Below are 288,358 nucleotides of genomic sequence, written 5' to 3' on the forward strand. Positions count from 1 at the left end.
ATCACACCTGGTCAGACTCCATCATTACATAGAGAAGTAGATAGCAAGTCAGTAATATGTTATCCTTTGGAGAATATTTGCAGTTTTAAAGCAGATTTAGGAAGAGGCAGTAGTAAGGACTTTCCTGGTGGTCCAGTGGCTAAGATTCCACGCTCCCAGTGCAGTGGGCTCAGGTTCAATCCCGGGTCAGGGAACTAGATCCAACATGCTGCAACTAAGACCCAGCACAACAAACACATTTTTTAAAAAAGAAAAGAAAGAAAAAGGCAATACTGAAACAAAGGAATAGTCCATTCTCTAGCTTACAGTGTCTCAATCAGTTGTAAGGTAATGTCACTAATAACAGTGAGTCTACTAAAATTTGTGACTGAGCTCCTTCTTGGAAAATTACCTTCCCTAAAACAACATCACAGTCCCTTGAATTCGATATGCATTCTTGAGGAGAAAAAAGAAGATGGCATGGCAAATAGTTCACTAGTAACTGCGTAACTCACAATCCATTTTGAACCAGGCACAATCCAAGTGAATAATTAGGACCTGTGCATTCTTTATAGCTGCAGCATTTAGAAATTATAGCACTTTACTTTCTCCCATCCAATCTTTTTAAGACTTTATCAAAACCTGAGTAGCCAGGAGAGTATATTCCCCATGTGGGAAGAGATACTGTAAAGAAACTACAGGCAGAGGAGGGGGAGCCCCGAGATCCAGAGGAGGCCCTGGCAGCTTGGAAAGCACACTCTGTCTTCATTCAGGAAGCCCCAAAACCCGGCCTCCTCCATGCAGTCTTCCTCTACCAGTGTGAGGGAGCTCTCCTGTCCTACACCAGGGCCAGGTGAACCACCTGTCTTAATCTTCATGGCTGCCATATGAAACGCCATTAGACTGTGTGGCTTACACAACAGGAGTTTATCTCTCACCATCAAAGAGGCTGAGAAGTCCAAGGTCAAGGGGCCGGCAGGTTGGCTTCCTGGGGAGAGCTCACTTCCTGGTTCGAAACCAGCCACCTTCTTGCTAGGTCCTCATATGGTCTTTCCTCAATGTGTGCAAGCTTCTTCTTCATACAGGCCACCAGTCCCCTCATGGGATCTTCCCTGTAGCTCAGATGGTAAAGAATCTACCTGCAATGCAGGAGACCTGGGTTCAATCCCTGGGTCGGGAAGATCCTCTAGAGAAGGAAATGGCAATACCCTCCAGTATTCTTGCCTGGAGAATCCCATGGACAGAGGACCCTGGCAGGCTATAGTTCGTGGGTTCGCCAAGAGTCGGACATGACTGAGCTACTAACACTGCTACTACTAATCCCATCATGAGGGCCCTACCCTCATGATCTAAACTAACCCTAACTATGCCCCAATGCTCTGTCTTCAAATACCATCCCATTGTGGGCTAGGGGCTTCAACATGTGAATTTGAGGGGGATACCATTGAGTGATGAGAATGATCAGTAAAAGAGATTGGTCCTCAGATGACTGATGTAAAAACTGAATCACTGAGGCTTAAAGACTTAAATATAAAACACGACACTATAAAATTTCTAGAAGAGAACATAAGCAAAACATTTTCTGACATAAATTGTGCCGATGTTTTCTTAGGTCAGTCTCCTAAGGCAATAGAAATAAAAATGAAAACAAACAAATGGGACCTAATCAAACTTATAAGCTTTTGCACAGCAAAGAAAACCATAAACAAAACTAAAAGACAGCCTGCAGACTGGGAGAAAATATTTGCAAATGATACAACCAACAAGAGCTTAATTTGCAAAAAATATACGAACAGTTCACACAAATCAATAACAAAAACACAAACAATCCAATTGGAAAATGGGCAGAAGACTTAAATAGACATTTCTCTAAAGATATACAGATGGCTAAGAGGCACACAAAAAGAAACTCAACATTATTATTTATTGGAGAAATGCAAATCCAAACTACAGCGAAATATTGCCTTACACCAATCAGAATGGCCATCATCAAAAAGTCTGCAAACCATAAATGCTGGAGAGGTTATGCAGAAAAGGGAACCCTCTTATGCTGTTGGTGGGAATGTAAATTGGTACAAGCGCTTGGAGAATAGCATGAAGGTTACTTGAGAAACTAAAAACAAAATTACTACTATGATCCAGTAACCCCACCCCTGGGCATGTATCCATGGGAAAACATGGTTTGAAAGGATACATGCACTCCAACGTTCATGGCAACACTGTTTACAACAGCCCAGGCATGGAAGCAACCTAAATGTCCATCTGCAGGTGAACAGATAGAGAAGACATGGTGCATATATACAAACGGAATATTACCCAGCCTTCAAAAAGAATCCAATAATGCTATTTGCTGCAACATGAGTGGACCTGGAGGTTATCAGACTAAGTGATGCAAGTCAGACAGAGAAAGACAAATATCATATGATATTGCTTATATGCAGAATCTAAAAAAAAAGAAACATGAAATTATTTACAAAACAAACAAATTCATTTAGTTAGAGGACAAACTTATGGTTATCATGGGGAAGGGTGAGGGCAAGATAGATTGGGAGTTTGGGACTGAAGCTTACACACTGCTCTATTTTAAATAGATAACCAGCAAGGACCTACTGCATAGCACAGAGAACTCTGCTTAATACTCTGCAATAACCTAAATGGGAAAAGAATTTGAAAGAGAATAGATAACATGTGCTTGTATGACTGAATCCCTTTGCTCTACACCGGAAACTAACACAACATTGTGAATCAGCTATACTCCTGGAGAGAGTATGGAGAAAAAGGAGCCTTCCTACATAGGGAACTATATTCAATATCCTGTGATAAATCATAACAGAAAAGAGTATGAAAAAGAATATATATATACATACATATATATCTCCTCACAGTCCAGAAAGACTAAACAGGTTGCAAATAAAATATACAAAGTATAATATAGTAAGTTCTACAGAGTTGAACCATAACATGTGCATATAACATTTGTACATGCAATAATACAGCAAGAAGAGAGAAAATCATCAGAAATAACACAGTGGTTCACCCACCCACCATTCTTCCCACTAAGCAATGCCCCAGCACCAGCACAAGAGGATAAGGAAAAGCGATCAGACCTTCAGTTTGTTCCATTCTCTCTTGCCTTTCTCGGTGTGATCATCGCCCACCTCACTGACATACATTTCTCACTAAAAACATTTTTCATCATTCAGGTTCCCTAAACTGAAGCCAACTACTTCATCTGGGTCATCAGCCAGAGAGATGGGATCAGTTTCATCACTGGCCAGGTTGAGGCACGTAAGGACTCTGATGTATTTCATGGATGGGTTGACCCAATAATTTAGCACCCAAACCAAGACAGAGGGAAATGAGATGATATTTGTAATTACTCCAGAACTAGAGACATAAACTGGGGCTGTCCTGGGCAAGCCAGGCATATTGCATTTGTATTTTTTGGTGACTTATGGAATTTTTATTTACTTTTTTAACCGAAGTGTTTTAAACAAACATTTTGTTATACAGGTATCAATTACAAGAATGTTTTCCGGTTCTTATTTTAATTTTATTTTTTAATAAAAGTTCACAATTATTCAAAAGAAACAGGAAAAAGTCTCTCTCTCTCCTCAGCCACTCAGTCGCCCCCAGAGACAACCTATGGTATACTTGTTTAACACAAATAATAGCACGGTACTCACATTTTCCTGCACTTACCTTTTCTCTTAACAATATACATCAGACCCATGGCTGATTCATGTCAATGTATGGCAAAATCCACTACAATATTGTAAAGTAATTAGCCTCCAATTAAAATCAATTAATTTTAAAATATATGTACGTCAGAGAGAATTCATGTCAGTATGAATTCCTCCTAAGGAATTCCTCCTAATACACAATGCTTATTATTTCACTGTATGGATGTACATAATTTATTCAGCCAGTCTCCACTGACGAGCATATAGATTGTTTCTCATCTATTGCTGTAATTAATGACCTTGACCATACATCCTTTTGCAAATGAGCCAGTATATCTGCAGGACAAATTCCTGGAAGTGAAACTGCTGAGTCAGAGGGCATATCGGTTAAGATTCTGTTTGGTTGCTCATAACAAAAAAGCCAAAACAACAGTCACTTAAACAAGACAGATATTTATTTCTCCCTTAAATAAAGAGAGTCTGGAGATGGGCCATCCAGGGCTGTCATGGGCTTCTAAGTGTCATAGAGACCAGGATTTCTATCATTTTGCTCTGCCATCTTCCTGCCTAAAGCTTATATGATTGTGGAGGCCTTCTTTAAATGACAGAACACAAAATTGCAAACAGTTGTTTAGAATGAGGGGGGGAATCATAATGCATTGTAGCTTTTTAAAAGCTAAAATAACACAAACATCACTATATCCAGGAAAAATATAATTATTCAACTTCCCAAGATACCTTTGTAAGTTTTTTCCAACTTTTTTGTGCTATACAATCTTTGATCACTTTTCCATAAGATTTTGTAATATCTTATGGAAAATAAATAAAAAGATAACTGAATTTTTCTTTCAGCATGATTCATTAAAATTTTATTTCTATTGCTGATAGTTGATACGCATAAACATATGAGATACACTGTTTGTAGGACTATGAGGGTTTTGCCCTCTAAATGGAATGCTGATAAACTCTATGATTTGTAATGCCCATCAGAAAATATCTGGTATGTTCATAAATGTGTCAGCTCAGTTATTGAGCATGTTCTTGATAGGAGAAAGCCTCCATTTTACTAGGCATCAGTGAGTACCAAATTCTCCACTTACAATTTTATACATCTGGTAAGTGGAAGAAAATTACGCAGGCTAGCTTCTGGCTTTGTACATTTCAGCCTTTTTTTCTCCTCCACCATGGGATGCTTCTGAATTCACATTGTGATGTCACCTCTGGCCCTGCACCTTGGAATCATAAAGCCAGGGAGTTGTCACGGTGAGCAGTAGGGGTCTTCGTGGAAGCCATTCCTACAACAGAACAACCTGCAAATGAACGCAAACTACCAAAGCGGATCTCATTCAACACCAACTAAATGTTTTCCTTGTTGACTCAGTGGTAAAGAATTGCCTACAATGCTATTCAATCCCAAGTTCAGTCTCTGGGTCGGGAAGATCCCCTGGAGAAGGAAATGGCAACCCACTCCAGTCTTCTTCCCTAGGAAATCCCATGGACAGAGGAGCCTGATGAGTGACAGTCTATAGTGTGGCAAAAGACACAAGTTAGTGACTAAACACCCACACAAATGTATCCCCAGTTCAACTTCCTCTTAGCTGGATCCCCAGACTTCCCATGGCCATTCCAACACCATCCAACACAAGGGAAAGTGTGACACACAGAAAGTCAGAGTTGATTTAGACAGCAGTCTCAACTGTTTCCAGTTGAAATAACTGATTTCTGCAAAGACGGTTACAAAAGCACCTTGGAAGATGCCTGTGCAAATGAAGGGCTCTGAGGCTTAAGTTCCATTACCTGCATGGTAAGAGGTCCCTGGCCAATAGGGTTAATCACACACCAGTGATTTGGAAGATGGAAGAGAGGACGAGGTCCTTCTTCCTTTGCCAGTGGCAGTTGCTGGAGGACCAGTTTCAGTGACAGGAATTTTTGTGATGGCCGTTAGGCTCTGTATTCTACGACTTGTCACTGTGTAGACAAGGCTGTGCAGGGAAGCTGTGTGGATCCAGCAGCAGCTTTCTCCAATTTCTTCCTTGCTTGTTTCAATGTAATTTCAATTCTCATTTCAAACATGCAGAAAGGAAAAGAATATAACAAATATCTATGCACCATCCACCCAGTTTTGATCATCATTCTTATTTTGCCTTTTTTTTGGCCTAACTGTGTCATTTGTTAGTAAATTGAAAACATCAGGATACTTTCCCCCCAAATATTTCAACATGTATCTCCAAGGAGCAGGGATAATTCTCCAATTAACAATACCACTATCATATGTAACAAAAATAGCAATAATCCCCTAACATCACCTAAAACTCACTTCATATTCAAATATCTATAATTATCCTAAAAAAATTTTGTACCTGTTTCTTTGAAACCAGGATCTAATAATGTTTCATGCAAAAAAATTGTTTATTATGGCTCTTAAGTTTTATCTTATCTAGGACAATTGTCCCCCATGACATTGACTGTATAAAGAGGTCAGGCCAGCTGTCCTGTAGACTGTCCCAATTCTAAATATGTCTGTTTTCTTATGCTTTCATTTAATTATCCCTAGAATTTCCCATGAAATGAGATGGATCTAAAGGCTTGGGTTTTTTAAAGCCATATTATTGAAGTATAATTTATATACGGTAAGCATCGTATTTTTTAACTTACAGTTTTATGTGTTTTGACAAATGCCAGCAGTAATGTAATCTAAAAGCTTGGTTTGCTTCAGATTTAACACGATTGGTCAAAATAAATGGATGTTTTGAACTCGCTATTGAACTTTATATCACATCTGCAGGCAAATGATATCTAGTTGTCCCACAGTTAATGATACTAATTTTGAACATTGGGTTCCTATAACTTTTTGTACTTCTACGTCCATTAGTAAAAGTTAACGGAAAACTACAATAATACAAGAAGAACCATCAAGAGAGCACATTCTTCAGGAAGGAAGGCTTGGGTCATTCTACCAGAGAGAGAATTCTGAACAGCTAAATGCTGGCTGACAACAAAAGGAAGACGGGACAGATAGCAGAAGAAGGAAGCTGCAATCATCAACAGAGGGCTGGTTGCAAAACATGTAGCAAATATGCATTTATTATTCCTTGCTCTGTGAGGTATTTTCTTCTTCTTTCTTTCCCCTATTATTTTATACAAGGAATGATAGCGGTAGCTAACCTTATAGTCTTTAGAATAGCAAATCTTATCATCTTTAGAATATCCCATTTGATATTCTAAAGACTATAAACAAGATTATTCACTATTCTGGTGACAGGACTGGAAGGGAGCAAAACGTCAGCCAGACAGGGACACGATGACTGATGAGTCTGGGTCTTTCCTCTTGAGGGAGAGTGTGGCTATCTTCTCATTTGCATTATTTTATGTAACTCTGCTTTATTTTAGATGGAAGCATGTTGTCCTTATTAATGCTGTTGGGAATTTAAATATGGACAAAGGGTGTATATGCATGCTGAGAAGCCAGAGAGCTGGACCATATTAGATACTGTCAACTGGGACTCAGCACCTCTTTCTATCCCCAACACCACCACCACCATCCTCTCCCATGGGAAATACGATATAGCTCACAGGGACTAGAAACTCAGGAACTACATTTCCCAGACTTCTTTCCCAACTGGGCTATGAATACAGTTAGTTTTTGCAGTGTGAGGTGCAAAAGATTAAGGAGGGTAGAAGCTATTCACATGAGCTTTGGCCACTGTGAGTTTTTGTAGTAGCCAGTACATCCGTGACTTCAGACTGCAAGGCAGCTTTGACTTTATATTCTCCAAGTGGCAGCAACAGCTTTTCAGACCTCTTGATCACAGCTTTGGGCAATGTGATCAAAAGGAAAAAGGAAAAACGAAAATAGTGGCACAATCCTATAATCCTAACTTTTGCTATTTAAATCCAGTGGTTATTACCATCATCTAAGTCCCTGTTTTAAATCCCTTTCTGCTTGAAATACCTAAGATGGTTTCTGACTTCTGAAACACTCTTCCAGAGTTTGAACCAATTTGCATTCTTATCAGCAAAGTTGAAGAATGTCTGTTTACCCTGGACCCTAAGCAACACAGTGAATTATTAAACTTTTTATTATTATAAGTCTTTGGGCTAATCTGACAGCTCATAAAAAAGGTATCTTAATATAGTTTTAGCTTGCATTTCATTTACTATCAGTGAGGGTGAACATCTTTCCACATGTTTAGAAGTGGTGTGAATCTCTTTCTGTGCATCGTGCACTAGCTTGCTATGTCACCTAGCTGCAACCAGAAGGCTTGGATCCCAGGTGATTTCAGGTCACCAAAGCCAGTGGACAATCTTTGATCATTTTATTTGCATTACAGCAGCATTTAACAAAGATGGCCAGGGCTCTTCTTTGAGATGCTTGTCGTGCTTGACTCCCAGGGCCCACAGTCTCCTAGTTTTCCTTTCGTATGCTCCATCTTATCTCCCCACCTCTATAGCACTGGATCGCCTCAGTCCTTGGGCCACCTCCACCAATGCCTATTCATGTGTGATCTCCCCTAATCTCAGGGCTTTCACTCATTTTTACACTGACGGTCCCAAATTTGTGTCTCCAGCTCCACCCCCTCCCTGATTCAAAATCTCCACCTGGATGTTTAAACATCATCTCAAACTAACCATGTCCAAATCAAACTCAATCCCTTCCTCCCTCAAAAAATAAATAAATAAAATCTCCTGCCATGGTCTTCTCTGTCTCAGTTAATAGCACCACACCTTTGTGCCAGTGTCCCGGGGCCAAAAACCTAGCAATGGTTCTTGACTCCTCTGTCTCAGCACCCCCTCATCTAATCCTTGGCAAACTGTCAGCCCTATTGTATTTGTTGTTGTTATTTTGTTTGCTTTAATTTTTGTTGGAATATAGTTGCTCTACAATGTTGTGTTAGTTTCTGCTACACCGCAACATGAACCAGCTGTATGTATACATATATTCCTCCCTTTTTAGACTTCCTTCCCATTCAGGTCGCCACAGTGCATTCAGTAGAGTTCCCTGTGTCTACAGTATGTTTTCATTAGTTATCTATGCTATACGTAGCATCAGTAGTGTATATGTGTCGATTCCAGTTATCAGCGCTACTTTAAAAATTCATCTAGAACACTATGTCCACAGTCCCTGGCTTATTGGAGTGTCCTCCAAATGACTTCCTTGCTCCCTATCAGCTGCTGGCAGCACGCCTGCCAGAATGATTCCATGAAAACATACCTCATATCAAGTCACTCCAACCAAAACACTCCATTGGATTCCCCTATTACTCTAAGTAACAACCAGCTCCGACAAGAGTCTACAAAGCCCTCTCGACCTGCCCTCTCTGCCAGTCCTTCTCCAGTCTTATGTCTCTACTTCCCTTTCATAAGTCTGCCTCAGCCACACAGGTCTCCTTGTGCTTTTCGTACACCAAGCACACTCCAGCCCTTGGGATTTTGCACTTGCTGGTCCCTCAGCCTGGAGTAATCTCCTAGACAGCCAAGCTGCTGGTCCCGTGTCTTCTTGGTGTTTGAAGGCCATCTCATCAAGGAGGCCTTTCCTACTTAAATAGTAGCTTCTACCCTCTCTCCAGAATTCCCTATCTCCTTTTCAAGCTTTCTTGTCATAGCATGTATCATGATTTGAGATCCTGTTCACCAACACCACCACTAGGATTCCAGGCTCTGTGAGGATAAAGGAGTTGGAGTTATTTTGAAAAAAGTGTGAAAGTGTTAGTCACTCAGTCATGTCTGACTCGTTGTGATGCCACGGACTATAGTCCACCAGGCTCCTCTGTCCATGGAATTCTCCAGGTAAGAGTACTAGAGTGGGTAGCCTTTCTGTTCTCCAGGGGATCTTCCCAACTCGGGGACTGAACCAGGGTCTTCTGCATTGCAGGCAGATTCTTTACCGTCTGAGCCACCAGGGAAGCCCAACTGTTTTATTTATTGCTAAATCCCTAGCACGTAGAACAGTTCTTGGCACATAATAGGCACTAAGTAAATATCTATATGAATAAATGAATGAATGAAGCTAATATAAGACCTATGAGATTTTTGTGCAAACGGGACTGAGAGATATAAATTTGGGGAGCAATGAAAGTGGATGAAGTTACTTAAAGGAGGTAGAGCTATAGATGGGAAACTGGGTCACAAGTCTTGTTAAGAGTTAAGTATCTAATGCACATATATATGGAATCTAGAAAAATGGTCCTGAAAAACCTATCTGCAGGGCAGGAATAGAGATGCAGACACAGAGGAAAGACTTGGGGACACACTGAGGGAAGGAGAGCGTGGGATGGTTGAGCGTGGCTCGGACATATGCACACCACCCTGTGTAAAACAGCCAGTGGGAAGCCGTGCACAGTGCAGGGAGCTCACCTCGGCTCTCCACAGTGGCCTAGGGGGTGGGGAGGGAGACCGGGCAGGGAGGGGTATATGTACACATAGAGCTGGATCACGCTGTTTCACAGCAGAAACTGACACAAGAGTGTAAGGCAATGACCAGTTCAGTTCAGTTCAGTCGCTCAGTCGTGTCCGACTCTGCAACCCCATGGACCGCAGCACACCAGGCCTCCCTGTCCATCACCCACTCCTGGAGTTTACTCAAACTCATGTCCATTGAGCCAGTGATGCCATCCAGCCATCTCATCCTCTGTCGTCCCCTTCTCCTCCTGCCTTCCATCTTTCCCAGCATCAGGGTCTTTTCAAATGAGTCAGTTCTTCACATCACATGGCCAAAGTATTGGAGTTTCAGCTTCAAAATCAGTCCTTTCAATGAATATTCAGGACTGATTTCCTTTAGGATGGACTGTTGGATCTCCTTGCAGTCCAAGGGACTCTCAAGAGTTTTCTCCAACACTAGAGTTCAAAGCATCAATTCTTTGGTGCTCAGCTTTCTTTATAGTCCAAATCTCACATCCATACATGACTTCTGGAAAAAACATAGCTTTGACTAGATGGACTTTTGTTGGCAAAGTAATGTCTCTGCTTTTTAATATGCTGTCTAGGTGGGTCATAACTTTTCTACCAAGGAGCAAGTGCCTTAATTTCATGGCTGCAGTCACCATCTGCAGTGATTTTGAGCCCCACCCCACCCCCCCAAAATAAAGTCTGCCACTGTTTGCACTGTTTCTCCATCTATTTGCCATGAAGTGATAGGACCAGATGCCATGATTTAAGTTTTCTGAATGTTGAACTTTAAGCCAACTTTTTCACTCTCCTGTTTCACTTTCATCAAGGGGCTCTTTAGTTCTTCTTCACTTTCTGCCATAAGGGTGGTGTCATCTGCATATCTGAGGTTATTGATTATAATATAGAGTATAAAGCAATTATACTCTAATTAAAACATACATAATTTTTAAAGCACACATTTAAACAAACAAGAGTTAAGTGTCTAGTTAACTATATTTCAGCTGAAAAGAGTTAAGTGTCTAAATTGGAGGTCAAGAGTTTAGTGAAAACAAGATGAAAATGCTATAGGGCAGGTGAGGGTGTGTCAGGCCCTTTATATGTGTTAATTTACACCAACCCTAAGAGTTCAATGCTATTACCATTCCCAATTTTCAGGTAACTAAAGGAGCACAGAGGGTTTGAGACTTGGCCAGGGCCGTTTGACAATGCTGCAGTGAGAAGCTGGGCTTCAGCCTTCATGTTTTTCCCACTGCACCATGACTACCTTGACAAGGGCTGACGAGGACTGCATCAGGGTTGCGGATGATCCATCTCCAGTCTCCAACTCTGTGCTCACCAAGAAATACAGGAAGAGCACACTTAGAGGAAGGCAAAGTGGTCCGTGAGGGCTGAAACCCATTAGCAGAGAGCGCTCTGGGTAGAGAAAGGGCCAGGAAGCATGGGTTCTTATCCAAACTTTGCCACTAACCCTCAGGAACCATGGCCTTGTTGCTGCCCTCTCTGACCACTCCCTGCCTCATTATGTGAAGAGGAGCCAACTCGTATAATCTCAAAAATCCCTTCCAGTTGGGAAATTTCAGTCTATAAACAAGCAGCAGCTTCTTTAGCAAAGGTGATTACCACATACTGTAGACACACCTTTTTTGTAACACCAGGTAAAACACATTAGGGGAAATCAACAAATATTTGGTGCCTCATAGACAGACTTTAACTTATATGCAGAGTAAAACATGAGATACGCTGGGCTGGATGAAGCACAAGCTGGAATCAAGACTGCCGGGAGAAATATCAATAACCTCAGATATGCAGATGACACCACCCTTATAGCAGAAAGTGAAGAACTAAAGAGCCTCTTGATGAAAGTGAAACAGGAGAGTGAAAAAGTTGGCTTAAAGTTCAACATTCAGAAAACGAAGATCATGGCATCCGGTCCCATCACTTCATGGCAAATAGATGGGGAAACAGTGGAAACAGTGGCAGACTTTATTTTGGGGGGCTCCAAAATCACTGCAGATGGTGACTGCAGCCATGAAATTAAAAGACGCTTGCTTCTTGAAAGAAAAGTTATGACCAATCTAGATAGCATATTCAAAAGCAGAGATATTACTTTGCCAACAAAGGTCTGTCTAGTCAAGGCTATGTTTTTTCCAGAAGTCATGCATGGATGTGAGATTTGGACTATAAAGAAAGCTGAGCACCAAAAAATTGATGCTTTGAACTCTGATGTTAGAGAAGACTCTTGAGAGTCCCTTGGACTGCAAGGAGATCCAACCAGTCCATTCTGAAGGAGATCAGCCCTGGGATTTCTTTGGAGGGAATGATGTTGAAGCTGAAACTCCAATACTTTGGCCACGTGATGTGAAGAACTGACTCATTTGAAAAGACCCTGATGCTGGGAAAGATTGAAATCAGGAGGAGAAGGGGATGACAGATGAGATAGTTGGATGGCATCACCGACTCAAAGGACATGGGTTTGAGTAAACTCCAGGAGTGGGTGATGGACAAGGAGGCCTGGCATGCTGCCATCCATGGGGTTGCAAAGAGTCAGACACAACTGAGTGACTGAACTGAACGAGACAGACTTCTTCTGATGGAATCAAAAGCTCTCGGAAGGTAACTAGGACCTGCAGCTTGGAAAGGGGCATGAAGAAAAGGACTGGACGACTGAAACGCAGTCCCTCTGCACTGGCACTGCACACCTGGAGGCGTGTGTTTACAGAGTTCTTCTTCCTTTCGTTATTATAACGAGGAGCAAAAACAGAAAGTCCACAACATGTCAAGGGAGAGGCTAGGAATAAAACTTAATTCCTGAAAACCTGGACAATAGAAGCCGTGATCCTAAAAAGGAGGTGTTCTTAGGCACCTATATAGATCTATAAGTAACTAGAAGTTTGTGTTGACTTCGCCACACACCTGCCCACTTCCTGTGCTTCTGTGTACTGTCCGTATACACAGTCACATGTGAACATCTAAGGGTGCATGTGTTTCTATATATACCCCAGGAGTGGCCAGATCTATATTTATATATTAGAGCCTGGCTCTTTAAAATGGGGGATAATGATGCTGAAAATTTCCTAAGCTTTCCAAAGACATAAATGACCAAACTGCCTTCTGACTCCTGAATTACATTACCCAGAAAGAACTTAATAACATGTTATTATCGCTTCTCCTCACTGACAGGATTTCAGGGCTGAAAAGACAAACAAGAAGTACGCTCGTAATCACCAGCACATTCACCTCAGCCAAGCCACAGCCGCTGCTAATTCCAGGTAGGTGCTGTGGGGTGGAAGAAAGCCTGGGGCTGATAATGTGACTCGGTGCTCGGTAATTGTCACAGTTCAGCAGGACTGTCGCCATCTGAGAGGGGGCTATGGGGGGAGCTCACGGAACCAACAGAGAACCCCATGGGTGAAGGGCAGAGGAGAGAGGATGCTTCATGGAAACCAAAACAGAATTTCTCAGTTCAGCTGACACCATGGAGGTGAAGTTTCTCGCAAACTATAAAGTGTTCCACAAATGTGATTGTGAATGCGAAGGGCTATCATTAATGGGTCCGCTTTGAGTCATCAAGGCTGCCGTGTACAGTGGTACAAGGCCATGCGTTGCTCCGTTTCCGAGAATGCCGTGTGTCTGCATGAATGGTGTTCCCTGGAGTTGTACACTGTGGCAGCCCTGTTGGTGGAAGTAGGGCCATGGTAGTTGACGAAGAGCAGGATGGGGGGGCTGGGCAAGGCTTGAGCCCCAGTGATGCACAAAGAGGAGCTCAACAATTCAAACAGCAAATTGCCAATGATTGGGGAAATTTGCTCCTGGGTAATTAAAAGCCGATTATAAATAAGATCCTTGAGGGCAGGAGTCATGTCTTATTCACTTAGTATCCTGAGTCTTACAACATGTTTGGTATAAAATAAGTGTTCAGAAAATGTGGGTCGAATATAAGAATGGATGGATAATGAATGAAAGATGGAGACTCATCAGGGTCAGCTCCTGGGGAGAACTGGTGGCAGTGTTTGCGAAAAGCACGCTTAGTTCATCAGATACGCCTGTTCTCTCTGCCCATGGCTCCTCGCCCATGAATCAGGTTATGACAAGCCTTTTGCGAAGTGCCATGGGCATGCCATGAGTTCGGCAAGGGTTTGTTTAGGATTTATGAACTGCCTCACCCGATGCTGAGTGCCGTGGGCCTGTGTAGCAGTGACGACAGTGGAGCCACAGTCCCTGCCATCAGGGATCTTACGACTTAGATGGTTTGGCCAGACGTAAGGCCGTGGAGTAGAGAGATAACGCAATCAGGTGACACGAGCCCAAGGAACAGCAAAGATGGTAAGCATTAGAGAACTTCTGCGAAGAAAGCACAGATTTCTGCTCTATCCCTTGCTCATGAGCAATGTACTTAACCTATTCTGAGCCTCCCTCTTCCGGTTGCATGACTGGGGTAATCAGGCCTGCTATGCCAGGTCCTTAAACAGAAGATTAACACAGATAATGTAAATACTTACAATGCATTGCACAGTGCCTGGCACATGGTAGAAATTTCCAGGATGTTGGTTCTTATATAAGGACTCTCCAGTCACAAGGGACAGGATCCCAGATGATCCCAACTTAAGAAGAAAAGAAGTGTGTGGGGAGATGTTTTGATGTGTTTATTTAACCCCAAGTGCAGCAGTGGGCAGGCTTCAGGCATAGTGGGATCCAGGAGCTCAATCAATGTCACCAGCACTCTCCCTGCATTCCCGTTTCCCATGCAAGCCTTCTCCAGTGCTTTTCTAGGGTAAGAACAGCTGCCAGCAGCTGGAGTCCAGCTTAGCCTCAGAAAGAAGAGCTCTCACCCCAGAAATTAGGAATAGAAAAGTCTCAGGGAACACTCTGACTGGTCCAGCACAGCCCATCCAACCATTGCTCATCCAATGGCTGTAGCCAGAGTAATGAGATGATCTGATTAGGGAGGCCTGAGTTGTGTTCCCACTCCTAAGTTTATGGGGACAGGAGGCGGGGAGGACGTTCAGTTCTATCCAAACCTTGCGGAATGACTTTCTGAGTGGAAAAGTGCTGCCTATTTCTTCTATATACTCAGGAAGAAATAAAAGATACAGCTGCATGTTTCTAGAAAAAAAACATAGGAGAGCTAGTATTTCTTGATGGAAACAAAATAATAGATTTCTACTGGATTAATATGCAAACACCACGTGGAAGAGTGTAAATTCCTTGGTCCCTGGACTCAGAACTGGTACTCACGAGGCTAGGCTTAGGGAGCTGGGACTTTATGACCCTCGGGGAGCAGACACAGTGCTATGGTTACCCTTCCCCAAAAGCAGAAAGCAGGAAAGCCCTCTCGAGTGGGATCAGGAGAGGCTGGGGGAGGTCAAAAGCTGAGCTTTGGTTTGCAGGGAGACAGTGGCATGGAAGGGGGAGGGAGGCAGTTGCTGAGCCCACCTGGCTGACCTCCTGGTCCTCACAGACCCTTCTGCAGGAGCCAGGGACCAGCTCCAGAGTCAGCATGGACTGTGGATGTGAGTAAATATTCTAGACATGCGTGCGCTGAGTGGGGGCCTCCTGGAGCCCTTGGAGCTGCCTGTGGCTAGAGCAGCACAGAGGGTCGGTCCCCCAGCAACGATCGGCAGGAGGGGGCCCAGCCAGGCGGCCCCACAGCCTCTGCCCAGAGCAGTCAGCCGCCCTGAAATGCCGCAAAGCCTCCCTCCCTAATGTTCTGTTCTATTTTCTTGTCTTGAAAAATAAACAAAGCATGAGGAGGGGGGGTTGTTTACTTAACATCCTGAAACCGTGGCCTTGAGTAACCAAGCATTTAATGTCAGAGAGTGGGAGGGAGGGAAGCGGGGAGAAGCGGGAAACAGACAGAAAGAACAAAAGCACCGGCCTAAAATCTGCCATCACGCTCGCCACTGCAAACCATTTATCATGTGCTTGTTTGCCAGGGCCTATTTTTCTAAATTCAATTTAGGACGGGAGTCAGAGCAGGCCCCAGAGTCGGAATGCTCCAGTTCATATCCCAGCCTCCTCTGTAAACGCTGCAGTCGTGACAATGAGAGTAAGGGACGTCAAAGTTGCAGGGAGCACCCGGCGTATGGAGACTATCACCATCATTGACTTCATGGCGCCCTAGGCAGGATCGGCCCTCAGCAAGGCCTCCACCTTCTTTGAGTTTATATCAACTGGAATGTAGAAACACATTTTGGAGTTTCTACTTATCATGATATCCTCCAGGCTGAAAGAGACATCCTGTGAGACTGAATTCTAAGAGGGCCCCCAATATTCCTACCCCTCCAATGCCCACACACCACCCCATACACTGTGTATAATCCCCTCCCTTTAAATGTGGGTGAGACTGATTACAATGAGATGCCACTATGAGGTTTGGTGGCATATTACTTGGAAAAGGTGGAAGGATTTCGCAGCATCCTTGAGTTGGAGGTAACCAAAATGGAGCTTATCCTGGGTGGGCCTGGCTTACTCAGGTGAGCCCTTAAAAGCAGGACTAGGTCCTTCCTGAGGTTAGAGAGACACTCCCTTGCTGGCCCTGAAGAAGTAAAGCCTTCTTGTGAACTGCCTGTGGAGAGGGTCGTCTGTAAGAAGTGAGGGCCTCGATCCTACAAGCACAAACCTCAAGGAACATGGAAGAGAGACTCGAGCCTTAGGAAAGAACACAGCCAGGCTGACTCGGTGTACAGCCTTGATCACAACCTTGCAGAGGACCCAGCTAAGCTGTGGGGCTTCTGACCTACAGAAATGAGAGAAAGCCGTGTGCTGTTGGCAGTGAGTAAGTCTGTGATGTTGTTACACAGCAACAGAAAACAAACATACAGTCTATGTCTGCTTAAAGCCTTGTTGAATTCTGTTTTAAGACTTGGGTGTGCCTGACTGCATGTGAGAGAGAGAGAGAAAGAAAAAGATGGAATGATTCAAAACATGGTCCCATTATTTTTGTGTTATAATTGGCAGTATGGAGTATCATTCAATCTACAAGTATTTACTGAGTATCTACTTACTTATGCAAGGCAATGGACCAAGAACTTAATCAGGATCAGAAACCAAAACAGGAAATTTGTTACTGCTGCTTCCTAAGAGAATTAAAGGGGAAATGCTTCATGTTGAAATGTAAGTCTCCTTAAACCACTCTCATCAGAGCTTATGCTTGACAAGGATGAGTTTCTTTGAGACAGTGAATGAACAATAAAATTAGTAGCAGTAGTAGTAATAATAATGAGCGCTTAGTCGCTCAGTTGTGTCAGACTCTTTGCGACCCCCATGGACTGTAGCCCGCCAGGCTCCTCTGTCCGTGGGGCTTTGCCAGGCAAGAAGAGTGGAGTGTGTTGCCATGCCCTCCTCCAGGGGATCTTCCCAACCCAGGGATCGAACCCAGGTCTCCTACATTGCAGGTGGATTCTTTACCATCTGAGCCACCAGGGAAGCCCAGTAATAATAATAGGTAATGTTATTAAGTGCCTAGTATGCCCCAAGCCACCCCAATATTCTGGCCTGGGAAACCCCATGGACTATCCATGGGGTTGGAAAGAGTCGGACATGGCTGAGTGACTTTCACTTTCACTTTCGCATGATGCCCCAAGCCTCTTCCGTTCCAATCCTCATAACACTAAGAGGTAAGAAGTTGGTATCTTTATTATGTTTGTGTCATAGAGGAATATACAGAGGAATAGAAAGGTAAATCACGGGCCCAAGGACTCGCACAGCTGGTAGAAAACAGTGCCAGAATTAACCCAGCTCTGTCTGGTAAATCCACACAAACAAACTCTTGTTGATCCACTACTATCCTGTGGGATCATCAGTGGTCCTCTTTGCTTCTTACCTCCTTCGCCACCTACCTTCCAAAGGACTCCTCTCCCTTCCGTTTTACTGAGACACTGGTAGACCCTCATGTCTGTCTCCCTAGGTTGCCCCTAGAGACAGTAGAGAACAAGAAGAAAACTTAGTGACCCAATAAACACACCCTCAGCATAGCTGGAAGACAGAAAATGCCTAAACTTCAAAATCACTGAAAGTTGAAAGAAAAAAAAAGAAAACAAAGTTCCCAGTGAGTGATCTTTCATATTCCTGCTTTACCACCACCAGGCTCTGCTGTGAGTTCCGCTGAGCTCAGAAAAGGCTGCAGGCAGAACTTCTCAGGGAGAAAAAGGGCCAAAGGGAGGGAGAGGCATCCTTGGGCAGTGAGGCAGGCCTGCAAGCCAGAAGAGGACTCAGAGATCAGAAGGATCTCCTGACACATTCTTCAGAGGCAGATTAAGACTCTGACTCTTCAGTGATGGGGTTCCCCCAACCCTGTTCGTTCCTGTTCACTTCCCTTTTCCCCACCCCCAGTCAGAAAGCTACCAGGATTCTCTGTTTCCCGCCAGGGAAGATTCGAGGCTGCAAAATGGCAAGGAGACGGGCGTCTTTAGGGGGATTTTGAGTCAAAAAGCCAGCTATTTGGATTTTCCCTTAGGGAATGGAGTAGACCATAGCACAGGATTTGGGAGAAAGCCGTAAGAGAAAGAGGAAAGATTCTCTCCTCCCCCTGCACCCTCCATCACTTCCCCCAATCCAACCCCAACAACAAAAATGTGTTTTCCCTGAGGTGGTGAGAAGGGAGACAGGGGAAACTGATGAGAGCTGAAACCATAATGGGTCCCAGAGAAGGACCCTACATCCTGTTCCTTGCTCCTGATTTAGGCCTCAGGATTCCGGAGGGGATGGGTGGTGGAGATTGGTCAGAGGACACCTGTGAGCATTTTCTAGGTAGAGCTGCCTCTGAACTGGAGGCAAGACCCCAAAAAAGAAGTGGAAAAGAAGCGGTCACATGGTGTCTCTAGTTTTATGGTCTCAGGGCTTCCCTGTCGCCCGGCACAGCGGTCCAGGGATTGCTACATCCAGAAGTCGTGACAAAGTCGCCCTGAGCGGGGTGGAGCAGAGAGGGATGAGGGTCATCATTCTGCCAAACATGGTGTTTGAGGTTCACAAGATAAATGTCTCCAGGAAGGGTAAAGTGAAAGTCGCTCAGTTGTGTCCAGCTCTTTCCAACCCCATGGAATAGTCCATGGACATCTCCAGGCCAGAATACTGGAGTGGGTAGCCATCCCCTTCTCTAGGAGATCTTCCCAACCCAGGGATCAAACCCAGGTCTCCTGCATTGCAGGTGGATTCTTTACCAGCTGAGTCACCAGGGAAGGCCAAAGAAAGGTTAAGCAGTGACTTAAACTGGCTGAGGAGCATCGGTCCAGCCCCTTGGTCCAGCCCAGTGGATGCCTGCATAGCCAGACAGCATCAGGGGGCAAGTAGGCCCCTCTGGATGCTTTGGTGGCCCTGTGGAAACCCTCAGGAAGGAAAGAAATGACTACAATAAAACATTTCCCTCCTGGCTTAATGGGTTCGAGCCTGAAGTGGGGAAATCCAGTGGCCTTCCTGACTGCAGCCTCCTTGTGAGAGACACAGAACCTGGATCTAGAGCACTGTTTGGGGAGCCGAAGTGGAGGGGGGGGGCGGCTGGCAGAGGCTGAGCCAGGAGGAGAAGGGGGTCCCAGGGCTCGGGGATTCTCAGGCTGATGAGACAACATCAGACCTGTTGCAATGCCAACAGACATCACTACAGCTCTTCCTTTCTGAGAAACAGCCAATAGCCAACACCCCTTTCCCCTTTGATTGCCCAGCAGTCAGACTGGGCACTACTGGGAGCTAAGGAGAGGGGGGGAGGACAAGCAGAAACGCAGGGGTGAGCAGAAGGAGATGGACGTGAAGAACTCGGGGAGTGGGGCGCTTTCCATTCACCCTGCTGGTTCCCAGAGGGCCGTCCAACTCAGGTTCCCAAGTGGACCAGGCTGCCCAATTCTGGGGTGAAGCAGGTGTACAGTCACCCTGAGGCCAGGGCACAGCTGGTCCCCAGCGTCCCCTGCAACAGAGCCCCACACAAGTTGCCCCACGTGGGGTACTGATCACATTGTAAGACCATGTGCTTGTTTGCATGCCTGCCTCTCCCACCCCAAGGGATATCTTTCCTTTTCCTCTATCTCTCCTTTTTCTGGAAAATCCAGCTCCTCCAATGTGGACAGGAAGTATTTAGTGAATAAGTCACTTCACAAATGCCTAAACAACGTCTGGGACACATCACCTCTGTTACCACCTCTGAACTCACCTGGTGAGCTATTTAATACGACCACTACCAGGAACAATAAGAACACATGCCCTGCCCCATAAAAAAAAAGAAACCAGCAGAAATGAGCATGTGCTGTGTAAAACAGGGAGCTCAACCCAGGGTTCTGCGACAACCTAGAAGGGTGGAATGGGGTGGGAGATGGGACGGGGGTTCAAAAGGGACGAGCCACGTGTACACCTGTGGCTGATTCGTGTTGATGTGTGGCAGAGACCAACACGATACTGAACAGCAACTGTCCTCCAATAACTGTATTTTGTTCTATACTTCTCGATACTGTACAATTATAATCTTTTATAATATCGAAAAGCACACACACAGCGGCAAAGGAGGAAGCAACCTGGGTGCAATTTGACAGTAACTGTCCTACTCTGGAGACTCCTGACTGCAGTGAGGGGTTTCAGAACTTTGCTTTGGCTTCTCTTTCAAAAATGACAGCACCTGAAAGGAGGGTAATCTGGCGGTCCTAGCAGCTTGCGACCCCAAGTGTGGCCCCTAGACTGGAGGTATCAGCATCTCCAGCGCGGCTCGTTGCAACTGCAGGGTCTCAGGGCCCACCAGACCTGCTGAATCAGAGTCTGCATTTAACCAGAATACAGACTCAAGTTTGAGTAGCAAGGCCTTTCATTACAGAGAGAGACAGAGTTAGGACTGGGGAGACGAGTGAGGTGATACAACTATGATTCAACAGTCAAAAGAAAACCGCAGAGACCGAGAGTACCACGTGTGACATCTGGTGCCAAAACCAGCCTGCCTGATCCCAGAGCGGCCCGAGTGAGATTTTAGCATACAAACATTTAGAAGTGAACTAGAAGGCCAGCGGAACGTACCCACTTGCCACTTTCCCAGCAAAGCCTTAGCCACTACTCAGTGTCCCCATGAGGCTTGTTTTAAGTCCTAACCTCCCTTCTAGACCCCTGCTTCTCAGGAGAAATTGACCATTTCCTACTTTATTCCCAGCACAAAGTAAGCGCTCAATAATTGTGTGCTGAATAATGAAAGTGTTGTGCTAGCAGGCTTGGATCAATTAGTGACTGTAATTGAAGCTGAATGTAATTAATTATATAATTTGAGGCTGCTCAAGTTTAATTCTCCTAAAATTACATCATGGGAATGGGGCATGAGGAAGGGCTATGGATGGAAGGGGAGCAGGTAAGCTTCCACACAGGTACAAGAGGTGCCCATGAACCTGGGTCCCTTATGGAAGATAAAAAGATCCACGTGTCTGCCTAACTAGGACGTTCTGATCCTGAATTCCATCTGAACACAGAGTCCAAAATCAAGGACTTCACACCAGTCCCGGGGCCACGCAGCAGCGGGCACTCCCGGCAGCAGAGTCCACTCAATTTGAGGGCATTAATCCTTGCCTTGAACCATCTCTCCCACTGCATGTTTCCCATTATTCATTTCAAGTGAGGCTCCTCTCAACCATCGTGCTCAGAGGATGCTACAGCTAAAAAGGCTCTTTGGGGGATCTTTAGACCAGTGCTTATTTTAGCCCAGTCAGACCTAACGCACCCTTTCTCACAACAAATATTTTGTAACGCCACTGACCATTCTGAAACAAAATCCGTAGACACGATCACCTATCTATGTAGATATAAAATTAATCTACGTGCGTACTTTTCAAAAGTCTGATTGATGCGGATACACTCAAGGGCAGTCTCTGCATTGCCATCAGTTATGTGCTTTCCCAAAACAGAGATCTCAAGAAAAACAACCATCCCTCAATTCTCATGGTAATGGAATTCCTGGAAAAATCAACAGGGCTTGAAAAGCCTTCCCAGGTGGCTCAGTGGTAAAGAATCCATCTGCAATGCAGGAGGTTCACTCCCTGGGTCAGAAATATCCCCTGGAGAAGGAAACACCAACCCACTCCAGTATTCTTGCCTGGAGAATCCCATGGAGAGAAGAGCCTGGGGGACTACAGTCTACGGGGTCGCAAGAGTCAGACACGATTTAGAGACTAAACTACCACCACCAATACTGTGGAAAAAAAGTGTGTGGGGGGTTGCGTTTATACGTAACACAGTTAGGCTGTAGGTTCGGTTCAGTCTGCATGAATAGCCTGTGGAACACTGGGACACCACTCTGGTCACAGGACAGTTCTTTGGTAGGTAAAGCTGCCCTACCCACAGGGCGACATCTAGCATCCTTGACCCCACCCAATCGGTGCCAGTAGCAATCCCCTTCGGTTCAGTTAAGTCGCTCAGTCGTGTCCCACTCTTTGCAACCCCATGAACCGCAGCATGCCAGGCCTCCCTGTCCATCACCAACTCCTGGAGTTTACTCAAACTCATGTGCATTGAATCAGTGATGCCATCCAACCATCTCATCCTCTGTCGTCCCCTTCTCCTCCCACCTTCAACCTTTCTCAGCATCAGGGTCTTTTCAAATGAGTCAGCTCTTTGCATCAGGTGGCCAAAATATTGGAGTTTCAGCTTCAACATCATTCCTTCCAATGAACACCCAGGACTGATCTCCTTTAGGATGGACTGGTTGGATCTCCTTGCAGTCCAAGGAACTCTCAAGAGTCTTTTCCAACACCACAGTTCAAAAGCATCAATTCTTCTGTGCTCAGCTTTCTTTACAGTCCAACTTTCACATCCATACGTGACTACTGGAAAAGCCATAGCCTTGACTAGACGGACCTTTGTTGGCAAAGTAATGTCTCTGCTGTTTCCTAGTCATTATGATAACCAAAAATATCCCTACACATTTCCAGAAAGTGCCTGGGGATAGTAGCATGTCCCTGGAGAGCCACTCAGTCTCCTTAACTTGCAGGTAAGAAAACAAAGAGTTGGGGAGGAGATTTGCCCTAAGTGACTAGCTGGTCAGCACCCACTGGTCATTCAGTCTCCCAGGGAGCTGGGATCCCTGCTGGCTCCACACTGCATCTTCCAGGCCGAACACTGTGGAAGGAGGTCAGGCTCTTGGCTGGAACACCTTTGGTTCCCATGCACAGATTTAGGATCTCTCCCCACACCCGATGGGAGATCAAAGTCCCTACAAAAGAAAACAGCCATTCAGTGTCGAATAAAATCCTCCAAGCTAGGGAATGACATATAAACTCCTTGAAATTAATCTGCCCAAATGAGCCTAAGATGTCTCCTCCCCACCCCCAGAAAGCTAGGACCATCCTGTCATTCTGAAGTTAACCTGATGGTCCTCCTGTTTTCATTTATGCAGCTCTGAAACTATGCCAGGGAAAGAAAGGATCCTACTTCTAGGCCCAAAATAGCAACTGGGCATTACATACCAATGCTGCCCAGTCAGGAGCCATTGATGGTGTGCTCTGTTAAGAAAGATTCTGGAGCCATATCCCAGTTCAACTTGAAAGGATACAAGGGTCCATTTGCGGAGTTTGCATTGGCTGTGGTAGGGTCCAGGTGTTTCTTATATCTGTCTTAGAACCCTAGACAAACCCAATCTATTTCTTAGGTCAAAAGCTCATTGGTTTTGCCAGCGACAGTCTAGTTCATACCACTGGTTTCTCTGTCTCAAATCTGAGGCAAATGTCTTCTTCCTGATGGTTGACACAGCTTGATTGTGAGATAAATGGCTTTGCCACAAGTGGTAGTGTTAGACTCGCATCTCAGAACCTCACTCCTTCCCTCAGGACCTGTGAGCTGAGCATGCTCTATGTCCTAGCCATTGACAATAGGGAGATGTAGCCAACCTGCCACACTGCATATAAGAATCATCCTTGGACTTCCCTGGTGGCTCAGTGGTAAAGAATCCACCTGCCAATGTGGGAGACAAGGTTCGATCCCTGGTCTGGGAAGATCCCACGTGCTCTGGAGCAACTAAGCCCGTGGGCCACAACTGTTGAGCCTGTGCTTTAGAGCCCAGGAATCACGGCAACTGAGCCCACGTGCCACAATTACTGAAGCCTGCGAGGCCAAGAGCCCGAGCTCCACAATAAGAGAAGCCGCTGCAATAAGAAGCCTGTGCACCACAACTAGAGGAAAGCCCGCGCAGCAACAGAGACTCAGCACAGCCAATGAACAAATAAATAAAATTATTTTTTAAAAAAGAATCATCCTTTTCCAAAGTCTCTAATTCATAAAACAGTATATACCACACAAAACTCAACATTAATATTCAACACTTCCCTCTGAGATTTATGGACCCTTATTGGGCTTCCCTAGGAGCTCAGTTGGCAAAGAATCCGCCTGCAATACAGGAGACCCCGGTTCAATTCCTGGGTCAGGAAGATCCGCTGGAGAAGGGATAGGCTACCCACTCCAGTATTCTTAGGCTTACCTGGTGGCTCAGCTGGTAAAGAATCTGCCTGCAATGCGGGAGACCTGGGTTCAATCCCTGTGTTGGGAAGATCCCCTGGAGAAGGGAAAGGCTACCCACTCCAGTACTCTGGGCTGGAGAATTCGCAAAGAGTTCGGACACGACTGAGCAACTTTCACTTTCACTTTAGCTATGAGATCAAGGTAACACAGTGCATAGCGATTGATTGTAATTAATGTCTTGAATATTTTGTTTTGCTAGGACAGCTATATTTGAAGGAAAATGTCTTTAGGGAAAAAATGGCTAAATATTGGTTATTTTTAAAGTTAATGAAAGTAGGTATTCTAGGAAAAGATATCTTTAGGAATATAAGACAATTATTCAAAACTGCCTGTTAAAAAAATACTCATGAGAAATAGAAAATTAAGTCAAATACCTGTGCATGAATTGTTTTTTTTAATATTTAAAGTGAGGAGGGAAAAGGCAATCAGTAATAGGAAGGTTAAGTGGATCTGAAAACATTCAAGAATACTTAATTTGAGGTAAACTTGTCTTTGGGAGAACTGATGTTTGGGCAAACAGGATTTTGGTCATGTGACTGTAGGCCAGTTGGTTTTAGGTATATTGAACAGTAGCCAGTTTAGTGGGACACGAAGGGAGGAAAGGAGGCTAATGAGGAGATAAGACCTGAACCAGGATGCTGGTGGTAGCAAGTGAGAGAAGAGTTGGTGGGTAAAAGACAGACAAGAAGGTATAGTTTATAGGGCATTTCTAAGAAGGTCAAGAGCGTGACTTCAAAGACTGACTCCTGGCTTTCGGACCTGGGTGACTGCCAGCGGCACTATTCACTAAGACAGTGGGTGCAGACCCTTCGGTAAACACGAAATCTGGGGACATACTGGCCCCAAAGAGAAATGCAGAGACGGTCTCATCAAATTTTGCTTCCAGGTGGAGCCGCCAACTGGCATCACGGGTCCCCAAGAATTGTTGAAATCTTCTCTCCTCCCAGACCACAGACTTTGGCTCACCACTGCTCCCACCAGCAGGTGCATCCTCCTTAAACAAAGTTAGGTGCTCTAGCAAAAGACACGCTACTTCCTTAAAGGCAGGTAGCATGTCTGATTCGTTTTCTCTCTCCACTCCCCTCCCCAATAAAAGGGTGTCGAAGGAATGCATGTGACATACATGAATTGAGGCATGAGTAAGCGGCCACGTGGTGACCAGTGAAAGGCCAACCGTGGCCTCCACTGTCCTGATGTCAAAGAGCCTGCAAGGGACAAAGAAGCGCTCCTTGCCCTCCAAGGACTGCACAGGGCAGGTGGACAGTAGAACGCGGATGGCGGGAGCAGCATCACGAGAACTGGGAGGAGAAGGCAGCTCAACTAGGGCAGCCGTCTCAGGAAGCTCCCTGCAGAAGGCAGGACTGGAGAGATGTCACGAAGATAGAAAGCAGAGGACTTTGCTTTGAATATAAGGAAGAGCTGAGAGAGGCAGAGAACACCCAGAGCAAGACCATAGAGATGGGGTGAACTTGATTATTCTATAAAATGTCAAGCTCAGCCTGTTTAGGAATCTCACCACCTAGACAGGCAGAGAGAGATGACAACCCTCACGTGATTTCTCACCTCACTCAACCAGGCTGTGATACAGGAATAGCAGAAGAGAGAAAGGCAGAAAAACCTCTACACACACAGTCCCAGTTCCCAGATGTGTCCCTGGTTAGACACGGGCTCTGTGAACTGGCCAGCTCAGCTCTCAGGCCAACAGGGAACACCTCCACGAGACTGTCCTTATCTTAAATGCTCCCAGGATGTCTCTTTCAAGCTAATACTGTGATTAAAGAGAGAGCTCCTGCCAGCTCTCTGAGGGGGTAACCTGTGTGGGCAGCAACTAGCAGAATCGATAAGAGAAATTAAGCCTATTTCAGCCAAATAGCCAGTTTCTAAATACCCTATGGATCATCAGAAAATAGCCATGACAATTACAGAAAGTGTACCCAGCCAGCCAGAATGGCATGGCCTTTGTGTTGGTTTTGACCAGAAAATGACATATAAAGCAACCAATCAGAAGCCCTTACTCTCATTCTCTCAACAACAGCAGGAATAAGAAGACCTTACTGTAGTTTACCTGTTTTCTCTTACTCAGCCCTCTGGAGAGTGTCCAGTCTATAATCATCTCTTTATTTTCTATCCCTATAGATATCTCTATTGTTCTCCTCCAGACCTCCTCTGGGCTCTCTACACCTTCCAATCATGGGTCCAGGGCCCTTAAAGATAATAGCTGCAATGAGGGCGCTTTTGGCTACTCAGTTTCAAGATACTCAACTTCAAGTAACATCCAAAACAGGGAGAGGCAGATGTATTGTCTCATGTCATGAAAAACCAAGGGTGGATCTGGTCTGTAGGAATGGCGAGATCCAGGAGTTCAAAAGTGAAAGTCACTCAGTCGTGTCTGAGTCCTTGTGACCCCATGGACAGTCCATGGAATTCTCCAGGCCAGAATACTGGAGTATGTAGCCTTTCTCTTCTCCAGGGGATCTTCCCAACCCCAGGGATTGAACCCAGGTCTGTGACATTGCAGGCAGATCCTTTACCAGCTGAGCCACCAGAGAAGCCCAAGAATACTGGAGTGGGTAGCCTATTCCTTCTCCAGTGGTTTTCTTTCTGACCCAGGAATCAAACTGGGGTCTCCTGCATTGCAGGCAGATTCTTTACCAACTGAGCTATCAGGGAAGCTATCGGTTCAAAAGAGAGACACACAAGATAGTCACTGGAGCTTAGCAACCTGTAGAGAGATAGTCACACTTCATAGTATTAGCTGAAAGTCACAGGAATGCTCTTGGAGTAATGAACCCAAACTAATGTCTGTGGCCAGAGAGATGGCCATCTGTCTACCCCCAAGGCTAATGGGAGATTCTAGATTGCATGCTGGCAGAAATCGGTGTCACTGCAGGAGAAGGGAGTTCTGCTAAAGCTGCAAGGGATGCTGGATAAACTGTTCACTTACACCCTGTGTTATTTGTTAGTTTCTTAGTGTTGCTTTTTCCTGTCACTTTCACTGGCACTCTCTATTCACATCCATCACAGCCCTCCGAGAAGGGTAACCTGTGGACAACCACCCCATTTCACAGCAGAGGAAGCAGAGGCTCAGAGACCAAAGCAACCTGCCCAGTGATAACAGAATTAGGATGATGGGCCTGACCTCCAGCTGCCTGGCTCAGTGGAGGCAACACTTGCCCCTGTCCAGAGAATATGGTCCAGGACAAAGGTGGAAAGAGATCAGATCCTACTCTGGACACATCGTGCCATCTGATTATTATGAACATAAACTGTTATAAGTCAGAATTCTCTTATAACAAACTCATTCTAACATCCAGATTGTTTATGGTTTCTTTCCTAAATTCCCTGGTAGTCTTATCACTCTTACCTGAACACCTGGGGCTGAGGGAAGGGGAGAGAAGACGTGAAAAAGGCAGAACTTCCTCTATGTTCCTACTTGTCTGTCTGAGTGCTTAGTTGCTAAGTTGTATCGTAGTCTTTGCAACTCCGTGGACTGAAGCCCACCAGGCTCCTCTGTCCATGGGATTCTCTGGGCAAGAATACTGGAGTGAGTTGCCATGCCTTCCTCCAGGGGACCTTCCCAACCCAGGGATTGAACCCACGTTTCCTGTATGGGCATGCAGATTCTTTACCACTGAGCGACCTGGGAAGCCCATATTTCTACTTACTACAGGGCAAAATTGAACTCCATCAATGTCAATTGCCCTTAGAGGGATTTCCCTAGAAGGGGGTTCATCCCAGCACCCAGAGTTGCCTAAGAGGCCTGCTGCGACAACTCACTGGCTGAGTGAGCTCTGGGCCATACAGGCCACCCTCTACAGAGAAATGACTCCTCCTGGGGTGCCACTGCCCAGCTGCACCCGTTGGAGGAAGCACAGAAGCCCACCGATGCAGAACCTCACCAGCTCCAGACTGAGGAGGCTGCAGGAAGGCAGGATAGGTCCAACCTCTAGCAGGCCTGATGGATGCAGCCACTTCAGCAGAGGAAAATGGAAAGGCAGGAGCTGAGAATCCAGGCTCTGGCTACAGATTACCTCATCTCAAAGCCTGGTTATGTCAGTCACTGCTTGTGTGCCTCCAGCAAGCAACCTAAACCTTCTGGGCCTCAGTTTACTTACCTGTATAAAGGGGATAAGAATGGCCCCTAGCCTTCATAAGATTGCCATGTGCCTGAACGGGGCACTGCCAAGCATCCTGCAGAGCAGACTACATGCCCAAGTAAAACATCATGTTCTGCTTACCACCTCAAGATCACCAAATGGCTGCTAAAGTTCCAGACAGCAAAACCACACACCACTCTCCCCTGCTGGAATGAAAAGAAAGGGGCAATACTAACAAACTATACCCTTATCAATATCTAAAGAAAAAAACTTGCCAAAATCCCTCCAAAAGATTCCTCTTCACTGGCCATGTCATGTGCTGCAGAAGCTGGGAAACCAAGACCTCACTTTTTCAGCCTCTCAAGTAGAGGGCAAGGTTGAGAAAAGGGGTAGAGAACAGGGTCTGCCATTGGGGCTGATCATAAAAACAAATGACATTTACTGAGCACATAATATAGTTTCTCTTCCCTAAGCACTTGTGCCAGTACACTGAATATATCACCTAACTTCATCCTCTCAATGACCCCTAGGAGGTATGTATTATTATCCCCACTACTCAAATCTAGGAACTGAAGCCCGGAAGAGTTGTGTTACTTGTCCAAGATCCCACAGAACAGAATCTGAACTCAGGCCAGCTGCAGAGTCCAGGCTCTTGAGCTGGAGGGCATAACCTCTGTGACGGCAGCAGCCACTGTCAACTGATGTTTGTAGATACTCTGATGTGAATACACTTATATTTGGCATGAAAGGGAGCAAGCACCCAGGGACCAGGGCAGAAGACCCACCACCTACACACAGACCTGGAAACCCTGAGAGGGCAGGGCATAGCCAGAGCCCCTGAGGCAATCCATCAGCCCGGAAGGACTTCATGTCCCACCCAGTGTCACCTTGGAGGGAGGCAAGCCACGCTGCTGGCGCACCATTGTCCAGCCTTCCCTGTCTGTTATTACTCACCTAGAGAAGGTCACCATCGCTTCCATCATGCATGGCTCAGGCAGTCAGTTGTGGACTCGACACAGTCGGCCACTACCCTAGGAGAGACTCTGTCTTCCCCAAGGGGCACTAGGGGGTGGCTGCCAGGCCAGGCTGATGCGGAGGACACCACTCAGTGGTGACTGACTGGAGGGCTTCTTGCCAACCTACCACAGTGACTTCCATTTCTAGAGCTGCAAATGCACTTGGGAACACGATCACTAGCGCCAGGCCTGTCTTTTCCAGGGAGGGGCTTGGTGTTCATGTCACTACGTCCATTTGTCACTACGTTGTGTGTCTGCTTACAGAGTTACCATGTGGTAAACATTCAAAGTATCCAGCCATGTCTCTTACCTTGTGTTGGTATATCTGCATATTTGTTGGGGGGGGGGTTCCTGGGAGCCTTTTAATCTGAAAACAGTCAGGACTGGCCCCCTTAATCTTAAAGAGGCTCTGGCTAATACCCACCTGTGGAGACATTTATAAGTTGCAATACTTTTCTTTCTCCAAAAGACACCTGGAAGGTACAGCCGAATGCAGGCTCCCTACCCTGGCCGCAGAGGTTTAAAGAACAAAATCAGCACATCTGCCCTGGTGATGTGATGTTTTCCAGATGTGGCATGATGAGGGAGCGCTCCTTCTTTGTGATTTTCTTCCTCAAACCCATAACCCCATTCTCATCACAAGAAAACGTCCAGCTAAACTTGAGAGATGATCTACAAGTCAGAAAGAAAAACACCAACACAGTATATTAACTCATATATATGGAATTTAGAAAGATGGTAACGATGACCCTATATGTGAGATAGCAAAAGAGACACATATATAAAGAACAGACTTTTGGACTCTGCAGGAGAAGGCAAGGGTGGGATGATTTGAGAGAATAGCATTGAAACATGCATATTCAGTTCAGTTCAGTTCAGTCGCTCAGTCGTGTCCGACTCTGCGACCCCATGAATCGCAGCACGCCAGGCCACCCCGTCCATCACCAACTCCAGGAGTTCACTCAGACTCACGTCCATCAAGTCCGTGATGCCATCCAGCCATCTCATCCTCTGTCATCCCCTCTTCCTCCTGCCCCCAATCCCTCTCAGCTTCAGAGTCCCTTCCAATGAGTCAACTCTTCACATGAGGTGGCCAAAGTACTGGAGTTTCAACTTTAGCATCATTCCTTCCAAAGAACACCCAGGACTGATCTCCTTCAGAATGGACTGGTTGGATCTTCTTGCAGTCCAAGGGACTCTCAAGAGTCTTCTCCAGCACCACAGTTCAAAAGCATCAATTCTTCAGTGCTCAGCTTCCTTCACAGTCCAACTCTCACATCTGTACATGACTACTGGAAAAACCATAGCCTTGACTAGACGAACTTTTGTTGGCAAAGTAATGTCTCTGCTTTTCAATATGCTATCTAGGTTGGTCATAACTTTTCTTCCAAGGAGTAAGCGTCTTTTAATTTCATGGCTGCAGTCACCATCTGCAGTGATTTTGGAGCCCAAAAAAATAAAGTCTGCCACTGTTTCCACTGTTTCCCCATCTATTTCCCATGAAATGATGGGGCCAGATGCCATGATCTCAATTTTCTGAATGTTGAGCTTTAAGCCAACTTTTTCACTCTCCTCTTTCACTTTCATCTAGAGGCTTTTTAGTTCCTCTTCACTTTCTGCCATAAGGGTGCTGTCATCTGCATATCTGAGGTTATTGATATTTCTCCTGGCAATCTTGATTCCAGCTTGTGCTTCTTCCAGCCAAGCGTTTCTCATGATGTACTCTGCATATAAGTTAAATAAGCAGGGTGACAATATACAGCCTTGACGTATTCCTTTTCCTATTTGGAACCAGTCTGTTGTTCCATGTCCAGTTCTAACTGTTGCTTCCTGACCTGCATATAGGTTTCTCAAGAGGCAGGTCAGATGGTCTGGTGTTCCCATCTCTTTCAGAATTTTCCATAGTTTATTGTGAAGCACACAGTCAAAGGCTTTGGCATCATCAATAAAGCAGAAATAGATGTTTTTCTGGAACTCTCTTGCTTTTTCCATGATCCAGTGGATGTTGGCTAATTTGATCTCTGGTTCCTCTGCCTTTTCTAAAACCAGCTTGAACATCAGGAAGTTCATGGTTCACATATTACTGAAACCTGGCTTGGAGAATTTTGAGCATGACTTTACTAGCATGTGAGATGAGTGCAATTGTGTGGTAGTTTGAGCATTCTTTGGCATTGCGTTTCTTTGGGATTGGAATGAAAACTGACCTTTTCCAGTCCTGTGGCCACTGCTGAGTTTTCCAAATTTGCTGGCATATTGAGTGCAGCACTTTCACAGCATCATCTTTCAGGATTTGAAACAGCTCAACTGGAATTCCATCACCTCCACAAGCTTTGTTCATAGTGATGCTTTCTAAGGCCCACTTGACTTCACATTCCAGGATGTCTGGCTCTAGGTGAGTGATCATACCATTGTGATTATGTCGGTCATAAAGATCTTCTTTGTACAGTTCTTCTGTGTATTCTTGCCGCCTCCTAATATCTTCAGCGAGATCAGAATAGTTCAATTGATGGTATTGTACTAAAGTTAATGCGGAGTGCTAATAAAGGTACTGTGGTTATGTAAGGTATTAACATTAGCAAGAGCTAGGTGAAGGCTACATGGAGGACCTTCTGGGTACTATCTTTACAGCTCTACTGTAAACCTAAAATTATTTCAAAATAAAAAGGCTTTTAGAGAACTGGTTCAAATGCCTGACCCTCATTCGAAACCATTTAATCAGGGTCTTGGGCATTCAGCGCTCTCCCCATGATCCGGATGTGCAGGTTGAGGTAGAACCACAGACCAGAGACTTCAGCCGTGAGCGTGTGCGTCAGAACTCCCTGGAGGGTTTAGCAGAACAGACCGCTGGGTCCCGTCCCAGAGTCTCTGCTTTGGCGCATCTAGAGCGGGGTCTGAGATTTGCCTGTCTAAACGGCTCCCTAGTTACACTGATGCTGCCGGTCCTAGGACCACACCTTCAGAACCACTGATCAGAACCTGGCGGCTCAAAGCGTGGTCCTCAGATGCACAGCATCAGCACCGCCTGGGAGCTGGTTAGAAATGCAGAATCTCAGGCCCCACGCAGACCCACAGGAGCAGAATCTGTGTTTCAACATGAGCCCAGGTTATTTATTTAAACAGAGAAGTTCAAAAAGCACTGCGCAGGGAGAAGGGAAGTGGGAGCTGAAATATTGGGGATCACGGGGTTATTGGTACCCATCACCTCACCACTTCACCAGCGTGGCCTTCCCTTTATACGTGGGAATGAGAAAAATCAGGAAGAAACATTGGAGGCTCTTTGCTAAAGAGTCAATTAAGCCAAAAGCATAACTGGGTAGAAAAGAGTGTTTTCTGTCCCCAGCAGGGCTGGCCAGGGGCACGGTGACCTGGCCGAGAGGGGAGCTGGCTGAGGCCACCCTCAGAGAAGTCAAGTAAACCGGGCCGGAAGGCCCTGGCTGCAGAACAGACATCACAGCCCAAGGGTTAATATTTCCTCTGCTGAGAGCTGACCTCGCCCTCCCTTTGGAAAAGCAGAGAGCAGCTTTGTAATAGGCTCCACCTCACAGGAAGGAAGGAGTCAGGCAGGGAGGAAAGGAGGTGACTGCAGAGCCTTTCTGAACAAATGAGGTTTTATAAAAGTTTGTAGACTTAAGGCTTAGGAGGGGCTTCCCTGGTGGCTCAGATGTAAACAACCTGCCTGCGATGCAGGAGACCTGGGTTGGATCCCTGGATTGGGAAAATCCCCTGGAAAAGGGAATGGCAACCCACTCCAGTATTCCTGGCTGGAGAATCCCATGAACACAGAGGCCTGGTGGACTACAGTCCATGGAGTTGAAAAGAGTCAGACATGCCTAAGTGATGAACATTTTCACCTCCAAGGCTTAGGAGATGGGGCCTCCCCAGTCCCCCTTGGCCAGTTGCAAACCACAGTGGCACCAGATCGCTTGGCATTCAAGGTCTCTCATTAAATATAGCCCCTGCCTTCCACCCCTGCCCAATCCAGCCTGACAAACCAGCAGGCCAGGCTGCCAGGAACTCTCTGCGACTTTCCTCACCCTGTCTATTCAGATCTCAGCAGATGCCAGTTCCTGACTCAGACCTGAGCTCTGCCAGGCCACATCCTAAGATCACTGAAGCCCCAAGTGTCCCTGGGCAAAGCCCCATCCCCTCCTCACCTCTGCTTACATGGAGTGTGTTAGTGACTCAGTCGTGTCTGACTCTTTGCGACCCCATGGACTGTAGCCCGCCAGGCACCTCTGCCCATGGGATTCCCCAGGCAAGAATACTGGAGTGGGTTGCCATTCCCATCTCCAGGGGATCTTCCCAACCCAGGGATAGAACCTAGGTCTCCTGCACTGCAGGCGGATTCTTTACCAGCTGAGACACCAGGGAAGCCAGCTAGGATAAAACAAAAGGGTTCAATACTAAAGTAACTGAATGCTAAAATGTTAGAAATCATACAGATGATAGCCCACTGTCACAAACCTCTAGTGGGGAGATGGAGGTAATATTGCCAGCTAAGTGACTGAAGCAGTTTGTGCTTTTTCTTAAGTCTTTATCTGTCCTCTGGCGTTTAAGAGGTGGATCTTCATGACTGTCTCGATTTATTACGGTCTGCTTACACGGAGGGTAGTCCCAAACCTCCCAAGCGCTGTCCCTGAGGATCTGTGTCTCCTGAAGCCACCTTCATTTTCTGAGATGTCACTAGAAGTCAGCATTCTCACAGACTTATGGCTGTGGGGGGGGGGGGGCGGTGGTCTCTAAGCCAATTATCCTGAGAGTGACCATCCCTGGTCCCGGGAGTGGGCTCAGAACACTGCAGAAATTAACCTGACAATCAAACAAGGCAGCCTTCCCAGGGGAAGGAGAGCGGCATGTGAGACTTTTTTATAAATACACAGGTTTCAACATCCCTGAAAATAGCGAAGTAACCTCAGAGTCTAACTTTCGCATGCTTATTGAGCACCTACTGCAAATAGAGATATTACTTTGCCAACAAAGGTCCGTCTAGTCAAATCTGTGGTTTTTCCAGTAGTTATGTATGGATGTGAGAGCTGGACTATAAAGAAAGCTGAGCGCCGAAGAACTGATGCTTTTTAACTGTGGTGTTGGAGAAGACTCTTGAGAGTCTCTTGGACTGCAAGGAGATCCAACCAGTCCATCCTAAAGGAAATCAGTCCTGAATATTCATTGGAGGGATTGATGCTGAAGCTGAAACTCCAATACTTTGGCCACCTGATGTGAAGAACTGACTCACTAGAAAAGACCCTGATGCTGGGAAAGATTGAAGGCAGGAGGAGAAGGGGACAGCAGAGGAGGAGATGGTTGGATGGTATCACTGACTCGATGGACATGAGTTTGAGTAAGCTCTGGGAGCTGGTGATGGACAGAGAGGCCTGGCGTGCTGCAGTCCATGGGGTCACAAAGAGTCGGACACGACTGAACAACTGAACTGAACTACAAACCAGGACATCTGCACTTCCTATGAGCTGGGCAGATATTTGAGAGGCCAAATGGGCACTGAGTTGGAATTCTCCTCATGGGGACGAGAAGAGGGGAGGGGAACTATAGCCACGTTGCCCAAATCAGAGAAGCCAACACCTATATAGGACTAGGATCCAAGGGTTAAAAGAAAAAGCACCCTTCAGAGTAAGCTGGTGCTGACTTCCTGACACATCACCACTGCTGGGGGAAGAAACTCACAGGATTTTACTCGAAGCGCCAAAACCCAATCAACGTATGCCAAGTTCCGTAGGACAGAGAAGGGAGCGGGGCAGGGATCTGGCATAAGAGCTCACACGGGTGCTCTCTGAACTGCAGAACAGAGATGATGGGAGCTCCTAGAGCTCTCCTTCCAGACACGGCTCCACCTGGAGGAGAAGAAGGTACAGGCCAGCCGTCAGCTGATAAAGATGCACCTCAGGCCAAGTACACAGGACGAGATGACACCAGAGGTCTACTTACGTGATGAAGAACCTGTCTGGTCTTTGTCCCTTGGCTGCTCCTGGAAGATGACCTCTCAATCCCTGGACCTCCTTTCTTTCTTCATTTGGCTGCACTGGGTCTTAGTTGCAACATGTGGGCCTTCAGTTGTGGAACTAGTTCCCTGACCAGGAAACGAACCCAGGCCCCTGGGAGCCGGGAATCTTAGCCACTGGACCACCAGAGAAGTCCCAATCCTTGGACTTTCTTAGTGATGGGGGATGGGGGTGTGGAGGGAAGAGGGTCTGGAGATTTTATTCAATCACCTAGTTAATGATTCAATCAATTGTGCTAATACAATGAAACCCTGATAAAAACTGTGGACACTGAAGCTCAGTGATGCGTCTCTGTGCCTAGAGAGTCCTTCCATGGCAAGAACACAGAAGCTCCGCACACAGGACCCCCTAGACCTCACCCTGAGTGTCTCTTCATTTGCCTGGTCTCAAGTGAAGTGCCTTCCTGAGCTCTGTGAGTCATTCTAGCAAATTATCAAATCTGGGGGGTAGGGGGTGGTGGGAACCCCCAAATTTGTAGTCAGTTGGTCCAAAGTACACATGGTCTGGGGAGCCCAAGCCTGCAGCAAGTACCTGAAGTGAGGGCAGGCTCACGGGAAAACTGCATCCTTAAGGGAAGAGAGGCTGCACTCTCTCCGGGTTGTCCACATCAGAATTGCACTGCAGCATCACAGGGGTGCAGGACGACCCTGTCTTAGGCCTGAGGAACATGTAGGACTCAGTCTGAATTTTCCAGGGCTTTTGGTCTCTTTTACCCAATCACACCCCCAAATCCATAGAAAATCCAACTTCCTCTGAAGTCAGTGTTAGAGTCACGATTCAGGCGCATATGACAGCCCAAAGAGTAGGTGTAAGTCACACGGCCAGCACTGTGGAATAAACAGCAAAGCAGGGACCCTCATTCAGCAACTGTGCAACTTCAAGCAAATGACTAAATCTCTCTGAGCCTGGAGAGTTCCCATCTCCGTGAGATGAGGCTAATGACCCTTTGCCCTCATAGAACTGATGAGACAAATGAATGACGCAACTTATTTACCAAGAGCCCAGCATATTCTCTCACACGTGGAAGGCACTCACACATCAAGCCCTCTGTTTTCAAACTGCCCTGTACCCCAAACTGTCTCGGCCTCTCTGCTCTCTCTGGATAACTGTTCTGGCAACATGCTGATGTTTTAGATCCCAAGGCAGCAGGAAGCCAACCATTAAACCAAAAGTGAAAAGCAAGTAACCATTACCTTGAACAAAAAGGACATTTATATTTACTTCAGTGGCTATAAAAGACACCATAAAATATAATATGCAGCATGCATCCTCATGATTCATAGCAGATCTTGCAAATTATTCTCTCAGGTCCCTGGGTGCATCCAACTGGTCACTAAGAACAATTAATTCAAAGGGATGGCGAACCATCTCTGGTCAGTGAAAACTCTGCTTGTTGTATTATGAATAAAGAGAACAGAAAATGAGATTCAAATTTAGGATTTTTTTTTCCTACCCTCATGAATGAGGTGAAGTAAGATCAGAGAGATTCAGACACAATTACCGTGAGCCTGGGTGCTCAGTGAGAGCTGGGACCTGCAGCATCTGGGGTCACAGGGATCTGGAGACTACAGACACAGGAGTTAGAGCAGGCGTTTGCAGGTATCCCCAAAACTGGAAGGGATGATCGGGGCAGCGGGGGGAAGGGGGCAGGCTGGCAGCACGGAACAAGGTAGAAGCAGCATCTAGCAGGTAACCAGCAGGTTTCAGAGCAGAAGCCCAGCCACATGACTGAGGTTTAGACAACAGTCTCAGGAATGAGGGTATCAAATGATGAATCTGAGGGCTAAGCCAGGAGCCAATCAACAGAACAAGGGAGGTGCCAGGTCACAGGGAATGAGGGGAGAACCCAGGGGAAGCAAGGTCAGAGGCTTCTGCTGAGCCTCTGAGTTCTTGGCCTTCAGCTTCCTAACAGCGGCAACCAAGATCTGTCTTAGAAAGGAAGAGAAACATACAAGAATCAGAAAGCAGACGTACAGTGGAAGGCTGGAAGGATTTCAGGGACAAGAAGTCAAGCAGATCACAATGGCAGGTGGCATCCGCGGCCACTCCTATCTCGTGGCCTGAGTAGACTCATTCCCAACCTGGAATAAATGGCCTGCTGACCACACTCTTGCCCTGAAGCCCCGAAGTGGTTTTTATTGAATCACAGTACATAAAGTCACCAAAAGGGCTCACCACAACAGCTGTGAACTCACAGCTGCAACAGAACCTGGCTTGGGGGCCAAGCCACCCCAGGAAGGTTGGCACCTCCGGGGAGGGATGGCGCAAAGAAAGAAAACTCTTCTCCAGCAGTTCAGGAACCACGCCCCTCTGCAGCAAAACCAAACGTCTGGCGAGTTAAATGTGCCCTCGGTGGGCTCCGTAGTCCATCTTGACCACAAGAAAGGTGAACAGAAGCAGGTGGGGCAGGTATCCAACCCAAAGGCAAAGACGGGGAGCGGGAAAGCAGACCGCGAGCCTTCCCTGGGAACGGCCGGAAACCTTCCCAGGATGCGGCCTGGGGCCCCGAGACGCGGGCTTCACTGGAGAGGACTTCCAGAGGCGGAGCATGACAGTGCCATAGACAGGGATCGTGGGGCTCCACGGGGCAGAAACGGGGCAAGCGGGTGGAGACACGACGGAAGAGTGAGGGGTGAAGAGACCCCTTGGCCGCGGCAGGGGCCACCGCTGGGCAGCGGGCACCGCGTCCACTCAGTGGGAAGCAGGCAGCAGCCAGCAGAGCAGAGCCCGGAGCCAGCCGGTGAGCCTCAGCCCCTTCATGTGCAGAACGAGCTCATGAAGGTTGATCTTCCATAAGCTGAAGGACTCCCTGAGAGAGATCCGGGCCCTTCTGAAGAGTGAACGGGTCTTCTGCTTCTTGTGCCTGCAGGAGGGGCGCGAAGAGAGAGAAGAGATGCAGCATTGAGATGCGCGGCATCACTTAGAAAAACGGAAGGTGGTGGCTCTGCCGACTCACCACTCCGCCTCCCCCAGGACACACGGCTCCAGGTCACGTGATCAGACCACTGCCCAGTCCGGGACCAGAGGATCTCAGCTAGTCTACAGGCGTTTTCCAGGCAAGTGGGGTAAGTAAAAGCAGGTGTTGCACACCTCATCAAAGGCCTGGAGGACCCATTGGGTATCACGTTCCACAGTTTCTCTTTTTCCAAAAGTAGAGTTAACATTCATCAAGTCAGAATCCCCCAATCTCAAATGAAAGAGCTCTCCCAAACTTTCTGAGGCTAAGAATCACCAGGAAACCTAGTCAAGGTGGTCCTGGGAGGCTGAGGCCATGACGGATTCCACCCAGCTCGAGGCCTTCTGCACCAACAAAAGGACATGATGGAAACTGGTGTTTATGAGGATCACCTATTCAAGACTTTCATTTGCTTTTTTTTTAGCCATACCACACAGCTTGCAGGACCTTAGTTCCCCAACCAGGGACTGAATCTAGGCCCCAGCAGTGAAAACACCGAGTCCTAACCACTGAGTCACCAGAGAACTCCCAAGACTTCGTTTCCAGAACCTCAGAGGAAGAATGAATCGTGTTCAGCCCTTCCCTAGGCAGTGTATTTTGCTGTAACTCAGTATTTGATAGCGGGTGCATGATGCATGGGTCAACACTGCCGTCACCCGTTTACCAGGGTGACCCACTCGCAGCCTAGGATGGATGGATGGCTTGGAGCTGACCAGTCCAGGCCTCCCCTCTTGGGTGAGCACACTCAGCCAGAGTATGGGCCTTCCCATGCATGTGCTACCATCCAGTAGAAGAGCCTGGGATCCTCATTCCTCTACTACCGCCTCCCTGGGGAAGCACCCTTCCTTCCTCATCAACACCTCCCAGATGCTGAGGCATCTGCAAAGACCTGAGATCCCGAGAGAGCCAGCTAGTGACACATTTCCTGAGTCACAGCCACACTCGCAGGGAAAAGAACACTGGCCTCGCTGCCTGGCAGGTGCTGGGGACAAGGTCCCAGGACCAGGCACGGATGAGATATGAGCCAGGGCATCCTGATCCCAAGTCTGGGGACTCTCGGGTGGGACTGAGACTATCAGAAAATGCTGCAGACTTTACTGAGCGTAAGGGTCACAAGGAAAGGTTGCCCAGGAAGGTGAGTTCCCAGAACCCACAGTTTTAACCAGCAGAGGTGGCTCTCTTGGACCACCTTAAACATAACCCCAAGGTGTCAGCCAGTTCCCTGGAGCTGGTTTCTGCCCCTAACTTCCTGCAGGGAGAGCCGGAGACTGGGGAGCTCAGGCCAGGCCCTGGGGGCTGGGGGAGAAAGCGGGGGCGTGCCGACCCCTGGGGTGGATCAGGGAGCTGGGGTCGGGTGGCAGGGGAAGGCCGGAGCCCACACTCACGCGGCCAGTGCTTTGATACAGCATCGCGACATGTTGAGGAAAGAGCTGGCGCTGGCGCGGGTGCCCAGGGCGGCCTCGATGCCCCGCAGCAGGTCGTTGGTCTTGAAGATGAGCAGCAGCTGGCGCGGCACGCGGTTGAGGAGCTGGCTGATCTGGGGGAGGTAGTTGGCCGCGTGGTTGCGGATCTCTGAGTCCTGAACAGAAAGAGGCGGCCTGAGTGGGGCGGGGGGCCTGGGGCGGCAGCAGGCGTCCGGGCTGCCAGCGATCGGAAAGGGCAGTGGGGAGGCTCCGGGAGGGAGGGTCTAACACAGTGGCCTCAGCAGCGCTAGGAACCTTCCCGGGTGAGAAGCTCAGCCCAAGCGGTGTTGTAGCCAGACGAACCTGGACAGGACGTCTTCCCCAACTTTCAGCCCAGCACTGGACACAGCCCCGGAGCCCGTCAATGAGGGGAGGAGGGGGAAACAGGCTTCATTTCTACTGCCTCTGCCGTCCTGGCTCCTTGCAGCCGAGGTCACCAATACCCATCCCCCAAGCCCCCAGGCCAGTACCGACGGGGCAGGGAGTCTACCTCCCCACCAACCATCTCATGGGTCCTGCCTCTCAGCCCAGGGGTCCACCTTTGTGTTATTCTCCAAGGCTCTGCGCTGGCCACCAATTTTCAGGCCAGGTCGGGAAGGACTCTTGCAAGCTGGTACTGGCTGAGTCACCAGTACTGGCTGAGGCCCCTGTTGCTCCAGCCAAACCCAGGCTGGTGCAGTCGAGACCTCTGAGCTCCTGACCCCAAACCCAAATCCAAAGTCCTGCCCCACACTCTGCCTGACCCTGAGCCCTGCCAGACCTGTTCGCACAGCCACAGCCCATTACTGTCCTCCAGGCTGGAGCTAGCATCAGCCCGCCCACGCCCAAGGTCCTCAGGACCTCGGAGGAGGATTCAGGGATAGCCCTTGCCCCATCCTGGTGGGTAATTTTCTGGGCCGGTTTCCCAGCCTTCCCCGTCCCTGAGCTCACGTGGTTCTGGGCAGATAACTGCCTCCAGCCAGAGTCCTGAGTATAGAGCGAGGCTCTGATCCCGTCTCAGTCTCCAGGGAAGCAATGATGGCGATGGTGATGACAAGAATCCACGTGTACTGAGCATCACTAAGGAACCCGCGCACTCTGACATGCTTGCATGCATTAACTCATCTCATCCTCACAACAACCCTATTAGGCGAGCGTATATCCCCATTTGAGGGGAGGAAACTGAGGCATTGAGAAGTAAAATAACCTCCCCAAGGTCCACAGCTAGTGAGACAGGAGTCAAACCCTGGTCATTCAGCTCCCAAGCCTGCACCCTCACCAGCAGGCTACACTGCCTGTCATCTCACAGAGTGCTGTGCGGCCCAGGGTCCTCCCCTAAAACCTGGGCATGCTGTGCCTGCCTCCCAGCAGAACCTCGAGGGTCCCCAGAGGCAAGGTGTTGGGGGGCATACGGGGCTGGGAGAAGTCACACCAGGGCCCAGAGGTGCTGCCCAGCACTTCGCCCTGAAGCTGCCCTCTGCAGTAGGAGCAGGACTCTAGGCCCTTTCAGGCACACAGGTGCACCGCCGACAATTGCCTCACTGTGAAACCTGAAATGTCCCCCAGGCAGGAGCTATCAGACTAGAACATCTCAACATGAAGCCAGACGCCAAGAGCTTGTCTGCCTCCCCACCTCCCGCCCCCGGCTGCTTGCAGGGGCTAAGGCCAGATCAAGGCCCCACTCACCACAGAGGCCCCTCTAAGCAAGGTGGGACTGGCCTGGCCACAGCCCCTCTGGACCCAAAAGGAAGCCCCTGAGTCCACCCAGGCAACCCTAAGGGGCTACTTCTCAGAGCAGCACAGTCTTCAAGCTTGGCCCCTGCTGGATGCCTACCTGATTGCAAAGATAAAACTCTAACTTAGTTAATATCAACAGGTATCATTCACCAAGCACCTACTGAGTGCCATGCAATCTTTTCCATCTCTGTGTTTTTAATCCCATCTATAGGCTGTGTGCACACTAAGTTGCTTCAGTCATGTCCATTTCTGTGAGAATCCATGAACTGTAGCTCTCCAGGCTCCTCTGTCCACGGGATTTTCCAGATAAGAATACTGGAGTGGGTTGCCATTTCCTACTCAAGGGGATATTCCCAACCCAGGGACCGAATCTGGGTCTCCTGCGTCTCCTGCATTGCAGGCAGGTTCTTTATGGCTGAGCCATCGGGGAATCCCGTAAGACCTGGCACAGCCAAAAGAAAAGAAATAAAAGGCAAACAAACAAAATGCATCTTGGCTCCATCCACTTCTCTCCACCTCCACTGCTGTTAGCAGTCTCAGCCCCAAGGTCTTTCCACCTGCCTCAGCCCCACGGCTCATCTTGCCCCACTCCAGAGAGACTTAACAGAGGGAGTCTGAGCATATCTTTCTCCTGCTTACAAGCTGTCAAAGGCTTTGCTTTGTCCTGAGAAAGAATCTGAACTGCTCCTTGCGTGATGTTCTCCGAGTCCAGCCGCCATATGCATCTCAGCCCAGCATGCCCCTCACTGACTCGAGACTCCCCAGCCTGCCCCCTTAGGCCTCCCTTTACCTGGCTGCTTTCTCCAAGTCCCTCCTCTGGCTGACGCCTTTCTTTCTTTTATCCATCTGGCTGCACCAGGTCTCAGTGGCCGCACATGGGCTCTTGGTTTCAGTATGGGGGATCTCGTTCCTTGACCAGGGATGGAACCTGGGCCCCCTGCATTGGGAGTGTGGAATCTTAACCACTGGACCACCAAGGCAGTCCCTGGTGCCCTTCTCATCCTTCAGGCCTCAGCTTATATGTCGACTCCCCAGCGATGTCTCTATAGCGGCCCCCCACCCCACATCACCGCCGCCCTGCTGGTCTCTCCCTGGCACCTCTAATCTGCAATCACTCCATCTACCTGTTTGTTCACTTGTTTACCATCTGTCTCCCTCTGTCACAGTGACAACTATATGGAAGGCCTGCCTGTTCATCACTGGGGTCCACAGGCACTCAGTCCAGCTTCCAGCAACAAAAAAAACTTTTGTTCCATGAACAAATTTCAGAGACTATGAGGAGGCCCTCTGCATGGGTTATCAAGCAGAATCATCCCCTCTGTGCAGCAAAGGAGGGAGAGGGTTTCTCTTCTTCTGAGACGATGCGCTGAAAGCTTCGTGAGCCTGGGGCAACCGGTGGTCATCTTTGCCACCAAGTTTGCTGGGAAATGATGGCAACTTAGTGGAAAGCGGAGCCAAGAGACAGCAAGACGTGGCCTGCTGGGGGACGTCGTTCGAGACTCTGGACCCAGCCATTGCTAAACCCCCCACCCCAAGGCAGCTCATGGGGGAGGACTCTGAGGCTCAGAGAGGTGATGAGAACCCTCCAAGGGCAGGCCACCAGGAGAAGCAGGGGCCGGAATCAGAGCCCAGGGCCCTCCACCGCACAAGCAGAATCCAGTCCCTTATGGCAAGCGTGAGCCCCTCCCCACATGGACACGAGCCAAGTCTGCACAGGCCTGCCAACTGACAGCCTAGGAAGACGGGAGGCGATTCCACGAGGAACTGAGACACCTGGGCGGGAGCTCACCCAGAGCGAGGAAGAGTGAGCCCCACGTCCGGCCCTGCTGTGGGGCAGAGATGAGGACACATACAGAGAAGGGCGCTGCTAGGGTGGGCCTCGCCCTGGCCCCGGGGACTCTGGAGCCCCAGGGACTCTCGTCTAGAGCCTGTTCCACCACAAACTCCATAGGATAATGGCACAGAAGCAAGCCTTTGAGCATGGCATGAGGAACTGAAGCCCCCTCCCCACAGGGTGCCCTAGATGAACCCCACAATGGGAGACAGTGCCCAGCAGGAGACAGCGGGCAGTGCCAGACTCACTTAAGAGTCAGGTCTCTGGGGGATGCCCAGAAGTCCTGCGGAGGAATGTGGCGGAAGGCTGAAGTCTTGAGAGGGCAGGTCGGAGTGAATGTCACGGGGCCCGGACTATACAGTCAACATGACCTACTTAATCCTCCAGGTTGACAAGGCCGGAAGGGGGACAAAGAGGCACGCTGCTCCTTGTCCCCTGCTCCCCGCAGAGACACTATTTCTCCCACCCCCCGCTCCTCAGGGAGGACCTCTCTAATTCTACCCAACTCCAGCCCAACAGCCCACCAGAGTGCTCTCAGACCCTGGGTTGGCACGGCTCCACCCTCGGCCCTGCCCCGTTGCCTCCTTGGGGACAGGGCAGGACCAGGACCGGGGGGCACCCACCTCTGTGGCGGTGACGGGAGTCTGGCCGATGCCCCTGTTGACCGCGTCCCAGGACCGGGCCGTCAGCATGCAGGCGAACAGGGGGTAGAGGTCGCCGGCTCCCAGGCGCTGGCCGTACTTCCTCACGCCCTGCATGTCGGTCCAGATCAGTGCCTGCCAGAGGCGGCAGTAGTCCAGGCGGAACTCTTCGGTGAGCGCCTAGAGCGGGGGCAGTGTGGCAGGTCGGGGGCCTCCTCCCCTACCATGAAAGACCTCATCCCCGCCTGGTGTGACCGCCGTGAGCAGGGGCAGGGGAGACCGTGACACCTGCCCAACGTCCGTTCCGCCCCCCATAGTCAGCCATCCTTGGAGATCCAAGCACAAAGCTACTATTGGGTCAGCCTTGGTCCTGGAGAGTGTTAGAGGCTACCACCGGCCCACCAAAATCTACACTCCCCTCTTCTTCCCACGTACAGGCTACCACCAGGCCTTCCTCCTTTTTAGATGTAGCCCTCTGCCTGAGCGCTGACTGATGGGATGTGTCAGAAGCTCGACCTTCCAGACCTGGTCCGTGGAAATGTTCCCAGGCATGTTCCTCTGAGCCCTCACCCTGCTCCTGGGGGCTGGTGGGCGAGACCCTCAAAGAGAAGCTGGGAGGTGCAGCCTCGGTCAGCTCCTGCCTGCGGGCTCCTCCATGCACCGCGGACTGGTGTACGAGCAGGCCACGAGACGTCTGTTGTGTCTGGGCCACCACTTATTTAGGGGCTGTGTCCGCCTAAAACTAACATGCCCAGCATCACTGAGCCTTTCAAAGGAATCCCAGGTTTGGGGATGTGCGTGCGATCAGAGCTCTGAACGGAAGAGCAGGAGACCAGCAGGGAAACCTCGCCAGGAACATTGGCTTCATGGAGTCAAACCGGGACCTGGGATGGCCAGGGAACTTCTCAACTTCCCGGCAGCAACACACGGCTCACTGGCACCAGCTCTCTGTCCCCAGTTCCAGAGGATGGAGTCAGGGTCATCCAACCCCTGTGAGTTTCCCACCCCTCCATGCTTCCCCACTAAACATGACCTTCTCACTGGAGCTGAGTGACCCTGCCCCCTGCCCCATCTAAGCTCATCTGAGAGCAGCTCACCTCCCAGGGTCTGGCTGGATGGCCTGGGTTTCCCTGGGGAAAAGGGATTTTCTTTTTTTTTTTGGCAGTTGACAAAGTCGATTCACACATCCAGGTACTATCTCATCAACCCCTCAAAGCTGCCTCTAAACAAGGTATTATCATTCTCACTCTCTTGTTGGTGTTCAATCCCTCAGTCGTTTCTGACTGTGACCCCATGGACTGCAGCACACCAGGCTTCCCTGTCCATCACCATCTCCCGGAATTTGCTCAAACTCATGTCCATTGAGTCAGCGATGCCATCCAATCATCTCATCCTCTATCACCCCCTTCTCCAAAGGAAGCTGGGGCTCGGAGAGCTTGGAGAACTCACGTGAGCGTGACTTGCACAAAACGATGGCCCTAGGGGTTGGGGGCAGCACCCTCTCCAGCTACCTTGCCATCTGATCCCATTTCTGTGGTGGACAGGGGAGTTCAGAGAGCTCTGAACCAGGCAGGAGCAGAGCCTGGGGCTGGCTGGTGGGGAAAGGGTCCTCCTACCTGGTACAGCCCATGGTCCAACAGGACAATCTCCACTTTTCCCGTATCTGGCCGCTTCCGCACCAGCACGTTGCCTGGGTGGGGGTCACAGTGCACGAAGCCGTTGACAAAGATCATCTCGCTGTACAGCCTGCCCAGGTGGCGCGAGATCTGAAAGAGAAGGGAGCCGGGTAGGAGCTGCACCGCGTTCCCACCTGCCTCAGAGACTTCTACGCTGGCTGCTCAGGCTGGCCACCTTCAAGAGGAAGGCCTGAGCGATCATGGTGGAAGTGATGGCTTGAGACCCTGTAGTCCTTGAGTTGACGTGAGAAGCTGATCGCTAATCCAGCTTTTCCTAACTTTAGCTCCACGTTCGATTCAGCTGGAACTCATCCAGGCATCTGTAGTTTTCTAAGCATCCAAGGTGATTTTAATGGATGACAAGACAGGAGAACGGCTGCTTCTAGGTTTCCTAAAGGCTGTAACACCCACCTCTCCACACTTCCCCGTTTTTTTGTGTGTTTTTTTCCTTCTCTCTTATCAGTCCCTCTTCACTTTTCCCCCCCCCAAAGCTGAATGTGGGTTGGAAAGCTGGGTTGAGGGTAGGGATCATTCTCTCTGCCCCTCCTCCAAGGCCGGGGCTGCTGAGCACCAGGGACAGGTGGCCCCAGCATCTCCAGGTCAGCACCAGGGGCACCTGGAGTCACATGCCCGCCTCCCCTCTCCCTTCAGGCCCCTTTCCCTACTCCCCTCCCCACCAGAGCCCAATGCTAATCTGATTTATGATGTCTGCACAGAAGAAATGACACTGGAGAGGCCATTTAAATCATCCTGTCACTGCCGCTCTCCCTGCCCAGGCAGTCTCCTTATCTCTATTCCCTTTTTATTAAAGCTAAAAGCCTTTTTCCAGCTAGGGAACAGCTGCTGAAGAGAGGCAGACCCGGCCCCACAGATGGTCTGTTGATGGGTTTCCAGGGGACAAAGGGATGCTCGTCCCAGGAAGCTGGTGTCCCGAGGGCACATGCTGCCCTCAGTATCCCTCAGCCTCACCTGGACCCCACGGGCACTAACAATTATATCGCAGCCAGAGGGGAGGAAAGGCCCCCAGGGTACGGAACACAGGACTAGGGTCTTAAGATAAAGACTCAAGTCCTTTCCTTGGCCTGCATGTGTGTGTTCAGTTGTTTAGTTGTGTCCGACTCTTTGCAACCCCTGGACTGTTTAGCCTGTCAGGCGCCTCTGTTCATGGGACTTCCTGGCAAGGATACTGGAGTGGGTTGCCATTTCCTCCTCCAGGGGATCTTCCCAACCCAGCGATCGAACCCGCACCTCCTGCGTTCTCTGCATTGGTTCCTTGGCCTACGAAGTCTGCTTTGGCCAGGCCCAGCCTCCCTCCCTGGTCTCAATCTTGTACCACTGACATTCCAGCCATAATTGATCTCTTTCTCTTCTCGGATAATCCCTGTGCCTTCCTACCTCTGGTCCATTTGCACATGATGCTTGTTCCAGGAGCATCATTCCATTTCCCCTTCACCTGGCGCACTCCTCTCTTCCTTCCCATCCCAGCTGAGCATCATTTCCCTGGGGACGCCTTCCCTGACCTCCTAGATTAAACGAGGTTCTCCTGCCATACACTCATAGGATGCTGCAAACTGTTTCTTTTCCTTTTTTTTTAACAGTGCTGCTTTTTGTTTTAAGTTTTATTTATTCATTTTTGACGGGGCTGGGTCTTCGTTGCTGTGTGGGGTTTTCTCTAGTTGCAGCAAGCAAGGGCTCCTCTCTAGCGTAGCTCTCACCTGTGGTGTGCAGGCCTCTCATTGTCCTGGGCTCTCTTTCTCGGAGGCACAGACTCTAGGGCACGCAGGCTTCAGCACTTGGGGCACAGGGGCTCAGCAGTTACGGCTCCTGGGCTCTAGAGCACATGCTCAATGGTTGTGGTGCATGGGCTTAGCTGCTCTGGAGCATGCGGGATCTTCCTGGACCAGAGATCAAACCTGTGTCTCCTGCACTGGCAGGCAGGTTCCTTACCAGGAAGCCACGAGGGAAGGCCTGTAGTTTTTCTTTTTTTTTTAATCACTAGCACACTCTTTGTGTTCTTATTTGATTAACAACCATCTAGCCCACTGTTGTAAGCCCCTATGATGACTGGAATTGATTATTTCGTTACATAGTTTCATTGAGGTCTAAGTTCCATATCATAGACTGGCTCTGTTATCCATCCCCTTGCCTGTAAACAGGCCAAACATGTGAATACAGGACTCTGCCTTCAACATGAGTGAGACTCTGGTCTCTCCACGTTTTTCTGAGATGCCACAGTTCTCACCTCTGATGCTTATCCTAACCCCATTAGTCTCCTTTGAATCCCAATCCATGATAATTGGCCTCAAATTCAATCATCAGGAATAATCCTACTTTAGAAACCATAGTTGTCATCCTTATTAAAGGGCCCTAAAACTAAGCACAACTGTTATCTCCATTTCGCAGATTAGGAACTGAGATTCATCAAAGGTTTAATTTACCCAGAGCTACCTGGCTGGAAAGAAGCAAAGGCAGGATTCAAACCAGGTGAGACCTAGGCTTCTAGGAACCGATATTCTATACCAGCTCACAAGGACATCTGCCCTTCTCAATTGAACTTCGTGACCTTAAACAAGTTAGTCAAACTGTCAGCTTCAGTAACATGGAAATAATAATAGTGCCTCTCTCACAGATGACAGTCGGGTAAACGACAGCATCGTGGTGCTTGGAACCCAGTGTGACGCCTGCTAGTGCCCCTGATTCCTCATAATACTCCCGGAGGGGCCAAAGACTAGGTTTCAATGTACCTGTTTGTTTTTTAAGAAGTTAGTTTATTCACTCATTTATCTCTGGCTGCATCAGTTCTGAGCTGTGGCATGCAGGTTCCAGGGCGTGTGGGCTCAGTAGCTGTGGTGTGTGGACTCAGTTGCTCTGCAGCACACGGAATCTCAGTTCCCCGACCAGGGACTGCACCTGAGCTCCCTGCGTTGGAGAGCAGAATCTCAATCAATCACCAGGGAAGTCCCTACTTGCACCTTTTAAAGGAATGATGGAACGAGGGTTAAAGAGGCTCCGACTGTGCCACCAGGGCCCTGCTACCACGCTCTCCGGCTCCTGTCATTTCTCCTGGGGGGAAAGGAACCCAGTACTCGGTGTCTGCTGGCATCAGGAACAGCCTTTGCCCCATGTCAAGTCTCAGACTCCGGCTGAGATAGGGAGTGTTTCCTGGGAGAGGGAGCCTAGCCAGAGCAGGTCTCTGGATGAGCCAGCAGGTCTCTACCTCGGCACCCCCGAGAACCCCTTGTAGGGAGGCTCTTGGGAGCTCTATGGAGCCGAGCCCTGAAGGGCCATATCTGCCAAACCAATTGCATTTATTAAGTCATAATTCATTTTTATTTGTCAAGGACGCATATGAGGTCCAATCAGGGCTCCTGATCAGCCCAAGATAAGCAGGGCAGCCAGATGGAGATGACGGAATTTCAGCCCAAAGCAGAGAAATGACATTTCATTTAGTCTGAGCCGACCTGTCATGGGGAGATGTATGATCTCCTCGAAGCTTTCTGAAATATTGCTGATTGCTGTGGGCCCCCTATTATGACATTGAGAGGTGGCCCCGAGGGGTTTGGGGACTCAGGCTGGGGGAGCCTTGGCCCGTGAGAACTGAGCTGCTACTACAGGAGGAGGAGGAGCAAGAGGCTCCCGACCGCGGCTCAAATGCAAAGCATTAGTTGCTCAGTCGTGTCCGACTCTTTGCGATCCCGTGGACCGGAGCCCACCAGGCTCCTCTGCCCATAGGATGCTCCAGGCAAGAATTCTGGAGTGGGTTGCCATGCCCTCCTCCAGGGGATCTTCCTGACCCAGGAACTGAACTGGAGTCTCCTGCACTGCAGGCAGATTCTTTACCAGCTGAGTCACCAGGGAAGCCCTCCCCATCCAGCTGCCCCTACCTCATATCTTTCCTCTTGGGGGCTGTTTCTGATGTTCATTTTAACCAGATATCACCCAGACAGACAGATGGGGAAGGCAGAGACAGGAGTGGGTTCCAGCCTGTGCCACTGGCTTCACCCTGGGGCTATCCTAGCACTGCCACTGCGGGCACAAGCAACCTGGGGGACAAGTCACCTCCCTTCTCAGTCTGGGTCTAAGTTCCCTTAGCTGTTAAGTGGGACTAGCCCCATCTATTCTGTTTCCTCACAGAGCAACCTTGAGATTCAAGGTCAAAATGTGACTGCATAAAAGTGAAAGCACTTTACACGGTACACTATATGACACAAATATGCTTGCTTTCTATAATGAAGCGTCTTATCATTTTAAACTTGGGGGAAATATACCCATTATCACCATCAAAGAGTAATTTTCAAAAAGTTAAAAACTTAACTCTGGTACAAATATAGACTGAACATGTGTCAGAGGTTGTGAAACTCATCAATACAGGAGCCTGCAAGCAGGTGGAGGTGGTTCAAATTGAGAATTTTCAGGGACTGGGACTTTATGGGCATTTAAACAGGAATAAGAGGCTAAGATTCCAGGATTAGATACAAAACTGGTTATTGGCTGACCGGGTAATAAGGAAATCATAACCTTTGGGTTATCTTTTCCAGTGGGGAGAAGTTATTGGCATCTCTACTGGATAAGATCTACAGGTTGACATATGACTTCAGCCTAAGCCCTTAATTTTCAATAGCAGAGTCAAACAAAAGTACATTCCCTTAGATACTAAAAAATCCTCAGGTAGGCTGCTTAAACAAATGCCCAAGGATGACTTTGAAAGGACAAACTGCACACTCCCATCTCTAAATTTTGGGTAGCTTTTCCTTTTTCTGGCCACACTATGCAGCATGTGGGATCTTAGTTCCCTAGCCAGGGACTGAACCCAGGCCTCCCACACTGGGAGCAGAGAGTCTTAACCACTGTACCACCAGGGAAGTACCTCAGTCATCCTTCTTACCCGTCAGAGTCGCAGGGAACTGTGAACTGCCGAGAGAAGGCAGCCAGTCCCCTCCCTCCTACTCACAGAAGCACCAGGAGTCGGAGAGGAAGCCTAAGGCCATTCCTGGGCACAAAACCCTCTCTCCACCCCTTCCATATACTCAGCCCCATCTCCTCCTCAAGAGCAAACAATTCTAAATAAGGCTGCGGGGAGCATGGGCGAGCAGCTGTCCTTTTCATGCGGGTTTCATTTCCTTAGGACATATACCCAGGAGTGAAACTGCTGGACTATATGGTAGATCTATTTTCAGTGTTTCAAGGAACCTCCATACGGTTTTCCATAGCAGATGCACCAACACATCTCACCAACAGTGCACGAGGGTGCCCTTTTCTCCACCTCCTCACCAACGCCGTTATCTCTTGTCCTCTTGATGACAGCCATTCCAGCAAGTGTGAGAGGATCCCTCACTGTGTGGTTTTTATTTGTATTTCCCTGACAGCTAGTGGTGGTGAACACCTTCCCGTGTGCCCCTTGGCCATCTGTACATCTCCTTGGGAGAAATGTCAGCTCTCTGAGGCTGCCCCTTACCCTGTTAAGGGCAGTTATCTGTGTAGAGACCAGATAACTGGTTTCCCAGTGGTAACAGCTGACACTCTGTGCAACCCACCATTTCAGGCAAGTTATCTGGACTCACAGCCACTTCTGCAGGAGCCAGGTGAGGGGAGCGAAATACAAAAAGAGGAGGCAGCTTGGTCACCTGGCCAGCAGTTAGTGAAACCAGGGTCCCATCCAGGCGGCCTGGCTACAGGGAACACAGTTTCAATCACAAACCCCTTCTGCCTCTCCACTCATGGGAAAGCTCCTTACTGGAGGCAGAAACTGCGCCAGAAATCCTCTGTAGGTCCCCACAGCAACCAAGAAAGCATTCCATTTGGAGAAAAGAGTCACAGTGGGAAATCCAAGGCTGTTTGTCTAACCAAAAATACGCTATTAACTAAAGCCATAGTACAGCTCCTTTTAGGGGAAAAAAAAAAAATCAGTGACAAGTTTTTAAAGATTCCATGTAAAAAGAACGTGCCACTCACATAAGTGATTTCAGTAATCACATAACCCCTTTATGTTTCTAACAGTAGGGAGGGGAAAAAAACCAGAAATCTATTTTTTAAAAAAAGTCTGAATAAAGAATTAAATTAGTAAATAATATCTAAATCAGAGTTTTTTTTTTAATTTTTCTCTAAACTTGAGTTGGCTGAAAGTACTTTAATTACTCTATAATTGCATGGATTAATTTATTCCAACCCCCCAAGGGAAAGTCTATGTTCTTGGGGGTGTCATGGAAGCAAGGCCAAGATCTCTGAAAAGAAACAGGAGGTCGGTGTTGCAGGATATTAATAATCACACAAGTAGCCCAGTATTAAGTATAAGAAGGTTAGTAATTCAAGCTGTCTTTGCCCTTCCCCTGGTGGCCACCCAGGCTTCTAGAGGCAGAACCACAGCCTCCAGGGTCAGATAACTGCCCCGAGCATTCCCCCCCACCCCCCGACCCAGCCCGCCTCAATCCCACCCCTGGGATACATAAGCCTCAGTTCCTCACTGCTTCCCATTCACAGAGCGGTCCATCTCGGGCCAGCAAACACCGCGATGAAATCCTTGAGGGTGAAGACAGTGGGAACTTCTTCAGCCACACGCGCCTGGGAGATGTAGTGAGGAAGAAAGAGGAGCTGGGTTCACTGACAGGAACCTGGGGGAGTTTCTCTCATCTCGGAGCCTCCAGGAGCTCAGTGAGAGCTTCTCTAGACTCGGCTTGAACTGGGACAGTGCTTGAGAACCAGGGCGTGGAGTATCCACAGGCCAATACGGGCTCCTGGCTAGTGAGACTCACTCACAGGGTCACGGCTACCAGCGGGGTAGGGAATGGATCCAGGGGCCACAGCTCCAGGAAGACACAGATATAAACCTCTGACATCCCCGCATGGGCAGCAATTCACTCCGAAGAAATACGTGTCCACATCCATCCATCCTACCGAGGTCAGTATAAAAAAATGAGCAAAGAGTTTTTCCTTAAATTTCCCCCTTCTTTTGGCAAATATTATATTGTCAGAGTTCCAACAAAACAGGCTGCACTGAGCATGGACTGTGGGCCCTGCTCCACCTGCTTCACATTTCAATCATCAAACAATCCAACACTTGTTTTTTTTGGTTGTACCACAGGGCATATGGGATCTTAGTTCCCTGACCAGGGATCAAACCTGTGCCCCCTACATGGAAGCATGGAGTGTTAACCACTGGAAGCATGAGTCTTAACCACTGGACCAGAAAAGTCCCTGATACTCTCTTGCATCCACTTCACAGCAGGCATCTGAGGCTTCCCAAGGGTGATGTGCACCCCCAAGGCGACAGAGTTCTTAAGCAGCAGAGCCAGCGCGAGAATCCAGGAAGGCCAACTCCGATGCTGTCCCCACTCATGACACCCCTGCTGTTGGGGAAATGAGTCTCCAGGAGCCCACTTGTGCACCTAGACCCCTCCAACATCCCCGAGCTTCTAACGACCTGGTGTGAGAGGTCACAGAGAGTGGGTGATGGGAGGAGATGTTTTCACTCCCGTGATTTCAGTTATTCTTGTTTAGCCGCTCAGTCATGTCTGACTCTTCTGCGACCCCAAGGACTGTAGCCCATCAGGCTCCTCTGTCCATGGTATTTCCTAGGCACGAATACTGGAGTGGGTTGCCATTTCCTTCTCCAGGGGGTCTTCCTGACCCAGGGATGAAACGCACGTCTCCTAAACTGGCAGATGGATTCTTTACCACGAGCCACCAGGGAAACCCAGTGATTTCAGTAACCAGAGTCTTTGTGCCTTTCCAGTTTCTCCTCCCTGGTCTTCTGAGTGCCTTCCACCACAGAGTCAGAGAGGCCCCCAAATGGGAAATGACACTGAGCACTAAGGCAGAGTCCTGAAAAGCGCGAGCTGGGATCGGGTGACAAGAGGAAACCCCGGGCAGTATGGCTTTTAGAAACAGAATGTTCAACCAGTAACCACTGTTCAACCAATGGTCAAACCAATGTTCAGCCACCACTCCCGAGTCTGTTCAACCACTGTTCAAACCAATGTTCAACCACCACCCCCAAGTCTGCACACTCATGGACAGCAGAGGTAGGTGGACAGAAGAGAAGTAAGAAGATTCTCAAAGATTCTATGGAGGAAGATGTGCCGCTGTGACTATTAATGTCATGAATTATAAATGACTTTATATATATATATATACACATATGTGTACATATGTATACACATATGTGCATATATGTATATATACACATACATACATACAGAACCTCACAGCCTGCAAGGCCTGCACAACCACCCCATGAAGGAAGTACTGTTATCACTACAATTATATAGAGGAGAAACCCAGGGGCACCTGGCCAATAAATGGCAGAGCCATGCACACCCCCAGGGGGCCCGACTTTGAACCCTCTGCCCCGCCCGCCACACGCCCAGCCTCAGTGACACCTGGCCAGCCCACTTCTCCCACACTCTGTCCACAGCTCTCCTATGGCACTGACATGCCAGGCCTGCACACAGTAGGTACTCAAGAAACATCTGCTGGAAAACACATTTGAGATCTCTTCACTGCTTCTCCAGTGAGATGGGATGGAAAGACTACCAGAAAGAAGGAACATGGCAAGGGCAGTTGGAAACACATGCAGATGGAACCCAGGCCCTGAGTGCCCTTCCTCACCAGCCCAGCTAAAACAACTTGAAAGAAGACAAAAAACACTGAGAGACCCCACACACACACACTCCAGTAGAGAGTAGAAGGGCCAACAATGGCAGGCAAAGCGATTAGCAAGGCTATGTTTGCAGGGGGGAGCGGACAGCCACTGAGAAACGGCTCAGCAGGCGACAGTGGGGAGCTTGATGACAGGTGTCTCAGACCAGAGAGGCCAGCCCAGCAGGGCCCTGGCACCTCTGAGACATAGGCTGGGGGTGCAAAGTAAGAGCTAAACCTCCAGATCCCCTCCCGATCCCGATGGAAGACAAGATTTGCTCTCTGAAGTGGTAAAAAGACAGACTTTGCCACACACACCACAGACCAGAGGGCCACCCTGAGGACAGAGGACCCGGCCCAACTCCACATAATGACCACTGCGGAGCACCTGGCCCTCTTTCCCCAGCAGGCTCCTGGGCCTCTGGAGTGGACAGGCTGGTGTCTCTTGCAAACCCCTCATCTCTGCATCCAGCTCATCCTTACCAGACTGTGTAAGTCGGCCACCAGGCCTCCAGTCCCCGTCTCACCCAACCCCAGCTCCTGACTTTGTCACCTTTCTCTCGGCTAATTTCACACAAATTCAATAGGGCCTCGGCCCAGGTAGGGTCTTAAACACACACTCACTGAAATCCAATTAACCTTCGATAAAGGTCTCGCAATCAATAGTCATCCTGTGGCTTGAGGAGGCTGCATCCAGCCCGGGCAAGCGCGCTCCTACACGACCTTTATTCTTAATGAAATCAATGACAGTCACTGTCACCAGCTCTTAAAGTGACTGGCAAATATGATTACTGGGTCAGGCCCTCAGTAATATGTCGCTTCTGGGCTCAGAGCAGAGACGAACGAGGGCCCCTGCAGGCTGCGAGCACCGCAGGCCCCATGCTGGGCAGAGAGCACACCTAGGCAGGGCAGCCACATGTCTGGACGCTCAAAACAGCGGAGGTGATGGCTGAGGGCCCACCTGGGGCAGCCAGGGGCCCCCTGGCCCTGTGGCAGGTGGCTCCTGAAATCCAGTGAGTGTCTGAACCACCTGGAGAGTTTGTTAAAATGCTGATTCTCACAAGCCCTCCCACCCCAGATTCTGATAAGTCGGTTTGGGATGGGGCCCAGGAAACTGCATTCAGGTCTTATCTCCTGGCAAGCCGAGAGTGGCTCTTCTGTAAAGTATCCGAGCAGAACAGACCCTTAAGAGTCCAGCTAACCCAACACCTCCAGTAAGCGTACTGAGGCCCAGAGAAGGAAGCAATTTGTCCAAGGTCACACACCGGGCCACCGGCAGAGATGGAGCCTGAACCCAGGTCTCTGGCCTGCTAACATGGTGTTTTCTTAGCTGAGTCTATCAGGAACTGGCCACTTAGACTGGTCTTCAGGTCCTCACATACGAGGCCCAATTGGGCTGGGGTGCTGCAGGGTGAGGAGGCCCTCTTCAAGTGGAGTGGGGAGGACTAACAAGTGCTGGAGGGGTATGCAGCCCTGCCCACCTCCCCTCAAGAGCAATTCCCTCCAGAGCCACTTCCTGCTGAGCCAACAGCTTGTAGCAGCCAGGATGCTACTAACTACCCTTCCCCCAGGATTGTGGCAAGATCTGCCTCTGGTCACTCCCCACTGTGCCCTGCACCTCCCTCCCCAAGCGACACTCAGCCAGGCAGTCCTCAGCAGGGACAGTCACACCAGGGACAGGCCCACTCTGGCCCATAGTCCTAGGGAGGCTTCAGAACCTCAGAAGTTTGTTAGAAAGTTCCAGTCACATGGAGTCTTTCATGCTACTCACAAATACACACACACGTACACACACAAATACACATATACACCCCACTAGTCTTCCATGAGGCCTGTTGCTTTGACGTTGGTTGGGAATTAGGAAATTAACCTAATAATAGGTTAATTTCTGCACAGCAAGGCCTGTTCCTCGTCCTCTCCTAGTATCACCGATGGTCAGCAGAACACATGGCCCACCACCCACGGCCCAGTCTAAGGTTCCTGTGCAAGCATTGAATGACAGCATCTCAGAACACTACCAAAGAGCCTCCCAGGTCACGTAAATCCCAGAAGCCAGGGGCAGGGGCTTAAGGGGAGAAGGAATTAAGACAGTATGGTATTATCAGAGAGACAGACCTACAGACCAACGGAAGAGAACAGAGCCTTCAGAAAAGACCCGCAGCAGCTTGATGACAAAAATGCCAGGTCTAAACTACTATGCAGTATGGTGCCATTAACACACAGTTCAGGGAGGGAGAAGGTGCTCCCTGGTGACAGAAGTCAGAACAGTGGTGGCTCTGGGGGAGTAAGAAGGGTGTGGCCTCTGAGGGGGCATGAGGGGCCTGCCAGGGGGCTAGAAACGGCTTGTGTCTTTGCCCAGCTGGTGAGTACATGGGATGTCCATATGACAACACACGAGATGTTCCACGAAGATCTGAGACCTCATGTAAGTTACTTCCTTCCCCGAGTCTCTTGATTCTTCATCCCTAGAATGGAGACAAGACCTCCCTCCTCCTAAGACTGTGACACAGAATGAGCATGACACCCAGAGTCAGGCAGTGGGTAAACATCAATGGTCAAAGGAGGTAACAGACAGAAAGGGCAAGCCCCAGGGATGATGATAATAATGAAAACAGCAACAACCATCAACTAGCTACCAATTCGGAGCTTTACCCACGCACTAGGAAGGTGAACCTAGTCCTCTAGAAAATGGAACAACACTTCTATGAACTTGACGTGAGCTAGAGAGAGGAGGGCTGCATTTCGATGGTGCCCTGGGAGCTGGCAAAGGTTCCGTCAGTATTCCAATTCCTTCTTCGAGGAGTTACTGGCGTGGCTATCAGCCTGCTAGACTCAGGTTCCCCTGCAGCCCCGGGCAGAGATGCCTGGGAGGGGGATGGAGAAGGTGGAGGAGAAAGGACTCGGAACTCATGCCGACCTGGCTTCCGCTCCTGACTGTCCCTGCTAGCTCTGTGATGCTGGGCAACCTGTTTAACCTCTCTGAGCTTCAGCTTCTCATCTAGAAATGGGATTAATGAGATATCCTTGGCAGGGCATCTGTAAGGAGTAGATTATATGTTGTCACATGTTTGGTTCATAGTAGCTGCTAATAAAAAGCAGAGACATTACTTTGTCAACAAAGGTCCATCTAGTCAAGGTTATGGTTTTCCCAGTAGTCATGTATGGATGTGAGAGTTAGACTATAAAGAAAGCTGAGTGCTGAAGAATTGATGCTTTTGAACTCTGGTGCTGGAAAAGACTCTTGAGAGTCCCTTGGACTGCAACGAGATCCAACCAGTCCATCCTAAAGGAGATCAGTCCTGGGTATTCATTGGAAGGACTGATGTTTAAGCTGAAACTCCAATACTTTAGCCACCTGATGTGAAGAGCTGACTCATTTGAAAAGACCCTGTTGCTGGGATTGAGGGAAGGAGGAGAAGGGGACTGCAGAGGATGAGATGGTTGGATGGGATCACTGACTCAATGGACATGAGTTTGGGTAAACTCTGGGAGTTGGTGATGGACAGGCCTGGCGTGCTACAGTCCATGGGGTTGCAAAGAGTCTGACACGACTGAGCGACTGAACTGAACTGAGCTGCTAATAATTATTGCTATTGTTTTCCCCAGACCACTCTGATATCAGCCTGCTGGACTTTGCACGTTCACAGAAAATAAAAACCAACACTCTACTCCAGCCCTGCCTCATAGAGGTCAACCCAGGGCATAAGGCTGGCTTAATTTGTCTGCTAATTCATAGGATGTCCACCAGTCTGCTCTGCACAGAACGCCAGCCTTATCTGCAAAGCTGATTCAAGAGGGTTGGAAGCCAGCTGTCGAGCCCAGGCCCCCAGAGGACATCACCCAGCCCCAGCTCCCACCAGCCACCTTCAGCCTTCTCCCAGGTAGCCTCACTCAGCCAGGAGCAAGCAATTACATCAGAGCACATCTCTGTGTGGACTTTGAAAATCAAAGCCACCTCTGATTAAACACCATCACAGCTCTGGGCTCACTGGACCCCAAGAGATGAATGGATTCAGGGGTGCGGCTGACACGAGAAGCCCACTGCTGCTGGCAGGAAGTGAATTCCAGTAACCTGAAGCCCTTGGGGTCTGCCCTACTCAGCAGGCATAGAGACCCTGCTCCCCCTTAAGACTGTTCAGGATAAGTAAGAGGTGACCTCCCCTCCCCTCCCCCCTGGCTCCAAAGACTCTGTACTCAAGGGTCCTGGTGGACAAAGGACAAACAACCCCTGGCTAGAGGCAGGGATGTACCCGCATCCCAACCAACGGCGCGAGAGAAAGGCAAGCAGGTCTCACTGCACCCTCCTCTGCAGGGAGTGCTGCCCAGACACCTCCCAGCCAACGGTGAGGGCAGCAGGGGTCAGAAGCCCCGAGCTGTGCTCCTGCCGAGTGACCCCAGGAGAGCCCTTTGTGTCTCTGGGCTTCCGCCTATCTCTAAAGCAGAGGTCTGAACTGGAACGGGACTGTTCTCCAGGAAAGCCCAACAGGCAACTCTCGATGGCCAAGCTGCCTCCGGGTGAGGCAGGGCAGAGAGTAGGGAGGCCCCTCCAGCCTCCTCACCAGCCCAAGAGGCCCCCCGAAGCGTTCCGGGAGCCCTGTTTCCCAAGTCGGGGGCCAAGGCCAGCTGTGGCTCACCTTTCCCAGCCATGCTTTTGGCAGCCTCTCCTTTTATGAACTTCCCTGGTGGCTCAGAGGGTAAAGCATCTGCCTGCAATGCTTGAGACCTGGGTTTGATCCCTGGGTCAGGAAGATCCCCTGGAGAAGGAAATGGCAACCCACTCCAGAATTCCTGCCTGGAGAATCCCATGGACAGAGGAGCCTGGTGGGCTACAGTCCAAGGGATTGCAAAGAGTCAGACACAACTGAGCGGTTTTACTTTCACTTTTTATGAACCAAGAGGAGTCCTGGAGTCAGAGAGACGTGGGTTTCAATCCTACCTCTACGAGCTGTGTGACCTCAGGCAACGCACCCTCCTTCTCTGAATCTCTGATGCCTCATCTGCAAGACAGAGGCATGCAGGCCTCCCTTCTGAGATGTTTATGGAGGAAAGGGCCTGGCACAGGGTGTTAGGCATTCAGCAAACAGGAACAGTAAGAGGAGATACCGGATAAGGGAGAAAAGGACAAGCCCAAAGAGTGAGGACAATAATCTCGCTACCATGCTGGAGTGCTCAGCACACACCAGTGTGCTCACACACAGTGAGTGCTCACACACACACTGTTCTAAGCGCAGTGGTGCACAAACCTGTGGTCATCACGACCGTCTCACAAACGGAGCTCTCATCGTCCCTACTGATGGAGGCCACACCGGCACCGAGGCCTGGGCGCCCAAGCTGCACACTCTCCGGCCACGTCCCCTGGCTCTCCTGCGGAGCCAAGGAGTGGCTTCGTCCTGGGCCGTCCCCCTACAGGGACCCTAGGCTCATCTTTGCGTGTTGCCCTGGAGAAAGTAGGGAAGAGTGTTCACTTCCACTAGCTCTGGTTGTCCCTTGCGTTCCTTCCCCTCACCAGCCACGTGGGGCATGTCACTGCACCCCTCACCTTTCAGGGACTCCCCAGGACCTTGGGGTCATGGCTGAGGTCTGCACCATCTGCCTGCAGCCCTGCAGAACCTCGCCACTCCTCTCCCCTTCCTTGCAATACCCCTCTGCTCCCACAACTCTGCCACCCCGAGATGTGCGTGCATGCGCACACACACACACATGCACACACACGCACACGTCTGGCAAATCCCCACTCAGACGGCTGGAGAAGCCGACCTGGGACAGAGGTGAGCACTTTTTCCGTGTGGCTCCCTGGGAATGGGCTCACACCCCCTCGCTGCCTGAAGGATGGTGCTAAGTTGTATGACCAACTCCAATGCTGAGTTGGGAACTCCTTAACAAAAGGAACTGTGTCTGGTTCCCCTCTGAACCCACACCCTTCGCATAGAGTAGGGGCTAAACAATGATGAACTCTGGCGAAAAGGTACCCCCCTTGGTACCCCCTGGCGACCAAGAAGAAGGAAATGGGGTTCAGGCCCCCTGGCCCACCAGCCAGCACTCCCTGAAGGCCGGGGGGTGGCAGGTGGGAGACAGAAGCCCCTCTGTGTTCAGCTCTAGGCTACTCGCTGGCTCTGGCTGTGTCCTTTCTGCCTGATACCTGGAGACCCAGGAAGGGCAGGGAGAGGCAGGAGGTGTGTCCAGGCCTCGCAGGACGGGAGATTAAGTCCTGAGGGTCTGCACCACTGTTCTTGGGTTTCTGCAAGCTGTGGGGCTCAGACGACACAAGACAGATGGTGATAATCCCCTATTTGGGCAGGGCCTGCGGGAGGGGCCCAGCGCGTGCCCGCACCCCACTGCCCGCTGCCAAGCCCAGCTCAGGAGATGGGCGGAGGGCTGCCCTAGAGCACCTGGAAGACTGCTTCATGCTCCAGAGACTTCATAACTCTTCAGAAAAGACAGGCCCCGACCTCCCGTGGACACACCTGCCCTTGCCGGGCAGCCCCCACCTGCAGCAGAGCGCGCTCGACTCACCTCGTTGACGTCAATCTTGTTCCGCTCCATGTAGTTTCTGTCGTTGACCTGCCCGCCGTCCACAAACTCCATCAGAAGCACCCGCCTGGTGGACAGCTCCCAGTAGATGCGGGGGACCTGGAGTGGGAAAGGGCAGGTCAGGAGGGGCTGGGAGGCTGGGGGCTCTGGGCAAGGGCTACAGATAGGCACGTGCACCAGACATCAGCTCACACGCCTTCCAGGAACAGGAGGGAAGGCCCAGAGGGACCCCAGCAGAGACAGGCAGGGAAGGCAGGAGGCAGGCCGAGAAAGAAGGGCAGGCTGCTCCAGGGACCCTCCTGCTTGGGGACCGGAGAATAAGTCCCCCACCTTGCTCAGCACCTTCCAGACACAAGAAGAGCACACAGTAAAAGTGGGGCTTAAAAAAAAATACATGGAACCTCTCAGATCTGAGCCACAGTTGGGGTTAAAAGCTGTTTCTCTCTCGCAGGCTTATTTCAGGCTCCTCATGTGAAAATCAACACTCTGCCTCAGTTTCAACACCTGTACAATGAGTGTAATTATTATATATGTGAATGAATAAATTTTAACCGGGTGATAAATTTTTCAGTTAGGAAGTCCTGAGTTTTCTCATGACCATTCCCTGCAAGCCTTCTGTGGCAGACAGTGTGCTGAAGCCTAACCCAACACCTATTCCCAATCCTCCTCTTCCCCAGGAAAAACGAAATACTTTCCCTGCCTGCCCTGCAGTAGTTATGGCCATGTGACACAGTTCTGGCTTGTGAGTCACAAGTGGAGGTCTGCTAGAGGATGTGGGAAGGCTTTTACTTTCTTAATAAAAAGGGATGTTTATAAATATTGCAACTCTTCTTACCCTTCTCTTCCTACCTTGAGAGTGAAGTGATATCTGGAGCTGCAGCAGCTGTTTTATAACCATGAGGAAAATTCTAAGAAAATCACAGAGATGCCAGTTCTGACACTGTCAGACCACTGAGACAATATCAACAGGCAAGTCTTCCTGTTATGTGAGGAAAATACATTCTTTTTGTTTAAGACACTCTAGATGGAGCTGTCAGTTATGTACAAACAAATGCACTCCTAACTGATATACTCTCTAATCCCTTCTGATTCTAAGGACACCCAATAATCAAAAAGATACTAGATTTCCCTAGAAGCAGCCAAGACATTGGGCTACACCAAGGACTGCCAAGTTGCCATGTGAGTGAATGACACCTATGAGTCCCACCAACGTCAGGAGGGAGGAAGGACCAGGCTTTCAGCACACCACAATTCCCCAACAACTTAATGGGCTTATTCCAGTTACAAATAAAGAAGCAAGGGCAGCTAATTCAAGGGCTTAAGGGGAATAAGGTCTTCCCTCATCCCAGCTCTCAAAGTTCACATAGCAGTAAGACAGCAGGCTTGAGCCAAGAAACTTTTTATTCCCTGCTCTACTAACAACTGCTGTGTTTGAATCTAGCCACTTAAATCCTCCATGCCTCCGTTTTTCTCATTAAAAAGGAGACTGTAGGAGTTCCCTGGTGGTCCAGTGTTTAAAAGTCTGGGCTCCCAATGCGGGAGGCACAGGTTTGATCCTTGGCCAGGGCACTGAGATTCTGCATGCCCCGGGCATGGCCAAAATAAATTAAAAAAAAAAAAAGAAAAAGGAAGGAGACTCTTCCTGCTCCATCTCAATAAGGAGTTCTGGGGACAGAGGGGGCCATACATACCGGAGAACCCTCTGGAACAAAGGTTCCTACTGAAACCAAGCCATCATTTTGTTTTCTCCTTTCCTGCAGTTTTTGCCATTTAAAAATGGAGAAATCTGGGACCCTATGTCACTGCGGACTTAAAATTCAGTCTCGCTTGGCATTTTTTTAAAAGTCTCTTTAAAAATACGAGTGCAAGTATGCTGCTGCTGTTTGAAAGAAAGTGAAAGCAGCTCAGTCGTGTCCAATTCTTTGCAATCCCATGGACTGTAGGCTGCTAGGCTCCTCTGTCTATGGAATTCTCCAGGCAAGAATACTGGAGTGGATAGCCATTCCCTTCTCCAAGGGATCTTCCCGATCCAGGGATCAAACCCAGGTCTCCCACCCTGCGGGTGGATTCTTTACCAGCTGAGCCACCAGGGAAGATGCTGTTTGAGGCTTCCAAGTAAAAGGGACATACTTGGGGGTTAAGTCTTTCCCCTGGTATGCCTAGGGCCGAAGCTTGACAGCGGGTGCCTGGGGCTCTAGAGACTCGCTGTCAGACACCCCTCTGTGCCTGCCTGGAGCAACGTGGAAAACAGCCACGCAAGAGCCAGAGGTGCAAAGAGGAAACCCCAAGGCTGGAGACTGCCTGGGCTTGCTGGCCAGAGTTCTGAGTGTGCTGGGACCCCAACCCCTACCTTTCCCCCAGGTCTCCCTCCAAACGCAACCAACCCAGCCTCACAACAGAATGTGCGTCTGTGGAGGCACTGCTTAGCTCTGAAACAGCAGAGACAGCACCCAGCCCCCCACCAGATAAAAAACCAAGGCAGAGGGGTTTGTCGTGGGGGTTTGTCATTACAGCCCCTCGATGGATGTAACACAGAAATGACTGCAAAATGCAGAAGTGCTTCCTGCTCATTTAGGAGACACTTGGCCTGACGGGATACAAGATCAAGCGACTTGCCCCTAAATCAGCACGTGAGCAGGAGGCTTAAGGGGCACCAGGTGAAATTCACTTCACCCTAACACTCATGTTTCACCACCATTCCTTTCTCAGCTTTTTCCATCAAATAAGGGAAAATGAAGGAGAAAAATTTTGAAAGAGGCAATAAGAACCACCCTGTCCCCTGCCCAAACAAAAATCAAGGGAGGCTCACGATCAAGGTGCCTGCTGACCCCAGAAGCAGGGTCACGCCCAGCCCTCAGGACCTCCAGGTCTGGGGGTCTACCTCCTCACGGCAGGAGGGCCCACTCCTGTAGGCCCTGTCTGCCCCCCATACCAGAGCCAATCCTGACCCCAAGAAGGAGAACAGAGAGTAGGGAAAGTTCCAGCCCAAGACCTTGACCTCAGCCTCATTAACAGGCCCTGACCTGTGCTTCCTCTTTGTTCCGGTGCCTGGCAAGCACACCTAGGAAGCAAGTCCTGGCATGTCCGGGCCAGCACCCATCATCTGGGGCCACGGAGCTCCCCGAACCTGAGGCCAGTGGAGCAGGGCCCAGGCCTGCAGTCAGATGGCCAGGCTGGAGCCCCAGCTCTGCCTCTGCCAAGCTGTGTGACTTGGGTAAGTTGCATAATCTCTCTGAGCACCGGTCCCCTTGCCTGTAAAAGGCTGACGACAATTACAATGAAAGCAACATTCCCTGCTTCCTACAGGCATGGATGAGGTCCTGGTGCTCAACACAGCATATGACAGCCACAGAGAATTTCACAGGTGGTTCTGATACAGAACCAGGGCTGAGAGTTGATGCTACAGACAGTTCAGCATAACTCATATTGTTGAGACTGTTTTGTGAAAGTCGAGTTCAACTCTTCGCAACCCCCATGGACTATATAGTCCATGGAATTCTCCAGGCCAGAATACTAGAGTGGGTAGCCTTTCCCTTATCCAGGGGAATCTTCCCAACCCAGGGATCGAACCCAGGTCTCCCGCCTTGCCAGTGGATTCTTTACCAGCTGAGCCACAAACTCAGATCTGCCCATCAATTATTCCAGAGGGACCAGAGCACAGCAGTTTAACAGGCGAGCTTGGGGCCAGGCTACCTCTGCCCCTTCCCAGGAAGCTGTGTGACTTTGGACGAGTGGCTTCATCTCTCCGGGCCTCCTCTTCCCCACAGCTGACATGGAGTTAATAATGGCATTTCCCTTGCGGGGCTGTGTACGTATTAGGGAGGAAATATACAGGGACTTCCCTGGTAGTCCAGTGCTTACGGTGCCACACTTCCAATGCAGGCCTCAGGGGTTCAATCCCTGGTTGGGGAGCTAGGATCCCACATGCTGCATCCCATGGCCGAAAAAGAGGGAACCAATGAGTAAACAGACATAAAGCACTTTAAAAAATGTCTAACACAGCCTAGGCATGTAAAAAAAAAATTAACTGATACAGTACTAATAATTAGACATCAGTTCCTCTTAATCGTTGAGATCCTTAGAAAGTTATTTCACCAGAAGCATGCTCATCCCAGCAGGGTTTGCCCCCAGTTTCAAGAGAGTCCCAGGCCCCTTGAGCACTCAGTTGCTCATCGGTGTTCAACTCTTTGCAACCCCATGCCCTTGGCAATACCCACCAGGCTCTTCTGTCCATGGCATTTCCCAGGCAAGAATACTGGAGTGGACTGCCATCTCCTCCTCCAGGAGATCTTCCTGACCCAGCACTAGAGAACCCTAGAGGGGCCCCTGCTCCAGAGACAACCCCCCACCAAGCCCCTCCTCCACGTATACAGACTCGCTCCCACCCCTTGCAGTCCCAAACCCTGTGGTTTTAAGGCGTCTGCCTCTATCTTGGCCCAGCTGTCCACAAGGTCAGTCGCAGACCTCACTGGCTGTCCTGTAGCCTCCCCACACGCTCTGATGCCAGATCCACAAACGCCCTGGTCTTGACCGTTCGGCCTGGCTGCCCTCTCACCTTGGCCCGGTCTCCCTGACGTGCATTTGCATTCGGTGCTCGTCTGAGGTGTGGCGATTTATAGCACAGGGCTGAGGTTATTAAACCCACTGGAAGAGGCCGCACACACCGAGAGGTAAACTCTGCCCTGAGGCTTAATTACGCACAGATGTTGTGATGGGGTGCCAGTGTGCAAAAGCAATCTATCTCCTGTTTGAAGAGCTGAACTGGGTGCACGGCGCAAAATTCGCTTCCCACTTGTTATGTGTTTAGGCAAAATTAATTACTCGGGAGCCTTAATTCTAACATTCTCTTAGGAATGGGGTGCAGGCTTGAGAAGCAGCAGGTCAAATCGTTACATTAATTATTCACCCATTTGGCAACCTCGTTTCAAAAATTTGTGTTATTATTATTATTACATGTCTTGGTCTGACAGATGCTAGTTGGCCCCTGCCAGGGGACAATTTTGCTGTTTCCAAGGGAACAGTGGAGGAGATGGTTCTGTTTGTCTGGCTCACAGTACTGGCGCCGAGGACAACCCCTGCTGGGTAAGAGGCAACAGAATGTCCTTAGATGAGCACCAGAGTTGAAGTCAGAAAATGCTGTTTGTACCCCAGCTCTTCTCTAAGACTGCCACCTGTAAAATGGGATGATGGTTTTTGGAAGGATCTCGTGTTCCTGTGTCTGCCTAGTATTCAGAGCCACAGAAGAAACATTCAGTAACTTCTGCCTATCCCCTTGCACAATCAACACTTCTTGGAAGCCCCCACTGAGCTCCTTATCTGGGCAGAATTAGATACTTCCTCTCGGGCATCCACAGAAACAGAGATCAGTCTCTGCCATAGTGCTCACAATCTGAACTACACAACCCACTGTGTGTGTGTCCCCCACCAAATGGGAAGTCTTCTCAGGCAGGAGCCAACCATCTCTGGCTTAATCTACATACCCCCAGATCCTAGCACAACCACAGGCTCAGGAAGTGCTTGATAAATGTGGAATAATGGAATGAAACAAAAGGAATAGGTAAGCGGAAGAGTCATTTAGACCCGACAATACAACGCTTATCAGTTAATATTATCACTTGTGTGAGAAAGCCAAGTTTTCATTGAATTGGTGGTTTGAACCTCAAGGCGGGGCAATGTTACCAGATCATCTGGATTTGTACACACAAGAAGGTCTGCACACACACTGGCATTTCCCTTGTAGGGCTGTGTGAGGACCAGCCAGTCAAGCAGGCTGGGATAGTCTTGCCAGACCCAACTCACTTAAAGAGCTGAACTCTGCCAGTGGCTACACCATCCACCAAATCAGTGTCTCAAGACGCCACACCGATCACCAGAGTTGTGGGTCTTCATCCCATGGACCAAGATTTAGGATTCTCAGGCAGCTAGACACACCCTCCCCGCCTCTGTTCATCAAACTGGAGAGCCTAAGTACAAACCACTGCTTCCGGCTTCTCAGGATGTCTTCACAAGCCATGTGGACACTTCAGTCCCAAGCAAGAGACCTTCCAGCCCACATGCTGAGACACCCTGCCCAGGAAGAGCCCCACTTGACTGTCTGCTCCGGAACTAGGACCTGGAGCCCTGCGCCCCATCTTCCCACAATCTCCAGGCCTCTCCAGCGGAAAAGCAGAGAATGGATCTCTTCTAAGAGTTGAAAGCCAAGCTCTCCACATAGATACCAGAGGCGCCTGACCCCTGCATTGCTGTGACGAAAGGGGTACCCCTGGTAAATGGGTCCAAGCCCAGCCACAAAATGTGTTGGAAGAGCAAGTGCCATAGGCTTGCATCTATCTCGTTCCAACCTCCATGGGCCCCGTGGGGAACATCAGGACAGTCCTCTAAGAACAGCTCCAAGGCCAACTCCTCAGCAGAGCCTTCCCTGCCCTGCTCCCCCGGAAGCCCCTTCTTCTGAATCCTTAGAGCAGGATCTCTCACTGAGCTGGGACTATGTGTCATTGGATGTTGTCTCCCACGGTAAGTGTCACCTGTCACGTCACCAGTTCCCGTAAAGACTTGAAAACACGAATCTGTTCCAATGTAATAGATACGTGAGGGAACAATTTGATCACAACACAGATTTCACATTTGTTGATGGTGCAACACCATCCATGAGAAATACTCGGAAGTGCAGAAAACTTGTATCTGGCTGATCCAAACAGGAACACTTGAAGCAGGCACAGCTCGAACATCGCCATGTGTGTGATGGGTCACAGCCCCCCACAACTTCTGCTCAATTTCAGATGACCCCCGCTACCACCTCTTCACAGTAACTCCCAAGCAGCAAATCTTCTGATGCCCATTTCCTCAAGCCCGTGTCCAGTAAAGTGCCGTGTGTGCTGTGGTCTTCTATATTTCTTAGCCATTTAACGTGTGCCAAAGTACGCTAGCACTTCATTAGGTTCCCATCTGCTTTTATTTTCTGGATCACTGGTGACATTTTTGAGTGTTGTAAGCCTAACCCCCTTTTTGCCCATAAACCCTGTGGTTTCTGCTGTGCCATTCTGCAAACAGTGGAGATTTATAGGACACATGTTACAGACCTGTGTATTCAGTGAGCTGATGTAATAAAGTTTTAGCAAATACGTCGGAGCATAGTAACGTTAGCTATCATCGCCATCGCCATCACTATCAGCGTCATCAACCCATGATTCATGGAGGCTGAGACCGTGGCTTACAGGCCCTCAGGAGGGCTCAGGGTCTTGCAATTGTAGACCATTCCGTAGACATCAGTTTGCTTGACAGGACAACAGTCCCCTTTGGTAATTTGTAACTTAGCCTTCTTGAACATGCATCACCAGGGACAAATCAGTCATCCTCAGAGAGAAGACCCAAGAAGGAGACACCCCCTGTGGGTCCTGCAACAGGAGAGGCTCAGGGCTGGGACTGGTCCTCCCCTGTACTCTTCTGCCCAATCACCAGGCCCCCAAGGCCCTGCCTTCTTACCTTTAAGAAGTCAAAGTACTTCAGCATTTGGGCCACTTTCTCAGCGTTCCTTCCCTCATTGAGGAAATCCAACTCCAAAGGCAGGTTCTTCTTGGCTTCATCCACCAACCACATGAACTCGAACTCTGGAAACAGCTGCTTCACAGCCAGGACAAGCACCTGAAACCCACAAGCACCCCATCAGCCAGCCCATGACGCCCACCAAGGGCGGTCTAGTCCCTGTCCTTCTGCCTGGTCTGGGCATTGACAAGTCCCCAGGCCTCCCCTGGAATAAGGATGGCCCCCCCTGGGGCCCATCTCTGTAATCCAAATCCTAGATCATAAAAGCCCAACAACCGTCAGCAGAAACCGCTTCCATCCTTTGCTGGGTGTTCCCCACTTGCCCAGCACTGGGTAAGTGCTATTACTTACCTTATTCCTCCATTTAGTCTTCACAACAACTCTGGGAGGTATACACTCTTATTAGCCCCATATTACAGATGAAAAAAGTTGAGGCTCTCAGAGGTTATATGATTTTTCCTAAATGTGCCCAGCAAGGAAGCCCAGAGCCAGAATTCCCCCTGGGTCTACTCAGCCCCAAACCCTTCCTCTTAAGCACATCACTGAACACACTGAACATCACATCTTAAGCCTTTGCTGCTCCTAGATCTGTGCTGCGTGGTCCTGTCGATAAAGGGCCATGGGAGGGGGCCGCGGCTGTAACTGCATTCTGTCTGTTTCTTCGGCTGAGTGGTTGGCACCTGAGCATTTATAACATCTTTTATGCTTTTTGTACATCTAAAATATTTCATGATAAAAAAATTATATCGGAATACGAAACCAAGGGTGGACATGACAAGAGGAGTAAGAGATAAGGGATTTGTCCACTGGGATGAAAAGCTTGGATTTCTAGCGATCTGGGCCCACTGTGGATTCTTGAGTCAGGATGTGATGGAAGAGGGAGCTTTAGAAGACTTATCTGGTATTTCAGTTGTCAGTTTAATGATGTGAAGGAAACATGACTGGCACAGAACCAGAGCCCAGAGGTATCTGCAGGGCACGGCACAGCCCCTCTGTGGGCACGCACTCAGTTCTGAGGCTACCCCACCACCGGAGCTCTGGATCTGAGATAGTCTCACAAGTGCACAAACAATGGCTCTGTAGTGAGAAAGCAAGGGTAATGCTGGGGCCATGGGAGATGTTCCAGCATCGGGGTGGGGCAGAAGGCAACTTTCCTGCTCTCCTATAAACCCTCCTGTTGGTATCCAAAGTCGGGCCTGGGGAGAACCACTGACAGTCTCTCATCTGTGATTCTTGGTATAGATTACAGTCCAAGTCCTCTGAGAATCCATCTCTGGCCCTGGTCAGAGCAGAAGGACAAGGAGCAAGAACTCAAGAACCATGGGCCTATCGGTACCAAGAGACCTTCCTCCACTGCTAAGGAAACGTAATGCTTATGTAGCCCCCCAAATTCATATGTCAGGCCCTAACCTCAGGGAGACGGTGTTCGGAGGTGCGGTCTTTGGAGAGTAATTGGGCCTAGAAGAGACCATGAAGGTGAGGTCCCCATGACAGGTTAGTATCCTTATAAGAAGAGAGAGACCAAAGCTCCCCACTTTCCTGCCAGGTAAGGTCACAGAGAGCAGGCAGCCATCTGTCTACAGCCAGGAAGAGACTCTCCCTGGGAAGAGAATCAACCAGCACCTCGAGCCTGGACTTCCAGCCTCCAGAACTGGGAGAAATAAGTGTCTGTGGCTTAAGTCTCCCAGTTGATGGTATTTTGTTGCAGCAGCTGAAGCTGACCAAAACACCACCCACTCCACCCAGAAGGCCTTGCTGGGTCCCAGTCACAAGCCTTCTCTCCTGCTTTTGTTTGCCCTAGTCTCTGATATGATTCCAACACTGTATTAGGCACAGACAGCGCAGCGAAATAAATCCAGAGCAGGGCCATTAACTACAAGGCATTTACAGCTTTGTTTTTAAATCCTATGTCCGAGGCAATGTAACAGACGCCATTCTAAAAGAATCATCACACAGGGTTATTATACTCAATTTCTCTCAAACCCTCTTTAATTACATTTGGCTGCAGTCTAATTTCTTTTAAGGCTTGTCTAGTCTTTCATGGGCCAGACCTGTGACCTCATGATAATCGATTTCGTTTACGTTTTGTTCCTGTTGGTGTCACATCAAACGAGAAGGGAGAGGTGGCAACAGCAAGGGCCTGCCTGTGTCAGATCTGGGCACCACATCTCGTCGCCGTGCCCTCAGATGGCCCTTGGCTGCCACCCGAGGGGAAGCAGAGCTGGTGCACAGGAAACAGAAGCACCCGCCCGGCCCAGGACGAGGGCACAGCTGTCATCTGAGGCACCTGAATTCCAGCCTCTAGGCTCCAAGTCTCAGGCAAGAAGCCTCTTGTGTGCTGTGCATGCTGCATGCTAAGTCGCTCCAGTCGTGTCCGACTCCTTGCAACCCCAGGGACTGTAGCCCACCAGGCTCCTCTGTCTGTGGGATTCTCCAGGCAAGAACACTGGAGTAGGTTGCCATGGCCTCCTCCAGGGGATCCCCCACCCAGGGACTGACCCCGCATTTCTTATGTCTCCTGCACGGGCAGGCGGGTTCTTCACCACCAGCACCACCTGGGAAGCCCTTATGTGTTTTACTCCAGCATAGGTTCCAGACCTTCTCACCCAGGAGGGACGAGGAAGGAGGCACAGTGAGTCTCACTCATCTTTTTCAGCCAAAATGTATTTACTGACTGACTAAGGTCCATCTAGTCAATGCTATGGTTTTTCCAGTGGTCATGTATGGATGTGAGAGTTGGACTGTGAAGAAGGCTGAGCGCTGAAGAATTGATGCCTTTGAACTGTGGTGTTGGAGAAGACTCTTGAGAGTCCCTTGGACTGCAAGGAGATCCAACCAGTCCATTCTAAAGGAGATCAGCCCTGGGATTTCTTTGGAAGGAATGATGCTAAAGCTGAAACTCCAGTACTTTGGCCACCTCATGCAAAGAGTTGACTCATTGGAAAAGACTCTGATGCTGGGAGGGATTGGGGGCAGGAGGAGAAGGGGATGACCGAGGATGAGATGGCTGGATGGCATCACTGACTCGATGGATGTGAGTCTGAGTGAACTCCAGGAGTTGGTGATGGACAGGGAGGCCTGGCATGCTGCGATTCATGGAGTCGCAAAGAGTCAGACTCGACTGAGCGACTGAACTGAACTGAATGACCCTGGACCAGCCGCAGGTACACACAGAGACCCACATGTAGCCAAGTGGGTTCTATATCAGGCGATGAGGCTCCTGTGGCCACACACTTACCTTCCCATTGTTGACTGTCTGGTCACTATCATTTGTGAAATTTAAAATTATCATTAATATCCAAACAGCCCTGAAAGGCACCTTAAAGATTTTTCTGTTACCAATCAATTATGTAATTAGTCCTTACTAATACTATTGGTTATTATTAATACTTTATATCATTAATCATAAAAGCAGTCAAAGATTTTATTGGTTGATATTAATTCCTAATAAGTTAGTAAACTAATTCATAACCCTGTGACTTTGCAGGACTCATAAAACTGGTTTCCAAACCATTCTGTGGTGGTTGGCAAGTCACTCCCTTGGTTACTTTAAAATGAGAGGGTCTGTCTGGATGGAAGTTAGTAGTTCGTAGTTTTAGAGGACGTCATCCCCTTTATAGGAAGTCACCAATTTGAAAATGTGATGCCAGCAATGAAGCCCAGAAAACATACATACTCCCATAATTTTGTACATAATTTGGGGGTTTATCACCCCATGAACTTCAAATGGAGGGTTGAGGTCAGGTTAAGGGCATCCGGTCCAAAAAAAAAAAAAGAGAGTCATCTGATCCAAATCTAAAACAGTTTGGGCTGCTGCCACTTTGGACTTTTCTGAGTTGGGAAAAGAAAACGAAATTCCATTTCACCCTCTGTTTTAATTCAGTTCCCTTCTGAAGAGCCTGCCCCCAGTAGATTCTTTTAAGTTTTTCTTTCTTGACAACAGATGCAATCAACTAAAATAAAACAGGTGTTGTTATCAATTTGACTTTTTGATTTTTCTCCCAAATTCATCTTCTCCATAAAATTCTTCCAACTGCCAGTGTTTTCACCAGTGCCTAGCACGTATTCAACACTCAGCAGATGTTTACTGAATATTCATGTGAATGAATGAGTGAATAAATGAACATTCCAAAAGGTCTGCCTTCTCCCCAGAAATAGTTATATGCTCACATGTGCATTACACAGATGGATTACATCTGTATGCCTTGGAGATTTGGGTGGAAGAAGGGATTACCTCTGAATGTGGGGGAACCACAGTTTTGAAATGCCTGAGAATATTCTACTAGACTTGAAGCTTTGTTAATTAATCAAGGTATATTCAACAATTAATAGTTCCTTCAAGGGAGAATAATGAAGTTATTTTCCTATAGGACTGTTGGCTCCCAGGAAGAAAACTAAATTATGGACCACACAGAAACATAATGGAAAAATTGAGTCACATAAAAGTTTGGAAATTAGTGACTGCTATATATGATGGCAAAAAAAATGGGAATTATCATTATTCAGACACAAGCACCACACTATGAGGCACTTGATATACATGCTCTCATTTCTTCCTCTTCTTGCCCATTTCACAGAGAAGGAAATTGGATCCAAGAGGTTAAAGCATTTCTCAAGGTCACATAGCTTGCCATTTCAAATGCAGGACTCGGACCCACTTTTTCTTTCTTCCTTTCACTTCTTTCTTTACGCAGTCCTGTCTCAGGCAACACAGTAGAGGACAATACAATAGAGAGCCTGAGATAAAGCATAAAAGCTTTGTAAACTGTAAAATGCAGCTGAAATTCGAGTTACTGCTATCACCTTATTATGTATCATAAAAGAAATAATGGTCCACGGGAAAACAGGACACTAAATAGAACGCCTGCATGGATCCGAGCTGGTAAAAATGGATGTTCGACAAGGATCGAAAATCAATTCAGAGTGATGTAAATAGCTTACCGTTCATGGGGTTTATCTTTGTTCAGATAAATTATTAAAGTGCATACTGTTTAGAAAACAGAATTACAGGGTGAAGAGAAGTTTCCAAGGGATGATCTACATCTCTGGGGCTTTCAAAAATGTATTTAAAAAAAATAAAATCAGCTGTTGGATTCTGTGCCAACACAAACATTACCTAGCCACCCACTGTTCAATCAACACACTCAGAAAAGAAACAAGATGACAGACAGCATGCACGGAAAATGTTGTTCAAAAAAAATCAAAAACATAACTGTCACAGGTCTTTATTTTTAGAGACCCTGGGTGTGAGCCAGAGGCCATCCAATGGGGGATGGGATTCTGGTGCTCAGATCTGAGCACCCCGCCCTAATGTTGCAGACCTTGGGGACAGGTGATACACGAAGGACCTGGTCAGAAGTTAGATTCTTTAGGATACAGCACGGGGCGTTCATTACCAAGTTCAGAAGCTTGAGAGGTAACACGGTGTAATACAGGGTAGTGCTCTTGAAACCTGGGAATGATGGTCTTAACACTGCCTCACAGGTCAACTGAGTCCTGCCCTGGTCTTAGACAGGAGAGTGGCAGTGATTCCCAGCCTGCTAAGTAAGCTCCCTGCTCTCGTGGGCAGGCAAGGACTGCTGCAAAGCCAGCCCGCCAGCAGACAGATAGACTCTGCCTTGTCAGTTCACCCCTTGCTGCTGAATCATTGTTCCAATCTCTGGGCCCAATTAGTCTGGCTCCGGACAGCCACTCAAATCAATAAGAGTCACTGGCTGTGCATCGAGAAGTAGAGTTGCCCCAACTATTAAAGGGACAATATCAGGTGATGATGACAAAGCTGAAAACACCCTTGGCTGTGCCTTTCTCTTTTGTGCAAAGTCACCGACACCATCAGGTTCATCACCATTTACTGAGAGTCGGTCTCTGAATCTCTGGCACCAGTCAGCAGCTCTCCCCAGGACTGTCTCCTTCCCCAGGAGAAGGCCCAGGTTCACAGAAGACACAAAACGCCAGGGTGGCACATGCTCCTGGGTGCCAACCCACTTCCTGGCCAAAAGAACCTCTATTTTGTGCATGTTTCATGACCTTCAAGGAAGGCAGACCTTAGCCTGAGAAGGTGAATCACAATCGGTCTGAGGCAGTCAAAGTGGTCCCAAGCCTCTTGCCAAGACTGCTTCTGGCCAATGAGTACTGAAAGAAATTCTACTGAACGGCTATTCTTTAATATGAAGAAGGACATTGGTAATCCCAGGAACCCTGCAGCTGTTTGAGGGCCACGAGGAGCACTACCTTAGAAGGACAAGCCAGGAAGCTGAGCTGGCAGAGTGGGAGACACAAAGAACTGAGGTCCTGAAAAGCCACAGCGAAGTGCTGGATTAGTCAACCTGAAACAGCTGGCCCCACTTGTAGATGTCTTGAAATGTGAGATAATATAGGTTACTATTATTTATACCACTGTCAGTTGGATTTCTTGATACACACAGCTAAAAGCATCCTAACTGATATAGCTAGCAGTCCCCACCTCCTTATTCTCAAAAGTTTCACTCTTGTAAACCTCTATCCTTACAGCAGATATGTGTTTGGATTTACAAGCCCACTTCGTAAACTGCAAATATCCAGAAGTTAAGCCTATGAGCCACTCTCCCCTTAGTATGAACTCTAAAGACAAGGCCGGGACCAAACACAGGGCTGAAGAGGAGATGGAGACAATAGTGGGCAGTGGGAGAGAAGTCCGAGGGCACACAACACCTGGAATTAGCAAGAAAAGAAGCACCAGAAAGCTCTGCAGAAAAGCGGCTTTGTCTCCCCTCTATCTTCACGTTTCCGGCAGGTATGACAGTCCTAATGCCTCTCAGAAATCATTCTCTCCCACCAAATACACCCAAAAAAATATCACCCCTAAAATCAAGGCACCATGTAGGTCTGGGCTTAATTTAGGTCTGAAAAAAAAAAAGTCATGCTCATTTCACATATAAAACAAAATGAGCTTTCCAGTTGGTGCTTCTTGGTTGTAAACCAGAGAAGGGTAACCAAGTTAAGACTTTTCCACCAGAGGCCAAGCATGGTGAGAAGGCAGTACCACTCTGTGCTGCTGCTGCTGGCGGTCCACAGAAGACCTCAGGCCTCGTTTCCAGCTTCTCTTCTGCAGGGGGTGAGTGCAGGTCTCTGGTCCGCCTTGAGATCCCAGCCCCAGCCACTGCAAGGGAGCCGTACTCTGTATTCAGCACATGGCCACACAGCTGGTGATTTCAAGAAAAGCATCTGATGCTTATCTCAGGGAGGAAGATGCCAAATCTTCACCACTGCTATTGTTGCGGTTGACCTTACAGCCACCGTTACTTTGGGAGGGGCGAGGCTCTGGGCAGAGGAGAGATGTGAGCTGTCCTCCCAGCCCCTGTGGGCCCTGTGGGTACCACCAGGCAGAGACAGGTTCCAGCCCAACTCAGGTGTAGCCACAGGGTCCCAGGAACACCCAGGGACCCTCCGAGACTGGCAGTGTATTTCCATCTGTGGCTGCTCCATACCACGGACTGATGCTTCAGAAACCCAGGTTTCCAGGTGGATGCCCAGTGCCACTCAGCAGCCTCGCTCCTGGGTCCCGGTCAGCTCCCTTCTCCAGCACACCCGGCAGGATTCCAAACCTTCATCCCCCTCAAGCCTCCATGCCACCTCCTACCCCCTCCTTCTCAGCAGATGGTCTTACCTCCCACTTCAGAGGAAAAAATAGACACTATCAGCCTGGTACAACTCGGCTGCCCACTGTCCCTGCCTTCCCCCACTGCCCCACTCACTCATCTGGACCCAGCCTCAAGAACAAAGCTCTAGCCCCAGAACAGAGGCTGCCAAAGCCTCACGCTTCTGCCTGTGTCCTTGGGGCCCAGTCCCTCCAGGCGTCTCCCGCACCAGCTCTATGAGTTACTGCTCTCCCCTGAATCTCTAAGCCCCCAACTCCGCTGCCCCTTCCCCATCAGCGACAGCCTCTGCAAGACCCCCACCTAATCCTGTGCTTAGATCTAACCACTACCCTCACTGTCCCCCACCATCCAAGGCCAAACATGGAAAGGGTAGTCTCCATTAACCGTCTCCACTCCCTGAGTCCTCAATTCTCTTTCACTCCCACTCACCCCATCGTCCCTGTTCTTCCCAAAAAACTCTAAGTCACCAAATCCAACATACTCTTTTCAGAGTTTTACTAATTTACATTCCACTTGGCAATATCAATTAATTCTGATAGACTCTATTTTCCAAAATGACTGCAACAGTGTCTCCCACTCTAGTGCTCTTCTGGAACCATGCCATTCCCCCATCAAGAAGAGGAGTCTATTTCACTGCCCCTTAAGCCTAGGGTCAATCTAGTCAAGGCTATGGTTTTTCCAGTGGTCATGTATGGATGTGAGAGTTGGACTGTGAAGAAAGCTGAGTGCCGAAGAATTGATGCTTCTGAACTGTGATGTTGGAGAAAACTCTTGAGAGTCCCTTGGACTGCAAGGAGATCCAACCAGTCCATCCTAAAGGAGATCAGTCCTGGGTGTTCCTTGGAAGGACTGATGTTAAAGCTGAAACTCCAATACTTTGGCCACCTGAGTATGAGTCTCCCATGAGTCTCCTTGCTGATAAATCCAGAAACCTGTATTCCCAGCCTGCATTATAGACGGGCTTTCCAGGTGGCTCAGTGCTAAAGAATTAGTCTGCCAAGCAGGAGATGGCAGGCTTGGGAAGACTCTTGGGAAGAACTTCCTGGGTTGGGAAGATCCCCTAGAGAAGGAAATGGCAACCCGCTCCAGGACTCTTGCCTGGGAAATCCCACAGACAGAGGAGCCTTTTGGGCTATATACTCCATGGGGTCGCAAACAGTCCGACACAACTTTAATGACTAAACAAGAGAGACCCGGACAGCAATCTTATAGTACATGGTTGCTCCACCACCCACTGCGTTTGTTCTGACATCCATGCCACCTCCTTACCTCATAAGAAAGTACATTCCCCAGGCTCCCTTGCCAACCAGCTTCCAGCTAGGTTTGGTGGCATACAGGGGGACAGGAGGAGGTGAAACACCCCCCACCTCAAACAGCATCTGTGGCTCCAGCACCACGTGACGGGCCCGATGGCTATGACCCACTCCCCTCCGGTGGCCCCAGCACCTGGGATCCAGGGAGCCACCTCTTCTTGTCCCTCCGCTTCCTGCCTTGGGTGACCATCTCATCATCCCATTTGGCTTCTCAACGATTCCATCCTTGGTGAACCGCACGTTCTGTTCTAAACTCCCTCTGACGTGCCTAGAGCAAGTTATTTTTCCCCAGCTGAACTCAGACTGATACACGTGGTTAACGGCCCCCAAGTTTAATCACGGAAGCCAGAAACATACGATTTGTTTCCATTCTCATCCATACCGATATCTTCCCTCAATCCACGTGAACCAAGCTGGCCACAAAGTCCTGATGCTCCCACCCCGTGAATCCACGCCTCTCCTCCGCCCCCATGGCGCTGCTTTGGTTCACACCACTGCTCTCTCAGAGCGGTGCAGCAGCCCCTCAGTTAGTCTCCCTGGCTGCAGTCTTCCTGCCTCCCCAAACATCCTCCAGACTGTTAACACACTTTTATTTCTAAGGCATGTCTGATCACGATGTTTCCCTGATTTAAATTCTTAAATGGTTCCCCACTGACTGCAGGAGAAAATCAGATCTGCTCGGTTCCCCAGTAAATGCGTACTTACTATGTGCTCCACCCTGTACTTGAGCCTGGAATCCAAGGACCTCTGTGTTCCATCCTGCCTACCTTCCCAGCCTCGCCGGCACCCACGCCCAGCTCGAACTATCTGAACCAGCTAACACTCTCCACGTGCACCCTGCTCCCCTAAGACTCGAGACCTTCGGATGGGTCACCCTTCCGCTGTCCAGCGGTCTCGTGGGCGCCTCGGTGAAGCCCCTCTGACGCCCCCATCAGTCCAGGCTCCACGGCACCTTGCCAACACCCCTCAGATGGGGCTCACAGTCGAGGACTGTTTGTGTTCAGGCCTCCACTAAACGGGGGGGCGGGCTCTCCGAGGATGAAGAGGCAGGTCACTCACTCGTGTGTCCTATGCACCTGTCAGGTTTAGTCAAAGAGAGCTGAAAGAATGAACTAAGTGTCCAAAGTGAGGACAGGGAACCAAGGAAAGGGAAAGGAAGGAGGGGAACATGCTGGCAGGGTTAGCAGGCTGCGGGCCTCCCCGGGGCTGCTGGCTATGGCCCAAGCCTTGGCCACTCACCCTGTCCCCTTGCTCGAGGCAGGGAGCTAGAAAAGCCCAGAAGCACAAGACCCACTAGAGCTGTCTCAGGGCCACTTTAGGGCACGCGCATTCACTCACGCAGAACAAATACCAGAGAAGCAAACGAGCTCTCTGCATAAACATTTCTATGTGATCTCCGTGTCATGTTCAAACTCCTTGGCTGACCACATGCTCCCGTTCGTTATAATAGACCAGATTAGGATGTAGCTTTTTCTACCCCCAAGGAAATTACTTATTTGGGTCACCTCGTTTCTACAACATTTCTGCCCACTACCAGGTCTCCTTGGCCCCAGCAGTTGCCCACATGTTCTGAGACCATCCACAGACGATTCCCAGGAAAGAATCCAAACAACTCCCAGGAACGAATCAAAAATCGGCCAATCCAGCCTTGGGTCCCCGCAGTGTTGCCATGACACCTTTGTGATCTCAAGCTCTCCTCTCTCGCTCTGTGATTCAGAGGCCCACACTCCGCCCCACAGGCCTTCTGCCAGTTTCACTGGGACTGCCCAGATCCCAGGGAAACACTGAATGAGGATGAAGGGAGGGGAGGAGGAAGGCTCTCACCTCCATCAGAAGAACGTCCTTCGAGCTCTGAGCCTGCACCTTCGGGTGCTGGACCTTCACGGCCACCGTCCGCCCATCACGCAGCACGGCCTTGTGGACCTGGGCCAGGGAGGCCGCTCCCAGAGGGGTGTCGTCAAAGCTCAGGAACAGATCATGAATCTGTCAAGAGAGGAGAAGAGAGGACAGGGCAGTTACCAGCACTCAACTCACTTAGAGGGGCGGAAGGAGGATGGGCCAGGGCCTCCGCCGGCGGTGGCGAATGCCTCCATGACAGACTTCTCCTCTCTCAGCTGCTTTGCCTGGGTCCTTTGCAGCCATGGAAATTCACACACACCTGTTCTCACTCAGGAAGTGAGACAGAAAACACATGTGGAGGACGTGACTCACCTGTGCTTGGAAACCCAGCTCATCTCTACTTAAAGCCAAAAAAGGGCCATCTAGAATGTCCAAGATTATGCATCATCCATCCATTTAATCACCTACCATTGGACCTCCAGGGGCTTCCCTGGTGGCTCAAACGGTAAAGAATCTGCCTGCAAGGCAGGAGACCCAGGTTCGATCCCTGGGTCAGGAAGATCCCCTGGAGAAGGGAATGGCCACCCATCCCAGGATTCTTGCCTGGACAATCCCATGGACAGAGGAGCCTGGTGGACTATCGTCCACGGGGCTGCAAAGAGTCGGACACGACTGAACAATGAACACTTGCACCATGTGTGCCTCCAAGGCTGTCACATATGGACACACTCAAAAGTCAACAGAACCTGGGCCCAGGGCAGCTCAAGACAGGGCATCAGATGGAAGATGCCTCAACCCCGCCAACTTGGAAAGCTCAAGGACATGTGGGCTGCAGGCTCCAAAACCAGCAATGACCGATTGTTGCTGCCTGAGCCTCGATGCAGGTCCCAGAGTTCACTCCTGACCCGGCCCCCTGGCAGAGTTCCCAGGCTGCAGACCAGAGTCGGGCTTTTGGTATTCACGGGTGACGCCATGCCAGGCATCCTGGGCAATCCCCACCCTCTGTGCCTCACTTGCTCTACAAATCAGACCGTATACCCTGTGCTCTTTAATCTCCTCTTCCCTTCTCCTGGACTTACCTGGTGGCTCAGATGGTAAAGCGTCTGCCTATAATGTGGGAGACCCGGGTTCAATCCCTAGGTCAGGAAGATCCCCTGGAGAAGGAAATGGCAACCCAGTCCAATGTTCTTGCCTGGAAAATCCCATGAATGGAGGAGCCTGGTAGGCTTACAGTTCATGGGGTTGCAAAGAGTCGGACAGGACTAAGCAACTTCACTTTCCCTTCTTCCTTCCCCCTGCTTCCCTCTTAGAAATGCCATCCCAGTTCTCCTGAAGCAGAAGGTCTTTCTGACTTGAGTGGTTATCAGCTAAACAGTCTAGAGAGGAATACTCTCCCAGATGGGAAGGAGGGCCCCAAAAGCTTCTTGCAGAATTTCCCCAGGGCAGAGATCTTCGTCCCCTCCATTTCTTGAGCCCCCTGGATAGCCTCACAATTCTGGAAAAGCCAGACATTCACACGCACACATACACACACTCCTGTATGCACATCTCACACGCCTTCCCTCCTCCTCACGCCAGGCTCTCGTGCCGAGGTCGATGCAGCCCCCGGCCCCCACTGCCTCGCTTTGCCCTCCTTTTGCAGTGGCCTCTCCATGCTGCCCCCCAGCCCCTCGCCTCTCCTTGGACTTCGGAGGTTCATAGGACCCACAGCCTCCCCCACCCTATCCCTCTGTTTGCTAGGCCACACCATCACTCCACTAATCTCCTCTCATAAATCACTCCCTCCAGTCCTGTCATCATTTTTGTAGCTTTCCCTGACTCCATGCCATTTGTCAATATCCTGCGGGGGCCAAAGGTCCAGGCAAACGCGGGAGGGGGCTCCCCTTTTCTGTCACGGGCAATGCGTCCAGACTGGCTTCCCGTCCCCCGCCTTCCTCACTTTGTACCTCTCCTTAGCGCCCCCTTCCCCAACCACGCAACCTTTTCCCCTCCCTTGTGAGTTCTGGGCTCCCTGAGGGCCAGCTCCTCCCCACATCGTCACCCTGAATCACCCGGGGTCTCTCCACACAAGAACCCATTATCCTGGGCCTGGGCGTAGACTAAGAACGACGGGACCACCCGCCCTCCATACCACATTAGAGCACCAGCTCCAAATTTTCTTTTCTGTTTTGTTCACTGCTGACTTCCTTGCACTTAGAACAGGACTGTAAACAAATATTTGTTGAAGGATCGAATCCACTATTCTATTGGAGAGGGGTTGAATCAACTCTTTCCTCTTTTTGAAATGGCCGGACCACCCCACTCCCACAGCCCTCCTACTCCAAAGGCCTCACACGTGTAAAAGCACGTGTCGGGAGTAGGATTTACCTGGGGGCACCCCACCTGTTACTCCAGGGTGGGTGTGAGCCCCTGGCCTGCTGTCAGAACCCTGGGGACCACGGGCCATCCTGATTAGATCAGAGGTGGACACATGACCCAACTGGCCCAATCAGACTCAACTGTTCTGTTTGACCGGTAGAAGAGCTTTTCTTTCTTGCTGTTCAACCCAAAGCTGAAAACTGAACTTGAAGTCTGGAGCTACCAGGGGTCACACAGTAGAAACAAAGAGGAGAGCCAAGCCTGGAAAGAGTGAGTCCCGGTCACACTGGTCCTAGCCACGCCTCAGTGCCCACCCCATAATATCTTTTTTTTTCTTTTGCTGAAGGCCGTGTGAGTTGTCTTCTGTCACACACAACTGAAGGGGCTCTGACTGACGTAGTGTGCACTCAGGCCCCAGCTGGAATAGATGAAAGAAACCTGGGCATAGTGCCCAGTGCCCCCCAAGAGGCTCTGTGCATGTGAGCTCCATCCCCTCCCCACCCTCTTGCTGGGACTGAGATCCAGAAACAGAGGGTGGGATTTCAGCAACGCTCCCGTCCGTTACATAACGGCAACCACACCACTTCCTAGGATGCCCTCTGGTAATTCCTGAAGGGAGCACCAAGGAGAAGGCTTTACTGGGAAAAAAAAAAAAGCTATGAACTCAGACCCTCACCTCTGGCAGCTAGACTGGGCCAATCTCCCCACCACAAAGAGGTCTTAGGGGTCATCCGAGCCTACTCCCACCCCAAGCCTCTGCCTGGCTCCCTAGGAACATTTTGCTCTTGCTCTGAGAAGGACAACCAGTCTTCGAATCCGTGTCATTGCAGGGACATTGCAGAGTCACTGCAACCGAAGGCTGACATGGCATCCCTAGGGCTGTGTGTCCACAAGAGCCGCCAGGAGCGGGGAGGGGGCAGAGGGAGGGGGAACCGGCCAGGGCAAGCAGAGCCCAGCCTCCGGCTAAGAGGAAGGCTGATCTCCCATAGCCCCTGGAAATGGGGAGAGGGCCTTCTACAGTCCCCTGCTCCCGCCAGGGGCTGGAATGGGGGGTGATCCCAGGACCACCTAAGCCCAGGTGCCAATTCGGCACCCTGAACAAGGCTGAGCTGTGAGGACTTGCTCAAATCCCCCACTTGACCAGTGGAAGCAAACAGAGGCGAGGGAAGTAAGGGTGCACCAGTCACGGGGCACAGGGAACCTGCTGGACAGATAGCCCATCCCACCCACCACCTCCCGAAGCCCCTGGGGCCACCCTTCCCCTCTATCAGTAATCACACACCCACACCCCACTGTGGTTAAACACACACACACACACATTAACTGATTGCTAGTGAATGTTCCTAGCTGGCTTATAAAAAAAGGTAATTAAAGATTGGTGCTACAGCCTGTAATTAAATATGAATAAAGTATCTCTAAATGGAACCTTGATTCAAAGTGTTCGCTGAAAGTACTTTATGCTGATAGAGAATAAGGAAAAACAGACCCTGTCCTGAAAGCAGAATTATACCCCCCATGCAGCTGAAACAAACGCCACCCCCCTCCAATCAGGCCTCATCCCCCCAAGCCCTTTCAGCAGAAAACCATTAGCAGAAACAAACTGCAGCATTTGCAGCAATTAGATTCAAGCAGGGCCCTCAGCTGCCTCCAGTCACTCGCAGGAACCTGTCTCCCTTTCTAAGGCTTCCTTTCCCCTGTGCTCTCATTTCTTCCCCTCTGGGTCTGGCGGCAAAATCAATTAAGTAAAACAACTACATTTTAAAATGACTAGTTATGTGCTTTTCAATTACTGTCGGCCCATGATTCAAATGTATCGATGTCCCTGTCTGGAAAAGGAAAAATAATCAGAGAGAAAGTTGCTCTAGCTTTGTATGATGTGTGTGCGCGTGTGTGTGTGTGTGTGTGTGTGTGTGTGTGTGCATGCATGCGTGCGTGCGTGGGTGTGTGCGTGTGTGTGTGTGTGTTGGGGAGTTTATGGACATCAGAAAGGCCAGAAAAAACATGTTACCCCTAGGGGGTTAGCTGACCAGAGGCTCAGGTTAAGACTTTGTAACACGAATATATGAGACGCTGCTGCTGCTGCTGCTGCTAAGTCGCTTCAGTCGTGTCCGACCCTGTGTGACCCCATAGACAGCAGCCCACCAGGCTCCCCCATCCCTGGGGTTTTCCAGGCAAGAACACTGGAGTGGGTTGCCATTTCCTTCTCCAATGCATGAAAGTGAAAAGTGAAAGTGAAGTCGCTCAGTCGTGTCCAACTCTTAGTGACCCCGTGGACTGCAGCCTACTGGTAAGCTGGCTCCTCTGTCCATGGGATTTTCCAGGCAAGAGTACTGGAGTGGGGTGCTATAGCCTTCTCTGACATGAAATGATGGATGTTAACTAAATTTATTGCTGTAATCATTTCACAATATATGTAAGTCAAACCATCACGCTGTACACCTTAAACTATACAGTAAGGAGTATCAGTTACATCTCAATAAAACTGGAAGGAAAAATATGTCAACTGGCTTCAGCTGAGGTCCAGGAATCGAGAGACCACATGCATGATACCCCAGTCCAGGGCAGAGTGACTCCCAAGAACATCAGCCAGGAGGAGTCCCACGAAGCCAGGTTACTGGGCAATGTTTCCAAAATGCCACACTGAGGAGCCAAGTGCTGGCCAGGTCCTCATTCAGCCCAAAATAAGGAGGCAGGAAGTCAGGATCTTTGGAGAAGCCTCAATAATGATCCCTGGGGAGAGTTCCACTTGGGTCTCTCCGCCAGCCCCACCAGAGCCTACAGCCAGGCAGTCTCGTGAGGACTGGAGCATCAGTCACAGGGTGGGGAATGTCCCAGATTTTCCAGGATGGTCCAATAGAAAATATCCTCTCCTGTTGCCCCCACACTCATTCACCTCAGACCTCTTCTGGATTCAGAAACGACATCCCCATATGATAAAGCTAACAAATCGAACAGACCCTGAACGGGCCAGCTCTAGAAAGAAGCAAATCCAGGCCTTGATGCCGGGGCCAGGCAGTTCCCAGTGAGGAGCCAGGACGACTGCCCGGGGCACCTGAGCGGGTTACCATGGCATCAGCAGCAAACGACATCTGGCTCTCGCGGTCTTGAGATGGCCCACCCCACACCTGGCTGGGTGCCAGCAGCCTTTGGCTGCTGCCTGATGGGGAGGACAAGTCCCCGTGCTAATGAAGTGGCAGGAATGAACGGTACCCACCCCAGCCTGAGGCAGACAGCAGAGCTCTAGCCAGCTAGACTCTGCAAAACACTGTCCAAGCCTGCCTTGGATAGGAAATCCATTCTCCCCTCTGGGCAGCATTCCCCAGGAGCCTGCCCCCAGAATCCCTACATCTCAGAGTTGCCCCATCAACTGCTGTCCCAGTTGCTGCAATTCCTGCCCCTTGAGTAGGGGCTGGACTTAATGATCATCACTCCTAACAAAGAGCACATAGAGGACACTGTCCAATTTCCAACTGTCACCGTGACATCCTCCTTGCTTTCTCTTTTGGAACACTTGCCTGGGGGAAAGCAAGCTGCATGTCACGAGGTCCCTCAAGCAATCTGTGGAGAGGCCCAAGTGGTAAGGAACCGAGGCCTCCTGCTGACCATGGGCCATCGTGAAGGCAGCTCCTCCCTCCCCACTCAGGCCTTCCAATGCCTGCACCCCAGCTGACATCCTGACTAGAACCTCATGAAGAGCCGAAGCCATCCAGTGAGTCACCCCCAAGTTCCTGACCCACAGAGACCTTAAAACATCAGATGCCTGTTGTTTTAAGGCACTAAGTTTAGGGGTGATTTGTTATGCAGCAGTAGCTGATTAATGGACCCCGAGCACACCCTGCCAGATATCACTAATCAATCACAGCTTCACTCCTGCTGGGCCCAGATGATGCCTCAAAATCTCTCAACCCTGAGCTCCAGGCAGCCACTACCAACTGACCAGAGTTAGCATATGAGATGAAACCAATCTGCCATTCCTTAGCCTAAGACAGAGGGTGAGGCAGTTGGATGGCACCATTGACTCAATGCACACAAGGTGGAGGAAACTCTGGGAGATGGTGGGGAGGACAAGGAAGCCTGGCGAGCTGCAGTCCATGGGGTCGCAAAGAGCTGGACGCGACGGAGCAACTGAACAACAAGCCTAAGCCATTCAGTCAACAAATAGACACATGACAGAAACCCTGGTAGGAACATGGACCAACGAAACAGGCAGTCCCGAGCCATGAGGGGACCTTGGTCCAACAGAATATCCTACTGGAAGGAGGCGACAGCCTCTGAAAAACACACCTGCATTCCAGCAGGACCTGCTGGAGAGGGTGCCCCCTTCCCACTGTGCTTCACCCAACCCCAAAGGGACCTTCCTGCAAGGTAAGCAGAGGGGACCTCCAACACCACCATACAGACCCTGGGGGGCCAGGGGAGAGGACAGATCTGCCCACTCAACAGCTGCCCTGCCTCAAGGTGGGGGCACCCCCATCTGCAGCTGCCCACTCAGAACAATGTATTATAACAAAAATCACGTCAACAATAACAGCTCAAGGACACCTAGATCCTTTCATGGAAGTTGTGTTCTCTCTGGGGTTCTAAAAGATCAAAGCGTCGGTTCTGCAGAGCTGTTACTTACTGCTACTGCCAAGCTGGGCCAACAGCAGAACTTGAGGCCCTTCTCAACAAGGGTCACCCCCAGAAATAACAAAACATCATTCCTGTCAAAATTCTTGCAAGGAGGCTGGCACAACACTCAACTCTTACCAATTTGCTGAAGAGCCTCCAGGTACAGGGTAATCATCTATCGGGCTCTGCCAAGGGCATCACAGGTCAGACTAAGCTTCTTTTCTCCTGCAGGATGGTGATAAGTAGCTGACCGAAAGAGAAGCAAGAAGCCAGGGGCAGCCACACCCTAGGAGAGCCGTGGTGTGTTCCCTAGGAATGCCCACCTGCTGGCCAGGACAGTCAGATCCAAGAGGCAGCAAGGCATAGCGATTCCAATACAAGCTCAGGGTCAAACTGCCCCGACTCAAATTCTGGCTCCAAGGTGCATCAGCTTGGGCAGTGATATAACCCCTCGGTGCCTCAGCTTTCTCATCTGTAAAATGGGAATTTTGGTACCTACCTCATAGTATTGTATGAAACATCATACATAAAGAGTCTAGGATAGAGCCAAAGAAGACCCCCCAATAATGGTAGCAAGAATAGTGGGTACCCCATCTGAAGTCTCCATGAAGAGCACACGGTCTAATGAAAAGGGCATTGGAACAAGGAGGCTGTCAGGTCAGCTCTATGAGCGAGTGAAAGCCACCATCCTCTTTCACCTGAAGACTCCTAACTGGTCTGCCCATTTGTGTTCCTTTCTCTGCCAAGCCCTCTTCCACATACAGCTCAGGTGAGTTTTTCTAAACATAAGCTCAAAAAAATAATAATAATAATAATAAAAATAAACATAAGCTGATCATGTCACGTCTCCCTGCTTCTACCACATCACCAGCTTCCCAGGGTCAAGATCCTTAGCACGACCCACAGGCGCTGACCTTGCCTACCTCTCCTGCCCCTTCTCCTTCTGGCCCCCTCCAGCTCTCTCTGCCCTGAACAGAAGGCCTCTTCTGATGACCAGTGCACTCTCTCCCTGCCCACTGCAGGGCCTTTGCGCGTGCCATCCTCTCTGCCTAGAAGGAATGAATAGGAATTCCTCCTCGAGGGAATTCCTACTCATCCTTCAAATCACAGCTCAACAGTCACCTCTGCAGGGAAGCCGCCTCGTGTACAATCTCAGAGCTCACTGCCCTCCTCAACAGCCATCACACAGTTGCCCTTTGCCTCAGTTTATGTTTGCTGAGTCTCCCTATTCCCGTCCAGATGACAGACTTCTGCTCCTGCTCAGCATTGCCGTCAAGGCACCTGGTACATAGCTGGCGACTGAATGGAGGTGAGGTTTTAACGTCCCTATTCTCTTCCTGGCAAGGGGTCTCCGGGCCTTCTAGCTGATCCGGGGCAGCTAAAGTCGCTACAGTTCCCTCAAGGTGGCTGGGCACCTTGAGCGCTGCGGGTGGAGGGACTCTATGGAAATGTTGTGATAATAATGATTAATAAAAAACAGATAAACACCCAGTGTGACTGGCCAGCCCCGGGAAGCCATCCATTAGATCTGTCTTTCATTAGCGGTTGGGGGGAGGGTGCAGTCCAATCAGATCTCCTCAGTTTAAGCAAACCTTCTGTAAATTGTAGGCTGCAGGCGCTGACATTTGATAAATTATTCTTCATAATCCGCCGTGGGCTGTCATAAATCTAATCTTTCAACGTTCCTCATCTTAATAACTTGTCCAGCCGCACAGGGTGACAGGTCTATGTCTCTGCCTGTGATAGAGATCTCTGGGGTGTCAAGACCAGAGATCCCAAGCAGTGCACTGTGAAGTTGAGGACCACCCCCCTCCCACAGCCAGGGCAGGTATCCCCTAGATGATCAGAGCGCAGAGATGATGAGTTGTCTGTGGAGATGAGAAGTGTCTGGGTGGGGGTGGGGAGTGGAGGTGGGGGGTTTAGGGCTGTGCCAAGTGTTCACATCCCATCACAGCACCCAGACACAGGAGGTGCCAGGAACTTAGACCCAAGATCCGGACAGGCTGAGCTCTACACCCTCCGCTGCAAGCCTGCCCATGTGAGGACTCACCACGTCTTCCTCGAACTCAAGCTTGGCCAGAATAAGGGATGTCACAATATCTTTGCTCCATGGGGGCTGAATGTTTAACCATGGGAAATTCCTAGTCTTTGCTGCTCTTCTGTAATTCCCTACCCTCTCTTGAGGTTAGGTAGAGGAGATATCATCGCCCCCATTGCACACAGGAGAACGCAGCCCCTAAAGGTCACTCATTTGTTCATCCAACAAATGCTCACCGAATGACTGCCATGTGCAGGGCCCCTGGACTCGTCACTGGGGACCCGATGGGGAGAGTGAGTCCTAACTGAGAATGGCCACCACCCCCTGGAGTCACTACTGGAACGTCAGGTCCAGTAGGGAGACAGGAATTAATTACGAAATCACAAAGAAATAGGAGCCTGTGCTCAGAGCGTTAAACCTGGGCAGGGAGAACTTCTTGGAGGAGGTGACAAAGAGCTGAGCTCTAAAGGATGAGGAGCCAGTTAATCAGCTGAAAAAAGGAAGCAGGAGCCTTCTAGGCAGAGGGGCAGCCTGTGTGAACCATGAATAAGGGGAGTACGTCATGGCAATAGGAGACAGCCAGAGACAGGAGGATCTGCAGCCCCCAACCAGACTTGGGGAAACCACACACAGTCCTGGCTGAGCCCAGCTACTGGAGCAGGGGTTAAGAACACCAGCCACTGCCTGCTATTGTAGCCCACAAGCAAAGAATACTCTTTCACATTTCAAGTATTATTCAAAAGAATAATACTTCATGACACGTGCAAGTTACATGAAACTCAATTTCCACACCCATGAATAAAGTTTTATTGGGACCCAGCATGCCCATTCATTCCTTACTGTCTACGACCACTGTCATCCTGCAACAGAAGAGTTCAGTCAGTGCCACAGAGAGTATGTGACCTGAAAAACCTAAGCTGTTTACCATCTGGCCCTGTGGTAGGCAGAAAAATGTCCCCCTCTAAAGACGGACGACTCACCAATGCAACGTTCATGATCGTGGGCAAACTTCTGAAGACGGACAGGGAGGGACAGGAAGGCCTGGCATGCTGCAGTTCATGGGGTCGCAAGGAGTCACATACGACTGGATGAGTGAACAACAAAGATGCCCACGTCTCAGTCTCCAAAGATGTGATGAAAGATCACAAGAAACTGTGGGAAATTCTGAGAGAGATGGGAACACCAGACCACCTGACCTGCCTCTTGAGAAACCTCTATGCAGGTCAGGAAGCAACAGTTAGAAATGGACATGGAACAACAGACTGGTTCCAAATAGGAAAAGGAGTACGTCAAGGCTGTGTATTGTCACCCTGCTTATTTCACTTCTATGCAGAGTACATCATGAGAAATGCTGGACTGGAAGAAACACAAGCTGGAATCAAGATTGCCGGGAGAAATATCAATAACCTCAGATATGCAGATGACACCACCCTTATGGCAGAAAGTGAAGACGAGCTAAAAAGCCTCTTGATGAAAGTGAAAGAGGAGAGCGAAAAAGTTGGCTTAAAGCTCAACATTCAGAAAACGAAGATCATGGCATCCGGTCCCATCACTTCATGGGAAATAGATGGGGAAACAGTGGAAACAGTGTCAGACTTTATTTTTTCGGGCTCCAAAATCACTGCAGATGGTGATTGCAGCCATGAAATTAAAAGACACTTACTCCTTGCAAGAAAAGTTATGAGCAACCTAGATAGTATATTCAAAAGCAGAGACATTACTTTGCCGACTAAGGTCCATCTAGTCAAGGCTATGGTTTTTCCTGTGGTCATGTATGGATGTGAGAGTTGGACTGTGAAGAAGGCTAAGCGCCGAAGAATTGATGCATTTGAACTGTGGTGTTGGAGAAGACTCTTGAGAGTCCCTTGGACTGCAAGGAGATCCAACCAGTCCATTCTGAAGGACATCAACCCTGGGATTTCTTTGGAAGGAATGATGCTAAAGCTGAAACTCCAGTACTTTGGCCACCTCATGCAAAGAGTTGACTCATTGGAAAAGACTCTGATGCTGGGAGGGATTGGGGGCAGGAGAAGGGGACGACCGAGGATGAGATGGCTAGATGGCATCAAGGACTCGATGGACATGAGTCTGAGTGAACTCCGGGAGATGGTGATGGACAGGGAGGCCTGGCGTCCTGCGACTCATGGGGTCGCAAAGAGTCAGACACGACTGAGTGACTGAACTGAACTAAACTGAACTGAGATGGGAGAGTGTCCTGAATTCCCATGTGGAACCAGTGCAATGGATATTAGGGTACTTATGTTGATAAAAAGGAAGCAGAAGGGTCACTATTACAGCTAAGATGTGAAAAGGAATGAGGTGAAAGGATGACAGAAAGTGAAATTTAGAGACGCTTCACTGCTGGCTTTGAAGATGAAGGAAGGGGCCACAAGCCAAGGAATGTTCAGTTCAGTTCAGTCACTCAGTCATGTCCAACTCTTTGCGACCCCGTGAACTGCAGCACGCCAGGCCTCCCTGTCCATCACCAACTCCTGGAGTCCATCCAAACCCATGTCCATCGAGTCAGTGATGCCATCCAACCATCTCATCCTCTGTTGTCCTCTTCTCCTCTTGCCCTCAATCTTTCCCAGCAACAGGGTCTTTTCAAATGAGTCAGCTCTTTGCATCAGGTGGCCAAAGTATTGGAGTTTCAGCTTTAACATCAGTCCTTCCAGTGAACACCGAGGACTGATCTCCTTTAGAATGGACTGGTTGGATCTCCTTGCAGTCCAAGGGACTCTCAAGAGCCTCCTCCAACACCACAGTTCAAAAACATCAATTCTTCGGCACTCAGCTTTCTTTATAGTCCAACTCTCACATCCATATATGACCAGCTCTATAAGCTGGAGAAGACAAGGAAAGAGAGTCTTCCCTCAAGCTTCCAGAAGGAATGCCAGCACCTGCATTTTAGGGCTTCTGACTTGGTCGGGAAGATGCCCTGGAGGAGGGCATGGCAACCCACTCCAGTATTCTTGCCTGGAGAATCCCATGGACAGGGGAGCTGGCGGGCTACAGTCCATAAGGTTGCAAAACGTCAGACATGACTGAAGTGACTTAGCATGACACACAGGACAGTAATATAATAAATGTATATTGCTTTAAGCTACTAAATCCGAGGTAATTGTTATAGCAGCAATAGGAACATAAAACAGGTCCTGAAATAGAGCTGGTGTAACACTCTCAGTATATGTCAGTTTTTATTCTTCTTCCTGCATTTCCCAGGATAGAGGTGAGGCTAGAACACTGGAGACTGTGACAAAGAGCTGCACGGGCAGTGTGGGGAACCCAGGGCAAGTGCAAACCCTGAGATGTGGACCAGGAAGGGCCCATCACAACTTCCGGTTCTGCTGCACCAGGGGGCACCTAGAACCAGCCCCGTCCTCACCTGCTTTCCAGGCCAGGGCGCTCTCTGCTCCCCCAGCGGCCTCCGACATTCCCTCCCAGCCCCCAGGCCAAACCCTAATACCTGAATCAGCCTCTTCCCTTCCTCCCAAAGAGCCTCAGACCTCACACAGAAGCACCTGTCACCAGCTCATGCACCAGAGACAGGAAGAGCAGCGGGGGGCCTGAGAGACCCCTCATCATCATCATGCTGGTGCCACAGGAACTAGCAGCCCGAAGTAACAGCCCCTCCATCTATAAAACCCGTTTTACACACACACACACACACACACACTCCTACAGCTCTCATCAGATCGGGGGGCTGACGACCTTTTAAAATATCTGGACACCAGGAACCCAGTGCTGGATCCCAGCCTCTCCAGGCTGAACCCCAAGTTGATGAGTCTCTCACGGACTCTCCAGCCTTCTCTGACCATCAGCTTTAAGGAGAGAGGGGGCCACTGTGCAAACCCAGCCCTGTAGGAAGACCCTTCCCCAAGCTGCTTGCAGGCTGACTTGCTAACTCACTTCCCTCACCATCCCCTTCAGCGCTGTGGTCAGAACCCTGGGCGTCCCTCCCCCTGGTGCCTCCCTGTGTGATTCATCCTGAGTCCTGTGGATTCAACCTCCAAAGCACATCTGTTCACCCTTCATCCGAGCCACCATCACCTCTTGCCTGGATGACCTCGAGAGCCTGGTAACTGGTCATCTGGTTCCACCCCGATCCCCTGCGAGCCTGCAGGCTGGGCTGTGCTTGTCTCTGCAGGGAGCCAGTGCCCCTGCCAACCTCGGATCTCCTGAACATGCCCGGTGCCTCTCCAGCCTCACCTTTTGGGTGTCTCTCTGTCCACACTCTGCCCCAGCCTGCCGCCTCTGCATTCTCTGTCCTGCCTCTCCTTCCCCTAAGGTCCCTCTGGCTTTGGCTTCATCCTCACTTTCTCAGAAAGGCCACCCAGACCCCCACACAAAGAGCACTACTCTTCTCTTGCGGCCTTTATCACAAGCACCAATGGCTTTTCATTTTCCCTAATGCTTGCTTAGCATCTGCTGTCCCCACAACTGGATCGCAAGAGCCCGTGACGGCAGCGTGCTCACGCACATGACCCCCGGCGCCCCCACAACCGAGCTCGGTAAACATCTGCTGAGCCGATAAATGAACAAGCCAAAGATGGGCAAGGTCCTGGGAGGGAGGAAGGCTGCAGAGGGGCCACACAGGAGCCCCAGCCTGTGGGCCAGCCACGCCACCCAGCCCCAGTCCCGGAGGCCCCAGCCCACCGGTGCGGCTCGGATTCAGAGGTCTCCCCGGGGTCCTCAGCCCTGTCTCTGCCTGTCCGCTCAGGCTGTTCCACCCGCCCTCTGGGCCTGTCCGTGCGCGCTCCTTTTACAGCACTGAAGTCCTGCCCGTGTCTGTCCCCCTTCAGAAGCTGCCCTAATTCAGCCCTCCCTGCATCCCTATTTGTGGCCTCCAAGAACACTGAAAACTTGCCCAAACTTCAGAGAACTTCCTCTCGTCCTGTCTCAACCTCTTATTAAGTTACATCTACAGCTCACTCTGTATCCAAAACACAAGCTCCTCTGAGACGTCACTTGCACAACGTCAATAACTGGAGAAGAGCAGCCCACACGGCACCCTTCTCTGACTCCACCCCGCCCGTTCCACTGAGGAAAGTGTTGCACCCTCCGAGTCCACGGGTCTAATCCCACCCCTGCCAGCAACCAGCAGTGTGACCTGAGGGAAGCTGCTTCACCTTCCCTGGATCTCAACACCTCCTCGCTTGCAAAAGGAGGTGTCACGGCACGTGATCCTTGATATCCTTCCCAATTCTGTGATCCTGGAACACTTACCTTCCAGCCAAAACTCCCCTAACTGTGCCCCCCAGCTGCCTTCTACACACACACATACCTGCACACGTACACACTACATCCGCTTCTCCACCAGGAGTCAGCTTACCCTCTCTGGTCACACACACACACACACACACACACACTCAGAGTCACTCCCAAGTGGCACAGGCAAGGCCCCTAAGGGGTCCTTCCTTGAAGCAGAGCCCCTTATGGGCAGAGATCACCAAGGGTGCCTGGTCTGGGACACAGGCTTGTTCCTAAAGTTCCATGAATAAAGAAGCAGGCACAGCTGGCCTATTCATAATCAGCATAAAAAATTGATTAGCCCTTTCCAGATTAAACATTATTGTTTCAACGAGGAACATAAATCAGGTGGACGTGGAGGGCTTGCCCCCCTCTGCTGCCAAAGAGCGGTGTCAGGTAGACAGCAAGCAGGGCCGGTGGGAGGAGAGGAGGGCCCCCACCTGCAGGCACAGAGGGACGGCTCCTTGTCCAGGGGGCAGCTGGAGAGGAGAGCCCAACGGTGCCTGAACCCCGTCCCCAGGCTCCTCAGGGCACCTGCTGAGCTGTCACCTGATGGGGCTAGCCTGGGGCTGAAGGCAAAGGGGAGGACTGGAGTGACGTCACAGGAGGGAGCTTGGCCCCCAAGGGCCAGACTGCATCTCAGAGGTCCAACAGCACGGCCTTTTTTTTTTTTTTTAATTTATTTTAATTGGAGGCTAATTACTTTACAATATTGTAGTGGTTTTTGCCATACATTGGCATGAATCAGCCATGGGTATACACGTGTCCCCCATCCTGAACCCCCTTCCCACCTCCCTCCCCATCCCATCCCTCAGGGTCATCCCAGTGCACAGGCCCTGAGTGCCCTGTCTCATGCATCGAACCTGGACTGGTGATCTGTTTCACATATGGTAATATACATGTTTCAATGCTGTTCTCTCAGATCACCCCACCCTCACCTTCTCCCAGAGTCCAACCAAGGAAACCAGAATTGAAAGAGACATGTGTACCCCAATGTTCATTGCAGCACTATTTACAATAGCTAGGACATGGAAGCAACCTAGATGTCCATCGGCAGATGAATGGATAAGGAAGCTGTGGTACATATATATACACAATGGAATATTACTCAGCTATTGAATGCATTTGAATCAGTTCTAATGAGGTGGATGAAACTGGAGCCTATTATACGGAGTGAAGTCAGAAAGAAAAACACCAATACATTATATTAACGCATATATATGGAATTTAGAAAGATAGTAACGATGACCCTCTATGCAAGACAGCAAAAGAGACACAGACATAAAGAACAGCAGGGCCTTGAACCAGCCCCTCTCCTCCCTGAAGCAGGCTGTGTAACTGAAGCGTGTGGGTCTCTGGAGTCAGACACTGCTAAGGTTCAGTCACCAGTCGAGCCGCTGTCCTGCTGTGTGACCCTCAGTTAAGTTACAGAGCATCTCTGAATCTCAGTGTCCACACCTGGGAAACACGAGGAAAGGGATACCCGCCTCGCTGAGCTGCTGTGAGGACTAAATGAGACCTTGAGTATCTGGAAACCTCCAACATGAGAAGAGGAAGGAGAAAACAAGCTCTTCATCAATACTCAGTTCCTTGACCTGCCAGGGTTGCCCATCTGCCTGCCCCAGCTCCCACTCAGCAGTGCAAGGAGAGGCCATCAAGCGCCAGAATAGGAAACCTTGTGAAAAGCAGGGGCTCCTTACAGAGAACAAGGGAACTCAGGGGTTAGGAGCCTGGAGTCTTCAGTCGGTCCTGGCTTTTGCTCCTGACTCTGCCTGATACTCTCTGTGTGACCTCAGGCATGTGGCTCAGCCTCTCTGGTCTTGGTTTGCTCCTCTGTGAAATGGGAATAACCGCACTTCCCCCTCAGAGGGCAGCTGTGAGGTTTGTAAGAGGTGATGTCTGCAAACTGTGCAAGGGTCCCACACATTCCCTCTGGTCTTTGCTCTGGTTCTGGCCTGACTGCCATTCTCCATATTTGCATCTGTGCCTGAGGACTCCACCTCCAAAGCCACGGGAATTAACAGCCCTCAGGAGTAGCCCTCACTTAGGAAGTTAGCTGGTACGTAAACACCCTGCCTTCTCCCTGGCTGTTGGGTGGGATAATTCTAAGGAGACTGTTCGGCACCATTTCCCAGTCTCCCCACAGAGTTAACCTTCATTCACCCACCGTGGCAGCTGGTTTAAGAGCACACAGCCACGGCCGCCTTCTCTGCCCTGGACCACATTCCCACTTCCTTACTGGGAGCACCCGCTGTTTGTTCTTATTGCTTAATCGCTCAGTTGTGTCCAACCCTTCTGCGACCCCATGGACTATAGCCTACCAGGCTCGCCTGTCCATGGAATTCTCCAGGCAAGAATACTGGAGTGAAGTTGCCACTTCCTTCTCCAGGGGATCTTCCCGACCCAGGGATTGAACCTGTACTTCCTTCTTGACAGGTGGATTCTTTACCACTAAACCACCTGGGAAGCCCAAGCATCTAAGCTTCCCCAAAACCACTTCCCCTGGAACCCATTTCTTTTTTTTTTTTTTTTTTTTTTTTATTAAATTTTAAAATCTTTAATTCTTACATGTGTTCCCAAACATGAAACCCCCTCCCACCTCCCTCCCCATATGGAACCCATTTCTTGCAGTCATCTTCTGGGAGCCCCCAACCAGGATGAGCACCTCTCATGCCATTAGCACGGGGCCAAAGTTGGCATTTCTGTTCTCTGTAGGATGGGGCAGAACCTGGGACTCCTCCGAACCATCGCTTCTACGCTGGCTATCACCAGTAAAGACAGTTGTCAGGCTCACATGGAGACAGAAACTACTGCAATCACATCCACCTTGCCCGTACCACCAATCCCAGCCCTGAGAGATGCAAGTAGGGACCCACTTTCCACAGGAAGGGGACAAAAGGCCACAGTTTCATTCAAGGAGAAGATGAGGGCCCTGCAGTCCCTGCAGCAGCCCCAGAGGACATGGGGTGTCAGCTGTCCAGGCAGCTCCTTCAAGGGCAGAGGCTATGGCACTCATCCTCTGGCCTGTAGCCATCTGACTCACTGTTCAGCTGAGGGCACTCACTCGGAGCTGCAGGAGGATGGGATGGTGAGGGAAGAACGTGGCCCCGCCTCAGCCCCAGGAGACAGCTAAAAAAGGCTGGTGGCTCAGCAGTAAAGAATCCACCTACCAATGCAGGAGACACAGGTTCGATCCCTGGGTCAGGAAGATCCCCTGGAAAAGGGAATGGCGACCACTTCAGTATTCTTGCCTGGAGGATTCCATGGACAGAGGAGTCTGGTGGGCTACAGTCCGTGGGGTCGCAAGGAGTCAGACATAATTGAGCGATTAAACATCAGGGAGAGTTCACCTCTGCCAGACGTGAATGACGGACAGAGTCCCCTCCCCGCCCCTTCCCAAGGTTCCTGCCTTGGGCCACTCCATCCATCTTGCACTGTTGACTGACTCTGCCTGAAATGTTTTTTTCATTAGTCATGGGAGCTTGCATAACACATGTGCATACGCATCCCCGCATGCAAACGTGCGCACACACACACGCACACACACACACACACACACACACACACACACACACACACACACTTAGCTGATTTGATGTAACATTACTCCTAAGAGCTGGAACCTGGGGTCACTCCCTGAAGCGTACATATCCAAGCCCACCCTAACACCTATTCTAATGCCCTCCAGGAACCAGCTCCGCTGCAGGGCTAGCAGCTAGAAGGCAGGAGGGGTGGGGCCTTAGGCAACAGAGTTCAAAACCTGCCTCCGCTTCCTTTAGCTTTGTGACTCTGGCTGTTTCTCAACCTCCTAGGGCCTCTGCGGCCTCATATGCAAAACTGGAATGGTAAAACCTTCCATCCTTGCAGGATGACTGTAAGGGTTAGAAACAAAACCGATAAAACATCCATCCAAGGTGTACTGCATCAGTTCAGTTCAGTCACTCAGTCGTGTCCAACTCTTTGCAACCCCATGAATCGCAGCATGCCAGGCCTCCCTGTCCATCACCAACTCCTGGAGTTCACTCAGACTCACATCCATCGAGTCAGTGATGCCATCCAGCCATCTCATCCTCAGTCGTCCCCTTCTCCTCCTGCCCCCAATCCCTCCCAGCATCAGAGTCTTTTCCAATGAGTCAACTCTTCACATGAGGTGGCCAAAATACTGGAGTTTCAGCTTTAGCATCATTCCTTCCAAAGAAATCCCAGGGTTGATGTCCTTCAGAATGGACTGGTTGGATCTCCTTGCAGTCCAAGGGACTCTCAAGAGTCTTCTCCAACACCACAGTTCAAAAGCATCAATTCTTCGGCGCTCAGCCTTCTTCACAGTCCAACTCTCACATCCATACATGACCACAGGAAAAACCATAGCCTTGACTAGACAGACCTTAGTCGGCAAAGTAATGTCTTTGCTTTTGAATATGCTGTCTAGGTTGGTCATAACTTTCCTTCCAAGGAGTAAGTGTCTTTTAATTTCATGGCTGCAATCACCATCTGCAGTGATTTTGGAGCCCGAAAAAATAAAGTCTGACACTGTTTCCACTGTTTCCCCATCTATTTCTCATGGAGTGATGGGACCAGAGGCCATGATCTTCGTTTTCTGAATGTTGAGCTTTAAGCCAACTTTTTCACTCTCCACTTTCACTTTCATCAAGAGGCTTTTTAGTTCCTCTTCACTTTCTGCCATAAGGGTGATGTCATCTGCATATCTGAGGTTATTGATATTTCTCCCGGCAATCTTGATTCCAGCTTGTGTTTCTTCCAGCCCAGCGTTTCTCATGATGTACTCTGCATAGAAGTGAAACAAGCAGGGTGACAATATACAGCCTTGACGTACTCCTTTTCCTATTTGGAACCAGTCTGTTGTTCCATATCCAGTTCTAACTGTTGCTTCCTGACCTGCATACAGATTTCTCACGAGGCAGGTCAGGTGGTCTGGTATTCCCATCTCTGTCAGAATTTTCCACAGTTTATTGTGATCCACACAGTCAAAGGCTTTGGCATAGTCAATCAAGCAGAAATAGATGTTTTTCAGGAACTCTCTTGCTTTTTCCATGATCCAGCAGATGTTGGCAATTTGATCTCTGGTTCCTCTGCCTTTTCGAAAACCAGCTTGAACATCTGGAAGTTCACGGTTCGCATATTGCTGAACCCTGGCTTGGAGAATTTTGAACATTCCTTTACTAGCATGTGAGATGAGTGCAATGGTGCGGTAGTTTGAGCATTCTTTTGCATTGCCTTTCTTTGGGACTGGAATGAAAACTGACCTTTTCCAGTCCTGTGGCCACTGCTGAGTTTTCCAAATTCGTTGGCATATTGAGTGCAGCACTTTCACAGCATCATCTTTCAGGATTTGAAACAGCTCCACTGGAATTCCATCACCTCCACTGGCTTTGTTCATAGTGATGCTTTCTAAGGCCCACATGACTTCACATTCCAGGATGTCTGGCTCTAGATGAGTGATCACACCATCATGATTATCTGGGTCGTGAAGATCTTTTTTGTACAGTTCTTCCATGTATTCTTGCCACCTCTTCTTAATATCTTCTGCTTCTGTTAGGTCCATACCATTTCTGTCCTTAATCGAGCCCATTTTTGCATGAAATGTTCCCTTGGTATCTCTAATTTTCTTGAAGAGATCTCTAGTCTTTCCCATTCTGTTGTTTTCCTCTATTTCTTTGCACTGATCGCTGAAGAAGGATTTCTTATCTCTTCTTGCTGTTCTTTGGAACTCTGCATTCAGATGCTTATATCTTTCCTTATCTCATTTGTTTTTTGCCTCTCTTCTTTTCACAGCTATTTGCATAGCAACCACCAAATACACAGAAACTACCATTATCATCCGCTGACATGAACATCTCTGGTTCTGTTGGTCTTCCCCTCTTCTTGATGCCTTTGTGTGCCTTGCCCCTTCCACCCAACCCCAACTGTATTGGGGTTTGAGTGGGGGCGGGGGGAGTGACATCTCACAGACCCACCACTTCTGACCACAGTGACTGGTCTGTACGGAACGGATGCTGTGTTTGCTTCCTAGGACTACCACACCAAATCACTACTGACTGGGGGTCTTAGAACAATACGAATGTATTGTTTCACGGTTCTGGGGACTAGAAGCCTGGAATCAAGGTGATGGCAGGCCTGCATTCCCTCTGCAGGTTCTAAGGGAGAATGCTTTCTTGTATCTTCTTGGTTTCTGCTGGCATCCCACAATCTTCTGAGTCTCTCAGTTCATCATCATTACATCACTCAGATCTCTGCTCCCACTGTCTCATGGCCTTCTTAGAAGAACAAAACAGTCACTGCAGCCCACCTTAAGCCAGTATAAACTCATCTCAGGTTGCCTGCTTACATCTGCAAAATTTCATCTCACAGTCTGAGGTTCCAGATACACCTGAGCTGGGGAGGGGGATGATGGGGAACTCTTTATTTTGTAAAGTGAACCTAGAAGGGGGCAGAGAGTCTCTCCTGGGGCCACAGCTGGGAAGAGGTGAGGCCAAGAGAGGCTGATGGCCAGTGGTCATGGAGGGAACCATGAGTGAAGCTGACCTTCACTCATGAGGGTCATGAAGGTCACTCAGGAAGAAGTTGAGAGACAGAGAGGAGAGTCCGGGCCCAGAAGGCACAGTTCCACTCCAACTCTTGCTAAGATGTGGTTCCATGAGCCAAGCATCTGCCTTTCTGCCTCCACTAGTTCAAGTTGGGATTCTGATCCTCACAGCCAACACACGACCCATAATGAATTGATTTGTGTCCAAATATCCATGTCTTAGCCTCCAGCACTTAGGACACGAACTGGCAAACAGGGTCCTTGCAGATGTAATTAGTTGAGATGAGATCATGGTGGCACAGGCTGGCCCCCTGATCCAACAGGACTGCATTTATGAAAACTGGAAATTCAGACACAGAGATACACACACACACACACACACACACACACACACACAGGGAGAAGGCCAGGTGAGGGTGAGACAGAAATCAGGGTGATGCTTCTATAAGCCAAGGAAACCCACAGACTGCCTGCAGACCTCCAGAAGCAAGGGGAGAGGCATGCAACAGGGCCTCCCTGACGCCCACAGGTGAGCCATCCTGCTGACGCTGGGATCTTGGACTTCCAGCCACCAGAACTATAAGCCACCTGACCTGTGGTACTTCATTACAACAGCTGTTGCAAACTAACAGATCCTCAGCCAAGCTCCCTGTCATTCCAGCCCTCCTGGCCTGCTCTCAGTGGGAAACAAGCTGCGGTCAGCCCTGGCCACCACACCGCCCAGCTTCTCATGCTCTGATATCTCCCTCCTTAAATCTTCCTCATCCTCTGAGGGCCAGTTCACGGCCCCCCGCATTCAAGAACCCCCTTCTGAACTTGCCCCACAAAGCGAAAAGTGAAAGCTGCTCAGTCGCGTCTGACTCTTTGTGACCCTGTACAGTCCATGGAACTCTCCAGCCCAGAATACTGGAGTGGATAGCCTTTCCCTTCTCCAGGGGACCTTCCTAACCCAGGGATCGAACCCAGATCCTCCTGCATTGCAGGCGGATTCTTTACCAGCTGAGCCACAAGGGAAGCCTAAGAATTCTGGAGTGGGTAGCCTATCCTTTCTTCAGGGATCTTCCCAACCCCAGGAATCAAACCCAGGTCTTGCACACTGCAGGGGGATTCTTTACCAGCTGAGCCACAAGGAAAGCCTAAGAATTCTGGAGTGGGTAGCCTATCCCTTCTCCAGCAGATCTTCCTGACCCAGGAATCAAACTGGGGTTTCCTGCATTGCAGACAGATTCTCTACCAACTGAGCCCTGCATTTCTCCTGCATCAGCCCCACAGCTGAGCGCTTCATTCTTCTCTAATTACGCCCCCTGTGGAGTGTTCTGTCTGCCTGGTTTTGGGGGTGTGGGAAGGAGGGACGTGGCTTTGACACTTTCTGTATCCTCCATAGCGCTGACACAGAGTTAAGAGCTTATCAGTCACTCAACAAACCTGTATTTTCTGAGCAAGCAAAGTATCAGGCCGTGAGTGGGGCCACCATGAGCTGAGGCTCTCTCTTCACAGAACAGCTTGGGCACGGCAGCTCAGCAGAGGATGTGGGCATCCCTACATGCCAGATGCCAGGGACGGGGACCACCCCAAGCCTGGCCTGTGGGCTGAGGGCGAACTGGTGAGCAAACAGGTAGAATCGCCTCAAACCACAGATGGGGCTGACGGAAGGATACAAAGAACAGAATCTTATCCCCTTGGGGGGTGAACTTAGGGACGTCCAGCCTCCTCGAAGTCCACAGGGTACTCCACGGTCCCAAGCCGGGTGGAAGCTACCTGAGGCCCTCTGGGTTTCGCTGAGAACAAGAATGGCTTTGTTTCCCATGCCAGCCCCCTCCTTCCGGGCACAAAGCTTCCAGCCCCGAACAGAGTCCAGGAGGATGAGCCCTGGGTCAGGGGTCGGGAGACCTGGGTTCCACTCCTGCCTTTACCACCAAGCAGCTGTACCACTCTGGGCAAGCTACTTCCCCTCTCTGAGCCTCAGTTTCCTCACCTGCAAAAAAAAGAAAAAACAGGCTTGGACAAGATGATTTCAAAACCCATATAACCCATGAGTTAGTGACACTCTGGGATAACTGCTGTCTAAAGCAGCTGCCTCTGGTCAGTGAGGGCTCAATGAGAAGATACAGCATTTGTCAAACCCCAGGAAGATCCGAGCACCCAGGTGAGAGGCTGGGTGCTCCTCCCCACACAGGACAACCACAGCTAACAGCTTCTGGGACTCACGATAAGCTGGGCGCTGCACGTTAGATGGTCTAGCTTTCAATCCTCGTCACAGCCAATGCAAAGGTTCTATTATCGTTCCTGTTTACAGATGAGGAAACTAAAGCTCAGGGAAAAAAAAAAATACCAATGAGGGACTTCCCTGGTGGGCCTAGAGCTAAGACTCTGAGCTCCCAATGCAGAGGACCCAGGTTCCATCCCTGGTCAGGGAACTAGACCCCGCATGCCGCAACTAAGACTAGGTGCAGCCAAATAAATGAATGAAATAAATAGATTTTTTTAAAAAAAGAAAGAACTAACGATACAGTGAGAATATGATAGATTCAGGGTCTGGCAAGGCCTGCTGAATCCAGAGCCTGTTTTATTAACCTTTATGCCATGCTGCCTCAGAAATGATCATTTTGCTCCTTCTAGAAGCCAAATCCTGGCCTCCCATCAGCCCATCATTTAAATAGCCTCAGACACATCCTCATACAGCACTCTACAGGCTTGTACAGGAACGTCCCAGGGGACAGTGGGACCAAGACCGAGGCGGGCCGAGCTGGTCTCCCTGAGAACCCCAGGCCCCGTAACCCCGAGCCATGATGCCCTGCCTCCAATGGAGTGTCTCGGTGCATGTTATAACCCATTGTTAAGCACCTTCTGTGTGCTGGGCATGGACAGTGTCCTGAGGAAACCCCAAGATGAGGGGGAAGGGACCTGCCATCCCGGGAACATAAACTGCCCTCTGAGACAACCAGACCACCAGGCTGAAAGAGAAGGCCAGCCTGTTCAAGGGGACAGGGGCATCTGGAAGCTCAGAAGTCAACCCAACCACATTACAACACCTACTATGTGCAGAGCCCACACTAGGCCCCAATAGGGATTCAAAATGGGGAGGCAACCAATCTTAACACAACAGACTACTGCCTAAGAGCAGCAACGGAGGGGGGAAACACAAAGAACCATTAATCCTGACTGGGGGGGTACCTGGGGAGGCCCGGGGGACCACTTCAGCAGACGCTGTGCCTCAGTTTCCTAGCTGTGAAGTGAGTGACACCAGTACCCATCTCAGAGGGTTCTAGTGAGAAGTGAGTTGATCCATGTGAAAGTTTAAAGCAATGCCTGACAGGCACTCACAGTGTGTGTGCGTGTCTGTCTGTGTCCATCTGTGTGTGTCACAGGCATCCACACTGTGTGTGTGTGTGTCTGTGTCTCTCTGTGTGTCCATCTGTGCGTATGTCAATGTGTGTGTGTCTGTGTGTGTCCATCTGTGTCTATGTGTGTGTGTCTACGTGTCTGTGTGTGTGTGTGGTGTTGCTGTTGTCGCAGCGGCGGCGGTGGTGGTGAGAGTGGGAGCTTAGAGGAGGAGAAAGCCTGAGGACCACGGAGGGCCGAGAGGGCGGGCCTGAGGAGCAGAGGCGGGCCGACGGAGACACCCGAGCAGTCAGGGCGCCTGTGTGAGGCTGCGGAGGACGGAGGACGGAGGACGTGGGCGCGAGGAGGTGCGCCGCTGCCGGGGCCTCGGTGCACAGGCGGGAGGGGTCCACCGAGGCGGACGGGCGCCCCCACTCAGGGGAGGGGCGCGGGCCCGGGGCCGGCCCAGCACCGGCGGGAGAGCAGGTGGTGCCTCGGTCCCCGGGACTAAGGGCGTCCGTCCGCTGACAGGGACGCTGCCCGCCATCCATCTCCCGCTCGTTAAATTACCATTTTATGGCCCAACTCTCTCTCCCATAATTGATAAAAATCTCCTTTGGATGTTCGGCATTATTCAGGGGAAAAATGTTTTTCTATTTTTCATTATGTTTTTTAATATAAATGTGTTTTTATTGAGAGCTGCTGGGAAGGCTGGAGGAGCCCAAGGTGGCGGGGAGGGTCGTCTCCCCCTCGGCACACCCGGTCCTGCCCGCACTCCAGCGCCTTCTGCTCCCCTCCCAGAACATTCCGGCAGTAGCCTGGGGGAGGCGGGGCGCTGTCTGCGGAGACAAGGAACCAGACGCCAAAACAAACTCCAAGGCTGTGCTGAAGACCAAGAGAAGCAGGTCTACAGACAGCTGAAGCCCTCGACGTGTTCCCCAGCTCCAGGCCAGCAGGGCAGCCCTAGGGGTGGTATAAAGCGCGAGCCCACCCTGGCCCGGCCCCGAGCCGGGGTGTATGAGAACCAGGCAGGAGCCCCCCAACCCCGAGGGCGGGGACCCCCAGGGGCTGACACAGAGGAGAGCTCCATCAAACGTATGAGGGAAGTCAGAGACACACAGGGAGGAGTTGGGTCGGCCTTGGAAAGAAGGCAGCGGGGAACACGGGACTACAGAGGCGGCTGTCATCGAGGAGGAAAGCTTTCACAGGCCCCAGGGCAGGCGCAATTCCCCTGCAGCCTGTCCCCTACGCTCTTCTCCAGCCCCAGTTCAACCAGGGGCATGTTCATCACTCATCCCATACCCAACTCCTCCAGGACAAGGGAAGTTGAGTCCAGCTGCCATCCTTCAGGTGAGGCAGGCACAAGGGGTCCTAGTGAGAGAGTCAACTCCTAGGAAGGTTGATGAGAAGTCCGGGGTCCCTGAGGAGGAGAGAGGGGTCTGGGGCTCTCAAGGAGGAGGAAAGGACAAACTTTTTTTTTTTTTCCTATACATTCCGTAGTCTGAGTCACATAAAACAGTTTTTCTTCTTTAAGCCTGGAACTGATGATTACACAACTCAGTTTAAACTCTGTACTAGGGATTATATAACAATGTATCCTGCTTGAGGACAGTTTCTCTTTCCTGAAAACCTTCTGACTAATCCTGATCTCTTCAGTCAGCTCAGTTCAGTCTCTCAGTTGTGTCTGATTCTTTGTGACCACATAGACTGCAGCACACCAGACCTCCCTGTCCATCACTAACTCCCGGAGTTTACTCAAACCCATGTCCATTGAGTCGGTGATGCCATCCAGCCATCTCATCCTCTGTCGTCCCCTTCTCCTCCTGCCCTCAATCTTTCCCAGCATCAGGATCTTTTCAAATGAGTCAGCTCTGCACATCAGATGGCCAAAGTATTGGAGTTTCAGCTTCAACATCAGTCCTTCCAATGAACACTCAGGACTGATCTCCTTTAGGATGAACCGGTTGGATCACCTTGCAGTCCAAGGGACTCTCAAGAGTCTTTTCCAACACCACAGTTCAAAAGCATCAATTCTTCGACGCTCAGCCTGATATCTTAGAATGTATATTATGGGAGTGGGTCTGGTAGGGTCTTTCGATTGTTAAGTTCTAACCCTGTCATCCTAAAATATAAGTGTGGGAGTGGGTCTGGTAAAATTCTTTTGATTTATTGTAATAACCAATTAAAAAAGGATATAGCTCCCTTGCTTACACTAGCGAGGGGGGCACGCCCCCCTTCCGATGTCTGTGTCAGAAGCTTTCTCTGTCCCTTTTTCACTTTAATAAAACTCTGCTACACAAAAGCTCTGGAGTGATCAAGCCTGGTCCCTGGTCCCGAAGCTAAATCTTCTTCTTCGGAGATCACGAATCCAACATCCTTCACCGTCAGCTATCACTAGACACAACACAGCCACCAGCTCCCTGACCCCCAGCACCCATGGCTCTATCTCATCTGTGAAGTCAGTCCAAGACCACACCGCAGGCACTGCTGAGTAGCCTCAGGAAAGTGCCCAGTGAGCCGCTGGCAGCCTCCCAGGGCGGAGGGAGGCTCTCAAGAAGCCTGGGGGGACAGGCTCCAAGGCAGCCTGCGGGAGGCTTCTACCAGTGAGGTCTGCGGCTGGCCAGTAGATGGAACACTGGGTACCAATGGGAGGGGAGAGGGAGGGAAAAGCCGATTCTTCTAGCAAAATAGCATCAGGGACAGAGAACCATAATCTTGTATCAGAAAACATGGTTAAAGACCCAACTCCACCGTTTCAAGTCCCTCAGGACCTTGGTTCCTCACACACCGAAAGCATCCAGCTCAACACAGGAATGGTGGCTAATGTTTGCTGGCCGCCTGCTCTGTGCCAGGCGTGGGCTCCATGCTCCACGTTCACCGATTCATTTCATCCCTGCAGCAAGCCGAGGAGGCAAGGTACCATTATTAACTCCATTGTACTAAAGAGGAACCTGAGGGACAGAGAAGATAAGTTGCTCGTCCAAGGTCGTGAGGTTGCTTACTCGTGTCCAACTCTTTGCGACCCCATGGACTGCAGCCTACCAGGCTCCCCTGTCCATGGGATTTTCCAGGCAAGAATGCTGGAGTGCATTGCCATTGCCTTCCCCAGGAGATCTTCCCAACCCAGGGATTGAACCCAGGTCTCCCACATTGTAGGCAGACGCTTTATCATCTGAGCCACCAGGAAGTCCTGGTCATGAGGCCAATAAAGTCAACAGGCAGTTTCTGGCTCCTGCCCACCTCAAAGGCTCAATATAAGAGTCTGATGGCCACGTGAAAGCAAGACCCAGCTGGGGTGCCTTGTCCTCGTTCTCACAAATTTCTCCGCACGCCAGCAGAAGTCGTGTGTGCAAACGTGCGGAAATGATAAGGGTCACCCCAGGGTTGGCCACTCCCTCTGCAAGTCCCCTCCCCCGGCGCCGAGCCCACCCGAGCCCCTGCCCCAGTCTCCGCGCTGTGCCCACCTGGGGCTCCGCTCACCAGGAACCTCTCACACGGGCCAAGAGCGCTCTGCCCTCACCTCCCCGTCTGCTTTTGCTTCCGCTGCTCCTCCTGTCAGCAGGGCCTTCTCTCTGCCACCCCCACCAAGCTCGATAAACGAATGATGTTCCTGGGAGCAGGGCTTCCTTCTCTCCTTTCTGAACTTTTGCTGACACCTGAAACGCCACCCTCCACCTATATCTGTAGGTGCGTGTGAAACAATGAGGGGTGCGTTTTCCCAACTGAATTGCAATGGTTCTCGTCTGCATTCTCACAGCCACTCGGGTCAGATGGTCTCTCAGAAACACTTGAGCACTTGTCCCTGGGTGCCACCAGGGGGTTACAAAACCAGGTAAAGTCTAGAAACCCCACCCCACAGAAGCTCAGGGGAGAAAAGACTGATAAAATGTGTTTTGGAGGACAGAAGCCAAACCCCAAGCCTTCAGCACCAGCACAAACATGGCCCCTCAGAAGGTGTTTCTGAGCTCCGGCCCCTGAACTCATTTACTTCCGTTTTCTCGTCGAGTTCCAGAGTCGGAAAGGACATCATCTGATACAGCTATGTTCCAGGACAACAGAAGAAACTGGATCACTCACTGGAATGTATTATAAGCAGACTGGACTTGTCCATGTGTGTTCCGGGACTGGGGAGGGATGTGTGTGTGTGTGTGTGTGTGTGTGTGTGCAACCAAAGATAACTGTACCAGTGCAGCTGAGAATTCCCTTACCTCTTCCTGAGTCCCCACTGTAACTCCTGCCCCCAAGCTCTCCACCCACCTCAAACCTCCAGCCTCACCTCCCCAACCTGTGAAAGATGACCTCATCTCCCATGTTACTAAGGCAATTCGGCTCCACTCCATCCCTCTTTGTTGAGTCCCTCTCCAAGCCCTCCTATTTCAGGCTCACCTTATGAAAAGAACATCCAAAGACCTTTCGTAACGTAACCTCAGCCCCAGCTTTACACCTCGGCCGCTCTAGTCACCAGCCTGAACTCCCTCCACCAGTCAACAAGACTATTCACCATGCACTCCCTCCCTGTGTTTTATGCCTTCCACTGCCTGCATCTTTGGCCCATTTCATTAACTGGTGACCCCTTCCTCCAACCTCCACCTCCCTCAACCCCACCCATCCTTGAGAACCTAGATGAGACACCACGGGCTTCAAAAAGCTTCCACCCACCCAAATGTAATCTCTCTCTCCCCCGCCATCTCTCCCCTCTCCCCACAGGACCAGGTATTACAGCAATGGGTGTACCTCCTGATGACCCTAGACTACACAGGCCAGAAGGAAGATTTTACCCACTTTGCCTGTAGCTACAACTTCCAGCTCTGTACCTTTCCCCCTAAGTACCAGCTGTTCAGACAACAGACAGAATGAAAAAAAAATATATATATATATATATATAGGATAGTGGAGGAAAAGGTGTTGAATCACAGAACTGAATGCTGTTAGAGCCTACAGGGGCCTTAGAGAACTCCTACTCCAAATGAAGAAGCTGTAGGATGCCATGGTGGTCAGCACGGAGAACCCGGCCAGGTCCTCCAGCATAGCGCCAAGAGCTCCTGAGACCCAGAGTGGTCAACAGTCTCATAACTTAAGCTTGCGTCTGCCCCCTTCAGGGTGCAGAGCTGTCAGCCCAGGCTCGCTCCACAGCAGGGACCACGCCCAGGAGCAGAAAGAACCAGAGTCTCATCCAGCCGTCAGGGCCCCCCCCCCCCCGCCGTAAGGAAGGACCGAAGGACTTCAACAGCCCTCCCTGACGCTCAAGCTCAGGCGCCATCTGCCGGTCAGGATCAGCACTGCGCCTGGACCCGCCGCCCCAAGGGCGGTCAGGAGACCAAGGCCGAGACCAACCCCAAACCCACTCCAGATCCAAGTCACTTTGCAGACAGGAGCAATGACTCCACCTCCTAGAGCTCTGACTGCTGACTGCTCAACCTATCGTGCAAGACATAAGCCTAACATTCAAAATAAAAGGAAAAAATTAAGCTTCTTTTTGGTAATGATAGAAACTCCTAAGGCACAGACACAAAAAAGTGATTCCTTAAGGGTTTCTGCCAAACAGAAGTTCTGCTACAGGGGAGACAAAGCACTGGCCAGATCCGAAGATCTGAGGCCTCGTCCCACCCCTCACATGCCACTCCCTTAGGTACATGGTCCCCCCACTAGCAGCACCCCACCTCCCGAAAGAGGCCAGTCCCTACGCCAGGAATAGGATCACTTCACCTGCCCTCACCTCGACACTGACGGCACTGCCTGCTGTCCAGGGATGTGAACTGATCCAACACCAAACGTACATCACGGAGTCCAGAAGAGCTGCATCCTCACCTCACGCCCCACGCTGGGGACCTCCCCTCAGGGCCAGCCCTATCCCCCAGGGACAGGGATCAGTCTGAGAGCGCTAAGGGCTCTGCTCACGAGGCAGACACAGAGCCAGTCAGGGCAGGCTGGGGCACAGCAGCCTCCAGCTCCTCTCTGGCCACCCCCCTCCTCTCCTGGGTGTGAGATTTAGGGGCAGCCACGTGACCGATCTTTGGGGCTTCCCTGGTGGCTCAGTGGTAAAGAATCCACCTGCCAATGCAGGAGACACGGGTTCCATCCCTGGGTCGGGAAGACCCCCCTGGAAAAGGAAATGGCAACCCACTTAAGTAGTCTTGCCTGGAAAAACCATGGACAGAGGCGCCTGGCGGGGCCGCAAAGAGCAACCGAGCAACTGAACACGCGTGCAGCCTTTGAGCTCCAAGTGACCTCAGGGTCCACCCGAGGACTCGCACCTAGAAAGAAGACAGTGATACACGGCAGACTCGGCTTCCTTTAACCGCTCCTGGAACCAGGGATGAAATGGAGGGTCCCGCGGCAGGCGTGGTACCGGCTCAAACATCTTCCTGGGTGGGCGGAGGGGGAGGTGGTGGGGAGGGCTGCTCCCCAAGAAACATCACGGGAGGGGCTGGGGGAGGAGGGAAGGGCAGAGTGAGTGACTTTCCCCGCCCTGACTCCCCCACACCCACCTACCCTGCTTCCCACACGCTGAAAAAGTGTGTCACCGGGAACAAATGCCATCCTCCCGGGAGAGAGGGGGAGGAAGGGGTGAGGCAAGACTTTGACTGCGTGTCTGTGCCGGGGTAAGAACCTCGAGGCTTCTGAGCTTCCCAGCCAGGAGGGGCGCCCCCTCCAAACCATGGCCTTGACATTAGTCTCCCTCTCAGCTGGCTCAAGACCAGCTCTGGGGCAGGAGACACAGGCCACCATGCTCAGGATGGCTTGGCTGGGGGGTTGCTAAGACAAGGGGCCATGAAGAAGCAGGCAGCGTCTCCCAACCCCAGACAACCTGCAGCCGGCTGGGCAGGCGGGCACACCATGACTGCTGATGCGCTGAGCTTCCCGTCTCGCTCCACCCTGGCCTGGAGGAAAGCCGCTGCCCTGCTCTCGCCTCCCCCTCCAGCTCCAAGGGTTAAGCTGCTGCCTTCTCTCTCTGCCTCCACCCCCGCTGAGCTGCCACGGTGCCCAGCAATGGTGCACTTCACACTGCTATTACAGTGACTTATTTAGTGTTCATCTGGGGGTGCCTCAATGCTGTAGGAAGCAGGAGGCCAACCGTCTTGGCAAGAAGCACGGGCACGCGAGGGCTGAGCCACGCCGCTGCCATCCCCTCAGCCTGCGGCCCCGCTGTCCTCACCCCGCTCTGCCCAGCCTGTGGCCTGCTCCTGACTCAGCCCTAAATCAGGTCTGCTCTTCACTCAATCTTCCACCCCCGCCCCATCCCCTTGGAGGAGATGTTCCTCCATAGGAAGGAAGGCCACAGAGGTGTCTATGCTCAGAACCATTATACCAAATAAATTCTTGCGCTGCTGAGAAAGTTCTAGGACCTACAGCAGATTTCCCAACCTGGGGATCTGGCCAAAGGGACTGAGAACCCCCAGGGAATTTGACTTCGGAGGCCAGTGAGATTCGATTACAGAACTTACACAGGACTGGGGAGACAGGCTCTTGGAGGGCACAAACAAAAAAAACTTGTGGGCACCAGGACCCAGGAGAAAGGAGCCCTCCTGTGTGATCCAGTGCCCACCCCTCTCCCAGAGAGTCAGATAATGGGGCCAGGCCAGGCCAGGCCATCAGTGAGGAGTGGGACATCTCTGGAGGGATGCCAGGCATGTGATGCCAGCTCTACATTAAGGGACCAACAGTCAGGGCCAGCTGCACGCAGATCAGCAGGAACGGAACTGAGCTTTATGAACCTCTGCCCCAACTCTCTGCCTGGCTCGCAGTGGCCGAAAGAAACTGTCACCGATCAGTCATTGGTTCATTAAACAAACACCCGCGCCCCGGATACACCATGTACTATTCTGGAACTGCAGACAGGAATAAAAGGACCACTGTGGTGTTCATCCCCAGACTTCACAACTTGTGGTGAAACCACCTAGACACAACTAACCAACCCACGAGAAGCACAAGCGGAGGGAGCAAAGGTGTGCAGAGGGTCAGAGAAGACTTCACGGGAGAGCTGGGATTTGGCCAGGACCCCCAGCATCTGGCACAGTGCCTGGCATTTGGTAGATAGACAGACAGATGAGCCAGTGGCCGAGGAACACAAGGAATGACTGACAGGGAGAGGGTGGGGTAAAGAGAGTCCAGACAGATGGAGACCATGGCAAGCTGAAAGTGGATGGGGTGGACCTCGAAAGCCCAGCTAAAGATTTTATTTGGGGAAATTGGGAAGTATCAGAGGTAATAAAATAATTTCAGGAAAGGCGTCAGCAGATCTAGGCTTGACATTTAAGATTATTTTGCTCAGAAAAATCCTAGACGATCCAAAGGATTCTCTCTCTAAGAGGAGAACTGCTGGGACTTACCTAGTGGACCAGGGGCTAACACTCCATACTTCTAATGCAGAGGGTATGGGTTTGATCCCTGGTTAGGGAACTAAGATCCCATATGCTCTACTTCATAGACCAAAAAAAAAATTTTTTTTAATTAAAAAAGGGAAAAAAGAAATACAAATAATTTCTTTAAAAAAGGAGAATTTCAAATGTAGTAATAGGCGGAGAGAGAAAAGCTTTACTGAACAGAGTTCTCGTAGGTACCATGAAATTCTAGCACATGGTCTGTAAGCCTGGGCCTGCTCTGTAGATCCTTGCAGATGGCTGTTCCAACCACCCCTGCCCCAGAATCACGATGAGCAGATCAGGCCAACAGGGATCCACACCACTGGGCCCAGTCTGGCTTCCACACATCCCGCAGGTCACTGGCGTGAGTCCAAAGGAGCATGACCAGGGCCACGTACAGAATGGCCCTCAGCCCCTTTGTCTGTGGCTCCAGGGTCAGAATGAAGATCAGGAACGTTTGAGGAAGCAGGCATCAGCCCTTAGGAGGAAGCACTTATTACAATTAGAAATGACTGAGAATAGAACAGACCACATCAGGCAGCCCGTAAAAGAATAAGCTTTCTGTCACTGGAGGAAATCAAGCAGAGGCCCAGCGATGTCCCAGAAGTCACTGCATTGAATGATTAGGACAGCTCACTGATAGAGCAGGGCACCGGAACCATGTACTAACAGTCCCCTTGGACGCTTTACCTGATCACTCTAAGCCTCCATCCCTCATCCACCAAACAGGCTTATTGATAGTACGTGTCTTGTAGGTTTGTCATAAGGACTAAATGAAATAACATGTGGGAAACAACAGAGTTTGGAGCACATAGTAAACTCTCAACAACTGACAGCAACTGTTAGATTGGGGTATATGAATTGAACTAGGTTACACGTCAAAAACAGTCTAAACATATCAACTATTTCATATGGTCCAAGTAATATTTTTTACTGAGGGCCACTCACGTTCCTTCTAACCTCCCTGATTTCACACTGAAAGTTCCCATGCTCCCCACCTCCGTTGGATCCCCAGGGCCTGGGGCCAAGCCAAGAACTCTGCAGGGTCTTTCTGGAAACACATTGTACAGGAAGGGACCCACCCCTCCAAGTAGAGGCAGGTACCTCTTTGCCCAGGTCCTCGCGGATGACCTGGCGGACTTCCTTCATGCTGCTCTGCGGGGCCTGGCTGTGTAGCACCTTCAGCGTGCTGGTGTACTCCTCCGGCAGCAGGTAGTCCAGAGCCCCCAGGTGCTGGCCCACCTTGATGAACGTGCCCCGGTTGGCACAGCAGAGCTCACAGAGGCGCCTGGCAGAGCGGAGGTGCACCTGCAGGGAGACAGAGGGGGCCGGAAAGGCGTGAGTGCTCACTGCCCACTGGGCGCTCTTCTCTTTTCCTGCTCGCTCTGCTTGGACACCCTGCTTCACCCCCCAGTGCACAGGTACATGCACGTGCACACACACCATCAATCACCTTCAGTCTCCTGGTACACACACACACCCCATCATTCACCTTCAGTCTCCTGGTACACACACACACACCCCATCATTCACCTTCAGTCTCCTGGTACACACACACACCCCATCATTCACCTTCAGTCTCCTGGTACACACACACACCCCATCATTCACCTTCAGTCTCCTGGTACACACACACACCCCATCATTCACCTTCAGTCTCCTGGTACACACACACACACCCCATCATTCACCTTCAGTCTCCTGGTACACACACACACACCCCCCCCCATCAATCACCTTCAGTCTCCTGGTACACACACACACACCCCATCATTCACCTTCAGTCTCCTGGTACACACACACACCCCATCATTCGCCTTCAGTCTCCTGGTACACACACACACACACACACCCCATCATTCACCTTCAGTCTCCTGGTACACACACACACACATCCCATCATTCACCTTCAGTCTCCTGGTACACACACACACACACCCCATCATTCACCTTCAGTCTCCTGGTACACACACACCCCATCATTCACCTTCAGTCTCCTGGTACACACACACACCCCAGGATTCACCTTCAGTCTCCTGGTACACACACACACACACACACACACACACACACACCATCATTCACCTTCAGTCTTCTGATACCCAGACCAGTCAATTTCAACCTCCAACTGCAGCCAGCCTCCAGACATGGCCCAACGTGGCCCGACACTTCTGATCGCCTTTCCTTCAAAACTTACCTGGTCTGAGTCCCACTCCCACGGAAACAAGTATGTGTAAGGTTTTCAACCAGTTCTGATCCACTTATGATTCATTCAAGGATACGCTAAGTTCACACATTTGCCACCCACCCTCAGCCATACTAATGATACTGTCTGTTTGTTTAGAGGTCTACAATTTTCAAAGATGCTGAAGTCATTATTTTTTTAATCCTTCCAGCAATTTAGGGAGGCAAGTCCAGGTATCTTTAAGGATAAGAAACTCAGATGTTTTGATTATAAAGAAAAAGCTAATAAATGTCAAAGGAAGGTCTAGAAAGCACTTCAATCCTAGGGCTCTTTAACTCAGCAGACTTTAGCAGGGATCTCCTGTTAACTGGAAGAAAACTTCACAGTGGGGCATTAGGCACATAGAGTGGGCGGCAGGCCAGGCGGTACAAGACAGGCCAGCCTTAACTCACCGCCTGATGCCCACCTATCCCTCTGGAGTGGGATGTGGCCCCCACGCGCCCCCAGGCTGCATATCCCCAGTCACCACCCCAACTCTGCTGAAGATCTTGGAATTTTGAGGGTCCTGCCTTCCTGGAGCTATAGTTCCTGAGCAGGATGGAGCCACGGGCACAAACAGAAAACAAGGGAGGCCCAGGGCTCTGTGGGAACCTGGTACCCTCTTCCTCCCGTAAGTCAACCAGGAGAGTGAATATTTATGATGGACTTAAGCAAGAGTTGGACTGTGAAGAACGCTGAGTGCCGAAGAATTGATGCTTTTGAACTGTGATGTTGGAGAAGACTCCTGAGAGTCCCTTGGACTGCAAGGAGATCCAACCAGTCCATTCTGAAGGAGATCAGCCCTGGGTGTTCTTTGGAAGGAATGATGCTAAAGCTGAAACTCCAGTACTTTGGCCACCTCATGCGAAGAGTTGACTCATTGGAAAAGACTCTGATGCTGGGAGGGATTGGGGGCAGGAGGAGAAGGGGACAACAGAGGATGAGATGGCTGGATGGCATCACAGACTCGATGGACGTGAGTTTGAGTGAACTCTGGGAGATGGTGATGGACAGGGAGGCCTGGCATGCTGCGATTCATGGGGTTGCAGAGAGTCGGGCACGACTGAGCGACTGAACTGAACTGATGCTCTCAAGTGCTACGAAGGATGCTGACATAATTAAGAGAGTGTTGGAGGCAAGAAACCAGGTGAAGATTTAAATAACGGTAGGCAACAAAGACGGAAGAAACGTTCAAAGATTCTACATGATTAGTTGCCAAGTGAACCGCGCAGAAAACTGTTCCCTTAAGAATTAAAAAGAGAATACTGCAGCCCCAAATACCCTGGTCCCAGCAGCCAGGGAGCCCACCTACCCACTCCGTCTATAGCAAAGGGATGCCCTGGACCCCAGGCACTCGGAGGCTATCCTTAGGCCCTGCCAACCCACCCTTCCTTGCCACATGCTGTGATACTGCAGTGACCCTGTGCCATTTCTCCTGTGTCTGATGGGTCACTATTAGGCTTGGTCAACAGCGGGGCTGGGGGGCGGGAGTGGACACTGCAAGACCGCAGCGGCACAAGGAGGCGCCCTACCATCCCCACTGGGCAGCTTCCAGCTCATCAGCCAGTGGGACAGGGGCTTGAGGGGGACCCCTCCAGTGGCCCTCATGGACCAGCCCACCCTCACTACCTAGTGGGCCCCTTCTGTGGACCAACTCAGGCCCATACACTCCAGCAAGTGCTCTGACCGCCCAGCAGGCAGCTCCCACACACTAGTTCTAGGTCGTCCTCTACAAATCTCTGCCACAGGGCAGGCTGTGACATGGCCCATGCCTCCTTGTCTCCAGGGCTGCCTGGGATCCCGGCCTTGGAGGGCCCCAGTCAAGACTTCAGGTCTGTTCTTGTTCACCACCCTGATCCTAAAGGGAGCAGGTGCTTTATGCATTTACTACCTCTGTCCCCTTAGATTCTTCTACTACTGCTTTAGGAGTTAACTACCTTTTCCTAATTAATACGTTTTTACATTTAAATTACAAATATGGGGACCTCTCTGGTGGCCCAGTGGCTGAGACTCCAAGATTCCCATGCAAGGGGCCTGGGTTCAATCCCTCGTCAGGGAACCAGATCCCATATACCACAACTGAAAGATCTCACGTGCTGCAGTTAAGACCCAGCGCAGCCAAATACATAATTATTGGGACTTCCCTGGGTGGTCCAGTGATTGGGATTCTGCCTTCCAATGCACAGGACACAGGTTCAGTCCCTGGTCAGGGGTCTAGATCCCACATGCTGTGTGGTGCAGCCAATAATTAAATAAAATTTTTAAATAAATAAATATTTTTTAATAAAATAAATCACAGGTGGGACTGGTCCCTGGCTGATACAACCCCTGCAATTGAATGTGAATAGATTAGGATTAAAAAGGAGAGCATTTCAGGTCAAGAGAACAACACAACACACCTCTGTGTGTGTGTGTGTGAGTGTGTGTGTGTGTGTGTGTGTTTGTAAGACCTGCTCCACCGTTTTTTATAGACTAGACTCACATCTGCATTTCTCTCGGCTACTGGAAGAACTCAGAAAGCATTAGCCTCACACCAACAAGGCCTTCTACCAGGGAGCAGAGCCAGGGCTCTGTTGCCCCCCTCCTGTGTCCTGAGCCAGTCCCAGGTAGGGTGTCTCCTGGCACAAAGTAAAGGTCACCTTCAGACTGTCTGGGCAATGCAGGGAGCCCTCTCTGGTCACACAAGCCCAGGAAGGCTGGTCTACCTCCGACTCACTGGTTACCTGGCACACCAGCCATTGGGAACAGAGACCGCGTGTGTCCCTTGTAGACTCTGTGTACCCCAGGGCAAGCCATGATGAGCTGTAAGTGTATACTGATGACAACCATGGGTCATACACACACAAAACCATCATCCAGGCAACTGAATCAGCATCCACTGCAAATGGCACCTATATTTCAAACAGCATCTTAAATAAACACACACACACAGTAATATGGGGATGAGGGATATTCCACTCACCAAAAAAATGTAAATGCTCTTTGAAGGTCAAAAGACAGAAATGCTGAAAAACAGAGCAGGCATTCTGATCTCCAGGGTCCCTTTCCAGCTCAGCTCCTACAGTTCTATTGTCCCTTAGGATCAGAAGGCAGGGCTCATTCAGAATTTCAAGAAACTGCTGGCTTAGTGCAAAGTCCCTCTTTGAGCATTCATCTCCTGCTTGCTGGTGACTTGGGACGGAGGACCGCCCTTCTCCTGCTCACTGAGCATCTCTGCTTCTGGGATCTGTAATAATAAATCTTGTGACTCTATTTCCTCCGGGTGGATGTGTTTAAACCGCACCTTCAATCAAAACACCCCAGTGAGTTTCACTTCCCCAGTGGGAGCTTGGATGCCAAGAGAGCTGTCTGTGGACCCCGTGTGGGTGGCTTGTGCCCCCTACTCAGCAGGTCATAATCTGCACATTCTTAATTGAATACACCAGCGCTGGCTTCTCAACACACGTTACTGCCCTAATCACTGCACACCCATTTGCTCACTGGCCCCGAGGCCTGCTCTTACCCAGCCCCTGGTTTCATGAGCTGGTTGGGTGTGTGTCGCTGCAGCGTGTCCTCATTGCAGAGTTCCCACACTCTCGGTTCCATTCCTGCCAAAACAGGGCAGGAACAGCTGGCACCATCTCTCTGCCCCTCCTCCAACTTCGTTTTCACTCCCAGCTCAATAACTTGCCTTATGATGATCTCATTACCAATAACCTTGTTGTAATGAGCTTTAATCTGCCTCATATTAATTAAAAGCATTGTCATTAGCCAGCTTGGGTTGGGATTTGGGGGGAGGGGGAGTGGACAGTGAATAGCTAATAAAATCAACTCAGTACTGATGAATTATTGATTGGGAGGGATGGAGCAAAGGCCCAAGGAGGGCAATCCTTTACTCATGCCTAAATCCTGAAGAGTAGGGAAGAAAAGTACCAAAGCCAGCCTGAATCAGTAGGGCTCCCCCATCAGAACTGGGCAATTGGGCAGTATCTGCAATGGGGTTTCGGGATTTGATTGTGAGACACAGATGAAAGAGACAGACACACATACAACCCCACACATCATAGGAAGAGACGGTACAAGAGAAGGTCACAGACAGGCCCCAAAGCACACAAGCCTCTTGACAGATTCTTCCAATCAAAGACTCAACACCCAAAGGAAATGCACTGACAAGCAAACAGTGTTATCTCTGGGCAGTGAGGTTACAAGAGTACTTTTCTTTATAGGTCTCTCTGTATTTCTCAAATTTCCTAAAACTAATATTTATTATATCAATAATAGAGGAGAATTTTAAAAAAAATATTCTCTTCTTCAACATCTTCTAGAAATAGATGTCCAGCCCCAAATTCTCTACCACACAAACTGGACCAGCTCGGTGAAGAATCCAGCACTGTTTCTCCAATTTTGCAGGGTGCTATGATCCACATGTGTGTTTTTCATCATGAAAATGAAATTGCAACTCCCCCTTCTTCCCCAAGAAATCAAGCCAGGACGGTCTCCAAAGTCTCTTTTCTGGATGTCACCCTTTGTTTTAAGCTTTTAATGAACAAAGTAAAACTCATCATGTCTTGTGGCGGGGGGGGAGGGAGGGGGGAAAACAAGTTGCAGTTTTTAAAAGTTTTGAAGAAGCTTGACCACAGATTTAATCCTACCCCTTAGCACCATCCTCTGTCCCTTCTCTGACTGACTACCTGTCAGGTAGATCCTGGTTAAACTGCAACTCTAGACTTGAAGTTGCTGAAGCCACAATCTTGATGTCATCTTTAACATCTCTTTCCAAACGGGGGCCAAAATTACCTTCCTCGTCTGAAGTAATAAAAACTGGACATCAGGAAAGGAAGGGGAGTGATTCCTGAGAGATGCGAGGCACACACAGTGAACCTATGGTTGCCCGAATTCACAGCATTGAGGGTTTCCAGGCCACAGCGCAGGGAAAGGGGAGCCAGGCAGCACCCAGAAGACTCTGAGCTGAAGACACAGAGCTGAGAGTCCAGGAAGACCACAGCAGCTAGAGTTCACAGGGCAGAGTACTGGAGAGCAGAGAGCCATACGAAAAAGGAACTCTGAAGAGCTGCCTACGGTCTGCCTCATGTATCTGGTTGAGTAACAGTCAGCATATACACACAAGAAAACTACATGAGCCAGAAAGATAATAACCACAAAAGACTAGGGTTAACAGTACCCTGTGTGTCCATATAGGTCTATTTCCACTAGCTGGACTAGAAAATCTCATAATTCTTGAGGCATTTTCTATAATACCCAGAAGGGAATATCCCAAACTAAACACCATTCCATTCCCAAGCAATAAAGACTAAAAGACTTGAAGAAAATCACACTGTCTCCAAGTAACTTAACTGTGTCCCAGAACAAAGCTTTAGAACATTTATAAAAATACAAATATATCTAGTACCAAAAAAGACAAAATTGCAAAGTCTAGCACCTAATAAAATATTTACCAGGTATTTAAAGAAACAGAAAAATACAACACATTATGAGAAAGAAAAAAATCAATCAATCAAAACCAACTCAAAACTGAAACCTGTATTAGTAAAAGAGGACGATTGTTACAACTGTATTTCATATGTTCAAAATGTCATGTCAATGTATGGCAAAACCAATACAGTACTGTAAAGTAAAATAAAGTAAAAATAAAAATTTAAAAAAAATTTATTAAAAAAAAAGTTAAGCAGAGGCAGGGACAATATTAAAAAAAGAATGAGATCCAAATGAAACTTCTAGAGACTGTAATTTTTTATATGAAAAATGCTCTGGATGATGCTTCCCTGGTGGTTCAGTGGTTAAGTCTCTGCACTTCCACTGCAGGGGGATGCAGGTTCTATCCCACATGCCTTGCAACACTCCCCCTCAAAAAAATACACTGGGTAGGATAAATGAATGATTAGACACTGTAGAAGAAAGGTTAGTGAACCTCAGTTCAGTTCAGTTAATCGCTCAGTCGTGTCCGACTCTTTGCGACCCCATGAATCGCAGCATGCCAGGCCTCCCTGTCCATCACCATCTCCCGGAGTTCACTCAGACTCACGTCCATCGAGTCCGTGATGCCATCCAGCCATCTCATCCTCTGTTGTCCCCTTCTCCTTCTGCCCCCAATCACTCCCAGCATCAGAGTCTTTTCCAATGAGTCAACTCTTCACATGAGGTGGCCAAAGTAATGGAGTTTCAGCTTCAGCATCATTCCTTCCAAAGAAATCCCAGGGCTGATCTCCTTCAGAATGGAATGGTTGGATCTCCTTGTAGTCCAAGGGACTCTCAAGAGTGTTCTCCAACACCACAGTTCAAACGCATCAATTCTTCGGCACTCAGCCTTCTTCACAATCCAACTCTCACATCCATACATGACTACTGGAAAAACCATAGCCTTGACTAGACGGACCCTAGTCGGCAAAGTAATGTCTCTGCTTTTGAATATGCTATCTAGGTTGCTCATAACTTTTCTTCCAAGGAATAAGCGTCTTTTAATTTCATGGCTGCAATCACCATCTGCAGTGATTTTGGAGCCCAAAAAAATAGAGTCTGACACTGTTTCCACTGTTTCCCCATCTATTTCCCATGGAGTGATGAGACTGGATGCCATGATCTTCGTTTTCTGAATGTTGAGCTTTAAGCCAACTTTTTCACTCTCCTCTTTCACTTTCATCAAGAGGCTTTTTAGTTCCTCTTCACTTTCTGCCATAAGGGTAGTGTTATCTGCATATCTGAGGTTATTGACACTTCTCCCGGCAATCTTGATTCCAGCTTGTGTTTCTTCCACTCCAGTGTTTCTCATGATGTATTCTGCATATAAGTGAAATAAGCAGGGTGACAATATACAGCCTTGACGTACTCCTTTTCCTATTTGGAACCAGTCTGTTGTTCCATGTCCAGTTCTAACTGTTGCTTCCTGACCTGCATACAGATTTCTCAAGAGGCAGGTCAGGTGGTCTGGTATTCCCATCTCTTTCAGAATTTTCCACAGTTGATTGTGATCCACACAGTCAAAGGCTTTGGCATAGTCAATAAAGCAGAAATAGATGTTTTTCTGGAACTCTCTTGCTTTTTCCATGATCCAGCAGATGTTGGCAATTTGATCTCTGGTTCCTCTGCCTTTTCTAAAACCAGCGTGAACATCAGGAAGTTCACAGTTCACGTATTGCTGAAACCTAGCTTGGAGAATTTTGAGCATTACTTTACTAGCTCAAGTCCTAGTAATAGAAACTATTCAAAAAGAAACAAAAATAAAAAACTTTAATGAAAAGAGCAGCAGTGATCTATGGGACAACTTCATGCAATCTTATAAACATTGGAATGCTGGAATCCCCAAAAGAGAGGTCAGGGAGAGAATGGGAGAAAAAATACTTAAAGAAATAATACCTGAAATTTTTCAAATTTGATTTTTAAAAAATTATAAACCAATAGATCCAAGAATCTCAATAAGCCCCAAGCATAAGAAAGAAAGAAAACTTCATAATGAACTTGTTCAAAATCAGTGATTAAGAGAAAATCCTGAAAGTATCCAGAGGAAATAAGACACATTATAGAGAAAGGAACAAAGATAAGAATGGCAGCAGATCTCTTGCTGGGAACAATATAAGCAGAAGTTAGTGGAGGAACATCTCTGAAAGCACTGAAAGAAAACCTGGAATTCTATACCCAGCAAAAACATCTCTTAAAACCAAAGGTAAACTAAAAGCTCTTTAAGACGTATAAAAGCTGATAGAATTCATCTCCCTACACAACAAGAAATGTTAAAAGATATCCTCCAGGCAGAAAGAAAATGATACCAGAAATAAGTATGAATCTACTGATACATAAAGGAACAAAGAGACCAGAAATAGAAACTTCAGAGATGAAGGTACAAGACTTCTTTTTTAGTACATAAATAGTATAATATGAACTTTATAGCATATGTAAAAGCAAAATGTATTACAATAGCATAAAGGCTGGAAAGAAAGAAATTAACGTATATTATTATAAGATTCTTTACATTACTCCGTGAAGTAGTACAATGTCACTTGTATGTAGACTATGACAAGTTAAAGATGTATGCCATAAACTGACGCAATCACTAAAATAATAAAAAGAATTCTAGTTCATAAGCCAACAAAGGAGACAAAAATGCAACCGTGAAAAAAATTCAATCCAAAAGAAGGCATGAGAGAAAACAAATAAAGCATAAATAGGACAAGTAGAAAACAAGTAACAAGGTGAAAGATGTAAATCTAACCATGTCAATAATCTCATCAAATATAAGTGGTCTCAGTTCAGTTCAGTCCAGTCGCGTCCAACTCTCTGCGACCCCATGAATCGCAGCACGCCAGGCCTCCCTGTCCATCACCAACCCCCAGAGTTCACTCAGACTCACAACCATCGCGTCAGTGATGCCATCCAACCATCTCATCCTCTGTCGTCCCCTTCTCCTCCTGCCCCCAATCCCTCCCAGCATCAGAGTCTTTTCCAGTGAGTCAACTCTTCACATGAGGTGGTCTAAACACCCAAATTAAAAGTCAGAGATTGTCAAACTGGACAAAAAAGAAAGAGTCAAGTATATGTTATCTATAAGAAACTGTCCTCTTAATATTAAAACACAAACAGGTTAAATGAAAAGGATGGAAAAGGATATACCATGCCAATATCAATTAAAATAAAGCTGGAATGACTATGTATGTAACAGACAAAGAAACTCTGACTCAAGATGGTGTCAGAGCTGAAGGACACCACTTAAGGAAGAAATATTGTTCTTCCAGAAAACTGAAGATAGAATACCTCCTAATCCATTCTATGAAACCAATGTAATGCCAATATCAAAACAAGACAGAAAATATAAGGGGGAGAAAGAAGCTATATACCAATATCCATAGTGAACACAGATGCAAAAATTCTTTTTTTAAAAAAAGTGTTAGTGAATTGAGCCCAATTTATAAATAGGTTCTGTTCTTATTACAACCTATCATATAGTGCACAATTTTGATTTGTCTCCCTACAGGCAACATTAATTTTGATGGTTATCCACCTAACCTTCTCACTTATTTGTTTTCTTTTTATAATTAAGTACTGTATGGGGAAGTCATTTCAAATTATATAAATAGCCAGTTCTTTACTGAAATTTCAATTTATTCATTTGTTTATTTATATCAGTATGGACTCATGGATTTCTAAATTTTTTCAGTGGATCATAATTCATTATTCTCATTGTTTGTTTCACAGCCTCACTGAGATATTTTGACACAATAAACTATACATATTTAAAATGTATGACCTGATAATTTTGACATATGCATACACTTATCCATCACCATAATCAAGCTAGTTAAACATATCCATCACCCCCAAAAGCTTTGATTTCCCTTGATAATTCCAGTCCCATCCCTCCACATACCTCCCATCTCCAGAAAACCACTCATCTGCTTTCTATCAGTATAGCCTAGAATTTTGTAGAGTTTTATATAAGTGGAATCACATGTTTTTTTTACCTAGTCTTTTTCCCTCAACACAATTTTTCTGAGATCCATCGTGTTCTTACATGTATCAACAGTTTATTCTTTTTTTCTTCCTGAGTAGTATTCCATTGCATAAATATGTTAATATCACAATTTCTTTACTTATTCATCAGCTGATATACATTTGGGTGGTTTCCAGTTTTGAAGTACAAATAAAGCTGTTCTAAATATTCATGTTCAAGTCTTTGTGCAGACATGCTTTCATTTCTTACAGGCAAATACTTAGGAATGTAGTGGTCAAAATGTATGGCAGGGAATGCTTAATTTTTTAAGAAATTAAACTGTTTTTTAAAGTGGTTGTACGATGTTACATTCTCACAAACAGTGTATGAGAGTTCCTCCACATTCTCCCAATGCTCAGCATAATGTCTTTTGCATTTTAGTCATTCTAAATGCAAAAAAGCAAAATGGCTGACTGGGGAGCCCTTACAAATAGCTGTGAAAAGAAGAGAGGCAAAAAGCAAAGGAGAAAAGGAAAGATATAAGCATCTGAATGCAGAGTTCCGAAGAACAGCAAAAAGAGATAAGAAAGCCTTCTTCAGCGATCAATGCAAAGAAATAGAGGAAAACAACAGAATGGGAAAGACTAGAGATCTCTTCAAGAAAATCAGAGATACCAAGGGAACATTTCATGCAAAGATGGGCTCGATTAAGGACAGAAATGGTATGAACCTAACAGAAGCAGAAGATATTAAGAAGAGGTGGCAAGAATACACAGAAGAACTGTACAAAAAAGATCTTCACAACCCAGATAATCATGATGATGTGATCACTAATCTAGAGCCAGACATCTTGGAATGTGAAGTCATGTGGGCCTTAGAAAGCATCACTACGAACAAAGCCAGTAGAGGTGATGGAATTCCAGTTGAGCTGTTTCAAATCCTGAAAGATGATGCTGTGAAAGTGCTGCACTCAATATGCCAACAAATTTGGAAAACTCAGCAGTGGCCACAGGACTGGAAAAGGTCAGTTTTCATTCCAATTCCAAAGAAAGGCAATGCCAAAGAATGCTCAAACTACCACACAATTGCACTCATCTCACATGCTGGTAAAGTAATGCTCAAAATTCTCCAAGCCAGGCTTCAGCAATACGTGAACCATGAACTTCCTGATGTTCACACTGGTTTTCAAAATGGCAGAGGAACCAGAGATCAAATTGCCAACATCTGCTGGATCATGGAAAAAGCAAGAGAGTTCCAGAAAAACATCTATTTCTGCTTTATTGACTATGCCAAAGCCTTTGACTGTGTGGATCACAACAAACTGTGGAAAATTCTGAAAGAGACGGGAATACCAGACCCCCTGACCTGCCTCTTGAGAAATCTGTATGCAGGTCAGGAAGCAACAGTTAGAACTGGACATGGAACAACAGACTGGTTCCAAATAGGAAAAGGAGTACGTCAAGGCTGTATATTGTCACCCTGCTTGTTTCACTTCTATGCAGAGTACATCATGAGAAACGTGGGACTGGAAGAAACACAAGCTGGAATCAAGATTGTTGGGAGAAATATCAATAACCTCAGATATGCAGAGGACACCACCCTGGTGGCAGAAAGTGAAGAGGAACTAAAAAGCCTCTTGATGAAAGTGAAAGAGGAGAATGAAAAAGTTGGCTTAAAGCTCAACATTCAGAAAACGAAGATCATGGCATCCGGTCCCATCACTTCATGGGAAATAGATGGGGAAACAGTGGAAACAGTGTCAGACTTTATTTTTTGGGGCTCCAAAATCACTGCAGATGGTGACTGCAGCCATGAAATTAAAAGACGCTTACTCCTTGGAAGAAAAGTTATGAGCAACCTAGATAGTATATTCAAAAGCAGAGACATTACTTTGCCGACTAAGGTCCGTCTAGTCAAGGCTATGGTTTTTCCTGTGGTCATGTATGGATGTGAGAGTTGGACTGTGAAGAAGGCTGAGCGCCGAAGAATTGATGCTTTTGAACTGTGGTGTTGGAGAAGACTCTTGAGAATCCCCTGGACTGCAAGGAGATCCAACCAGTCCATTCTGAAGGAGATCAGCCCTGGGTGTTCTTTGGAAGGAATGATGCTGAAGCTGAAACTCCAGTACTTTGGCCACCTCATGTGAAGAGTTGACTCATTGGAAAAGACTCTGATGCTGGGAGGGATTGGGGGCAGGAGGAGAAGGGGACGACAGAGGATGAGATGGCTGGATGGCATCACAGACTCGATGGACGTGAGTCTGAGTGAACTCCGGGAGATGGTGATGGACAGGGAGGCCTGGCATGCTGCGATTCATAGGGTCGCAAGGAGTCGGACATGACTAAGTGACTGAACTGAACTGAACATATGTGCAATTGTATTTCATTATGGTTTAAATTTGTATTTCCCTAAGACTAATGATGTTGAAAATCTTTTCATGTGTTTACTTGCCATCTCTGTATCTTCTTTGCTAAAATGTCCATCTTTAGTCCATTTTTAATGAATTGTTTGTTTTCTTATTATTCGGTTATAGGCATTCTGTATACATTCCATACACAAGTACTTTATCAAATAAATGACTTGCAAGTACTTTCTCCCAGTCTGTGGCTTGTCTTTCCTTTAACATTTTTCCAAAAAAATTTTTTTATTTTAATGAAGTAAAATTTGCCACTTTTTCCTTCATGGATCATGCTTTTGGTGTTGTATCTAAGAAAATCTTTGCATAACCCAAATTATAACTATTTTCCCCTATGTTGCCTTCTAAGAATGTCCAATTTTCAGGTTGTACATTTGGTTGTGTGATCTATTTGGAAGCCATTTCTCTACCTGTTGTGACATACGGATCAAAGTTCAATTTTGCACATGAATATCTAACTGTTTCAGCACTGTTTGTTGAAAAGACTCACCTTTCTACACTGAATTGCCTTTTCACCATTGAAAAAAAAAATTCACTGTTCATATTATGTGTGGGTCTATTTCTGGATCATTTAATCTGTTCCCTAGATTATTTTGTCTATCTTTACACCAATACCACACTCTTTTGATTACTATACATTTATAGTAAGTCTTGAAATCAGATAATTTTAGTCCTCAACTTTGTTCTCCTTTTCCAGTGTTATTTTCTAGAACTGACTCTAAAACCCTCTGCATTCTTATATAAACTAGAGAATCAGCCTGTCAATTTCTATTTTAAAAGCCTGCTGGGATTTTGATTGGGATAGTTATGAATCTAAGCTCCAGGAGTTGGTGATGAACAGGGAAGCCTGGTGTGCTGCAGTCCATGGGGTCGCAAAGAGTCGGACACGACTGAGCGACTGAACTGAACTGAAATTTATTTGGGGAAAATAGGCATCTTAACAATACTGAGTCTTCCAACCCATGAACATGATTGCTGTTGTTCAGTCACTAAGTGGTGTCTGACTCCTTGCAGCCCCTTGGACTTGCAGCACGTCAGGCTTCTCTGTCCTATATCATGAACACAATATATTTCTCTATTTATTTCTCTCTAATTTCTCTCAGCAATGTTTAAATTCATATATATCATTTCAGGAATTCCTCCTAAGTAAATAATCTAGGACATAGGCAAAACCCCTATGAACAGAGACATTCAGCACAGTGCCAATTAGAACAGAAAAACATATACGTAAATAGATGCTGAAGCTGAAGCTCCAGTATTTTGGTCACCTAATGCAAACAGCAAACTCACTGGAAAAGCCCCTGATGCTGGGAATGATTGAGGGCAGAAGAAGAGGGTATCAGAGGATGAGATGGCTGGATGGCATCACTGATGCAATGGACATGAACTTGGTAAACTTTAGGAAATGGTGAGGGATGGGGAGGGGGGTGCCCGGCATGCTGCAATCCTTGGGGTCACAAAGAGTCGGACACAACTGGCCAACTGAACAACAACAATAAACAGATGCATCCTAAAAGCAGAAAAAGGGTTTATTATAGAACAGTCACACAGTTCGGTATTAAGTAGCCATTTTAACAGAAGACCATGGAGATTATTGTAACAACATGGAAAATGCTAAAGATAGCAGGCAAATGACACAACAGGGAAGAGAAAGAAAGCATATCAAAATCATAGTAAGTTTCAGTCGGTGAAATTATATTTTTTTCTTAAATCTGCACATTTTTATCACTACTGCTTTAATAATGTTTTCCTATTTTTAACTGATCTATAATCCACACACCATAAATTTCACCATTTTAAAATATACAGTTCTGTGGTTTTTACTATATTCACTTATGAAGTATAACTATTAATATCATCACTATCTAATTCCAGAACATATAAATTGTTTTATTTTTAAAAATCTTATTATATTTTAATCACACTTTATATAAATATCTATCTTGGGTCTTTGAAATAAAACTCTGTCTTCATTCAGTTTATCAGTACCCATTAATAGCTGATAAAGGTTGTGAGTGTCCAGTATGTATGAGTTTCCTATTACGTTTTACTAACACTCAAGTTCAATGAATAATTTCATATTAAAATGAGAATCACACAAGATGCCGAATGACTTGTCAGCACAAAGTACAAATAGGTCCCTGATTTATAATTTTCACATACTCTATAATCATTAGATTCATTTCAACTGTTGATTCACTATATCAGCACATGATATAAGCTGCTGGGAAACAAAACCTTGTTCATCACACACTCTGCAACAATGGTTGGTCCTCAGCAGTAAATGCACAATCCTTTACAGCACTCACATCATCTCACCTGGTCCAAGTAAGAGCCTCAGGTAGGTATCATCATTCTCTACATTGCACAGGTGTGGGAACTTCCACTGCTCAAAGGAAGTTAAGGGCCTTGCTAGGGTTACTCAGCCAGTAAATGGGAGATCCAGGATTTGAGTCACGGTCTTCTGACTCCAAAACCCATCGCTTTCTGCTAGACTTTGCTGCCCCTCCAAACACACTGTTAAACATTCTTCACGAATGAGAAGGAAAAGGCCTGCTGCCCTCCCGTATGCGCATAACATCCCCACTCCTACCCCCAGTGATTTCCCACACCCGGCAGGTCTGGGGCCCCAGAAGTCATCCCTGTAAGCCAGCTATTACCAAGACGGGAAACAAACCCATGAGTACACAGGGACCTGGAAAACACCAGTCACACAAACCGCAATCAGGGAGCCACTGGAAGCAGGGCACAAGGCAGGCCCAGGAGGCATAATGGGTCTCAATGCAGACACTGGTCACAGCTGTGCAGCCCCGGGAGGCAGGACACAAGGGGGCAGGACGCTGGCCACAGTGGAACAGGGACACGGCCTTCAACAGAAGTGAAAGCGCTAGTCACTCAGCCATGTCTGACTCTTTGTGACCCTACACACTATATAGCCCACCAGGCTCTTCTGTTCGTGGAATTCTCCAGGCAAGCATACTGGAGTGGGTAGCCATTCCCTTCCCCGGGGGAGCTGTCCTGACTGCTACTGCTAAGTCACTTCAGTTGTGTCCGACTCTGTGCGACCCCATAGACAGCAGCCCACCAGGCTCCCCCGTCTCTGGGATTCTCCAGGCAAGAACACTGGAGTGGGTTGCCATTTCCTTCTCCATGAAAGTGAAAAGTGAAAGTGAAGTCGCTCAGTCGTGTCCGACTCTTAGCGACCCCAGGGACTGCAGCCTACCAGGCTCCTCCATCCATGAGATTTTCCAGGCAAGAGTACTGGAGTGGGGTGCCATCGCCTTCTCCGAACCAGGGATCAAACCCAGGTCTCCCAGATTGCAGGCAGATTCTTCACTGTCTGAGCCACCAGACAGTAATCCTCCAAAAGTCCCCACTGTCCTTCGTATGAAATCCACACTCCTACCAGGCCCATCATGATGCGACCCAGGTGTCCTCCGGGCTCATCTCTTACCTTCCCACTCTCTCCCCCTCCCCAACCACAGGGATCAGTCCTGCACCAGCCCCTGCCCCCCGCCCCCCCACCCCCCTGCCCCAGCCTTTGCACAAGCAGCTTCACAACCTCACCATCCCTCTCTCTCACCTGTCAAAACCCTTTTCAGCCTGGACCCTGGCCTCAGTCCCCTCACGTCTTCCTAGTCCCAGCCCGGCCCATGCTCCTGTCCTCCCTGTCTCCTCTCCCAGAGGCAGCTGCTGCCCACCAGCCCAGAACCAACAGCAGCAACCAGAGCTTCGTCTCCAGCAAGCCTCCCCATCCTCTGATTTTCTGAACCTCCCTTGGGACAAAAATAAAAAACTAAGCTCCCAAGTGGGCTGCAGCTCTGGGCAGGACCACCTGCTCTGGGGCCAGACCACGAAAAGCAGGAAGATGCCACAGATTCAGCCAGGTTGCTGTGATCCAAGGTGAAAGGCCCAGAGCAACAGAGCTTCCGAATGTCACAGGCGATGATGTGACCATCCTCCAGTGGGGATAGCCCCCTTCCCACAGCCCCTATCCCCTCATTTCTCTGTAGGGAACGGACAGGCAGACCCTAAGAAGGACTCCATTTGAGCATCCAGGGCAGCGGCTTTTCCTGCACAACCAAGGACTGGAATCACCAATGACTCATTCAGCAGAAGCCACGTGCCCATCACAACACCCAGAGAGACAACCCACCGCTGCGGCCCCCCGCTTCCCTACACACTCTGAGAGGCACCACCAAGCGCTGCTTCCATGAGGAACTGAGCATGCTACCAAGAGGCAAAATTGAACAAGGCAGTGGGCAGATGATTGTCCTAGAGGATGTCACCCCAGGCCGGACATCTGGGATGATCATGGACTCTGCCTGGCTCTCAAGGCCTCCCTGGGTCCCCTCAAGGTCACCCAAAGGGACAACTGACAAGGGTCTGCATGGCTGGACAAAGACATAAAGAGGACCCCAGCACAATTTCTGGGTCTGGACTCTGCCAGAGCCCTGCTTTCTAAGCCCACAGGACAGGCTGGCCTGAGGAGGAGGGGGATGGCACAGCTGGGCACTGATGTCCAGTCTGCAAACTAGGTTGGCACTTGGGGGGCACATACCGGCTCAGGGGAGCAGGGGTGGTCTGGGGAGATGGTGTCGTGATGTTCTGGCCACTGAGGCCATTTGGCAGGTGGTCCTTAGTGAACCCCACCAGGCCTCCAGGGGTTTGTCAGTGCTCCAAACCAAAACAAACTCCTGTGGAGTGTGAAGTGTGACACCCCAAACATGGACATTTATAGACCCAGCACCATCTCACGCTCGGTTGTTAGTACTGTGGGACTTTCCATCACCAATGACAAATTCCAGGAGCACATCAAACATAGAAACTCCCAGAGCATTCAATAGGGAAGGAAAAGAAGCAGGTGTCTGAGGGGCAACTCCACGGGAGACTGCAGAGCGAGCTGACCACGGGGAGGTGTGTGTCCGTATCCAGCAATAATCTAGAAGGACAATCCAATGAACACTTTAATCCTGTTACCAACGCTTATTAATACTTACTGTGTTTCGGCCCTAATCCAAACACTTTATATGGGCATTATATCTCATTTAATCCCACAACCACCCTATAAGGTAGGCAAAATTATTATCCTCTGTTTCAGAGATGAAGAGGCAATGGCTCAGAAAGGTTAAATATTTTGGCCCAGGGTACTCAGCTAAGACCTGAACCCAGGCAGTCTGGTTGCAAGACCACCTGCTTTTAACCACAGTGAAAAGCTTCTCAGGATACCTGGATATTCCAAGTGAAAAGGCTCTGAACCTGGATTCATGGTACCTGGATCCTGGGCCAATTCTGCTCCTAATTTATCGCCCCTACTTAGTGTAATCCTGAACAAATCATCTGAAGTTTCAGGACCTCAGCTTGCCCATACATACAAAGACAGGTTGCAGAGAATCAGGAACACACGTGCGGCATACATGCCTCCCCTCTATCACCATGGCACCCATCAGACATCACTAATCAACCACAACACACTGAGCCCAGGTGAAGACTCACTGATTCTCTACCCTGTACTCAACCACTATGTATCAACTGGAATTGACAGATGAAATGCATTTGCTTTCCCAGAGTTAAGCTTGTTTCTAAGGTGTCTTCTGACTCTAAAAATCTACAACTGTGTTACTGGGGTTGTAAAGACAAAACTTTAGCCCCATTCCAAATAGATTTTGTCCTTTCGCTTCCATCTTCCTTCTGCAAGATGGACATTATGTTACACGTGGTCCACTCCACTGTCTCCCCAGCCCGCAATGGATGAACCAGACATGCTGGCCCTCTCTCTCCTCGGTCTCTCTAAGGGAGCCCAACAAAAAGGAGATCTAAGGCCAAAGCCACTGACATAACAGGATGAAGGAGTGCAGGTTCCTTTGTGCTAAGCACTGTGTTTCCAAAAAGTTCCACTTAAAATACAAATACTCCCTAGAGATGGTAACACGGGAAATTATTATCAGTCACTGACACCTTAGAGTGAGTTTCTGCCTCTTTTTCCAGCTTCAGCAACTAATCGATAGCCCAGTTCTGTGGGATGGGATAGATTCCAAACACAGGTTCTGTTTCAGAGAAGGTCATCCTAAAAAGAAAGTTGTGGGAGGGGGCATTTGGGGAGGGGAGCCACTGGAGTGGCTGAGAAAGCTTAATGAATAAAACATGCTACACAGCTGCCAAGGATACTTGCATTTTAATAGGGAACAGTTTGGGGCCAAAAGAATTAATCTCTAATGGTGGAATTACAAGCATCAGCAATGATTTAGGGAGGTAATAAGCAAAGGAAGTTGTTCCAGCACCCCTGAAATCCCAACAAATGAGCTGACGTGAGTGCGCAAGCCCGCAGCAAATAGCAAATATGCTGCAAATTTAAGGGATTAATAATATTATTACTGACAACTTCTGACTCTGCCTGCCAGTGACCAAGCCTGCCACTACAGAGACAAACTCGGATGCTCATGGGAGCCCAGGACACGCACTCTTTGGCCTGGAAAGCATCCATTTGGGAACTTAGTTGCCAGAAAAACTGAAGAGAACCCTTCCCTCCATCTGCCACTTAATCACACACACTGAGAAGATGCATAATTAATTTGTTCTCAACAGTTGCTCTGTGGCTGGAAGAGTGAGGGCATTTCTGGAATGGCAATTACAGGCACACACAAAAAAATGTCATGTAACAGGCAGAATCACACATCCATCCAGCCTGCTTTGCTTCCCTTCCGCATCAACCCTGTTCAGGCCATGGACCTGGGTGTGCAACAGGAGTGCGAAGGAACAAAAAAAACAAGTCCTGAAAGATACAGAGGAGGAGGACTCTAACCTCAGAAAGGGGAAAAGGTGCAAAGTTCAGGCACAAGGTGAAGATCAATGAGCAGGGCATTTGAGGGACAACTAAACACCCACATGAATTCAATGAAATTAACGGATTCTTGCTAATTCCACTCATTGTGACAATGACATGAATACATACCAAAATGTCAGTTGTTAGAGATGCCCACTGAAATTACAGGTGAAAAGCCCTGATTTTTATAATTTAAAAGTCTTCAGCAAAATAAATAAATGGAGGAATTATGGCCAACTATTTTAGATCCAGGTGCCAGGTGCCAACTATTTTAGATCCAGGTGCCAGGTGCCAACTATTTTAGACAGGGTTCACCTTACTATTCTTTTTTTAAATACATCTGAAATTTTTCATATAGAGTTTTTGTCTGTGCTTTTGTTTTAAGATTTAAGGCAGATCCCTACCTGTTGTTCCTAACATTTCACTGTAGCCCAGGAGGCCGTGTGCTCTAGACCTGGGCCAGCCTTTCTTGTCTCACTGTGTGCCACATGCCCTGTCACTCACCCTAGTCCATCATGTCAGACTCCTTTTGGGTCCTGGAACAGCCATGCTCATTCCCACCTCAGGACTCAGGCTTGCAGCCTCCTTTTCCTAGGGCCAGCTTCATGAGCATGTGACCCGTGCTACAGTCAGACTGCACCCTGCACTCAAAAGGGCTTCACACCGTGGTTTAACATGAGACAGAACAACACCCCCCAACAAAGATGTCCACAACCTAGTCCCTGGAACCTGTGAATATGTCACTTTCCTTGGCAAAGAAGGATTAAGCCTGCAGAAGAAATTGAGGTCCCTGATCAGCTGACCTTGAGATAGATCAGCTTAGATTATCCAGGTGGGTCTAGTATAATCACAATGGTTCTAAGTGGAAGAGGAGGGCACAAGAAGAGAACCAGAGATGTGGCAGCATGGGGACCTAGCCAGACACTGCTGGCTTTGAAGATGGAGAAAGAGTGCTTTGAGCCAAGGAATGCAGGTGGCCGATAAAAGCTAGAAAAGGCAAGGCAGGGAACTCTCCCCCATAGCTCCCAAAAGGAACACAGCCCTGCTGGTGCTGACACGTTCATTTTAGTCCAGTGAGAACCAGTTTAGACTTCCGACCTCCAGAACTGTAAAAGAATAAATCTGTACTGTTATAGGGGCTTCCCTGATAGCTCAGTTGGTAAAGAGTCCACCTGCAATGCAGGAGACCCTGGTCATGCAATGCATGACCTCCTGCAATGCAGGAGAGCCTGATCCACTGGAGAAGGGATAGGCTACCATTAAGTTTATAGTAATTGGTTAAGCAGCAATTAGGAAACTAATACAGCATAGCTGTCCTGAAATTCTTAATTTTATCTTTGGATGTGGGTTTTGCAAATAAAGCCAAATGGGACGATGGAGCAAGCTCACACGCAAGGGTAGATGGAAGGCCATAATGCAATTAATAAAGCTGACGGAAGTTCACATGCAGCTCACACACAGTCCCATCTCCGCAGTGGGTTCTTGGCTGCCCTTTCCTCACCCCAAGCCCAGTACCCCAGCTCCATCTGGCCTCCCTGCCTTCTCCCCACAGTTACAGCTGCTCTCCTCCCAGCAAGGCAACCAGGTCATGTTGGAGGGGGAGGCATACCTTCTTCCGTTGCCCTTTGTGCCCACTGGGGGCCTTGGTATAGGCATAAGAAGGGTCAGGGTCACTTCATGCCCAGTTACATTCCTCTTCATCCCAGCAGTGAAAACACAAAATGAAACGGGAGGTGTCTGGCTGGGCTGACTGGGGCAAGTTGGAATGAGATGCTTCACTCCTGCACGCATGCTCAAATAGTCATTTTCAGAGTGCAAAATACAGTTGCTGTTTTTTTGAGGGGGGGGGGTTGCGATAGGATAACTTAAGGTTACAAAGGACTATGATTTATGTTGGTTACCCTTTAGTTTAACAGATGAGAGTATAACATTTAAATATCTATTTCCCTCTTTCCCCATAAGTTTTTCTGCATGTTCACATTGAACTTGAGCTATGGAATGAATTTGAGAACCATGTCTTGAATGAAGTGTAAAAAGATACACAAATTAAAATTTTTTAAAAAAGAAGGGTCAAGGTCATACAACTGTCAAGCAGTATCCCTCCACATCCTAGACCAGCATCACCAAGACAAGCTCAGCAGGTGACTCAGCAGGAACTTCTCTCATGCCCAGTCCACGGCCTGAGCACCTCCCAGCACAGAGGCTGTGAGCTCCTGGGAGTTTCCCATCCACTGTGGGCTGGGGCAGCAGGGCTATGGGAAGCGGAGACTGACTCCCCACACAGCCAGAGGCCGGCATGGTCACTGTGCACTGGACCCCGTGAATTACATAACCCGCCCTGTCTCTTCCATATTCTCTCAGCTTTTCACGTGCTGGTTCTTTCAGCACTTCTCAGTTTCATCTGAAAAAAAACCCACATCAGAGAGTGTTTCCTAAGCCCAGCTTCAGTCACTCTTTACCCCATGACCACGTTTCATCTCTTTGAGGGCACTCAGCAAGAGCTGACATTATCTGGTTCACTTACCTCCTTGAGTCACTAAAAAGTATTCACCGAGCCCATTTTATGCCAGGCACTGTTGTAAGTGCTGAGGGTACAGTGGCAAGAAAAACAGACTGAGTCTCTGCCCCGCTGGACCACACACTCCTGTGAGTGTCATCAATTGCTAACAATCTGCTATCCCCTCAGGAGCACACTGCTTACACCTGGCACCTCACACAGTGCCTGGCACGAAGTAAGTGCCCAAAAACATTTGTGCAGGGACGTCCCTGGAGGTCCAGTGGTTAAGACCTCACCTTCCAAAGCAGGGGCTGCAGGTTTGATCCCTGGCTGAGCTTCTCTGGTGGCTCAGATGGTAAAGAATCTGCCTGCCAATGCAGGAGACCCAGGTTTGATCCCTGGGTCAGGAAGATCCCCTGGAGGAGGGAGTGGCTACCCACTCCAGCATGGTTGCCTGAAGAATTCCTTGGACAGAAGAGCCTCGCAGGTTACAGTCCATGGGGTCACAACGAGCTGGGCATGACTAAGAGATTTTCACTTTCATACTTTTTCTTGGGAAGCTAAGATCCCACATCCCCTGTGGCCAAAAAAACAAAACATAAAACAGAAGCAAAGTCAGTAAAGACTTTTAAAAATGTTCTACATCTCAAATTTTTAAAATCTAAAAAAAAAACAAACCAACCCACAATTTGTTGCACAACTGATTGTGTGAAAATGAATGGCCCAGGTACTTTGGGCTGTGACTGGGCACAGCATGGAGACATCCTTCTTCATCTTATAGAGGGTGGAGCATAAAGTTACATCCCAAGAGCAAGAAACTGGAGGGAAGGAGAGGCCTGGAGACAGACTTGGGGTTGGAGAAGGACAGTGCCCCATTCCCGAAGCATGTGGCCGTCAATCAGCCTCACATATGTCCCGCCATTATCTGTCAACAGTTTATTTGTATATTTAAGTGAACTTATTCCGCTAATTGGACATATGTCTCATGGTTCTACAAGGAAAAGTCTATTAAAAAGTCTTGCTGTAACAGGCAAGAGCTTTGAGGGTAGTTTTATTCAGGAACAGGAAGGGAGTTGAGTGGATTTTAATTTGGTAGAAAATAGCTGCTTGGGGCCAAGACAGTGAGAAGCAGGAAATCAAGAACAGGCTATTAGATTATTAGTGTTGTTAACAAGCGCCTCCATCGCCCATACAGCTGCAGAACGCCTTCCATCAACTTTATTAGCTGTATTATGGCCTTCCATCTACCCCTGCTATTCCAGCGATCCCCATTTTGGAGAGACGTGGCCACTGAGGCAAGAAAAATGCATCTCGCCCAAGCCAGGATGAGTGTGGCCTCGGCCCCTGCAGCCTTCCAAGCACATCAAGGGGCGAGAATTTCGGAGTCTGAGATGAACAGCCCAGAGGGTTTCAGGAGAAATGGTGGAGAACTTGGGGGATGGGAGAGAGGCAGAGGGAAAACCCTGGACTGTCAAACTCCCTGAAACAGCAAGTTCACCCACGCCTTGACTGCTGGCTGAGAGGAAGACTGGAAGCTCATCCGGCACAGGAGAGAGTGCCGGGGCATCGAGTGGTTAGAGGCACAGGCTTGGGAGCCACACTGCCGGCGATTAAACTCAAGACCCTACACTGGGGACTTCCTTGGTGGCCCAGTGGCTAAGAGTCTGCGCTCCCAACGCAGGGGGCCCGGGTTTGATTCCTGGTTGAGGAGCTAGATCCTGCACACCACAACTAAGGAGCCTGCATGCTACAACGAAAGATGCTGAATGCCACAGTGAAGACCTGGTGCAGCCAAAATAAATAATAAACTTAAAAAAAAAGACCCTCTTAGTGGGCTGAATGATGGTGCCCAAGAGATATGCCCATGTCCTAACCCCCAGAACCTGTGACTGTGACATTCAGTGGACAAAAGGGTCTTTGCAGGTGTGATTAAGTTCAGAATCTTGAAATGAGATCTTCCCAGATTGCCCAGATAGGCCCTAAGTCCAATGACAAGTGTCCTCAGAAGAAAAGAGAAGACAGAGGCAGAGACTGGAGCGGTGCAGCCACAAGAAGGCCTGGAGCCAGCAGCAGCAGCAGGAAGGAGGCGTCCCTGGAGCCCCCAGGGAGGCCTGGCCCTGTCGGCACCTTGTCCTCACAGTTCCAGCCTCCAGAACCGTGAAGGAACGAACTTCTGTTGGCCACCTTGGTGGTGGCCATTTGTCATAGCAATCACAGGAAACTAATATACCTGCTTCCTAGCTGTGGGGCCTTGGACAAGTCACTTAATCTGTGCTTCAGTCTGTCCAAGGAGGGATGGTAACAACAGGATCCACCTCGGGGTCCTTGTGAAGTTATAACACAGAGAGAGCTCTTGGCACAATGCCTGTCCCGTGGTGTTCGGTCTACGTAAACACTTGCTTTTAGCATCAGAAGCCACCTGGGGAACCCATTTTAAAAAATGGGTTCTCCAGGCCTCACTCCAAAATCACTGAAAACAAATTTCAGACTATAGGGTCTAAGAGTCTATACTCTCAAGGCTCCCCAGGTACCTCTGATCATCTGCCAGGTTAGGAACCATCTGTGAGCTGTCACCTCCACAACAGAGTCTCTGCTGTTTCCAGGAAGCTGTCCTTCTGGATGCTGATTTCACAGCTGTACTAAACCACCCTGTCCAGCACTCAAGTACCTTCACAGTAAGAAGGTCCAGCTTTTGCCGAATCCCCCATTGTGTAGCTTCACCCCATTTCCCTGTTGTGGTAGAAACAGCTTAGTCAGACCAAAAGCACCCAGTCCAGGGTGAGAAAGGAAACTGCAGGGAGACTTTCAGTGGAAAAAGCAATCAGCAGTGAGAAGCCCAGCCACAGTCAGTCTGGGATGGACTCTGAGAGGAGGAAAGAGAGGCTGAAGTTGGGGTTTCTCCAGCTCCTGCCCCACTGTTGCTGCTCAGTCGCTCAGTCGGGTCCAACTCTTTGTGACCCCATGGACTGCAGCACACCAGGCTTCCCCATCCTTCACTATCTCCTGGAGTTTGCTCAAACTCATGACCGTTGAGTCGGTGATGCCATCCAACCATCTCATCCTCTATTGCCCCCTTCCCCTCCTGCCCTCAATCTTTCCCAGCATCAGGGTCTTTTCCAGTGAGCTGACTCTTCATATTAGCGGCCAAAGCACTGGAGCTTCAGCTTCAGCATCAGTCCTTCCAATGATTATTCAGGGTTAATTTCCTTTAGGATTGACTGGTTTGATCTCCTTGTTGTCCCAGGGACTCTCAAGAGTCTTCACCAGCACCACAGTTTGAAAGCACCAGCTTTTCAGTTTGGTCATGGTGAAAGCATCCCATCCAAGGTGAAAAAGGAAACTACAGGGAGGTTTTCAGTGGAAAAAGCAATCAGCAGTGAGAAGCCCGGCTGTGGTTAATCTGGGATGGACTCTGATATGAGCAAAGATGGGCTGAAGCTGCGGTTTCTCCAGCTCCTGCCCCATCAGCACAACACCATCTCTGGGGAGCAGGGCCCTCTGCCCTCTGCCAGCTCCCCCACAGAACCAGGGGGCAGGAGCAGTTGGAGAGCAGCGCGGGGGCGGCAGCAGGAAGCCAGCCCTGAGGATCAAGGCAGCCCATGTAGGCAAGAGAGCTGCAGACACTGTACACGAGGAATTGGCTAATGATGATAATCGTGCTGATCAGAGTGGAGAGATGCCTCGCACAGGCAATGGCCTCCCATCACCGGAAAGCCACGGGCTTATTTTGTTTCATTTCAGCTGTGGCCTTTGGAAAGAGATCACTGCTTCTGAGCAGCAGGAACAAACACCATCCCATCAAAGAGCTTCAAGCCCGAAGCAGCCCTAACAGATAGACCGGATGAGCTGGGGGGAGAGAAAAGCTAGAAAGAGAGCGGCCAAGCCCAGCAGGGGAAAGACCAAGGCAATGGTGGGCACAAGCCAGAGTTTGGCCCGGCATCTGTTACAGATGGTGCAGCCTGTGTTTTCCCAAGTGTGACCTGGTTACCAGGGATGGTATGCAAAAAAGTGGCACAAGAGGCGATTTGGGGTGGTACCCAGAACACCAGAAAAACAAATCTTATTTGCATATGCATTAGACCCACAGAAAGAAAGCTAGTCTATCAAATCTGTGGTTTCACAGATATGTTTGCTTAGAACAAAACCAAATAAAGGAAAAAAGAGTCAATAAAATGCAAAAGGTCATACCAATACACGAATAGTGGGATATAAAGAAGTGAGTGGGAATGATAACCAGTGAATTCAAGACAGTGCTTGCTGCTGGTTATACAGAAGGGAGGCTAGAATCAGGGAAGAAGTACTTAGGAGTCTACAATTGTATGGGTAAGGTATCACTTCTGAAACTGAGCAGAGAGTATAAGGGTGGTCACTAAATTATTTTATATCTTTTTTAGGTTCTATGTTTCACTCGTTTTAATAAGATAAGAGGCATGCAGACATGGGTACTACTTCTGGCCATGGTCCATAAGTCACTGGGAAGTTTAGGGCAACCAAGAAGACAACTTGGCATTTGCGTGGGCTGCCTGGGAACCACAGAAAAGCCACACAGTGGGCCCAATCTCCAGGGGAAGCACAAAGCCTGCCACATTCTCCCCCAGGACCCTCACTAATGGGAATGGACCCCCAAAAGGTTTTCTGCAGCTCACACCAAGGCCCAACAGCCTCCTGCAATGGAATTCTCTCTGAATCTGAAAGACGCTGGGGTCAGGGCCACTGCAGAAAGTCATGGAGGTTTGCAAGGCAATACTCAGAAAGGTTTGCGTATACTGAAAAGGAGGTGCTAGATTCAATAGCAGACTCTGGTCTCCCTACACCACAGGCCTGGTCCTCAGATGACCCAACCAGAGCAAATTAAATGCAGCTCATGCTCCTGCAGAAATTATCACAAACTCTGAGAAAGCCAGTCATCAAGGCGGCAAGGATTCAATTTCCCTCCTGCTCTGAGCAGCACACTCTGAGGCAAAATATTCCATGATGACAAACGAAAGCAGCAAAAGGAGTCTGTGGGACAGAGTCCATGAAAACTCACTGAAAAGCACCCACGCCAGGTCGACAGACACCGAACGTGCCATGGAACAGTGGCACCATTAGAAAAGGCAACCGTGGAGGAAGCCATCCAGGCAGGTACCCCCAGCCCCAGCTGGGTTAGCAGCCCCTCCCATGCAGGGCTCCTGCCCTCAACCTCTTGGCTAGGATAGCTGCTATCTGGGGCCAGAGCTACAATGAAAACACACTGATCTTCTGCAACTGGAGATTTCATGCCTGCTCCCCCCACCAGGCTGTGGGCAACTGAAGGGCAGAGGCTGAGCCTTATTTCCCTTTAGATCCTCTGAGCCTGAGCCTGACACAGCGCCTGGCACAGAGCAGTCTCGGTTAACGCCGGTTAAAATAACAGGTGGGTGGAAGAATGGTGAAGGCATGCACTTCACCATTGGCCAGACAGTCCCAAGTTTCAGAGAATATTCTTACAGAGCCAGATGCTGCTACAGTTCCCCTCGCACAGCAAGTAGATCTTTAAAATATCTATTGAATTATCACACCCTCACTAAGCTGAGAATGTAAAGTGAAGTGAAAGTCGCTCAATCATGTCCGACTCTTTGCGACCCCATGGACTCTACAACCCATGGAATTCTCCAGGCCAGAATACTGGAGTGGGTAGCTGTTCCCTTATCCAAAGTTGAGAATGTGGTTATCCTCAAAACCAGCAGTTGTTCAGCAACTCAAGAGTTGAAACACTTTTCCAAAGCCAAGAGCTAGCATCTACTGATTCCTCTGGAGAGTCTACACTCCCCTCTGTTGGGGAATGCAAACCTCCCAATATTTGTTGAATTAATAGCTCTTTGGTTGGTGGATTAAATAAGTAAAAGGATCCCAGGGAGAAAGCTCTATTGCCCTTGTCTCTCCTCCACTGTTTCCCAAGCCTACCCAAGGCAGAACCACAGCTTCAGGGCTCCCACTAGGGGAGAAACCACACAAACATCTTTGGCTCTACTTTTTATCCAACTTGGTGCTTTCCCTGAGATTGCAAGTGGATAAAAAGGGAGACAACCAAGTATAGAGGGCAAAGAACCTGGGACTCGGCAAGATCTGGATGTCCAAGAGCAAGTCCAGAATCTGCCACAAACCTGCATGGTCCTGAAGAAATCAACGCCTGCCTCTGAGTCTCCAGTCCCACATCTATACACTGGAGCCTTGAGCGGGCTGATGCCAAAGATGTGTTTCAATGGATCAAGTATAAACAGCCATCGCCTTACCTGAGACACTTATTCCGCTCCTCTGACCAATAACCACTACTCAGAAGTAGAGTCCATTTCCGCCCCCCAAATACCTCACCGTATGCCATAGTTCTAAAGGTTGACAGAGTATGACTCCTTCCCCTAAAATGTAGAATTCAGGAATGCTGAAACAGTCATCCCATATTCCAGCCCGAAACAGCCTGTGTCCCTAAACAAAGTCAGGTGTGAAGGTTAATAGGGCTTAACGGGCAGCAAGGGGTCTTAAGCAAATAGACAGCTGCCTCCCCTTTAGAGGGTAAGAGCGGCAGGTGAAGCTCCTGCCCTCGAGTTTCAAGACTCGGAGGGAGCCCCCCAGAGGTGTAAGCTCCTCTCTCTCCCTTCTCTCGCCCTCCCTGTGGAAGGAGCACTCATCAACTGGATTGGTGAGTTGGGCTCACCTCTTCCTCTCTCCTCCCTTTTGGGATCTGGAACTGTGTCCACCAGCCCCTCCCTGCCCTAAGAGGCAGGACCCCCCTTGAGAGGCTTGTCCTGCCTCATCTATACCTGGGGAGGTAAGTCTATCAAATTCAGAGGTGAAGTCCACCTGCTCCAACGCAGCATTAATCAGTAATAAAGCTGACATTTCTGTTCTCCACCCGGCAGAGTCCTGCATCTCCTTGGATCTGCTTCTCAGGCCAAGAGGAAAAGAATATTTACATCACTACCTCCTGAGCTCAAATATTTATTAACAACTATAGTAATTAATATGACACACACACACTGAGGACCTGAAGTACCCCAGGAGGCAAACCACAGGAGCCCAGTGACCGGCTCCGTAACAAGAAATTGCATTCAGCTAAAAAGATTCTCAGTCACAAGAGCAACCAAGGTCCCCTCCTGATATTAGGACTCTGATCAAGGAAGGAAAAGGCATATCCGATCCCTCTCACTCTCCTGCTCTTCCCACTGCAAACACACACACACACAGAGATCCAGTATGCTTCCCTAGAATATATCAGGACTTATCAGGCTACAAGGAACAGAAAACTGAACTCAAACCATCTGAAACAAAAAGAGAATTTCCTGGCATAAGTAAACGAAAAGCCCATTGGTGATCTAGATTCAGACTCAGCTAGACGTGAGCTAGATGCTCCAGATGCTCTCTAGATTCAAACAACACATCCCTCTACAATACTGATTCCATTCACAGACGGGCTTTCACCTCATGGTGGCAAGATGGCTGCCAGCAGCTCTAAGCCAACATCTGATACTCTCAACTAATCCAGCAGGAAAGACAGTGTCCCCCGAGGGACACCCCCAAAAGTTCTAGAGCTGACTGACGCTCACTAACCAGAACTGGCTTAGATACTCATCCTGGAATCAGAGGAATGGACTACACTGACAGCCCAAGTCACATGTCCACCCTGAACGTGGGGTGAACCCCACTCAAACCTCATGCATGTATGTATGAGATAGGGGTGGTTCCCCACAGGAAAATTTAGATGCTGACTCCCTAAAACGAGAATGATTCCTGCACTGCAAAATTAACATTCGTCCACTACACCCCGACCCCTCGGTCAGAATCAAGCCAGTGCTGCCTCCTCCAGCCCACTGTCTGGATGTCAGGACCAAGCAGTGACTTCTTTGTGCTTTGCTGCTGTTGTTATTTTAGTCGCTAAGCCCTGTCCCACTCTTTGGGACCCCATGGACTGTAGCCCACCAGGCTCCTCTGTCCATGGGATTTTCCAGGTAAGAATCCTGGAGTGGGCTGCCATTTCCTTCTCCAGGGGGTCTTCCTGACCCAGGCATCAAACCCCACATCACGTGCATGGACAGGCCACCAGAGAAGCTCTCTTTGTGCTTTATGCACAAGCAAGTTCACACCCGCCATCTCTGTCTACAAGCATTCTGGGCATCAGGAGCCTGGTTCTCCAAGGTAACCCGGTCCCATCCTGTGCCCTTACTGCATAGCAAAGTGCCCCTGTGCCCTAGAAGACACTCCTCCACCCTGGCTGGCTCCCACTCACTCCTGACACAGAGCTGAGTCACCACGGTGCCCGCCAGCTGAGCACCAACCTTAAAGTGCTTCCCGAAGTCACTGCCAGCCAGGCTCACCTGGCGCCCACACACTCTGGGACCCAGGGATGCTGGCTTGACAGGTGAGATACTTATGTCTTCCCCTTCACTCACTTCTCTATCAGTCTCGCAGACCAGAATAGATAAGAGCTCCGATGGAAGAAAACACTCCTGCGGTAGTTAGTTGTGCTCTTTCGTGCCGCCCAGCTCCCCCTTCCCAGGTACACCTCCCGGGGTCCAGCCTGCACCCTGTTATCCGGCGGCAGCCACCACCCGCTGCTGATCTTTCGTTAACTGCCAGGCCGTGCATCCCTTATTGCATCCCCCCAGCTTCTCCTTGACCTGCAGCCTCAATGCTTTCCAGATGACTGACACACGAGGGCCAACTGTCTTCAGGACAACCGCTCCCCTACCCCCTCTGCAGATTCCCCAAGGCAGAGGGCTTACCCCTGTTCCCATGGCCTAGATTTCTCTGTAGAACGTGCCTCTGGTGGGCTCCAAAGCCCACACATAGCACTGCTGAGTTGGAGAAAATGGAGTAAGGAAAAGCAGGTGGCGTTGAGTCTCCCAGACTAGGACTTCGAGATCTTCCAATAAAAGCTAACATTTTATTCATTCGTTCGTTTATTCAACAAACCTTTATTTAGGACCTGCTGTGTCCTGGGTACTGTAATAGGTGCCACAGATGTTCTCTGTCCTCACGGAACATACCTTCTAGTAGACATCTGACTTACTTTTGATACCTGTTTTATAGTTACATTTATAAAAAACTGGCTCAGACACTGGCCATATAATCCTAAGTGGCATAGCCACCTGTAGCCCACAGACAAGGACATGGCACTCCAAAAGGTTGAAAGACCTTCTTAAAGCACAAGCTCAGGTTTTCTGACTACAAACCTTACTCTTTCTTGGATGTCTCCCAAGGCAGGGAGCTAGCAGGTTACAGCCTGGCATTGAAACAGATGTTAACTCAGTTTCAGGCCTCATGGATAGAGGTAGAAGCTGCAAAAAAAAAAAAAAAAAAAAGAAAGACCCAGTCCCAGATCTAAAGGAATTTATGGTCTAAAGAGAAAGACACATAACCACCTATCGTGTATACAGAAACAAAGATAGAGTGATTAAATCCAAGTAAAAAGATATCTCTGGAAAGATGTCCAGGAAGCAATGATCACCTCCAGGCAGAAAAACTGGGTACCTGAGAAACAGGGAGAGGAGGATCATTTTGTATGTTCAAATATTATATATTTTGAATTGTGTACCACTGAATTTACTTCCAATTTAACGCCACTTTGAGGATGCAATCAGCCAAATCCTGAACGTGGGAAATTTCTCAGGATAAATGATCTGGTTTCTTCAACAACCAAATAGTTTCTCAGAAAAGGAAGGAGGGAAAATATTACAGACTTGAAAAGATATAGAAAACATCAATCAAATGTAATATATGCACTTTGGGTGGATACAGGTTTGAATCAACTTGAAAAAGAAATTTTGGGGGACAATGAGGAAGATTTGAATATGGACTAGCTATTAGAGGTATTAAAAAATTATTGTCAGTTTTGTTAGGTATGATGAAAGCTAAGCACCAAAGAATTGATGCTTTTGAACTGTGGTGTTGAAGAAGACTCTTGAGAGTCCCTTGGACTGCAAGGAGATCCAATCGATCCATCCTAAAGGAAATCAGTCCTGAATATTCACTGGAAGGACTGATGCTGAAGCTGAAACTCCAATACTTTGGCCACTTGATGTGAAGAACTGACTCACTGGAAAAGATTCTGGTGCTGGGAAAGATTGAAGGCAGAAGGAGAAGGGGATGGCCGAGGATGAGACGGTTGGATGGAAGCACCAACTCAATGGACATGAGTTCTAGTAGCCTCCAGGAGTTGGTGATGGACAGGGAGGCCTAGCGTGCTGCAGTCCATGGGGTCACAAAGGGTCGGACATGACTGAGTGCCTGAATGATCATGGTCCTATAGTTAAGGTGTTTGTTTAAGGTCCTTGTCTATTACAGATAGATACTGAAGTTTTTACAAATAATATGATGTTGGAGATTTGCTTTTAAGTATTTCAGCAAAAAATAGTAATGAATGAAGTAAATGAAGGGATGAATAAAGGGGACAGCAGATAAAACAAGACTGGCAAAATGCTGACAATTCCTGAAGCTGGATTAACAGTTTCATAGGGGTTCATACTGCTCTACCCTTGTGGATGGTTGAAATTTTCATAATGAAAAGTTTAAATTAAAATTTTAAAAGTAATTATTCCAGCCAGCTAGGATGACTAAGGAGGAAAGTGTCACAAAGGCAAGGTGTCTGCGCTGAGTCCTGAAAGATAACGAGGGGGCAGAGGGCCTTCCAGACTGAGCAAAGACACACAGATCTATCACACACCTCTGTCTATCACACACCTCTCTCTGGAAGAATCGAAGGTATCCATCATGCTCAGTCGCTCAGTCATATCTGCCTCTGCAACTCTCTAGACTCTAATCCACTAGGCTCCTCTGTCCATGGGATTCTCCAGGCAAGAATACTGGAGCGGGTTGCCATTTCCTCTTGCAGGGGATCTTTGCGACCCAGGGATCCAACCTGCATCTCTTGTGTCTCCTGCATTGGTAGGAGGATTCTTTACCACTGTGCCTCCTGGGAAGCCAGAAGATATCTCTACTTGACCCCAAACTCAACTTACATCCCACACAAGTGCCCTCTTGCTTAATCCCCCAACTCTCTGGGACATGCAGGCAGAGCACCAAAATCAACTACCGTCTTCTAAATGAGACCAGAGTGTGTGGTCGACAGTGCCACTCAGAGGCCTAGAGCAGGGGTAGCCTTCAGAGGACAGGAAAGCAACGAACCTCTTTCCATTGGGTTTTGCCTGACGAGGCAGTTTGGAAGCCAGCTGAGTTATCAGGGACAGCCTGCCTTCTGCCCTCCTGAGTCATCGCAGACACTTGCGTTCCCCGGGAACACACACCCGCCTCCCCAACAGCACCTTTTAGATTTATAACCTGAGAACCAGGGGCCCAGCCTCATGGCAGCCTGGCAGCCCACCCCCTGGGCGTTAAAACAGCTCCCCTCCTTCCTCCCAAGCCACCTGCCTCTATCTCCAACCCATCCCCTGCCCATCTCCAGCTACACACCAGAAGCTTGCTGGCTTTGCAGTCAGCTCTGGACTTATCTGGCCCAGCTCAGATGGGTCCCCCGGGTGCTTACCTTGGATCGAAGCTGCAGGTATTCCTCTGAGCCATAGGGGACACTCTTCAGGGATGTAAGATAGTCGTAACTGATCACAGCCGTCTGTGAACCAAGAAAGAGGAAGGCTTAGCACCAGACATCAAATATTACTCCACTATCCAAGGCCCACATCACCAGGCCCCTGACACAGGTGGCATGTTCAGAGAAGCAATCCCATCTAGTAGAGGCCCTGCCCCCAGATTCTGGTCTAGCTGGTTTCTCCCTATTAGTCAAGGCTCTGCACAAATACCACCCCTGCAGAGACCCTCAATCTAAAGAGACCCCCACCCACTGGGAACTCCCAATTATTTATCATGACAAACCACCATCCAAGGTTACCTTGCTCATTGGTTTCCTTGTATATGGACAGTCTCCACTTCATTAGAAATTAAGCTCTATAAGCACAAAGGCGTGTCCTTCCTATTCATCATCGTATCCCCTGCATCTTTCACAGTGCCAAGCGCCCAGGTGAGCGCTCAACAAATACTAGTTAGATGAATGCTGTTGGATAAACTTATCCCATCTCTCTGTATCACAAATAAACACCATTTCATATTTATGTTTGCTCTAACAGCATAAGTTTTAAATCTAGGTCCCTTGGTCAAAACTCCAGAAGAGGTTCCCTTATGTTTGATGAATCAGAAAGTTACAGGCTCCCAGGGATCTCAGGTACAGAGGAGGCTTGAGGGTTGTTGAGCCCAAACCTTCCTTTTTAGAATTCAGCAACTGAGGCCCTTAGAAACTAAGGGGCTTAACAAGGCTGGTATTAAGAAGAGTCCTTTGTCTATATTTCCAAATCCATTCCTTTGTCTATACTCCCAAAGTTTCATTCCATTCCACATATACTTACTGAATACCAGCCGCTAGCAAGACCCGGCCTGAGTGGTCCACAAGGATAATTAAGACCAGGGCCCTGCATTATGCTCAGTGAAATAAGTCAGACAGAGAAAGACAATACTGAATGGTATCACTTAAATGTGGAATCTAAAAAATGCAACAAGCTAGAGGATATAAAAAAAGAAGCAGACTCACAGATGTAGAGAACAAACTTGATGGTGTGGTCACTAGAGCCAGACTGCAGTGTGAAATCAAGTGGGCCTTCAGAAGCATTACTATGAACAAAGCTAGTGGAAGTGATGGAATTCCAACTGAGCTATTTCAAATACTAAAAGATAATGTTGTCAAAGTGTTGCGCTCAATATGCCAGAAAATTTGGAAAACTCAGCAGTGGCCACAGGACTGGAAAAGCTAAGTTTTCATTTCAATCCCAAAGAACAGCAATGCCAAAGAATGCTCAAACTATCATACGATTGTGCTCATTTCACATGATCACACAGTAATGCTCAAAATCCTTCAAGCTAGACTTTAGCAGTACATGAACAGAGAACTTCCAGATATACAAGCTGGATTTAGAAAAGGTAGAGGAACCAGCGGTCAAACTGCCAATATCCATTGGATCATTGAGAAAGCAAGGTAATTTCAGAAAAAAATCTATTTCTGTTTCACTGACTATGCTAAAGCCTTTGACTGTGTGGGTCACAACAAACTGTGGAAAATTCTTAAAGAGATGGAATACCAGACCACCTTACTGTCTCCTGAGAACCCTGTATGCAGATCAAGAAGCAACAGTTAGAACCAGACATGGAACAATGGATCAGTTCAAAATTGGGGAAGGAGTATGTCAAGGCTGCATATTGTCACCCTGTTTATTTAATTTCTATGCAGAGTACATCATGCGAAATGCTGGGCTAGATGAATCCCAAACTGGAAATAAGATTGAAAGGAGAAATATCAACAACCTCAGATATGCAGATGATACCACTCTTATGGCAGAAAGTGAAGAGGAACTAAAGAGCCTCTTGATGAGGGTCAAAGAGGAGAATGAAAAAGTTGGCTTAAAACTCAATATTCAAAAATTGAAGATCATGACATCCGGTCCCCTCACTTCATGGCAAATAGAAAAGGAAAAAATGAAAGCAATTTTTTCTGGAGCCCTAGATTTTATTTTTTGGGGGCTCCAAAATCACTGCAGACAGTGACTGCAGCCATGAAATTAAAAGACGCTTCCTCCTTGGAAGAAAAGCTATGACCAACCTAGACATATTAAAAGGCAGGGACACATTACTTTGCTGACAAAGGTCCATCTAGTCAAAGCTATGGTTTTTCCAGTAGTCATGGACAGGTGTGAGAACTGGACCACAAAGAAGGCTGAGCGTCAGTGTTGAAGAACACTCTTGAGAGTCCCGTGGACTGCAAGGAGATCCAACTGGTCCATCCTAAAGGAAATAAGTCCTGAATATTCATTGGAAGGACTGATGCTGAAGCTCCAACACTTTGGCCACCTGATGCAAAGAGCCGACTCATTGGAAAAAACTGTGATGCAGGAAAGATTGAGGGCAGGAGGAGAAGGGGGCAACAGAGGATAAGATGGTTGGATGGCATCCCCAATTCAACGGACATGAGGTTGAGCAAACTCCGGGAGACAGTGAAGGACAGGGAAGCCTGGTGTGCTGCAGTCTACGGGATTGCAAAGAGTCGGATGCAACTTGGTGACTGAACAATGGCAGCGGGGAGAGGGAAATAGGGAAGGGCAGAATTGGGGAAGGGGATTAACAGGTACAAACTATCAGGTATAAAATTAGAAGGATATATTGTGTAACACGAGGAATATAGCCAACATTTTTAAATAACTATAAATGAAGCATAGCCTTTAAAACCTGTGAATCACGATATTGTGCACCTGTAACTTATATAATATCCTACAGCAACCATATTTCAATAAGAGGATTTTTTAAATATCACTCCCCCTCAAAAAAAAAAAAGACCAGAGCCTGGATCTTTAAAGAATATACAGCCCAGTGAATCTACAATAACCTCAATAAAAATTTCAAAAGGAAAAAAAAAAAAAAAACCTAAGCCAAACAAAAACAAAAATCAAGTGCCCTAAATGCAATGTGATATCCTGGAGTAGATCCAGAAACAGAAACAGCATAAAACTGATCAAATCTGAATAGAACCTGGAGTTTAGCAAATAGCAATGTACCAATGTTACTTTCTTAGTTTTCATAAATGTATCATGGTCACGTAAGATTATAATATTATGGGAAACTGGATGAAGGGCATATGGGCACTCTGTACTATCTTTCCAACTTTTCTATAAACCTAAAATGATCCCCAAATAAACCACTTATTTAAAGAAGAAAAGAACGCACAACCCAGTGGCTGGTTTATACAGCACAGACTTATACCTTCGTCCCTGTTCTCTGACTATGCAAATTCCTAAGGTTCCATCCAACCCCGCTTCCCCTAAGACACGCATCCTGACTCCCAGCCCACAGGACTCACTCCTGTGTCTGAGGTCCCACAGCAGCCATCACCTGAGTCACGCAGCTTGACACAATCCCGGGCTTTAGACTGTTTTTCTGACCCATCCACGTGCGGACACTCCTCAACCAGAAGCTCTTTCAAGACAGTTCGTTTCTACCCCTGAAGGCTACAAGACAATGTTGGGCTCAGAAAGGGCCCCTAGCAAGCACGTGGGAATCGTTGCATATTCTATGGCCTGTGTGTCTATTTGCTTATCGTGAGCTATGATAAGTTACACTTTACATTGAGGAACAGGCCCCATGTCTGAGCCAGGCTGGGGAGAATTTAAAGGAACGATTAGACGAGAGCCCAGACAGACTGTGCTTCGGAGTATATATCTGCACCAAGGGGAGGGACGCATGAGCTCATCCTGCAGCAGACCACGGAGGAGAGGAGGCGCGAAGCGTGTGGCCACCTGCCCACCACGGAGCAACTACACAGTGCCGTCTGGAGGAGCCGCCTTCAACAGAGGTACAGAGGGCACCATCATACCAGAACATGACGCTGAGCCACTGGAGAAAACCTCCAACAGTCAAATATTCGGCTCTGCTTCTCTTAGTCTGGGGCTTGGGGCACATCCCCAAAGTTCTTTCAGGCCCCGACACTCTTGAGTGTGAGCCCTGCGTCCGTCATGAACCGTTCCCAGGAGCTCACTGGAGGCAGACCAAGTTTTCGCCTAGGATTTAAGCAAAGCTGCAAATGCCTCTTTCCCTGTGTGTTTGCTGAGGAGACCGCCTGATGAGTCGGTCCCTAAAATAAGAAATGGAAGGTTCTGCAAAGGTAACTTTCCAGAACAGAGACCCTGGGCAATCCCACTCTATGTTTTACTTCAGGATGGCAGAGGTTGTGTGAACAGGGACACAGGGCAGCACGGGGGGCAGTGCACCTCCATGACGGTGCAAATGTGTAGTGAGGGCTTCGCACATGTGGATCGCCACATATGTGTGACTGGCGAGTCCATTGGCCACATGCATGAACACCTGCAAGCAGTGCTGCGGTCCCTCTGCCCCTCCCGAAAGGAGAAGAACCTACCGTGGCCACTGCTCGGCCCACCCTGACAGCACCAAAGTCGCTGGGGTCCAAGTACTTGTTGCTGTAGAGGCAGATGCCAGAGGCAGCGAGAGCCACACTAGTCCACGAGGCGAGCTTGAGAGCCTTTCTGGCCATGTCCCCAGACCCTGCAGCGGGAAAACATAGAAAGGGGAGCAGTTAAAGAGTGTCAGACGGAGCCAAATGCAAATCCGGGCTCTGCCACTTAATAGACTGTACGATTTTGGGGTCATTTTCTCAACCTCACTGCATCCACATTGCCTCATTTGAGAAACATGATGATACCTACCTCAAAAGTTGCTGGGGAAGCACTTCCCTGGTCATCCAGTGGTTAAGAATCTGCCTGCCAATGCAGGGAACAAGGGTTCGATCCCCAGTCCCGGAAGATGCCGCATTCCAAGGGGCAGCTAAAGCCCATGTGCTACAACGACCAAGCTGTGATCTAGAGCCCCAGCTACTGAGCCCACATGCCACAACGAGAGAAAGCTCATGCGCAGTGACGAAGACCTAGTGCAGCCAAAACAATATAAACTAAAAACTAAATTTAAAAAAAACTAGTTGTTGGGATAAAATGAGATCACATGTATGAAATGCTGAGCGCAGTATCCAGCACGGGTCAATGCTCAAAGCCGTGCTTCCTTTCACAGCACCAGGCACTGTGCTAGGCACTAGGGAGAGAGCCAAGAGAACAAAGTTCTTAACACTCTAGAGGGGGTGGCAGACCATAAGGTATGTATTAGAAGAACGGCAGGCAATCAGTGCCAAAAAGAAAATCAAAGCGGATAAGAGAAAGGATGATGAATATGTAGTCAAGCATACTGCTTTAGATAAGAGAAGCGAGAGCACGGTAACTTCTGTTCCCTGAAAACTATTATTACACCACTAAGCTCGCACAAGCATCGTCAGCCCTCTTGGCCCAGGTTGGAAGGGGCCACCGCCAAAACGGCAGTTGCTCAGAAGCTGCCAGGTAAGCCCTCCACATCTGATCGAATTTCAAACTATTTCTTTTGGATGGAATATAGACGGCCCCTTTTCTAGACTGTAAGCTCCTTGAAAGCCAACACCATGGCTGTTATCACTTCGTCCACTCCCAGTTCCATAGGCTGCTTTACGGCTCAAGGTCCCCCTGCAGATATGCTCTGATTAACCAAACTCACAGTTCCGCTCAGCTGAACCAAGTGGGCTCTCTGATACTTTCCCCACCCTACTTGTACCGCTCAGTCCACCAAGTGGCTGCACAGTCTTTGAGGCCACTGTACCCAACAGGCACCTTCCCCTTCAACTCCGAGGAATATTCCATCTAACATCCTTGACCACAGCTGCAGCTGCCAGTGAAGAAGACCAACCTAGGAGAAGTGCCACCACCAAGCCACCTACAAGTACAAATCCGGCACAGACTCGGAGGGGGAAATTTCCCTGCAGCAGGAAAATTTAGGTCATCACCCCATTTGTTTCTGCTCTGGACTCAGTCTATGACCATCCCCTCCCTGATCTGTGCCTCTGATTCCCCTCCATATGGAGACAATTGCTGCAAATAGCCTTGTCTCCACTTTCTTTAAAGTCAGTTTTGACTCATGCCTCATAATATAGTCATAGATTTTTTTTAAAGTATCCACAGGGACAGCTTTTTCCATTCTTTTACTTTCAACTTACACTTTATACTGTCTCTCTAAATAGTATATAGTGGGTTTTGTCTGTTTGCATTTAATATAGTCACTTATGTATTCCGACTTAATTTTATCATCTTCTGTGCTTTCTATTTTCCTACCTGTTCTGTGCCTTTTTCTCTCCTTTCTTGACTTTTTGGGACCCAGTTCTTTTTATAATCCCATTGTTTTTCCTTCTGCAGTCTTCTTTTCCTAGCCAACATTTCTAAAGTGTGGTTAGAAGAACACTTGCAAAAAATATCAATCTGGGTGCCATTTCAAAAATGCAGATTTCTGCTAGACTCACAGACCCAAAAAACAAACTTATGATTACCAAAAGGGGAAAGGGTTGGGAAGAGCTAAATTGGGAATTTGAGATTAATAGAGACACACTACTATGTATAAAATAAACAACATGACCTACTGCAGAGCACAGGGGACTATACTCAGTATCTTACAATAATGTATAATGGAAAAAGAATCTGAAAAACAAAAATATGCTTAAATAAATCACTTAGCTATACACCTGAAACATCATAAATCAACTATATTTCATTAAAAATTAATAATGATAATGATGTATCAGTAAAAAAAAAAAATGAAGATTTCTGAAGCCCACCCTTTGGCCCGCTGAATCAACACCGGGGGTAGGACTTGGGAATCTGCATTTCAATAGGAAACATAATGGGTTATTTTTATGCAAAGTTTGAGAACCATTCTTGTTAATATTTCATCTTTAATAGAGGCTTCATGTGTTCAAATTCATCAGTGAAACCATGCCCCCAAACAAGCCTTCCAAGTTTATCCTACCCATTCACACCCCAGATGACTGCATTCACCCCAGGAGGATGACTGCAAGCAATTATTTTTAAAGGGATAATTTAAGAAATTCATTTCTTTCACTAAACACAAATGTTCTGGCCCAACTCCTGGGATCAGTTCCTAACTCTGCAAGTAAAGGGTTTGTAGATAAAAAGAATAAATTAAACCATGCTTGCAGTGTCCCCTTTACCCCCTCCTTGTTGTTGTTCAGTCCTGTCTGACTCTTTGTGGCCCCATGGACTGCAGCAAGCCAGAACTCCCTGTCCATCACCATCTCCTGCAGCCTGCTCACACTCATGTCCATTGAGTCAGTGATGCCATCCAGCCATCTCATTCTCTGTCATCCCCTTTTCCTCCTTCAATCTTTCCCAACATCAGGGTCTTTTCTAATGACTCAGCTCTTTGAATCAGGTGGCCAAAGTATTGGAGTTTCAGCTTCAGCATCAGTTGCTGTAATAAATATTCAGGGTTGATTTAGTTCAGGATTCACTGGTTTGATCTCTTGCAGTCCAAGGGACTCCCAAGAGTCTTCTCCAACACCAGAGTTCAAAGGTATCAGTTCTTCTTCATGGTCCAACTATCACATCTATACATGATTACAAAGATACTGGAGGTGATGGAATTCCAGCTGAGCTACTTCAGCTGGAAATAGCTTTGACTACACAGACCTTTGTGGGCAAAGTAATATCTCTGCTTTTTAATATGCTGTCTAGGTTTGTCATAGCTTTTCTTCCAAGGAGCAAACGTCTTTTAATTTCATGGCTGCAGTCATCATCCACAGTGATTTTCAAGCCCAAGAAAATAGTCTCTCACTGTTTCCATTGTTTTCCCATCTATTTGCCATGAAGTGATGAGACTGGATGCCATGATTTCACTTTTTGAATGTTGAGTTTTAAGTCATCTTTTTCACTCTCCTCTTTCACTTTCATCAAGAGGCTCTTTAGTTCGTCTTCACTTTCTGCCATACGGTGGTGTCATCTGCATATGAGGTTACTGATATTTCTCCCAGCAATCTTGACTCCAGCTTGTGCTTCATTTAGCCTGGCATTTTACATGATGTACTCTGTATATAATTTAAATAACCAGGGTGACAATATATAGTCTTGACATACTCCTTTCTCAGTTTGGAACCTGTCTGCTGTTCCATGTTTGGTTCTAACTGTTGCTTCTTGACATGCATACAGATTTCTCAGGAGGCAGTTAAGGTGGTCTGGTGTTCCCATCTCTTAAAGAATTTTCCACGGTTGTGATCCACATAGTCAAAGGCTTTAGCATAGTCAATGCAACAGAAGTAGATATTTTTCTTGAATTCTCGTTTTTGCTATGATCCAACGGATGTTGGCAATTTGATCTCTGGTTCCTCTGCCTTTTCGAAAACCAGCTTGAACATCTGGAAGCTCTTGGTTCACATACTGTTGAAGCCTGGCTTGGAGAATTTTGAGCATTACTTTGCTAGCATGTGAAATGAGTGCAATTGTGCAGCAGCTTGAACATTCTTTGGCATTGCCTTTCTTTGGGATTGGAATGAAAACTGACCTTTTCCAGTCCTGTGGCCATTGCTGAGCTTTCCAAATTTGCTGGCATATTGAGTGCAGCACTTTCACAGCATCATCTTTTAGGATTTGAAAGAGCTCAACTGGAATGCCATCACCTCCACTAGCTTTGCTCATAGTGATGCTTCCTAAGGCCCATATGACTTCACATTCCAGGATGTCTGGCTCTAGGTGAGTGATCACTCCATCATGGTTATTTGTGTCATTAAGATCTTTTTTGTATAGTTCTTCCGTGTATTCTTGCCACCTCTTCTTAATATCTTCTGCTTCTGTTAGGTCCATACCACTTTTGTCCTTTTATGTGCCCATCTTTGCATGAAATGTTCCTTTGGTATCTCTCAGTTCAGTTCAGTTCAGTCGCTCAGTTGTGTCCGACTCTTTGTGACCTCATGAATCACAGCATGCCAGGCCTCCCTGTTCAGCACCATCTTCCGGATTTCACTCAGACTCATGTCCATCGAGTCTGTGATGCCATCCGGCCATCTCATCCTTCCTCGGTCGTCCCCTTCTCCTCCTGCCCCCAATCCCTCCCAGCATCAGAGTCTTTTCCAATGAGTCAACTCTTCTCATGAGGTGGCCAAAGAACTGGTATCTCTAGTTTTCTTGAGATCTTCAGTCTTTCCCATTCTATTGTTTTCCTCTATTTCTATGCATTGTTCACTTAGGAAGGCTTTTTTATCTCTCCTTGCTATTCTTTGGAACTCTGCATTCAGATGGGTATACCTTTCCTTTTCTTCTTTGCCTTTCACTTCTCTTCTTTTCTCAGCTATTTGTAAGGCCTCCTCAAACAGCCATTTTGCCTTTTTGCACTTCATTTTCTTGGGGATGGTTTTGATCACCACCTCCTATACAATGTCACTAACCTCTGTTCATAGTTTTTCAGGCACTCAGTCTATCAGATCTAATCCCTTGAATCTATTTGTCACTTCTACTGTATAATTGTAAGAGATTTGACTTAGGTCATACCTAAATGGCCTAGTGGCTTTCCCTACTTTCTTCAATTTAAGTCTGAATTTGAAAATAAGGAGTTCATGATCTGAGCCAAAGTCAGCTCCTGGTCCTATTTCTGCTGACTGTATAGAGCTTCTCCATCTTCAGCTGCAAAGAATATAATCAATCTGATTTCAGTATTAATCATCTGGTGATGTCCATGTGTAGGGTAGTCTCATGTTGCTGGAAGTGATTGTTTGCTATGACCAGGGCTTCCTCTTAGCAAAACTGTTAGCTTTTGCCCTGCTTCATTTTGTACTACAAGTCCAAACTTACCTATTACTCCAGGTATCTTCTTACTTTTGCATTCTAGTCCCTTATGAAGAAAAGGACATCTTTTGGGGGGAGTTAGTTCTAGAAGGTCTTGTAGGTCTTCATAGAACTGTTCAACTTCAGCTTCTTTGGCATTAGTGGTTGGCTATCCCTACTTCCTTTCAGATGAGAGAGAGCACCATGGTTGAGAATAAGCATACCAGAATCCAGTGGCCTGAGTCTGAGCCCCAACACGCTCTCTTACACTGAGTCCTGTGACCTTGTCTATGCCATGGGGGTGATCAAAGCCATGCCTACCTGATGAGGTGGTGAGGAATGAGGAAATCATGCAAATATTTAGCAAGGTGCCACCTACACAGCAAGAACACAGTACAAGCCACTATTGTTAGGGAATCTTGGACCAAGAAGAATTTGGGAGGGGTCAAGAGGAGAGAGGAGAGCCCAGCCCATATGTCCTGCCAATCTCCCAGAAATCCTCACAATGGAATCCATCTTGGCTGAGAGATGCACACCCAACTAGGAAGGACCCTGAGTCAGACCAGATATAGGCACAAACAAGATGATTGGCCAGAGACAACCCAGAAAGGTAACCCAACCTCCATAGAACCTGAGACTGGAAGCCACCTGGCAGCGCAGTTCTCCTGGGTTCTCTTACCTTGCTGCCCTCTGCTCAAACACCACTTTTCAATACAGCCCTTTGGTTTGTCAGTATGTGCATCTCTTCAGATAATTCACTTCCAAATTAGACAAGAGCCCACTCCCAGGCCCTGGAAGGGGTCCCTTCCAGTAACACTACGACCACCACTACCACCACCACTGTGGGCTATTTCCTTGCCCAATGGCAGGCTTAGTAAAGTGTCTTACTACGCCCCACTCCATCAACTTCTACATGCCCCACTTCTAACATTTTGGCAGTCCCCCACCTAACCCCACCTTTCTGCCTTGCTCTCTACAGCCTCAGCCTGTAGTATCTTCTATCAAAAGGGGCAGTGCACTTGATGTCCCTCCACCTTGTTTCTACCAAGATGCAGGTTCCAAGCTGAACCCGGAAGCAGGCCTGAAATTAGGCTGAGTGCCCTCAGGTCCTCACACACCTTTCTCCTTTGAGATCATCAGTTCAAGCAGGCCCATGAGGACCGTCCTTGTGGGGCCTGAAGAAAAGCTGACACTGAGAAGGTGGTATAGAGCAACCAGGGGTCAGGAACTCAGCCTCTGGAGCCAGGAAGAATCCTGGCTCTGCTGCCCACCAGTTCTGCGACCTTCACAGCCTCTTAGACTCTGATTTACAAAAAATGCTCTCGAAACTCCTCTGAACTCCTGAGGGCCACTCAACTTCCCTGGCGGGTTTTCTGCCTGCTTCACTCACACATCTCCCCATTGTGGCCTTTCACTTCTGAAGGTGGGAAAAATTAAGAATTTTTGAAAACAGTTTTTAGAAGACCCCGTAATGGAGGTTTTTTGAGGACACAATTTCTCAAGGAATGGAAGAAGCAGATGGAGATCGATTATGTATTCGGTGCAGGACTCAGGGTGCCTTCATCAACCTTACTGACTACAGGCACAGAGAGACTTGGTACCTGGATCTTAAGGATCTTAAAATGACTGAATCCTGGCAAAAAAAAAAACCCAGAGATCAAGCCCTGAGCCTTTGGAATGGGAGCACTGACTCCAAGACCCTAGACTATCAGAGAACTAACCCTCAGTTCAGTTCAGTTCAGTCGCTCAGTTGTGTCCGACTCTGCGACCCCATGAATCACAGCACGCCAGGCCTCCCTGTCCATCACCAACTCCTGGAGTTCACTCAGACTCATGTCCATCAAGTCAGTGATGCCATCCAGCCATCTCATCCTCGGTCATCCCCTTCTCCTCCTGCCCCCAATCCCTCCCAGCATCAGGGTCTTTTCCAATGAGTCAACTCTTTGCATGAGGTGGCCAAAGTACTGGTATTTCAGCTTTAGCATCATTCCTTCCAAAGAACACCCAGGACTGATCTCCTTTAGAATGATTTAGTTGGATCTCCTTGCAGTCCAAGGGACTCTCAAGAGTCTTCTCCAACACCACAGTTCAAAAGCATCAATTCTTCAGCGCTCAGCTTTCTTCACAGTCCAACTCTCACATCCATACATGACTACTGGAAAAACCATAGCCTTGACTAGACAGACCTTTGTTGCCAAAGTAACATGTCTGCTTTTCAATATGCTATCTAGGTTAGTCATAACTTTTCTTCCAAGGAGTAAGCGTCTTTTAATTTCATGGCTGCAATCACCATCTGCAGTGATTTTGGAGCCCCCAAAAATAAAGTCTGACACTGTTTCCACTGTTTCTTCATCTATTTGCCATGAAGTGATGGGACCAGATGCCATGATCTTTGTTTTCTGAATGTTGAGCTTTAAGCCAACTTTTTCACTCTCCTCTTTTGCTTTCATCAAGAGGCTTTTTAGTTCCTCTTCACTTTCTGCCCAACCCTAGGGAGTATCAAATAGTGAGAACTCACACAAAGGAAACCACTTGAATACAAGACCCAGCATGAACCAACCACCAGTAGCACCCTGTGTGGGATGCCTCATCTAAACAACAAACAAAACAAAAATACAAACCCAATCATCAGACAGGATTATCACCTCACTCTCCTTGCCCATCAGAGGGAACACAAACAAAAATACTCAGCACAAATCTCACCCTATACAAAGCTTACATAAACCACTGGACCAAACTTAGGAGGGCAGAAACCAAAAGAAAAAAAGAATTCAACCTTGAAGCCTAGCAAAAGGAGACCTCAAACACAGTAAGTTTTAAAATAATAATAATAATGAAAAGGCAAGGAAATACTACACAAATGAAGGAACAAACTAGAAACACAGAAGTCCAAATAAATGAAAAGGTAACATGCAAACTGTCTGAAAAAGAATTCAGAATAATGATAGTAAAGATGATCAAAAACCTTGAAAATAAAATGGAGAAAATACAAGAATCAATTAACAAAGACCTAGAGGAATTAAAGAATAAACATACAGAGACAAACAACACAATTACTGAAATTAAAAATACTCTAGAAGGAATCAATAGAAGAATATCTGAAGCAGAAGAACAAATCAGTGAACTGGAAGATAAAATGGTGGAAATAACCTCTGAAGAGCAGAATAAAGTAAAAAGAATGAAAAGAACTGAGGACAGTCTCAGAGATCTCTGGGACAATATCAAATGTACCAACATTCGAATTATAGGGGTCCCAGAATAAGAGAAAAAGAAAGGGTATGAGAAAATTTTTAAAGAGATTATAGTTGAAAATTTCCCCAACATGGAAAAGGAAATAGTCAATTAAGTCCAAGAGGAACAAAGAGTCCCATACAGGATAAACCCAAGGAGAAACACACCAAGACATATACTAATCAAACTAACAAAGACTAAACACAAAGAAAGAATATTAAAAGCAGGAAGAGAAAAGCAACAAGTAACATACAAGGGAAACCCCATATGCTTAACAGCTGATCTTTCAGCAGAAACTCTGCAGGCCAGAAGGGAATAGCAGGATATATTTAAAGTGCTGAAAGGGAAAAATCTACAACCAAGATTACTGTACCCAGCAAGGATCTCATTCAAAATTGATGGAGAACTAAAAAGCTTTTCAGACAAGCAAAAGTTAAGAGAATTCAGTACCACCAAACCAACTTTACAATAAATGTTAAAGGGATTTATATAGTCAAGAAATACAAAGGAAAGAAAAAAGATGTACAAAATCAACCCCAAACAATTAAGAAAATGATGATAGGAACATATATATCAATAATTACTTTAACTGTAAATGTATTAACTGCTCCAACCAAAAGACACAGACTGGCTGAATGGATACAAAAACAAGACCCATATATATATGCTGTCTACAAGAAACCCACTTCAGACCTATAGACACATATAGACTGAAAGTGAGAGGATGGAAAAATACATTCCATGCAAATGTGAAGCAGAAGACAGCTGGAGTAGCAATCCTCATAACAGACAAAATAGATCTTAAAATAAAGAAGATTACAAGAGATAAGGAAGGACACTACATAACAATCAAGGGATCAATCCAAGAGGAAGACATTACAATTGTAAGTATCTATGCACCCAAGATAGGAGCATGTCAATACATAAGACAAACATTAACAGATATAAAAGGAGAAATTGACAGTAACACAATAATAGTAGGAGACTTTAACACTCCACTCACACCGATGGACAGATCATAAAGGCAGAAAATTAATAAGGAAACACAAGTCTTAAATGATACATTAGGTGAGATGGAGCTACTGATATCTTCAGGATATTCCACCAAAATGCAGAAGAATACACCTTCTTCTCAAGTGCACATGGAACATTCTCCAGGATAGACCACATCTTGGGTCACAAATCAAACCTCAGTAAATTTAAGAAAATTGAAATCTTATCAAGCATCTTCTCCAACCAAAATGCTGAGACTAGATATCAATTGCAAGAAAAAAATTGTAAGAAACACAAACATGGAAATTAAACAACACATCTCTAAATAACCAACAGGTTACTGAAGAAATCAAAAGGGAGTCAAAAAATTTCTAGAAACAAATGACAATGAAAACACGACAACTCAAAACCTATGGGATGCAGCAAAAGCAGTTCTAAGAGGGAAGTTTATAGAAGTACAACCCTACCTCAAGAAACAAGAAAAACATTGAATAGACAGCCGAACTTTACACCCAAAACAACTGGAAAAAGAACCAAAAAAAAAAAAAAATTAGTAGAAGGAAAGAAATCACAAAGATCCGAGCAGGAATAAGTGAAAAAGAAATGAAAGAAACAATAATAAAGATTAATAAAACTAAAAGCTGGTTCTTTGAGAAGATAAACACAATTTACAAACATTTAGCCAGATGCATCAAGGAAAAAAGAGAGAAGAATCAAATCAACAAAATTAGAAATGAAAAAGGAGAGGTTACTACAGACAGTGCAGAAATACAAAGGATTATAAGAGACTATTATGAACAACTATGTGGCAATAAAGTGGATAACCTGGAAAAAATGAACAGATGCTTAGAAAAGTTCAGCCTTCCAAGATTGAACCAGCAAGAAACAGAAACTATGAACAAGCCAATTACAAGCACTGAAATTGAAGCTGTGATCAAAAATATCCCCCAAAAAACAAAAGCACAGGACCAGAATGGCTTCACAGGAGAATTCTATCAAACATTTAGAGAAGAGCTAATGCCTATCCTTCTAACACTCTCCCAAAAAATTGCAGAGGAAAGAACACTTCCAAACTCATTCTATGAGGCCACCATCACCCTGATACCAAAACCAGACAAAGACAACACAAAAAAAGAAAACTACAGGTCAATATCACTGATGAATATAGATGTGAAAATCCTCAACAAAATTTTGGCAAACAGAATTCAGCAACACATCAAAAAACTCATACACCATGACCAAGTTGGGTTTATTCCAGGGATGCAAGGATTCTTCAATACACACAAATCAATGTGATACACCATTGAAGATAAAACCATATGATCATCTCAATAGATGCAGAAAAAGCCTTTGACAAAATTCAGCACCCATTTATGATTAAAACTCTTCAAAAAATGGGCATAGAAGGAAATTACCTCAACATAGTAAAGGCCACATATGATAAGCCTACAGCAAATATTATTCTCAATGGTGAAAAACTGAAAGCATTCCCCCTAAGATCAGGAATAAGACAAGGGTGTCCACTTTCACCAGTATCATTCAACATAGTTCTGGAAGTCCTAGCTACAGCAATCAGAGAAGAAAAAGAAATAAAAGGAACCCAGATTAGATAAGAATAAGTAAAGCTCTTACTGTTTGCAGATGACATGATACTATACATAGAAAACCCTAAAGATAGTATCAGAAAATTACTAGAGCTAATTAGTGAACTTAGCAAAGTTTCAGGATACAAAATCAATACACAGAAATCACTTGCATTTCTATATATTAACAATGAAAAATCAGAAAGAGAAATTAAGGAATCAATCCCATCCACCATTGCAACAAAAAGAATTAAATAACCAGCAATAAACTTACCTAAGGAGACAAAATAACTGTACATAGAAAATCATAAGACTCTAATGAAAGAAATCAAAGATGACAAACAGATGGAGAGATATTCCATGTTCCTGGATAGGAAGAATCAATATTGTGAAAATGACTATATTACCAAACACAATCTACAGATTCAATGTGATCCCTATCAAATTACCAATGACACTTTTCACAGAACTAGAACCAAAAAATTCACAATTCATATGGAAACACGAAAGACCCCAAATAGCCAAAGTAGTCTTGAGAAAGAAGAATGGAGCTGGAGGAATCAATCTTCCTGACTTCAGATTATACTACAAAGCTACCGTCATCAAGACAGTATAGTACTGGCACAAAAACAGAAATATAGACCAATGGAACAAGATAGAAAGCCTAGAAATAAACCTATGCAGCTAGAAGTACCTTTATTTTTGACAAAGGAGGCAAGAATATACAAAGGGGCAAAGATGGCCTCTTCAATAAATGGTGTTGGGAAAACTGGACAGTTACATGTGAAAGAATGAAATTAGAATACTTCCTAACACCATACAATATAACAGTAAATTTGGAAAACTCAGCAGTGGGCACAGGACTGGAAAAGGTCAGTTTTCATTCCAATCCCAAAGAAAGGCAATGCCAAAGAATGCTCAAACTACTGCACAACTGCACTCATCTCACACACTAGTAAAGTAATGCTCAAAATTCTCCAAGCAGGCTTCAGCAATACATGAACCATGAACTTCCAGATGTTCAACCTGGTTTTCGAAAAGGCAGAGGAACCAGAGATCAAACTGCCAACATCCACTGGATCATTGAAAAAGCAAGAGAGTTCCAGAAAAACATCTATTTCTGCTTGATTGACTATGCCAAAGCCTTTGACTGTGTGGATCACAATCAACTGTGGAAAATTCTGAAAGAGATGGGAATACCAGACCACCAAACCTGCCTCTTGAGAAATCTGTATGCAGGTCAGGAAGCAACAGTTAGAACTGGACATGGAACAACAGACTGGTTCCAAATAGGAAAAGGAGTACGTCAAGGCTGTATATTGTCACCCTGCTTATTTAACTTATATGCAGAGTACATCATGAGAAACGCTGGGCTGGAAGAAGCACAAGCTGGAATCAAGATTGCCAGGAGAAATATCAATAACCTCAGATATGCAGATGATCCCACCCTTATGGCAGAAGGTGAAGAGGAACTAAACAGCCTCTTGATGAAGGTGAAAGTGGAGAGTGAAAACATTGGCTTAAAGCTCAACATTCAGAAAACGAAGATCATGGCATCCGGTCCCATCACTCCATGGGTAATAGATGGGGAAACAGTGTAAACAGTGTCAGACTTTATTTTTGGGGGCTCCAAAATCACTGCAGATGGTGACTGCAGCCATGAAAATAAAAGACACTTACTCCTTGGAAGAAAAGTTATGAGCAACCTAGATAGCATATTCAAAACCAGAGACATTACTTTGCCAGCAAAGGTCCGTCTAGTCAAGGCTATGGTTTTTCCAGTAGTCATGTATGGATGTGAGAGTTGGACTAGGAAGAAGGCTGAGTGCCGAAGAATTGATGCTTTTGAACTGTGGTGTTGGAGAAAATTCTTGAGAGTCCCTTGGACTGCAAGGAGATCCAACCAGTCCATTCTGAAGATCAACCCTGGCATTTCTTTGAAAGGAATAATGCTAAACCTGAAACTCCAGTACTTTGGCCACCTCATGCAAAGAGTTGACTCACTGGAGAAGACTTTGATGCTGGGAGGGATTGAGGGCAGGAGGAGAAGGGGACAACCGAGGATGAGATGGCTGGATGGCATCACTGACTCAGTGGACGCAACTCTGAGTGAACTCCAGGAGTTGGTGATGGACAGGGAGGCCTGACGTGCTGCAATTCATGGGGTTGCAAAGAGTCAGACAGGACTGAGTGACTGAACTGAACTGAACTAACACCATACACAAAGAGAAACTCAAAATGGATTAAAGACCTAAACGTAAGACCAGAAACTATAAAACTCTCAGTGGAAAACATAGGCAGAACACTTGAAGACATAAATCAAAGCAAGATCCTCTATGACCCACCTCCTAGAGTAACAGAAATAAAAACAAAAGTAAACAAGTGGCACCTGATTAAACTTAAAATCTTTTGCACAGCAAAGGAAACTATTAGCAAGGTGAAAAGCCAGCCCTCAGAATGGGAGAAAATAACAGCAAATGAAACAACTGACAAAGGACTAATTTCCAAAATATGCAAGCAGTTCATAAATTCAATACCAGAAAAACAAACAACCCAATCAAAAAGTGGGGACAAGAACTAAACAGACATTTCTCCAAAGAAGACATACAGATGGCTAACAAACACATGAAGATGTTTAACATCACTCATTACTAGAGAAATGCAAATCAAAACTACAATGCAATATCTCCTCACACCAGTCAGAGTGGCCCTCATCAAAAAGTCTACAAACAATAAATGCTGGAGAGGGTGTGGAGAAAAGGGAATGCTTTTGCACTACTGGTGGGAATGTAAACTGATACAGCCACTATGGAAGACAGTAAGGAGATTCCTTAAAAAACTAAGAATAAAACCACCATATGAAATTCACTTCTAGGCATATACCCTGAGGAAACCAAAATTGAAAAAGACACACGTATTCCATTGTTCACCACAGCACTATTTACAACAACTAGAATACGGAAGCATCCTAGATGTCCATAGACAGTTGAATGGATAAATGAGTGGTACATATACACAATAGAATATTACTCGGCCATGAAAAGGAACACATTTGAGCCAGTTCTAATGAGGTGGATGAACCCAGAGTGAAATAAGTCAGAAAGAGAAATATAAATATCATATTCTAACGCATATATGTGGAATCAAGAAAAATGGTACTGAAGAATTTATTTACAGGGCAGCAATGGAGAAACAGGCATAGACAATAGACTTATGGACCTGGGGAGAGGGGAGGAGAGGGTGAGATGTATGGAAAGAGTAACATGGACACTTACATTACCACATGTAAAATAGATAGCCAAAGGGAATTTGCTGTATGTCTCAGGGAACTCAGAGTCTCTGTATCAACCTAGAGGGGTGGGATGGGGGAGGAGATGGGAGGGAGGTTCAGGAGGGAGGGGACATATGTATACCTATGGCTGATTCATATTGAGGTTTGATAGAAAACACCTAAATTCTGTAAAGCAATTATCCTTCAATAAAAAAAATTTTTTTTAATGTTCTTGATAGTACCTACCTCATAGGGCCACTGCAAGAATGAAATGAGATGCTGCTTTAACAAAGGCTCAGTAAATGAGACTTCCTCTCCTTATTGGTACTTTAAGTTTCATTTCTCCTTTTCTGCAAAGCTGAAGAGCTTATGCAGAAGAACTCCTAAATCTCAGGGGCAAGAATTCAGCATGACCTTGTACAATTAATAAAGGCGAGTGAGGGAAGCCCATCACATCTTGCCTGAGCCATTCGACCACTCCCTATTCCAAACACTTTCCCACATCCCAGGCAACCTTCACTCTGCCACTCAAGTCACTATCATCCCAGTGCAAGTACATTCTTATCATTCTTGCGTGTGTGTTCAGTCCCTTCAGTCATGACTGACTCTTTGCAGCCCTTGAGCTGTAGCCTGCCAGGCTCCTCTGTCCATGGGATTCTCCAGGCAAGAATACTGGAGTGAGTTGCCATGCCCTCCTCCAAGGATTCTTCCCCACCCAGGCATTGAACCTACATCTCCTACAGTTCCAGCACTGCAGGCAGATTCTTTACTACTGAGCCACCAGGGAAGCCCTCTTATCACTCTTACCTCCCTCAGTTCAGTTCAGTTGCTCAGTCATATCCAATTCCCTGCAACCCTATGAATCGCAGCACGCCAGGCTACCCTGTCCATCACAAACTCCCAGAGTTCACTCAGACTCACATCCATTGAGTCAGTGATGCCATCCAGCCATCTCATCCTCGGTCGTCCCCTTCTCCTCCTGCCCCCAATCCTTCACAGCATCAGGGTTTTTTCCAGTGAGTTAACCCTTCGCATGAGGTGGCTAAAGTATTGGAGTTTCAGGTTCAGCATCAGTCCTTCCAATGAACACCCAGGACTGATCTCTTTTAGGATGGACTGGTTGGATCTCCTTGCAGTCCAAGGGACTCTCAAGAGTCTTCTCCAACACTACAGTTCAAAAGCATCAATTCTTCGGTGCTCAGCTTTCTTCACAGTCCAACTCTCACATCCATACGTGACTACTGGGAAAACCATAGCCTTGACTAGACAGACCTTTGCTGGCAAAGTAATCTCTCTGGTTTTGAATATGCTATCTAGGTTGCTCATAACTTTCCTTCCAAGGAGTAAGCGTCTCTTAATTTCATGGCTGCAATCACCATCTGCAGTGATTTTGGAGCCCAAAAAAATAAAGTCTGACACTGTTTACACTGTATCCTCATCTATTTCCCATGAAGTGATGGGACAAGATGCCATGATCTTTGTTTTCTGAATGTTGAGCTTCAAGCCAACGTTTTCACTCTCCACTTTCACCTTCATCAAGAGGCTGTTTAGTTCCTCTTCACCTTCTGCCATAAGGGTGGGATCATCTGCATATCTGAGGTTATTGATATGTCTCCTGGCAATCTTGATTCCAGGATTCCAATCTTGATTCCAATTTTGTGCTTCATCCAGTCCAACATTTCTCATGATGTACTCTGCATATAAATGAAATAAGCAGGGTGACAATATACAGCCTTGACGTACTCTTCCTATTTGGAACCAGTCTGTTCTTCCATGTCCAGTTCTAACTGTTGCTTCCTGACCTGCATACAAATTTCTGAAGAGGCAGGTCAGGTGGTCTGGTATTCCCATCTCTTTCAGAATTTTCCACAGTTTATTGGGATCCACACAGTCAAAAGCTTTGGCATAGTCAATCAAGCAGAAATAGATGTTTTTCTGGAACTCTCTTGCTTTTTCAATGATCCAGTGGATGTTGGCAATTTGATCTCTGGTTCCTCTGCCTTTTCGAAAACCAGCTTGAACATCTGGAAGTTCATAGTTCATGTACTGCTGAAGCCTGGCTTGGAGAATTTTGAGCATTACTTTACTAGCGTGTGAGATGAATGCAATGGTGCAGTAGTTTGAGCATTCTTTGGCATTGCCTTTCTTTGGGATTGGAATGAAAACTGACCTTTTCCAGTCCTGTGGCCACTGCTGAGTTTTCCAAATTTGCTGGCATATTGAGTGCAGCACTTTCACAGCATCATCTTTCAGGATTTGAAAGAGCTCAACTGGAATGCCATCACCTCCACTAGCTTTGTTCGTAGTGATGCTTTCTAAGGCCCACTTGACTTCACATTCCAGGATGTCTGGCTCTAGGTGAGTGATCACACCATCGTGACCATCTGGGTTATGAAGATCTTTTTTGTACAGTTCTTCTGTGTATTCTTGCCACCTCTTCTTAATATCTTCTGCTTCTGTTAGGTCCATACCATTTCTGTCCTTTATCAAGCCCATCTTTGCATGAAAATTTCCCTTGTATCTCTAATTTTCTTAAAGAGATCTCTTTTCTGTCCCATTCTGTTGTTTTCCTCTATTTCTTTGCACTGATCGCTGAAGGCTTTCTTATCTCTTCTTGCTATTCTTTGGAACTCTGCATTGAGATGCTTCTCTCTTTTCTTTTCTCCTTTGCTTTTCGCTTCTTTTCTTTTCACAGCTATTTGTAAGGCCTCCCCAGACAGCCATTTTCCTTTTTTGCATTTCTTTTCCATGGGGATGGTCTTGATCCCTGTCTCCTGTACAATGTCATGAACCTCATTCCATAGTTCATCAGGCACTGTATCAGATCTAGTCCCTTAAATCTATTTCTCACTTCCACTGTATAATCAGAAGGGATTTGATTTAGGTCATACCTGAATGGTCTAGTGGTTTTCCCTACTTTCTTCAATTTAAGTCTGAATTTGGCAATAAGGAGTTCATGATCAGAGCCACAGTCAGCTCCTGGTCTTGTTTTTGTTGACTGTATAGAGCTTCTCCATCTTTGGCTGCAAAGAATATAATCAATCTGCTTTCAGTGTTGACCACCTGGTGATGTCCATGTGTAGGGTCTTCTCTTGTGTTGTTGGAAGAGGGTGTTTGCTATGATGAGTGCGTTCTCTTGGCAAAACTTTATTAGTCTTTGCCCTGCTTCATTCCGCATTCCAAGGCCAAATTTGCCTGGTGTTTCTTGACTTCCTACTTTTGCATTCCAATCCCCTGTAATGAAAAGGACATCTCTTTTGGGTGTGAGTTCTAAAAGGTCTTGTAGGTCTTCATAGAGCCATTCAACTTGAGCTTCTTCAGCGTTACTGGTTGGGGCATAGGCTTGGATTACTGTGATATTGAATGGTTTGCCTTGGAAACGAACAGAGATCATTCTGTCATTTTTGAGATTGCATCCAAGTACTGCATTTCAGACTCTTTTGTTGACCATGATGGCTACTCCATTTCTTCTAAGGGATTCCTGCCCACAGTAGTAGATATAATGGTCATCTGAGTTAAATTCACCCATTCCAGTCCATTTTAGTTCGCTGATTCCTAGAATGTCGACGTTCACTCTTGCCATCTCTTGTTTGACCACTTCCAATTTGCCTTGATTCATGGACCTGACATTCCAGGTTCCTATGCAATATTGCTCTTTACAGCATTGGACCTTGCTTCTATCACCAGTCACATCCACAACTGGGTATTGTTTTTGCTTTGGCTCCATCCCTTCACTCCTTCTGGAGTTATTTCTCCACTGATCTTCAGTAGCGTATTGGGCACTTACTGACCTGGGGAGTTCCTCTTTCGCTATCCTATCATTTTGCCTGTTCATACTGTTCGTGGGATTCTCAAGGCAAGAATACTGAAGTGGTTTGCCATTCCCTTCTCCAGCGGACCACATTCTGTCTTACCTCCCTACTATCTACGAAAAAGTCCAAATTCTATAGTAAGGCATTCAAGACCCACCCCATTCTCACCCCAATCCACCCTTCCAGCCTCATCTCCCGCAGTCAATCCTCTATTCACCTTCTATGGAGCCTTCTGTCCGTCAGCCTCCCGCCTTCCTTGCGCCTTCCTCTCTGGTTTTATTGTGCACTGCTTTCACATCTAATAATCTGGTCCAGTGTCTGCCTTTTCCACTGGATGCGAAGGGCAGAATTCACTAACAAATAAATAAATGAAAAAGTAACCCTGCTAATTAAAAAAAAAAAAAAAGCCACTGAATGAATGAAAGAGTGAAAATATTCCAGTCTATCCTCAACATGGAAACGTAAGTCCAAGCATGCATCCCTCTGCTCTAACTCTCCAATGGCACCCACCTCACTCAAAGTGAAGCAGGAGGGAAAGGGGCAGGGCACAACCTTTAAAAGAATGGCATAGCCGTTAAAGAAACGACATAAACTAGTTAGAACCAATTAGGCCCAAGATGGCAGAAGATTTGCCTTCCAGCAAGCCTTGAGCCTCTCCTCATTGTGGTATATTAGCACGTGCTAAATGACACACCCACAGGTGCCATGACAATTCTGAGGCTGACTGTTGGGAGTGGGAATTTCCAATTTCTGGAGGTCCCCACCCCTTCCCCAAAATAGGATAAATCCTCCCACTTATTAGCCTATGAAATTACCTAGCTCATAAAAACTAACCACCTCATATTTGGAGGCCTTCTGAGATGGATAAACTACACCCTGTGAGACCTGTACTGAGTCAGTAACATCACAGGTCCCCAGGTAAGAATCACAACCCCAAGGCTGCCATCCTCCCCCAGTTATCCCCAGCCCCAGCTCCCAGCCCACCCTCCCCAACCCCATCCTCCTGAGGTTGCACCACCCTCCAGGCCTGGCCCTCGAGGCCTCCCCGGCCTTGAGCCCGCCTCTGAATGGGGAAGCAGCACTGAAGGAGACACAGCTCCCAAGTCCCAGCTTTCATGCGAATGTCCTCAGTAATAAAAGAGGTGGAAACTGAAAAACAGAAATAGATGACATAGGAGCCCAGCTGTGTCTAAATAGACTGGAGCTGGAGTTTTCCAAAACCTGCCAGTGAGTCTTTAACATGTAAATGAGTTGCTTCCCTCGGGGTATTTTAAAAGACCCTGTCAGCCGTGAAATATGTCTGTCGATGAGAAACACCTTTCATTATTAAACCTTTTGCTAATGAATCACCTGCCCTGTTCTATTTACTTGCCTTTTTGACTTTCACCTGAGTTGTCTCTCATACCATCGCGTCCTGCTTTTTTTTCAGTTGAGGGTGGGAGGGGGAGTGCCTGAGGACACTGGACCCCAAAACCTAACCAACAGATAATAATACTGGCAATAACTGACCTTCACACAGCCCTCTGCACTCATTATCTCATTAGTTATTCCACACCAGCAGTCCCCAACCTTTTGGGGACCAGGGATCGGTTTCATGGAAGACAATTTTTCCATGGACTAGGGTGAGGGGTGGGGATGGTTTGGGGATGATTCTAATGCATTGCATTTATTGTGCACTTTATTTCTATTATTATCACAGCAGCTCCACCTCAGATCATCAGGCATTAGATCTCAGAGGCTGAGGACACCTGTTCCACACATCCCCCTCACCACACAGTGACGTGAGACAAATACCACTGCCACCCCCAGGGATAAATGAGGACACCAAGGAGCAGAAAGGGTGAGGGATTTACCCACAGGTGGCTCAGCTAGTAAACGGCAGAGTAGACAGAGGACAGAGGAGCCTGGCGGGCTACAGTCCATGGAATCACCAAGAGTCCAACACCCCTGAGCAACTAACATACATAGACACACAAGGGAAATCCCTTCAGCGCTATCTCTTTACGGTACGTGACCTCAGACCTTCCTGATTGGGGACTCCAATCACCAGATGCAGACCTCCATCATTCTCACTTCCATTCTCAAGTAACTGCATCAGTCACTGTGACTTCTGACCCTCTACCAACCCCAAACAGAGCCAGGCATAGGGACATCACTGCTTGGCACCCCAGAAATCAACAGCATGTCCCAAGATCAATCAAAGCACTTCACCAGAAGCCACCACTCCAGGCTATGAAACGTTTAGGAGAGCTACGTTATTGTCAAGTCAAGGATGAGAATGGTATCCATCTTGCTGGACCACAGGAAACATACCAGCAAGTCATGAGACAAGGCAAGAGCAGAGTCTGATAAAATGGTCAAATGCAATTCCATCCCCTGTATAGAAATAGGGAACCAAGCACTTACTGTTCACTGGGCTGGGTCTTTTCAACTACCATCCATCTGCTGCTTCTTTCCCAAGCCATATTCCAGGACAATAAGCCTAGAATCACTGCATCCTATTTGGTTGCACAGGTGAGAATGACCACAGAGGAAAGAATTTAAGGCTCTAATCCCATTAATCCCATAAAGTGACCACAGCACCCCTCCCATTTCCTAGAAAGACTGTTAGATAGATGAGCAGTATTTCATTTGGTCTGCTCCCAAGACTGGAAAAGACCCAATAACACCTTTGGAAAGTGATCAGGTTTTCAGGGAAGTCTAGTTACTGATGTAGACAAAAAGCAACCAAGGGGATGGTGCCATCCATTGACTTGATGTCTCAAACCAATGCTGAGGAATCCCCAGCTGATGCCAAAGTCCCGGAGTAGACAGGAAAAATAAATCTCACCCAGGCAAGGAGTAGAATTTACCACTCATTTCATCCAGAGAGAAGGGGACTCAGGAAGAACAGTGTGTTTGAACATCTCATGAAACTCACACAAGTGCATTCTGGGGTGCATCCTATTATACCCTCATTCTACAGAGGAAGATGAGTTTTAGAAAAGGTAAGAAACCTGGCTGGAAAGCTACTAAGTGATGAGGCCAGAACTTGAATACAAGTGTATCTGATCCAAACAAGAGCACACAAGGTGGATGAGAACAGGGCTTGCTGGGCACCTCTGATGCATATAGCTAACCGGAAATAATTTATTCAGTGAGTCGTGATGGGGAGGGGTGGATGCCTGAACCAAGCACTATTCTTATCTTACAGGTCCCTTGTGTGAGAAGAAAATGTGTATATCAGAAAGGAAAAAAAAAATGTAAACTCTACCAGCAGAGGTCAAATTTTACATCCTGAGGGTTGCTGAGAAATGGCCAAGCGAAGACACAGTATGATCAAATATGGTGTAACTCAGGAAAACTGACACATGTAGACCTATACATGAAAATCTGTATAAAATGTGGGGGAAGTTACCATGAACAAAGTAATACGTACATGCTTACTATCACTACCAAAGTTAAACGGGCACCAGCATAGAAAAGCCCAGGTCCAGGAGTGAAGAGTTGGTGCTTTAAGTTCACAGGATTTTTTTTCCTACAAAACAGTGATAGTCAAAAGTGTATCCCCAGACCAGCATGTTAGAAATGCAAATATTTGCTCCCCACCCTAGAACTGTGCGTGTGTGACTGCTTAGGCATGTCGGACTCTTTGTGACCCCTATGGACCGTAGCTCTCCAGGCTCCGTCCATGGGATTTCCCAGGCAAGAATACTGGAGTGGGTTGCCATTGCCCACTCCAGGGAATCTTCCCATCTCAGGGATTGAACGTGCATCTCCTGCATTGGCAGGGGGATTTTTTTTTTTACCACTGAGCTTTCATCTGGGAACCCCAGACCTACTGAATCAAAACCTCTGGGGATGTGGTCCAGGTTTCTGTGTTGTACCAAGCCCTTCAGGTGATTCTGATACACGCTGAAGTTTGAGAACTACTGCTTTAAAACAACGTGTGAAGGCCAAAGTCACTTTCAACTCTGCAAACATTTCCTGAGCACCAAGTGCCAAGAACCACGCAGGTGATCAATAAGTATTTGTTGAATCGAATGACTTCCTAGTCAGTACAAAGTAAATGTCACTTAACCTGGGGAGAGGGCTGTACTTGGTAGATGTCTTCTAGAGGCAGCTCTCCAACCGGCTGTCATCAACACAAGTCTACCTTGCAATCCAGAAGCTCAGAGCCCAGCAAAGTGAAAAAGTCGCACAGTCGTGTGCGACTCTTTGTGACCCCATGGACCGTAGCCCACCAGGCTCCTCTGTCCATGGGAACTCTCCAGGCAAGATTACTGGAGTGGGTTGCCATGCTCCCTTCTCCAGGGCATCTTACCCACCCAGGGATCGAACCTGGCACTCCTGCATTTCAGACAGATAAGATTCTTACGGGGACGACAGAGAATGAGATGCTTGGATGGCATCACCGACTCAGTGGACATGAGTTTGAGTAAACTCCGGGAGTTGGCAATGGACAGGGAGCCTGGCGGTGCTGCAGTCCATGGGGTCGCAAGGAGTCAGACACAACTGAGCGACTGAACTGAACAAGATTCTTTACCATCTGAGCCATCAGGGAAGCCCCAGCCAGTGCTACAGATAAGGAGAGCTGCTGGGCGCCGCGGGCCCAAGCGGAGGGCAGAGATAACCGCGCGCCCTTGCTTCTGATCCAGACCGCGCTCAGGTCCCGCGACGCCTGCGCCCCGGAGGTCACAGGGCCACAGGGCCTGAGGAGGTCTGGGTGAGCCACCGGCTGCCTTCCTCCAGCCGCTCCACCGGACACGCGGGACCGCCCCCCGCTTCCGCCCACCGGAGAGCCGGCAGGAGTGGCCGCGGAGGAGGCGGGGCCCTGCCAGTCGCCCGAGTCACGTGGCCGCGCGCCGGGCCCGCGGGTGCCAAGGGCACTCGCGCAGGGTCCCCTCCCGACCGGCGGCCCCGGCGGAGGCGCGTCCACTTCGACTTCCCCGCTCTCCCGCGGCCCCTGGCGGCCCGGGTTCGGCTCTGGCCTCCGAAGGAGGGCTGCCCCTACTCACCAGGGTGGGGAAGCAAGAAGACGCGGCGCTAGGCTTCCAGCCGCAGCCTGGGCGGCGGGGATTCGCGGGCAACTTTGCCGCCACCCCCCAGATTGCGCTTGGTTAAGCCGGGGCGCTGCGCGGCCTGCCGGGAGTTGTAGTTTTTTGGTGCTCTCAGCCGCGGGGACGGGTCCGGAGAAACACCGCGCTCCCTCTGGAACGCTCCACCTCCGGAGGCCGAGGAGTCGCAGACACTTGACCTGCGGGTAGCAGGTAGCCTGTTTCTTTGCCTGCGCTGGAAAGAATTATCTCCAAGAGGCTTTCCAAACTGGTCATAGATTTATGTTCAGTAAGAGGATGGAGTTGTGGCTTTGTGTATTTAAAATAAGGTATTGGAACAGGCAAGGAAAAATTTTACACAGTTGCTAATCCATCTTAGTCATCTTTGTCCCTCATCCATTCATTCATTGACCTCTATTTATGGAATGTTTGTTTATAAGATGTACTTTGGAGATGTTCATCAGACTCTCATTCATTCTACAAACATCTAGAGCTATTATTAATACTTCGTGTCGGGTAGAGATGGGGTGGAAGATTCATCTGTCAATTCAAAGAAAGAAAATGAAATTGCTTAGTCGTGTCCAACTCTTTGCGACCCCGTGGACTGTAACCTGCCAGGCTCCTCCATCCATGGGATTCTCCAGGCAAGAATACTGGAGTGGGTTGTCATTTCCTTCTCCAGGGGATCTTCCCGACACAGGGATCGAACTTGGGTCTGCTGCATTGCAGGCAGAGGCTTTACCCTCTGAGCCACCAATTCAAAGCAATTCTAATAAATTTCCCAACAGGCTAAGCTAAAATTTATATGGAAGAACAAAGGACAAAGCATCGCCTAAACACTCTTGAAGAAGGGTAACGTTTCAAGGACTTATCCTTCTATATATCAACATTTAGTATGAAACTATAAAAATTAAGAACATGGGATATTAGTATAGGGGTAGGCCAAGGGGGGAAATGAAACAGTCTGGAGAGCTCAGAAACAATCCAGGCATATGTGGAATCTTGATATATGACAGAGCTGGCATTATATTAATAGATCAATAGGGAAAGATAGATTATTCAGTACCTGAGCTGAACCAACTGCTTATCTGTTGGTTCCCCAACACAAAATCTAACTCTAAATAGATTAAAGAATGTAAAAGAAAAAAGTAAAATCAGAACTTCTGAAGGAAAATTTCCTTACTATCTCAGGGAAGGGTTTACTAAATAACATCAGCACAAATGGTATAGAAAACTTTGGTAAATATGGATGACATGAAAGTTAAGAACTCCCTCATCAAAAGGCATGAAGAAAAAGACAAGACCACTTGGGAGAAGACACCTGCAGTAAAAGCCGCAGTACAGAACTAGCAGTAGTACAGAGGTGCATGATACAGCCCCCACCACCTCAAGTTTGCAATGTGTAGGTGTTTTTTTGTTTGTTTTTAAAATATTTTGGCCACACCGTTTGGCATATGGAATCTAGTTCCCTGACCAGGGATCAAACCTCTGTCCCTTGCATTGGGAGTTCAGAATCTTAACCACTGGACTGCCTGGGAAGTACCAATATATAGGTGCTAAGACAAGAAAATGAATAATTTCCAAATGGTATCAGAAGCATTAAGATAGAGTCATGAACAAAGTAGTATAAGAACACAAAGAAGGAAACATTAATTTTGCCCAAGCGATTTTGAAATGTTTTGCAAACTAAGACCTGATAGGCTGAGAATCAAAGGCTGAACAGGGGCCCCCAGGAGAAGGGTGTTAGGGAGCAGCCAAGGCGCAGGAAAAGTCATAGAAAAAAGCATGGGGACTTCCCTGGTGGGCCAGTGGTTAACATCACGCTTCCAATGCAGAGGGCGCAGGTTTGATCTCTGGGGTCTAGGGGAACTAAGATCCTGTACGTCAAGCAGCATGGTCAAAAAATAAAATAGCAATAATAAAAATAGTTTTTTAAAAAAGCATGAAGATGCAAAACACAGTAAAAGGCATAAAGACATTTAAATTAAAATGGAAATTTGTAAACTACAGAGAGAAAATACATTAAAAACAATTACTTTAATTGAACTTTATAAAATTGTTACAAGCAGGCTAGCAGCTAACCCTAAGGAACGGGAATGGGGAAGGTGAGACTGGAGTACTTTCAGTGTATACTGTACCCTTTTGTAGTTGTTTTATTTTTTTTTTACAGTGAATGTGCATATAATTTTGTTTTGTGTGTGCGTATAACCTTTATAATTAAAATTTAGTTGTTTGTGAATCTCCTGATGGTCCAGTGGTTAGTACTCCATGCTGTCACTGCCAGAGGCCCACGTTCCATCCCTGGTCAGGGAACTAAGATCCTGCAAGCTGTGCAGTGTGATTAGGAAAAAAATTTTTTTTAATTTTAATTTGGCAAATTTCCAGTTCAACATGGTATGTTTGGTATACCCATTTAAATTCATGTCTTCCTAAAGTTCCATGAAAATGACAGAAAAGGAATAAAAAGGCATAAACCCCAAAAGGAACAATAAAGGAGACAAGAACAGACAAGAAAAATTTAAAAATAAATGTGGGTAGCTCCAAAGCAGATAGGCACGTAAAGTGCTTTTAAACAAGCAAGTGCTTGAGCCCCAACCCCAGAAATTCTTCTTTTTTTGGCCTCTTAGGGTGGCATGCTGGATCCCAGTTCCCAGACAAACCCCACCCCTTGCCTCCAACCCCCCATCCCCGCAAGGAAATTCAGAGTCCTAACCACTAATGGTGACTGCAGCCATGAAATTAAAAGATGCTTACTCCTTGGAAGAAAAGTTATGACCAACCTAGATAGCATATTCAAAAGCAGAGACATTACTTTGCCCACTAAGCTCCATCTAGTCAAGGCTATGGTTTTTCCTGTGGTCATGTATGGATGTGAGAGTTGGACTGTGAAGAAGGCTGAGCGCCGAAGAATTGATGCTGTTGAACTGTGGTGTTGGAGAAGACTCTTGAGAGTCCCTTGGACTGCAAGGAGATCCAACCAGTCCATTCTGAAGGAGATCAGCCCTGGGATTTCTTTGGAAGGAATGATGAAGCTCCAGTAGTTTGGCCACCTCATGTGAAGAGTTGACTCATTGGAAAAGACTCTGATGCTGGGAGGGATTGTGGGCAGGAGGAGAAGGGGACGACCGAGGATGAGATGGCTGGATGGCATCACGGACTCGATGGACGTGAGTCTGAGTGAACTCCGGGAGATGGTGATGGACAGGGAGGCCTGGCGTGCTGCGATTCATGGGGTCGCAAAGAGTCAGACACGACTGAGCGACTGAACTGAACTGAACTGAACTGAACCACTGGACCTAGAGGGAAGTCCCCAGAACCCCAGAAATTCTGATTTTTAGAGTCTAGTCTGGGGTATGGGCCTCTGTGTTTCTTAGAAAACTCCCCTGTGATTTTAATGGGCGGCTTAGTGGGAAAGCTCTGTCAAGCTGGCAGTTTATGTAGTGAAAAGTGGGTATATCGAAAGCAGTGCTTTCAGCCCCCATAGAGTCACCTGTAGAGCCTTAACAATCCTCCTGGGCCATGCCCTGGACCTCTTAAATCCATCTGCAGGAAACAGGTCCCAGATAGGAGTATTTCGCAGAGAGCTCCCCCAGAGGATTTCCGTGCATAGCCAAGGTTAAACACCACTGATTTAAAGACTCTTGTATGAGGGACTTCTCTGGTGGTCCAGTGGCTAAGCCACCATGCTCCCAATGTAGAAGGTACAGGTTCAATCCCTGGTCAGAGAACTGGATCCCATATGCTGCAACTTAGGAGTTCACATTCCACAGCTTAAGAGTAACTTAAGAGTTGAGTTCACATGTCACAACTAAGACCTGGCACAGCCAAATAAATAAAACAAACTTTTTTTTTTTAATAAATAACCTTGTTTGAACTGTATGACTCAAGTTTTCTTATTTGGTAGCACTTCACTTTCTTCTTGATAAAATAATCAAATGGTGGTTTCCTTCCTGATAAAAGATATTAACTATCATCTGTTCTTCTTAACCTCAGAGGTTCTTGTGAGGATCAAGTGAGACAGCGTGAGTGCTTTGGAAATTGACTATTGCTGTACAGATGTGGCCCATCACACTTAGAAGAAAATGCAAACTCTTTACCCAACCCTTCCTTCTCCACATGGCTATTTTACCACTCCCTCTGTCTCCAGCTTGTTTCCCACCCTTCTCCTCTGGCTCACACCACACTCTAGCCACACCAGCTTCCTATTTGTTCCTCAACCTCTCAGTCTGGCTGCTGCCTTAAGGCCCTTACACTTGCTGTCCCCAAGAATTTCAAAGTTCTGCCCTGTCACAGAAATCTGTTCTCTCTTGCAACACCTCCTCTCCTGATCACTTTTATCTAAATACCACCACCCATCTGCATTCCCTCAGGCACATTCTATCCCCTTACACTGTTTTATTTTTTTAAGTACTCATCAGTACTTGAAATCACATCATTCATTTGCTTAAGACAGCTGTTCTCTGTCTCCTCCACTAGAATATAAGCTCCATAAGAGCAGGGATTTTGGTCCACAATGCTTGATACACTGTTGGCACGGTGATGCACAGTAAGTGCTGGGGATGTAATAGTGAAGAAAACAGCCAAGGTCCTTGCCCTCCCAGAGCATCATTTGGCTGAGATGGAAAAGGAGACAGACAATAGACTAGCAAAGAACATACAGGATAGTTGCACGATGTAATAAACCCCGTGAAGGAAGAAAGCGAGGGGAGGAGGAGTGTAGTAAAGAGTAACTGGATGCAATCAGTATTGTGTCTTTGGATAGAGTAGTCACACAAGGCCTCTTTGAGGAAGTCACAACCCAATGGATAAGGAAGTCAACAACGAGGAAGATGAGGACGCATGTTCCAAGCAAAGGGAACAATAAGCACAAAAGCCCAGGGGTAGAAAAGAGCTTGGCATGTTTGAGGAACAGGAAGGTACCCAGAGTAACTAAACAGAGAGATTGGTATGGGAAGAAGTAGGAGAGGCAGGCAGGGGCTGGGCCACAGGGGGCCTTTGGAGGGCTCAACAGTTTGGGTTTTAGTCCATGTACAATAGGAAGCCGCTGAAGCTTGCTTTTTGTTTTTCATTTTGTGGGGTTTGGGGTTTGTTTTTATTTTCTTAATTAGAGGATAGTTGCTTTACAATGTTGTGTTGGTTTCTGCTGTAGAAAGTTTGGTTGTTGTTGTTTGCTTGGGGTATTTTTTCCCCCCTTTGGCCACACCATACAGCATGCAGGATCTTAGATCCCCCACCAAGGATCGAACCCATGCCACCTGCTGCGGAAGCACAGAGCCCTAAGCCCTGGACCACCAGGGAATTCCCACATTGAAGGGTTTTAAACTGACATGAGGCATGGACAGAGAAACTAAGTGGAAAATGCACTGAGCAACCAAAACCATGAAGAGGAGCAACTAAGTCTTCCCAGAACCTCCCAGAGTCCCAGGTGCATTTCTGGGGCAGCACAACCTGGGTTGGCACATTGCGTATTTACTGACTGAATGCCGTCCAAGAGAGGTTTTTGTTCAGGATGTTGTGTGGCTTATCCCAGAGGTGGACCATCTGTGAGAAAGCATCCCATAGCCAACCAGAGGAAAAGCAAGAGAAACCAAAGTGCAAGGTTGTTCCTTAAGGCTGCGAGAAAAGAGCACTGCAGAGGAAGGAACAAGGGGGCTTAGGGTCTGTGGTAAAGAAAGCAGAAAAGTTGCGTTAGCTCCCAGCAGCATCTCAGAGAGGAGCAATGCTGGCAGGAGTCTGTCCACAAAAGCAGCAGCAGACGGAGGCACGGGCTATTGGCCTGAATCTTGTGTTGGCACCTGCCCAAGATAGAATGTTCCAGTAGAACAAAGGAAGTTGACTCAGACCCAGAACCAGAAGGTCAGGATCCAGCTACCCCAGAGGACAGTTTAGCATTTGCCAGAGGATCAGCAAGCCAATCCATAAAAATTTATGTAGTAGAGTGGAAGGGCAGAAACCTGCTAGGCCTGCCCCATGAGGTGGTCAAACTGGCCTGAACCTGATGGAAGGTTGAAAGGGATTTTCTTTAATACCTGGGAGGAAATAAGTCAAGATAAGTAATCTGGAATTAATTTCCAACCCAGGGGCTGGAGTGATATGGAGAACAGGGATTTCTTATCTGACTCTGACTGGCTGAGAAATCCCACATAAAGCACGTCACCCAGGCTCTTCAGGTTTTTTTTCCTCCAGCTTTATTGAAATCTAATTGACATACCCTTCACTTTTCTTATCTGTCATAAGGGAGAAGAAAAATTCCTTGTGAAAAAATAGGCCGATATATCTCAGTAAAGAAAATGCATACAAATTCTTAGGCAGAATTCCAATTCTATTTTTTGGACTATATACATATTTCCCATGTACATTTATATATTCTAATAGATGTTCTATAAACACACACATATGCTATCATTTATAAAGCACTTGTTATTGTCAGACAGTAGTCTAAGCGCTTGAAGTATAGACATTTTCTCATATAATCATCATGATACATGATGTAGATATCATCATTGTCCCCATTTTATAGTTGAGCAAACTAAGGTTCAGAGAGTTAAGCAACTTGACCAAGGTCATGTGGAAGGGCAGAGCTGGACTTCCAACCCATGATTCTGACTCCAGAGCCCACTCTCTGGAATGGGCAACCCACAATGATCACAGATCTACTTAGAAAGGGAATCATTTGAGGCAAATGTCTGGGGTCAAAGTAAAATACACCCTGAGACCTTTGAGCAGTTTTATCAGGAGAAAGGCAAGCTGGCTCAGCAGTAATCCTTTATTACCAGTCTCACATTAAGAGGCATGATGGACTGGGAGCTAAGGAGCTGGGTTCCAGTCCTGCCTATGCTAATTAGCAGTTGACCTTGGACCTGTCATTTCCCCCTCCCTGGGATTCAGTGTCCTCTTTTGTAAAGCAAAGTGTCAGTCCCTCAGTTGTGTCCAACTTTTTGCGACCTCATGGACTGTACCCCATCAGGCTCCTCTGTCCATGGAATTCTCCAGGCAAGAATACTAGAGTGGGTTGCCATTCCCTTCTCCAGAAGATCTTCCTGACCCAGGGATCAAACTCAGGTTTCCTGCACTGCAGGCAGATTCTTTATCATCTGAGCTAGCTAGGGAAGCCCCTTTTGTAAAGTAAAGGGATTCTATGGGCAGAATTCTAAGGGCTCTTCCAACATTCACATTCCATGATTCTTTGAGTGTGTAAGCAGTGTCCTATCCCTATAGACTGACAGGGAAGGCAGGCATGAGTAAGCCCCAGTGCTGCACAGCCTCTGTGTCCTCCCTCTGTGTCTTTCCACCCTTCTCTGCCCTGCCCTGTGCCCAGGAGGCTGACCAGTACAGGCTGCATCCCCAGGCCACACCTGCCCTCTGTCTTCCAGTTGAGTGCAGCCAGTGGTAAGTGTGAGCAGGAGGCAGGAAGGCCAAAGGAGAGAGAGACCCTGTGTCTGCACACACAGACACACACACAGACACACCCTCCACATGTGCGCCTGCCCTTCCTGTCTCCATTCTGACAGCGGCCGGGCTCCTTTCCTGACACATCTCCCATGGAGAACTACTGCCCTGGTCCCAGTTCCCACCGGGCTGCAGGAACACCACAGCCATCCCACACCCCTTTAGATTTAGGGATGATTAGGGATGATGAGGAGAAGTCAATGGCACCCCACTCCAGTACTCTTGCCTGGAAAATCCCATGGACAGAGGAGCCTGGTAGGCTGCAGTCCATGGGGTCACTAAGAGTTGGGCACAACTGAGCGACTTCACTTTCGCTTTTCACTTTCATGCATTGGAGAAGGAAATGGCAACCCACTCCAGTGCTCTTGCCTGGAGAATCCCAGAGACAGAAGAGCCTGTTGGGCTGCCCGTCTATGGGGTTGCACAGAGTCAGACACGTCTGAAGCAACTTAGCAGCAGCAGCAGCAGCAGGGATGATGATGGCTTCCTGCTCAGTTAGCGCCCAGCTGCTTCCCCTTAACATCCATGCCTCCTCAAAGCAGTCCATTTGTTCAGCGCTCTGGATTTAAACCCTCCAGTGTGCCATCTGTTTTCCACAGGACCCTGACTGCTGCAGCCCCTGAGTGTGGGATAGCTTTCCTCCTTATCGTTGCCACCATCTTTCCATGTGTCATAAACCAGCATAGGAATGCCAGACCTCCTTTCGGAGTCCCGCAGGCATACTTACGGAGTCAGAGAGCCTAGAAATAGGCACTTTCAGGTGAGCGGGCAAGATTCTCCAATTCTGTTCCAGTAGTGGTAACATCAGTATCAATATTCTATTTAGTTCAGTTCAGTTCAGTTGCTCAGTCGTGTCCAACTTTTTGCAACCCCATGAATCGCAGCACGTCAGGCCTCCCTGTCCATCACCATCTCCCGGAGTTCACTCAGACTCACATCCATCAAGTCAGTGATGCCATCCAGCCATCTCATCCTCTGTTGTCCCCTTCTCCTCCTGCCCCCAATCCCTCCCAGCATCAGAGTCTTTTCCAATGAGTCAACTCTTCGCATGGGGTGGCCAAAGTATTGGAGTTTCAGCTTCAGCATCATTCCTTCCAAAGAAATCCCAGGGCTGATCTCCTTCAGAATGGAATGGTTGGATCTCCTTGCAGTCCAAGGGACTCTCAAGAGTTTTCTCCAACACCACAGTTCAAAAGCATCAATTCTTCGGCGCTCAGCTTTCTTCACAGTCCAACTCTCACATCCATACACGACCACTGGAAAAACCATAGCTTTGACTATACGGACCTTTGTTGGCAAACTCACTGGGTTTGAACCTTGACCCAGTCACTTACGGGCTGTAAAACTTCCTGTGTCGAGTCCTCATAGGCAAATTGAGGAAAATAATATCTGCCTTTCAGCCTTGCTTCAATGATTGAATATGACAATCTATGCAATTCCTGGCACATTCTAAAGAGATGCTCAGTAAATGTTAACTGTCTTTCTCTATTAGGCCACTGGGAGGAAGAGGGAGGAAGCCATCAGAACAATTGAAGGGTTAAAGCGGCTTCTCTAGAAATCCCATACCACCTCCTTCAGTTCTCCAGTGGAATAGCCAGGGGCTGATACTGCAGTGGACCAAGACAGGGAAAAAAAAAAAAAAGAACCCATCAGAAACTAGGCTTTTGTCAAAAAAAAAAAAAAAAAAAAACAATGCTGAAACCCAACTGCAGCAAGCAATTAGGGAACAATAGCTAAATACTTTCTATAATTAGAGAGAGAAGCATCGCAAGTGATGAGAGCGCCTTTGTCTTCACTGACCCTCTTCACCCAAAGACGATCTTGGCTCACGTAAGACGGAGACTGGGGATTTTTGTGTCTTTTTTAGTTTTCTTAAGAAATTAAATCTCATACCACTCTTCTCTTGCCAGGAAGGGAGGGCAGCAGAGTCAGCGAGGACCCTCTGGCCAGAAAGGCAACTGAAATGTGACTCGCTGTATAGGACTAATTCAGTCCTGAAAGAGGAGAAAGTCTTACAGCTTTGCTGAGAGTTCCTGACACCCTGGCCTTACCCTGATTGTGGGGCAGGTGGATGGGTTGCCATTTCTGTAGGAAGACAAGGCAGATGGGTTTTGACCACCACCTAGTCTGCTTCTTTTGTTAAAATCTGTGCTGCGTGCTAAGTCGCTTCAGTCATGTCCAACACTTTGCAACCCTATAGAGTGTAGCCCACCAGGTTCTTCTGTCCATGGGATTCTCCAGGCAAGAATACTGGAGTGGGTTGCCATGCCCTTCTCCAGGGGATCTCCCCAACCCAGAAATCAAAACTACATGTCTTACATCTTGTGCAATGGCAAGCGGGTTCTGCCACCTGGGAAGCCCTGCTAAAATCTGGGGGGCAGCAAATACTTACTTTTTAACAATGGATATTCCAGACAAAAGCAAAGGGGAGGATATTTACACAAACATTCACACTGGAGAATTGCTCTCTCTGTCTCGACAGAAGAACAAAGCTGGCTTCTTCACCCAAAATCTCTATGCCTTCCCAGGCAGTTCTGTTCTCCCAGGCCCCCACATTCTAACCCAAGTTATCCTTTTCCCTTCATTCTTCTCAACCCCTCATTACTCACTCAGTCTCTCAATACTTCCTTCTTTTTATTATTTTTTAAAATACGTATATATTTGGCTGTGCTGGGTCATAGTTGCAGCATGTGGGATTTGTTCCTTAACCAAGGATCAAGCCTGGGCCCCCTGCATTAGGAATGTGGTGTCTTGGCCACTGGACCACCAGGGAAGTCCCTTTTGACACGTCCTTCTATAACCTTTCCCATCTTTCTCTTCCTCCCTATGCGTATCACCACAAGAATTGTCAAGCTCCACACACTTCCTTGTCTTCCTTGACTAGACTTCCATCCAGCCCCCCTTCCTCCAAACATTCCACAAAACATGACCTAAGGCATTGCATTCAAAATGCCATCGTGTATACCCAAAGTTTCTAAACTATAGCACTTTCTAAACTAAGTGCTTCTGGTGGTAGACAATTTTAGTTGGTGTGATACACACACCGTTAGTGTCTGGTTCCCTTGACCAGCTAGTATGCCCATCACCCAACTGCGATGAATATTGGCTGCTAACAGCTCACAGTGGCTTCCTTCTCTGGAACGCTGATGGGCTGAAGGGGGCTGCGTCACCAGGGAATGTCTGAAAGGTTACACCCTCTCCGTTCCTACATCGTGCTTTGAAGAAGATATCCTGTTTCTCAAATGCTGGGGTGCTACAAACTGTTTCTTTGGGAGAAAACCAGGTCAGTCTAGGAAAATCTAGGACACCTGCAATGCAGGTCCGTGGGAGGCCACGGAGACCGAATTGTCCCCGCCTCCCTGCCTAAAAGGAACAGTTACTGGAGATCTGCCGTGATCCAGGTCCTGAGCCATTCCCAAACACCAGACCTTGTTTTGAGAACACTGATGTAAATAAAATGATGCCCCTGCACTGCTGAGAAATCCATAGTTTGGTAGTAGACAGAGTTTTGTGTTTTTTTTGTAATTGTACAATCAGTTTTCCAGTGGTCAAGACTGTCTTCCAGTGCAGAGGTTATGGATTCTATCCCTGGTCAGGGAGCTAAGACCCCACATGCCTCGTGGCCGAAAAATCAAAACATAAATCAGAAACGATATTGTAACAAATTCAATAAAGGGTTTTTTTATAGCGCTATATAGACAAATGTGTAAAGTAATACTGGGGGAGGGGAGAGCCCCTCCGTTCCTTCTACCTGTGGAGTACAGTGAAGCTCAGGATTCAGCAGCTGAGTTCCAGAGCAGGTTCTCTCGCTTACTTGCTGAGAGAACCCAGGCAAGTCCCTGATGGTGTCTACTGGCACCAAAGAGTAATTGGAATGCCCCTCAGACGGCTAGAAAGATATACAGCAACTTCATGGAAATTGTCTCTGGATTATAGGATTGCAGGTGGGTTTTGTTTTCTTCTGTCCGCTTTTCTATTTTTAAAGTTTCCAAAGAGAATAAAATCCTTTTGAAATCAGCACAAGAAACCCTAAGTTTTAAAAATGTGGTTTAATTCTCAGAAGTAAGCTCCACTGTGCAATGTTTTGAGTATATACCCTCCTCCTCAGACTTTCTCTATCAGCTTGTCTGTTTAGCAGTATTCCACAAAGGGTAGTTTCTGTGTCTCATTTCAGATCTGGGGAATGGAAATATAGAAGATGATCCTGGAATATCTCATCATTCCAGAAAGCATGGACGTTATCAAAAACTATGGGGGTTGGGTCTAAAGTATTCAGAAGTCAACATTAAGAGTCTCCCATTTGCTAAAATCAGGGCAAGCTGATCATCAATCTGCTAAAATGATTAATGGATTGACACACATCAAATATGTTTAACTCCATGAAGTTTACAATGATGCTCAAAAAAATAAGCCACGTGTAAAGAATAGTAGGAAACCATCTAACTATCATAAATTAGATGGCCATTAAAGAGAAAGAATTTAAAAAAGAGAGAGAAAGAATAGAGCATTCAGTCTGTCTTTCCTTTGCGATCTGTTCCAAAGTGTAGCCAAATAACTGATGAAGGGAAGATTCTCTTTTACTGAAGTATTCCAGCTAATAAATGGAAAAGGAGTGATAGAACATCACTAATTAATGATTTATGGGTGTAACAATGATCATAAATGGCAGCTAACCTCACAAGAAAGACCACCAACTTTGGATCTGCCTAATAGAAGTAAACACTACTATCTGTGAAATTCCTTTATTCCCTCCCCTAACCCCACCACAAAAATGAAAAGAGGAAAAAAAAAAAAAAACTCTGAATCTAAACAGGCCTTTAGACCTAATGAAGAACTTATAGGAAACAGAGAAGGAACAACATTACAAAGACACAAAATAGAGGTTATGGGAACCTCTCAAAGCAAACAAAATATTGCATGAAAAAAAAATAATAAACGAGATGGAAGGGGAACCTATGAGTGAAAGAGATTTGATGTTACTGAACTCAAGTCCAACTGCCCACAACTAGAAAATCAATATTCAAGAGGCAAGTGTTGGTCGAAATGGCAAATGTTACTTTTAATTAAAAAGCCAGCACTCTGGGGAGAATACAGGCTTGTGTCCTAAAACCAACTCTGAAGATTCTGCTTGGCCACAAAAGTTTTCAAAAGGAAGATGGGGAAGTGATGTCAGTTAATCATTAAGACAGGGGATGGGACTCATCGTCATCTCCCACTGCGTGCAGGCCTGTCAACTCCTCCTGATCCTACCTTACATGCTGTCTCGTTCACAGTTTTTTCATGAGATTACTGAAGGGGAAGCTGGGGAAGAGATCTGTTCATCTGTTAATTACTTCTACTTCTGTTAATAATTTCTACTTTGATGAATGGAAAGAACTAGTAGTTTAGGCAAAGTATTTTGTGATCAAAAGATTTGAATAGTGGCTTGGGCTGGAGATGCCTGGTTGAAGGTTAGTTACAATAGCTTTGCTAAAGTGACAAGACAAAAGGGGCCTCCTGCAGAGAGCTCTTCTCTGCAAAAAGCTGCTTATAAATCCCCGCTTGTCAGAACATCATTCCATTTCTATGGAATTATGGATGAAGGGGGCTTCCCAGGTGGCGCCAGTGGTAAAGAATCCACCTGCCAGGGCTTTCCTGGTGGCTTGGTGAAGTGAAGTCACTCAGTCATGTCTGATTCTTTGTCCCATGGACTGTGGCCTACCAGGCTTCCCCATCTGTGAGATTTTCTAGGAAATAGTACTGGAGTGAGTTGCCATTTCCTTCTCTAGGGGATCTTCCCGACCCAGGGATCGAACTCAGGTCTCCCACATTGCAGGCAGATGCTTTACTGTCTGAGCCACCAGGGTGGCTTAATGCTGGTAAAGAATTCACCTGCCAGCGCAGGAGACAGGGGTTCGATCCCTGATTCAGGAAGATCCCACATGCCACGGAACAGCTAAGCCCACCTGCCACAACTATTGAGGCTGTGCTCCGGAGCCCCGGAGCCCCAGCTACTGAGACATTGTGCCCTAGAGCCCATGCTCCGTAATAGAAGCCACTAGAATAAGAAGCCCCCGAGCACGGCGACTAGAGAGTAGCCCCTGCTGTCTGCAACTACAGAAAAACCCGCACTGCAACAAAGACCCAGCACAGCCAAAAAAAAAAAAGAATCCTCCTGCAATGCAGGAGACACAAGAGACTCAAGTTCAGTCCCTAGGGCAGAAAGATAACCAGGAGGAAGCAATGGCACCCCACTCCAGTATTCTTGCCTGGAAAATTCCATGAGCAGGGGAGTCTGGCAGGCTACAGTTTACGGAGCCACAAAGAATCGGACATGATTTAGTGAGTGAACAATGACAACTTCATGCTAGCAAGCATGCATGCTAAGTTGCTTCAGTCATGTCTGACTCTTTGCACTCCCATGAACCATATCCCGCCAGGCTCCTCTATCCATGGAATTCTCCAGGCAAGAACACTGGAGTGGGTAACATAGGCTTCCCTGGTGGCTCAGAGATTAAAGCGTCTGCCTGCAGTGTGGGAGACCTGGGTTCAATCCCTGGGTCAGGAAGATCCCCTGGAGAAGGAAATGGCAACCCACTCCAGTATTCTTGCCTGGAGAATGCCATGGACGGAGGAGCCTGGTGGGCTACAGTCCACGCGGTCACAAAGAGTTGGACACAACTGAGCGACTTCACTTAACATAGGGCACCATATTCTTAGCACGCAAGATGTTGACACGGGTCTGTAGCCTCTCTGTGCTGACACTTTCAGCTGCCTGCTTACATATATGGGTTGAACAAGCTATAATTATTTTGATGCCCAAAAAGATACAGATAATTATGAGCAGTAGTGTTAATCCCATTCTCTTAAGGCCAGTGCTTGGGACTGTGCTAGCCAGAGATTCAGTACTGCCCAAGATAGAGCAGCTTATGTCACAGTTGCCATCTGGTCGTCGTGCAGTTAGCTTTTTCCCTGTGATGACAGTCACAGAATCTGGAAAACAACTCATGCTGAAGGATACTGTGACTCTATTGTCCTAATCATTAACTGCTTGGGACTGAGCACTTTTGTGACACCAGCAAGCCTGCTGCTAAGTCACTTCAGTCGTGTCCAACTCTGTGCGACCCCATAGACAGGAGCCCACTGTCCCTGGGATTCTCCAGGCAAGAACACTGGAGTGGGTTGCCATTTCCTTCTCCAATGCATGAAAGTGAAAAGCGAAAGTGAAGTCGCTCAGTTGTGCCGACTCTTAGTGATCCCATGGACTGCAGCCTACCAGGCTCCTCCATCCATGGGATTTTCCAGGCAAGAGTACTGGAGTGGGGTGCCATTGCCTTCTCCAAAGCCTGGGAGAAGCCTGGGAGACCAGCTTTTCTGCAGACAAGAGGCAGGAGACATGGAGGGGCCTTTGTGCTTGGAGGGGCTCTGCAGAATTCTGCTCTGTTCCATGAGATATATCAACCTAACACAGTGGATCTCAATTCAAACAAACAAATTGCATGCAAGTATGCACGTGCGTGTAAAGTAAAACCCAAGAACACGTTGTTGTTTTTTTAATGTGAAACCTAATTTTAACAAAATCAGGGAAATTCAAGCACTGGATATTTGATGATATCAAGGATTTTTTAAATTTAGGCATGACAATGATACTGTGGCTGTGGTTTTTAAATAGGAGTCTGTCTTTTAAAGAAACGTAATGAAAGTTTTTGCAAATGAAATATGATGCTTGAGATTTGCATCAAAATAATCCAACAGAGGAAGTGGGAAAGGGGATCATAGACAAGACTGGCCTGTATTGAAAATTGTTAAAGTCATCGGTGAATTCATCAGGTTCATTTCCCTGTTCTATTTTTTAAGACCTTTGAAATTTTCATTGATAAAATATTCTAGAAGTTCATGGCTGAAACTTGAAAATTTCAGAAAAGTAAAAGAAGAAAAATTATCCATAATCCCACCCTGCAGAGATAATCACTACTATCATTTTACAGTATATCCTTCTTGACTTTTAAATAATACATGTTAAAGAAACCCTGCTGTGAATATCATTTGTACTGCTTCTTTCACTTAAGATAGTATATTCTTTCTTGTCCTTAAAAACTCTAAAGCATTGTTCTTAATGGCTATCATAGTGTTTTAGTTTCTAACATTTATTTACTCAAAACTCCATTTTTACTGCTAAAAATGTTGCTGCTATGAACATCCTTGAAAATCTTTATTTGAGGGTACCACTCATTTTTAAAAAGTAGAATTAGTGTTTAAAAGACTAAGCATTTTCAGGTATTTAATACAACTACCAAATCACTCTTTAGAAAGGTCATCCACTTATGTTTCTACCTATAGTGAAGTAGAATTCTCCTTTTCCTGAAACCTTACTTTTCTGGAAACATTTAATATTCCCTACTTAATAAAAAATTCTAAGTCAAAAGAGCAGTTGATAAGTGTGTTGGAGCCAGACAAGCCTACCTTTGAATCCTATTAACTGTGTAACATTGGGAGAGTTAGTTAACATCTCTGTCCTGGGAACAGACTAACACTGGGAGGTCATAACCATTGAATAAGATCATAAATATAATGATATATTATCTGTTAATTTCCTAACACAGTGCCTGGCTTGGCAGATGTTAGCGGTAACTATCATCATCATTTCTTTTTTAATTACATATTCTAAAGGAGATCGGTCCTAGGATTTCTTTGGAAGGACTGATGCTAAAGCTGAAGCTCTAGTACTTTGGCCACCTCATGCGAAGAGTTGACTCATTGGAAAAGACTTTGATGCTGGGAGGGATTGGGGGCAGGAGGAGAAGGGGACAACAGAGGATGAGATGGCTGGATGGCATCACCGACATGAGTTTGGGTGAACTCCGGGAGTTCGTGATGGACAGGGAGGCCTGGCGTGCTGCAATTCATGGGGTCTCTCTCAAGAGTCGGACACGACTGAGTGACTGAACTGAACTGAACTTTCTATAGAGTAAAATTCATATTTTTATAACTGCTGTTTTCCTTTTCATGAAGAGGCTTTTTCACTTGTTCCTGCATCAAGTCTGTATTTTAGAAGTGCTGCTGTTGTCTAGGCATTCAGTCATGTCCAGCTCTTTTGTGACCCCATGGACGGTAGCTCGCTAGGTTCCTTTGCCCACAGAATTTCCTAGGCAAGAATACGAGAGTAGGTTGCCATTTCCTTCTCAAAGGGAACTTCCAAGGGTCAAACTTGTGTCTCCTGCATTGTGGGCAAATTCTTTACCACTGAGCCACCTGGGAAACCTCAAATTTAAGACAGCTTATGGATAAGTTAGGGTGCTTTTGGTTGCCTAAAAAAAAAAACCCAAGTTAGGCTGATGGAGCTGCAGCATCCAGAAGGATAAAGGACTCAGATGTGCTCTGACTGTCCTCGATGATTCTGTCCACAACAGTCTGCCTGTCTCTGACTGTTGTTTTCAACCCCATAATGATGTTCCTAGAATAAGACAGCTTGTCAAATAAAAGAGACACAGCTAAATCTACACGTTTCTTTGTTCCCCTCCATCTGGAAAAAGAAAAAGCCCCTGCCCCCTACCCTCCAGTTAGATCTTTTTTTTTTTTTTAACTTTTTATTTTGTATTAGGGTATAGCCAATTAACAATGTTGTGATAGTTTCAGATGAACAAGAAAGGGGCTCAACCATACATATACATGTATCCATTCTCCCCCAAACTCTCCTCCCATCTAGGCTGCCACACAACACTGAACAGAGTTCCATGTGCTATACAGTAGGTCCTTGTTGCTTATCCATTTTAAATAAAGCAGTGTGTACATGACCATCCCAAACTCCCTTACTATCGCTTCCCCCGGGCAACCATAAGTTCGTTTTCTAAGTCTGTGAGTCTCTTTCTGTTTGGTAAGTTCATTTGTGATCGTTTCTTCTTAGATTCCATATATGAGGGATGTCATACGATGCTTCTCCTTCTCTGTCTCACTTACTTCTCTCAGTTTGACACTCTCTAGGTCCTCCCATGTCTCTGCAAATGGCATGATTTCATTCTTTTTAACCCCAGTTAGATCTTGAGATGTATACTGATTAAGAAAACTGGTTTTGTTTTATTTAGTTTTTAGCTTGTGAGTGTGTGTAACTGGATAAGCACATTCTCAAGGTAAAGGGCCAAGTTGTAACACACTACTGAATCAGAATAAAGTGAGAGGGCTTGCTGTAACAGAAACAGAATAAAGAGCCCCCAGGCAGACCTGCACATATGGACACTTGCCACATGGCAGAGGTGGCCTGCAGAGCAGTGAGGAAAGAACATCTTTTTAAATAAATGATGCTAATAAAATTGAGTATCTATGTAGGAAAAAAAAAACTGAAATTGCACTCATATCTCAGCTCATACACAATAGTCAATTCCAGCTGGAATTGACCTAAGTATAAAAAGGAAAACTAGAAAGCTTTTACAAGATAGTTCAGGAAAGCACATTCAAGACCTTGAGACAGGGCAGAATTTCTTAAACAAGATGCGAAAAGCACTGCCATTACAGAAAAGATTCATAAATTTGCTTACTTAAGAGTTAGAATTTTCTATTCATCCAAAGACACCATAGTTAGAGCCAGAGAAAAGTAGACCAATAGAAAATACTTGCAATACAACAAACCAGAAACAGACTCACAGACATAGAGAGCAGTCTTGTGGTTGCCAAGGGGACATGGGTAGGGGGTGGATCGGGAGTGTGGGATTAGCAGATGCAAACTATTATTTATAGAATGGATAAACAACGAGGTCCGGCTGTATAACACAGGGAACTATATTCAATATCTTGTGATAAACCATAATGGAAAAGAATACAAAAAGAATGCATATATGTACAACTGAATCACTTTGCTGTACAGCAGAAATTAACACAACATTATAAATCAACTATATTTCAATAAAATAAATTTTTTAAAAGTACTTGCAATAGACGAAGCACTGGTTTCCAAAGAGCATGACAATTTCTCACAAATCAAGAAAAAGACTTTTCAACCCATAAGAAAATGGACAAGAGACTTAAACAGGATCTCAACAAAAGAGGAAATCAAAAATGCTCCCCTCATCAGTAATCATGGAAATGCAAATTAAAATCAATGCTGTCATTACATACCAGATGTAAAATTTTACATGAGTATATCAAGCGTTGGAGGTGGGACTATAAACTGAATCACTCGCTTTGAAAAACGGTTTGGTATTATCTGGAAATAGGAAGACCCGCGTATCCTATGACTCAGTCATCTACTCCCAAGTGTGTATCCCAGAGTAACTGCTGTGCAAATATTCAAAGTTGCATTATTCATTAATAACACCAAACTGGAAACAGCTCAAACGTTCATCAACAGGAGAACAAAGTCTTAGACAAGTTTGCCATTGTGTGTACTAAGTCACTTCAGTCATGTCCAACTCTTTGCAACCCTATGGACCATAGCCCGCCAGGCTCCTCTGGCCATGGGATTCTCCAGGCAAGAATACTGGAGTGGGTTGCCATTGCCTCCTCCAGAGGATCTTCCTGACCTAGGGATCAACCTGCCTCTCATGTCTCCTGTGTTGTCAGGCAGGTTCTTTACCACTAGCGCCCTCTGGGAAGCCCTAAATTCGCTATTACCCTCTCTAATAAAATTTAAACGGTAAAGCATCTGCCCACAATGCGGCAGACCTGGGTTTGATCCCTGGGACAGGAAGATCCCCTGGAGAAGGAAATGGCAACCCACTCCAGTACTCTTGCCTGGAAAATCCCGTAGACCAAGGAGCCTAGCAGGCTACAGTCCATGGGGTCACAAAGAGTCAGACACAACTGAGCAACTTCACTTCACTTCAATTTAACAATAGCTAATCTTTTTTTAACAGGCTTCTCTGGTGGCTCAGTGGTAAAGAATCCGCCTGCCAATGCAGAAGTCACGGGTTCCATCCCTGGGTCGGGAAGATCTTCTGGAGGAGGAAATGGCAACCCACTCCAGAATTCTTGCCTGGGAAATCCCATGGACAGAGGAGCCTGGTGGGCTACAGTCCATGGTTTCCCAAGAGTCAGATGCGACTTAGAAACTAAACAGCAACAATAATCTTTTTTTTTTTTTTTAATGAGGTATGGCTAAATTATGGCTAATCTTATTGGGCACTCACCATGTGCTAAATACTCTTCTAGAGTTTTAATATGGGCTTCCCTGGTGGCTCAGAAGATAAAGAATCTGCCTGCCCTGTGGGAGACCTGGGTTGTTCAATCCCTAGGTTGGGACGATCCCCTGGAGAAGGAAATGGCAACTCACTCCAGTATTCTTGCCTAGAGAATCCCATGGGTGGAGGAGCCTGGTAGGTTATAGTCCACGAGGTCACAAAGAGTTGGACATGACTGACTAACACACTTTCAATCATTAGAAATACTAATACAGAATTTACAATGTGCCAGGTACTGTTCTAAATAGCCTTCATATATTTAGTCATTTTATCTTCGTACTTAATCTATGAAGGACACCCTGTAAGCAGATTTGGCAGGGAGAAGCTCTTTGCAGGAAAGAGCTCTCTGCAGGAGGCACCCTGTTTGTCTTGTCACTAACCTTAAACCAGGCACCCCCATACTCTTCTCCTCTCTAGCCCTTGCACATCTTTCAAATCTTTTAACCACCCACTACCTTGTTGGTTCTTTCCATAAAGAAGAAGAAGAATGAAGAATAAGTTATTAACAGATGACGCGATCTCTTCCCTAGCTTCCCCTTCCATAATCTCAAGAACAAACTGTGTGAACAAGATAACTTTTAGAGGAAGATCACGAGAAGTCCATGAGTCTGTGCGCAGCGGGGTATGACAATGGCTCTGAGCCCCCATCTCAGTGGTTAACTGAGATTACTTCCCTTCTTTCCTTTAAAACTTTCATGGCTGAGCAGAATTTTTGGAGGTGGTTTGGGGGGACACTGAGTCCACCGTCTCCCCAGATTGCCAACATTCTGATTAAAAGCACCTTTCCTTTCTACCAAGATTCGCCTCTCTCTCTCTCTTAAGTATTGATTTTTCCAGTGGAGAGCAGCCAGACCTGATTCAATAACAGTGCAGTTATTATCTTCGCTTTTCAAATGAGGAACTTGAGGACAAGAAGTTAACTGACTTGCTCATGATCACACAGCGAGTTAGTGGAAAAGTTGGGAGTCGGTCCTCACGGAGGCTAAACCAGAAAAGAGTCTAAAGCAGAACCTTAAGAAAGACCAGCAGATAAAGAGTTAATACACAGAGAGGGGTTCAGGAATTTTTTACAAAATAAGGGGAAACAGGCAGAAGTCCCTTGTGGCTTCCATTTATGTCAGAGGGAATCTGAGGAAAGTTGGAACAGAGTGGTTTTTTTTTTTTAGTATCAGCTTTATTGAGATATAATTCCACATACCATAAAGTTCACCCTCTCAGAGTGTACAATTCAGTGATTTTTATTATATTCACAGAATTATAGCTTTTGCCCTATCTAATTTTAGGACTTTTTCTAAGACTGCTAACATAAATGTGTACTCAGTAGCAGTGACTTCTTGGTTCCAGGCTCCCCTTATATCTATCTTTCCCACCCTGTCCTAGGCCCCAGGCAACCGCTAATCTACATTCTGTACAGACAGGCCTATCCTAGACATTTCATATACACGGAATCACACAATATCTAGTCCTTTGTGACTGGCTTCTTTTACTTAGCATAATGTTTTCAAGGTTCATGTAAGTCATTATCACATAGGGGTGTTTCATTCCTTCTTATTGCCAAAGAATATTCTATGGTATGAAGATACATACCACATTTCATTCACTCTTTCATCAGTTGATGGACATTTAGTGTGTTTCCATATTTTGGCTATTATGAATAATGCTGCTATGAATATTGTGTACAGGTTTCAATATAAATATATGTTTTCATTTCTCCTGGGTCTACACCTAGAAATGAAATTTCGGTGTCATATGGTAAACTCTGTGTTTAGCATTTTGAGGAACTGCCAGAGTGTATTCCAAAGCAACTATATCATTTTCTTCCCATCAACAATATATCGGAGTTTCAATTTCTCTACTTCCTAATACTTCTTGTTGTCTGCCTTTTTGATTATAATCATCCTAGTGGGTATGGAGTGGTATCTTATTGCGATTTGGAGCAAATTTCTTATATAAAAGAAATAGATTTAAGGGCCTAGATATGATAGATAGAGTGCCTGATGAACTATGGAATGAGGTTCGTGACATTGTACAGGAGACAGGGATCAAGACCATCCCCATGGAAAAGAAATGCAAAAAAGCAAAATGGCTGTCTGGGGAGGCCTTACAAATAGCTGTGAAAAGAAGAGAGGTGAAAAAAAAGGAGAAAAGGAAAGATATAAGCATCTGAATGCAGAGTTCCAAAGAATAGCAAGAAGAGATAAGAAAGCCTTCTTCAGTGATCAGTGCAAAGAAATAGAGGAAAACAACAGAATGGGAAAGACTAGAGATCTCTTCAAGAAAATTAGAGATATCAAGAGAACATTTCATGCAAAGATGGGCTCGATTAAGGACAGAAATGGTAAGGACCTAACAGAAGCAGAAGATATTAAGAAGAGGTGGCAAGTATACATGGAAGAACTGTACAAAAAAGATCTTCACGACCCAGATAATCATGATGATGTGATCACTAATCTAGAGCCAGACATCTTGGAATGTGAAGTCAAGTGGGCCTTAGAAAGCATCACTACGAACAAAGCTAGTGGAGGTGATGGAATTCCAGTTGAGCTCTTTCAAATCCTGAAAGATGATGCTGTGAAAGTGCTGCACTCAATATGCCAGCAAATTTGGAAAACTCAGCAGTGGCCACAGGACTGGAAAAGGTCAGTTTTCATTCCAATCCCCCAAAAAAGGCAATGCCAAAGAATGCTCAAACTACTGCACAATTGCACTCATCTCACATGCTAGTAAAGTAATGCTCAAAATTCTCCAAGCCAGGCTTCAGCAATACGTGAACCGTGAACTTCCAGATGTTCAAGCTGGTTTTAGAAAAGGCAGAGGAACCAGAGATCAAATTGCCAACATCTGCTGGATCATGGAAAAAGCAAGAGAGTTCCAGAAAAACATCTCTTTCTGCTTGATTGACTATGCAAAGGCCTTTGACTGTGTGGATCACAATAAACTGTGGAAAATTCTGAAAGAGATGGGAATACCAGACCACCTGATCTGCCTCTTGAGAAATCTGTATGCAGGTCAGGAAGCAACAGTTAGAACTAGACACGGAACAACGGACTGGTTCCAAATAGGAAAAGGACTATGTCAAGGCTGTATATTGTCACCCTGCTTATTTCACTTATATGCAGAGAACATCATGAGAAATGCTGGACTGGAAGAAGCACAAGCTGGAATCAAGATTGCCAGGAGAAATATCAATAACCTCAGATATGCAGATAACACTACCCTTATGGCAGATAGTGAAGAGGAACTAAACAGCCTCTTAATGAAAGTGAAAGAGGAGAGCGAAAAAGTTGGCTTAAAGCTCAACATTCAGAAAACGAAGATCACGGCATCTGGTCCCATCACTTCGTGGGAAATAGATGGGAAAACAGTGTCAGACTTTATTTTTTTGGGCTCCAAAATCACTGCAGATGGTGACTGCAGCCATGAAATTAAAAGACACTTACTCCTTGGAAGAAAAGTTATGAGCAACCTAGATAGCATATTGAAAAGCAGAGACATTACTTTGCCGACTAAGGTCCGTCTAGTCAAGTCTATGGTTTTTTCAGTGGTCATGTATGGATGCGAGAGTTGGACTGTGAAGAAAGCTGAGTGCCGAAGAATTGATGCTTTTGAACTGTGGTGTTGGAGAAGACTCTTGAGAGTCCCTTGGACGGCAAGGAGATCCAACCAGTCCATTCTGAAGGAGATCAGCCCTGGGATTTCTTTGGAAGGAATGATGCTAAAGCTAAAACTCCAGCACTTTGGTCACCTCATGAGAAGAGTTGACTCATTGGAAAAGACTCTGATGCTGGGAGGGATTGGGGGCAGGAGAATAAGGGGATGACAGAGGATGAGATGGCTGGATGGCATCACTGACTCGATGGACGTGAGTCTGAGTGAACTCCGGGACATGGTGATGGACAGGGAGGCCTAGTGTGCTGCAATTCATGGGGTCGCAAAGAGTCGGACACGACTGAGCAACTGAACTGAACTGAACAGAACTGATATATATATATATATATATATATATATATATATATCTTTGTTTCTTGGCCATGCTGCATCACTTGCAGGATTTCAGTTCTCTGGCCAGGTGAAGGCCCAGAATCCTAACCAGTAGGCAACCAGGGAACTCTCTGGAGCAAATTTCTTGTCTGTAGGTTGAACTTGACCTTGAAGAGTCTTCCATCCTCAGCGTTCACTCAGCCTTAGCCAAGTCTCCCAGACCTCTGGTAAGAATGGTCTCCTGATAGCCTCAAAAAGTTCTCAGAGTTCACCCACTTTGAAGAATGTTCTTTTTCCTATGTGCTGAGACTGATCCTGACCATTCAGACAGGCTTCCATTCTCATGTTGCAAGGAGCTAGAATCTAGCAAGGAGCTAGAATTCTCTTCTAGTGTAGAGAATCTCTCTCTACTTTTCTGGATTCTTTCAGAAATACTCTCTCCTCACCTCTGGAGGTTTTTCTTTATTGCCTCTGGAGGAATTTAATTTGCTTTTGTCAGGAACAGGCATTTATGGGTGGTTATTTTGTGAAGTGAAGTGAAGTGAAGTGAAGTCACTCAGTCGTGTCCGCCTCTTTGCAACCCCATGGACTGTAGCCTACCAGGCTCCTCCAGCCATGGGATTTTCCAGGCAAGAGTACTGGAGTGGGTTGCCATTTCCTTCTCCAGGGGAAATTCCCGACCCAGGGATCGAACCCAGGTCTCCCGAATTGTAGGCAGACGCTTTACCATCTGAGCCACCAGGGTAGGAGGACATAAATTCTACCTCCCACACAAACTCTGATATCTATTATTTAAATACTAAAATATTCTCAGCTTCTCATCTGAAACAATAGTCCTATATTATTGTTGGTGTATAGCTGAGTGAGGGGTGTAAAGACTCCTTCTGTTAGAAGCCTGTGTTGGGATTCTGACAGGTGGTCCCCACGGGTACGTCTGGTTAGTCAAGGAGAATGTTGGGATATGAGTGCAGTTAGTTTATGGAGCCAGGAAGTCTCGGCCATCAGCTGTGTTCAGAAATCTTCTCTCTGCCAGTGATGACAGAGCCAGAGACTCCACTTGCACCTGGAATGGGGTCTGGATGGAACAGGTAAAGGCAGGGCAATAGACCAGAGAGGAGACCGAGGCTATTGCTGCTACCTCTAGCCCTTTCCCAAGCTGTTCTGCCTGCTTAAACAGCTCGTCCACTCCACCCAACACCAAAACCTCTGACATTGCTCTTCAGGGTCTCACCTATTAATGGCACATGATCTTGGTCAGGTGACATTATGGGAAATTCAGTTCAGTTCCATCACTCAGTCATGTCAGACTCTTTGTGACCCCATGGCCTGCAGCACTCCAGGCTTCCCTGTCTATCACCAGCTCCTGGAGCTTGCTCAAACTCATGTCCATCAGGTCAGTAATGCCATCCAACCATCTCATCCACTGTTATCCCCTTCTCTTTCTGCTTTTAATCTTTAGGGTCTTTCAATCATTAGGGTCTTTCCTAGTGAGTTACTTCTTCACATCAGATGGCCAAAGTATTGGAGTTTCACCTTCAGCATCAGTCCTTCCAATGAATATTCAGGACTAATTTACTTTAGGATGGACTGGTTGGATCTCCTTGCAGTCCAAGGGACTCTCAAGAGTCTTCTCCAACACCACACTTCAGAAGCATCAATTCTTCAGTGCTCAGCTTTCTTCACAGACCAACTCGCACATCCATACATGACCACTGGAAAAACCATAGCCTTGACTAGACGGACCTTTGTTGGCAAAGTAATGTCTCTGCTTTTCAATATGCTATCTAGGTTGGTCATAACTTTTCTTCCAAGGAGTAAGCGTCTTTTAATTTCATGGCTGCAGTTACCATCTGCAGTGATTTTGGAGCCCCCAAAAATAAAGTCTGACACTGTTTCCACTGTTTCCCCATCTATTTCCCATGGAGTGATGGGACCAGATGCCATGATCTTCATTTTCTGAATGTTGAGCTTTAAGCCAAATTTTTCACTCTGCCCTCAAGAGGCTCTTTAGTTCTTCTTCACTTTCTGTCATTAAGTGTGGTGTCATCTGCATATCTGAGGTTGTTGATATTTCTCCCAGCAATCTTGATTCCAGGATTCCAGTCTTGATTCCAATTTTGTGCTTCATCCAGTCCAGTATTGCTCATGATGTACTCTGCATATAAGTTAAATAAGCAGGGTGACAATATGCAGTCTTGACGTACTCCTTTTCCTATTTGGAACCAGTCTGTTGTTCTATGTCCAGTTCTAACTGTTGCTTCTTGACCTGCATACAAATTTCTCAGGAGGAAGGTCAGGTCAGGTGGTCTGGTATTCCCATCTCTTTCAGAATTTTCCACAGTTTATTGTGATCCACACAGTCAAAGGCTTTGGCATAGTCAATAAAGCAGAAGTATATGTCTTTCTGGAACTCTCTTGCTTTTTCGATGATCCAACGGATGTTGACAATTTGATCTCTGGTTCCTCTGCCTTTCCTAAATCCAGCTTGAACATCTGGAAGTTCTTGGTTCACGTACTGTTGAAGCTTGACTTGGAGAATTTTAAGCATTACTTTACCAGCGTGTGAGATGAGTGCAGTTGTGCCATAGTTTGAACATTCTTTGGCATTGCCTTTCTTTGGGATTAGAATGAAAACTGACATTTTCCAATCCTGTGGCAACTGCTGAGTTTTCCAAATTTGCTGGCATATTGAGTGCAGCACTTTCACAGCATCATCTTTTAGGATTTGAAATAGCTCAACTGGACATTATAGGAAGCATCCTCTCAATTCCCTGGCTTGGCTAAGTACTTGGTACTTCCAAAGCTTCTTGGACTCACATTCAGCACTTGGCCTTACTTCATACTGTGATGAGGTTACCTCTTTACACCAGGGGCTGCAAACTCAACTGCTTACAGAGGCCAAAGAGATAACAAAAATAAGGATTCCCTGGTGGTCCAGTGGCTAGAGCTCTGCATTCCCCTCGGTTAGGGATCTGAATTCCACATGCCACGACTAAGAGCCAGTGCAGCCAAATAAATAAATGAAGGGTAACAAAAGTAAGTGGAGCAGGTCAGACATGTTAATAGTCCTGGCTTTTAAAGGAAAACAAAAAATTCATCCAGTTTAAATCACCCAGTTTCCTTGATCTACCTTTTGTTTTCTTTCAAGAGCATCATAGATATAGGAAGCATGTCACTTCTTTTATTAAGGAAAATGGTGCAGGAACTTCCCTGGCAGTCCAGTGGTTGAGGCTCTGCATTCCCACTACAGGGGTATGGGTTTGATCCCTGGTAGGGGGACTAAGATCCTATATGCTACATGAAAGAAGTGAAAGTGAAAATTAGTTGCTCAGTCATGTCCAACTCTTTGCGACCCCATAGACTGTAGCCCGCCAGGCTTCTCTGTCCATGAAATTCTCCAGGCAAGAATACTGGAGTGGGTTGCCAGTTCCTTCTCCAGGGGATCTTCCAGACCCTGGGATTGAACCCGGTCTCCTGCATTGCAGGCAGATTCTTTCCCACTTGAGCCACCAGGGAAGCATATGCCGCCTGATGTGGCCAAAAAAAGAAAGAAAGAAAAGAGTTCATAACTGCAGCAGTTAATGCCCACTGACTTCCTCAGATATAATAAGGAGTGGAGGGCACTGTAGCCCATATTGACACACTCCCTTCTAGATGCTGATGCCATGTGAGAATGTAGGCCCAAGATTGCCAGCTCGACCAGCTTTCAAGAGCTGGAAATCAGATTTTTATTAAAATCTCCCAATTTTTTAATGTCTCGAACTAATTCAAAAGTGCTAAAGCATGTGTGGACAAACAGAACTCTTCTGAAGCCCAGATTCTACCAACTCTCTGGCCTTTAGGATTCAGGCTGTATAGCATTTAACCCCAAGTCCCTCCAGATTAGCTTAGGGTCTCATGCAGAGAAAGTACTTGATACATTTTTGAAGAAAAACCCCTGATATTCATTTATTATTCACCAGACCAAGCATTTACACATTACATTTATATTATAGCATCTTCAAAGCTTTATGAAATAGGTAGGTTTGCTAAGGTCTTCCCAGGTGGCTCAATGGTAATGAATCCGCCTGCAATGCAGGAGACACATGTTCAATCCCTGAGTCAGACAGATCCCCTGGAGAAGGAAATGGCAATCCATTCTAGTATTCTTGCCTCGGAAATGCCAAGGACAGAGGAACCTGGGAAGCTGCACTCCATGGGATGGCAAAAGAGTCGGACATGACTTAGTGACTAAAGAACAAAGGCTTGCTAAAGGTTATAGAACTAGGAAGCAAAGGAGGCAGGACTCAAACTCAGGTCTGTCTGACTCCAGATTTTTTAGAAAGGTACTCTTCCATTTGGGAACCAGTAAAGAAGAGTGGGTAAAACCATATTTGGCAGTTTAAGTCACTTTCCAGATTTGTCACTTTCCATTTATCATCTTGGGCAACTTGTGTGACATGTCTAAGCCTTCATTTTCCGATCTGTAAAATGGGGATAATAAGTGTCAGCTACTCATAGGGCTGTTGTAAGAATTAAATGAAATAAACAGACGCGGAAGAGCTCGTCAACACACAATAACTATTCTTTCCTTGGCTGCTCTGGGCTTTTGTTGCAGAACACAGGCTTTCTCTAGCTGCTGCAAGTGGGGGCTCCTTTCACTGTGGTGCACAGTCTTCTCATTGCAGGGGCTCCTCTTGTTGCAGAGCACAAGCTCTAGGTATGTGGATTTAGTAGCTGTGGTGCACGGGCTTAGTTGCTCCGTGGCATGTGATATTTTCCTGGACCAGGGATCGAACCCATGTCCCCTGTATTAGCAGGCAGATTCTAAACCACTGAACAACCAAGGAGATCCCACAATAACTATTCTTATAGCCCCTGTATTTCCCCCTTTAGGATTACTAAATCATAGCCATTCACACCCACATCAGCTCCTTAGCACACAAGCAGGCATATTTTAGTGGGATATCTTGTTATAAGACAAGAGAAAAGACAGGAAGTAATGCAAGCAGTCACTTCAGGTATCAGATGGTTGCCTTCTGAGCTGCCTGCACACTTGATAGGAATGAAAACGATCAAAATAAATGACAGTGCTCAGGGCAAGGGGCCATCTGTTCCCCTGCCAGGCTGTTCAATGAAAAAAGGAATAGTTATCTTGGGTCTAAAGCTTCATCCCCACTGGAGCCTTGTGTTTCAAATCCCCTTAAGGTTAGAACCAACTTTCAAAAAGAATAATTAAATCTGGAAAGAAATGGGGTCAGCAGGTCTCACAGTGCTTTCAGACAGGAAGTCTCAGAGCTGAAGGAGGGAATGGCTGCCAGCAAAGCTGCTTTCCTGCATATCCAGGAAAACTCAATACAAAAACCCAAAGAACCACTCGGTCCTAGGAAGAAGATATAGAAGCCCATCTAATCACAGGCAAGTTGACCTTAGCTGTAAGTCATCCACTGTCAAAAGACTGGTTCTATTTATAAACTGATGCATTTAGGAACACTTTTGACTTCCTTAACAACAACAACAAAAATTATATTTAGTAATCACATAAACACAGAGACTGTATTTATGCTAACAAAGAAGTCAAATACCTAAGAATCAATATGCTGAGAGATGTGTACAGTCTATATAAAGAAAACCTCAAAATGTTATGGAAGAGGTGAAAGACAATTTTAATACATCAAAACAGTGTTCCTGAGACATAAAATTGTAAAGATACCAGCTCTCAAAGTTAACCTATGGTCAACTCAATGACAATCAATATTCCTGTAGACTTTTTTAAAAGAACTCAACAAAATAATTCCAAATTTCACTTGGAAAAAAATGAATGGTGGGATATCATACTTTTATTCACTTATTTATACATTTTATTAATTGTACATCTTGACTTTGACTTTATAGCTTTATTGAGATATATTTCACATTTCATTAAATTTACCTTTTCAAAGTGTACAGATCAGTGGTTTTTAGTATATTCACAGAGTTGTGTCAACACCAGCACTCTGTAATTTTTCTTTTTTTTGGTCTGGTCCTTGAGCATGAAAACATGAAATCCTAACCATTGGACCACCAGGGAATTCTCTATAATTTTTCAATACTAAAAAAAAATGTGTACCCATTAGCTCTCACTTATCTTTCCCATTCCCCATTTCCACACAAGTTAGTCCCAAGTAACTATTAATCTACCTTTTGTCTGTATGCATTTGTCTGTTCTGGAAATTTTATATAAATAGAATTATACAATATCTGGCCTTTAGTGGCTGGTTTCACTTAGCATAATGTTTTCAAGGTTTCTGTAGTAAAGGATTTAACCTTGCCCAGACAGAAATCTGGCCTTTGTCCTTGGCTTTGGGGAAGCAATTTCTAAGCTCTTGAAAGGTCATGCCTAATAGGAGTGCCTCTGTTTTCCTGGTAGCTTTGAGTCACCAGATCAATTCAATTCAGTTCAGTCGCTCAGTCGTGTCCGACTCTTTGCGACCCCATGGACTGAAGCATGCAGAGCTTCCCTCCCTTCAGTGTCATATTTTTTTGCCTTTTCATACTGTTCATGGGGTTCTCAAGGCAAGAATACTGAAGTGGTTTGCCATTCCCTTCTCCAGTGGACCACATTTTGTTAGAACTCTCCACCAAGACCCGTCCATCATGGGTGGCCCTGCACAGCATGGCTCATAGCTTTTCATTGAATTAGACAAGGCTGTGATCCATGTGATCAGCTTTTCAGTCACCAGATGATCTAACAATATGATTTAGGTGGAAGCTAACCACATCAAGTAGTCTTATAGTGGAGGCTGGCCAGAAAGACTAACAATGTGGTTTAGCATGGGGGCTTTAGGTCACAGTACCAGTAAACATCTTAGGGGCTGGAGACTGAGATCAGCCACAAAAGCAGTCAGTCATGCCTATGTGATGGAGGCTCAGTAAAAACTCTGCACACCAAGGTTCAGGTGAGCCTCCCAGCTTACAGTCACACAGTGATGCCAGGAGAGAAATGCTCTTGGTCTACACAGCGAGGAGACAACTGGATTCTCCATGCTTGGAATCTTCCTGAACTCTGCCCTATTCACCTTCCCTTGGCAACTTTTAAAAATTAATTAATTAATTTTAATTGGAGGCTAGTCACTTTATAATATTGTAGTGGTTTTTGCCATACATTGACATGAATCAGCCATGGGTGTACATGTGTTCCCCATCCTGAACCCCCTTCCACCTCCCTCCCCATCCCATCCCTCAGGGTCATCCCAGTGCACAGGCCCTGAGTGCCCTGTCTCATGCATCAAACCTGGACTGGCGACCTATTTCACATATGGTAATATACATGTTTCGATGCTGTTCTCTCAAATCATCCCACCCTCACCTTCTCCCACAGAATCCAAAAGTCTGTTCTTTACATCTGTGTCTCTTTTGCTGTCTTGCATATAGGGTCATTGTTACCATCTTTCTAAATTCCACATATATGCCTTAATATACTGTATTGGTATTTTTCTTTCTGACTTACTTCCCTCTATATAATAGACTCCAGTTTCATCCACCTCATTAGAACTGATTCAAATGCATTCTTTTTAATAGCTGAGTAATAGTTCATTGTGTATATGTATCTACCACAGCTTTCTTATCCATTCTTCTGCCAATGGACATCTAGGTTGCTTCCATGTCCTAGCTATTGCAAACAGCGCTCCTTGGCAAATTTTTTTTAACGTAGTTCTTTTTGGTTGCACTGTGTCTTCATTGCTGGAACTGAGCTTTTGACTAGTTGCAACAACCAGGGACTGCTCTCTAGTTGTGGTGCACAGGCTTCTCAGTGCAGAGTCTTCTCTTGTTGCAGAGCACAGACTCTAGGGTGCACAGACTTCAGCAGTTGTAGTTCATGGGCCCTAGAGCTCTGGCTCAATAGTTGTGGTGCATGGCGTGGTTGCAGAGCAGCACCTGGAATACTCCTGGACCAGGACTGCTTGAGCCAGTGTCCCCCGCATTGGCAGGCAGATTGCCAACCACTAGACCACCAGGGAAGTCCCCTGTGGCTAATTTTCATCTAGATCCTTTTCCTGTAATAAACCAGAAAATGAGCATAACGTCTTTCAGTAAGTTCTACGTGTCCTTCTAATAAATTGTCGTCAGGACTTCCCTGATTGCTCAGATGGTCAAAAAAAAATCTGCCCTCAATGCAGAAGACCTGGGTTCAGTCCCTGGGTTGGGAAGATCCCCTGGAGAAGGGAATGGCAATCCACTCCAGTATTCTTGCCTAGAGAATTCCATGGACAGACCATGGGGTCACAAAGGGTCGGACACGACTGAGTGACTAACACACACACAATGAATTGTCAAAATTGAATGTGCCTTTAGGAACTCCCAAATTTGCTGCTGGTGTTAAGAAGTGAAGGTAATCTCTTACAAACTGCTCCTTCTGACTTTGGAAGTTGGCTAAACTCACTCAAGATTTGTTCATAATTTAGCATATATCAATCCTACAGTCCTTTTTTTTGCCAAAGAATATTCTATTCTATGGATATATCACATTTTGTTCATCCTTTCATCAGCTAATGGACATGTGGGTTGTTTCTACTTTTTCATTGTTACGGATAATGCTGCTATGAACATTTGTGCACAGGTTTTTATATGGACATGTGCTTTCAATTCTTAGTTATAAACCTAGGAGGAGAATTGCTAGGTCACATGGTAACTTCAATGTTCAATTTTTGAGGGACTGCCAAACTGTGTTCCAAGGTGCCTACACTATTTTCTAATACTACCAGCAGTGTGTATGAGGGTTCAAATTTCTCTATATCCTCATCAATACCTATTATTGTCTTTCTTTTTCATTTTAGTCATTCTAATGAGAATCAATTGGTATCTCACTCTAGTTTTGATTGGCATTTCCCTGATTCCTAATGATGTTGAACAAATTTGAGTGTGATTATTGGCTATTTACATATATTCTTTGAAGAAATATCTACTCAGATGCTTTGCTCATTCTTTTACATGGATTATGTCTCTTTGTTGTTAACTTGTAAGAGTTCTTCTGACTACAAGTTCCTTATCAGATATATGATTTGCAAATATTTTCTCTCATTCTGTAGGTTGTTTTTCACTTTCCTGTTGGTGCCCTTTGAAGCACAAAAGGTTTTAATTTTCATGAAATCCAATTTACCTATATTTTCTCTTGTTGTTCATATCTATGGGCTGACGGCAGACTATATTGTAAAACTTGTGCTAATTTTCTTAGAAGTATTAATGACAATGTAGTTACAAAGAAAATTTCTTATTCTTGGTTGATGCATGCCGAAGGGTTTGGAAGGAAATGTGTGCAATTTTGACACTGATGTTTTGGAGATTCTAGGCCAATTGTCCTATAAAATGTCTCCACATTCTGGATTTTTCTGCTTTCTTCCTCATGCTGTTTAACTAGTGCCTCTAGAGCCTGAATTTCTTGCGAGCCAGAAGTTAGGTCTGACTTGATCAGGTAATTCGAGAACATCCTATCAGAAAAAACTAGCATCAGATTGTCCCTCCATCCAGATTTCTAGAAAGGTACATTTTTTTCTTTTGCAGTTACTAAGTAATATGTGAATCTAGCCTTTTAAACTATAGTTCAGTACAAATCAGAACTTTGATTTTAAAAACTATTTTAAAGATTTTGAAGGAGTATAAAAGGATTCTAATAAGGAAGAACAGTGAAGTAGGACACTGCTGCTTTTCACCAGGAAATGAATATCAGTAAATAAAGCAGCAATATCTAAAGCACAATGGCATCAGAGCATAAAATACTGGTACTGCCATAAATAAAAACATTCATATAGGACAATAGACTGTTAGTTGGAAGGTACCCTAGAAATAAAATTGAGTTTAATTGCCTCACTTTACAAATGCAAAGCCTGAAGCTCAAGAAGCTTAATAAATGCTGTTAAGGCCAATTAAATTAAGTCCAGAAAATAATAATTGTTTTCTAAGTGCTTACTCTATCCTGGACATTGTTCTAAGCACTTTACATGATTAAATTAACTGATGAGTTTATTTAATTATCCCAAAAGCTTTATGAAAATAGGTTTTACTTAACTTTCTCCTTTTTTTTTTTTTTTTCGGTCCAGCAAGAAACATAGAACTTAAATAACCTGCCCTAATTTACAGGTGGTAAATTAGGATGCCAGGATGGGAACCTAGGAAAGCTGACTCAGGAATCTGTGTGTTTAGCAGCTCCATCCTACTACCTCCCAAGTTGTCACTTGTGGCTACAGGGCCACAGCTGGTTAGAAATCAAATTAGGTCCTAGGTTCTCTGAGGATGAATTCCTCCCTGCATCTGGAATACCAAGAGTGGGCTGAGTTGATTGTTTCTCGTAATCTGGAGCATCACCAATTCTAGCCTGCGCTGGGCAGTCTCTTATGAGCAGGCAGCTACTAATTACCTGTGTTAATGAGGGTAGAATGCTACCAGGAAGATTCAGCAGAGCTAAACACAGGCCCCTACTTGGTTTTACAGTGTGTGCTTAGTCGTTCAGTCGTGTCCAACTCTTTGTGACCCCATGGACTATAGCCTACCAGGCTCCTCTGTCCATGGGGATTCTCCAGGCAGGAATACTGGAGTGGGTTGCCATGCCCTCTTCCATGGGATCTTCCCAACCCAGGGATTGAACCCAGGTCTCCTGTATTGCAGGCAGATTCTTTACCGTCTGAGTCACCAGGGAAGACCAAGAATACTGGAGTGGGCAGATTGTTCCCTCTCTAGGGGATCTTCCCGACCCAGAAATCAACCCAGGGTCTCCTGCATTGCAGGCCAGTTCTTCACCAGCTGAGCTACCGAGGAAGCCCCTTAGGGTATAATGTTGTACTACTTTTGCAATAGCTGTGCCTTCTTCATTCTGTTTTACTAAGATTGGTGTTAAAGTCAGTTACTATTCCCTATATACCCCATGGACAGCAAGAGACTGCAAATGATAGAAATGCTTCACAAGATAGCCTCTGTGAAAAATGAGAGTGAGTGCTTGCTCAGTTGTGGCTATCTCTTTGTGACCCCATGGACTGTAGCCCGCCAGGCTCCTCTGTCCATGGAATTTCCCAGGCAAGTATACTGGAGTGGGTTGTCATTTCCTTTTCCAGGGGATCTTCCTGTGGGTTGTCATTCCCTTCTCCAGGGGAATCTTCCTCGCCCAGGGATCTAACCCAAGTCTCCTGTGTTGCAGGCAAATTTTTACCGCTGAGCCACCAGGGAAGCCTGTGAAAAAAATGAGATAATTGTAAAAGGTCTTCTCCACCCTTTCCTTTCAATCCTACCTCCCAGATCTTGGTCTATATCTTACTGATTTCCCATGTTAATTATTTTAACCTTTTCCTGAGTGGCCTCCTTTGTGTTTCATCACCATAGAAACCCATTCTGCCTTAAGAATCATCTTTAGTGACAGTTTCTAAAGTCTTGCTTCTGCTCCAAATTATCTGCTGAGTTAAATCTAAGGTTCTTGATCTTGTCTTCGGGACTTTCTCTAATTTGCTCCCCTTTTATTCTCTTTTTAGAAATAATACATTCCTGGAGCAGAGGTTAAAGCAGATCACTGTCAGTGAAAATATTAAGTGAAATAATTAATATATTTACATAGTACTTTAGATTTGAGTAAAACATATTCACCTATATTACCTCAATCACTCTATGATAGATACATAAAGCAGGTAACATGATCAGCATTTTAAATTTGATAAAATTGGAGGCCAAAGAATTTAAGTATCTTGACCATGATAACACAGCTTACTGGTGAAGCTATTGCATGAATTTATATTTTCAGACTCCTGGTCATGCTTGGTACATTATACAGTCTGATCAAAGATCCAGCATTTACCAAAAAAAAATTTTTTTTCTTTTGGCTTATATCCTCAGACAGAATTCTAAGATCTCTCCCATGATCCTCTCCCCAGCCCTGCTCCTTGTACACACCCTGCAATAACCCTGGAGCTGTGAATACGATGAGACATCAGTCCTGTGATTGTGTTATGTTACAAGTTGATTTTAAAATAAGAAGATTATCTGGGTGGGCCTGACCTAATCTATGAGCCCTATAAAAACAAAAGAGTTTTTTCTGGCCAGCAGATGAGAAAGTCAGAGAGATGTGCTGTATCTAGCCTGGAAGAAAGCAAACAGCCATCCTGTGAACCAACCAAGGTCTCATGTGGGAAGGACATGAGGGTGGCCTGTAGGAAGTGAGGATGGTGCTTTCAACGGCACACCAAGAAACAGGGACCTCGGTCCAGCAACTGCAACAACTAGAATGAGCTTGGAAATGGATTTTTCTTCAGAGCCTCAGCCTGATGAGGATCCAGCGCAACATTGTGATTTCAGGTTTATGAGACCCAGAGCAGAGAATCCAAGCATCTTCTGCTAGCCTTCTGACCTAAGAGATGTGAGCTCAGAGTGCTGTTTCAACCGTAGTGCTGTTTCAGGCCACTAAGTTTGTGACAATGTGTTATATAGCAATAGAAAACAAATACATCTAATATTCCCCTTGTTGTTGTTCAGCTGCTAGGTTGTGTCTGACTTTTTTGTGGCCCCCATGGGCTGGAGCCCGCCAGGCTCCTCTGTCCATAGGATTTCCCAGGCAAGAATACTGGAGTAGGTTGCCGTTTCCCCCTCCAGGGAAATCTTCCCAACCCAGGGATCAAACCCCCATCTCCTGCATTGGCAGGTGGGTTCTTTAACACACAGTCCTTCAGTTCAGTTCAGTTCAGTTGCTCAGTCATGTCCGACTCTTTGTGACCCCATGAATTGCAGCACGCCAGGCCTCCCTGTCCATCACCAGCTCCCAGAGTTCACTCAGACTCATGTCCATCGAGTCAGTGATGCCATCCAGCCATCTCATCCTCTGTTGTCCCCTTCTCCTCCTGCCCCCAATCCCTCCCAGCATCAGAGTATTCTCCAATGAGTCAACTCTTTGTATGAGGTGGCCAAAGTATTGGAGTTTCAGCTTTAGCATCATTCCTTCCAAAGAAATCCCAGGGCTGATCTCCTTCAGAATGGACTGGTTGGATCTTCTTGCAGTCCAAGGGACTCTCAAGAGTCTTCTCCAACACCACAGTTCAAAAGCATCAATTCTTCGGCGCTCAGCTTTCTTCACAGTCCAACTCTCACATCCATACACGATCACTGGAAAAACCGTAGCCTTGACTAGACAGACCTTACTCGGCAAAGTAATGTCTCTGCTTTTGAATATGCTATCTAGGTTGGTCATAACTTTCCTTCCAAGGAGTAAGCATCTTTTAATTTCATGGCTGCAGTCACCATATCTGCAGTGATTTTGGAGCCCCCCAAAAATAAAGTCTGACACTGTTTCCCCATCTATTTCCCATGAAGTGATGGGACCAGATGCCATGATCTTCGTTTTCTGAATGTTGAGCTTTAAGCCAACTTTTTCACTCTCCTCTTTCACTTTCATCAAGAGGCTTTTTAGTTCCTCTTCACTTTCTGCCATAAGGGTGGTATCATCTGCATATCTGAGGTTATTGATATTTCTCCTGGCAATCTTGATTCCAGCTTGTGTTTCTTCCAGTCCAGCATTTCTCATGATGTACTCTGCATAGAAGTTAAATAAGCAGGGTGACAATATGCAGCCTTGATGTACTCCTTTTCCTATTTGGAACCAGTCTGTTGTTCCATGTCCAGTTCTAACTCTTGCTTCCTGACCTGCATACAGATTTCTCAAGAGGCAGGTCAGGTGGTCTGGTATTCCCATCTCTCTCAGAATCTTCCACAGTTTATTGTGATCCACACAGTCAAAGGCCTTTGCATAGTCAATCAAGCAGAAAGAGATGTTTTTCTGGAACTCTCTTGCTTTTTCCATGATCCAGCAGATGTTGGCAATTTGATCTCTGGTTCCTCTGCCTTTTCTAAAACCAGTTTGAACATCAGGAAGTTCTCAGTTCACGTATTGCTGAAGCCTGGCTTGGAGAATTTTGAGCATTACTTTACTAGAATGTGAGACTGTCCAGTAGTTTGAGCATTCTTTGGCATTGCCTTTTTTGGGGGATTGGAATGAAAACTGACCTTTTCCAGTCCTGTGGCCACTGCTGAGTTTTCCAAATTTGCTGGCATATTGAGTGCAGCACTTTCACAGCATCACCTTTCAGGATTTGAAACAGCTCAACTGGAGTTCCATCACCTCCACTAGCTTTGTTCGTAGTGATGCTTTCTAAGGCCCACTTGACTTCACATTCCAGGATGTCTGGCTCTAGATGAGTGATCACACCATTGTGATTATCTGGGTTGTACAGTTCTTCGGTGTATTCTTGCCACCTCTTCTTAATATCTTCTGCTTCTGTTAGATCCATACCATTTCTGTCCTTTATCAAGCCGATCTTTGCATGAAATGTTCCCTTGGTATCTCTAATTTTCTTGAAAAGATCTCTAGTCTTTCCCATTCTGTTGTTTCCCTCTATTTCTTTGCATTGATCACTGAAGAAGGCTTTCTTATCTCTTGCTATTCTTTGGAACTCTGCATTCAGATGCTTCTATCTTTCCTTTTCTCCTTTGCTTTTCGCTTCTCTTCTTTTCACAGCTATTTGTAAGGCCTCCCCAGACAGCCATTTGAAAAACATTCATTTTATGAAACCACTTTTATGGCCCTAGGAACCCAAGATGTGCTCTGAATCTCAGCAGGTACAAAGTAAATGTTACTGATGCTGAATGAGGCTAAGGAGGCCGTTCTCACAGTACAGTGGTAAGAACTAGACCAGGCTTTTTATTTTTTTAATTGTCTTACAGTAAAACTGATTTTTTTGTTGTACAGTTCTATGAATTTTAGTACATGCATAGTTGTGTATAATCTCCATCACAATTAGGATATAGAACAATTCCATCACCCTCAACGTTGCTCTGCAGTGGTCACGTGTTTCCCCTACCCCTCATCCCTGGCAACCATTGATCTGTACTCTGTCACTATTATTTTCTCTTTTCAAGAATGTCATAAATAGGGACTTCCCTGGTGGTCCACTCATTGAGAGTCTGCCTGCCAATCAAGGGACATGGGTTAGATCCTTGGACTGAAAAGATCCCACATGCTGTGGGGCAACTAAACCCATGGCCACAACTACTGAAGCCCAAGCGTCCAGAGCCCGCACTCCACAGCAAGGGAAGCCACCACAGTGAGCAGCCTGAACACAGCAACAGAGAGCAGGCCCTGCTTGCCACAGCCGGAGAAAGCCTACATGCAGCATGCAGGGCAGCCAAAAATAATAAATTAATAAATAAAAGTTTTTTTTTTTAAAAGAATGTCATAAATAAAATCACATAACATGTAATCTTTTGAGACTGGCTTCTTTCACTCATCATGATGCCTTTGAGATTCATCTCAGTTGTTGTATATACCACTAGGTCTCTGAAATGCCATATTTTTAAATCTATCTAGAAGTTTAAAACCTAGAGAAAAGTACGGAGAATCAACAGATGTTGACACTGGATGGGTTGTTTGATATTACCTAGGCCCATGCTGCCCTTTTACAGATAAGAAATCCAGTGAAGGCTTGAGGACTTGCCCAAAATTGTTTGGGCACAAGTGAATGGTGAGAGAGATTCAATATCCCTAGAAGTCACATAACCCATTGAAATTTATGAAATGTGGTAAATGTTAAGAGTAGGGGAAGAACAAGAATTATGGGAGCACAGAAAATAACCATTGTATAAATTCTTTTTTGTTGCAAATGATAATAAACTAGTTGAAAGCAACAAAATAATTTATTGGCTCACTTGGTTAAAAAAAATTCAAGGTGGTGTGGTCTTCAGGCACTGCTGTATCCAAAAACTGCCATGATGTTGTCAGAGGCCTCAACTCCATCAGCCTCTTACTCTCCCTCTCTTTATCCTCTGGTCTCTCCATTTTGCATGATGCCTTCATTCTTCCCTGCCATAGCCTCTTGCCTTATGCCAGGAAAGATGCTGTGCATGCATGCATGCTCAGTTGTGTCCAACTCTTTACGACCCCATGGGCTACAGCCTGCCAGGCCCCCCTATCCATGGGCTTTCCTAGACAGGAATACTGGAGTAGATTGCCAGCTCTTTCTCCAAGGGATTTTCCAGACCCAGGGATGGAACCTGCATCTCCTGAATTGCCAGGTGGTTTCTTTACCACTGAGCTACCTGGGAAGCCCCCAGGAAAGATAGATATTGGTAACTCAGGCCTACACCCATATAGGATCTGATTTAAATGAAAGACATATGCTTTCTCTCCTAACTCCATTGATCAAATCTCTAGCAGTTCTGTTTCCTGTATTGATTCCTCTCATATCCCCAACTTCTAAACTCCAGAGGTCTGTCCTTGGACCACTTCTCTTTTGCACCTACAGTCACTCCATTAGTAATCTCAACTGGTATCATGAATGTAAATACTATCCGTCTCCAAAGGTCTCCAACCTTGATCACTACCCCCACACTAAAAACTCATATATCAACTGCCTATTTTATACCTTTACTTGGATATCTAACAAGGCATTTTAAATGTAACACATTCAAAGCCCAATTCTGATCTTCCCCCATGAAAGTGGCCCTCTCTCAGTTTTCCCATCTCAGTAAATGGCAACTCTGTCCTAGTTGGAGTCATCTCCGATTACCCTCTTTCATCAGTCATTTCAGTTGCTCAGTTGTGTCCGACTCTTTGCGACCCCATGAATCGCACCACGCCAGGCGTCTCTGTCCATCACCAACTCCCGGAGTTCACTCAACTCATGTCCATCGAGTCAGTGATGCCATCCAGCCATCTCATCCTCGGTCGTCCCCTTCTCCTCCTGCCCCCAATCCCTCCCAGCATCAGAGTCTTTTCCAATGAGTCAACTCTTCATATGAGGTGGCCAAAGTACTGGAGTTTCAGCTTCAGCATCAGTCCTTCCAATGAACACCCAGGACTGATCTTTAGAATGGACTCGTTGGATCTCCTTGCAGTCCAAGGGACTCTCAAGAGTCTTCTCCAACACCACAGTTCAAAAGCATCAATTCTTCAGCGCTCAGCTTCATTCACAGTCCAACTCTCATATCCATACATGACCACTGGAAAAACCATAGCCTTGACTAGACAGACCTTTGTTGGCAAAGTAATATCTCTGCTTTTCAATATGCTATCTAGGTTGGTCATAACTTTTCTTCTGAGGAGTAAGCATCTTTTAATTTCATGGCTGCAATCACCATCTGCAGTGATTTTGGAGCCCCTAAAATAAAGTCTGACACTGTTTCCACTGTTTCCCCATCTATTTCCCATGAAGTGATGGGACCAGATGCCATGATCTTCGTTTTCTGAATGTTGAGTTTTAAGCCAACTTTTTCACTCTCCTCTTTCACTTTCATCAAGAGGCTGTTTAGTTCCTCTTCACTTTCTGCCATAAGGGTGGTGTCATCTGCATATCTGAGGTTATTGATATTTCTTCCAGCAATCTTGATTCCAGGTTGTGCTTCTTCCAGCCCAGTACCCTGCATATAATTTAAATAAGCAGGGTGACAATATACAGCCTTGACATACTCATTTTCCTATTTGGAACTCTCTTTCATACCTAACATCAATTCCATCATCAAAATTTGTTGTTTATACCTTTGAAATAGGTCCAGATTCCAAGTTCACCTTATCATATCCACTACTAACTCCCTGCCTAAGCCATCAGCATCTCTCCCCAAATTATCTTAAAAGCTACCCACCAGTCTCCCCATTTTCTTCCTTGCTTCTTGGAATCCATTTTTAATATAGTAGCCATAATAATCTTCTTAAAACATAAGTCAGACCAAGTTTATTCTCTGCTAGGAACCTCCAATGTAATCTCTATATGCTGCAAAGGAGTGATCTCCAAGATATATTAACAAGTGGAAAGAGCAAAGTGAAGAAACATGTCTATCTGTCCTGATGACTGTTGTGTCTGACTCTTTGCGACCCCATAGCCAGTAGACCATGGAATTCTCTGGACTATATTTATCTACAAACTGTATAGACCCCATGGACTATACAGTCCATGGAATTCTCCAGGCCAGAATACTGCAGTGGGTAGCCTCTCCCTACTCGAGGGGATCTTCCCAAGCCAGGGATCGAACCCAGATCTCCCTGAGGTCTCCCTTTTATTCAACTCATCAACTCCCTTATTTAACCCGTCAATCCTTTCATTTAACATTGTCGCCCCCATTTGGGAATGTCACCCCCATTTTGGAATGAAAATGTCTTCTACATTTGGGACAACAACAAAGGAAATTAGATTAAATGGGGAGTAAAATAAAGTGCACAATTTAATACTATTAATATTATTATTGCAAATAATACTGCACAATTTCACTCATCTCACATGCTAGCAAAGTAATGCTCAAAACTCTCCAAGCCAGGCTTCAACAGTATGTGAACTGAGAACTTCCAGATATTCAAGTTGGATTTAGGAAAGGCAGAGGAACCAGAGATCAAATGGCCAACATCCACTGCATCATCAAAAAAGCAAGAGAGTTCCAGAAAAACATCTATTTCTGCTTGATTGACTATGCCAAAGCCTTGACTGTGTGGATCACAATAAACTGTGGAAAATTCTGAAAGAGATGGGAATACCAGACCACCTTACCAGCCATCTGAGAAATCTGTATGCAGGTCAAGAAGCAACAGTTAGAACTGGACATGGAACAACAGGCTGGCTCCAAATCGGGAAAGGAGTACATCAAGGATATATATTGTCACCCTGGATATTCAACTTATATGCAGAGTACATCATGCGAAATGCCGGGCTGGATGAAGCAGAAGTTGGAATCAAGATTGCCAGGAAAAATATCAATAACCTCAGATATGCAGATGACACCACCCTTAGGGCAGAAAGCGAAGAGAAACTAAAGAAGCTTTTGATGAAATTGAAAGAGGAGAGTGAAAAAGTTGGCTTAAAACTCAACATTCAGAAAACGAAGATCTATGGCATCCGGTCCCATCACTTCGTGGCAAATAGATAGGGAAACAATGGAAACAGTGACAGACTTTATTTTCTTGGGCTCCCACTGCAGATGGTGACTGCAGCCATGAAATTAAAAGATGCTTGCTCCTTGGAAGAAAAGCTATGACCAAGCTAGACAAGCGTATTAAAAAGCAGAGACAGATCATACACCATGACCAAGTGGGCTTTATCCCAGGGATGCAAGGATTCTTCAATATCTGCAAATCAATCAATGTAATTCACCACATTAACAAATTGAAAAATAAAAGCCATATGATTATCTCAGTAGATGCAGAGAAAGCCTTTGACAAAATTCAACATCCATTTATGATAAAAACTCTCCAGAAAGCAGGAATAGAAGGAACATACCTCAACATAATAAAAGCTATATATGACAAACCCACAGCAAACATCATCCTCAATGGTGAAAAACTGAAAGCATTTCCCCTAAAGTCAGGAACAAGACAAGGGTGCCCACTTTCACCGTTACTATTCAACATAGTTCTGGAAGTTTTGGCCATAGCAATCAGAGCAGAAAAAGAAATAAAAGGAATCCAAACTGGAAAAGAAGAAGTAAAACTCTCACTGTTTGCAGATGACATGATCCTCTACATAGAAAACCCTAAAGATTCCACCGGAAAATTACTAGAGCTAATCGATGAATATAGTAAAGTTGCAGGATATAAAATCAACATTCAGAAATCCCTTGCATTCCTATACACTAATAATGAGAAAGTAGAAAAAGAAATTAAGGAAACAATTCCATTCACCATTGCAATGAAAAGAATAAAATACTTAGGAATATATCTACCTAAAGAAACTAAAGACCTATATATAGAAAACTATAAAACACTGATGAAAGAAATCAAAGAGGACACTAATAGATGGAGAAATATACCATGTTCATGGATCGGAAGAATCAATATAGTGAAAATGAGTATACTACCCAAAGCAATTTACAAATTCAATGTAATCCCCATCAAGCTACGAGCCATATTTTTCACAGAACTAGAACAAATAATTTCAAGATTTGTATGGAAATAGAAAAAACCTCGAATAGCCAAAGCAATCTTGAGAAAGAAGAATGGAACTGGAGGAATCAGCTTGCCTGACTTCAGGCTCTACTACAAAGCCACAGTCATCAAGACAGTATGGTACTGGCGCAAAGACAGAAATATAGATCAATGGAACAAAATAGAAAGCCCAGAGATAAATCCACACACCTATGGACACCTTATCTTTGACAAAGGAGGCAAGAATATACAATGGAGTAAAGACAATCTCTTTAACAAGTGGTGCTGGGAAAACTGGTCAACCACTTGTTAAAGAATGAAACTAGATCACTTTCTAACACCGCACACAAAAATAAACTCAAAATGGATTAAAGATCTAAATGTAAGACCAGAAACTATAAAACTCCTAGAGGAGAACACAGGCAAAACACTCTCCAACATAAATCACAGCAGGATCCTCTATGATCCACCTCCCAGAATTCTGGAAATAAAAGCAAAAATAAACAAATGGGATCTAATTAAAATTAAAAGCTTCTGCACAACAAAGGAAAATATAAGCAAGGTGAAAAGACGGCCTTCTGAATGGGAGAAAATAATAGCAAATGAAACAACTGACTAACAACTAATCTCAAAAATATACAAGCAACTTATGCAGCTCAATTCCAGAAAAATAAACGACCCAATCAAAAAATGGGCCAAAGAACCAAATAGACATTTCTCCAAAGAAGACATAAGGATGGCTAACAAACACATGAAAAGATGCTCAACATCACTCATTATTAGAGAAATGCAAATCAAAACCACAATGAGGTACCACTTCACACCAGTCAGAATGTCTGCGATCCAAAAATCTGCAAGCAATAAATGCTGGAGAGGGTGTGGAGAAAAGGGAACCCTCTTACACTGTTGGTGGGAATGCAAACTAGTACAGCCACTATGGAAAACAGTGTGGAGATTCCTTAAAAAATTGCAAATAGAACTGCCTTATGACCCAGCAGTCCCACTGCTGGGCATACACACTGAGGAAACCAGAATTGAAAGAGACACATGTACCCCAGTGTTCATCACAGCACTGTTTATAATAGCCAGGACATGGAAACAACCTAGATGTCCATCAGCACATGAATGGATAAGAAAGCTGTGGGACATATACACAATGGAGTATTACTCAGCCGTTAAAAAGAATACATTTGAATCAGTTCTGATGAGATGGATAAAACTGGAGCCGATTATACAGAGTGAAGTAAGCCAGAAAGAAAAACACCAATACAGTATACTAACACATATATATGGAATTTAGAAAGATGTCAATGATGACCCTGTATGCAAGGCAGCAAAAAAGACACAGATGTGTATAGCGGACTTTTGGACTCAGAGGGAGAGGGAGAGGGTGGGATGATTTGAGAGAATGGCATTGAAACATGTATACTATCATGTAAGAATCGAATCGCCAGTCTATGTCCGACACAGGATACAGCATGCTTGGGGCTGGTGCATGGGGATGACCCAGAGGGATGTTATGGGGAGGGAGGTGGGAGGGGGGTTCATGTTTGGGATCGCATGTACACCCATGGTGGAACCATGTCAATGTATGGCAAAACCAATACAGTATTGCAAAGTAAAATAAGGTAAAAATAAAAATTTTTAAAAATTTAAAAAAATAAATAAATAAAGCAGAGACATTACTTTGCTGACAAACGTTCGTCTAGTCAAAGCTGTGGTTTTTCCAGTAGTCTGGTATGGATGTGAGAGTTGGACTATTAAGAAAGCAGAGAGCAAAAGAATTGGTGCTTTTGAACTGTGGTGTTGGAGAAGACTTTTGAGAGTCCCTTGGACTCTAAGGAGATCCAACCAGTCCATCCTAAAAGAAATCAGTCCTGAATATTTATTGGAAGGACTGATGCTGAAGCTGAAACTCCAATACTTTGGCCACCTGATGTGAAGGACTCATTTGAAAAGACTCTGATGCTGAGTAAGAGTGACGTTGGGAGGAGAAAGGGATAGGGAATGAGATGGTTGGATGGCATCACTGACTCGATAGACATGACTTTGAGTAAGCTCTGGGAGTTGGTGATGGACAGGGAAGCTTGATGTGCTGCAGTCCATGGGGTCGCAAAGAGTTGGACACGACTGAGCAACTCAACTGAACTGAAAATAAAGCGACTTAAAAGGCATCTCAACTTCGTTAGTATCTTGCTTAGGGAATGCTCTATCATGTCATAGTGTAAGAGCGATGCGTTTTGGTTTTTCTTAAGTGAACCGTGTATCCCAGAACTCTGGTTGACAATGGAACCGAATTATAGTCTTGTTCAAAGAACTACAAGTCCCAGAAGGCCGTTCGGCTAGGGCGCATGCGCACCGCGCGCTCCTTCCTTTCCACAGCTCTCCGCCCGGGAAAGGCCCGCCCCGCGGTGCTGTCGCTCGCGCTGGAAGAAGCGGAAGAAGATGGCGCTCACCAGGTGGGTTTGTTGATTCGGGTCCTCGATACGGAAGGGTCTGGGAGTACCCACCTTTTTTCATTTCTTTGCCCGCACTCTCCGGGCCGTCACCAGGCCCGGGCCACAGAGCAACTGTAGGCCGAGGCCACGGCTGGGCCTTCCTACAGGCCGCTGGGACAGCTAGGCCTCGCCGAAGCTGGGGTCTTTCCTCAGCGGCTTCCCGGGTTGCCTTCGCCCCCTCGCTAGGGCCGAAAGTCGCGGCGTAGCCAATAGGTTTCTGGCCTGAGAGACCGCGGAGTCGCGCGTGTTTTTGGTTTGAGCGTCTTGAGGGTGTGGAGGGCTCCGCCTCTGGTCCGCGGCTCGGGTGGGCGCGATGCGGGTGTGTGGAGGGCAGGGGCTTATTTGGGCAGAGTGGAGCGGGCGGGAGACGGCGACTGCCTGGCTGTTTTTTCGCCGAAGTCTTTTCTTCTGTTTCTGTCCGAAACCAGGACTCCTGGAAAAAAAGGGCTGGGGAGAGCGGTACTGAAGGAGATTTAAAATCAAAAGCTACGGTAGTGGCCGCTGTCTGCTAGGTCCCGTCGCTGCCCGCACTTTTAACTTTGGGCTTTTTTAGAATTTCTTCCCTTAGATAGAACCGAGTATGATTTTTGCGGTTCCCAGTTGCCTTGGCAACTGCAAGTGATTAAAATGGTCCTGGCCTTTAAGGAAAAGATGCTTAAAGAAGAGATTCGAAGGAGTTACGTAACTCCGACCTTGCTGCCCCATCTCAGTAGAAAACTTTACACGCAAACGAACTGCAACGGGAAAAGTTGAGTGCCCAAGAGGGTAAAGAAAGGAATCGCGTTAGGATATCTGCCTCAGCTCCCCTGACACTCTTCATTCTCCTTGTTCGCCTTTGTCTGGGCTGATGACCGTTATGAACCGTAAAAATACTTGGATGAGAGATTTCTTTTGGGTGCCTTGTCCTGTCCTAGGGTTTGTGTGTATACAGAAGGAAAATCTGACAGTCTTTGGCAGCAGGGAAGATTGGGGTACAAGGCCTACAGATACGAAACGAAGAATAATACAGAATGCTTATTATGTAGTGCTAGCGTGAAGTGCAAAAAGAATTAGATGGAATGGGCTGAATGAACTGGAGCATTTTCTTTAGTAAGTGTTGCAGGCAGCAAACATGCGAGTGAGTGCCCTTCAGGTGGGAGGCAGTGTGACAGAGACTAGTAGTGTTATGAGGAAAGGCTTTGTGGAAAAGATGGAATTGAAAAGGACACAAAGCAAAAATACCAGAGTTCTTGTTGGCATTGGGTGCTTAAAATTGCGATAGCAGAGTGCAGTCATTAAGTAGCTTGTCTTGGGGACTTACATGGAGTTTTAGCTGATTTGGTTTCTATAGACAGTCTCAAGTTTCCAGGTGAAGTGTTGTTATCGCCAAGATCTCCCAGAGATTCTTAACAGCAGAGGCTAGTAAAAAGGAAAGGATAGACTTAAGATGTCTCCACAGCGGCTCTGTTGACATTTGGGGCTGGATAATTCATTCTTATATGGGGCCTCCCTGCCTACATTAAGATGTTCATGAGTATCTTTAGCTTGTACCCAGTAGATGCCAGTGGCATCCCCACCTCTTCTCTTCCCTCTGCTTCACAAGTTATAACAAAATGTCTCCAGGTGTTGTCAGATATCTGCATTGTAGTTATTTTGCCCCCAGTTGAGAAATACTGAGGTAGACTTTTGTTCACTTAAGCAGCCCACCCCTACCATAGGAAAGTACCTCATGGGATTGTCATCCTTTACAGGGAACAGCAATATTAAGACTCTCTGGAAGGCTAGGATGTGTTCTCATTATAATCCAGGCCAGATTACCTGTTTACTAGATTGTCCAAACTCTGCCTTGACAAGCTGCCTGCCTTTTGATCGTTTTAGTGACTAGAATGATCATTTTCTTCCAACAAAAGGTAAAAGAGAAATGAAACCTAAGTAAATATTTTGGCTTCTTTGTTTCTGACTTTGTATCCCTCTATGTGTTAGTATACATGGTTTACTGGAAACAGCTATGGTATAAGCCCAAAATGTTTTGACTCCTTTCATCCATTCATTTGCTTAGTAAATTGCATATGTTGGGATTGCATGGATTGAAAGTACTTTGTGTCAGCTAGTGTTGCTATTGATTCTGTCAGGGACTCTTCTTACCCTCAGAGTTTACATTCTAGGGAAGACAGACTATAGGAGTAAACAAATCAGTAATACAATTTCAGGTAGTAAGTACTAGGAATAAAATAAAGGTATAGAGAGTGACGCAAAGAGCAGGGTGGAATGCTGTTTTGGTCAGGTAACAGCTGTAGGGAGGTATAATTGAGCAGGGACAGGAATACTAAGAAGCAAGCACTAAAGAATCTGATGAAGAGTTTTCTTAATAAGTAAATAGAATACCTATGGCAGTGGGAAAGCAGATACAGAAATGATTTGTTTAAAGAAAGGCAATAAGTTTGTGACCGAAAAATGATGAGTGCAAAGAGTAGAGTGAATTTATTTCTCCAGCCAACATTTGAGTAAGGCCCTATTGTGAGCTAGTTAGGCAGTGCTCTAAGAGTTAAGGATTAAAGAAACAGAAAGTGTGATTCCTGCCCTCAAGTTGCCGACAGTCTAATGAGAGAAAGAAAGATAAATCGATAGTGATTGCAGTACAGTAAGACAGATGTTGTAGTAGTGGTGTTAAGAGGGTCTTATGAGAGCATAGGTGAAGGGCAACTAACTTACGCTGGGGGAATTGTGGAACAGCTCCAAAAAATCAAATATTTATGGAACACACACTGAATGGTAGCCAGACTCTGTGCCACGTTGTTCATGGGTGGTCTCATTTAATACTTAAAACAGCTCTGAGAGGTAGATAATCTTTTGGTCCATCATTACAAATGAGAAAACTGAAGTTCAGAGAGGTAAGCAACTAAAAGTTAGTGTGTGGCATGGATAGCTTCTGAACTCAAACTTCTTACCATCACATTACCTGACCCGCCAGATTGGATTAGATTCTTCTGATAAACACTATCGCAACACTTTGTACTTTTTCTGATCACTTAGTATAACTGGTAATTACGGAGTTGTGTGATTTTGATCTCTCTCTACAGCACCCATCTATCTTTCTCAGTTCATCGTCTCCTTTCCTACCTAGCACAGTGCTAGCACCCCAGCAACCAATAAATATTTTTTTAATAAATAAGCTCTGCTGCTTATTCAAATATTCTTACTAGCCAAGAATCACAAAGAGACCCTAACTTTTCCATTGGGTATATTATTTACATACTGGAATCCTTTTGTGGTACTTTGGTATATCTCTGTAATAACTTTTATCATACTTAAAAGTTAAGAATGGTTAAAACCTCTCAAGTTTTAAATTACATCCCAAACTAGATACCCTTGGGGAAATGCACTTAAATATGCATCTCCTGTTTTGTTTCTTTTTTTATCCACCTCTTTGTCACTTTCAGTGCTAATACTTATTTTTTTGTATTAATGCTAAAATAGTTAAATGTAGGAAGCATAAGGGTAAAATAGTTAAACATAAGGAGTATAAGAATAGTAAAGTGCTCGGTTCAGCAGCACATGTACTAAAATTGGAACAATACAGAGAAGATTAGCATGGCCCCTGCACAAGGATGACATGCATGAAGCGAATGTGAAATTCGTGAGGCGTTCCTTTTTTTTTTTTTAAGGGGTATTAAAGACACTAAGACCATCTTATTCTAGAGAGTTGACCCCTCGGTAATTGAGAAAATTTACTTGTTACAAGAAAAGAAATGTGGAGGCATAAAAACTAGTGGTTTATTATGTGAAATTTCTTAATTCTGGGCACTGGTTGCCTGCATCCTGGTCAGATATTTTTACTGTATGTCTCTTAGTACTTATTTCTTTTCCAGGCATAATAAAGCAGCAAATATTTAACCCTGCCATAAATCATTGGAAACTTTGCTCTTTTGCCCAAAGGAAGAAATATAATAGGAAAATAGTGTTTGATGGGCAAATTGCAATAATAAAATGTAAGAATTTTTAAAATTCTTACTTTTTCTGTCTTTGTTTCTAGCTTTTTACCTGCACCTACTCAGCTGTCTCAGGACCAGCTTGAGGCTGAAGAAAAGGCACGATCCCAGAGATCACGACAGACCTCACTGGTCTCCTCCCGAAGAGAGCCTCCCCCGTATGGTTACCGGAAAGGTTGGATACCTCGGTTACTAGAGGTAAACGGTTTTGCTGAAATTTATTATAGCACCTTTGTAAAGTAAATGTAAACCCTAGAACTGTTGCATATGAGTTCCAGTGTGATAGAGATTCTAGTTGTGAGCTCTCAAGACATGTACTTCCCTCAGAAGATTGAGCTTTTTGTCTTGCTTATTCTCACTGGTTTGTGATCACTAGAGAAGTATACCAATGTATGTCTCTTATGTCAAACTGTCACTCATGTACAGAAGAAATTAACATACTCTTTCTAAATTGGGACTTACAGTGTATGGAAAATAATGGGGAGGTGAGAGAGAAAAATGAAAGAATGGTTCCACATTCGGGTACCTTTCCCTCCCTCTTCCCTGTGTGTACAGTGCCACATCACCCTGAAGAAGCAACTCTTCTCCAGGGAAAACTCTGGCAGCATTTGCTTTTCTGATTTCTTTCCTGTTAGTTGTAGTGGATAGAACACTGATGAGAAGATTCTTTTTATTAATTTTTTTTTTCTGTATAGCTGTGTTCCTTACTATTTGTGTGACCCTGGACAGATCCTAAGCTCTCTTCCTCTGTTTTCTTATCTTCAATCGGAGAATGTACAGCTTAGATCAGTTTGGGAGAAGGTATAAGAGACAGAATTTGATGGTTAATTCAGAGGCAGTGAGGGAGAAGGAGGAATCTGAAATGATCTTTTTATGTCTCTAGCTAGATCACAAAGCACTTATTCTCCTCATTACTCAGGATCTTGTACATCAGTTCAATGCGTATTCCCTTCCCTAATTCCAGGGGCAGACTGCCCATGCTTAATCACCATTTTTACCTACGGAGAAATGCAGACACTTGAGGCTTGCCTCCCCAAGGCCTCTTCCTGTTTCTTCTCCATCTTCCTATTTTCATTCTGACTCCTGCAAATTTTCCTCCTCCACTTCCCAAGGGATATACTTGCCCTATTAAAAATCTCTGTGCCTATTTATTTGTACCCAGTTATTATAATTTTATCACTTTGTTTTGTTCTGTCTTTACATGGTTATAATTTTGCTTCACAAATAGAAAGGGTCAAGTCCTAAACTTTTTTTCATATGCCTCCAAGTGGTGATCATGGAACTAATTATTCATTGGATTGAAATATGTTGCTCAGCACCTCTATAAAACCAACTGTATTCTCAGCCTCTCTCCTTTGTCATTATTCCTGCCTGCCACATTCTTTGTACAGCCTCAAAGAGGAACACCCAGCTAAATCATGTCTTCTCCTAACATATTCCCAGGTGTTTTTTGTTTGGTTGGTTTTTGTTCAACTATACTCTGTTCTTTATTAATTCTAGTGTCTGAAGGCCAGCCTTCTGATACCTCTGAAGGTATTTTTGTGTTGTTGCTTTTATTTTCACTGATAATGTTATTTGTGAGAAGCAGAGCAAAATAAATGATTATAAAGGAGGCCATAATGCTGCCTTATCTGGGGCAAAAAGGTAGTAATTGCCATTATCTAATAGAAGACTGAAGTGTCTCTTTTATGGGATTATAGATATTCTGAGTTTGGCCTCTCAGTAGATTAGAGTGAGGATGGCAGGCTTCATCTACATACAACAGAAATCGCATCCTTACTTGCATTTCAGTATCAGGACATTTAACATTTAGTACTATTAGTTTTTAAAAGCTTACATGACTATCATAGGATTCCTATATCCTGGTGGAGCCGACCAGTTTATTTGAAAATCAATCCAAAATGGCCACCTGATGGAGATACTGTGAATGCTTCTGGAGGAGAGTGAATATTCTGTGGAAGAAAGCATTTTGTTCTAGTTTTTAAAGTAAAAGCTATGATTTTCTGGCAAGCTTAGTGACTGCATAATGCCACATCTAAGTCCTGAAGTGCTTGTTATAGTTGAAGAACTCTAGCAAATCTGAGGAGAAGGCAGTGGCACCCAACTTGGGTACTCTTGCCTGGCAAATGCCATGGACGGAGGAGCCTGGTGGGCTGCAGTCCATGGGGTCGCTAGGAGTTGGACACAACTGAGCGACTTCTCTTTCACTTTTCACTTTCATGCATTGGAGAAGGAAATGGCACCCCACTCCAGCGTTCTTGCCTGGAGAATCCCAGGGATGGGGGAGCCTGGTGTGCTGCCGTCTCTGGGGTCGCACAGGGCCGGGCACGACTGAGCGACTTTCCTTTCACTTTTCACTTTAATGCATTGGAGAAGGAAATGGCAGCCCATTCCAGCGTTCTTGCCTGGAGAATCCCAGGGACGCGGGAGCCTGGTGGGCTGCCGTCTCTGGGGTTTCACAGGGTCGGGCACAACTGAGCGACCTAGCGGCCGCAGATCTGAGCACATGTCAGCTTGATGTCTTGGGAACAGGTAGGGCCATTCCAGGGACTGTTTTACCTATTTTCTGCCTGATTTACAAGAAAACACCTTCAGCTCTATTATTTGTTTTAAAAGATGTCAAACCTTTCTTTAGCACGTAAGCATGTTGTACCTAGAAAATCATATATCTAGGATCTAATGAAATATTTCTTGAAGGAGGAGGACATATAAAAGTGGCGATTTTCGTAAATTTTTTTCATCAAATCCCCTCTAAATGATGAATATTAATAGATTTTTCCTCTGATTTCTTGCCCTTTCTTGAGCTAAGATACTTCAGTTTAGTAGGAAATGTAAAGGCTTTTGGAGTCAAAAGATATGGGTTCCACAAGACAAGGGTGCCCACTTTTACCACTACTATTCAACATAGTTCTGGAAGTTTTGGCCACAGCAATCAGAGCAGAAAAAGAAATAAAAGGAATCCAAACTGGAAAAGAAGTAAAACTTTCACTGTTTGCAGATGACATGATCCTCTACATAGAAAACCCTAAAGACTCCACCGGAAAATTACTAGAGCTAATCAATGAATATAGTAAAGTTGCAGGATATAAAATCAACATTCAGAAATCCCTTGCATTCCTATACACTAATAATGAGAAAGTAGAAAAAGAAATTAAGGAAACAATTCCATTCACCATTACAATGAAAAGAATAAAATACTTAGGAATATATCTATCTAAAGAAACTAAAGACCTATATATAGAAAACTATAAAACACTGATGAAAGAAATCAAAGAGGACACTAATAGATGGAGAAATATACCATGTTCATGGATCGGAAGAATCAATATAGTGAAAATGAGTATACTACCCAAAGCAATTTACAAATTCAATGTAATCCCTATCAAGCTACCAGCCATATTTTTCACAGAACTAGAACAAATAATTTCAAGATTTGTATGGAAATAGAAAAAACCTCGAATAGCCAAAGCAATCTTGAGAAAGAAGAATGGAACTGGAGGAATCAGCTTGCCTGACTTCAGGCTCTACTACAAAGCCACAGTCATCAAGACAGTATGGTACTGGCGCAAAGACAGAAATATAGATCAATGGAACAAAATAGAAAGCCCAGAGATAAATCCACACACCTAGGACACCTTATCTTTGACAAAGGAGGCAAGAATATACAATGGAGTAAAGACAATCTCTTTAACAAGTGGTGCTGGGAAAACTGGTCAACCACTTGTTAAAGAATGAAACTAGAGCACTTTCTAACACCGCACACAAAAATAAACTCAAAATGGATTAAAGATCTAAATGTAAGACCAGAAACTATAAAACTCCTAGAGGAGAACATAGGCAAAACACTCTCCGACATAAATCACAGCAGGATCCTCTATGATCCACCTCCCAGAATTCTGGAAATAAAAGCAAAAATGAACAAATGGGATCTAATTAAAATTAAAAGCTTCTGCACAACAAAGGAAAATATAAGCAAGGTGAAAAGACGGCCTTCTGAATGGGAGAAAATAATAGCAAATGAAACAGCTGACTAACAGCTAATCTCAAAAATATACAAGCAACTTATGCAGCTCAATTCCAGAAAAATAAACGATCCAATCAAAAAATGGGCCAAAGAACTAAATAGACATTTCTCCGAAGAAGACATACGGATGGCTAACAAACACATGAAAAGATGCTCAACATCACTCATTATTAGAGAAATGCAAATCAAAACCACAATGAGGTACCACTTCACACCAGTCAGAATGTCTGCGATCCAAAAATCTGCAAGCAATAAATGCTGGAGAGGGTGTGGAGAAAAGGGAACCCTCTTACACTGTTGGTGGGAATGCAAACTAGTACAGCCACTATGGAAAACAGTGTGGAGATTCCTTAAAAAATTGCAAATAGAACTGCCTTATGACCCAGCAATCCCACTGCTGGGCATACACACCGAGGAAACCAGAATTGAAAGAGACACATGTACCCCAGTGTTCATCGCAGCACTGTTTATAATAGCCAGGACATGGAAACAACCTAGATGTCCATCAGCACATGAATGGATAAGAAAGCTGTGGGACATATACACAATGGAGTATTACTCAGCCGTTAAAAAGAATACATTTGAATCAGTTCTGATGAGATGGATAAAACTGGAGCCGATTATACAGAGTGAAGTAAGCCAGAAAGAAAAACATCAATACAGTATACTAACACATATATATGGAATTTAGAAAGATGGCAGTGACGATCCTGTATGCAAGACAACAAAAAAGACAAAGACACAGCTGTGTATAACGGACTTTTGGACTCAGAGGGAGAGGGAGAGGGTGGGATGATTTGGGAGAATGGCATTGAAACATGTATACTATCATGTAAGAATCGAATCGCCAGTCTATGTCCGACGCAGGATACAGCATGCTTGGGGCTGGTGCATGGGGATGACCCAGAGAGATGTTATGGGGAGGGAGGTGGGAGGGGGGTTCATGTTTGGGAACGCATGTACACCCGTGATGGATTCAAGTCAATGTACGGCAAAACCAATACAGTATTGTAAAGTAAAATAAAGTAAAAATATAAAATAAAATTGTTCCCTGAACTTGAAAAAAAAAAAAAGATACAGGTTCCAGTCCTCATAGCTATCCATGAGACCTTCGAAAAATCACTTTTAATTTTTCTAAACTTATTTTCTCCATATGAAAATATGAGGTGTTGAAGAACTACAAGAATTAAATGAGAATATATGTGTGAATTATATTTTCTAAGTTTTAATAAGGTACTAAGCAAATATTGACTATGCCAAAACCTTTGTGTGGATCACAACAAACTGGAAAATTCTGAAAGAAATGAGAATACCAGACCACCTGACCTGCCTCTTGAGAAACCTATATGCAGGTCAGGAAGCAACAGTTAGAACTGGACATAGAACAACAGACTGGTTCCAAATAGGAAAAGGAGTACATCAAGGCTGTATATTGTCACCCTGCTTATTTAACTTCTATGCAGAGTACATCATGAGAAATGCTGGGCTAGAAGAAGCACAAGCTGGAATCAAGATTGCCGGGAGAAATGTCAGTAACCTCAGATATGCAGATGACACCACCCTTATGGCAGAAAGTGAAGAGGAACTAAAAAGCCTCTTGATGAAAGTGAAAGAGGAGAGTGAAAAAGTTGGCTTAAAACTCAACATTCAGAAAACGAAGATCATGGCATCTGGTCCCATCACTTCATGGGAAATAGATGGGGAAACAGTGGAAACAGTGTCAGACTATTTTTCGGGGCTCCAAAATCACTGCAGATGGTGATTGCAGCCATGAAATTAAAAGATGCTTACTCCTTGGAAGGAAAGTTATGACCAACCTAGATAGCATATTGAAAAGCAGAGATATTACTTTGCCAACAAAGGTCCGTCTAGTCAAGGCTATGGTTTTTCCAGTGTCATGTATGGATGTGAGAGTTGGTCTGTAAAGAAAGCTGAGCGCCGAAGAATTGATGCTTTTGAACTGTGGTGTTGGAGAAGACTCTTGAGAGTCCCTTCGACTGCAAGGAGATCCAATGAGTCCATTCTAAAGGAGATCAGTCCTGGGTGTTCATTGGAAGGACTGATGCTGAAGCTGAAACTCCAGTACTTTGGCTACCTCATGCGAAGAGTTGACTCATTGGAAAAGACCCTGATGCTGGGAGGGATTGGGGGCAGAAGGGGATGACAGAGAATGAGATGGCTGGATGGACGATAGGAATGAGATGGCTGGATGGACTGACTCGATGGACATGAGTTTGAGTAAACTCCAGGAGTTGTTGACGGACAGGGAGGCCTGTTGTGCTGCGATTCATGGGATCGCAAAGAGTAGGACATGACTGAATAACTGAACTGAACTGAAGCAAATATTATTAATTTAATAAAACTTTAAATTTAATGTCCATATGTTAACTTGAATGATAGACTTTTTTTGTAATTTTAAACTTCATTGACAGACTTAGCTTTCTCCTTTAGAATTCTTAATTCTGTCTTCTAAATAATTATATGTAATCATCATTAGAAATGTGGTACACTCATTTCTGGATGCTTCCTATTTGCTTCTCATGGAACACTGAATAAATACTATCATGTTCTTAAAATCTGAAGAAGAAATGTAATTCTTTACTTTTTCTCTTTTTTGGCTGTGCTGCACAGCTTGCAGAATCTTAGTTCCCTGACCAGGGATTGAATCCAGGCCGTGGTGGTGAAAGCCTGGAATCCTAACCACTAGGCCACCAGGGAACTCCCCATTTCTTTACATTTCTGCTCTAACTATAGCTTGACCTGTCTTTCACTAAGAAAATTATGTATGCTAAAATGAAAAATCTTTTCCTTATACTAAACATTTTGCTTAATTTCTTCCTGCCATGTACTTAAAATCCAGATCCTTGCCATGATCTAGGAGCTGTTTCATGATCTGATGTTTGTTATCTTCCCAAACAGACTTAATTGCTTATATGTCTGCACCTCTGCCCTCAATAAGCTACAGCCCCACTAGACCTCGTTTCCTAGAACATGCTGAGCTCAGTCTTGAAGCAGGGCCTTCACACTTGCTGTTTAATCTGCCTAGAAAATGCTTCCCTCAGATCTTCCCATGACTGATTTCTCATCATTCAGGCTTTACCTCATACTACCTCTTCACAAAGGTTATCCCAACCACACTGTCAAAAACAGCCTGTCTTCCCAGCCCCTTTATTGCTTTCAAGGCATTTATCACAAGCCAGAAATTATGCCTTTTATATCTTTGCCCACTAAAATGTACACTCCATAAGATCAGAGACCCCTGCTTTGTTTACTGCCATTTCTCTAGCATCTAGCATAAGGGCTCAATAGTTACCTGCTGAAAGAGTGACTATATCTTAAATCTCAAGTTACTGTTATTGAACATTCTTTTTATTTCTCTTTATTTACATAGGATTTTGGAGATGGAGGGGCTTTTCCAGAGATCCACGTGGCCCAGTATCCCCTGGATATGGGACGAAAGAAAAAAATGTCAAATGCATTGGCCATTCAGGTGGATGCTGAAGGAAAAATTAAGTATGATGCAATTGCTCGACAAGGACAGTCAAAAGACAAGGTAACCCTCTCATTGATTTTTTCCCCCATTAATAAATATTTCGTGAGAAATCTTTTTTTTTTTTAATTGTGTGAAAATGATAACTCTTTGGCCATTTAGTTTATGTCAGAAGTAACAATGAAGTATACTTAGGCTAACTGAAGATGACTTCATAACAGTATGAACAATATAACATGGCTTCATAACAGCAATGACTTTTTCCTTAGAAATTCCTCAAATTGATGATAAGTTTATATATATTAATACTTAGGGATTCCATGTATTTGTTTTACATTTTAAAAACAATCCTTGTTTCCCTTCCAGTTTTATTGAGATATAATTGACATACAGCATCATATATGAAAAGCAGTTCTTTTATAATACTAGCTTTTATTAAGTACTAGTAAATTTTTAAAAATCTACAATTCTGGCAGTCCTAAAAAAATCAAAATTTAGTTTTGTCTATAGTCTTTTCTATTTCTCTTCCAAAATACGTACATACTTAATTGTTTTGATGGTTCGTCTGAATAGAATAAATCACATAAACTTCTTTCTCCCATGATTAAGTACAAAACTGGCACTTGCTAGTTTTAGGATGGCCCTGCTTACAAAGTAATCCAAAGACCAAAAATAAAATTTGTTTAAAATAACCTCATCATAGAGCAGCCACACCCAGAGCCAAGGAACTGTTTTTAAGACCTAGTTTTTTTCTTATAAATAAATACTCCTAATAGAGATAAAAGATCTCTTTAGAATTGATTGTATTGGGGACAGTACCTGAGAACCTTCAGTACCTATCCTTTGCTTCTTCTCTCTCTCCCAAACATTCTCATTTTACTCTCTAAGACAGCACTGATGATATGTCATTGTTTGCTCCTCCATCATGGCTGCTAGTTTAGGGGGAGAACAATTATGCAGTCATGCAAATTTATATCTCAGATTTCAGCTGGCCTCCCTTGATGTTCCTCCAAGCTTAACTCCTACTCTTCTCCATCCTCTCTCAGTTTAACAGGTGACTCCCCATCTATTTGCACATAAGACTGTTGGAAGAAAATTGTTGGCTTTCTTTATCTTGCACTTGCCTTTTTGTCTTGACTATTCCTTTTGTCTTTATAACAAATCTCTTCCTATCTAAATCTAATCTTTTCAAGTGTATTCTAGTGTATCCTAGATCTCATCTCTTCCCCTTTCCTTTGTAACGTCACTTTTACATGTATTCCCACTTTATATATATACACATACATGCAAATATATGTATCTTTTTTTAAATAAATGAGATTTTAATTCTCATAACTCCCATAGACTTGATTTTTTTTTTTTTTACTTTTACTGTTTTAAAGATTTTTTATTAGTACATAGAGGTCTACTTCATTAAGAAAAATCTAAATAGATTTTCATGGTGGCCTTGTGCCCTAATTGTTTTTAAACATTGAAAATTTCCAGTTATTTACTTTTGCAAGCAGTGCTTTAGTCAAATCCATATATAACTATCCTTTTGCACATCAGTGTTTTGTATAACAGCTTCCCTGATGGCTCAGGGGTATAGAATCCATCTGTCAGTGCAGGAGATGTAGGTTCCATCCCTGTGTTGGGAAGATCCCCTGAAGAAGGAAATGCCACCCCACTCCAGTATTCTTGCCTGGACAGAGGATCCTGGTGGGCTACAACCCACGGGGTCACAATAGAGTCAGATACGACTAAACAACAGCAACAGCAACAGATTTGTATAAAATAAATTCTTAGTATGTGTATTGGGTCAGAGGATATTCACATTTCACGTGACATATAATGCCAGTATGTTCTCTAAAAAGCCTTTGCCTAACATTCATTCTATTCTGTTGTATTTCCCTCAGACTCTCAATCTGTTAGTTACCATGATTTATCTTATTTCTTTAACATTTCTCAGGTATTTCCATCTCTGCTACTTAATTCAGACCCTTATCTTTTCTTGCGTAATTTATTGCAGCAAAATCTGAACTCCTCTCCTTGGCATTTGTCTTAACCTGAGTGAAAAAATGGTGGTTCATGTTTTTCTGTTTCTCTCTCTCTCCCCACCACAAACACAGCATAAGCGTGCACACTTAAAATCTTTCCACAATCTTTAGGATGAAAACCAGCCAAGCACCTAATGAGACACTTGACCTCTTGCTTACCTTTCTAGCCTAGCATCAATGTTCACGACCAGAATATTGAAGTCTAAAAATTGAAAGTCCAGTTTTAGCCATTCTGTTTATTTTCAGTACAAAATTATCAACATTACAGGTTGTTGTTACAGAAGAAGAAACTTTCAGACATTCCTCGTAATATGTCTGCTATAAGGAACTTCTTGCAGTTCCCCTGTTATGACACATTTTTACCTGGGGAACTTCCCCTGTGTGCCCTCTCATGCTAGGAAAAGTCCTCTCCCTGTTCTTTCTTATGACTAAATTCTCTTGCTTTCAACTCACGTGTCTCTATTCCAGTGTAATCTCCCTGATCCTCCTTGGCTGGATTGGGTGTCCTTTCTCCCTGTTCCCTATGTTTAGTAGCAGTCATCACCTTTTGTTGTAATTATCCTTTCACTAATAACAGTCTATGGTGTTTAATTATAAGCTCCTTGAGTATAGAGATTATGTCTTTATTTTCCTCTTTGATGCCTAACTTAGTGCCTGACATCTTGACACACAGGCATTCCAAAGTGTTTGTTGGAAGAATTATAGCCATATATATTGAATAATGGAAAACCACTTTTGCCTGGTGGCTTAGGTGGTAAAGAATCTGCCTGCAATGCGGAGACCCAGGTTCAACCCCTGGGTTGAGAAGATCCCCTGGAAAAGGAAATGGCCACCCACTCCAGTATTCTTGCCTGGAGAATTCCATGGAGAGAGAAGCCTGGCAGGCTATAGCCCATGGGGTCGCAGAGTCAGACACAACTGAGTGACTAACACACTAACACTTTTTCTGAAGCCACTAAGGTAGCACAGTCCATTCCTACAAAAGGAAAAATAGGTCCCTGTACATGCAGAGCACATCCTGGAAATTTATCCTGTACCCAAAGGCCTTTATTTGCCTTTATTTTGGTGCATCGCTCTTTCTTTGGAATGGTAACTATTCTTTACTGATATGTGCTACCTTTCCTCTTATTTATTAGGAAAAAGCAACATTTTAGGACAATAATTTGGCATTGACAGGTTGTATAATTTTGAATGAAATATACTTTTAGCCCATTTAAAATGTGTATTGGTGATTCTTTTGTATTGAAAGTAGAGTAGAAATGTTAAAACTGAACTGTTTAATTTTAGATTTCAGTATTCTGGCCAAATAAGGTCTCCAAAGTATTTTTCTTTATACAGTTAAAGCCTTGACATGTCTGTCGATAGTGCAGCCCCTGGACATGAACCCTAGACTAGTAGTTCACAGGGGTACCACTCTCAGGTTCATACTAACCCTGACTCAAATGGGGGAAGCTATACGCGTGTAGGAGCGGGTAGTATGTAGGAAGTCTCGCTACATCCTCTTAATTTTGCTGTGAACCTAAAACTGCTCTGAAAACTGTTTTTAAATAATAATAAATAACCACAATGAAGATTAAAAAAAGAAGACTACACTCCCTGAATTGAGTAAAAAGATACTGAATAGAGTGACTGCTTGGATGGGAGCTGTATGATGGATTTATTTCCTTCTTGCTGGACTTTATACCCCTGGAATATACATTTGAATTCCTTACACACTTTTAATAAATATGTGCTTCATTTTTTTTAAGTAGATGGATTAATGTATAAAGTTTTTGAATGGATTTAATAATTCAACATTAACTATTCGTTGGTATTTGGAGGAGGGGGACACTTCTTGACTGTTTGGGACTGTCTTGAGCGTTGAATTATGTTTAACATCACTGGCACTATCTATTAAATGCCAGTAGTGCCTCAACTGCATCCCCGCCATTGTTTTAACCAGGAACACTTGACATGTTTTCAGAGACCCTGGGAGGGGAGTTGGAGCTATTAGCATTGTCCTGTATGAAAACACTGATTTTCCTGTGGTAATAGGAACTGGCTACTAAATGTACAAGATAAGATTTTTTAAGAATTCATTATTCAGGATGCTGATATGCAGGGTCCTTGACCTAGGATGCAAAGGTTTATTGGATTATTGAATTTGTACTGTATTGTAGTGATTTCTGATCTGTATCAGAGGGCTCTGGTATTCTTCAGATACCAGGGACTTTTCACTGAAATATTAACTGTGAAAGAGCAAGAATGGAAAATGCGTGGGACTTCCCTGGCAGTTCAGTGTTTAAGACTCTGAAGTTCCACTGTAGGGAATGAGGTTCCATCCCTGTTCAGGGAACTAAGATCCCACGTGCCATGCGGTATGGCCAGAAAAAAAGAATGGAAAATGCTAGCTCTAGGTATAAGAGTTGAACCAGGCAAGGTTCCAAGGGATCATATTCCAGGGCAAGTCTAAGGTCATTGATCTCTCTAAATGTAAATACTGTGTATAAGACTTAATGGTAATACAAAATTGGGAAAGAGAAAAAAATTTAATGTCAATAGAACTAAATCCCTTTTTTGTCCAGTGGTGACTTCAGTGGTAAATCTTAAAAAGTGTTTACATTTTTCCATCTGAAATAGTTATATAGGAAATGTTACATATATGATATTACCTAGAAGAATGCCTTCAACCCTCCCCATCTGAAAAAAACCTCCAAACTTTAACCCTAAGATAAATTTTATGTTGTTACCTTGTTCATAATATATCACAAACTATAGTGTTTTGATATAACCAAAAGATAGTGTTTTCTTTCTACCTCTGAAACAGTAGATATGTTGACAGGCTTATCCTTTTAGTCAATCCAGTCTTTTGCCAGTTTTCAGTCATAAAAAAATTCTGTTTCACAGATGAGTTACCACTTTATCTTGTTCACAGAGCTCATCTGTGCTCCTGATACCCTCAAAAGTATATTGTATTTTTCAGATAATCCTCCCCAGTCCCTTTGTCTCCTGAGATGCGAGTTTCTTCAGCACATTTGATTCTCAGGCAATAAAAATTTGGGGTTTTATAGTTAATTACCTTGGAGGAATCTCGCTCTTCAGATGTCCTTCACTCAGCTTTGTGAGATGCTAGAATCTTATTGATGCTCATTTAAAGGGTTATTAACTTTGGAATACCCAAATAAGAAGCAGCAAATGGCTCTTGTATGCTAAATTAGTATTGAGACTTTATGTTGAGCATGTATGACTATGAGGGAGCCATTTACTTAAAATCCTTTCCTGTAATGATTGCTGTATAAAAGTAGTTAACTCTTCATAGTTTTGGTAGTATTTTCCAGAGGTTGTTATATAACTTTTAATTCTTAAGATACAGATTTTTCCATCCTGAAAAGGTGTTTGATTTTGAGGTCAGTTACTGGCTGTGTGATCTTAACACACTGAGCCTTGCTTTTCTCACTAGAGTGAGCTTCCGAGCACCTTCCAAAATGAACACTCTGAGAGAATGGTGACACTGCTGCTGCTGTTGCTAAGTCGCTTCAGTCGTGTCTGATTGTGCGACCCCCTAGACAGCAGCCCACCAGGCTCCTCCATCCACAGGATTCTCTAAGCAAGAACACTGGAGTGGGTTGCCATTTCCTTCTCCAATGGTGACACTAGTAGCTCCCATATCAATAAACATGTTTTATGGTAAAGTATCTGTACTTCTTACCTGCTCCCTTTTCTCATTCCTGAGAAAGACAAGCTATAGATTTTGGCCTATATCCATGATGCAGTTTTTCCAGGAAATCAGAAGCTTATATAAAACCTTCTGCAATCCCAACATGTATACATACACCTTTAACATAGAATAGAGTATCTGTAAAAGTCATACATTCATTCATTTTTATAAAAACTACTGACTGAAAGCCTCCTGTGAACCAGGCATTGTTATAAGCGCTGGAGATACTTTAATGAATAAGAGATTCCTCATCAGTGATATAGGTATAATCGTTGTGCACACCTCATAGGGTTGATACAAAAAGTTAAATTTGTTTATATATATATATAACAAAAGAACAGTAGCACAAAATATGTGCTTAATGTATGTTAGCTGTTTTGTTATTACTTTAATGGTGAAGACAAAGATTTGAAATAGATTATTTCGTACTGTGAGCAGTGCTGTAAAGAGAGCAAATAGAGTTTTGTGACACCAAATGATTGGATGGGGAGGAATTGCTCCTGTAGCAAGGGTAGTCATAGGAGGCCTCACCCTTGCATGCGTGACCTTTGAATCAAGACTCAGGTTTAGAATCCAGTTAAATAACTGAGAGCAATATCCTGTAAAGGCCCAGAACTGGGGGAAAGCAAGTTGTTAAGTTGTCCTTTCTCTGTATGTGTGTTAAAGAATGCCTAACTCAAGCATCAAAATCTAGAATGCTGCTTATTTGTTAAATTTCCAATACTTCTATTTTTCTATAAAATTTGCCATGTAGGTTATTATGGAAGTATTCAAGAAGTATACATGAGCATGAAAGTCAGTAATATTCTATTTGGCAGAGGCCCACCGATCAGAAAACAGTCCTAAATGAGTGTGAAATAAGGTGTGTGTATAGGGTTTTTTTTCCATGGAAGAATGTGTTCTGGGTTTTTTGACCATGGCATATGTTCATTTTCTTATCTATGAATATAGATGATGCGATAAAAGACAAACATTACAAGTAGGGCCAGGTCAATGAAATTTTTTAGGCCCACTGGATTTGGAAATTATTCACTAACCTGACTTAAATTCCAATGAGCTTGTAATCCAAGATAATAGGGCTTTAGGCAATTTATATCATCATTAATTTCAAGTCCTAGTGAGCCTCAAAAATAGGGATCACTGATGCGTAAGATTTTGTTGGCACAATTTATTTGGATACTGACTTGATTAGAAGATCTGAAATAATTTAAATGCATGAGGTCAGACAAAAATTATTAGCTTTTATAGCCAGGGCAGCAATTTGTGTATATATTTTAAGCTTCTTTGGTTTTAAAATCTAAAAGACAAAATCTGTGTCCTAAATTTATAAGTGTGCTGAGAGGACATTTTGACTTCTGAAATGACTTAATGAGGTTGCTTCTCTTCATTCTTTGCTTTTCTTAAGCCTGCTTGTGTTTGAACATTTTAGGTCATTTATAGTAAGTACACTGACCTGGTTCCCAAGGAAGTCATGAATGCAGATGACCCAGACCTTCAAAGACCTGATGAAGAAGCCATTAAAGAGGTAACTGGGAATTGATATATGTAATTATTTTAGATGAGTTTTTACATCTTCATTAACTTTCAAAGCACTCATTGTGGCATTTCTTATTTCAGATAACAGAAAAGACAAGGGTAGCTTTAGAAAAATCTGTATCGCAGAAGGTTGCTGCAGCCATGCCAGTCCGAGCAGCTGATAAACTGGCTCCTGCTCAGTATATCCGGTATGAATCATGCCTGGAGGTTTTAGCTTCATGTTGGAAGTGACTGGAGTTGGGGGTCCTGGTATTCTTTCACTATCCTTAGTCACAGTTGGAAATGCAGTTTTTTGAGTAATTACTTGATGTCTGTAGATTCTTAGTGCAAATGGTGATTAGAATTTTTAAGATATTAGCTGTCATGCTATTTTAAAACATTTTTTTTACTTTTAGAAATTAACAGTTACACAGACTATATGATGTAAACCACAGTGATTATAGTCTTCCATTTTTAAATATGTGTATAATATCTATATAATAATATATTAGAAATATGTATAATACAATACTACTATAATTATTTGATAGTATGCTATAAATATTAATAATGTATTAATATCATTTATATAATAATAGCCATCCTTATAATACTTCTAAATTTTGAGGAATTTCACTCAACTAAATCTTTATGTGGAAAGATGATTCACATATAGATATTAAAGAAAAATTCAGAGCTGACAGGGCTGCTGCCATTATTCTTTCTGTTTTATAGCTATGATTATTCAGAAACTACTAATTTTAAGTTGCTTGCTGAGGATATTATTTTTTCCTCAAATGCAGACTTACAAAATAGGTGCTATTTTCTAGACTTCTTACTTAATGAAATTGAACACGGTACTTAACATGGTTCAAAATGGACTGTGATGGGTTATTTGCAAATTAATACAACTCTAGTTTACATTCTGCTTAGTTGCTGTTAGTTCTCTTATCTCTGTTACTATCTGCTCTGCCTAAATATTACTGCAATTTTCTATTACTGCTTTGTGAGAGAAACTGACAATGTAGTCCAGCTTAGGATTGTAATAGAAGTAAAATACCTGTACATTCCTTAGATACACACCATCTCAACAAGGAGTGGCTTTCAACTCTGGCGCTAAACAGAGAGTTATCCGGATGGTGGAAATGCAGAAAGATCCAATGGAGCCTCCAAGGTTCAAGTAAGTAGGTGGTTTCATGAGAAGGCACCACTATTCCTAAAAAAAAAAATATATATATATATATATATATATATCTCAAAGGAGGGAAATGCCCATCAGCATATAAATGGATAAACAAAATGTGGGGCATCTATACATGGAGTGCTTCCCTGGTGGCTCAGCTGGTAAAGAATCTACCTGCAATGCGAGAGACCTGGGTTTAATCCCTGGATTGGGAAGATCCCCTGGAGAAGGGAAAGGGTACCTACTCCAGTATTCTGGCCTGGAGAAGTCCGTGGACTGTATAGTCCACAGGGTCACACAGAGTCGGACATGACTGAATGACTTTCACTTTCATACATGGAATAATGTTAAGCCATAAAAAGAAACAAACTTTAATACGTACAGTGACATGGGTGAATCTCAAGATAATTATGCTGAGAAGCTAGACAAAAACAAATACATACTGTATGATTACTTTTATATAAAACTCTAGAAAATGCAGACTAATCTATAATGACAGGAAGTAGATCAATGGTTGCCTGTGAGGAAGGAGGGAGTATGGATAGGAGACGAGAGGAAAAAGAGGCATAGGCAAAGGGGCGTGCAGAAACTTGGAGGTGATGGGTATGTTCAGTATTTTAATTGTGATGATGATCTCACACAAGTAAGTTGTGTTTACTTGTGTCAAAAGTTAATTGGATTGTACATTTTATGTATAGTTAGTTGTACATTAGTTGTGCCTCAATAAAGCTGTTTTTTAAGAAGGCAAAATATTATTATTTGGTGAAATGATGATAATACGGTAGAGGTGAAGTGGGTAGTGATGATGATGACAGAGTTGGCTGTGTTTTAATAATTGTTGAAACTGAGCAGTTGTGATAAGAAAAACAACTTTTGAGGAAAACAGCTTTTCTCCCCCTGAGTTGCTGCCTAGGCATGTTGCAGTATGATGACACTACTGCCATGTAGAAACTGGACATTTAAATTAGGACTTGCATTTAGGATGCCAGTCATAAGTTCCCACTTTGCCTTTCCCAGGGAACATTTTAAAATATAGTTGGCTCTTCATGTCCACAGGTTCTGCATCTGCAAATTAAACCAACTGCAGATTGAAAACAGTCAGGAGAGTTTTCCCTGGGAGTCCAGTGGTTAGGACTCTGTGCTTCTACTGCAGGGTACAAGAGTTCGATGCCTGGTTGGGAAACTAAGATCCTACATGCCACGTGGCATAGCAAAAAGGGAAAAAAAAATTCCACCTAGTTTTCAAAAACGAAACTTAAATGTCATGCCTACCACAACTATTTATACAACATTTACATTGTATTAGATGTAATATAGAAATGATTTAAAGTATAAGGAAGAATGTGTATAGTTTATATGGAAATACTACTCCATTCCATTCTGTTTAAGGGACTTAAGCATTCATGGGTTTTGGAATGTATCCTTGACGTCCAGGAACCAATCCTTGGATACCAGGGGACTACTATAACCACTTAGAGTGAAGTCCCAGGAAACGTTAGACTCCTCTGTCCCAGCCAACTAGGTATTACTACCCTGCTCTCTGTCTCTTGCTCACTTGTGGCCTAGGACAGAGGATTGTTCGTCCTTTAGTTCTTTGCTCTCTCCTCACTTCTGGGGTCTTTAAGTAATAAATCTTGTGACTGTGCTTCATCGTATGGATGTATTAAAACTGCACCTTAAATTGAAATGACCCAGTTGGATTTCACTTCTCCAGATTGGGAGCTTGGATGCTGAGAGGGCTATCTGAGGACCCTGTGTGGGTGGCTTGTGCCCCTTTTTCAGCAGGTCTTAATCTGCACATTCTTGATTGAATATGCCCGCTTTAGCTTCTCAACACATTTCTGTATAATAGATGGATATTCATTATACACTCTTGTTTTTGTGTCTATTTGAAGCTTTATGTAATAAAAAATGAGGAGGGAAGACTTGAGTTACTGACTAAAAAGGAAAAATGTATATCATTCTGTGGTTGTGCTTTGGTTTATCCTTCAGGATTAATAAGAAAATTCCTCGGGGACCACCTTCTCCTCCTGCACCTGTCATGCATTCTCCTAGCCGAAAGGTAATCTTTGCTCTAGTTTAAAATCTCTTTTTGTACTCATGATTACTAATTTATAAATAATCCCCTGTAGAATAAATTCTAGATGTCTATATTATTACTTTTCACCAAATGTATTGTTTCCTTAACTTGTTTTTCAAAATCAGATAGGGACCTACTCAAGACTGTAACATGTGGTTCCATAGTATGAGAATGTATATAAAATGTTAGCTGTTAGCTTTATGATTAATAACCTAACCCCTGCTTTTAATGGAATGAAAAGGGTCTGCTGTTTGAAAAGATGTTATCATAGTTGTAGGAAGTAAGTTCCTGGGATCATTAGGTCTGTAATTGATAGTCCAGGTGACTTTTTTTTTAGGTATATTTTATTACCCAGCTAAAAGAAAAAGTTTTCATCTGAAAGTATTCACATCAGTTTAAATATGTAAAAATACTAACCAGCATTTGTAACTGTCAAAAATAGATTATATTCCATGTTTTATATTAAAGTTATTATTAGAAACCACGATGTGGAAACATAGTATATAGTGCCACTAAACAAATGGAATCAGGACCTTTGATTAAATCAGTATATATTGAACTATCTTTGAAGAGAAAGGTTGCACTTAGTTTTTTGCTAGACTATAAATCTTAAAAATGTCTCTTCTTCGTCTCTTTTCTCAACACAGATGACCGTGAAGGAGCAGCAAGAATGGAAGATTCCTCCCTGTATTTCAAACTGGAAAAATGCAAAGGTAATTAACTTGTCATAAATTCAGTATCTTAGTGTTAGAACTGGAGAAGGCATTGGCACCCCACTCCAGTACTCTTGCCTGGAAAATCCCTTGGATGGAGGAGCCTGGTAAGCTGCGGTCCAGGGGGTCGCTAAGAGTCGGACACGACTGAGCGACTTCACTTTCACTTTTCACTTTCATGCATTGGAGAAGGAAATGGCAACCCACTCCAGTATTCTTGCCTGGAGAATCCCAGGAACAGGGGAGCCTAGTGGGCTGCCGTCTATGGGGTTGCACAGAGTCGGACACAACTGAAGCGACTTAGCAGCAGCAGCAGCAGCAGCAGCAGCAGCATTAGAACCTCCTGAAAAACACCCAGGTAGGACCTTCAGCCTGGGTTACTTGATGAAACCTCAGCATCTCATTTAGCTGAAGGTTTTCCAGAAGGAACACCCAACTTACACGACTTTTTCCTTTTATGTTAATGTATTAGAAATGTTAGTGTTTCAGGCACATGAGTTCCATGTAGATTCTCCTGGTAAAATGTAGTTATTGGAAACACATAGAGAAGGAATGAGTAGAATGAAGTAACATATCAGTGAAAGATACTATTCTTTAGAAAATTTAAATTTATATCTGAAATTCTTCCTGAAAGGATTTAGATCAATTTAAATAATCATATGACAAAACAAAATAAATGTCTGGCTATATTCAGTGCTTTCATTTTTAAATTATTTATTTCTGTTTATAACAATGCATGAATAAATTATTTAAATCCTATGTATATCTACTAATCACCAAAGCATCTAGGAGTCATGAATAATCTGTAAAATACTGCGAAATAAGTTTCCTTATCATTATTTCCTTTTCCTCCCAAATATTTCATGATTCTTTTTTTAATGTGTGAAGAAGGCCACCTCAATCCATGATTTAAATACAAATTATTCCTTAAAGGAACTTAGGGAATTCCCTGGCAGTCTAGTGGTTAAGACTCAGCACTTTCACTGCCAAGGGCCCAGTTTGATCCCTGCTTGGGTAACTAAGATCCAGCCCACAAGCCTTGTAGCACAGCCAAAAATAAGTTATACACTCATCCTGAAACAAAAGGATTGTTGGGTAGTCTGGTTTGGTATACCATACATATTTATGTATGTATAACTATGAGGCATCTTGAGCTGTCTGTAACACTCCTTGAATTAGGAATAAAGACCATGGGCAGGAGGTCATTATTTAGTAGTCTACTCAAAAGTCTGAAAGAATAAAGCTAAGCGTGGAAGTTTCATAAATGTTCAAGCATATTCCTTGAGTTGTTGAAATAGGATGCAGAATTTCAAAACAAAGAATCTTAATTGTCTAGCAAACTTTTATCTTTTTTCTGTTTACTAAAATGTGTAGGGTTCCAAGAATCTGATAAGTCATGAAAGCAGTGCAGCAGATTAAGTTACCTATAGACACTATGATTTTAGTGGTTTCTTCTACCTTTGTATAACTGTTACATTTACTTGATGAGCAACTCTTTAGCTATTTGGTAGTGATTTCCTTTTATTATAACCCAAAATTTAACATGAGAATCTGTTTTCCCAGAGCTTGCACTCTGAAATGCTAGTTCTTCTGCTTATTAACTGTATGACCTAGGCTTTCTACCTCAGTGTCCTCATCTGTGAAATGGAAATAATAATGTTACCATTACCAGCCTTATAGAATTGCTGTGAAGGATAAATGAGGCCATAAATATAAAACGCTTAAACAGTCCTCTACACGAAGCCCTCAGTGTTAGCTGCTACTACTGTTGCTTAATTACGAAAAGAGATGTAAGGAGAAAGAACTTAACATGATTGTCAAAATGGACATATATAAATCTAGTTTTAAAGACTCTATTGTTGCTCTTTGGTGACCAATGTTTTCTGCCTGCCTTTGTCCTAGGGTTATACAATTCCATTAGATAAACGTCTGGCTGCCGATGGAAGAGGACTGCAAACAGTTCACATCAATGAAAATTTTGCAAAACTGGCTGAAGCCCTCTACATTGCTGATCGAAAGGTTGGTCTGTTGTAATTAAGTTGTTTGATGCTCTTGATAATTTGTAAATCTGTTCAAAATTACCTAAGATACTGTTATTTGGGTTACATTGCTGAGTACCCAGAGAGGCTCTCACCTGTGGTATGTGTTCCAGAGATGACATGTGCTGGTGGCAGTTCTGACCCAGTCTTGGCCTTTGCAAACTCATATACATACCCCACCACTGGTGATTCATCTTTCCCACAACATTCTAGAATAACGGTGCTTCACTAGACTGATCCCGATTTTGGGAAGGTTGGCACCTACTCTTCCTGGGTTTCATAATTTTTCCCTATTTCTCTGTCTTCCAAAAGATCAGTGGCATGGAAGGGAAAATAAACATACCGATGTATTGAATGCCACAGAAAATGGCATTCATAGTATTGGCTGTCTGTTAATATTATGGTATTAATATGTGTCTTTTAAGTTTACATGCATCAGGGTATGGGCATAGAATATACAAGAGTATATCTTCTGTGTCACAGTGAGCACCCTTATGTAAATTATTTCTTGCTTATCTATACTAAGGCTATATCTTGAGTTGATCTGATTGATTTTGAAAACATTACCACTTCCTATTATTGATATTGAAAATTGCGTTATTGCTTAATTTTATTTTTTAGATTGTTTCTAAAATGAAACAGTGAAAAAGCATTAGTGAAACACTGACTTACAAGATTGATTGGAGTCAGAGTGAAAAAGCTGTTTGCAGTGTCGTCTAGGCGAGTTATCTTTTGTAGACAAGAATCTGTGTTTTAATTAGCAGTAACAAATGTGAATTCTTCTAACTGTTCTTTCAAGCCAGAGTTTAGTCAGGAAATTAAATGACAGCTATAATTCTTTATCCCTGATAGTATCTTATTTAACATCTAACTTCACTTACAGGCTCGTGAAGCGGTGGAAATGCGTGCTCAAGTAGAGAGAAAGATGGCTCAAAAAGAAAAGGAAAAACATGAAGAGAAACTTAGAGAAATGGCCCAGAAAGCCAGAGAGAGAAGAGCTGGGATCAAAACCCATGTGGAAAAAGGTATAACATACTCGTCGTTTAGTTGCTAAGTCATGTCCAACTCTGTGATCCCATGCACGGTAGCCCACCGGGCTCCTCTGTCCATGGTATTTCCCAGGCAAGAATACTGGAGTGGGTTGCCATTTCCTACAGGGATCTTCCCACCCCAGGGATCAAACCTGAGTCTTCTGCATTGGCAGGTGATTCTTTACCATCTGGGAAGTCACCGGGGAAGCCCTAACATACTTGTTACTGAATTGAATTTACTTTGTGAATAATACTTACCTCAATTTAGAAAATCTCAGCTGTTTTTTTACTGCATGCAGAAGTAGTACATACATGTAAAGAAAATGTAGATATTTCAGAAATAATGTAGAAATGAAACAGTAATTTCTGCCTTATTAAGTGGAAGTAATAGAAAAGAATGTGTATTTAAATGTGGGCCTTTAATATGGGACTACACCAGAAATTTTTAAAATTCTGAGCAAAATACTTTAAAAAATCACATATTATTCAAATGATAGGCTTAATTTTCTCTTACTTTTCTGGAAACTTAGAGAAAAGAGCTTTCAAACTGAACAGTTCAGCTCCCCCAATGGTAAACTTAATCCACAGTTTTTCTTTTAGGCCTTTAATCATTTTCTCTCTTGCTTTATTTATTGATCTACATAAATATTGTGGTATATGTGCTATATTAATTCCGTTAGAGTGAGAAGACTAATTCTAGTTCAGGAAAATTATGAGGGTGGTTTCAGTAATAATTCCTCATCTAGTATACTTACTCATTCAGTTCATGTTGAGCACCTACTAGGGGCAAGGATTTAATCTAGACACAGAGTTTTCTGCTAGTCAGGTAGGGGATATAGCAGTGAACATTTTAGGGAGTGTAGACAGACAAAAAATGTTAATCATATAGTGTATTAGAAGATAACAGTCACTATGAGGGCAGAAAAGAGGAAGAGTATGTAAAAGTGCCAGGAGGAGGGAGTGGTCAGAATAGACCTCACTTCCGAGATGGTAACGTTAACAAAAAAAACACTTGAAGAAAGTAAGGAAGTGAGCCTAAGGGAAGAGCATCCCAGATAGAAGGAGCAGCCAGTGCAGACGCCCTGAGTTGGGAGTGTATCTGCTATGTTCAAGGAAAAGCAGGAGGCCAGAATGGCTGGATTAGACCTAGAAAGCTAAGTAGAGATGAGGTGTCAGAGTAGTTAGGGCAAAGTGGCCAGATCTTGTGTGCCTTTTATAGCTTTTACTTCAAGTAACAAGGGAAGTAATCTGAAGAGTCTGGAGCAGGATGACATGGTCTTGCATATGTTAGAAAGCAATGGAATGGTTATCTGCAGGAGCAGGAACACCGTTGGAAAGCTATTGCAATAATCCAGATAAGAGATAATAGCAGGAGGTAGATAGTCAAAATATGTCAGGTACTGGGTGTGATTTGAAAGTAGAGCTGACAAAATTTTCTTACGGATTCGGCAGAAGGAAAGAAAAGGAGTCAAAGATGACTCCGGAACTTTTGACCTAAACAATTGACAAGGATTGAATTGCTATCTACTAATACTGGTAAGACTACACTGCGGAGGGATTTGGGAAGGAAAGATTAGGAATTTAGTTGTGGACATGTTATGTTTAAAATGGAGGTGTCAAGCAGGCAATTGGTTATAGGAGTCTAGAGTTGAAGGGAAGTAATGAAGGTTCTGGCTAGTAACCCACTTCCTTGCATATATATATAAATGTCTTAATGGGGCATGATATAAAAAACCTACTTGTTGTAACCTAGCCACTGATGATAACTCAGAGTAAAACCTTTCTGTATCTAAGTTCTCTAAACTGATTTAAAAAAACAGGATGGTTCTTGAGAAGGTAGTTAAAATTTTTAAAATTCCTCTTGCCAAATATTAATAAGAACTTACATTTATTAAGTGCTTATTACGGCAGCTACCTCTCTGAGCACTATATTACTTTATATAATCCCTACAGCAACCCTATGCAGTGGTTCTGTTATTGTCACTGTTTTACAGAGGAGGCGACAAAGGCTGAGTGGGGTCAAGTAATGGGTATAATTTCATGTTGTTGATCTGTCGTAGAAACAGAATTTGAACCCAGACAGTCTGACTCCAAAGCTCAAGCTCTATACTGTATTCCTTCTATAGCTACACTATATCCCTTCAGCATGGAGAGGGTAGAGAAAATGAAGATAGATATAGACACAGTAGATGAGATTAGGTGCAACCAGCCCCACCGTATCATGATTAAAAGGTTCTTTATTTGAAGTCAGTCTTTGAAAATATAAGGATGAACTTGGCAAATTCTTCTTTCTGGCATTTTATTATGAAAATTTTAAAACATGTAGAAATATTCTCTTGTTCAAAATATTAATAGTGATGAATACAGTGATAAAGTCATTTTCACCTGTGTCCACACAGAGGACGGGGAGGCACGTGAGAGGGATGAAATCCGGCATGACCGACGAAAAGAGAGACAGCATGACCGGAACCTCTCCAGGGCAGCTCCAGACAAGAGGTAGGTACTGTGAGGTCAATGTGAATTGTGAAGAGTGACCTTTGTGAACCTTCTAGAGAGGAGTGTTAGTCCACTGAAACCAGTTTTGCTTCTCTCCTTCCTCTTCAGGTTGATAGCGTCATAAATCAGCACCTATTTTCTTGCCCTAAACTGCTTAGTCTGCCTTAGCAGAACTGACTGTGCCTGAAAGTGAGCTTTTCTTCCGTTACCTTGTTTGCCAGCTAGGGTTGAGAAGGATGGGGATACACAAAAAGGGAATTCAGATCATATTTATGAAGAAGAAAGTAATGGATATACCTGTTCTGGTCTGTTCTTTTCCTGCTTCATTTGGTGAGACAGATTGATTTATCATGTGCCTGCTCCTCTAGACAGGAAATAAGCTGCTGGACCTTTATTGAGGTCTTTTCACATGCAGAATACTGTACTGAGTGAGTACAGTGGGGGAGAAGAGCACCTTTTGTAAGAAGTGAAAGTCAGCCTCTTTTCATGAGCAGTTTCACTTAAAAGTCAGAAAGATTAGAGCTGTCATATGAAATTGCTTGGGAAAACTGACAGAACACTCTTAATAAGTACAGACTTAACAAAGGAAATACATGTATGAACACTTGAATAAAGTAGAGACGGATTCATGAAGTCTGTGGTTCACCAAAGGCCGAGGACTGAAATTGATAAAAAGTTGAAGAAATGCTGTAATACAAGAGGGGGAATTCTGAGTGAGGGTTAAGTGCAAATATAAAACATTTTTTTCCAAATGAGCAGTTTTGAATGCTCTCATCCTCCTGTGAGCTGATACTGTGTTTTTTTAGGTCATATCTTAAACAGATTCCTGCTGGTGGTATTCTTTGTTGTTTAATGGCATATTTCATCTCCTTAAATAAGTGAAGTCATGGAAAAGCAGAAAATCTGAATTTAGAGTTTAAATGTACAGTATAGAACAGAAAGGAATGAAATTTGAAAGTACACAGTTAATGATACTCTCAGTCTGAAATTCATAAGCTGTAAAAATCAAAATGGCTCTGTAGATAAATTGAGCCCTTAAAACCAGTAAAGTGACTGAGAATTGATAAAGTAGAAAAGCTTTAAACTTGTGCTTGGATGAAAATTAGATTGTCTATAGAAATCATTTTAAGACCTGAACCTCTAGTAAAGTAAATGATGACAGTTATCATGGTATCATTGTGATGTAGATTACATACATACCAAAACAGCAGGGGAATTAAGTTCATCTGAATGTCAGACATCATACTGAGTAATCCAGTCATTAGACATATTTTTCTCAAAATTCTAATAGGATAAAATTACTAAATGTTGTTAGGTAAAAATTGATTCTATCTTATTGAAAGTGATTCATGTGGTATACCTAATTTGCATCCAGTCCCTCTAACCCTTTATAATAATCGCAGTTACAGACCATAGCAGTTTCATATCTCAGCATGTGTTACAAGAAGATTGCTTGTATTAAGAATGATTCTTTTGAGAAAGTACAGCCTCTTCTATAGGTGCTGTTGGAAAAACGGGATGGCTACATGCAAAAGAAGGAAAACCTTATACCATGCACAAAAAAACTCAAAAGCAGTTAAGGGTTTGAATGTAAGACCTTAAACTGTAAAATTTCTAGAAGAACACATAGGTAGTAAGCCCTTTGACATTGGTCTTAGCAATGATTTTGTGAATCTGACTCCAAAGGCAAAAGAAACAAAGGAGAAATAAACAAATGGGACTGTATCAGAATAAAAACTTTTACACGATGAAGGAAGCCATCATCAGAACAAAAAGGCAGCCTACTGAGTGGGAGAAGATACTTGCAAATCATATATTCAACATGAGGTTAATATCCAAGCTATAGAAAGAACTACAGCTCAACTAAAAACAACCCAGCTAAATGGGCAGAGGCTCTGAATAGACATTTTTCCAAAGAAGACATGCAGATGGTCAACAAGCACATGAAAAAATAATCAACATCACTAATTATGAGGAAATGCAAATCAAAACCACACACCTGTTAGAATGGCTGTTATCAGAAAGATAAGAAATAGCAAGCATTGGAGAGGATGCAGAGCAAAGGGAACCTGCATGCACTGTTGGTGGGAATATGAATTGGTGCAGTCAGTATAGAAAACACTATGGAGATTCCTCAAAATATTAATAAGAGTAAAACTGCCATATGATCCAGCTTTTCCACTTCTGGGTATTTATCTGGAGAATACAAAACATTAATTCAAAAAGTATAAGCATCCCTATGATCACTGCATTAAGGAGTTCATGATCTGAGCCACAGTCTGCTCCTGGTCTTGTTTCTGCTGACTGTATAGAGCTTCTCTATGTTTGGCTGCAAAGAATATAATCAGTCTGATTTCGGTGTTGACCATCTGGTGATGTCTCTGTGTAGAGTCTCCTCTTGTGTTGTTGGAAGAGGGTGTTTGCTATGACCAGTGCGTTCTCTTGGCAAAACTCTATTAGCCTTTGCCCTGCTTCATTCCGTATTCCAAGGCCAAATTTGCCTGTTACTCCAGCTGTTTCTTGACTTCCTACTTTTGCATTCCAGTCCGCTGTAACGAAAAGGACATCTTTTTTGGGTGTTAGTTCTAAAAGGTCTTGTAGGTCTTCATAGAACCATTCAACATCAGCTTTTTCAGCATTACGGGTTGGGGCATACTTGGATTACCGTGATATTGAATGGTTTGCCTTGGCAACCAACCAAGATTATCCTGTCGTTTTTGAGATTGCATCCAAGTACTGCATTTCAGACTCTCTTGTTGACCATGATGGCTACTCCATTTCTTCTAAGGAATTCCTGCCCACAGTAGTAGATACAGTGGTCATCTGAGTTAAATTCACCCATTCCAATCCATTTTAGTTCTTGGATTCCTAGAACGTTGAGTTCAATCTTGCCATCTCCTGTTTGACCACTTCCAATTTGCCTTGATTCATGGACCTAACATTCCAGGTTCCTATACAATATTGCTCTTTACAGCATCCCACCTTGTTTCTATCACCAGTCACATCCACAACTGGGTATTGTTTTTGCTTTGGCTCCATCCCTTCATTCTTTCTGGAGTTACTTCTCCACTGATCTCCAGTAGCATATTGGGCACCTACTGACCCAGGGAGTTCCTCTTTCAGTATCCTAACTTTTTGTCTTTTCATACTGTTCATGGGTTTCTCAAGGCAAGAATATTGGTTTGCCGTTCCATTCTCCAGTGGACCATATTCTGTCAGAATTGTGTCAGGTTTCTTAAATTGAAGAAAGTAGGGAAAACCACTAGACCATTCAGGTATGACCTAAATCAAATCCTTTATGATTATACAGTGGAAGTGAGAAATAGATTTAAGGAACTAGATCTGATAGACAGGGTGCCTGATGAACTATGGATGGAGGTTCGTGACATTGTACAGGAGACAGGGATCAAGACCATTCCCATGGAAAAGAAATGAAAAAAAGCAAAATGGCTGACTGGGGAGCCCTTACAAATATCTGTGAAAAGAAGAGAAGCGAAAAGCAAAGGAGAAAAGGAAAGATATAAGCATCTGAATGCAGAGTTCCAAAGAATAGCAAGAGATAAGAAAGCCTTCCTCAGTGATCAGTGCAAAGAAATAGCGGAAAACAACAGAATGGGAAAGACTAGAGATCTCTTCAAGAAAATCAGAGATACCAAGGGAACATTTCATGCAAAGATGGACGTGATAAAGGACAGAAATGGTATGGACCTAACAGAAGCAGAAGATACTAAGAAGAGATGGCAAGGATACACAGAACAACTGTACAAAAAAGATCTTCATGACCAAGATAATCACGATGGTGTGATCACTCATCTAGAGCCAGACATCCTGGAATGTGAAGTCAAGTGGGCCTTAGAAAATATCACTATGAACAAAGCTGGTGGAGGTGATGGAACTCCAGTTGAGCTCTTTTCAAATCCTGAAAGATGATGCTGTGAAAGTGCTGCACTCAATATGCCAGCAAATTTGGAAAACTCAGCAGTGGCCACAGGACTGGAAAAGGTCAGTTTTCATTCCAGTCCCAAAGAAAGGCAACGCCAAAGAATGCTCAAACTACCGCACCATTGCACTCATCTCACACGCTAGTAACGTAATGCTCAAAATTCTCCAAGCCAGGCTTCAGCAATACGTGAACCGTGAACTTCCAGATGTTCAAGCTGGTTTTAGAAAAGGCAGAGGAACCAGAGATCAAATTGCCAACATCGCTGGATCATCAAAAAAAGCAAGAGAGTTCCAGAAAAACATCTCTCTCTGCTTGATTGACTATGCCAAAGCCTTTGACTGTGTGGATCCCAATAAACGGTGGAAAATTCTGAAAGAGATGGGAATACCAGACCACCTGATCTGCCTCTTGAGAAATCTGTATGCAGGTCAGGAAGCAACAGTTAGAACTGGACACGGAACAGACTGGTTCCAAATAGGAAAAGAAGTACGTCAAGGCTGTATATTGTCACCCTGCTTATTTAACTTCTATGCAGAGTACATGAGAAACGCTGGCCTGGAGGAAGCACAGGCTGGAATCAAGATTGCCGGGAGAAATATCAATAACCTCAGATATGCAGATGACACCACCCTTATGGCAGAAAGTGAAGAGGAACTAAAAAGCCTCTTGATGAAAGTGAAAGAGGAGAGTAAAAAAGTTGACTTAAAGCTCAATATTCAGAAAACTAAGATCATGGCATCCGGTCCCATCACTTCGTGGGAAATAGATGGGGAAACAGTGTCAGACTTTATTTTTCTGGGCTCCAAAATCACTGCAGATGGTGATTGCAGCCATAAAATTAAAAGACGCTTACTCCTTGGAAGGAAGTTATGACCAACCTAGATAGCATATTCAAAAGCAGAGACATTGCTTTGCCAACAAAGGTCTGTCTAGTCAAGGCTATGGTTTCTCCTGTGGTCATGTATGGATGTGAGAGTTGGACTCTGAAGAAAGCTGAGCACTGAAGAATTGATGCTTTTGAACTGTGGTGTTGGAGAAGACTCTTGAGAGTCCCTTGGACTGCAAGAAGATCCAACCAGTCCATTCTGAAGGAGATCAACCCTGGGATTCTTTGGAAGGAATGATGCTAAAGCTGAAACTCCAGTACTCTGGCCACCTCATGCGAAGAGTTGACTCATTGGAAAAGACTCTGATGCTGGGAGGGATTGGGGACAGGAGGAGAAGGGGACAACAGAGAATGAGATGGCTGGATGGCATCACCGACTCGATGGATGTGAGTTTGAGTGAACTCCGGGAGTTGGTGACAGGCAAGGAGGCCTGGCATGCGGCGATTCATGGGGTCGCAAAGAGTCAGACACGACTGAGTTACTGAACTGAACTGATGATCACTGCAGCATTATTTACAGTACTCAAGATGTGGAAGCAGGCTAAGTACCCATCAACAGATAAATAGATAAAGAAGGGGTGTGTGTGTTCACACATTAGAATAGAACTCAGCCATAAAAGTGAAATCTTGCTGTCTGCGATAACCTGGGTGAACCTTGAGGGTATGCTAAGTGTAGTAAGTCAGAGAAAGAGAAACAGGGTGTGATTTCACTCACGTGAAATCTACAAAAAACAAAACAAAAACTCATAGATAGAACAGACTGGTGGTTACCAGAGAAGGGGGTTGAGGAATTAGTGAAATGGGTGAAGGAGGTCAATTGTATGGTGATTGACAGTAACTACACTTTGGTGGTGATCACTTTGTATAGTGTTTAGATGTCAAATTATAATATTGTAGTCCTGTATTTTCCTCAAGGGAAAAAAGAAATCTCTAGCAATTCTTTTCTGTATCAGGAATGCCTAATTGTAAAACCCTGTCTCTTCCAATAATCATGTATCTGAAATACTGTAAGAAATGCCATCCTAATTGTGCCTTATCAAGGAGTATATATGTTCATAAGATGGGAACTGGACATATTTATTTCCTCTGATTCTGATAATGGTTGTATTGAAGTTGAAATTCGTCTTGTCTGTGAAGAAGTTTCAATTTGTGGCATGGTATTTCAAAACAGGTCGAAACTGCAGAGAAATGAAAATCGAGACATCAGTGAAGTCATTGCTCTTGGCGTGCCCAACCCTCGGACTTCCAATGAAGTTCAGTATGACCAAAGGCTCTTCAACCAATCCAAGGTACACAGAGTCTAGAAATAGCATATCTTAAGTGTTGATACAAATGACAATCTTCAGGGACAATAAAATTAGCATATGAGACATTTGCATCAGCCTAAGGTATGCTGGTGTGATGGGGAAAAAAAAAATCAGAAGTTGCATATTGTAACTTAAGAAACAAGTTAGAATAGCTCTTAGAGTTGGCTAGGATTTGAGACACTGTTAGAAAATGAAAGAAATTAGGTAGTAAAACTTGGTTCTGGTATGTGAGTCTTTTATTTCTAGAATAGAGCCAGTGTCCTATAAAAGTGTCTCTTGGGTTATTTTTTGTCAATATTTGCAAAAATAATTTTTTAATGCTATAAAAACACAAACTTGGGATCTTTGAAAAATGAAGCTATAAATCCAAAGTACTCATCAGAAAGTCTGATTTCTAGTATCAGTTGTCATTAACTAGCTACAACACCTTAGGCCTGAGGAAGTCCCTTTATGTTTTAATTCACCCAACATTGATGATTTACTGTATGTAAGTCAGTGAGATCAAAGGTAGACATGTCTTAACACTCAAGGAACCTGCAAGTCTACTGGAAAAGACAGATACATGTATATAAATAAAGACAAGGCAGACTGTGCTAAGAATACAGAAGTATAAATGTCTTCTGGGGTATAGAGGGGTCCCATCTCCCCCTGCAAGGCTGGGAGTCACCCTGTGGATTGTTCCAGCAAACATGCTGAGAGCATGGTATCCAAGTCACAGCAGGACAGACTCACGGACCCACCAGGGGGGTGACAGGGTACACACGTCCCCAGCACAACTGTAACCACATCAGGAGAACCCAGGTCTTCGCCCCGACCCTGCACCAGCTGAGTCAGGGCCTGGCTTCCCGCTTCTAGGCCATAACCATGGTTCAACAGAGACCATGACCCCTCACACCCCAGGATACCGTTTCATGAATAACAAAGTCTACCTTCGAAACAAAAAAAAAAAAGAAAAGTTGTGAGGAAAAGTTTTATCAAAAGGCACATTCTTATATTAATGAACCATCACAAAACAAGTTTGTTGACTTGAGATTTTCATTGAGAATATTGTGTTACACTTCAATAGTGTTCTCACACAGTTAAGGGGTTTAACATTATTACTATAAATGGCATCAGATAAAATGCTTTGCAGTTCTTTCATCTTGCCAGTGTCTGCACAAATGGATTGTCAAGTGCCTGCTTATACTAGTATCCTCCAGTTTTAAAGACCACTTTGCTAAAACAGTCGTTAATGAGTACCATATTTAATGTAAGGACCCAAAGGTGATATGAAGAAAAAAGAATAACTGTGACCGTTTTCTTTTTTTTATTGAAGGATACTTGCTTTACAGACTTTTTTCTGTCAGACCTCAACATGAATCAGCCATAGGTATACATATATCCCCTCCTGTGACCATTTTTTAATAACCTTTTTAATTTGTAGTTCAGATTGTTGAACATGTAAGCTGTAAATGAGCAAGGGTTTACTCTTCCTAAGAATGTAATCTGATTCAACTTTTAATAAAAACTTGTACACTTTAATGTCTATTTTTCCACAGGGTATGGACAGTGGTTTTGGATGTGGGGAAGATGAAATTTACAATGTTTATGATCAAGCTTGGAGAGGTGGAAAAGATATGGCCCAGAATATTTACAGGCCCAGTAAAAATCTGGACAAGGACATGTATGGAGATGACCTAGAAGCCAGAATAAAGACTAACAGGTACCAGGGCAGACCGCTCAGTTTTAACATCTACACCAGTGAAAATAAAGTGGTTCATAGTCTTTTCTCTTTTTCCCTAGATTTGTTCCCGATAAGGAGTTTTCTGGTTCAGACCGTAGACAAAGAGGCCGAGAAGGACCAGTTCAGTTTGAGGAGGATCCCTTCGGTTTGGACAAATTTTTGGAAGAAGCCAAGCAACACGGTGGCTCTAAAAGACCCTCAGATAGCAGCCGTCCCAAGGAACATGAGCATGAAGGCAAAAAGAGAAGGAAGGAGTAGATACTTTGTTCAGAGTGAACGAACTGTTATTTGTAACCCTAATGATGCAAGTCATATGGGGAACACTTTGTACATGGCCAGGATAAAAACCAAATCTGGGTGTCAGAGCCCAGCACTACTTTTTATTACAGGAGAGGGAGGGGGGTATGGAAAAGTTCTACTTTGAATTATTTAGTTTTTTTAAAAATGGGTTGTGTTTGTGCTTCTCCCACCTTTTGGCATTTATAGAAAATACTGCCCCACACGTGAAATTAAGGCCACTTTCAAGAGACATTAGTACTTTGGGGTTAATATTTTGTCTAAAAATGACTGCTTATGAATAAAGTGACCCCAATCACAGCAAGTAAAAAGAAGGATGTTCACATATTGGAACTGTCCTGCCAAATGATGTTTGCCCCTGTTGTGCTGTTGATTTGGAGTGGGGAAAGTAAGCTCTTGCTTGGTGCAGCTATTTGTTTCAAATAAAAACATTTAGACAAAACTTCCTCTCTTTTATTTACTTTATTCAGTAGGCAGTGAGGATCTCAAAAATCTTTCTCTTCATCAGATGTTTGGTCTCCTTGCAAAGCTTTGGGTTTTTGAGGTTGAACATGGAGCTGGAGGGGAAAAAAATTCAGCACTGTAAGGAAAGTCAATATCTGCAAAAACATTAAAACTGGAAACTGCTGTTCTATTAGGGATCAGCACCAGTGAGCCAAAGGATGTTATTTGTTCCTTGTACTTAAGGCTCCCTGAACTCCCATTAAAATTTGTAAATCAGTCTGGCCCAAGGTCACATCAGTTCAATTCAGTTAAGAAGCTCAGTTGTGTCCGACTCTGCAACCCCATGAACTGCAGCATGCCAGGGTTCCCTGTCCATCACCAACTCCCAGAGCTTGCTCAAACTCATGTCCATCCAGTCGGTGATGCCATCCAGCCATCTCATCCTCTGTCATCCCCCTCTCCTCCTGCCTTCAATCTTTCCCAGCACCAGGGTCTTTTCTGGTAACTCAGTTCTTCGCATCAGGTGACCAAAGTATTGGAGCTTCAGCTTCAGCATCAGTCCTTCCAATGAATATTCAGGACTGATTTCCTTTAGGATGGACTGGTTGGATCTCCTTGCAGTCCAAGGGACTCTCAAAAGAGTCTTCTCAAGGTCACATAGTAAGTGGGAAAGTCAGTATTTCAACCAAGGTCTCCCTGGTGTTTCCACTGTTCCATGTATCTTGCTAACCATTAAAGTGTCTTCTTGTACTTAAGTCTCCAGACCTTTTAGAACTGGGAACTCTCCCACCATCACCATTCTTTAACAAACATTAAGTTACAAATCGTCCAAAATCCCTTTCATTTCACACTTCTGACCTATTTAACTGGTATACAGAAAACTCACATGATACAGTACAGAAAAATATTTACCTTTACTCCATCAATAATATGATTCTCCTGTTGTAGTGCATTGTGAAGTTCTTCTTCTGAAGAAAAGTGAATCCAACCCATACCTTTGTGAAAGCCAGTCTCTTTGTCCTTAAAAATTCAAAATTTAGGAAGAAATTAATAATCATGAACTTGAGAAAGGTTCCAGGTGTTCCAAATCAAACCAGCAACTTTTTCATTTGCCGAAATGGAATACAAGACATTTTAATTAAAAAGTATCAAAACCCTGCTTTAATACAAATACTCTTATTTGCCCAAAGCTTAATCTGTTAATCTTAACACACTCTCTAAAACGTGAACAAAGTGCTTTCTGTGTTGTTTGAGATAAAAACCACACTAGCAGCAATAGTCAAGGGAAATTTTGATAAAGAAGAACTCTTCCTGTTTCTAACTCACTTCTAGAAACGAGGAAATTAAACCTTCAAACCTAAGTGCATTTATGGTAATTTCTGAAACTAATCACCCTCATCACAACTATCATTATCATTACATGCTCCTGAGGAAAAAGGAAAAATTACCTTTACTTACCTAGTTTACACTTCTGGGTTAAGAGTGCTTATCATCCAACCTATACATCAGATTCTGGCTTCCCTATATTTTCCTGTTATATTACACATTAATTTTCCTACGAATCAAAGACTTCTACTGTTTAAAATCTGCTAACTCCAGGTCCTAAGTTGTTATTCTTTATATTTTTAAGAGGTAAAAGGCAATCAAGAAAAATGTTACTTTTTGGAGAAACATTTTTTAATATTCCTCAAAAAATGCCAATTTCATACACTTTGTAAAACTTTTCTCAAGCTTACTGATTTTCATGTCTGTAATACATATGCCTCATTCTTTTAATCAGCTACAAAAATGCCACTGTATCAGTGAATTAATATCTATTCAACCAACCCTACTGATGAACACTTACCTTCTTTCCAATTATATTACTAAACAATGCTGTTTTGAACATCCCTCACCTCACATTTCTATAAAATCAATCTTTAGAAATGGAACCTTTAGATCAAAGCAAATCCTCCTCTTTCCTTTTTGCTACTTTTCATTTTGGCTGCACTGGGTCTTTGTGGTAGCACATAGGCTTTCTCTAGAGTCAAAGGCAAATCTTAAACGTTGACAGATTTTGGCAAATTACCCTTCAGTGACAGTATCAGTTAAACTCAACAATTTAGTACCAGTTTCCCTATACCTTCACTATAGCTGGATATACATAATCTTGTTAGATTTTTGTAAGGCAAGTAACGTTAAGCCAATAGTTAACAATTTAAGTTACTTGATACTTTACCACAGCCTTTTCAGTGCCATGAAGAAAAAAGCAATTTTAGTGAAGCACGTGTAAACTGTAAGTGTACTCGTCACACACCCTAAAACACAATAATTTAAGAAAGTCCACAGAAAATACAGCTCAGGATAAAGAACAAATTTATACAGTGATTTTTTTTTAAGACTTTTTTCTTTTAAGTAAAGGACTCTATTACTTTATTTACTTAATTATTTTTGTAGGATGTTAGTTCTCCAACCAGAGATTGAACCCACACCCTTGGCAGTTGTGAGTCCTAACCACTAGACCGCCAGGGAATTCCCATAGCTTGATTTTTAAACCCTCAGGAGAAAGCGAAGAAAATGTAACAAACAAACACACCAAAAGCACTCAACCTGGGCTTCCCTAGTGGCTCAATTGTAAAGACTCCACCTGCCAGTGTTGGCAGGAGACGCGGGTTCGATCCTTGGTCTGGGAAGATCCCACATGCCCTGGGACAACGGCCTGTGCACAACTACGGAGCCTGTGCTCTGAAGCCCAGGAGCCGCAACTGAGCCCATCTACCACAACTACTGAAGCCCGCGTGCCATAGAACCTGTGCTCCGAATGAGAAGCCACTGCAATGAGAAGCCCGTGCAGCAACAAAAACCCAGCACCTCCAAAAAAAGCACTCAACTCCATGAGGATAAAGGTGAAAATTTTCTCCACCAGTTAAGTTTTATGATAAATTATCCTCTACTCTCTCAAAGTCCTTATTATAATACTATAATAGATAAAATCCCAAAATGGCCCCAAGACCTCCATGTGTTCCACCATGTTACCCTCTGTATAGTCCTCTCCCCCTGAATGTGGGCAGGACCTATGACATGCTTCTAACCAAAAGAATACAGCAAAACTGACAGGATGTTGCTCCCTTGAACAAGAAGATGGGGTGTCCCTCTGAAGACTAAATTATAAAACTGTCTTAGCAGACTAGAGAAACTCCCTTGCTGACTTTGAAGCAAGCTGCCATGTTGAGAGAGGGCCTCCATGAGAGGGATGTAACAAGGTAACAAGCTGGGTAATAAGCAACTGCAGGTAGTTTCCAGGACCTGAGACCAGCCTCCAGCTGAAAGCCAGCAAGAAAGCAGATACCCCAGCCCTACAGTTGAAAGATGAATTCTACCAAAACCCGAGGGAGCTGGGAAATCAACCTACCCCAGCTGAACCTCTCCAGCTGACAGACACCTGGATTCTGCCGCTCCGGCGGACAGACACCTGAACTGTCTCTTACATGAATCCCTGAACAGAGGACCTAGCAAAGCTATGCCTGGACTCCTGATCTCTGTACTCTGTGAGATCATGTGTATGTGTTGTTTTGAGCCATTACATTTGTGATAATTTTATGCATCAATTAAAAAAAAACTAACATAAATGCCTCGAATACCTAGGATAAGGCTTGTTTTTTTTTAATCAGTATCACCCATAATTTAATCAACAAAGACTGAACAGCTTCACTCCATTACCAATTCATGTAAACTGATATGCTTTGACAAAGAATAATCAAAAATTAGAGGAAAACATTATTGCTTTTTTAAAAAAAGATAATACTCACAAAAGGAACAGTGCATTTTCTTACATGGCCAAATTGTGCAAAGTGTTCTCTCAGCTCACCTATTAAGAAAAGGAAACATATTGAGTAGTTTGTTTTTTTTAGTTGTTATTGTTTTATCCTCCATCCTAGATTAAGATAGAAACCAAGAGGGGTCCGAGAGCCCCCAAACTCCTTGTGAACAAGTGCTAGTTTGTATTTCCTTGCAGCTTTAAGATCCAGGAAACCGTTATGGTATTGATTATAAAGCTGTAATGTACTACATTTGGGGAGGTGTTGGGGTGGGGGAGACATGGACAGACAAACTGCTGAGTTGACTTAGTCTTCATCCCCAGCAAGTACTGAGTCTTCACCATACCAGCTACTATGCTAAATGCATGGATTAAAATCCCCATGAGATGATCACACAGGAAACAGTTAAACAATCACAATACTGTGTGTTGTTAGCTATATTAGAGATTTCCAAATAAAGTCTCAATCTCAAGAACATGTGCACAAATGACCATGGATTTTTACATTTTGGTGAGCAAATGCAAAAACCTTAACTCAAAACTACAGCTGACAAAAAGCAGTGCTGGTAACAGAAGTCAGTACTGATCACTCCCCAACTCTCTATGTCCAGCCTAAGCCTATCCCATGAACTTCAATTTTTGTAATCATGAAAACAATTATCGTTTATTGAGTACTTACTCTGTATTGAGCACTTGGTACAAGGTCTAAGCACTTGTATTTACATATAAATTCATTTAATACAATCAACAACCCTAGGAGAAAGGTATTATTGACTCCATTTTATGGCTGATGAAACTGAGGCACAGTGGTGAGCCCTCTCCCCTAATTACCTTCCCTTAGGTACACACCTTAGGTTTTGAACTGTGGTGTTGGAAAAGACTCTTGAGAGTCCCTTGGACTGCAAGGAGATCCAACCAGTCCATCCTAAAGGAAATCAGTCCTGAATATTCACTGGAAGGACTGATGTTGAAGCTGAAACTCCAATACTTTGGCCACCTGATGCGAAGAACTGACTCATCTGAAAAGACCCTGATGCTGGGAAAGACTGAAGGCGGGAAGAGAAAGGGACGACAGAGGACCAAGTGGTTGGATGGCATCACTGACTCAATAGACATAAGTTTGAGTAGACTCCGGGAATTAGTGATGGACAGGGAATTAGTGATGGACAGGAAATTAGTGATGGACTGGGAGGCCTGGTGTGCTGCAGTCCATGGGGTCCCAAAGAGTCAGACACGACTGACCCACTAAACTGAACTGAACTAGTTTACATAACTACCTAAAGGCCAAGTTGGAACTGTAACCCAAGGAGAACAGCTTCGGGGGCATTTCTCAATCTATACACAACGTCCCCTGTCCAGCTAACAGAGAACTCACAAGTTTCTCAAACTAAACACATTTAAACTTTACCACTCATCTTCTTTCCATATGCTTCTCCTACATTCTAATCAGCAACATTAAAAACCTGGAGGTCATTCCTCCAATTCCCCCATTCCGTACTCTTCCCCATTAAAGTCATGACGAAAATCTATCGATTATTCTTTGGTTAACGTAAGTGAACCTGACCCCTCCTTCTATCGCTACCCTGAAGTCTTCACCTTTGAACTAAACTGCTAAAACTACCTCTTGTCACTTTGAATCCGTCCCCACGCTGCAATCAAAACAACCCCTTCTAAATCGTAAATCTTACAAGTTTCCAAGTAATTAAAGCTTTAAACTCCAAAAGGCTGGAGACCGTGAATGGGTGCCCCAAAAGCTCAAGGGGCATCCCTTAAACGGCTAATTACTGACAAATTTCTTTCTACTCACTGGCTTGCTCACGAGCACACTCAGCGTCCTTAATCCAGCCACCACGCGGATTTAAGTGTTTCGCAGCAAGCAAGGCTTTTCAGGATTGCTCGGACCTAAAGATTCTGCCCCTACTACATTTCCAACTCACTTGAGGCCGCCGTCCAGGGAATTTTTCTGACAAACGCAACCGGCCGGCCGATATTTGTACGCAGCGCCATAGCGCCCCTCGCTGCCGAAGCCGCCATCTTTAGTCTGAGGAACCTCTAGAGACCTGAGGTCGCGACCCCGGAAGAGCCTGCCTAATCTGGAGCACGGAAATCAGCTTCCGGGTCAGGGGAGGCTTGACAGCGAGATGGGGAAGATGGCGGCGGCAGTGGGCTCCGTGGCGACACTGGCGGTGGAGCCTGGGGAGGACGCGTTTCGGAAGCTTTTCCGCTTTTACCGGCAGAGCCGCCCCGGAACCGCAGACCTGGAAGGGGTCATCGACTTCTCGGTGTCCCACGCAGCCCGCGGTACGGGACCTGGTGCCCCCAAGGTAGGGAGAGAGGAGCGGCGCGCTCGGAAGCGATGGTCTCGATGGTCTCAGTAGTTGTGGCTCAGGGACTTAGTTACCTCGTGACATGTGGAATCTTCCCGGACCAGCAATTGAACCTATGTCCCCTGCATTGGCAGGCGGACTCTTTAACAACTGGACCACTAGGGAAGTCTCTTAAGATATTCATATTCTTAAATGCCAGGAAACCTTCAATAGGTCCCTTAAGCTTAATTTATAAGTAATTAACAAAGGTAAAAAGTTACGAGTTTCGGTTAGAAGTTCCATCTAAAAGAGAGCAACTGTGGTGCTTTTAGTAAACAAAATTCCTAGTGTTTTATTGAAAGATTTTTTTCTGATTAGGGCACTGCAGCCTGGTGTTCCTCAAAGCCCTGTTTAAACACCGTGTTCAAGTTCCTCAGAAGCATTATTGTTGGTCCTAACCAAAGGTAGTCTATATACCAAACACCTTTGATAATTTAGAATCTTACAAAAAATCACAATGGTGTGGTATCGTAGGAGAAGATCGTGTTAAAGGCCAAAGTAGGTCAGCTCCTCATAACAACTTCAAGTTTGTTAGTACATAGATGAGGAAACTGAGGATCTAAGATGTTAAGTAACTTATCTAAGACTTAAATCAAGTAAATGGTGGAACTAAGTTTGTTGTTGTTGTTCAGTCGCCAAGTCGTGTCCAACTCTTTGCAGCCACATGGTCTGCAGCATGCTAGGCTCCTCTGTCCTCCACTATCTGGAGTTTGCTCAAATTCTTGTCCATTGAGTCAGTGATGCGACTAACCATCTCATCCTCTGCTGCCCCCTTGAGTCGACTCTTGGCATCAGGCGGCCAAAGTATTGGAGCTTCACCTTCAGCATCATTCCTTCCAGTGAAGATTCAGGCTTGACTCAGGACTCCAAACTTAGGACTCCTAACTGCCCCACATCAGAAATGCCTTTAAGGGTTTGAGATTCTCACAGTTAACCTGTGAAATAGCTTTAGCCTGCTGACTTCTGTTTGCTTCCTGCCAGGTGGTCAAATCCCAGCTAAATTTGTGCTCAGTCAGTGACCACGATGCACTCAGAGCAGGACTTCAGCCGGTCAGCAAGTGGCAAGCCCACGGACTCCAAGGCTATCCTGGTGAGTTCAGTTGAGCTCAGAAGGCAGAAATTACTCAATCAAAATCTGTCTAGGTTTGGAGAAGGAGTAAATAGACAAAGAAGAAAATTAAATGTACAAATGTTCTGCTCCCAAACCCCTCCTGAATTCTTCCTTGTCCAAGATGTCCATTTATTTGGCATCTCCATAGGCTAGAATAGAAGTCAGTAATGCCTGCCTTATAGTGCAGGAAGTGACAAACCAGGTGCAAATTAAAGATGAGAACAGTGACTCTGGGCTCCCTGCCACAGCTCTGAACAGAAGGAGCACTTTGAATTGATAGAGTAACTCATCGTGTTCACTCCAGTCACAAAATCCCTACATTCACAAATGATGTAACAACTTAAAAGCTGTTGCTATTATCAAGACTGAATTTTTGAATAGAAAACTACAGTTAATGAAATCAAAAGTCCTATAAGGCGAAATAATCTAGATTTTTGAATTTCAGTGATGTCAGGTAGAGAAATTAAGATAATAATGAAAAGTGGGTACCGTTATTAACCTTTTTTCTAGGCTCATGGGGCCATTGTTGACTAATTATCATGAACCATTTAGAAAATATATAATGCCTTATTTGGCCAGATGATCTTATATCTCCATTCTGTACCTCGAAGACATAAAGTTAACATTGCACTTGTGATTTCAAATGCAGGTCAAAAGCAAGAGAAATTCCTTTAAAAGTTTAGTTTTTGTTGTTCCAAGAGCCAGGTCTGTGTTACAGCTATTAATACATTATGACCACTGAAGGGTATATGTTGCTATCATTGGAAGAGGTAACAACTTTCACGCTTCCATAAAAGGGCACATGCACTTTTGTGTCTGAAGTCACAAAGGAAACAGCTGAGTGGAGGCTTTTACATACGAAAGCATTGCTTGTCTGGCATCTGGATAAACGGGCATTTGTCACCAGGAGTGTTTTCTGCTGCTTTTATTCCTGGAGGGGCCCTTTACCTTTCAGGCCTCGCTCCTGTGTTCATGGCCATGTTTAGCGGATTGCTCAGACTGAAAGTTACCAGCCCCAGTTTGGTTTTCTGCTGTGCATGTTGGAATATAGGCATACCCCATTTTATTGTGCTTCACGGATAGTTTTACATTTTTACAAACTGAAGTTTTGTGGCAACCCCGGCTTAAGCAAGTCTTTTGGCACCATTTTTCCAACAGCATTTGCTCGCTTTGTGTTTCTGTCACATTTTGGTGAGTCTCATAATATTTCAGACCCCTCCACCAGCAAAAAGGTTACAGCTCACTAAAGGCTCAGATGATGGTTAGTGTTTTTCAGCATTGTTTTATATAATTCAAATAAATTTTTAATTAAAGTGTGTTCTTTGGTTTTTAGACACAATGCTATTCCATAAATAGAATACAGTATAGTGTAAATTTTATTTGCACTGGGAAACAAAAAATCTTGTGACTTGCAATAACTCGCTTTATTGCAGTGGTTTAAAAGTCAAAGTATCTGTGAGGTATGCCTCTACTTGGTATTTGAAGTTTTCTAGGATTTCACACTTAAGCCACATCATTTGAGTTGGTACCTCATGTCCTTAAAGACTTTATTCTGTCTTTCCTGCCATCATATAAGCTGCATTTAATACAAGTACAATGTCCAAAACATGGGAAACGAGTCTCACCTTACTCTGACTTGATCAGAAGGATCATGTTTACTTCAGGATGCTGCATATTCTAAAGGAACCTGAGTAAACCACAAGCTGTCCTTACAAAAGGGAGCAGGAAGGTGATGGGTCTGAAGACCAGAGACTGAGCCTTGGGTAGGGTCGACTTCAGGGGACCATGATAACAGCAAACATCATCCTGCATAGAAACGGGTGGAGAGCAGTGCATACTGGGGATTAGGGTCTGACACCAGACTGTGGGTTCATGTCCTGGCTCCACCGCTTCATACTGTGATCTTGAGCAAGTTTCTTAATCTCTCTTGGCCTCAGTTTCTTCATATGTAAAATGTGTCTAAAGATAGTCCCCACTTTATAAGGATAGGATTCAATGTGAGCATCCATGTAAAGTAGTTAGGTCCTTTTCTGGCACATAGTTAATGCTCAGTAAATGTTAGCTACGTAGTTAGAGGCGTTTATCAAGAAGAACTGAAAACTGATTTGGGGTTGCTGTGTGTGTCAGGACCTAAGACCAATGCATGAAAAAATAAAATTAGGCAAATTTTAATTCCATAAAAGGAAGACAGCAGTTGTCTGGAACCAACTGCCTATAAAAGTATTCAATTTCCTGTCACTGTTCAAACCTGAATTAGATCGGAAGTATTCTTCGTTTAATGTGATATCTTTGGGAGTATTATAATAGTCTTATTTTGTAAAGTAGTGGTGATAACAGTCATTTATTGGAAAATTTTCTCATATCTTTTTTTCCCCAAAAAATATCAACAGGTCTATCTTTCTTAAGTTATTTGGAGAATTTGACTTATATGTGAAATGCAAAAGTGACCTCCACACTTCTAAGTGAGTGTTCATTCCTGTCCTGAATTTTAGAGGAAGAGGGGTCCCTTCTGTTCATCTGTCTCTAATTCTTAAGAAATTCCATACAGTGTTTGTTTGTTGAATGTTGATGAGTGAATCGTTAACTATGCACATGATTCCAGTTAGCATTGTTACCCCTCTTTTACAGAGGAGCGATGGCTAGGTATTTGCAACTGGACAGATGTCCATACCGTCTTTCTTCCCTGTTACAGTAGTCAAAGTTCAAAAGAAGCAGAAATCACAACAGTTGTTTTAACTGAGATAATTTAATATTTAAAAAATAATAATTAGCCAGATATTAGAAAAGGCAAAAAGGCAGCACTGAGATGTCAGAGTAGCTACGGGAAGCAGCCTCCACCTCTGTGAACGGTACTTGGTGAAATTTGAAGGGTGACTTGGCAGTTTTAGTTCTGAAGTTTGCTTCGGGGTAACACAATTAATAATTGTGTAGTACTTGTTTCTCTTGAGAATAACCCAAAAAGCCAGAGATAATTGCATAGTGATAGATGTCTGGTGACCATCATCACAACAGCTTTTTATTAACTTGAAGAAATGCACCTTCCTCTAAAACTGGAGTGCAGGAATGAAAACTTATGTTTATGTGTGGAAGCATTAGCAAAAGAAGGTGTGGAATAAATAATAAAGTAGGGGATATAAGGATGTCAACAAAAATAAATGATCTGATTAACTGATGGAGAATTTCCTCCTCTTCTTTTTCTCTCGTTCATCTCTGTATAGGATTTATTTTTATCTCAAACCCCTTCCTCCCAGGTTACCAGTGGCACTGGGTAAAGCAGTGCCTTAAGTTATATTCCCGGAAACCTAATGTATGTAACCTGGACAAGCATATGACTAAAGAAGAGACCCAGGATTTATGGGAGCAGAGCAAGGAGTTTCTAAGGTAAGCCATACCAGTCACAGTAAACCATTAGTATTCAGCTCAGGTCATCACAGGTCTTTAAAGGAACTACTCTATAGTAGTTCAATGAGAGGAACTGACCTGCTTTTTTTTTTCTCTAATGTCCACTCAAATACAGCACAGTTTTATTCTTTACCTCAGGAACATTTGGACAGACGCTTTGACAGTTATAGTAAATTGAGATCCATTTTAAAGATTAGCTTATCATAGCTTAGATAATGCGTTCATCCTCGTTAATCATTAGATAATCCATTTTTATTCAGCTTCACCCTTTTTTCTGCTTGAAGAGAGTTCCTTTGAAGCCTTATAGTATCCTGAAGAGAATAACACTAAAAGCTCTTCTGCTCTCCTGGATGAAGTCAGTATTACTATCTGTCTAACGGTGGCCAGCTGTTCTTCATGAAAACTAGTCTTTGTACCTTAATGTTGTTTCAGCTTTCATTTATTCTACAGATATTTTTTGAGGGTCAGTTGTGTGCCAGACATGATGCTAAGCATTGGAGATACTCAGTACAAAGACAAACAAGACACTGTCTCGGCACTCAGGAGTGCGTAGTCTATGGCAGGAACTCAGTATCAACAGGAATAAGATAATAGAGCTCAGAAAGTGTTAGAATGGGTGTTCATTAGAATGCTGTGGGGAATCAGAGAAAGAGATAATTCTTCCAGGCAGGAAGAGCTGTCAAAGAAGGAAAAATGATTTTTTAATTGGGCCCATTATCCTCTTTTTTTTCTCTATCCATTTGAAATGAATCTTCAGAAACAGTTAGGTAGAGAGACCAGCCTTAACAAAGGCAGAGTAACTTGTTCCGTGTTACAGGAGCACAGAAGTTATACATTCATGTGTTTATTCAACAAATGTCTGTTGAGTTTCTGCTGTGTCGGATTCTGTGCTTAAGTGTTAGAGATTCAAGACAGAAAAGACGCAGTTCCTGCCTTCAAGGAGTTGTAGGTTAGTCATGGACAGAGACCTGTGCACATGTAATTAAATACAATTTGGAAAGTACAGAAAGTGTTAGAATGGGTATTTATGAGAATGCTGTGGGGAATCAGAGGAAGAAATAATTCTTCCGGGCAGGAAAGAGGTGTAAGAGTTTGTAAGATAATGAGTATGGTCAAATAAGTGGCTAGATTGAAGGTGAATGATGGAAGATGCTTCTCAGAAGTCCTGAATAGGATTGACAAGAGATGAACACTAGAAAGGTTGGTCAGGGCCAAGGATAGTGATGTAAAGCATTGGTTCGAGAGTCTGATTGCCTGGGTTCCAATCCTGGCTCTGCCAGTTACTGGCTTTGTTGACTTTTAGCAGTTTAACCTTTCTATGCCTCGTAGTAATAGTCTTTTCCTCATGTAATAGTGTTAGGATTAAACAAGATAATATGTGAGAATTCCTTAGAACAGCCTGTTAAAATCTTTGTATCAGTTTTGTGTGTGTTGTTTGGACTTAATTTTCAGAAACTATGTCATATTAATTGTTTAATGATACAGTTTTCAGAAACTATGTCATGTAATTCTAACAGGGAAATAGATGATTTTCTTAAGCTGAAAGGAAAATAACAATAAAGTACATTGGTTTTCCCTTTAAAATCCTCTTGGTCTGTAGGTTATGTTACAAGCAAAAGCAGTGAGGAAAATCCTGTTATTAAATATGTCTTCTGTAGAATTGAGAGCAAGTAAGGAGAAGGCAATGGCACCCCACTCCAGCACTCTTGCCTGGAAAATCCCATGGACGGAGGAGCCTGGAAGGCTGCAGGCCATGGGGTTGCAAAGAGTTGGACACGACTGAGCGACTTCACTTTCACTTTCACGCATTGGAGAAGGAAATGGCAACCCACTCCAGTGTTCTTGCCTGGAGAATCCCAGGAATGGCGGAGCCTGATTGGCTGCCGTCTGTGGGGTCACACAGAGTTGGACACAACTGAAGCGACTTAGCAGCAGCAGCAGCAGCAGCAAGGGAAGATCCTGGCTGAGTGAAATTAGAGAGCTTAGAGTTTGTTTACTAAACCAGCCTCTGTTTTCAAAAAATTGATTTTTTTGCTTTGTTTTGTTTCTAACAAATGATTCTCTTGAAATGCCATCTCCCAAGATAGCTCAGATGAACCTCTGTAATAAATCATCCTGTAAACAATGGTGAGATATCTTTTTTTTGGTCTAATAAATTAGAAAAAATACAAAATGTGATGGTTATACCTTCTGTTATCAAGGGTTGGGAGAAATTGATATACTCAGACATTGCTTCCAGCCCTGAAAATCAGTTAGGGCCTGCTTTTCCTTCTTTTCCTTCTGTCCCTATAGGATAGATGTTTCAGTTTCCTCATCTGGGAAACAGAGGGATTGGACTGGATAAGCCATTCAGGGTGGCTGAATCATGGTGAAAGTCACCTAGACAGTACATGCTGGTTCTCCCACTTTCCCAGAGCGTGTCAGAAAGAGAGAGGGTCTGTGGTTCATAAAGATTTCCCTAGAGATTTTGGTTATCTACCGTTACATTCACAGTAAGAACCACTGAATTAGAGGACCTCTAAGAATCCTTTCAATTTTAACTTTCTGGGTTTCTGTGGTCGGGGCAGAAGAAACTTTTAAGTAGAAAATGAAATATTTGGAACATATAACCAAAAATAGACGTGTTCACAAAATCCAGTTCAGTTCAGTCACTCACTCGTGTCCCAACTCTTTGCAGCCCCATGAATTGCAGCACACCAGGCCTCCCTGTCCATCACCAACTCCCGGAGTTCACTCAGACTCCTGTCCATCGAGTCAGTGATGCCATCCAGCCATCTCATCCTCTGTCGTCCCCTTCTCCTCCTGCCCCCAATCCTTCCCAGCATCAGAGTCTTTTCCAATGAGTCAACTCCTCGCATGAGGTGGCCAAAGTACTGGAGTTTCAGCTTTAGCATCATTCCTTCCAAAGAACGCCCAGGGCTGATCTCCTTCAGAATGGACTGGTTGGATCTCCTTGCAGTCCAAGGGACTCTCAAGAGTCTTCTCCAACACCACAGTTCAAAAGCATCAATTCTTCGGCGCTCAGCTTTCTTCACAGTCCAACTCTCACATCCATACATGACCACTGGAAAAACCATAGCCTTGACTAGGTGGACCTTTGTTGGCAAAGTAATGTCTCTCTTTTGAGTATGCTGTCTCGGTTGGTCATAACTTCTTCCACGGAGTAAGCATCTTTTAATTTCATGGCTGCAATCACCATCTGCAGTGATTTGGGAGCCCAAAAAAATAAAGTCTGACACTGTTTCCACTGTTTCCCCATCTATTTCCCATGGAGTGATGGGACCAGATGTCATGTTCTTTGTTTTCTGAATGTTGAGCTTTAAGCCAACTTTTTCACTCTCCTCTTTCACTTTCATCAAGAGGCTTTTTAGTTCCTCTTCACTTTCTGCCATAAGGGTGGTGTCATCTGCATATCTGAGGTTATTGATATTTCTCCCGGCAATCTTGATTCCAGCTTGTGCTTCTTCCAGCCCAGCATTTCTCATGATGTACTCTGCATAGAAGTGAAATAAGCAGGGTGACAATATACAGCCTTGACATACTCCTTTTGCTATTTGGAACCAGTCTGTTGTCCCATGTCCAGTTCTAACTCGCTTCCTGACCTGCAAAATTAGGGCACCCCGATTTTATGTTTTGTTTAGTTTGTTGTCAGTGAATAGTGTACCTAGAGATCCTGATACAAAGAGTCCAGTAGTTGGGCGTAAGCATCTTTATTGCAGCATTGCTTGGGATGGGGGGGAATGAGAAACAACCTGTCTGTCACCTGTGTGTCTCTCTGTAAGCAGCTTTATTATAGCATGCTTTATAATGGAGGGGAGGGGATGAGACACAACCTGAGTGTCAACAGCAGATCAGATCAAACATGACAGACCCCAGTAGTAGAATCAGGCACCATCCAGCCATTGAGAAATCCCAACTCCAGCCCTCCAGCAAATACAGCAGCATCGACAGTCGTAATGAATAAAGTCATTCCTCAGTATCTCCATCACATGCACGCGGTCTAAAGCCACCATCACTTAACTGCAGTGGCCTCCTAACCCGTCTCCCTGTGTCTGCTCTTGTCTCTCTCCAGTCTGTTTTTGACACAGAGTATTGAAATCATGTCACATCTCTTATAGTTCTTACCTGCAGTACTGCAGTTCGATTCTGATACACATCATCCAGAGTCAACACAGATACCACAAGTTAAAGGCGTGGTCCTCAGCCAAAGTCCCCTCACTTCAGACACCACCTCCGAGTTTGGGAGACCCACAGTCTGTGCACACTTCTGACCAACTGGGTACAGATTCAGGGAAGTTCCCATGATGTCTTGGTGCCCGTGATCTCCCTTCACTCAATAGAACAATTCACAAAACTCAAGAAAGCATTACACTTATGATTATAATTTTATTATAAAAAGTACAGATCAGGGCCATCCAGTGAGGAGACTACAGAGAGATGTCTGGAAGGATCCTGAACGCAGAGTGTCCGTGTCCTCTTCCCAGGGAATCAGGACATGTGGCGCTCACAGGAAGCTCCCCCGAGGCCTAGCGTTCACAGTTCTAACTGGAGTTTCGCCACTTGAGCATGATTGATTCGATCATGATTGAACTCGGTCTCCCTGCCTAATACCACTTTCTAGCTTGACAGACCCACGTCCTGAGTCATCGCCTTAGCATAAACTCGGGTGTGGTCTTATGGTCCACAGTGAATAACAGATATTCCTATCCCTTCCAGAAATTCCAAGGATTTAAAAGCTTGCTCTAAAGAACCAGGGACAAAGACCAGTCAGATTCTTTGTGTACAATCCCATCACACTTAGAACAAAATAAACGTCTTTATCAAGGCCGTAAGGCCTACATAATCTGACTCTCCCACCTTAGCTCCTGTTCTTTTCATTTATTCCCCAGGAGTCCTGGCCTTCATTCTGTTTCTTATACACTTTAGACGTGCCCAGATTCTTTGTACAAACTGTTCCTTTTACCTAGAAAGCTCTTTCCTAGATGACTAATCAGTGGATTGCTTCCTGTTGGTCTTTGTTCTGATACCATCTTGTGAGATGATTCCCTTATTTGGTTAAAAATAGCACACCACCCCCCCACCCCCATTTCCCTTCTTTATCCCTTTGCCAGTGTTTTTATTCTTCAGTGCATGGTAGTTACTAAATAAATATTTGTAGAATTAATTGGTTAATGGATACTTTTTTATACCTTTTGAATTTTTTGAATATATTATCTATTCAAAAATAACTTCAAACAATAGGACAAAGGGAAAATCTACATTTAAATAAAACAACTTTGCTTTATTTCATAAGTTAGCTTATGCAGTGCTTTGTATCCATTTTTGTATTCAGTGTATGTGAAGGCTTTTTTCCATTGATAATTTCAGTACGGAAACAGAATTAATCCCTTGCCCTTTCTTCTTCTTTAAGACTTTGTTTATGATGCTGTTGTAGCATGTATCATAGTGAATCCTGGCATCTGCCCCTCCTCCTCCCACTGTCTGCCCTGCCGCACCCTGCAGACCGTGAAAATTTTGTAGCCTTGGTGCCAACCACAGTTCTTTATATGTATTAGAAGGTGCTGAGTAAATATTAATTTTAAGTAAATTGTTAGCTTCTCTGCTAGCCCAGTAAAAGTATAATGCTAAACTTGAGAATGATTGATTAAAGACTGTATATAGTATCTTTCTATCTTATTTTCATTCATTTATTAAGTAATGTATATTTATGCTTTAGGAAATACTTGGTGCTAGCATAGATATGAAGATTAAAACTCAGCCCCTGCCTTTGAGGAAGAGACTATTTAAGGAGGAATTCAGGAACTTTCATATTTACAGGACTAAAACCGTATGCTTTAATAGAGGAAGTTGCAAAGTCCTGTGTGAGCACTGTAGAGGAGTGAGAGACTGAGTCCAGGATAAAGACTTCCCTGAAGACGTGTTTAAACTCTGTGTGAAAAAGCAAATTAGAAAAATCAAGAGTCGAGTAGGAGAGGAGAGAGCATCTCAGAAAATTGCATGGTCAGAAACATAGCCATGAAAAGTGGGAAAGTAGGGCTCCTTGTAGGAAATGCTTGGAGACAAAACGAGAAAGGTTAGGACCAGGTTATAAGGGGGTTTCCGTGCCATATAGTGTTGATGAAAAAGTAATTGATCTAAGAAGGAGATGGAAATATGTTATTTGAACCAAGCTGAGGACTATTAACCTGGGAATAGCATGTGAGAAAGCTCCAAGAACTATTCAGCTGTTAGAAGTCAAGGCACAGTTGCATAAGTGTTCTGAGACAGAGAGCTGTGTATGAAATGATGGACTATTGATAGTTTACAGAGTCTGTTTCTAAGCATCCCTTTATAAGATCAGAAAGGAACAGTATCTTTTAAGGAGTTATCTTACTGATGCTGGGAGAATGTTGCTCTTTGTATGAGCAGGTATTTCTGCCAATGGGGGAGGTTTGATCAATGCATAGTACAGATACACAGTGCATAGTAAGGGGGAGAGAGGGAGCTTAAAGGCAAAGAAATTTTTTTAATGTTTAAATTTTTCTTGTCTTGCCATAAAATACGAATTTTTTTCACAATAAGAAAATGTGGACTTTATCCTTGTGAATGGGGAATTCGAAATTAGTAATAGATTTTTCACTTCAGAGAATTTTTGTGGCAGTGCAGAAAATGGACTGCAAATTTAATCATTGCAGAAAGCACAATTAAGAATTTAGCTTACTAATGCATGCAAAAGATAATGCAGGCCTAGTAGAGACATTTTCTGTAGGACTTGGTAAGCAGAAGACTATGAACACTGACAGAAAAGTAGTTAAGGATTAAACACAGATTTCTAAGTGGCAGGTAGATTAAGTTTGGGCAAAGTGGGGGTCATTCCAGATTTATTGAGATATAATTGACATATAACATTGTGTTATCCAAGGTGTACAACATAATGATCTGATACATGTATAATTTCAAATGATCATCACAGTAAACTTCATTAACATCAGTTACCTCACATCATTACAATTTCTTTTTCTTGTTTTAAAAACATTTCTATTCTCAACTACTTTCAAATATACCATACAGTATAAACTATAATCACTACGCTGTGCATTGGGCTTCCCAGGTGGCGCTAGTGGTAAAGAATCCTTGCCTGCCAGTGCAAGAGACACAAGAGACGTGGGTTTCATCCCTGAGTCAGGAAAATCTCCTGGAGAAAAGAGTGGCTACCCACTCCAGTATTCTTTTTTTTCATTTTCCCACTCCAGTATTCTTGCCTGAAAAATTCCATGGGCAGAGGAGCCGGTGGGCTACAATCCATGGGACCGCAAGAGTCGCTATGACTGAGCACACAGGCTATACTTTACACCTCCAGAACCTCTCTTCCAGTGACAGGTTTTTATCTTTTGACTACCTTTACCCGTTTCATACACACCCACCCCTGCCCCACCACCACCTCTGGCAACCACCAGTCTGTTCTGTATCACGATTTTTTTAGATTCCACATAGAACTGTGATCATGCAGTATTTGTCTTTCTCTGACTTATTCCAGTTAGCATAATGCCATCCAGTTTTATCCATGTTGTCACAAATGACAAGATTTCCCTTTTTAATGGCTGAATAATACCCTACTGTGTGGGTATCACAGTTTCTTTATCCATTCATCTGTCATTGGAAAGGCAGAAGAAAGAAAGCAACTTAGGTTGTTTCCATGTCTTGTCTACTGTAAATAATGGTGGTTATTTAATTCTCCAAAACAGTGTAGCAATTTCTCAAAAATTAAAAATAGAACTCCTGTGTGATCCAGCAATTCACCTTCTAAGTATATAGAAACAAGGAAACAAAGTCACTACCCCAGAAATGTATCTGCACCTCTATGTTCATTGGAACATTATATACTGAGGTTTTTAATGGAAAAAAGATGGGAGGAAGAGGAAAGTGAGCAAAGATAATCCTTAGTGTAGTTTGGGGCTTATTGTTTTTGAAACGCCTGTGGAGTATCCACATGGAGATGTCTCTGCCTTTGGAAATGGAGAACTGAGCAAAGTTCAGGAGTCAAGTGAGAGACAGAGGGATATGGGAGTTACACAGGAAGACCCTCATCATAAAGCAGTGGGAGTGATGTGGCTTTTTGTTTGGTTGGTTGGTTGTTTATGAAAAACAGAGAGAGAGAAGGCAGCTGGGCCTAGGAAGCATCAGGTCTGGGTGAAAAAAATTACTATTAGGAGCCAGGGTAGGAAAATGTTTCCAAAATAAGACAAGGACCAAGGCTCAGGATTTGATGATTAAATGGTATCATTGAAACTAAACTCGTTTTTGTAGAGTGTAAGCAAAAGTGAGATCTCAGTGAGAAGAGAGGGTGGGGGCAGCTGATATTGAGTCCTTTGGAATGATTTAATCACGAAGAGAAGGAGAGCTATTGAGCAGACAGAGAGAGGCAGGACTTAGGGTGCCTGAGTAAGAGGTTGGGTGAAAAGTGTTTTTTGTTGTTTTTTTCTTAAGTTTGTGGAAATGTTGAACATTTTTTACAGGATCAAGAGGAAGAAACAAATAAAAAGGAAGGTTGGAAATATGAGAGGAAAGATGATAATGGAGAAAGGCCTCAGAGGCTACATCAGGGAAATGGGAGACAGTGTAGGTGAGAACTGGCCTTAATGGAAAGAAAGAAAACCACTGCTGAGACCAGGAAGGAAGGACAGAGTAAGGACTTCAAACGGTATAGAGGTGTAGGAGAGGGAAGGTGAAATCATTGACTGGATCCTTTGAGTGGGCCTCTGTATGCTCTTTGTCCTGGAAGGGAGTAGGGGCAGGACTGAGCACTTGACACAAATGGTGAAGGTTTAGAACAGAAAGTGGAAGATGAGATAACATTTACAAGATAGCCAAAGGGCGTTACCGTAGAATTGGACGTCCATTTGCTCTGGCTCACTGAGAGATTCAGGTTAAGAGAAACAAAACTGGAAGCACTCAAATAGTGAAAAACTGGAGTTCTAGGGACCTGAGATGCAACTTTAGGTTTAATGAAAGTGAGAGACTAGGAAAGGAAGAAGGACCGAAAGCTGTGGTTGTGGAGGGAAATATTCAGAGTGGTGCAAGACACAATCCCTAAATCTTTAAAATGATTGAAGAAGCAATAACCTGTAATAGGATATTGAAGGTTTTCTATCATAAGCAACTTCCAGATTTCTGTCCTAAGTGAGAACTTGGTTCACTCATGTCCCTCGAGGCAAGAAAGAAAAAACATCAGTGCTTACCCACTGCGTGGAGAGTGGGCAAGCAGGACAGGAGTTCATTTCCACACAGTTTGGGTTCAGTTGAAAGCAGTGCTGTAGAACGAGATTGCTGAGAGAAATGCTAACACTTACATAAAGGTTTTCCCCTGACAGAAACTGAGCACAGTGCTGAGTGGGCATTCAGCAGAGGAGAAGGTGCAAGCTCTGCCCATCCATCATCTGCTGGCTACTGCCTGAAGGGGCAACACGTTTCTGTTTGCAGTGAGCACCAATAATTAGGGTCATACCTGCTTGAAAACCTTCTTCTGGATAATTGGGTGAAGATTTAAAGTTAGGTTAGATGGCAACATTCCCTGCGTTCCTTCGGATGGATAAGCAGCTCCATTGCCAGTAACCCTTCTTGGCTTCTTTTGGACAAGTCAGGCTTAAAAAAAGAACCGCCCACCCTTCCATTCATTAACCCCTCAGTATTTTCTGCCTGAAAAAGATCTGGGAGCATGTGAAACCTGGTTTGAGCCTTATACTATTCACAATGTTCAAATGAAGTTTTTGGAATCTTTATTACCCAGGAGGCCCATGGGGACCAGAAGAGTCCCTGGGTCTTTTAGAGTCCCTACCAAAAAAAGAAATGGCTAGCACAGGCCAGTCTTGCTCTCACATCTTGAAGGCAGTTGTTACAGCAATTGTTGCTACTTTCCTTCCAGAAATCCTATACAAAAGCAAGAATAGATGTCAGGTTTTCAAAACAGGATATGAAATAAGGGATAGAATTTCATACCTACATTATATAAACACACATATACACATTTTCTCAAAATGGCACACTCAGAATTAATCTTTTACTAAGCAGATTTTAAGCTTTTTCTTTCCCTTTCTGTTACAAGAACTGGAGTTAATGCCTGTGAAAGTATGGCTCTTTGGCTGCTTTTGCACCCTGGACTGGTGCCCCTCTATAATATTCATATAGGACGAAACCCAAAGCCTCTTCTATAGTGATACAGTTAAGGTAGAAAGAGATGTTCTTTTTGGTTTCCTAGAAAAACAAAAATTTTTAAAGTTCACGTTACAAGCTATATCTCCATGCTTAAGGCCAGAAACTGTGTGTTGGTTATAATAATGTATGCCCTGTTCTTGAAGAACAGTAAGATGAAAAGCAGTTTATTGGTGGCACCTCAAATGTCTAAAACGCCATCAAATTTTCAGAGCTGCCTTGTTACCTTTATTTGTACAGATCAGTCTGGTTTGGGGTTCTTTGTCAAGAATAAAATTATCTCTTATTGAGAGAAATAAAATTGTGTGTGTGTTTGACTAGAATAGTGTTTCTCAAAGTGTGGTCCCTGGATCAGCAGCATCAGCATGGTTTGAAGAAGCCCAGTGCCCAGATTTTTACTGGAGGATGGTACATAGGCAATCTCTGCCTGTCAGGTACCAAAATTCAGACTCCCAGAATGAAGGCATGTGTTCAGCAGAAACTGTAATGTTCATAGAGACACCATAGGGACGGTGAGCTTGGCCAAAGGCCAACCTGATACAGTCTTTTCAAAGGATAGATGTGGGACCTGCTGGGCCTCTCTTCTTCACAATTGTGCTAAGTAAGTTAGTTCCCTGGTGGCTCAGTTGGTAAAGAATACGCCTGCAGTGCTGGAGACCTGGATTTGATCCCTGGGTTGGGAAGATCCCCTGGAGGAGGGCATGGCAAGCCATTCTAGTGTTCTTGCCTGGAGAATCCCCACGGACAGAGGAGCCTGGCAGGCTGCAGTCCATGAGGTCACAGAGACACAGCTGAGCGAATAAGCACACACTGGTCTTGGTGTATGTCTGTGTTACAATGTCCTTAGAATGTAAACTCTTTGAGGACAGACAGCATCTACCCTGTAAGCTATCAGACCTCAAGATGAGTGCCACTTACACTGTGAGCCTGCAATAAATGCTTCTGCTCACGCTCTCCCTATATTGCCTACTACATCACTTCTTGTTTAAATGCCGGCCATTCTTCAATGCCATACTCAACTCCCCAACTTTACCATGAAGGCTTAACTGATGAGACTGTTGACTTTGAACTTTCCTTCTTCTGAGTCTGGTGGTCTTGTGCTATCCATTTTAGTGCTAGATTCTATACAACCTTAAATTTTCCCCTCATTTCTTCTTATATTTATCTGTCATCTCCTATTAAAATATAAACTCCTTAAAGCAGTCCAATCTTTTCTGCTTTAAAGAGCAGTGGTTCTTAGATTGAAAAAAGAAGATTGATTAATGATGTAAATTATATAGGAAACTAAAATGATTAGGCCTAGCATTCTTGTATTTTTAGATATTTAGAGGTAAATCAAACAAGCAGGCTTCTTTAGAAAAAGAGTAGTTAAGAAATTCCCTGATGGTGCAGTGGTTAGGACTCCATGCTTCCCCTGCTGAGGGCCCAGGTTCAGTCCCTGGTCAGGGAACTAACATGCTGCAAGCGATGCTGCATGGCTAAAAAAAAAAAGGGTAGTTAACCCCATAGATTTGATTAGACTAGATTATAATTACAGAAAGGACACCTCCATTTTATAGAAACCTCTTGTGGTTTAAATAAGGTAATGTTAGAAACCAAATCGTTTAAAGTGGCCATTAATTGTTAGCTAAGCCTCAGGTTTTAAGTTGTTTTGTGGGGTTAAAGAAGGTATGTTAAACCAGTAATTTTTGATTGTATACTATATTTTGCCAAAATTTTTCCCCTAAAACTGCAGTTCTGGGAAGCCACCATCATTCTAGATGTAATGATAGCTGTAATTAATCATGTCCTGCTTTCAGCCTACTAAATTGTAAATGATCCATTAGCCAAATTTTCAATTATCCATAGGACTCTTTTTGTCCCATTTCCCGTGGACAGGTAAAGACATTTCTGTTGTCATTTTATCATTATTGATATTCTGGAGACTCACCCTTTAAAATTGATCCCATTCAGCAGAGGATTTAGAACCAAGGATTAGAAATTAGAAATGCTACCATATTTTTGGTAGTATTATATTCTTGGTCAACTCATTTATCTGTTCTAATTTCCCCTGAGGAGATCTTGGCTAACTGCTTATATAGATACCAAATTTAGACTCCAGGATCCATGCAACATGCTGTTGCTGCCATTTGCAATGAATAAAGCATCTTTTGTCTCCAATTTTGCAGGTGTAAAGAAGTGAATAAACGGAGACCCCGAAGTTTGCTAGAGAAACTACGCTGGGTGACCCTTGGCTACCATTATAACTGGGACAATAAGGTATTCAGATTTTCTTGCTAATGCCATTGATTTTCATTTTTTATGCTTCTTGGGCCCACATAGTTTGACTTCTTTCTGGCCAAGCTTAGAGTATCAGATTATCCATTTGTGGGAGGGTTTCTTTAATATATTCCCTCCTTTAAAATCCTTTTGATACAGAATCTGAAGAAGAATAAATAATTTATCAAGAGAAAAGTACTTTTTCTTGTGCTCTCAGATTATATTATTTCATCAGAACTCATTGATGCTTTCTCTGGGGAGGTTTCAGGGATATAGATTTTTCTTTCCTGTATTCATGAGGAGTTTTCAATTATAATCTTTAGTTCCATTGTTATTTAGTGTTTGTTGATTATTTATTTTCTACATAATGTGTGCCTGGGGTGAAAGAAGCTCCATGTACTTACAGTGTTCTCTCCCATCAACTCACAAAGAACTTTCAAGATCTAGATTCCTTTGACTGTTACATAAGGTCTGTGCAGGGGAGAGATGGGAAAGAATGTCTACAGTTAAAGTTCCATGTTTTCTTTCTTTCCTGACCCGTGCGCTTCAGAAAATGCCTCCTTTATCACTGACATCTCAGTGCCACTTCTCTCAGGTGTTTGCCACCAAAAGGACTTAACTCTGAGGATAAACTGAATCAAATTGGCATGAACCATCTTCCTACTGACCAGTGACTTTTTAAAAGCTCTATAGTTTCAGTCAATCCAGCTATTAATAAATGTATTAACTACTCAGAATAGTAATAAATGTTGCTCAGAACTATTCATGACATAAGCCTTATTTTCAGTGATACAGCTTTAATGGAAAACCAGACATCTGGATTTGGGGAAATGGCCATGTGGTTTTCTTCTGGTTAGACAGCCTGGATTTGAATCCTGCCTTCAATATGGCTAGTGTCTAACCTCACAAGACGATTGTGAGGATTAAATGATTAATGCCTTTATAGTGTTTACACTAGTGCCTGACTGTTCTAAACAGTTAAATTCATTAACACAATAAATGTTAGCTTATTGGTTTTTAAGGTGCTAGTTTTATTGTAGATACTGTTATTTCCCAAGGACCTCAAAGTTAGCCTCACTTACTAAGAAAAGCATGGTGTGAAAAGAGTCAAAACACTGAATGGTTCATCAGAGAAAAGTGGAGGAGAGTTAAGAAGCAAGAGCAGTGCACAGGGAATTCAGTCGGGATAAAAGCCTAAAGGCTGACTGTTCGGTTACAGCAGAGGCAATCCGGTGCTGTCAGTCGTTAGTCTCTGTGAAGGACTGAAAAATGGTAGAGAAAACCTTCTCTAACTACACTCATAATTTTGAGAAATTAAATAGGAGCTCTTATTTGTAGTACAGGAAAAAAGAGAAGAAAAAAGTAAAACAGATTCTAACTGAAGAGGTTTGGCCATCCATCAGAGACTTTTCAGAAAAGTCTGATTTTTCTAATCAGATCTGAGGTTGATTGAATAACAGGAGGACTGAGAGAGGAGCATCAGACCAAGGAAGAGTGTTGGATGCTGCTGGCTTATGTAGTCCTCAGACTCGGCTACTGCCTTGTTCTCAGAAATCAATGTGTGTTTTGTATGGAGTGTTCTGGCCTTTAAGAGTTGTGACCCTTAGGTACAAAAAATAGAGGCAGTTCAGGAAGGTAAGTGCTGAAAATTACTTCCATTTTAAGGTCCTGACTTGACCACAGTGTAAATAAGTAAGTAAAGTCACTCAGTCGTGTCCAACTTTTTGTGACCCTATGGACTGCAGCCCACCAGGCTCCTTAGTCCATGGGATTCTCCAGGCAAGAGTACTGGAGTGGGTTGCCATTTCCTTCTCCAGGGGATCTTCCCGACCCAGGGATTGAACCCGGGTCTCCCACATTGGAGGCAGACGCTTTAACCTCTGAGCCACCAGGGAAGCACTGACCACAGTGTAAGTCAGTTTAAATGTTTTGAGCGTGTCAGCCCATCAGATTGACCAATGAAATCACAGGAAGCTATGTTGTAGACTAGTTCTTAATTGATACACTTTCTGCCTTCTGTCCCAGGATCCCAACCAGGATACATTACATTTAGTTGGCATGTTTCCATAGGCACCTCTTGGCAGTGACAGAGTTCTGAGTTGCCTTTTTACCCTAAGAGAACTCTCATGTTTGGGATTAGAGTGGGCTTCCCTGGTAGCTCAGCTGATAAGGAATCCGCCTGCAATACAGGAGACTCCAGTTCGATTCCTGGGTTGGGAACATCTGCAGGAGAAGGGATAGCCTACCCACTCCAGTATTCTTGCGTTTCCCTTGTGGTTCAGCTGGTAAAGAATCCACCTGCAATGTGGGAGACCTGGGATCAATCCCTAGTTTGGGAAGATCCCCTGGAGAAGGGATAGGCTACCCACTCCAGTATTCTTGGGCTTCCCTGGTGGCTCAACTGGTAAAGAATCCGCCTGCAATGCGGGGGACCTGGGTTTCATCCCTCAGTTGGGAAGATCCCCTGGAGAAGGAAAAGGCTACCCACTCCAGTACTGTGTCCAGGGACTGTATAATCTGTGGGGTTGCAGAGTCAGACATGACTGAGCGGCTCTCAGAGAGAGGTGTGATTGCTCTGTACAGTTGACCCCGTGCCGGGTGAATTTGCCGGGTCTGTCATTGCGTAGCGCAGTGCCTACCATATCGTAGATGCTCGGTGTTTTGAATTGGCTGCGTATCGGATTGCTGGATGCTTCAAAAATGTGTGGCTATTAAGAAGACAAACTTCTACTTTTGTGTTTAAAAAGCTTTATGTATAAAAGAAATAGGCTACAAGGATATATTGTGCAACACAGGGAATACAGCCAACACTTCATAATAACTACAAATGGAGTATAATCTGTAAAAGTTTTGAATCACTGTGTTGTATATCTGAAACTAATATAATGTTGTAAATCAACTATACTTCAATAAAACTTTTAAGGGCTGTATTAATATTACATGTAGTAGGGAGCAGACTTATGATTGCTGAGGGGGAGGGGGTGGGGAAGGAGGGAATGGGAGTTTGGGGGTAGCGGGTGCAAGCTCTTGTATATAGAATGGATAAACCAACAACAAGGTCCTGGACAGCACAGGGCACTATATTCAGTATCTTGTGATAAACCGCAATGGAAAAGAATGTAAGAAAGAAGTACACATAGGTATAGCTGAATCACTTTGCTGTACAGCAGAAACTGACACAACATTGTGAATCAGTCAGTCAGTATACTGCGTGTAAATTAGATGATTTTAATCTTATGCCACAGTTTCCTCTTTTCCTGAGATCATTGTTTATTTTTCTTATTTTCCCTGCTTTTATCAAAGAGATACTCAGCAGATCATTATACACCTTTCCCTTCTGACCTGGCTTTCCTCTCAGAGCAAGTAGCTGCTGCCTGTGGATTTCAGGGTTTCCAAGCTGAAGCAGGTATCCTGAATTACTACCGATTAGACTCCACACTGGGGATCCATGTAGACAGATCTGAACTAGATCACTCCAGACCCCTGCTGTCATTCAGGTGAGTTGGGTCTAGGGATTTTGAATTAGTTTTTGTCATTTCATTCCTTTTTTATAAAGCATTTTTAAGCTTAAATAAATAAAAGTGTTAAATTTTTTAAATGGGTGAACTCGATATCACTTATGGGCATCTTAGCAATGTACCATAAGTAAAATTAACATCGACCTTTTGGGTAATGACCAAGTTAAAATTATTATTTCTGTTTAAGATGCATGGATTCTGTCTTTTGTAATGAGAGGTATTGTGAGTGTCTGTGGAATAGATGAGTGGTAAAGGCCATAAGGCCAAGGGAGCGATCTTTCTGAAATAGAGGAGAAAGCACAGAAGCCCGAGTAGTTTACTCTGCTTGTCTCCCTGAATGTAAGTTTATATTTTTGCAAAGTGCTGCACCTGTATCTCCAGAGGAAAGTGCCTGAACAGAACCTTCTTAACTGCCTTATCTTTAAAATGAACAGAAATGATAAATATCTAGTAAAGAACCCAAATAACTTTTTATTTGCTTGTTTAATTGCTTCAAACTCTATTTTACAGCAGTTCTGTGGTCTCTAATAGGTTTAAGTAGCAGACCATGGACTAGTCACTCACAAACAAAAACCAGAGAAGAAAGATCTTAGCGCACTTTAAAAAGGAGGATTGGGGCTTCCCTGGCAGTCCACTGGTTAGGACCTGGTGCTTTCATTGCCATGGGCCTAATCTCGATCCCTGATTGGGGAATTAAGACCCCATGAGCCACACAGCACACACACACACCCCATCCCCACAGGAGTATTTGGAAGCAATAAGTATCAAGCTGAAATTAGAAAACTAGTGCAGTTGGCAGTTAACTTTCCCAACCGTGGCTAATAACAGAAACTTACTATTGTGTGTTGTTTTACTTTTTCATAGCTTTGGACAGTCTGCCATCTTTCTCCTGGGTGGCCTCAAAAGAGACGAAGCCCCCACCCCCATGTTTATGCACAGTGGCGACATCATGGTAATGTCAGGTTTCAGCCGCCTGTTGAACCATGCAGTCCCGAGGGTCCTTCCCAGTCCAGAAGGGGAAAGCCTGCCTGGCTGCCTCAGGACGCCTCCCCCAGCTGACCTCCCCAGAGACTCGGTGGTAGAGCCCTGTTCTGGGGAGGACTGGCAGGTGTGCGCCAGCTACTTGAAAACTGCTCGTGTTAACATGACTGTCCGGCAGGTGCTGGCCATGGGTCAGGACTTCCCTTTGGAGCCCATGGAGGAGAATAAAAGAAACATCACCGCAGAAGGTTCCTGCCATCTGGATGATGACAATAGCCAAGTCAAACGAGCAAGGCTAAACCCTGACTGCTGAGACTCGGAGAACCCATTCTTGTGCTCCGGCAGGTTCTACAGGAAATGGCTGTGCTGTTTTTATTGCTATCGACGTTAGCACCAAGACAGGCCAGAAACAGAGGCAGGGAAAAACTCATCAGTGATCACACTGTTGCCTTAGAACCCATCCTGAAGAGGAAACTGATTAGCCACTTTGTTCAGAGAAGTGTTTGACATTGTCCAGTCCTGGTTAGGTTTTGGCAGTAATGTACGGAGAAATCCAAGAAGGTATGACCTTCCACAAGCGCCTTCTCAGTCTCGCCATCACCTTTGAGCAAGATAGAAGTGCATTTCCATGTCTCTGGAATCTTTAAATACCTCAAGTTTTGTTGATGGGAAACATTATTCTCCTTCCACCACCCTGTCTAGGGATTTGTGGTAAAATTGTGGTTCCATGAACCGACCATTAGTCTTACCTTAATTCTTCCAATCAATGTTGAATTCTTTGGACTCCTCTGGTCTTCACAGAAGAATCCTGTACACATAACTGGAAATCACATCTCCTAGGAAAGAGATTAATCCCAGCTGTGTCTCTTGCCTAAAAGGTGAACACACATAAACCCAAGGAAAGAGGAACAGTAGTTTCTCCAGATGTCTTTTGGGTCTGTAAACACTTCCGTTGGCTTTTAAATGCAATTTTAATTGTTGGACTAAAAAAATCCTAAGGGTATTCTGTAACTGTTTTCTCTGTGAATAAACTTACTCAATTTTAAATTAAAGATCTGTATCTGCGTTTGAGGGTGACTGTATCTGGGATTCGTTTTTTCCTATTTTCAGTTGCTGTATTGTTCATGCTATTGAAGCCCTGTAGCTGTTTCTGCCCTTAGTGTTCTTTGTAGCTGTCTCACAGGAGAGAATATTCCTTGACATTCTAGTCACTTTTGTTGTTGTTGTTGGATTATAGACAGCATGGAAAATGCATGAAGCACTGAGTTTTAATCTGTGTACCCCCACTACTCAGTATATCCTGAGCCTTTAAGTTACCTTATGTTTCTCTGGACCTCAGTTTCCTCATTCATAAAATGAAGATAATGTTTACTACCATCTTCCTAGATGGATGTTGCTGTGTCAAACAGTAATGGAAATTTAGTGCCCCTTTCTAGGAACATAATATTGCCAGTATTTTATTATTCATAGACTCTTAGAAACACCCCAGCTTATCTGTGTGGATGACCAGAAGCTGCTTTGTTACCTGCTGCTTGTGACACGACTTGCCAAACTTTGATTTCTCCTCTGTCCTGCCCTTTTTTTTTTCTTGAGTGTTAAATAATTGAGTTTATATTGTAATCTTTGGTGGGTTTTTTTTTACAGGAATAAAAATTAATAGATTCATCCTTTATGTGTAGCTGGGTTCTAAAATTAGTTCATAATAGGATAATTTTATATAATTAAAATTACCACCGAGAAAAAAAATCCCTAAAATTTTCCATAATATACATTATATGAACACTGTGTGCATTACATGTGACTCACTGAAAACCAGCATGTCATTCAGTAAATCCAGCAGTCAACTTGCCCTTCAGCATCTGAATAGGTGGTTCTTTAGTCAGCGGATTGTCAGATGAAGGTGTTGGCTCGAGGCCAGGGACAGTATTTCACAAACAATGTGTGTTCAGACTGCATATGGAGTGAGATGCAGGCGCTGTGAGAAACAGGCCCGCCAAGAGGACAGCAGGCCCCTCACCAGCCAGGCTTCCTCTAGGCTGCGCCCGTGGACTCCTTCGGGAGGTGGAGGGGGCTCAGCAGGACTGTTTGCACAATTCAGTTCTCGTTTTTATGTATATTTACTTCTGTGAGGAACATGTAGCTGAAGATGTATGTAATGCAACTCCACTTTGACACAGGAAACTACACAACTCAAGAAAAAGGGAATAAACTGGTAATGACTCGCACCGAATTTTTAGTTGCCTACCAGAAATTTTCTAAGTCAGGAGTCAACAAACTATAACTCCCCTCCTGTTTTCATACAACTATGAATAGTGTGTGCATTTTTAAATGAGGGGGCGGATTAGAAGAAGAATATTAGTGATGCATGAAAATCATGAAATTCTTGTCCATAAATAAAGTTTTATTGGAACACAGCCACACTTAATTCATTTACAGGTTATCTGTGGTTGCTCTCATGCTGAAATGACAGAGTTGAATAATTGTAACACAGACCACATGGCTTACAAAATCTAACAGATATGATCCAGCCTCTATGGTAAAGGTTTGCCAACAGCTGGAAAGGAAACCAGACCCCTCAAAAGGGACCTGAAACCAAGAGAAAAGACCAAGTGGAGGATTTTTCTTTTCTTTATTATTTTATATCAAAAATGCCAGGATCTTCAGTGTGATCTGGGATATCTGTGTTATCAAGAGTCATGAATGTTAGGTCTGGGGAAATTGACACGCTAATACTCTGCAGGTGGGAATGTAACTTGCCATAACCTCTTAAGGCTCACTTTGGCATCATGTAACCTGTAATGAATTCTACATCCCAGTTTGGTCAGGGCAGTCCTCAGTGATGTTTCGTTTTCCTCTCAGAAGGGTTCTGGTTTGATGACAAATTATATGGTCATCTTAATTATGTTTTAAAATCTGTACTGCCTGACCCAGTAAATTTCACTTTTAGTTGAGTCTAAGGAGGTAATTAGAGCTGTCTGTAAGATTTTTGTGGAAAGACATAATAGTGAAAGTTTGAAATAAACTCCAGAGACAGGAGTTGGTTGATTAAATTCATATATGTATTCAGTAAATGGTTTTTGTGCACTATTTTTTCCACAAAGCACTTGGCTTTGTGGTGCTTATTTCCTTGTGGAAATGACATAACCATACAGTGGAGAACTAAAGCCATTAAAATTCACATCTTGGAAGAACAAGTAGAGACATGAGGAAAGACTTGTATTTAATGAGAAAATTCAGTTATGAAACCATGCATAGTAGTCTAATTCTGTACAGATTGTTTACATATTTTAAAAAAGTGGAAGGCTTTGTCTGCCAAAGTATGGATGATGGAATATAATTGATGTTTTTTTTTAATTTGTGCTTTTCTGTATTTCTGATTTTTTGATTGAAAATCTTTTTAAATCATTTAAAAAATACAGCATGCTTGAATTTCTTTTAAAAAAAATACTGTCTTACCTAGTAGTTCTGCCTCTGCTTGAAATAGAATATAAATCTT

The 288,358-nt window shown here is 45.3% G+C and overlaps 4 protein-coding genes and 1 pseudogene across 11 annotated transcripts; 3 read left to right on the forward strand and 2 right to left on the reverse strand.

Moving 5' to 3' along the window:
* Positions 1–37,808: 37,808 nt before the first annotated feature.
* On the reverse strand, positions 37,809–151,338 carry ADCK1 (aarF domain containing kinase 1). Of its 6 annotated transcripts, XM_068965311.1 has the most exons (10): positions 151,204–151,338; positions 146,785–146,868; positions 113,014–113,217; positions 79,410–79,568; positions 68,576–68,734; positions 61,076–61,192; positions 45,869–46,018; positions 44,235–44,432; positions 39,984–40,177; positions 37,809–38,505 (listed from the first exon to the last, which is right to left on the reverse strand). In XM_068965311.1, the coding sequence occupies exons 1-10, from the start codon at positions 151,336–151,338 to the stop codon at positions 38,334–38,336; spliced, it is 1,572 nt and encodes a 523-aa protein (XP_068821412.1). In that variant the 3' UTR covers positions 37,809–38,333. The 6 variants fall into 6 exon arrangements, with proteins under 6 accessions (XP_068821412.1, XP_068821416.1, XP_068821414.1 ...); XM_068965315.1 differs by lacking the exon at positions 113,014–113,217; XM_068965313.1 differs by lacking the exon at positions 79,410–79,568.
* A 68,941-nt stretch (positions 151,339–220,279) lies between these two features.
* Positions 220,280–257,167, forward strand: SNW1 (SNW domain containing 1). Of its 2 annotated transcripts, XM_068963717.1 has the most exons (14): positions 220,280–220,330; positions 224,382–224,535; positions 231,753–231,914; positions 239,014–239,109; positions 239,202–239,308; positions 240,175–240,279; positions 242,275–242,344; positions 243,010–243,075; positions 244,978–245,094; positions 245,998–246,139; positions 248,545–248,641; positions 254,642–254,759; positions 256,316–256,479; positions 256,560–256,882. In XM_068963717.1, the coding sequence occupies exons 1-14, from the start codon at positions 220,317–220,319 to the stop codon at positions 256,756–256,758; spliced, it is 1,611 nt and encodes a 536-aa protein (XP_068819818.1). In that variant the 5' UTR covers positions 220,280–220,316; the 3' UTR covers positions 256,759–256,882. The 2 variants fall into 2 exon arrangements, with proteins under 2 accessions (XP_068819818.1, XP_068819817.1); XM_068963716.1 differs by having other exon boundaries at positions 256,316–257,167.
* LOC138074665 (U6 spliceosomal RNA) lies at positions 223,885–224,005 on the forward strand (annotated as a pseudogene).
* Positions 254,565–263,087, reverse strand: SLIRP (SRA stem-loop interacting RNA binding protein). Of its 2 annotated transcripts, none has more exons than XM_068963719.1 (4): positions 262,975–263,087; positions 261,030–261,088; positions 258,154–258,261; positions 254,565–254,648 (listed from the first exon to the last, which is right to left on the reverse strand). In XM_068963719.1, exons 1-4 carry the CDS (start codon positions 263,069–263,071, stop codon positions 254,613–254,615), a joined length of 300 nt encoding a protein of 99 aa, XP_068819820.1. In that variant the 5' UTR covers positions 263,072–263,087; the 3' UTR covers positions 254,565–254,612. The 2 variants fall into 2 exon arrangements, with proteins under 2 accessions (XP_068819820.1, XP_068819819.1); XM_068963718.1 differs by lacking the exon at positions 254,565–254,648 and adding an exon at positions 257,248–257,354.
* A 91-nt stretch (positions 263,088–263,178) lies between these two features.
* On the forward strand, positions 263,179–285,794 carry ALKBH1 (alkB homolog 1, histone H2A dioxygenase). The gene is made up of 6 exons (XM_068965887.1): positions 263,179–263,361; positions 264,385–264,493; positions 267,733–267,895; positions 280,273–280,363; positions 283,667–283,860; positions 284,746–285,794. The coding sequence occupies exons 1-6, from the start codon at positions 263,179–263,181 to the stop codon at positions 285,173–285,175; spliced, it is 1,170 nt and encodes a 389-aa protein (XP_068821988.1). The 3' UTR covers positions 285,176–285,794.
* The last annotated feature ends 2,564 nt before the right edge of the window (positions 285,795–288,358 follow it).

Source organism: Capricornis sumatraensis, chromosome 2 (assembly GCF_032405125.1).
Source record: "Capricornis sumatraensis isolate serow.1 chromosome 2, serow.2, whole genome shotgun sequence".
Taxonomy (NCBI): Eukaryota; Metazoa; Chordata; class Mammalia; order Artiodactyla; family Bovidae; genus Capricornis; species Capricornis sumatraensis.

What these genes read in the sequence shown, in the direction of transcription:
- SNW1 (XM_068963716.1), top strand. An exon ending in ATGAAGAAGCCATTAAAGAG is followed by an intron (nt 239,110 to 239,201) that starts GTAACTGGGAAT and finishes TTCTTATTTCAG; the next exon opens with ATAACAGAAAAGACAAGGGT. An exon ending in ATGGAGCCTCCAAGGTTCAA is followed by an intron (nt 240,280 to 242,274) that starts GTAAGTAGGTGG and finishes TTTATCCTTCAG; the next exon opens with GATTAATAAGAAAATTCCTC.
- SLIRP (XM_068963718.1), bottom strand. Translation starts at nt 263,071, where the DNA reads ATGGCGGCTTCGGCAGCGAGGGGCGCTATGGCGCTGCGTACAAATATC. An exon ending in TCCCTGGACGGCGGCCTCAA is followed by an intron (nt 261,089 to 262,974) that starts GTGAGTTGGAAA and finishes TTTTCTTAATAG; the next exon opens with GTGAGCTGAGAGAACACTTT. An exon ending in GAAAATGCACTGTTCCTTTT is followed by an intron (nt 258,262 to 261,029) that starts GTGAGTATTATC and finishes TGAATTTTTAAG; the next exon opens with GACAAAGAGACTGGCTTTCA.
- ALKBH1 (XM_068965887.1), top strand. Translation starts at nt 263,179, where the DNA reads ATGGGGAAGATGGCGGCGGCAGTGGGCTCCGTGGCGACACTGGCGGTG. An exon ending in CGGGACCTGGTGCCCCCAAG is followed by an intron (nt 263,362 to 264,384) that starts GTAGGGAGAGAG and finishes GCTTCCTGCCAG; the next exon opens with GTGGTCAAATCCCAGCTAAA. An exon ending in AGACCCCTGCTGTCATTCAG is followed by an intron (nt 283,861 to 284,745) that starts GTGAGTTGGGTC and finishes ACTTTTTCATAG; the next exon opens with CTTTGGACAGTCTGCCATCT.
- ADCK1 (XM_068965311.1), bottom strand. Translation starts at nt 151,338, where the DNA reads ATGGCCAGAAAGGCTCTCAAGCTCGCCTCGTGGACTAGTGTGGCTCTC. An exon ending in TGGGCCGAGCAGTGGCCACG is followed by an intron (nt 146,869 to 151,203) that starts GTAGGTTCTTCT and finishes CTTGGTTCACAG; the next exon opens with ACGGCTGTGATCAGTTACGA. An exon ending in ACAAGATTGACGTCAACGAG is followed by an intron (nt 46,019 to 61,075) that starts GTGAGTCGAGCG and finishes CTTCTCTTTCAG; the next exon opens with ATCTCGCGCCACCTGGGCAG.